General features: G+C 38.6%; 2 protein-coding genes and 1 long non-coding RNA gene across 3 annotated transcripts in view; 2 read left to right on the forward strand and 1 right to left on the reverse strand.

The window, feature by feature from the left end:
- The window catches only part of LOC150077668 (MFS-type transporter SLC18B1-like), a 74,559-nt gene extending 70,798 nt beyond the window's left edge, over positions 1 to 3,761 (forward strand). The window contains exons 11-12 of the mRNA XM_090385199.1: positions 2,771 to 2,869; positions 3,666 to 3,761. Coding sequence (XP_090241325.1) covers positions 2,771 to 2,869; positions 3,666 to 3,761 — 195 coding nt within the window. The remainder of the gene's footprint in view (positions 1 to 2,770; positions 2,870 to 3,665) is intronic.
- Positions 3,762 to 10,391: 6,630 nt separating this feature from the next.
- Positions 10,392 to 31,069, forward strand: LOC150077670 (uncharacterized). Its single transcript, XR_016547635.1, has 4 exons — positions 10,392 to 10,472; positions 11,458 to 11,532; positions 20,790 to 20,883; positions 30,959 to 31,069. It is a non-coding gene; the product is annotated as an uncharacterized LOC150077670 (long non-coding RNA).
- A 27,822-nt stretch (positions 31,070 to 58,891) lies between these two features.
- Positions 58,892 to 199,518, reverse strand: Nmd3 (60S ribosomal export protein NMD3). Its single transcript, XM_090385310.1, has 14 exons — positions 199,397 to 199,518; positions 161,978 to 162,112; positions 154,735 to 154,828; positions 148,285 to 148,494; positions 145,780 to 145,870; positions 137,960 to 138,038; positions 124,920 to 125,016; positions 120,532 to 120,649; positions 116,667 to 116,818; positions 105,020 to 105,135; positions 78,556 to 78,628; positions 72,773 to 72,882; positions 71,987 to 72,057; positions 58,892 to 59,073 (listed from the first exon to the last, which is right to left on the reverse strand). The coding sequence occupies exons 1-14, from the start codon at positions 199,441 to 199,443 to the stop codon at positions 58,964 to 58,966; spliced, it is 1,503 nt and encodes a 500-aa protein (XP_090241436.1). The 5' UTR covers positions 199,444 to 199,518; the 3' UTR covers positions 58,892 to 58,963.
- Positions 199,519 to 288,358: the final 88,840 nt, after the last annotated feature.

Here is a 288,358-nt window from a genome sequence, read left to right on the forward strand (position 1 = left end):
CTGATATTCCCTGTAAAAGACCTATAATTGGGAATCTCCTCTTTTCAGTCTCTCTAGCTTAAAATCTCTTTACCACATTCTGTCACATTCATTTGTTACCTGGAGTACGCCTTCGCTCCTGCTCACTAACTGGAAACTTAACCATGGTAAGATACAGCTTACCAGTGTTAATCTTAACATGTACTTCCAAGGTACTGCCTTTCGTACCAAAAAAATTGGTACGAGAGGCAGTACCTTGGAAGTACAGTATCATATACCGCTATGCGACCTTTCAAAACGAGGGGAAAACACACCTTATCCCAACAGAACATACTACAAATTCACGCCGCATTGAGAACCCAGCATGCACAGTACACGTCAATCTATACGGACGGATCTAAAACTGACACTCATGTTGGTGCAGCAGCAGCAGCAGCAGCATTATTTTCCAACATTACCATAGCCAAGAAACACCCTATTGAGTGTAGCAGCTATACTGCAGAGCTCTGTGCTATCCACATAGCCTTAAATTTTAAATTCTCAACACATATACTGCACAGTGTTATGCAGATTCCATCAGTGCTATACACGCTATCCAGCAGTTAGGTTAATTGGGCACTGTTCTCCTGAATTGGCTTCTATAATTCCTGCTCTCTCTCTCTCTCTCTCTCTCTCTCTCTCTCTCTCTCTCTCTCTCTCTCTCTCTCTCTCTCTCTTTTTCAAAGCAGTCCCAACACGTGCCGCAACCAATCAACATCCTTTTACTGTCCAACTTCAAAATTGTAATTGATAGAAATTCAAGTGTAATGTCAACAAGGGTCTTCTTTCCCCTTCTCAACCTTGAATCTATACACGGTACTAAGTACTATAGGTTCTAATACCTCTCGGGTATTAGAACCTATAGTTCTATAGTTCTTGAGACTTTCATTAAAAAAAAAATCTTACAAAGAATAGATAATCTGTTTTAATGGATTAAATTTTAACATATGTTCAGAACTGCAGACTCCAAACTTGAAAAAGAGAAGGAATGGTTGTGCCAATTTGCTTCTTGTAATGGTTCAAGGTTTGGAGCTGGGTTATGATTGCTGGTTCATGAATAGTGCCGCATACCCTTAGCCATAATTATGAGCAAACCCTTACCCTTAATTATGAGAGCTTCCTTGGACTTAGGGGAAGTACCCATGGACTGGAAATATGACTCCAATTCACAAAGGAGGATCAAAGGGCGACACAAGTAATTATAGACCTGTTAGTTTAACTTCTGTTCCCGGAAAATTAATGGAGGCACTGGTTAAAGAAGCACTCCAGGATCATCTAGACAAGACTTCGGTTATAGCTCAGACACAGCATGGTTTTGTTAAGGGGAAGTCTTGCCTGACTGATTTGATTGGATACTATGATATGATCACAAAAGAACTGGATGCAGGGAATAACTTTGATATTATATACATGGATCTTAGAAAGGCTTTTGATACTGTTGCACATGGAAGGCTGCTTCACAAATTGGAGCAGTGTGGCATTGGAGGGAAATTGCTGCTATGGATAAAGGGGTGGTTGAGGGGGAGAAGACAGAGAGTGGTAATCAATGGACACTGCTCATCGTGGACTAATGTTATTAGTGGAGTCCCTCAGGGTTCAGTATTGGGTCCATTATTGTTTTCTGTATTTATAAATGATATTGATGATGGTATATCAAGCTTAATGTCCAAGTTTGCAGACGATACGAAGGTTGGCAGGGTTGTCAAGGACACTACTGACGCTATGCTGCAACAGGATCTGGAAAGGTTGAGCAGATGGGCTGAGAGGTGGCAAATGTAAAGTACTACATATAGGAAACAGCAACCCCAGAGCAACGTATCAACTCTGTGGTACTACACTGACAGTGGTAGAGAATGAAAGGGACTTGGGGGTGGTTGTGCAAGCAGATATAAAGTTCTCTGAGCAGTGCAGACGGGCTGCAAGAGTAGCTCATGGTGTATTGTCAATGATATATAGGAATTTTTCTAGCAGGGATAAGGAGGTGATTATTCATTTGTATAAGGCAATGGTCTGGCCACACCTAGAGTACTGTATACAGGTCTGGAGGCCTCATTTCAAGAAGAATGTAGAGCTGCTGGAACGAGTACAGAGAAGGGCAACAAGATTAGTGAATGGAACAAAGGGGTACTCTTACGAAGAAAGGCTTACGTTTTGCAAATTACAGTGTCTGGAGACTAGGCACCAGCGAGGTGAACTGATAGAGGTGTATAAAGCCTTGAATGGTTTGAGCATGCTCAATGGTGATGGGATTCTTCCTCTTGCTCAGAATAATCACCTGAGAGGGCATAAATTCAAATTGAGGAACGACGGATGTAGGATAGACGTGAGGAAATTTGCCTTTACCCAGCGGGTGGTTGGTTGGTGGAACAGACTACCATCCCTTGTCGTGGAATTTGATAGCCTAAATAAGTTTGAGGCTCAGCTGGACAGGTATTTCGAACGAACAGAGGGCTGAAGTGGAAGTGGTTATTTTTTATTTATTTATTATTATTATTATTTTTTTTTTTTTTTTTTTTTTTGGCTGATGCTGCATAAGCTTGCTTTCTTGCATCAAATGCCTCTACTAATGCTAACGCTAATACTGTCATAATAGTGCCGTTTTTTTAAAATTAAAATCTCGGCATTTTCATTTTTGTTTATGTAGATAACATGATATAAAAAAGAACAGTAAATTTATGCGTAAAATATTAAAAATGTGTAAACATGTCATATTTTTCACTATCAATTTTCTAGCTTTTATTTTTATTTTTAGTTTAATCTCAGTCCTGCTATCTTAGGAACTATCTTTATAGTTATGGGTGGAAGCTACGCTGTAACAGCGATTTTTTGGGGACGTGTTTCAGACAAAATGGTAAGCAATTTTACATTTTAAGAATTTCTTTTTATACTATAATTAATAGTATTATACTAATACTAAGATCTTATCATACTAATAAGCATGTAAAGGTAGATGGCTCCTTATTATAGAGGGGCATTTGAAAAGTTCATGGCACGAGTATGAAGGGTTTATTTGAGGAGCCTGGTAAAATGTTACTGTCAAAAATAGTCTCCTTTGGAGTCAATACACATTTGCCATCGATGCTGCAATGCCTTGATTCCAGCTGGGAAGAAAGTTCTCTCTTGGACTTCCAGGAATGCGTCCACTGAAGCAATGACGTTGTTGTCGGTGGAAAAATGGACGTTGGAGTGGTATTTTTCAAATTAGGAAATAGGTAAAAGTCTGATGGTGCTAGATCTGGTGAGTATAGGTAGATGAATATATCCTATATCTGGCGAATATAGGTTGAATACGGTCCAAGATTTCAAATCCGGACTCATCACAACGACAGCCTTGTAAACAGCACGTTGGTGGAACAACATTCCTTTGTTGAGTTCCCCCCCCCCCGCCTTTGTCTTTGATATTTTTACGAAAACGCCTTACTAGGTCTGCGTAATATGCTCCTGTGGCTATCCTGTGGCTATCTGTGGCTATCTGCTGGCCTTTCTGAAATGTCATCCACTACAAAACTCCGTTAGCATCCCAAAAAACCGATGTTATCGCCTTGCCAGCAGAAGGAATCGGCATTGCTTTTTTTTGGAGGGGGAAAAGAACTGTGTTTCCATTCTATATACATGTACAAATTTGTATATATCTTTTCTTTTTTTAGGAAAATCCTAGAATTCTGTCTGCACTTGGCTGCGTATTTTGCTTTGGAGGTTTCCTTATTGTCGGACCAGTTTCATTCATACACCTCAAAAAGTGAGTAAATTTGGTTACTTCTATTTATAATTCCTAAATTCCTAAAATGCTTAAGATAAAAAGCAAAAGGTTGGATTGTATTTATTATCATCTTGAATTTTAAAATTATTTAAGTAAGTATTGGCTCTTAAAAAATTTCTTAAAACCAAACTAAGTACAAACAGGGGATGGACAAAATAATGGAAACACCTGTGATAAGAGTTACAGGTATGCACTAATATGGTGTTGCCCCCCCCCCCCTTTGCTCTTAAAATACCTTGTAATAGATATAATTACTTGAAATAGATGTAATTAAATCTTGAACTGTCTTAAGAGAAATACTGGACCATTTTTCATGGAGGAAAGTTTGAAGTTCCTTGAGTGATGAAGGTGGAGGTAACCTGCTTCTCAATCTCCTCTCGAAATATACCCACAGTGGCTCAATAACGTTTAAATCTAGTGATTGTGAAGGCCATTGGAGACTTAGCCTGTTTTTTGCTCATCAAACCAAGATAAGACACATAACTGCGTGTGTTGGAGCATTATCATCTTGAAACTTGGCATCGTTTGTGGGGAAAGAATGTTTACACCATTGGATAAATCTGGTAACTCAGAATATCAAGGTAATCAGTGGCAGTAATCGCCCGTTCCGGGTGATGACATGACTTAGAGAATACGAAGATATTGCTGCCCAAACCACTGTTCATCATTCTCCATCTTTCATTGGCACAAGACAGTCATGATGACACGCTTTCTTTGGCAATCGCCAAACGAAAACTCTCTCTGATATTGTAAAAAGTGTAAACGATGATTCGTCTGAAAATATAATATGTTTCCCATCCTCGGGGGTCCAGTTTTTGTACTCCTTACACCATTCCATCCTCTTTCTATCATTACTATCAGCGAAATGGCTTGGCAATAGCGGTTCTGCCATAAATTTCAGACATGAAATTCCTGCTGAAAGGTTTTCTAGAAACTGGATTGCTGTGAGTCACATTCAGTTCTGCGGTTGTTTTTGAGGTAATACTCATACTTTTACGCCCTCGTGGGTAGCACAGTTGGTAGAATCACCGTCCTCCCCACACCGGGTGGAAAAGACTGAATTCGAGTCCCGTCAATGACGTGAGGAATTTTATGGGTCTGGTCTCTTTCACAACGTGGCTGGGTTAGTCGGACTCAGGCGAAGGTAGCATGTTTTTTTTTCTCCCGGAAACTCAGGTTTTTCGTTCAGAAAACAGAAAATCCACCACAGAACCCGAAATTTACAGACAGTATAAACGGAACAATATAGCCTTGTTGCTGATGCTCCTTAAACCCTACAATAATAACAACATACTTTTATATTTTCGTGCTACAATCCTGTCGGGTTTTGTTTTTCCATAATTGTGAATGCAGACATCACTTTTGATAAAGTTGCACTGGATACATTAAAGAAATTAGCAATTTTAGTCACCGATGCCTCTGCTACGCGTGTGCCAACAGTTTATCCTCTTTGGAATTCAGACTGTAGATCATATTCTTCATTTATCTTTTTTATCGCCTCCAAATAAACATTAGCTTTTTATCGATTTTCCTTCACAGTACTACTTGCAACAAACTGAAGAAAAAAAAATTACCACTGCATCTTTATAAATACGTCATATCATCACAAAACTACACCAAGGACCTCCCAGATGGCGGCAGCTCTCAACATGAGACGTCTTCCTGGCATCATTCATGAGAGAAGACTCGTCTTTGCCATCAAAATGTGATGGTCGGCATTATTTCAGTGCCAGATTTCTGGGCTAACTGCGGATGGAGGATCCCGGTCCCAAGCCTTAAGGCTAATCCAATCCTACAGGCCATTACCAACCGGTTACAGCTAACTGATCGGTTCCTATCCGTGCAAATGCTGCAAGACATACAGTCCTTGGACGGCGATCTCTACAAATTCGCAGTCGACAAGGAATATAGGCAGAAAGTACTCGGTCGACTTCCTTCCCAGGACCACGTCAGAGGACATTAGAACCTGCTCCCGGAGACCTATTCATCACTGCCTTGAATCCATCATCCCAGTGTTCAAACCGTTCAGGAGTCATAATGCTTTTTTTTTTTTTTTTGTGTGTTTATTATGTTGTGTGATTTCTTTTATGTAAACCCCTGGCTTGTAGCCGTGAAGGGAGTTGTACACAGCAATGTGTTTTCTGTATATAATAAAAAGTTCTTCTTCTCCTTCTTCTTCTTCTACTCTCATATCAGGTGTTTCCATTATTTTTTTAATTTAATTCATGGATTGGAAACTCAAAATAGCTTTTATTTGATATTTATAAGCACAATATCAACCCCAATTTGTTAGTGAAGTTTCAGGATCCTTTCTGAATACCATAATCATACCTAAGGAGCGCTAAGTAAGAAGGCCTCGCTCTCCCTACACCACTGTTAAACTACCAAAAAGCTTTTTGCTAGTTTAGTAAGTGGCCTTCGAATACTCATTACCTCTGCTCCTGGGCATTGGAATGAATTTTACGGTTGTACATGGGAGGTCGCCATACAAGCTACAGTGTATTGGGGTTGCGGGCAAAATCAAATCTTGAGGTCGGTTGTGGGATGGCTGAAGGATAGGGGACAGATGGTTATTATAAATAGTCATTCTTTAAATTGGACGTTATATGCCAGCTCTTCAAGGTTCGGCAATTACTTTTTGTGATGTTAGTGATACATACAAAGGAATAAAGGCTATCAAAAATAGCTTACACTGCATACCACTTGCACTTCATATCTGATCTGCATCAAAATATCCAAATCTCTTTCTTCATTTGCATTTTTTAGCTCTGTCTTATTTAATGTATAAATTACCCTCAGGTTATTATTTCTCAAATGAAGAACCACACATTTGGCACCATTAAAGGCAACTGATGTTTCTCCGGCCATTCATAAAGTCTGTCTAAACTATCTTGAAGGAGTTCATCCTGACTTGTTTTATTAACCACTCTTCCAACATCGTCTACAAATTTCAACATCGAATCTTTTATTTCCTTGTCTATATCACCAAGATCAGAACCAAGAGTGGCCTTGGCACCGAACCTTGTGGGGCCCTGCTTATAACTCTGGCCCACTCTGAAGAATGACTATTCATGATAACCCCTGCCTCCTGTCTCTCAGCCATCTCTCAATTGATTTGATAACTTTTCCCATAATCCCAATATTCCATGCGCCCATGAAAGCAAGCAATATTAATAATTCATTGTACCTTTACATCCCCTTAATGGCGCTTTTGTGGTCAGTTGTAAGGTTTTAGGCGGAGCAGAACGATGCTACCCTCTTACTTTCCTGAGAAATGTCCGAGTTAGTCGATCTCCCTGAGACCGACTAACTCAGCCACGATGTGAAAAGGCCCATAAGAATTCCTCGCGTCATCGAAGGGATTGGAATTCTTTGGTCTTTTCTGTCCGATGTGGGGAGGACGGTGATTATACCAACTTGCTACCCACGACTTCGCGGAACGTGTTTTCAAGCGACGATGCTTGACGGCGCACCCGAACCGGAACCCTACCCGGACATGATCTGCCTGCGGGCTCTACCTATATCTTAGCGGAACTCCAAACAAAAAAACTCAAAAACTATTATATTAGGGCCACCTAATTTCTTATATATACCCATTTATGTATTATGTCTGTAAATTGCGTGTGCTCTATGGTCGATTTGCCTGTTTTGCTGGACGAAAAAACCCCAGTTTCTGGGGGGAACCTTTCTATCTACGCCTGAGACCGACTAACTCAGCCACGGAGTGAAAAAAGCCCATTAAAGTTCCTCGCGTTATCGACGGGATTCGAACCCGGACCTTTTCCACCCGGTGTGGGGAGGACGGTGATGATACCACTGTGCTACCCACGCAGATAGCAAACCTCCAAACAGAACGAACCTACAGATAATGACAACTGAAGTTGTAAGACACTGCAGATCATGACTGCTGACCCCATGATGGAGTGAGTTACATAAGCTGACTCAGCCAAGCTGAGTGGAAATCAGGCCTCGGCCTAGTAGGCTCCGTATCAGGAAGCCATTTGCTAACCCTTTGAGGGTAGGATTTCAATCCCTCCAAGGACCTTCCATGAGGTTGACCTGCTGACCCCTTTTTGAGGTGGAATCAACCCACTGTCCTTCTCAAATCTTTTTTCTGACTTTGACAACTTTCTCTTCCTCTCCAGGATGCTTCTTTCATCTCCTCTCTGACTCTACTCTTTCCCAACCCAAATCCCCATCCCAAAATTCTCCCACTATTCACCCTCTCCTTTCAACAACACTCGGCACCGACTGTCAACGCCAGAAAGAGCCACTGATAGTAGAAACAGGCTTGCCGCCATGTGGCTGGGGATGGGAGTGAGGGGAAATTCGACCAGGTGTTGGGCACTCCCTGGCTGCTAAACGCCTGCTTGCCAGCCTACAACGGAACAACACTTCCAAACATTACACTTTCACAAACCTACACTACACACACACACACACACACACGATCTGCTTGGGCTCAGCCCAGTACAGAAGGCTCAGTGGCGTATTGGAGGGAGGAATCCTGGAGACAGCCACACGAAAACTCAGACACATTTGACATTTGTGCTACCCACGAGGACCCTGTGGTCGGAAACAGCTCGTCGATATGACAGGCCAGCAACACCAGTGTCCGATGACAGAAACATTACTGTCAAACAACAATCCAATAGCGCATTGGTAATCAAAGAGACATTTCAGAAGGCGCAACTCGTAATACTTTGTCACAAATAGGGTATCGCAGTCGAAGACCAAACTGAGTTCCTTACCAGTCAAAAAAAAAAAAAAAAAAACCAAAGAAAAGGTAAGTTTAAAGTGGCTCAAGAATACCAACACGGCACAGTGAATGAAATATGTTTGCCTCGCCAAATCTTGGTTCCTGCTATTTCACGCCGCTAGGAGCACCAGAATACGGCGAAAACAACATGAATCCTTGGACCCGTCCTACCAGGATGGAGCCAAGAATTAATGATGATTGCGTGTAATGGTGCAGTATTTTTGTGGTACACATTGAGGCCTCTTGATACTTGTGGATCAAGATTTAGATGTCACAGGTTATTTGTAAATTTTTTCCGACTAGGCGCTTCACTTCATGGCTGCAGTGTATCCATCTGAAATGGATTCTTCCAACAGCATAATGCGCAATGTCACAAGGCCAGATTTGTAGAGAACTGGTTGTAGGAACATGAGGGTGCATTTAGCTTACTATGATGGCCTTCACAGTTAACGGATCTCGATCCAATTAAGCACCTTAAGGGGAAAGATACTAATATTCTTGAAAAAATCTAAAGATGGGTGACATGTGTTAAGAATGAATAGCAACGCTGCTTCCATATGAGGAAAGACTACAATGATTTGATTACAGAGATTGGAAACCGGGCATCTCTGAAATGGGGGACGGGTTGTAACTAAGGTAGGGAATACGGTAATCAGACGTCCCCTTTTGAGTGAGGAGACCTACTGTTCCTACAGAAATGTAACCATGTAATCCAGTTTTCCCCAATTCCATTTAGAAATTACATGAAAGATCATGCTACATGCGCATTTCGTAAGTGGTACTTTTTTTTCGATTTTATTAGATGTAGAGTATGATAAGAGAAATAGTTTGTATTGTTTTTGTTGATGCAGCCAAGGTCCTAGAGTTTAGGGAACTCAGATGCAAGAATTAATGATGGAGCAAAGGGCAAAATGGAGGATTGAGGGGGAACTGTCCTGCCTGGATTGAGGAGGAACTGTCCTTTGTTATGATTTAGGACCCTTTTCCTATTGCTCCCCTCCATACCGAAGGAACAACCCTTCTTGGGGCAGGTCTAATCTGATGAGTCCGCTCATTCATGTGACAGCCTTCAGACTAGTGATTAATACAATGATAGTGTGAATTCACTATCACTGGTTTTCAAAAATGGAATAGCCACGACCCACCATGATAACTGGAGTAATGGAAACATGTTATAGCTGCATCTAGATTCTAGAGCATCAATTACGTTATCGATTTACCTTTCATTATCGATTTACCTTTCATTTACAGAATACATTTCAAGTGATAACTTCAGCAGAACTGCATAACTGCGAACATAGTTAAGTAATTAGGTGAAAATACTGAAAATATTTTGGGTTGATGCATGGTTGTATCTATATAATACATAGATTCAACCATGCACATGCTTGGATCTATGTATTATAACAAACTTCACATGGTCTACATGACCATCCTGAAATTTTCCGTGCACAATATGCATACCGTCCACACTACAACAACAAACCATACTCATCATATAATGCTTCTTTGTACAAGAATGCTCGATTTTATATGTACAAGAAAATATAAAGACCTTTTAAACAGAATTAAATGTTCTTCAATACACCAAAAGGAACTTGATTGGAAATTAATAAATATAACAATTGAACAAATATGAAATCATCCATTCCCAAATATCTTCACTTAATAGGTGAAATTATTACTGAGCAAGCCATACTCTACTGTACAGAGTATCTTGGTTAGCATCAAATGCGCAAATTGTAACTGTCATGAGAAACATATCAGTACTTTGTCTATATGAAATGAAATGTTAAAAAGAAAAAAAATTGTAATTTTAATGAACTGTTCTCTCACTAGGACATTATGGCTTGTGATTGTTTCACAGGTACTGTTAGGAGTAGGAGTTGGCGCTCAGATGGTGACTGCTTTCCTGCATGGATTTAGAGATGCATTGTAAGTATGATTATTTGTATTACATATAGCAAAGCTGTTAACTCTCATATCAGAAAATTAGTGGAAAAAGTTTTTACTTTATGTAGGATTGCGCACCTGTCCATTATTCCTTAATGGGGAGATTTCTGTACGAAATTCCCAAACAGATGGACATGGCCCAACTGAGTGGCCGCATCTTCTCTTGGCAAAATCTCCAGATTTAACACCCAGGGATTATTTTTTGTGGGGACATTTAAAAGATATGGTCCATATCTGGAAACCTAAACTTCATTAAGATAGGAAAACAATAATTACAGAAGAATTAGCGGCAGCCGATGGATAATTGTTTAAAAGTTTGTCAAAAGTAAAAAAAAAAACCAGTTACATCTCGTTTCCAGTTGTAAGGCCACCAATTTGAATAGGCAGATGTAAAATAAAATAGTTAAAAAAATTGAGTATTTTATTAATATGTTTTCTAGCGGTGTACACAGTTGTACATCAAAGTTGTACATTTACTGTGTACAACTTTGATGTACACAGTAAATGCAGTACTTTATAAGGTACTGCAGTAAAATTAATGCAAAAATAATGCAGTGATTTCTAAAAACTTTTTAAAATTAATTTTTAGTTCAAATTGTTATCTTCTTAAACATTGTTTTTGTTTAATGCGTTTTTGTAATGTTTAATTAATTCAATCTCTTTGATACCAGGCAGCAAATGGTACATCTCTCTCTCTCTCTCCTTTTTTTAAAAGTGTATATTATTTTTTCAAATTTACCACTTACATGAGCTTTCTGGATAGTTGAACTTTTACTGTATATAAAAACCGTGCATTCCATTTGAATAAAAACTTAAAAATATTGTGATTAAAAAAAGTGAAAAGTGTGTGTTAAATATAAGCAAAAACTGTGTTAAAAATAGGCGTAAATATACATGAAACACAGGAAATATGAAAAATTAAGTTCAACTTCCTGCCCTAATACTCTGCTTTGCCCGTTTATTTTAGAAACAGAGGTTTTCCTGATGACGTTGCAACTTATGCAATGGTTTCTGGAATCACAGCTTCTGCAGCCTCATTAGGGTAAGTTAAACCTATTTATTGTACAGCTCTATAGCGATACAATTTGTTTATCTTGTATGGCATTGCAACAATGTCAAAATTACATCCTAAATACAGTTCGTGATTGCCAAAACACCTAACCAGGTTACTTAAACATGGTTTTCTCTTTACAAAACCAAGCTGTTTCTTTCAGAATATCATTTCTAGCTATATACCTGTGTTCTGCACTCTTAATGAACTGCACTCTTAAATACCATCTTCATGATGTTCTCCATCACTGAAGTCAGATTGACCAGCCTGTAGATACTCACTTTACTCTTAGAACTGCCTTTATGTATTAGCAATATGTTGGAACTTCCCCTTCCAAAGGATTTTCTCTCTCTCTCTCTCTCTCTCTCTCTCTCTCTCTCTCTCTCTCTCTCTCTCTCTCTCTCTCTCTCTCTCTCCCGAGTCTAATGATGCTCCCATAGGTCAGCAAAGATGGCCATTTCTTCAAGTGACCTTCAAAATGGTTCGTTGCATTTTCTCACTGCCTCCTTCAAAATATATGGATATATGTCCTTAACTCTAGGAGTCACAGGTTCAAACATTCTGCTAAACAAACAACCTCTGTAATTTCAATATTACTAATTTCATACTGCTCAAGCTTGACTTGAGTTTCTTGCTGCGAAGGGCTGGAAAAAACTCCCACCTCCAAGCTAATGCTTCCTTAGTGGATTAAACTTGTATTAAAAATTCTTGGTATCAATTCAATCCTTGGTAAAAATGGAGTCAGCAACACTGTTGTTGTCTGCATTTTTACTAGGTGACTTCCCCTACATGTTGATGTAAGAAGCAGTCATCAATCAATTCAGAACTTACTATGCATGCAACTTTCCCACAAATCACAATCTCTGGAAAATCTAAATACCATGATCATTTGTTTTCCTAGCCTTGAAATTCCACCTGTCATACCTGAGAAAATTTCTGCGTGGCTTTCATTTAATCCTAACTCATTACTTTATTTTGTTGCTCAGTGGTGAAAACATTTCCAACTTGACTGTGTTAAGAAGGTTCAATTCAAGTGGACTCTATGCAAGGAAGCCAGTGGTTTGTATCTCATTAACTCCAAACCACTGCAGAACCTGTCGAAACTGGTGTCACAAACACTACTTGAAGCCCTGAAAAATGGGATACAGTTGTTTCTGATGAGTCCCGTTTTAGCCTAGGTTGTAGATATTATTTCAGCTGGAGAAGAGGAATGCGGTACTATCATTCCAACATCAGAGAGGTGTTCTCGTATGGGGCAGAATAATGATCAATGGTAGCTGCATTTATGGTTTTGATAGGGGTACTGAAATTACACAGAATACTGAGAACAGATCCTCGAACCCTACGTACAATTTTTGGGGTGTGATTGGCCCAGATTTTCTTTTCGTGCATGACAATATCACTGTAGATAGAGCACTAGTTGTGGAGAAATATCTAGAAACTGAAGATATCCAATGACTGCCGTGGCCAGCACAATCATCGGACTTAAATCCAATCGAACATTTGTGGAATTGCATGCCAACTCCTTGGTCACTTGGTGAGCTAAGGTCTGCGCTGGTGGAAGAATGGGATTTGTTGTCACAGAATCTTAGACACCTGATTTTGAGTATGGTTCAATGCTGTCAGGCCTGTTTAGCCGTTGTACTGTACTGATGTCATGTGACCCTTTTGGTAATTTTTATACAACCTCTATAAATGTCCCTTATAGCTGTCCAAAGTTTCTTGCTGTCTTCTCATTTCATTATTCTATGGTACACCACCATACCTAATTTTGTCCTGCTTCATCGCAACCTGCATGACAGCGTGTTGTTAATTTTTTTGAGCGGTGTACACAAACTCTCAGACTTCACAAGGGTAACTAGGAACTTTTTATAACAGCCAATTCTTTGACTAAAGGCAATTGTGCAGCCTATAATTATCTTTTTTTTAAACTTGAATCTGTCTACCATTGTTTGCATCATCCTACAAAAGGAAAATATGCTCACACAATTGAGTTTGGCAGCCCAAAAAGACCTTATCAGCTCCCCACATACACTGTGCTGTCACTTTATTAGGTACACCCCTGCTGTGCATAAATGGATTGTCCCACAACGTTGCAAGTCACATGACCACAGTTGTGGATATAAATGCAGCAGAACAACCTTTTTAGTATCAATTAAGCGTACAAACCGTAGCAAGAATGGGGAAAAAGAGTGATCTAACGGACTTCGAACGTGGTATGGTAGTAGGTGCAAGACGTGCTGGACAAAGCATCTCTGAAACAGCAGTTCTCCTGAACTTTTCACGCACCACAGTTTCAAGGGTGTATCGAGAATGGTGCAACAAACAGAAAACATCCTCGCAATGGCACTCCTGTGGAAGAAAATCGCTTGTTGGTGAGAGAGGTCAGAGGAGGATGGCTAGAATTGTGAAAGCAAACAGACGGGCCACAATGTCGCACATCACATCAGAATTCAACCTTGGTGCGCAGAACAAAATATCGCAACGGACCACTAGTCGCATTTTGTCGCGAATGGGCTACAACAGCTGACGGCCACATCGCGTACCTTTGTCAATTAGAAACAAGAGAGAGCGCCTCCTGTGGGCACAGTAACACCAGCACTGGACTATCGAGGATTGGAAAAAAGTTGCTTGGTCTGACGAGTCGAAGTTTCTGGTGCATCACGTTGATGGAAGGCTCAGAATTTTGCGAAAACATCATGAATTCATGGACCCGTCATGTCTGACGAGCAAAGTGGGGGGGGGGGCAGTGTTATGGTGTGTGGAATGTTTGCTTGGCACACTTTGGGTCCACTGATACCCATAGATTCACGTCTGAATGCCACATTGTACTTAAACATCTTTGCCGACCAAGTGCATCCGTTCATGTTAACAGTTTATCCTCAGTCAGATGGTTACTTCCAGCAGGATAATGCACCGGTGCACAAAGCCCAAATTACTATGGAATGGTTCCAGAAACATGACAATGACTTTTCTTTGATGCAGTGGCTCGCTCAGTCTGCGGATCTCAATCCTATTAAACATCTTTGGGATGAGCTGGAGAGGGCTGTTCGCTGCAGGCCTACACCTCTGTCGAATCTCAAGGAGCTGCGTGACACACCCATGCCTGCATGGTACCCCATTCCTTCACAACATTTTCAGCATCTTGTTCAATCCTTGCCTATACGAATTCAGACTGTTTTGAAGTGGCAGCACAGTGTTTATCGAAGATTGAACAGCTGTTAATAATATAGAAACGAGTGCCCCTGAGTCTAATGACCATTCAAGCAAAAGCAACAAGTATTTATGAAAATATTAAGGATACGTACGGCAACCCCAACTCAAGTATGTGGAAAGCAACGGGTGGTTTAATAGGTTTAAGCATCGCGCTGGTTTCTACAACGTTAAAGTATGCGGTGAAGTTGTCAGTGCCGATTTTACAGCTGAAGAGAAATTTTGTGATGTTTTGGAAAAAAGTATTGACGAAGGCGGCTATTCAACGCAGAAAATTTTTAACCTTAACAAGACTGCTCTGATTTCGAAAAAATGCCGGATCGAACATACATTGCCGAAATGGAGAATACAATGTCAGATTTTAGGCGTCGAAAGATAGGGCCACGCTCTTGCTTGGGACTAATGCAGCAGAAGATTACAGATTAAAACCACTGCTCGTGTACCATTCTGGAAATCCTTGTTCATTTAAGGGCATCAATAGAGCCACCCTACCCGTGCATTTCCGATCGAACCAAAGAGCATGGATAACAATATCTCTTTTTAAGATTGGTTTAAATGCTGCTTGATTCCTGAGGTTGAAAAATATTGTAAAGACAACGACGTTCCTTTCAAGATTTTGCTTCTATTAGATAATGCTCATAGACATCCTACGCATCTAGATGATTTCAATTCGAACGTGACAGTTATATTTCTACCGCCAAACACGACTTCACTCATCCAACCTATGGATCAGGGTGTTATTTCGAATTTAAGAGCATACTGTTTACTCACAACATTTCCTCAGGCATTGTCTGCAGTAGACGATGAGAAAAATTACGTTGAGACTTTTGGAAATCTTATATTTACCACGCCATCTTAAATATTATTAAGGCCTTAATAATTAGAATTAGCATTAGCATTAATAGAGGCATTTGATGCAAGAAAGCAAGCTTATGTAGCATCAGCCAAAATAAATAAATAAAAAATAACCACTTCCACTTCACCCCTCTGTTCGTTCGAAATACCTGTCCAGCTGAGCCTTAAACTTATTTAGGCTATCAACTTCCACGACAAGGGATGGAAGTCTGTTCCACCAACCAACCACCCGCTGGCTAACGGCAAATTTCCTCACGTCTATCCTACATCTGGCTTTCCTCAATTTGAATTTATGCCCTCTCAGGTGATTATTCTGAGCAAGAGGAAGAATCCCATCAGCATTGAGCATGCTCAAACCATTCAAGGCTTTATACACCTCTATCAGATTCCCTCGCTGGTGCCTAGTCTCCAGACACTGTAATTTGCAAAAATTTAGCCTTTCTTCGTAAGAGCACCCCTTTGTTCCATTCACCAATCTTGTTGCCCTTCTCTGTACTCGTTCCAGCATCTCTACATCCTTCTAGAAATGAGACCTCCAGACCTGTATACAGTACTCTAGGTGTAGCCTGACCATTGCCTTATACAAGGGAATAATCACCTCCTTATCGCTGCTAGAAAAATTCCTATATATCATCGACAATACACCATGAGCTACTCCTGCTGCCCGTCTGCACTGCTCAGAAAACTTCATATCTGCCTGCACAACCACCCCCAGGTCCCTTTCATTCTCTACCACTGTCAGTGTAGTACCACAGAGTTGATACGTTGCTCTGGGGTTGCTGTTTCCATTATGTAGTACTTTACATTTGTCGGTGTTAAACTTCATTTGCCACCTCTCAGCCCATCTGCTCAACCTTTCCAGATCCTGTTGCAGTAGCATAGTGTCAGTAGTGTCCTTGACAACCCTGCCAACTTTCGTATCGTCTGCAAACTTGGACATTAAGCTTGATATACTATCATCAATAATGTTTATAAATACAGAAAACAATAATGGACCCAATGCTGAACCCTGAGGGACTCCACTAATAACATTAGTCCACGATGAGCAGTGTCCATTGATTACCACTCTCTGTCTTCTCCCCCTCAACCACCCCTTTATCCATAGCAGCAATTTGCCTCCAGTTCCACACTGCTCCAATTTGTGCAGCAGTCTCCCATGTGCAACAGTATCAAAAGCCTTTCTAAGATCAAAGTATATAATATCAAAGTTATTCCCTGCAACCAGTTCTTTAGTGCCTGCATCGTAGTATCCAATCAAATTGGTCAGGCAAGATTTCCATTTAACAAAACCATGCTGTGTCTGAGCTATAACTGAAGTCTTGTCTAGATGATCCTTCAGTGCTTCTTTAACCAGTGCCTCCATTAATTTTCCGGGAACAGAAGTTAAACTAACAGGTCTACAATTACTTGTGTCGCCTTTTGATCCTCCTTTGTGAATTGGGGTCACTGCACATCTCCAGTCCATGGGTACTTCCCCTGAGTCCAAGGAAGCTCTCATAATTATGGGTAAGGGTTTGCTTACTTCCTTTGCTGCCTCCTTTAATATAACTGGATAGTTCCCATCTACCCCAGGTTCCTTTCTTGTATTTATCTTCAACAATTTCTCCTCCACTTTACTCTCAGTTATTACAAGATTCTCTAGCTTACTGCCAGAGTTGAATACACCTCTGGCATTCCCCTCGCTGAATAACTCCTCATGTGTGAATGTCGATGCAAAATATTCATTCAGTTTGTTAGCTACCTGAGCAGGATCATCACAGTTGACCCATCGATATCAAGTGGACCAATCTGATTCATCCCCTTCCTTCTAGAGTTTACATAAGTAAGGAACTCTTTGCTGTTTTTCTTTGCATCCCTTGCCAACGATTTCTCGTAATCTGCTTTCGCCTGCCTAACCTCCTTTGAAACTTGGTTACAGATCAACTTTTATCTATCAGAGGCTTCTGTGTCACGTCTTAATTTGTATGTATCCCATGCATTTTTCTTCTCTGTCATATGTCTCATTAGTTCATCTGACATCCACTTAGGCCTAAACCTTGAACAATATTTCTTAGTTGGTATGTAAAGCCTAGTAGCTTCCAAGATAAGTTCTTTGAATGCTTCCCATTTTGAATTTGCTGTTGGTAACATCTTCAGTTGGTCCCACTGTATAGAATTTAAATACTGTCTCAGTCCATCGTAGTCACCTTTACGAAAGCAATAACCTTTCCCTTTACCCCTAATGGTAGTTATCTCTTTGAGTAAATCCCACTTCAGCACACTGTGATCACTGCCATCTAGTGGTTATTTTAGCTGCAGTTTCTTAATGCATGAAGAATCACTACTGATAATCAAATCAAGAGTATTACTCCCTCTAGTTGCCTCACAAACATGCTGATGTAGAAAACAATCATCCAATAAATCCACAAAAGCCTTGCTAGTGTGTGAGTGACCAGCCCCCAAATTCCAGTCAATATCTGGGAAATTAAAATCCCCCATTTATAAGACTCTCTGATTTACTTGCCCACTCTATTTCCCTGTACATTTTCTTATTATACTCATCAGAGTCATTAGGCTTATAATACACTCCTACTCTCAATTTTGATCTCCCAATGCTTATGTCACACCAAACTGACTCGACACAGCACTGTCCAGCAATGTCGACTGGCTTCACTTCCTTGGATTTTATTTATTTCTTAACTAATAGCATAACCCCTCCTCCCTTCCTATCCTGTCTATCCCTTCTGTAGATATTGTACTCCCCAAATTCCAGTTCTGCATTCCTTATATCTGAGAAACCAGCTCTCTGAAATCTCCACAATATCTGCCTTTGATATTTTGAGCAATACCTCAAATTCATCAAATTGATTTACTAAACACCTAGCATTGGTGTATACGCAAGTATACATGCACCTGTTCTTTTTCTTAGCTACCCTAACACAACCCATGTGTTTACTTGTACCCCAATGATTCCCAGCAGTCTCTGAAATATCCTGCATCTTATTTTCCAGGCTGTGGCTCATTCCAATAGAAGCAGTGCAAGAATCACTTTCACCTCTGCCAGTGGCTACTGTTAATCTATTCGTCTTTGTCTCCCCCCCAAGCTAGCAGTTTTCCGACCCACCTAACACTGCCTCGATAGCATCAGAAAATATTCTTGCACCCTTTCTATTTAAGTGTATCCCATCCCTGTAGAAGCAGTCTATCCTGTTAACAAGTACAGTCCAGCCTGAAAAAAATTCTACCCCTTGAGCCTTGCACAATCTTTCCTGGGCCGAATTGATCGACAGGGCTCTCATCATATACTCCCTCCTATCGTGTCTGGGCAGAATTGCAGACCCTTTCAAATTCAACCCTAATTCACGGCTTTTTTTCAACAGTGACCTGTACTTGTTAAGTAATTTTGCCGGTCTCCTACTCTTAGTATCATTAGTGCCAACGTGTACAACTATATCGCCTTTTGTGTCCTTAAAAGATGATATCCGCTCTACAACGTCATCAACCTTTGCCCCTGGCAGACATACCCTGGTCCTGTTCCACCTATCCTTTTTATAAAGCATATTTCCTGTTTCCCTGACAATAGAGTCACCAACAACTACTAGTTTCTTTGGGTCCAGCGCATTCTGCCTTGTTGGCTGCCGCTGTGTTGCATGATGACCAAGTGCAAGCTCTGGCATTGGTGTGGGCAGCTGAGAGCTTGATGGGCCCCCTCACGTTTAATCCTTCGAGGGCATCCACCCTGTTCTCCAAGCTCTCGTATAGGCCCATAACAACGCTGAGTTGTCACCTGATTTCCTTACACTCCTTGCATCGCGCACACACACAAAGACATCCCCCATTGCAGTATCATGTCCCGTACCCGACTGCTCCACAAACAGCAAGCAAGTAGTGCATTTTAATAGGCTGTGATTTAGAGGGCAACTGCTCCCTTCAGTTCTCCCCTGAGCCACAGCACTCCCATTAGCTTGAGGCTTTTGCTTTGCTGCTCTGGTCTGAGTCATTAATGTTTAAGATGGCGTGGTAAATATGCCCACGGTATGTAAAACGCTTCGAAGCTTTTGAAAAAGACGAATCATATGAAGAGGTTACAGATAAGATTGTAAAGGTTGCAGAGCTACTTGAGCTGGAGGTTGATTTCAAAGACGTGGAGGAGTTAATAGCGGAAGAGAAGGAATTATCTAACGAACAACTTATTGATTTGCAGGCGATAGTAAAAGAAGAAAATGCTGACAAAGCTCAAGATGAACCAAAATGAGGAGCCGAGAAGCTTCATCCTTAGAGAGATGGCAGTGGCATTTCCTGAAATTGCATCGGCAATGGCGAGGTTTCAGAAGATGAATCCTGACAGCGAACGATTCTTAAAAGTTAACAGAGGGGTGAATGATGTGCTTGCTTGCTACAAAGAAATCTACGATGACAAGAAAAAAGCCACCGTCCAGTCATCCATTAATGTGTTCTTTCCTAAGATTGAGCAGTCGACCCCTTCTAAATCTCCACAGCCCTCAACCTCCGCAGGCGCGTACTTATCAGCTGAAGAGGCGATTCTGACAAGAATGCTCGAGAAGTAAAACTTACTGATGTTATGCCAGTCTCCTCTCTTTTTTTGAATTTTATGATTCTGAATTTTTTTTAAATTGCACGCTTTTGTAATTTTTCCTGCGCATGTGATAAAAATTTGAATAAATACAATAAATAATTCTATTCACATAGTCGTCGAACAATTCTTTTTTGATCCAATCAATTCAGCAAGCACAGTTGCGAGTGCTGCACAAGCATGGAGGAAAATTCCGACTTACGTAGCTTTTCGCGGAACTCAACCCTTACGTAAGTCGGGGAGTTTCTGTATAACAATATGTATATAGGGGACACCCTTTCTTTCTCACAGCACTGCTGATATATTTTTAAACAATGTTTTAGGCATACTGATTTATTTCTTCTAAGAATGACAGTCAGGCAATCTTGAGGCTGGCCAAATGTTAGGATTCCAAAGAGAAACCACAAACATAGCTAGCCGCAAGATTATTTAGTAATTTGACTGCACTGGATGCAGGGTATTCATGTAACTTCACAAATATATAATAAATAAACTGAACTTCTCATACACATTGTGTTTTTAAGTTAATTGATTAACATACTGATTGTTTCTATAAAATACTTTGCTCCTATATTCATACATTGTTATAGTATTTCATTACTTTTAGGGCATTTTTAGGACCATCAGCAGGAGCAGCCCTTGTTGACCATATTGGTTATGACAGAACTACAGTAATCCTCTTAGGAATTCAACTATTTCTGGTAAGTTTAATAATCACCAGATAAAAGTAATAACTAACTTGAAACTCAGCTGCAAGTTGGTTATTCTATCAACTATTCATTAATTGCCTGGGTTTATAAAAAACAAGACATATTTTTAATAAACAATATGGAACAACTACTATAGTTTATATACAAATTCAGCTACGTTTTACCATTAAACTAAATACTCTTTTCCTACTGCTACAATCATCCTTTTGAATGAATGTAGCATTGGGGAAAGAGTATTTTGTAGCAAAACAGGTACAAGCAACATTAGAATTTTAGGCAACAAGAAGTGGAATTGGCAAAAGAACAACACAATACATTGAAAAGTACAATAAAAATGAAATGAAGTGAAAAGTTTCACAACCAATTGCCCCACCAAAGATCCAATGTCAAATGATTTTGTTAGTAATTTTCTCCACAATAGATAATGACTGGTGCGTATGTTTTAAATACCAGAGTACTTAAATACCAGAGAGGTTACTTAATTTATCTTTTTAAGTGGTATACAAAGGGTACTAGGAAAGTTTTGCAATACAGCTTTGTTTATTTAATTTTTTCAAAGTAATTTCCTCTACATTCAATACACCTCTCCATCCTCCGAAACCAATCTTTAAACCAGTTCTGCCAAGTTTCACTAGGGAGTAAAGCACACTCGTTGTCCCAAGCCCGTAGAAGGTCCTCATCACTGGAAAACCGCCTCCCTTTTAGCTTCATTTTCACTTGCGGGAACAGTGCAAAGTCGCAGGGAGCAAGGTCTGGCCTGTAGGGAGGGTGCTCGAGAAGTTTCAGTCCTGTCGTGGTCAAATATTCGGTGCAGGCTTTGGCGCTGTGAGCTGGAGCATTTTCGTGATGGAGGTACCAGGTGTCCATTCTTGACTTTGGCCGCAGGTTCTTCATAGATCCAATGACTTTAGGCAGGCATTGTTCAGTATACCACTTAGCTGTGACTGTCTTCTGCGTGTCCAAAACGACACGTTCCACAATTCCACTCGATTTGAAAAATACAGCTATCATTTTCTTCTTTACAGATCGGGATTTTCTGACAATTACGGGTGTGTCGTCATCATCAAAGACCCAAACTTTGTTTTGAGCCTTGGTCGGCAGATCGTAATAGTACAGCCAAGTCTCGTCACCTATCACGATGTTGTTCACATACCGAGATTATCCCTTATATCAAACGTTTATTAAATAAAATCAAACTTAAATAAAATCAAACTTTTTTAACATCTCCCGGCACCAAGTCACACGTCGTGTCATCTGCTCTTCAGTCAGTTGATGCGGCACCCAGAGAGAACAAAGTTTCTTCACGTGCAAATGATCTTGCAGAATCGAACGAATTGCTGGTGCATTTAGGCCCAAAGTATCCTCTATCTGTTGGTAGGTCACTCGCCTGTTTTCGTCAAGCATTTTCCTCACAGCAGTAACGTTTTCCACCGTAACTGACGTTCGTGGCCTTCCCGGCCTCTCAGAATCCTCCAGAGTGAAATTTCCCCTTTGGAATTCTCTATACCACCTGAATATCGTTGTACGATGTGGACAATCATCATCTGTTGCAAGAGTCATTTCTTCTAAGCACTGGTCTATGGTTAAACCACGCACGAAATTATACCGCAAAACTGTCCTTATCTCATTTCGTGACCACGATGCCATCGCAAGCACTTTACACTCTCACTACTAATGAATAACTGAGCCCATCGACTTGGCGCGGCGGCTACTATGCACGTATGAACATGTCTCAACATGCAGCAACAAGCAGCTTCCTGTGATTCATTGTTGCGTCATATTGCAAAACTTTCCTAGTACCCTTTGTATAGGCAAATAGAAACAGATGAAAATTTTTGTCAATATTTTTTGATAAATAACAACCTAAAAATATACTAAAAATATTCACTAATCCGTAAATGTATTTAGTGAACTGTTACATCAGAAACTCTAAATAATCCATTACTTATTATCAATGTGTCTTTAATTTTGTTCACATATTTGTCAATGTAATTGGAGTATGGTAAAATTTGTGACCTACGTAATGAGCTCCTAATGTTGCTTTGTCATGGCCAATCTGAGAACTAAATTTGCAGATTCTCTGGAAATTTGCCTGTTTTGGGAAGTTTGGCTGCATAACAGATATCACAAGGACGAATGTAACATTAGGGAAGGAAGTGCGCAAAGTTTTAGGCAAAACAGAAAATGCCATGATCAGATATTTGCACTATAAGGGAAATAAAAAGTTTATAAAAATGGCATATCTGTAATGAGGTTGAAGGGAGTATTGGAAAATGGTTTAAAGAGATTTAAAGATTGACTCAACAAAAATGAGTTTAAAAAAAAAAAAAAGGTAACAAGTGAAAGCAATGGAAAACAAAAAAAAGGTAACAAGTGAAAACAAATAAGGAAATAAAATATCATGGGTAACAAATATCCAATCAAAGATAAGTGAAGCAAACTTTAAAGGTAGCTAAAAATATTTGAAAGAAGAGTGAATGGTAATAGTTTCAGATGCAAACCAGGAGGAGAGTATACTGATGGTGTTGTATGAGCTCTAGAAGAATGAGGGCTCACTCTTGCTAGGGCTAAAAAGGTAAATAGCATAGAGAGAAAATAGTTAACAGAGGTCCAGTAGGATTGATATGTACTATCTTAGTGACCTGTATACTACTCAACGGATATAATATACGGTTCAATAATCACCCTCACCTATTTCCACATATCACAGAGTCATATTTTGTGTGTAGTATCATACATATCTCTGTACTAAAGGTGTAAAATTTCAGCCCTGTGTTTTAATTTGTTTTTCTCTTACAAAGTAGCATCATGGACAAAGTTGAAGCTAGAGCGAGCTGTAATCTGGTATCTGTTCTTAAAGGGGAAATCTAAAGAAATCCACAAGGAAATGACTGCTGTATATAAGGATGAAGCCCAATCCTATGGAATTGTGAAGCACTGGCATAGACAGTTTAGTTATGGTCGGACATCGGTAGAATCTGAGCCCATTTCAGGTCCCCATCCCATTCAGCCATTGCTAACAGCACAATCAGAAAAGTGGAGTCGTTAATCATAGAAGATCACTGGATATCTGTGCGTGAATTGCCCCAGGAGGTGAAGATTAGTGTGGGGTCTGTTGAAACAGTCCTTCATGACCAACTCCATTTATGGAAATTGAGTGCAAGATGGATTCCCTGATTATTGACTGGTTTCCAGAAGGCTGATCGACAACAGAAATCACAAGAGTTGTTAGCCCTATGCCAAAGAAATGAGGAAAACCTTTTCTCTCATCTAATCATTCAGGATGAGAGTTGGATACACCATTTCGACCCTGAAAGTAAAAAGCAGGCCATGGAATGGTGACATCATGGTTCCCCACCCTCCAAGAAGGCAAGGGTCTAAGCGTCAGCAGGAAAGGTCTTGCTGACAGTGTTTTGGGATGAGAAAGGTGTAATAATGACTGATTACCTGCCAAAAAGTAGAACAATTACAGGTGCCTATTATGCCAACTTACTCACAAAATTACAGGAGGAAATAAAAACATGTAGGCATGGCATGCTGTCCAAAGGTGTGAGAATGCTTCATTATAATGCCCCAGTTCACACTTTTGAAACTGCAACAATGGAAGCGGCTACTTGTGGATATGAAATACTGCCCTATCCAGCCTACTCATCCAATCTTGCACCATCGCACTTCTTCTTGTTTCCCTTCCTCAAATCATTTCTTCGGAAGACCCACTTCCCTAACGACAAGACACTCATTTCTGCAACAGAGTCATGGTTCAAAGACCAACCTCACCACTTCTACAAAAACGGTATCTGTAGCCTCATCCATTGATGGGAAAAATGTGTAACTCTGTACGGTGGCTATGTAGAGGACTAAAACCTGTGCCAAGAATCAACAGACTAGCACCTGTGCAGCTAGGTTAGTGCGATTCTTTATTGAACCACCCTCGTATTTGGATAATATGATGATGTCATATATTCTGAAATAACTACTGTTATTGAATTAGAGGAAAGCAGAAATCAGCCAAAAATAAAATAAAAGTTATATTTTTAACCTATGGAGCTGAGATCCATGTAAGAAATTAAAAATCTGGATAAGTGATTAAAAATTAACTCCACAGAAATGAGTTTTAAGAAAAACAAAAAATGAAAGCAATGTAAGAAATTTGAGTTATTTTGAATTAGTGGCAAAAGTATGCTAGGCCAAGAATGTACTGTTAATTTACTGTTTATAAATTGTGTGTTCTGAAGATGCATGTGTCTTCACATAGAACTGGTTAATTTATGAATATCATACTCGTTTTCTCTCCCCACACACATACACACTGACTTGCAAATTACAACAGTATAAGGACAATGCTACATGACCATTCAAAACTCTGGATGTAATGCACTACACGACATTGCCTGATGTTCCATATTTGAAACTAAATGAGTGAATGGTCAACATGCTTTCTTAACTAAGCAGTAGTGTGTTGCTGTACTGACTGGTTACAATATTTGATACCGAAAAATTTAAGTAATTCAAATTTTTTAACATGTGCTTTTCTGTATGCTATTTATTTTCATTTCATCCAGTTATTTTTTATGCAAAAAAATAAATAATAAAGTAAAATAAATAAATAAAATAAAAATTTATAGAACTGTAATGTACAGACACTATTTTTTTTTTTTAATTAACTATACAAAGTTATTAATGTTATTTCGCTTTATTGAAATTGAGGTTGGGATGGCTGTCTTACCTCTTCATGTGTTCCTGCAGCCAGCTGAGTTCAAAATGTTCAGTATAATTAATGCAACAGTTTTACTGCTCACATTAGCCAAGTCCCAAATTATTATTTATTCAGCTTGAGACATTAGACCTCACACTGAAACAGCAAAATGGGTTATTGAGGTTACTGAACTGAAATTGGATAGATAACTAATACCAGTATATGGGCAAAATAGGACATTTTTTTAGGACTAATACATCACACATCAATCATTTAACTCAGTCCCTCATGAGAGGTTATTGTATAAGCTAAAATGGATTGCAGGGTGGCAAAAGGCAAAGGGTTATGATTAATGGGTATTCTTCAGAATGGCACTTCATCAGAAGTGGGATCTCCCAAGGATCAGTTCTTGGATCACTACTGTTTCTGATTTTCATAAACAATGACAAAATTTGCAGATAATGTAAAGATTCGGAGAGTCATTAACGATCAATGCCAAACAGCACTCCTTAAGATGACTTGAACAGGCTTCAAGAATGGTCAGAAAAGTGACAGCTGTGTTCTAATGCAGAAAAAGTGGAAGGTGTTAAACTTGGGAAATAGCAATCCCAAAAACATTATATACGTATGAGGTCGAATTAAAAACAGTAGAGGAAGAAAGGGATCTGGGCATTATGATATGGGCTGATATGAAGTTTCTGAGCAGTGTAAATGCTCATGGTGTCCCATCAGTGACTTATTGAACAATAATCTTTAGAGATAGGGAGATAATAATCCCACTGTTACAAGGCAATTGTAAGACCACATTTGGAATACTGTGTCCAAGTGGAGACTTCTGAAAAGAGACATTGAGATTCTTGAAAGGGTCCAAATAAGGGCAATTTGCATGGCAAGATCAGAAAAATGGTGCCCATACAATGAAAGACTTCGACTATGTGGGCTACAGAGCTTAGCAACCAAGCACCTTAGAGGGAGACCAATTGAGGATTATAAAGTTCTGAGAGGAGTTAGCAAAATGAATGAAGGCAGAATTTTCACTATTATAAAAAATTCCAGAACTAAAGGCCATAAAATTCAAATTACAAGAGAAGATGTTTAGCCTAAGACTGTAGGAATTTTCTTTTAGCCAGCAAATTGTTGATTACTGGAACAAGTTGCTTCCGCAGGTAGTTGAGGCTGACAATTTGAAGAAATTTAAAGGTCAATTGGATAGTTAGCTATGTGAGGATGGAAGTGCATAATTTTGTATTTTCCTACTTCTTTTTTTTTTATTAGTGAAGTAAAAGCCCGTGGCTTTCTTGCGCTATATGGCTAATACTAATAAACTGGTCCTCCTCAAACACATTCAACTTTGGTGAACCAATAAACTGCCATTGCATTGACCACAAGTGTTATGTGTATCTGGTGAACTTGCACCAGATACACATAATAGATATTAGATAGATGGCAGTATAAAATCACTGTCATCCATTTTAGTATTAGTATTAGTATTAGTAAAGGCCGCATGGTGCAAGAAAGCCTATGGCTTATGCTGCACCAGCCAAAAAAAAAAAAAAAAAAAAAAACAAAATCCGAACAAAACAATGATAAAAACAAAAAAAAAAATAAATAAATAAATAACTAAATAATAATAATTAATAAATAAAAAAAAAAAATAATAATAAAATAAAAAATAAATAAAAAGGAAATTAAACCTATCATCCTATGCGCTTCCCTTACCCGAAAGTACTATCCAGATGACCTTTGAATTTCCCCAAACTGTCGGCCTCTACCACCCATGAAGGCAACTTATTCCAGTAATTTATAACTCGCTGGCTAAAATAGAACTTCCTGCAGTCCAATCTAAACATTTCCCCCCGTAACTTGAATTTATGTCCCCTAGTTCTAGCATCATTTATAATCTTGAAAATTTCGTCCTCATTCATTTTACTTATGCCTCTCAGAGCCTTAAACACCTCAATCAAATCTCCTCTAAGGTGTCTAGTTTCCAAACTCTGCAACCCACATATTCGAAGTCTTTCTTCATAAGGACGCCCTTTTGCCGATCTCACCAGGCGAGTTACCCTTCTTTGCACCCTTTCAAGAAGCTCGATGTCTTTCTTCAGGTGCGGTCTCCATACTTGAACACAGTATTCCAAGTGTGGTCTAACATAAGCCTTATATAATGGGATTATCACGTCCCTATCTCTACTTGCAAAAGTTCGATAGATCATCGATAGAACACCATGGGCCTTCCTTGGAACCTGTTTACAATGCTCAGAGAATTTCATGTCTGACCGTATCGTAACACCCAAGTCCCTTTCCTCCAGTACTGGATTTAGTTGAACTCCACCAAGTGAATAAGTTTTTTTGGGATTACTGTTTCCCAGGTGTAATACCTTACACTTTGTTGGATTAAAGCACAGCTGCCATTTTTCTGACCATTCCTGAAGTCTATCTAGGTCTCTCTGAAGAAGCTCAGCTTCACAGTGATCATTAACTACTCTTCCAATTTTAACATCATCTGCAAATTTAGACATCACGCCCTCTATCCCTTCATCAATGTCGTTTATGAAAATTAAAAACAACAGTGGTCCTAATACTGATCCTTGGGGAACCCCACTTCTTACCTCAACCCAATCTGAGGAATAGCCATTTATCACAACCCTCTGCCTCCTGCCCTGAAGCCATCCTTCTATCCATCTAAGGATTTTCCCAGTGATTCCAACCTGTTCCAGCTTATAAAGCAACCGCTCATGTGGGACTGAGTCAAAAGCTTTGCTGAAATCTAAATAAACAATGTCGAAATTATTCCCTAAATCCAGCTCGTGAGTGACCCTTTCGAAATAGCGAACCAGATTTGTTAAACATGATTTTCCCTTTACGAAACCATGCTGAGTATCCTTGGGAATGTCAATTCGATCCAAATGATCCTGAATTCCACCCTTGATCATTGCCTCCATGATTTTCCCTACTACTGAAGTCAGACTGACAGGTCGATAATTTCCAACTTCACTTTTAGAGCCACCCTTATGTATGGGAGATACATTTGCACTTTTCCAATCCAAGGGAATCTCCCCAGAGTCTAATGATGCTCGCATAATTAGCCTCAATGGTTCAATGCACTCGCTTGCCGCCTCTCTTAAGATTATAGGGTATATTCCATCAACTCCAGGAGCTTTACTGGTCTGTAGGCTCGAAAGTTTTTTCATTAAATAATCTTGCAAAATTTCAATATCATTAATTACATATTTTTTAACTTCGCTCCCACAATTTCCCTTTGCCACAAAAGGCTTTTCATTTGTAAATATCGATGCAAAATAACTGTTGAGTTCATCAGTTGGCAGCTGTTGTATTTATTACTATCCCCTTTCCCTTACGTAAAGGTCCGATCTGGTTTGTCCTGCTCTTCTTGGCATTTATATATGTGAAGAATTCTTTATCCCCCCTCTTTGCTCTGTTTGCTAGTGCTTTCTGATAAACTGCCTTTGCCTGTCGAACCTTTTCTGTGGCTCTATTACACATCACCTTGTAGCTGTTATAGGCTTCAGTACTTTTTATTGTTCTGTAACCTTTCCATGCCACCTTTTTCTGCTCAAGTAATGCGGCAACTTCACTAGTCATCCAACTTGGAACCCTCCTCGTGGAGTATTTTTTTAATGGTATATACGCATTCAAGGCATCTGTGATTAATGTTTTAAAAGCGTACCACAGTTCAATTGTATTCATTCTCTGCGCGATATCTACCCAGTTAATAGAGGCCATGTAGTACCTGAAGGCATCGTAATTTCCTTTTCTGAAATTAAAACCCATTCCTTTGCCTTTTACTTCTGCTACCTCTCTCGTCATCATCCACCATAGAACTCCGTGATCACTTCCTGCTACTGGTTCCTCTACTGTCAGCCCTGTTATGTCATCTGATTCATGTGTGATGATGAGGTCTAGGATATTCTTTTCTCTAGTACTTTCCCTGACATGTTGATACAAATAACAGTCATCTAGTTGATTTAAAAATTTTGTTCCCCATGTCGAGTTTCCTTCCCATTTACTCCAATCAATTAGAGGCAAATTGAAATCACCCATAATAAGGCATTGACGCTTACTTGCCCATTCCATTTGCATGTAGAGGCTTTTGTCATAATCTTCACAATCACCTGGTCTGTAGATTACTCCTACTCGCATTATACCTTTGTTTCCAACTATCTCACACCATACAGACTCTATACTAGCATGTGAAACGTCTGAATCCGGGAAAGCTATCGTCGCACTCAGGCTGCTTCTGATAAGAAGCATTACCCCACCACCCCTTCTATCTAACCTATCCTTCCTAAAGACAAGCCGTACTGGAACTCATCATCCCCAATTTCCGGGTGGCACCACGTCTCTGTAAGCCCTATTATGTCCGCGTTACTTGTTTTAACCAGCAGTTCGAATTCGCTCATTTTATTGACGACACTTCTAACGTTACTGTATAAACAATTAAGATTTACTGTTCTTGTATATTTAACAACCCTAACACAACCCTTGAAGTTTTTTAGGCTCTCTTCCCTGATATTAGCTACCCGCGCACGTGAAACGTCTTTGCCCCCAGAACATCTAGATAATACGTCCAGTTGGGGTAACAGATAAGAACTCTTAAGGTATGTGCAAGAGTTACATTGACCAATATTGTTAGATAAACGCGTGTCAGTATTACCCACATCTCCCCTAACTAGTAGTTTCCCTGAACCTTTAAGGTATCCTCAATAATACTGGCAAAAACTTTTGCACCACCTTTGTTTAAGTGTATCCCGTCTCTACAAAACAAATTCCTTCTACCTACGAGTGTGGGCCATGCTGATAGAAATTTACCCCCTAAAGCCTTGCAGATTCCTTCAAGTCTTGAGTTAATCCACAAGGCTCTTAACATATAATCCCTCCTATCGTGTCTGGGCAGAATTGCAGACACATAGACATTATGGCCTAGCTCGCGACATTTCCTCAGCATGGTAAGGAAATGTCGTTTGGAGTGGTCTGGGTTCAAATCATGCCATATACTTGAGGTGTTTCTAAAGGCTTCTTCAATTGAGATTGTAGTTTGCCAATTTTAGCTGGGCAGAAATTTTTCCTCAGAGTTGTTTCAAGTTTTTCAAACCCTTTCATATATATACTCTAAACAAAAAAAAACTTGCATATTTACTGAAAATTCTAAAGTCTGTAATACCCTAATGTAACCAGCTCCTACAGAGAAGCAAAGTTATCACCTAAATATTGTCTTTTTCTTTCTTTCTTAAATTTATATGTATTACATTTTTCATATCAATTAGTTATTAATTATATTAATCATTTTGTATATTTATTTGAATGGAGACCTGGACAACCATATTTAATCAAATGTTTTTCTCTAATTAGCTGGCTGCAATTATTGTTTATACAGTGGCTGAAAAATATTACCACAAAACAGAAGAAGAAGTACTGAACAAACCTGACTAAGTAAAGTAGTGTATACATACTCTCTCCTACAGACAAGCTTAGCACCATCCTAATTTTTTTTGTTCACTTCTTTTTGTTAAGTCAGTCTCAGGGCAATGGATGGACTAACCTGTTTCAGACAGAGAATGCCAAAGTTGTACAAAAATGATTTATTTTTTATAAAGAAACAATAAAGTGTACGATCTTGTATTGTAGATGTATACAGACTTTCTTATACGAATTGTAATTTTTAAATTAAAATATTTTGAGTGAAATTAGTGTACCTTGTTTGCAGACAAGTTTAATTTAATGTAATTCTGAACCTGCTAGTTTAAATTCTACAGTGCAAATATTGGAATGAGGTTTTAAAAAGTGCTTAGTGAGGGAAGCTGTGATCAGGTGGCAGTAATTTTTAATTATTTTTTAAAATTTAATTTCATAACCTAAGCACTCATTTATTGCACATGCTGATCTTGGAAATCACCCTTAGAACTAATAATGCTGCCATGTGAATATTTCTGAACAAAGTGAAATTTCGAAATAAACAGCACACATAATCTTCAACAGAAATCAAGAGGAAAACTGAATTAATCTGCCAACAGCAGTAATGCATTTCACCATTACAAAAAAATGAGAAGCTCCTGTGGTTTTGTCATTATCACATTCCGGTCATATCTACACTTTCTATACAAGTGATGAGCATGATTGCTGCACAACTACCACATGGATTGGGATCAAAAAATTTTTATACAAACACTAAACTGCTTACAAAATTTTTGCAAAGATTCAAAATCTAATGGTAAATACAATAATACTATTTAACAATTTAGTTTTGGAGGAGGGAATACTAATTACATGAGTTTAAATGGATACAACTTTGTTATGCATTAAATAGCAAATCAAAACATTAAAACTGGGTTAAACATACAGTAGAATGTCATGCAAGCTCATTTCACACAAAATCCTCATTTGTACCAATTACACATTCTTACCCTGCTTTTGCAGGTAAGAATAAATACTTGAATAGGGTAAGAATATGGCTTTTCTATTCAAAGAGAGAAAGCCATATTTTTATGGCTTTCACATTCAGTTGTTCTATTATTGTCCCATGGCCAGCATGTGATACGATATACCGTACTAGATAGCGTTAGTTGAACTTCGTTAGCAGTTAAATTGTACGTTTAAATAAATACATATAACGACTTAGATTACAAACGTAATATAATTAATTTTATTTAACATAATTAATTATACATATAACCACTTAGGTTACGTAACATAAATAATTAGTAAAAACAAATAATTAATACATAACTTGATACGAAAGTTATATAAAGGGATTTCGCAGATAACACTCGTTACTGAAACGTAAATATTCCGTAGATAACACTCGTTACTGAAACATAAATATAGCGTTATAACTGTGTTTGGATACAAGTTTAGGATTTAATTTTGTACAGAAATCGAAATTTTATTGAAAGTAACTCTAAATCATGACTCAAACCAGAGCAGCAAAGCAAAGGGCTCAAGCTAATGGGAATGCTGTGGCCCAGGGGAGAACTGAGGGGGGCAGTTGTCCTCTGAATCACAGCCTTGTAAGATGCACTATTTGCTTGATGTTTGCGGAGCAGTCAAGTATGGGACATGATACTGCCATGGGGGATGTCTTTGTGTGTGTGCGATGCAAGGAGTGTAAGGAGATAAGGCGACAACTCAGCGTTGTTATGGGCCTATATGAGAGCTTGAAGGATAGGGTGGATGCCCTCGAAGGATTACAAGTGAGGGGCCCATCAAGCTCTCAGCTGCCCACACCAATGCCAGAGCTTGCACTTGGTCATCGCGGAACACAGCGGCAACCCCCAAGGCAGAATGCGCTGGTCCCAAAGGAACTAGTAGTTGTTGGTGACTCTATTGTCAGGGAAACGGGAAACATGCTTTGTAAAAAGGATAGGTGGAATAGGACCAGGGTATGTCTGCCAGGGGCAAAAGTTGATGACGTTGTAGAGCGGATATCATCTTTTAAGGGCACAAAAGGTGATATAGTTGTACACGTTGGCACTAATGACATTAAGAGTAGGAGACCGGCGGAATTACTTGACAAGTACAGGTCACTGATGAAAAAAAGCCGTGAATTAGGGTTGAAATTGAAAGTGTCTGCAATTCTGCCCAGACACGATAGGAGGGAGTATATGATGAGAGCCCTGTCAATCAATTCGGCCCTGGAAAGATTGTGCAGGGCTCAAGGGGTAGAATTTTTTTCAGCCTGGTCTGTACTTGTTAACAGGAGAGACTGCTTCTACAGGGATGGGATACACTTAAATAGAAAGGGTGCAAGAATGTTTGCTGATGCTATCGAGGCAATGTTAGGTGGGTCGGAAAACTGCTAGATTGGGGGGATACAAGGACTAATAGATTAACAGTAGCCACTGGCAGAGGTGAAAGTGATTCTTGCACTGCTTCTATTGGAATGAGCCGCAGCCTGGAAAATAAGATGCAGGATATTTCAGAGACTGCTGGGAATCATTGGGGTACAAGTAAACACATGGGTTGTGTTAGGGTAGCTAAGAAAAAGAACAGGTGCATGTATACTTGTGTGTACACCAATGCTAGGAGTTTAGTAAATAAATTTGATGAATTTGAGGTATTGCTCAAAACATCAAAGGCAGATATTGTGGGGATTTCAGAGACGTGGTGTCACACAGATATAAGAAATGCAGAACTGGAATTTGGGGAGTACAATGTCTACAGAAAGGATAGACAGGATAGGAAGGGAGGAGGGGTTATGCTATTAGTTAAAAAACACATAAAATCCAAGGAAGTGAAGCCAGTCGACATCGCTGGACAGTGCAGTGTCGAGTCAGTTTGGTGTGACATAAGCATTGGGAGATCAAAATTGAGAGTAGGAGTGTGCTATAGGCCTAATGACTCTGATGAGTATAATAAGAAACTGTTCGGAGAAATAGAGTGGGCCAGTAAATCAGAGAGTCTTATAATGGGGGATTTTAATTTCCCAGATATTGACTGGAATTTGGGGGCTGGTCACTCACACAGTAGCAAGGCTTTTGTGGATTTATTGGATGATTGTTTTCTACATCAGCATGTTCGGGAGGCAACTAGAGGGAGTAATACTCTTGATTTGATTATCAGTAGTGATTCTTCATGCATTAAGAATCTGCAGATAAATGAACCACTTGGTGGCAGTGATCACAGTGTGCTGAAGTGGGAGTTACTCAAAGAGGTAACTACCATTAGGGGTAAAGGGAAGGGGTATTGCTTTCGTAAAGGCGACTACAATGGACTGAGACAGTATTTAAATTCTATACAGTGGGATCAACTGATGATATTGCCAACAGCAAATTCAAAATGGGAAGCATTCAAAGAACTTATCGTGGAAGCTACTAGGCTTTACATACCAACTAAGAAATATTGTTCAAGGTTTAGGCCTAAATGGTTGTCAGATGAACTAATGAGGCATATGGCAGAGAAGAAAAATGCATGGGATACATACAAATTAACACGTGACACGGACGCCTATGATAGATACAAGTTGATCTGTAACCAAGTTACAAAGGAGGTTAGGCAGGCGAAGGCAGATTACGAGAGATCCTTGGCAAGGGATGCGAAGAAAAACAGCAAAGAGTTCTTTACTTATGTAAACTCTAGAAGGAAGGGGATGAATCAGATTGGTCCACTTGAGATCGATGGGTCAACTGTTGATGACCCTGCTCGGGTAGCTAACAAACTAAATGAATATTTTGCATCGACATTCACACATGAGGAGTTATTCAGCGAGGGGAATGCCAGAGGTGTATTCAACTCTAGCAGTAAGCTAGAGAATCTTGTAATAACTGAGAGCAAAGTGGAGGAGAAATTGTTGAAGATAAACACAAGAAAGGCACCTGGGGTGGATGGGATCTATCCAGTTATATTAAAGGAGGCAGCAAAGGAGGTAAGCAAACCCTTAGCCATAATTATGAGAGCTTCCTTGGACTCAGGGGAGGTACCCATTGACTGGAGATGTGCAAATGTGACCCCAATTCACAAAGGGGGATCAAAGGCTGACACAAGTAATTATAGACCTGTGAGTTTAACTTCTGTTCCCGGAAAATTAATGGAGGCACTGGTGAAAGAAGCACTGCAGGATCATCTAGACAAGACTTCAGTTATAGCTAGGACACAGCATGGTTTTGTTAAGGGGAAGTCTTGCCTGACCAATTTGATTGGATACTATGATGCAGTCACAAAAGAACTGGATGCAGGGAATAACTTTGATATTATATACTTGGATCTTAGAAAGGCTTTTGATACTGTTGCACATGGAAGACTGCTGCACAAATTGGAGCAGTGTGGCATTGGAGGCAAGTTGCTGCTATGGATAAAGGGGTGGTTGAGGGGGAGAAGACAGAGAGTGGTAATCAATGGACACTGCTCATCGTGGACTAATGTTATTAGTGGAGTCCCTCAGGGTTCAGTATTGGGGCCTTTATTGTTTTCTGTATTTATAAATGATATTGATGATGGTATATCAGGCTTAATGTCCAAGTTTGCAGACGATACGAAGGTTGGCAGGGTTGTCAAGGACACTACTGACACTATGCTGCTGCAACAGGATTTGGAAAGGTTGAGCAGATGGGCTTCGAGGTGGCAAATGAAGTTTAACATTGACAAATGTAAAGTACTACATATGGGAAACAGCAACCCCAGAGCAACGTATCAACTCTGTGGTACTACACTGACAGTGGTAGAGAATGAAAGGGACCTGGGGGTGGTGGTGCAGGCAGATATGAAGTTCTCTGAGCAGTGCAGACGAGCTGCAAGAGTAGCTCATGGTGTATTGTCAATGATATATAGGAATTTTTCTAGCAGGGATAAGGAGGTGATTATTCCCTTGTATAAGGCAATGGTCAGGCCACACCTAGAGTACTGTATACAGGCCTGGAGGCCTCATTTCAGGAAGGATGTAGAGCTGCTGGAACGAGTACAGAGAAGGGCAACTAGATTGGTGAATGGGACAAAGGGGTTCTCTTACGAAGAAAGGCTTAAGTTTTGCAAATTACAGTGTCTGGAAACTAGGCACCAGCGGGGTGATCTGATAGAGGTGTACAAAGCCTTGAATGGTTTGAGCATGCTCAATGCTGATGGGATTCTTCCTCTAGCTCAGAAAAATCACCTGAGAGGGCATAAATTCAAATTGAGGAAAGACAGATGTAGGATAGATGTGCGGAAATTTGCCTTTAGCCAGCGGGTGGTTGGTGGGTGGAACAGACTTCCATCCCTTGTCGTGGAAGTTGATAGCCTAAATAAGTTTAAGGCTCAGCTGGACAGGTATTTCGAACGAACAGAGGGGTGAAGTGGAAGTGGTTATTTTTATTTATTTATGTTACTTTTTTTTTTTTTTTTTTGGCTGATGCTGCATAAGCTTGCTTTCTTGCATCAAATGCCTCTACTAATGCTAATGCTAATGTGTGACTTGTGCACATACAGGAAATTTCCCTTTTATTCTCTAAATAAACTAAAATGTATCTATTATAAAACTGCTTCCCAAATGATGTCAATTATAGCATAAATCATTCAAATAATTTCCAAATTATTTATTAATTTTTAGAAATTGGTGTGATCTTTTGTTTGACATGGCTGTCATAGCTAAGTAATGCCCCTGTCTGAGTCATGATTTGATATAGGGAAGTGCATCAAACTTTTTCAATGATCTTCCCATTAAACTGATAGTCATTAGGTTTTTTTTGGTAATTGTTAGTGCATCGGCTTCTGTGGCCCTTCTAATGCACCTCCCAAAGTTTTTGCAGTACTTTGATCCAAGCCCGAGGCGGGATTCGAACCCGCGCCCTTTGGGTTGCCAGGCAGACACTTTACCCACCCAGCTATCCAGGTCGGCGGTCAGTCATTAGGTGCCTTGTAGTCTCAATGTAGAGAATTTCACTTAACATCAATGATATTGTTCATGGTGCTGAACCCTCTCTCAGCTTCTACTAAACTAGCAGCAATTACATTCAAAATTTTTCTACCTTTTATAATATTGTCTTGAAAATTTTTAAAAATATATCTATTATTGAAAATATTTATTGGTACAGTCAGTCCTGGTATAACACGTGTTTATACTACACGAATTCGATCATACACGATTTATAAATAGGGGAACGATATCGTATATAAAACGAACCGAATTCGCTTATGCACGATTCGCCTGTGTTTACAAGAAATGCTAACTGAATCACCTGTTTATATTGCAAGAGGGTTTCTAGGAACACAACTATCGTGCTATACGAGGACTGACTGTATTTGATATTTAAGTAGCTGGCTTAATTTTTGTTCCCCTTCAATCCACAGAGCTCCACAAATATTATTTCGACAAGTTCCAGGATTCAGTTAAAAATTCGTTATATTTTTCACCTTTGTCATCAAAAAACAAATGCATCATTTTCAAATACTTTATTAGAAAATCTAATAGTTTTTCTCTCTTGGAATTGATACTTGATTATGTTTTGTTTCAAATGGTATATCGTATTTATTCATTTTTATAATATCTTCCACTTCTTTTTCATAGTTAGCATTAGCATTAGCATTAGTAGAGGCATATGATGCAAGCTTATTCAGCATCAGCCAAAAAAAAAAAAAAAAAAAAAACACATGACTCCCATTTCACCCCTCCGTTCGTTCGAAATACCTGTCCAGTTGAGCCTTAAATTTGTTTAGGCTATCAACTTCAACAACAAGTGATGGAAGTCGGTTCCACCAACCAACCACCCGCCGGTGCCTAGTCTCCAGACTCTGTAGTTTGCAAAACTTAAGCCTTTCTTCGTAAGAGCAACCCTTTGTTCCATTCACTAATCTTGTTGCCCTTCTCTGTACCCGTTCCAGCAGCTCTACATCCTTCTTGAAATGAGGCCTCCAGACCTGTATACAGTACTCAAGATGTGGCCTAACCATTGCCTTATACAAGGGAATAATCACCTCCTTATCCCTGCTAGAAAAATTCCTGTATATCATTGACAAGACACCATGAGCTACTCTTGCAGCTCGTCTGCACTGCTCAGAGAACTTCATATCTGCCTGCACAATTCCCCCCAGGTCCTTTTCATTCTCCACCACTGTCAGTGTAGTACCACAGAGTTGATACGTTGCTCTGTGGTTACTGTTTCCCATATGTAGTACTTTACATTTGTCAATGTTAAACTTCATTTGCAACCTCTCAGCCCATCTGTTCAACCTTTCCAGATCCTGTTGCAGTAGCATAGCGTCAGTAGTGTCCTTAACAACCCTGCCAACCTTTGTATCATCTGCAAACTTGGACATTAAACTTGATATCCCATCATCAATATCATTCATAAACACCGAACACAACAACGGACCCAACACTGAATCCTGAGGAACTCCACTAATAACATTAGTCCATGTTGAGCAGTGTACATTAATTACCACTCTCTGTCTTCTGCCACTCAACCATCCCTTTATCCATAGCAGCAATTTGCCTCCAATGCCACACTGCTCCAATTTGTGCAGCAGTCTTCCATGTGCAACAGTATCGAAAGCCTTTCTAAGATCCAAATATATAATATCAAAGTTATTCCCTGCATCCAGTTCTTTTGTGACTACATCATAGTATCCAATAAAATTGGTCAGGCAAGACCGGCCTTAACAAAACCATGCTGCTTCTGAGCTATAACTGAATTCTTGTCTAGATGATCCTGTAGTGCTTCCTTTTTTTTTTTTTTTTTTTTAATGAGAACCCAAAACACGAGAGGTATTATAACCTATAGTACTTAGTACCGTGCTTGGGTTGGAGGTTGAGAAGACGAAAGAAGATATTTGTTGATACTGGACTTGAACTTCTGTAGATTGTAATTTTCAGGAAATACGTATGAAGGAAGGTTGTTCCAGAAAACGGCAGTTGAATGAATAAATGAGGAAGGTGAAAAGTTTGTTCTGGGAGTTTGAAGTTGGACAGTAAATGGATGTTGGCTGGTGGCGGCACGTGTTCGGACTGTTTTGAAAGAGACAGCGGGAATTATAGAAGCCAATTCAGAAGAACAGTGCCCATGGAAGTATCTGTAGAAGAGGCATGCAGCAGAAACAGTGCGTCTATGAGAAAGCGAGTGGAGAGACTCTGTTAGAGATGAATCATTAATTAACCTAACTGCCCTCTTCTGAATGGAATCAAGAAGCCTGAGAGAGGTTTTGGGGGCACCACCCCAGATGTGGGAACAATATTCCATGGCAGGGCGGATTTTCGATTTATACAGAGTGAGCAGCTGTTTGGGAGAAAAGTAATGCCGAGAGCGAAAGAGAAAACCAAGTTTTTTAGACGCAGAGGAAGCAATATTTGTAATGTGCTTGTGCCAAGAGAGATTAGAAGTCAGGGTAATCCCCAAAAGAGATATATCATTTTGCCTAGAAATCGGAGTGTCACTAAAGATAAGCATAGGAGCAGAAGAATCCTTTTTGCGAGATATAAGACAAGATTGAGTTTTAGAAGGGTTGAAATCAACTAAGTTGTCTTTGCCCCACTGGAGAATTACCTGAAGATCGGCATTTAAGGAATTGGTAGCAGATTTTCGAGAACTTGAAGCTGATTGAGCTGGACAAGGTTTCTCAAAATGGAAAGTTGAATGCAATGTGCTATCATCGGAAAAACTATAGGTAGGATTTCCAGTCAATGGAAGAAGGTCATTGATATACAAGAGGAAAAGAGTGGGGGAAAGAACTGAACCTTGGGGGACACCGGCATTAGTGGAGAAGTTAGAAGACAGAGAGCCATCTACCATCACCCTCAGTGAGCGATCAGAGAGAAAACTGGATAACCAATTACTAAACACAGTTGGCAAACCATAAGATGGAAGCTTGTTTAGAAGACCTTTATGCCAAACACAATCAAAAGCCTTTGAGATGTCAAGAGCAACTACTTGTGTTTCACCGAACCTTTCCATTGAATTAGTGCATAAATGGGTAACATAAGCCAGAATATCACCAGTGGATCGACACTGACGGAATCCATACTGGCGATCGTTGATCAGACGGAAGGTTTCTAAAACCAGTGCCTTTAACCAGCTTCTTTAGCCAGTGCCTCCATTAATTTACCTGGAACAGAAGTTCAACTAACAGGTCTATAATTACTTGTGTCAGCCTTTGATCCTCCTTTGTGAATTGGGGTTACATTTGCGCATCTCCAGTCTATGGGTACCTCCCCTGAGTCCAAAGAAGCTCTCATAATTATGGCTAGGGGTTTGCTTACTTCCTTTACTGTCTCCTTTAATATAACTGTATAGATCCCATCCACCCCAGGTGCCTTTTTTATGTTTATCCTCAACAATCTCTCCTCCACTTTCCTCTCAGTTATTACAAAATCATCTAGCTCACTGCCAATGTTTACTTTACCTACATCGTTCTCCTTCCTGAATAACTCCTCATGCGTGAATGTAGATGCAAAATACTCGTTTAGATTGTTAGCCACCTGAGCAGGATCCTCAACTGTTGAACAATCAATATCCAGTGGACCAATCTGATTCATCCCTTTCCTTCTTGAGTTTAAATAGGTAAAGAACTCTTTTCTGTTTTTCTTTGCATCCTTTGCCAAGGATTTTTCGTAGTCTGCCTTTGCCTGCCTAATCTCCTTTGTGACTTGGTTACAGACCAACTTATATCTATCATAGGCTTCCATGTCACCCATTAATTTGTATGTATCCCATGCATTTTTCTTCTCTGCCACATGTCTCATTAGTTCATCTGACAACCATTTAGGCCTAAACCTTGAACAATATTTCTTAGTTGGTATGTAAAGCCTGGTAGCCTCCAAGATTAGTTCCTTGAATGCTTCCCATTTTGAGTTTGCTGTTGGTAACATCATCAGTTGGTCCCACTGTATAGAATTTAAATACTGTCTCAGACCATCATAGTCGCCTTTACGAAACAAAAAACCTTCCCTTTACCTCTGATGGTAGTTACCTTCTTGAGTAAATCCCACTTCAACACACTGTGATCACCGCCACCTAGTGGTTCATTTATCTGCAGATTCTTAATGCATGAAGAATCACTACTGATAATCAAATCAAGAGTATTACTCCCTCTAGTTGCCTCCCTAACATGCTGATGTAGAAAACAATCATCCAATAAATCCACAAAAGCCTTGCTAGTGTGCGAGTGACCAACCCACAAATTCCAGTCAATATCTGGGAAATTAAAATCTCCCATTATAAGACTCTCTGATTTACTGGCCCGCTCTATTTCCCTGTACAATATCTTATTATACTCATCAGAGTCATTAGGCCTATAGCACACTCCTACTCTCAATTTTGATTTCCCTATGCTTATGTCACACCAAACTGACTCGACACTGCCCTGTCCATCGATGTCGACTGGCTTCACTTCCTTGGATTTTATGTGTTTCTTAACTAATAGCATAACCCCTCCTCCCCTCCTGTCCTATCTATCCTTTCTATACACATTGTATTCCCCAAATTCCAGTTCCGCATTCCCTATATCTGTTTGACACCACGTCTCTGATATCCCAACGATATCTGCCTTTGATGTTTTGAGCAATACCTCAAATTCATCAAATTTATTTACCAAACTCCTAGCATTGGTGTACACGCAGGTATATATGCACCTGTTTCTATTCTTAGCTACCCTAACACAACCCATGTGTTTACTTGTACCGCAATGACTCCCAGCAGTCTCTGAAATATCCTGCATCTTGTTTTTCAGGCTTCTGCTCATTTCAATAGAAGCAGTGCAAGAATCACTTCCACCTCTGCCAGTGGCTACTGTTAATCTATTAGTCCTTGTATCCCCCCCAACTAGCAGTTTTCCGACCCACCTAACACTGCCTCGACAGCATCAGCAAAAATTCTTGCACCCTTTCTATTTAGGTGTATCCCATCCCTGTAGAAGCAATCTCTCCTGTTAACAAGTACAGTCCAGGCTGAAAAAAATTCTATCCCTCGAGCCTTGCACAATCCCTCCAGGGCCGAATTGATCGAAAATTCTCTCATCATATACTCCCTCCTATCGTCTGGGCAGAACTGCAGACACTTTCAAATTCAACCCTAATTCACGGCTTTTTTTCAACAGTGACCTGTACTTGCTAAGTAATTCCGCCGGTCTCCTACTCTTAATATCATTAGTGCCATAGTTTTCTATGTTCAGTCATTTTCATCATTTGTCGAATTGATCTGTCAGCAGTGGCGGATTTCCGCACAGACGCACGCCTGGGGCCTCAAGTCTCAAAAATAAAATAAAATAAATAAATAATAAATAAATACAAAAATAAAATTGTTTCATTTTAAATTTTTACACTCATCATTATTACCGTTACTGAATAAAACTATAATTTAATATGAGAAGTTAGTAAACTCTTATGCGAATATCCCTACATATCATATGAAATTTCTATGCGAACTAAGTGAATCTGAAGTAGAATACGCATTATCATTAATGCTTAGTTGTGCCATTTTTTCATTTAAACATTAGTTAAAATATGTATGAAAGAATTGCCCAACCAAAATGATTAAAACCGCAACACCAAATTTAGAGCGCGTGCTATACGAAAAACGTGCGCGTAGAATGCAAACTCTAGTGTACCGAAAATATTTAGAGGGGGGGGGCCTCAAAATTGAATTGCGCCTGGGGCCTCTCAAGTGCTAAATCCGCCACTGTCTGTCAGCTTTAATAAAAGAACCATTTCTTTCTTGTAAACCTAAAGAAAGCATTGACATCTGTTAGAATGTTGTTTATTGCTAAACCTCTAAAAAAATTTCACTTTCCAAATTAGCTATTTCCATTTCACAGTTTCAATTAAAGTGAATATACAAACTTCATAAGATTTCCAAACTGCTTTTGCAGCTCTAGCTTTACAGGCTGCCCATTGAGGTCAAAGTAGTCTTCCAATTTTCATTATTTAAATTTCCAGCTCTTCAGATATATTATTTAATTCTCTCTGATATAATTCAACAATTGTAAAGCAGTTATTAATCAGTCCAAACTAGAGTTTGAACAGGCTAAGAGTAGAAAACTTGCTTCCTGCCCTAATGGTAGCCGAGCATTCTGGTCTCTTGCCAAAGCTATTGGCCGCAACTTTTGCCCATCTCTGCTCCCACCTCTGTCCAAACCAGATGGTTCTGTTGTCACTTCAGCCAAGGATAAAGCTGACCTGCTAGCATCCCATTTTTCTTCCAGCTCATGTATTAACGATCTTGGTAAAACACCTCCCACCATTCCCAACACACTCCATTCAATGCCTCCTGTGGTCTTCCGTCAAAAGGATATCAGAAGGATTTTGATGAATCTTGATGCTAAAAAAGCTCCAGGTCCTGATGATATTTCTCCACTTGTTCTCAAAACCTGTGCTCCTGAACTTACTCCTATTCTTTGCCGCCTTTTTTCACTTTCTTATTTCAAAGGTGTTTTTCCTTCTGCTTGGAAATTTGCTCATATCCAGCCAGTTCCTAAAAAGGGTGACAAATCCCTCCCATCCAATTATCGTCCCATTGCAATTACTTCTACTCTTTCTAAAGTAATGGAGAAATCAATTAACTGCCAACTCTTAAACTACCTAGAAACCTTCCGTCTAATCAATGATCGCCAGTATGGATTCCGTCAGTGTCGATCCACTGGTGATATTCTGGCTTATGTTACCCATTTATGGACTAATTCAATGGAAAGGTTCGGTGAAACACAAGTAGTTGCTCTTGACATCTCAAAGGCTTTTGATCGTGTTTGGCATAAAGGTCTTCTAAACAAGCTTCCATCTTATGGTTTGCCAACTGTTTTTAGTAATTGGTTATCCAGTTTTCTCTCTGATCGCTCACTGAGGGTGATGGTAGATGGCTCTCTGTCTTTTAACTTCTCCACTAATGCCGGTGTCCCCCAAGGTTCAGTTCTTTCCCCCACTCTTTTCCTCTTGTATATCAATGACCTTCTTCCATTGACTGGAAATCCTATCCATAGTTTTGCCGATGATAGCACATTGCATTCAATTTTCCATTTTGTGAAACCTTGTCCTGCTCAATCAGCTTCATCTTTTCGGAAATCTGCTACCAATTCCTTAAATGCCGATCTTCAGGTAATTCTCCAGTGGGGAAAAGAAAACTTAGTTGATTTAAACCTTTCAACAATTGTAATTGTTGAAAGGTTTAAATTGTAAAAACTTTGTTTACTACCAAATTGTAAAAAATTGGGTAGTAAACAAAGTTTTTCAAGAAAAGATTTAAACTTGATAAACTTGAAAAGATAAAAACTTGATAAACTTTGTTTACTACCAAATTGTAAAAAATTTGGTAGTAAACAAAGTTTATCAAGAAAAGATTTAAATTGATTTACTTTATTTACATCTTTTATTTACATCATCCAGAGATAACTGAATATGGTGATTTAAACAGTGCCAAATTAAAACATCTGGAGTTATCTAAAATTTTGGCTGAAAATCCAAACTTTCTTCCTAGCATTACACACTGGCACCTTCTGTACAAAATCCAATAAAGTTTTCATGTAAACATTTCTCATTGAATCCATTTACCTTGAGCACCAACAATAAAGTTTGATAAATTAGTTCAGCTGCTGTTCCTTCCAGCTCCACAAGATCAACAAAAACTATTAAACTATCTTTCAAAATCTTGAATTTTGCATTTTAAGTAAATTATTAAAACACTTTTATGTGAATTAGTTCAAGCTTTGCCGATAATGATTGACATTTTACTTCCTTGCTTTATAAGTTTTCCAAATAATTGTTTTATCGTTTCAATAGATATATGTTTTGCAACAAGCGGGACTGTAAATCTAGATTGCAATGATATGCCCATATCAATATTATTTTTTGAAGTTCTATTAAATATTGCATATCTGAAAATGGTCAATTATTTTTAACTATACAATGGATAGTGTTAAAAATTCTGATGATACTTTCTAAATGTTTTCCTTGAGCTCTTTGACAAAATGTTTTTTTCGGAAGGTTTTATTATTTCAAATGCTTTATTATGTGAACCATGAACTTTAACAGAACATTATTGCGATTTGGATGAAATATGTAAGTGTTTAGCACTTCCAACGTTTAAAGATATAATTTTTGAGCACCATTTGTGCCCAATATTTACGTCAACAGCAATAATAAGCCAATCACATTTTTGTTGAAATAATCAAGTTGTTTTTCATTCCAGAAATACAAATTATTTTATACAAGAATTGGAACAAAATAAACTTTTTGTTCTGATTCTTGCACAGTATCAAAAGGTGTTCCAGGCTGTGGTTCATCATTAATATATTATTTCTTCTTTGTTCTCCAGCAGATTCGCATTTAATATTTAGAAAGAACATTAAAAAACTTTTCTAAACCTTGTTGTCTCTTCCTTCTGGATGTTTTTTTTCATATTTTATTATAGATTCTTAAATTTATAAATATGAAACTACTGCACAAAAATTAACTCACACTAGTCATACTACTTACACACCATTTAAAATGCACTAACAATGAAATCAAAGCAAAAACTAAATTATTTGGAAGCAATAGCAATTATGCAATTCGAGGTTAATGATAACCTGGTGACTCCCCTAAAGAATGCACAACAGTCACACTGCTATCAGTACACAAATACTGACACTGCAGCTTAGTTGCAAGTGTAATGTTATGAGTTAATATTAAAATTTATATTATTATTTAATTTTACTGCTTATTGTAGTTATTATAATACTATTTAACAACTGGTATGGAGATATTTAAATATTTTAACTGGAATGGCAGTACCGGTGCGTACCAGCTGAATATCAGTCCTGCTTTTATGTTAAAAAACATCAGTTGCAATTGCTGCACTCTGCTCAAAGAGTCTTTTGTTATAATCTATTTTTTTTTGCCATGTGTCGTTAAAATTAATTCAAATCTGTTTAACCTCGTCTATCAGTTATGGAAACAAAGTGTAGATGAAGAGAATTAAGACGGAAATTAAAATTGAAATTAGACAAGAGGTTAATAAGCCAGAACAAAATAAAACAGATATTACAAAAGAATACAACATTCCTTTACCTACTTTGTTTACGATACTGAAAAAATTCAAAACGCAACTTGAAGTGTGTGACACTGGAGTAAAGATTTAAAAAAAAAAAAAAAAAAAAAGGAACAAATTCGTGATGCAAAACATATGGAGCTTGAAACAGAAACGAAAGCAAGAAAAGGCTGATTATCTAGTTCAACAATGCTGTATAAGCCTTGTTGGGCTTTCTTTCGTGCATCATTTTCCACCACTAAAACCAATACTAACTAGCAACTTCAACTGCAGCAGTGGCTAGTTTCAAAGATTTAAAGAAGGAATAACTTAGTTTTGTGAATTGTTTGTGGCAAGTCTGAATTAGTTGATAAAGAACGGCAAGAGACTTATGTTCTATAACAGCGTTCCCCAAACTTTGTTCCGTGAAAACTCGTAATTAATAATTTAAAAAAATAAAATAAATTTTGCATGTTTGTAGCGTACACCACTTTTGCATCATCATAATTTTTAACTTTTTTTTTTTCTTTTTTTGGTCATTAATATACTGGCATTCCAATTTGGTATTTGATTCGACTAATAATCAAATAGACCACAGAACACTTTATTTTGGCAGGCTTTTGCATAGAGAAGTATGCCTAGACATTACCAAATTAGTACATTAGTACAAGTATCAGTACATTGCTACTTTTTGGTAATGACATTACCAAAAAGTAGCAATGTACTGATCTAATATGAGATTTAGCCAGGAGTACATGGGTTGAAGGAGAGGGAAAAATGAACCGATATGATAACTAAACTCACTTCCTTGTTTAAATTTGTTTTGATAATTATCAGTATTTTGAAATATTATTAAAATAAATGACCATAGATTTGTGGTTGAAAAAAAAAACTTTAAAAAGAGCAGCAAGTACTTCTAGTAGGGCAACTGTGCTCGATGAAAAAAAACCTCACTTCAAAGTGAGGTTGAACAATCGCAGCCTTTTGTTACCCCAAAAATCTGAAGTGAAAAAACAGGAACTAACTAATAAAAGACCAAAAAGAAAGTATAATGACAGCTTTTTGAATTTCGGCTTTACACGTGTTGGAAATAAAGATGCTCCTGATGCACAGTGCGTCGTATGTAATAAAATATCAGCAAACAGTTCTTTGGCTTTCGCTAACCTTGTGTTCCGCAAATATACTGTGAGATGAAAAGCGTTCCGTGACTAAAAACGTTTAGGAAACGCTGTTCTATACACTTGAAAAATCTGAGGCAAAGGATATTTTTAATCTTGATGAGAAGGGTATATTTTATAATTTGCTTCCAAACAAAACACTTGCCATTTGTGGATTCTTGTAATGGCGGAAAATTTAAGTAAACAAAGAATCATTATTCTGAAATGCATATGGCAGTATAAAACTATGCCTACTTGTAGTTGGTAAATTTTCCAAGCCAAAATATTTTAAAGGAGTTCCATGTGAGTCAATCAAAGTGCCTGGCATATGGTTAAAATTTTCTGTCTACGATACTGAGAGTAAACAGATGAATGGCTTCAGGGAAAAAAAAAAAAAAGATTATTAGCCATATGGTGCAAGGAAGCCTGAGACTTATGCTGCACCAGCCAAAAAAATTTCCAAGTTACCCTGAGAGAGAGAGAAAGAGATAGAAGGGAATCACCAAGAAAGAGAAGAACGATGATATCCAGCTCAGGACCCTGATTTTAATGATACTAGTTCATTGCACAGCACATTCTGCTCAGGCACTTAAGTTGATGAATATATGGCTTTGTTTTTACCACCACCAGTTTTATGCAACCACTGGATCAATGCATTATTTATAACCTGAAGAGAACGTATATAGCCCACCCTGATAAGGTATATGATGTGCAACATAGGAGGAGGAAACAACTGTAGCCTAAGTGAAATGTCTTGGACACTATCCAAAATACTGTTATTGCTTGAGACAGTACCACATCAAGTGTAATAATCAACTGTTTCAGAAAGAGTGGCTTTGGAGAAAATATCATCAAAAACATGGTCCAAAAAATTATTATGATAGCAATAATAGGAATGAGCGACTTTGGCAGAGAATATGCATTTTGCTGGAAAATTTGCAAAGATTGTTAAGATGGATGATGAAGTTGCTACAACAGCAATTCCAACGACAGAAAAGCCTGATTCAGTTCTCAAAGAATATGAATAGCCATTACTGTAAATATGTTAAGATTTTGGTCTTGGATTTTGATAATTCAATTTCTATTTTAGGATTACAAAACACTGCACAAGGAATACTAATATAAAAAGAAACTGCAGTTTAAGTGCTGACAATACAGAACTTTACAAAGTTTGAGCAGGCTCAATGCTGATGGGATTTTTCCTCTTGCTCAGATTACAAACCTGAGGGCACAAACTCAAATTGAAGAAAAACAGTTGTAAAACAGATATGTGACAATTTGCCTTTAGCCAGCAGGTAGTTGATTTCTGAAACAAACTTTTGGAGCAAATGAATGGGTGAAATGGTTTTTTTTTTTTTTTTTTTTTTTGGCTGATACTATATAAGATTGCTTTCTTGCATCACACACCTCGGCTAAAGTGCATATTAGAGGCTGAATAGCTGTAATAGGTAAACATAGGCAATGAGTCCTTGGTCCGTGAGGTTGTCACAGACATTCTCACAGATATGCCAGACAAGCTGTACTTGCTACCTGTGAGTCTAAAACGCTGATGGAACTGATATTCAGGTAACACTATAGTCAAGTGGACCCAATTTGGGCAAGTCCGGACGGTTTTGACAGCCAAATCCTCTGCTTTCACCTTCACGATGGTGGGACTGTTAGTAATCCTGGGTATAACCTCCATGCACAAGTACATGGTGGGTGACCATCCAGGTGTGAACCAATGTAAGCAGGGGTCGAGGTGTGGCACCCACACCACGTGGAGGAACGCCGCCCCTCTATGTTACCAGTCAGTACTAGGTGGTAGATGACTCTCATCAACCGGTGCAATACCACCACTTTGCTTATTGGAGGCTTCAAGTGGTGGAACCCATGTTTAGTCTCTAGAGCTAAGTTCCGGTCAACCCTTCCCCATCTCTCCCATTATGCAGTATGATTGATGACTTTTGAGGTTATGATGAACATCGTGGTGAGATCCAATATTATTTACATTTCGAGGGTACAGCTCTAAAACGGTGTTCGCAGGCCGGCCGCTAGTTAGTACACCGGACCGAACCTATTGGTAACTCTCTAGGAGGCTTCCGGATCAGCTAGTGTATAATCTTGCTAGCTCTACTCTGCCAGATAGTGACTGGAGGGAGTCCGAGTAGTGTGTATGCGGGGAGCATCGAGGCCACGTTATGTCAAGGATCTGGGTATATTCTTACCATGTGTACGCCATATCCAAAAATTTCTTTACTTCATACAGCATGTCCCACCCACTTTTTCTTACTAATGAATACACCATGAATTGTCAAACTAATAGAGCAAGCTTATCTGCGAAAAGATCTAAACTTCCCAAGCACTTCCTAATTCATTTCATAAATATAGGTGGTCTCAATTCTAACCTCAACGATGTTCACTTCCACTCGCAGTCTGTCAAATCCCATGTACTTTTTCTGACAGAATCTCAGTTATCGGTTGATTCAATTACTGCTCACCTCAGTTGCCCAAATTATTCGCTGTATGATTGCTTTCGCCTCAAAAGTGGTACTTGTGCATATGTCCATTCTGATATTCCCTGTAAGAGACTTGGTAATTTGGAATTTTAAGCCAAAGATGATCTCTTTGATCTTCTCTTGCTTAAATTCTCTCTACCTCATTGTGTCAAATTCATCTGTTGTCTCTACCGTTCTCCCAACTCCACTAATCACTTGGAGCTCTTTGCAACTTGACTTTCTCCAGTCCAACTTTCCCAACAGTGAGGTAATTTTCCTTGGTGATTTTAATGTTCACAACTCCAGCTAGCTTCCGTTTTCTAGTCACACCGACCCAGCTGGTCGAGATGCTGAGGCTTTTGCAATTACTAATGATACTACAGATTGTTCATTTACTTACAAGAATACCGGACAATCCTAATCATACAGCGAATACACTTGATATTTTTCTCACAAACAACCCTTCTAAGTACACGGTCGAAGTGAGAGGTCCTTTAGGCACTTCAGATCACAACTTGGTGATTGTCTCTTCTCCAATGGAACTTCTATCTCATGGCTACTCCAAACATCATGTTGTTTGGCATTACAAGAATGCAAAATGGGATGACCTGCAAGACTTCTTTTCTTCTTTTCCTTAGTCGGATTACTGTTTCAAAAGTTCTGATGTCAACGTTTGCTCAGATCGTGTGAGTGAAATTATTCTTGCAGGAATGGAATCCTTTATCCCACACTCCACTTTAAAATCTCGTCCTTTATGTAAACCTTGGTTTTCCAATAAATGTGCTAAGGCTGTCCAAGAGAAGAATGTTGCATATCGTAATTGGCTTGTTTCTAATTCTTCAGTTTCATTTTCTGCTTAGACCAAAGCTCGCAACAATTGTAAAGCAGTTATTAATCAGTCCAAACTAGAGTTTGAACAGGCTAAGAGTAGAAAACTTGCTTCTTGCCCTAATGGTAGCCGAGCATTCTGGTCTCTTGCCAAAGCTATTAGCCGCAACCTTTGCCCATCTCTGCCCAAACCAGATAGTTCCGTTGTCACTTCAGCCAAGGATAAAGCTGACCTGCTAGCATCCGATTTTTCTTTCAACTCCTGCATTAACGATCTTGGTAAAACACCTCCTATTCCCAACCCGCTCCATTCAATGCCTCCTGTGGTCTTCCGTCAAAAGGATTTTGAAAAATCTTGATGCTAAGAAAGATCCATGGCCCAACGGTATTTCTCCAGTTGTTATCAAAACCTGTGCCTGCCCTTGAACTTACTCCTATTCTTTGCCGCCTTTTTTCACTTTCTTATTCCAAACGTGTTTTTCCTTCTGCTTGGAAATTTGTTCATATCCAGCCAGTTTCTAAAAAGGTTGACAAATCCCTCCCATCCAATTTTCGTCCCATTGCCATTACTTCTACTCTTTCTAAAGTAATGGAGAAATCAATTAACCACCAAATTTTAAACTACCTAGAAACCTTCCGTCTGATCAACGATCGCCAGTATGGATTCGGTCAGTGTCGGTCCACTCGTGATATTCTGGCTTATGTTACCCATTTATGGAGTAATTCAATGGAAAGGTTCAGTGAAACACAAGTAGTCGCTCTTGACATCTCAAAGGCTTGTTTCGTGTTTCGCCTAAAGGTCTTCTAAACAAGCTTCCATCTTATGGTTTGCCAACTCTTTTTAGTAATTGGTTATCCAGTTTTCCCTCTGATCACTCACTGAGGGTGATGGTAGATGGCCCTCTGTCTTCTAACTTCTCCACTAATGCCGGCGTCCCCCAAGGTTCAGTTCTTTCCCCACATTCTTTTCCTCTTGTATATTAATGACCTTCTTCCATTGACTGGAAATCCGATCCATAGTTTTGCCGATGATAGCACATTGCATTCCACTTTCCATTTTGAGAAACCTTGTCCTGCTCAATCAGCTTGAACTTCTCGAAAATCTGCTACCAATTCCTTAAATGCCGATCTTCAGGCAATTCCCCAGTGGGGCAACGACAACTTAGTTGATTTCAACCCTTCTAAAACTCAGTCCTGTCTTATATCTCGCAAAAAGGATTCTTCTGCTCCTATGCTTATCTTTGATGACTCCGATTTCTAGGCAAAATGATATACCTCTTTTGGGGATTATCCTGACTTCTAATCTCTCTAGGCACAAGCACATTACAAATATTGCTTCTTCTGCATCTAACACACTTCGTTTTCTCTTTCGCTCTCGGCATTACTTTTTTTCCAAACAGCTGCTCATTCTGTATAAATCGCAAATCCGCCCTGCCATGGAATATTGTTCCCACAACTCGGCTGGTGCCCCCAAAGCCTCTCTAACTTCTTGATTCCATTCAGGACAGTTAGGTTAATTAATGACTCATCTCTAACAGTCTCTGCACTCACTGTCTCATAGACATACTGTTTCTGCTGCATGCCTCTTCTACAGATACTTCCACCAGCACTGTTCTTCTGAAGTAGCTTCTGTAATTCTTGCTATCTTTCAAAACAGTCCGAACACGTTCTGCCAGCAGCCAACATCCATTTACTGTCTAACCTCAAACTCACAGAACCAACTTTTCATCTTCCTTGTTTATTCATTCAACTGCCGTTTTTTGGAACAACCTTCCTTCATACGTATTTCCTGAAAATTAGTCTACAGAATTTGAAGTTCAATGTCAACAAATATCTTCTCTCATCTTCTCAACCTCCAATCCAAGCACGGTACTAAATACTATAGGTTCTAACACCTCTCGTCTTTGGGGTTTACACGAAAAAAAAAAAGGATTTCAATGAAGCCAAAAAGAGAATCATACATGCATATTTTTGCTGTACATATATATATATATGTACAGCAAAAATTGTTCAACAGAAAGAATATAAAAATATATATTCTTTCTATTGAACAATTTTGTTATTTGGTTTTTAGGAGCATTAGCAACTAAAACCATATTGCTCCGGGGATATGCGGAGATCATTCCCTGACCTTTCTGCATCCTCTGTATTTGGTGGTCACGGGCTCGAACCCCGGTCTAATCAAGACGCGTGTGATACGCACTGCTGCTCCTGCCCACCTGGCTATGGAGGCAGCCTATTGAACAATGATTTGTCATTGTCAGTTAGTTACTAATTTCCCTTAAAATTACAATTCCTTGAATACAATTTGGGAAATTATATGGGAACAGAATTTGTTAATTGAGAATAAGAACCTCTTTGGACACTCGCACAAAAAATACACATAATGTAATGATAATTATCTAATAATTAATAATAAGTTATGATTATTAATTAATAATCATAACTTATTTAAAATTCTTTTCAGTCTGATTTTTGACAATTTTGATATAATGCTGGGCATTCAAACCAAAATAAGATGCTCACGCACTTTTGGACAACTAACTCATGAAAGGGTTAATGAGGCAAAAGGCATCAGCCAGAAGTTAAATGGGGGGGGGGGGTGACTAGTTCTCAACCAAAAGAGTAGGAGAAAGTAAGCAATTACAATGTCATATTCGGAACATTAAGGACTAATTTCATATATTTAGCATTCAATGTTGCTATCTATATAGCTCTATTAATTGGGGTGAATCATCTATTTTATTCCTTTCCTATTTTTTCTTTGAGGGCTAATCCTCTCTATCATAGAGATTAGCCCTCAATAAGCATATGTCCACTGTTAGGTGTTCTTTTCATAGTTAAGCACAATTTATATATATAGTTCTTACCTTATTATATGCATTTTACTCAATTTAAAATGTGTATACGTTCTAATTTCATTATGTGATCAGCATTTCCTGTTCCAAAATTTATTATTTATTTTGTTAAATTCTTTTGTTTTACCCATGAGATTTTGTACATTTTAAAATACATTTTTTAGGATCTTGTTTGTATATTTTATTACAGCTTAATTAGCAGTTTGTTAATTTACCCTTTATTAAAATATAATATATTTGGATAATTATGATGTCATGTTTTCTGAAATAACTACTCTTATTGAATTAGAGGAATGGAGAAATCAGCCAAAAATAAAATAAGTTATATTTTTAACCTATGGAGCTGAGATCCATGTAAGAAATTACAAACCTGGGTAAGCGATTAAAAACGAATGCCGATCTTCTTACTTACCCAGGTTTTCCACAGAAATCAGTTTTAAGACAAATAACAAATTTGAGTTATTTTGAATTAGTGGCATTTACTAAGGCCAAAAATGTACTGTTAACTTAATGTTTATAAATTGTGTTCTGAAGATACACAGAACTGGTTAATTTACTAATGCCATGCTCTTTTTTCTCTCCCCACACACATTTTCTTGCAAATTACAATATAAGGGCAATGCTACATGACCATTCAAAACTCGGTGTGACATGCTGCATGTGACATTATGCCTGCTGATTCATTACTGAAACAAAATGAGTGGCCAACATGCTTTCACAACCAAGTAGTAGTGTGCTGTTGTACTGACTGGTTACAATATCTGATACAAAAAAATTAAGTAATTAAAATTTTTGGCATTTTCTTTTCTGTATACTATTTATTTTCATTTCATCCAGATATTAGTTATGCAAAAAACTAAATAAAGAAATAAATAAAAATTCATAGAACTATATGTACAGACTATTTTTTAAAATTACTTGGCTTTACCGAAAGTATGAAGTTGGGAGGATTGTCTTGCCTTTTTACATGTTCCTGCAGCAGCAGTGTTTAAAATGTTTAGTTAATGCAATAATTTTACTGCTCACAGTAGCCAGGTCCCAAATTATTATTTATTCAGGTTGAGACACGAGACCTCACTCTGAAACAGCAAAATGGGCTATTGAAGTGTATTGTTGAATTGAAATTGGATAGCTAACTAATACCAGTATATGGGTAAAACAGGACATTTTTTAGGACTAATACATCACACATCATTTAACTCAGTCCCTCATGAGAGGTTATTGTATAAGCTAAAACATGTGCTGGGATTACTGGAAAGACTAAAATGGATTGCAGGGTGGCAGAAGGTTGTGATTAATGGATATTTGTCAGAATGGCACATCATCAGAAGTCGGGTCGCCCAAGGATAAGTTCTTGGACCACTGTTGTTTCCGATTTTCATAAATAACGACAAAGGGATAAAGGGTATGTTGTCAAAATTTGCAGATGATATAAAGATTAGGAGAGTTATTAATGATCAGTGCCAAACAGTGCTCCTTCGGGATGACTTGAACAGGCTTCAAAAATAGTCAGGAAAATGGCAGCTATGTTTTGCTGCACAAAATGCAATGTCTTACACGTAGGAAATAGCAGTCCCAAAGGGCAACTGTACAAGGAAAGACTGATTACGTGGGCTACAGTTTGGCAACCAGGCACCTTAGAGAGGAGCAACTGATTGAGGTTTATAAGGCTCTGAGAGGGGCTAGTAAAATGAAGGCAGAATTTTCACTATTATAAAGAATTCCAGACCATAACTTCAAATTACAAGAGAAGAGGTTTAGACTAGATTGTAGGAATTTCTTTTAACCAGAGAGTTGTTACTGGAACAAGTTGCTTCCACCGGTAGTCGAGGCTGACAGTTTGAAGAAATTCAAAGGTAAACTGGATAGTCAGCTATGCAAGGAGGGAAATGAATAATTTGTATTTTTTTTTTTTGAGTTGGTGCAGCAGAAGTCCATGGCTTTCTTGTACCACATGGCTAATACTAATAAACTGACCCTCCTCCTCACAAACTGTGATGAACCTATAAATGGCCTTTGCTTCAACCACAAGTAGTATGTGTATCTAATGAACTTGCAATAAGCGGCAGTATAAAATCAGTCTTTATTTGGAGGTGCAGATCAGCCATTGAGCCCACACCTGTAGAGATATAATACAAATGCTGCAATATGACCTAAGTTGTTGATGTGCCTAAAAACCAAAACAACTTTGCAAAAAAGTTATCCTGATATTGCACTACTTTTAAACAACTAGCTAATGTCATTTATTTAAAAGGTGGAACACTGCTTTGATAGCCTCTTTCAGGACTTGTAGAGCCTTGTCATACAGCAGGTGGACCCTTTTAAATGACTAAAAAAATAAATAAATAATAATGAACAAAGTTTTGGTAGATTCCATCTGTTTTTATGATGAGCAATAACAGGGCAACTCATTGCAAAAGCTTCTTCTGCTGTGAGTGATGTATTAATCAGGTGGTTTATATCCTGCTAGCATAGTGAAAATTAATTATGCATGCAGGGGACAGAAAATGAAACAATGACATATGTTTTCCCAAATTTTCACTTGGAAATGCAAAGAACTCAAAGCTATGTATTGACATATGTCAGGGGGTGTTCAACCTTTTCTGATGCAGAGATACAGTTTTAAATTAAATTAACTCATAATCTACTCATATACAGATTTTTTTTATTTTCATAAATAATTAAAATATTCAAATACCAAATCAAATTATAAAATTTATTTACAAAATAAAAGTTACAGAAAATATAAAAACGTACACTTACATTTAGCAATATTAATGTCAAATTTGACACTGCATGGAAGTGGCAATTTGTTCAAAATTAGGCACAATACGAAGATACCAATATTCTCACAGACATTGTTCCATATGTTCAGTAGCTAATTTGTTTCAAGTTGTTTATTTGATAATATTCATATCTAAGAATGCAGATTTTGCTAAATATGTTGAACCAAAACAAGAAACCATTTTTGAGCTGTATTTGTTAAAACCAGACATTTTTCCTTGTGTATTACCAAATGTTTTCTTCTTTGAATTTCAAATGTAAGTCATTTTGAATTTTAATTATTTCCACATCAAGTTCTGCCTAATTTACATCAAATGAATGTGAAATTTGAGTTGAAATATGTTTTAATTTAAATGTTTATTGAAACATTTAAATTATTTTGAAATGGATTTTTTAAAAAAGAAAACATGTTAAATTTTATTAAAATATTTAAATCTCTGATTAATTTCACGTTCAACCTTTACAATTTCAGAAATAAATTTATGTAGTTTATAACTAGCGGGTATTTCAGGATTCTTCTCAAAAATTTTTGGCATACTTGGAAAATATCTGTATTCAAGATCTAAATTTGACTTAACATTCTTAAGTAGTTCTTGAAAGTTCTTATAGAACTTATCTCTACTAAATTATCTTTACCTTGCAATTCAAGTAAGTCACTGAGTTTTGTAGTCAAGTACACTAAGAAACATATATTAATTAACCACTGTTTTATATTTGTGGATAAAAATCACCTCAGGAAATTTTTTATTTTTTAATGTCACCAAATAGTTCGAGAAATCCCCTAAAAAAAAAATCACATCTACTGAGCCAACAAAAGTTAAGTGTATAGTAGTTCTGTGTCATCATCTTCATTTTGTAAATTAAATAGGTGTGTCTTAAGTGCATTCCCTCAAATAGAGCTGACTTTTAAACCATTTGAATGGACATGATTAATTGCACTGTATCAGTAACATTGATGGATTCATAAAATTGCAAAGAGAAAGCAACACATGCATTTATGTCTGTCATCAACTGATTAGTAATATCGATACTAAGATGATTTTACATGACTGTTACTCTAAAAAGTTAAATTTAATTGATGAAATAATTCATTCTTATTTTTAAAATCGGAAAAAAGAGCTTCTGTAGCCACCAAAAAATGATTCTTTCACTAATTCTCTGTTACTAAATGCTTTTTTTTTCTTAGCTAATGGGTGACTAGCTTTCAAAGAGGCGATGGTTACTGCAACTGATTTATTCATTGCTTTTACAAGCATTCTTTGTTGTACAAAATGATCACATTTCAAATCCTTAATTTTAGAATTATGTAGTACAGTATTTTTGGGAAATTCCAAATAATTTTTCCATGCATAGTTTTAAAATGCCTCTCCACATTTATTTTTTCAGCAAGTCATCATTTGCTATTGATGATTTACATATTAAACAACATTTTACATTAGAGTAGTTCTGTGTCATCATTTTAGATTTTTTTATAACACTCATAATTGGGGCTAAAATTAAAAATGAACAATATTTTATACTTTATAATGTAACTAGATTTTATTGCCGAAATTAACTTTTAATGCATGATCCAATAAAAAGCATGCCACGATCAACTGGTTGAACACCCCTGACATATGGTAATATAAAATGAACTTTTCAGGATACTTTTTGTTTGTTGAAATTCATATGAGAAAAAGAATATTTGGAATGCCTAAATACTGGATGGACCAACAATTTCTTTCAAAATTTTAGTTTTAAATAGATACACAATAAAGCAAATGAGTATGAGTAAATGTTTACACACTCCAGATAATAATAATAATAAAATTCCACTAGTGAAACTTGCCCATAGTTTGAGGCTTTAGCCCAAAAAATTGCCTTGTATATTATTGCACACCATCAGACATCTCCCATATTGTGGAGTTATACTTGATAAATGGGTTGTCACTATTGTAACAACAGGGGTACTTACTCACCAGCAGAAGAGAAGCCAATGAGCCTTGAAATGGTGTCATCTGGGTGGTGGTATCTGCTGAGAATAAGTAACATTAGTCTTCTCCATTGGTGAAGTGTTACTTATTTGAAATAGTGCAATATCATGGCAACTCATTGTGAAGGTTTTCACAACATGAGATATAATTAAAATGATGCCAGTTTATCTACTTCGGTAGTTTACCATGTACAAACATGATACAATGGCACTAACCTGTCTGTAGTAATAATAATAATAAAAAAAATGACAAACTATTGTCATCATTTGGCAATTATAGATGGAGGGTACATAGGAAAATTTTATTTTATTCTTACATTACAAAAAATATATAATGGAAAATTTATAAAAGTGGCATCAGTCAGCTGCCAGGTGATGGGCAAAAGGTTAGAAGAATAGCAAATTGTGCAGTTAAAGGAATTGTGTAAACTGGACATCGAAGTGCTGATAGGATTATATGTATGGTTCCTAAAGTGTTTTAGTTTAATACTTGTGTTATGTATTAATTGTTCCGAATGCTTACCTTTATGATAACAGAGTATGTAATAAATATAATAAAAGCTTATAAATGCCTCCTTAAGAATCAAATTAATAATAATAACATAAGTTTCTCTGATTAAAAGTTTAATCAGAAAAAGTTATGTTATGGGGTACATCAGATATGTCTGTTTGTAGGTTAAGAAAAGTTTAAATGTCAAACTGTAAAAAGTTTTGAATTTTATGCCAGTTCTTTATATACCTGTGGCAATCTTTATTCTTCAAATTAAACAATTTGTATCATGTAGTACATTTTAAGAACTTTATTTTTAATTATAATTACTCTGCCAATAATGGTATAATAATCCTTTTAGCAATTTTACAACATTACATGTATGCTGTAATAGTCAATCATTGTGCTTCTGCAGCATTAAGGTTTAAATCATCCAACATCTCTTGAAGTGTAACCTGTGGTACATCATCGTCCACGTCATCTGTATCTACTGCCAGCTTTGCACGGTCTAAGAAAATAAATGTGATAATTATAAATGGAGAAAAATCACAAAAAAAATTTACTTTACATCTCTTGCCATCAATCATCAGTCAAACACACATTAGCTTCCACACAAGCACGCAACCCTACCAACAGTAGTAGTAGTAATGGCATGTGATGCAAGAAAGCAAGTGTACGAGCTTATGCAGCATCAGTCAAAAAAATATAAATAAATAAATAAAAAAAATCACACCATTCTCTCCAAATTCCTGTCCAGTTTCTCCTTAAATTTATTTAACCTATCAACTTCTACGACAGATGGAAGTTTGTTCCAGGAATTAACCACTCGCTGGCTAAAGGCAAATTTCCACACATCAATTCTACATCTGTCTTTTCTTAATTTGAATTTATGCCCTCTTACGTTCGTAATCTGAACAAGTGGAAGGGATCCCATCAGAACTCAACGTGCTCAATCCATTCAAGGCCTTATACACCTCAATCAGATCACCGCGCAGGTGCTTATTGGATGATTGTTTTCTGCTGCAGAAAACAATCATCCAATAAATTCACAAAAGTCTTACTAGTGTGTGAGTGACCAACCCACAAGTTCCAGTCAATATCTGGGAAGTTAAAATCCCCCAATTATAAGACATTCTGATTTACTAGCCCACTCTTATTTCTCTTCATGGAATACCCCTCTGATTGCAGGAAATTGACTAATATTAGCATTAGCAGAGCCATATGATGCAAGAAAGCAAGCTTATACAGCATCAACCAAAAAAAAAAAAATTTTTTTCTATGAATTATGCAAATACTGGCCTACAATCAACCAATTAGCCAGGTGCTTTCCCTAGAAACAAATGTAATCAGGAGTTCACCAGAGACTCGAGCATCTCATGACCTGCCAAGTGATGCACCTCTAATTTGGATCCCAGAACAGAATTGTCAAGTCCATGCTATTCTTATTGAAGGAGATTTAGTTTTAATGGGAGAGTCTATTGTTGGGGAAATGGGTAACATTTTTTGTAATAAAGATAAGTGGACCAGAACAAAGGTGTGTTTACCAGGAGCAACAACTGATGATTTTACCAACAGAGGTCAGATTTTTTAGCGGGGGAAAGAGAGCATTATAATTCATGTTGGGCCTAACAATATTAAATGAACATGACCTCATGATTTGTTGGAAAAATATAGGCCCATGTTGAAAAAAATGCAAGTTAAGCCAGAATGTGCATTTGTTTGCAATTATACCTAGACATGACAGGAGGGATTATATGCTGAAAGCCTTGTGGATTAACTCAAGACTTGAGGAAGTTTACAAGGCTCTGGGGGGGGGGGGAGATTTTATCAGCATAGCCTGCCCTTGTACACAGGTTTGTTATTTGGTTTTTAGGAGCATTAGCAACTAAGGCCATATTGCTCAGGGATATGCGGTGGTCATTCCCTGACCTTTCCGCATCCTCCGTATTTGGTGGTGACGGGCTCGAACCCCGGTCTAATCAAGAAGCGTGTGCTACGCACTGCTGCTCCTTCCCACCTGGCTACGGAGGCGCCTACACAGAAGGAAATTATTTTGTAGAGACTATGTTCATCTGAACAAAGATGGTGCAAGGGTTTTTGCCAGTATCACTGAAGATACCTTAAGGGTTCAGGTTGGTTTGGTTGGTTTTTTTTTTAGGAGCATTAGCAACTAAGGCAATATTGCTCCGGGATATGCGGTGGTCATTCCTTGACCTCTCCGCATCCTCTGTATTTGGTGGTGACGGGCTCGAACCCCGGTCTAATCAAGAAGTGTGCGCTACGCACTGCTGCTCCTTCCCACCTGGCTACGGAGGCGCCAAGGGTTCAGAGAAACTATTAGTTAAGTGGGAGAAGAATAATACAGACACATTTATCTGATGATGTGGGCCAAGGTAATGCTTGAACATATCTTGAAATTCTTGTTGCCACAACAGCCAATGTTTCAAATGAGCAGAAAGATAAAAGGTAAGGGAATAAACCTAAAGAACTTCAAGGGATGTGTTAGGACAGTAAACGATAGAAAAAAAAATATCAGGAGTGTTGTCAATAGAATGAGTAAATTCAACCTCCTGGTTAGGACAACTAATGCTGATATAATGGGGCTACAGAAATATGATGTCACAAAGAAATTGGGGAATGATGAGTTCTGCAACGGTGGGATGTCATGCTTCTTATCCAAAGCAGACCATGAGTGAAAAGATCTTTTGCTGAGTCAGAAGTTACGTCTGCTAGCATAGAACCTGTGGTGTGATTAGTTGAAAGAAGGTATAATGAGAGTGGGAGTAATCTACAAAACAGAGGACTGTGAAGAAGAGTATAACGAAAGTCTCTACATACAGATGAAATGGGCAAGCAAGCAAGTGCAAATGTCATATTATGGGTGACATCAATCTGCCCCTAACTGAGTGGAATAAGTGGGAGGAAACTTGTCATGGAGAAAAAGATTTTTAAATAAATTAGACGGTTATTAGTACAGGCATGTTAGAGAAAATATTTTTTTTTATGAAAACCCCAAACACGAGAGGTATTAGAACCTATAGTACTTAGTACCGTGCTTGGATTGGAGGTTGAGAAGACGAAAGAAGATATTTGTTGACATTAGACTTGAACTGAATATTGTAATTTTCAGAAAATACGTATGAAGGAAGGTGGTTCCAGAAAACGGCAGTTGAATGAATAAACAAGGAAGATGAAAAGTTGGTTCTGTGAGTTTGAAGTTGGACAATAAATGGATGTTGGCTGGTGGTGGCATGTGTTCAGACTGTTTTGAAAGAGAGAGCGGGAATTATAGAAGCCAATTCAGGTGGTTCCAGAAAACGGCAGTTGAATGAATAAACAAGGAAGATGAAAAGTTGGTTCTGTGAGTTTGAAGTTGGACAATAAATGGATGTTGGCTGGTGGTGGCATGTGTTCAGACTGTTTTGAAAGAGAGAGCGGGAATTATAGAAGCCAATTCAAGACGGTGCCCATCGAGGTATCTGCAGAAAAGGCATGCAGCAGAAACAGTATGTCTATGAGACAGCGAGTGGAGAGACCCTGTTAGAGATGAGTCATTAATTAACCTAAATGCCCTCTTCTGAATGGAATCTAGAAGCCTTAGAGAGAGAGTTGGGGGGAGGCACCGTCACAGATATGGGAATATTTCATGGTAGGGCGGATTTGCAATTTGTACAGAGTGAACAGGTGTTTGGAAGAAAAGTAATGCCGAGAGGGAAAGAGAAAACCAATTTTTGAGATGCAGAGGAAGCAATATTTGTAATGTGCTTATGCCACGGGCTCGAACCCTGGTCTAATCAAGAAGTGTGTGCTACGCACTGCTGCTCCTGCCCACCTGGCTACTGAGGCGCCTACGAACAATGCTAAATACGGGTTCTCCCAAATGTTCACTTCTTCCTCCTCCTGACTGGAAATCCTATCCATAGTTCTGTTGATGATTTTTCTAGATAGTTCTGCACATTACATTTGACCTTCCAATTTGAGAAACCCTGCCCTATAAAAACAGCTTCAACTTCTTGAATATCCACTACCCTAAATGCTGATCTCCAGTGGGAAAAAGATAACTTAGTTGATTTCAATCCTTCTAAAACTCAGTCTTGTCTTTATATCTTTCTAAAAGGATTCTTCTGCTAAAGGATTCTCTTTCTTTGATAAGCTCTCCTCCATGTTGCTTCTGCACACTATCAGTGTTTAAAAATGTCCTGTCTCATCTCCACATAGACTTTGAGTCAGGTGCATCTTTGTTGAAAACACATCTAAACTGCATTTGAAAAGTGACGACAGATTTGCTTTCTGCAAACCACACCACTGCCTGCACTTTCACAGCATGTCTCAAAACATCAACAATGAAACTTGACTGTATTCCCCTCTACTGACTTCTACTACTTGCCATATGTACAATACATGATTTTTAACTAACTTTTAAATTCAGGGACATTCAAAATGGAAACCCTGTACTTTTTTTTTTCAGGTGCAGCAAAAGCCTGTGGCTACCTTGCTCTAATACTTTGGGTGATGGCAAATGGAGAGAGCTAACAACTGTTTGAGGAAATGATTGTTGGATATTGGTGTGGGAAAAATGTTTGTGTGTACTACTGCTCAGGAATTAAATATTCTCAAGTTATCAATTGTTATTATTCTGAAGAAATGGATGGTTACCTCATCATGCCCTAGAGAATATGACTGGAACAATGAGCAGTCACCACAGGAAACTATAGGACATTTACACATATAAACTACATTTTTACAAGAGCTACAACTGACAAGCTGATAATAAAAACAACTGATAATAGATGACAATAAAAATATGCATTGTTGACTAGCATGATGCATACAGTGTCTCCATATTTAACAAATTAACTGAACTTATAGAGTAGCTCAATGAAAATTAGTTCCATGAAATAGATCACACTATATGCTCTCACATGTTGATGAACATGTTTGGGAATGGAGGATGTCTGGAGAATACATTCCTCTCGAATGTCAGGATTGGAGGTGTTTTTAGGAGTACTGAATAGGTTCACTGATCACAGTGCATGGAACCAGTCCTAGGTGGTAGATGACTTTCATCAACCGGTGAAATACGACCACTTTGCTTATTGGAGGCTTGAAGTGGCGAAACCCATGTTTAGTCTCTAGAGCAAAGTTTCCGGCATCCCCCTCTCCCCATACTTCTCCTTTAACCCATGCACGGTACTAAGTACTATAGGTTTTGATACCTTTAGTGCTTGGGGTTTTCATAAAAAAAAAAAAAAAAAAATACACTTTCCAACATGTCACAAAGCAATGACTGTGAACACGTGACTTTAAGAGAATAATATTGTAACATTATACCTGCCAGCATGGATGCTAAAAATGGCCTTAGATGCTAATTAGCCAGAAGGCTGATTAGCAACTAAGGCCATGGCTTGAAGGCTGAGAAGACAGAAAATATTTATTAACATCAAGACTTGAATTTCTATAGGCTGTAATTTTAAAAAAAAATACATGTGAAGGAAGGTTGTTCCAGAGAAACAAACTCGAAGGGATAAATATGGAATAGAAAAGATTGGTTCTTGAGTTCACGTTGGACCTGATGAATGGATGCTGATTGGTTCTGGCAGATGCTCAAGGCTGTTTTGGAATAGAGTAGGGAAACTATAGACCTTAATTTTTTAGTCACCGTAGAAGTAGAGGAGAAAACATCTACAAAATGTATGATCATTAGACTATAAATAGATTTTAAACCCTACACAGCTGAAGTATCCAACTTTCAATAGAGAAAAGAGACTAGAGATGTGGGGAGATTAACTTGTCATCTTGTCTGCAGCTTCTGCTGAACTTTTTATGCCTTTACTGCTTCCATCAAATAAACACCTACCTGATTCACCCTCTTCTTTTTGTATTCATGTATGTATGAAAAGAATTGACTATCTCCATAATTAACTCTTAGTGATTGCTCATATTAAGTTTTCCCATGTCTTACTCCATCAATAGTTTTGTTACAAACATGTTTATAATACTCATAGAAATCAGTATTTCAAAATATTCTACAACTATCCTGGGCAGCAAAATATTCTACAACTATCCTGTAGCCAGGTGGGCAGGAGCTGCAGTGTGCAGCACACGCTTCTTGATTAGACCGGGGTTCGAGCCCGTGACCAAATACGGAGTATGCGGAAAGGTCAGGGAATGACCACTGCATATCCCCGGAGTAATATGGCTTTAGTTGCTAATGCTCCTAAAAACCAAATAACAAACAAACAACTATCCTGTGTTTTTTTTTTTTTTTTTTTGCTCAATTAAATCCCTAACTCTTTTCGTCATCTCATTCGGCATCTTTCTTTTGCAGAGCTTCTCCAGTGGAACAAATGTAGTTGTAAATTCCAAGATTCCCTTGGAATATTTCTCATAATGAACTCATATCCAACAGTGTATAGTTGTCTCTACATTTTAACAGAGCTGGAGAAATACATCAATTAACTATAGCCTATCCTTTCTCTGGTAGGGCAGTTCTACCATTTCCTTTGACCACAGAAAACACTTACGGGCATTACCCATTTTGACATTGTAGCCAATCCTCCTACTGATTCTTCACTGTGAAATTTTGAATGCAGCATGAATCCTTGACAAAAACTAAGTTGCGAGTATTAAAGGCCCTCTTACAAACAATTTTGAGAAGTATGGCAAAAAATAAATCTCTTTAGTTAACTTGAATGGACAAACAAGTATGACTGCATCATTATTTCGGTGGCTTCAACCTGCCTAATAGATTGGAAATTGAGCACTTGCAATATACCATGAGGAATCACACCTGGCTGCCCATTCAAGTTAACTAAAGAAAGTTTTGCCATATGCATCAGAATCTTCCCTATACCAAGTCATGCTGTACCACAGACTCAATGTCCATCTCATTTTGATCTAAATCTAGGTACATCTGATTGCTTTCAGGGTACCAGTAAGAAGCAAGAGTTCCTCCTCTCTGACATTCCTTCTCTCCAGAACATGCTGTACTCGCCATACACAAATACCCACAGAGAGGATGCAACTTTGGCCCATGTCACTAACCTGCATCTTTCGACAATGGAGGAAAAAAAAAAAAAAAAAAAAAAAACATTTGACTTCAAAAACCATTTTCTTCCAATCGATGGAAGAAAACTCAGATAATTTTGTGAAGCAACCTTCACCAGCAGATGACTAATTCAGTCATAGAAAAAGAAAGCCCAAAAATGTCTCTGTCCTCCCCAGTACAGATCAACTGAATCTTATTGTTTGGGCTTTGGTTCATATAGGTTGCAGGTCAGGCCAGCAGCAAAGGCATAAAGTAGGGCAGACCATGCTGTGAAAAATTTCACACCAGCAATATTATTCCAATTCTTCTTCTCTCCCCCTTAGCTGTTCTAACAATCTGTCTACGCTGTTCAGATGTCTTGCATTTTTCAGAATTAAACCTCATCTCCATTTCTCAGACCATCCAAATAAGTTATCTGTCTTCACTTATAACATTGGTCCAGGAAGAGCAGTGACCATTTATAATTATTCTGTCTCCTACCACTTAGCCATGGATTTATACATAGCAGTAACTTACCCTTAATGCCACACTGCTCCAGTTTATACAACAAATCATTCATGTGGGACTGTCAAAAGCTTTTGTGAAATTTAAGTAAATAATTTCAAAGCTATTCCTTCTATCCAGTTCTTTATTAAAAATCTCATAGTAGCCAATTTAGTCAGACATGATCTGCCTTAACAAAGCCATGCAGTGATTCCTTTATAATTTCATACCTGTTCAGATGATCTTGTATTGCATACTTAACAAAGAACTTCAGAATTCTCCCTGGAATGAAGTCACACTGATGAGTCTGTAGTTGTTCATTTCATCCTTTGAACCAATTTGTGAACAGAAAAGACATGAGTACATATCCAATCTGTAAACACATCACTGAATGCAAGGATGCTCTCAATATAGCAGCTAAAGGATTCTTCACATCTTTTGCAGAAGCTGACTGAATCTATCCAGTACAACTGCACAGATTCAGTCAGCTTCTGGTACCCTGTTCACTTAAATGCAATAATTTTGCTCTAGTCCCTTCTCAGTTATCATGAAATCACTCAACTCCCAATTGGTATTAGCTAGATTATACTAAACTTTAAAAACTTCTTCACGCGTGAATGTTAATGCAAAACATTTATTCAGCTATTAGCAACCAGTTCAGGATCATCAATACTGCTACCACAGATATCAAATGGACCAACACGGCCAATTCCTTTCCTTTTACTGTTAACACAAGCAAAGAAATCCTTGATAGCTAAGGACTTCTCATAACTTGCCATAGCTTGTCTAAATACCTGATTAACTTTATTGCAGACCAATTTACATTTAGGGTAGGGTTCAGAATCCACTGATAATTTATAATCATCCCATGTATCTTTCTTCTCTGCCACTAAGGTTATCAGTTCTTTTGTCATCCACTTTAGTCTATACCCTGAACAACATCTTTTTGTTGGTATAAAAACTATATTGCAGACCAATTTACATTTAGGGTAGGGTTCAGAATCCACTGATAATTTATAATCATCCCATGTATCTTTCTTCCCTGCCACTAAGGTTATCAGTTCTTTTGTCATCCACTTTAGTCTATACCCTGAACAACATCTTTTTGTTGGTATAAAAAGCTCAGTAGCTTACAGAATAACTTCTTAAACATTTCATAATTAGCATAAGTACAAAGGGTACTAGGAAAGTTTTGCAATACAGCTTTGTTTATTTAATTTTTCCAAAGTAATTTCCTCTACATTCAGTACACCTCTCCATCCTCCGAAACCAATCTTTAAACCAGTTCTGCCAAGTTTCACTAGGGAGTAAAGCACACTCGTTGTCCCAAGCCCGTAGAAGGTCCTCATCACTGGAAAACCGCCTCCCTTTTAGCTTCATTTTCACATGCGGGAACAGTGCAAAGTCGCAGGGAGCAAGGTCTGAACTGTAGGGAGGGTGCTCGAGAAGTTTCAGTCCTGTCGTGGTCAAATATTCGGTGCAGGCTTTGGCGCGGTGAGCTGGAGCATTATCGTGATGGAGGTACCAGGTGTCCATTCTTGACTTTGGCCGCAGATTCTTCATAGATCCAATGACTTTAGGCAGGCATTGTTCAGTATACCACTTAGCTGTGACTGTCTTCTGCGTGTCCAAAACGACACGTTCCACAATTCCACTCGATTTGAAAAATACAGCTATCATTTTTTTCTTTACAGATCGGGATTTTCTGACAATTACGGGTGTGTCGTCATCATCAAAGACCCAAACTTTGTTTTGAGTCTTGGTCGGCAGATCGTAATAGTACAGCCAAGTCTCGTCACCTGTCACGATGTTGTTCACATACCGAGATTGTCCCTTATCAAACTTTTTTAACATCTCCCGGCACCAAGTCACACGTCGTGTCATCTGCTCTTCAGTCAGTTGATGCGGCACCCAGAGAGAACAGTTTCTTCACGTGCAAATGATCTTGCAGAATCGAACGAATTGCTGGTGCATTTAGGCCCAAAGTATCCTCCATCTGTTGGTAGGTCACTCGCCTGTTTTCGTCAAGCATTTTCCTCACAGCAGTAACGTTTTCCTCCGTAACTGACGTTCGTGGCCTTCCCAGCCTCTCAGAATCCTCCAGAGCGAAATTTCCCCTTTGGAATTCTCTATACCACCTGAATATCGTTGTACGATGTGGACAATCATCATCTAGTGCAAGAGTCATTTCTTCTAAGCACTGGTCTATGGTTAAACCACGCATGAAATTATACCGCAAAACTGTCCTTATCTCATTTCGTGACCACAATGCCATCGCAAGCACTTTACACTCTCACTACTAATGAATAACTGAGCCCATCGACTTGGCGCGGCGGCTACTATGCACGTATGAACATGTCTCAACATGCAGCAACAAGCAGCTTCCTGTGATTCATTGTTGCGTCATATTGCAAAACTTTCCTAGTACCCTTTGTATTTGTTAAGATTACCACTTGTCCAAAAGAACTCATATGTCTAATACAACTGCAATTCCACTTGTAAAAACAAAAACCCTTCCCCTTTCCTTTGAAAGTAGTTATTTCTTTAAATAGGTGCCAATTCAATACACTGAAATTACTGCTTGCCAGTAATTCCTTCATTTGAACATTCTTAATATCTGACAGATCCTCACTGATAACCAGGTTGAGAATATTTCTTACCCTTGTGGCATCTCTAAAATGCTGGTGTAAGAAGCAGTCATCTAACAATTTCCAAAAATGCCAGACTACTAGGTGAATGATCAATACACAAATACTGATAAATTAAAGTGCTTCAGATTAAGATACAGTGGACTCCGGCTTCTACGAGATCAATCCGTTCCAGAGACATTACATGAACCCATTAATACATTGTTTTTTGGTAATTAATTACAAGACCTCGGAAGTTGAATTTTTCACTATATGACAAAGCTATTTATCTCTTTAAAAGGTGATTTTAATAATGGATGACAGATGACATTGTGGTCATTAGCCATGATCCCAACGAATTAGAGGAAAATCTTAATCAGTTATGCACAGCTAGTAAGGATTTTGGACTAAAGATGAATATGGCTAAAACAAAAGTAATGATGAACAAGTATGCCACAGAAAGGGAAATAATGATTGAAGGAGCAGTAATTGAAAAGGTGGAGTCATATACTTATCTGGTACAAGTCATTAGCTGTAATAATGATAAATGGCTGGAAGTCAAGAGAAGAATAAATTTTGGATGGATAGCATTCAGGAAATATAGTCACATACTGAAGAGCAATATCCCAGTTTGTCTGAAACGTAAAATAATGAATCAATGTATACTCCCCACCATGACTTATGGAAGTGAAACTTGGACACTCACCAAAAGAATGGAAGAGAAGCTGAGAACTACACAGCGAAGAATGGAACGAATCATATTGGGAATCAGACTGTTAGATAAGAAGAGAAACACATGGATTAGGCAATAAACTCAAGTAAAGGACATTCTGATCAAAACTAAAGAACTAAAATGGTCTTGGGCAGGACACATAGCTCGAAGACATGATGACAGATGGACTAAGAAAATAACAGAATGGTATCCAAGAGGAGCTAGAAGAAAACCTGGAAGACAAAGGCAGAGATGGATAGATGAAATTCATGAGTTTGTGGGTAGTAAATGGATGGCCAGTGCTCAAAACAGAAGGAACTGGAAAGTTGCTGGAGAGGCTTTCATCCTGCAGTGGATTGAAAATGGCTGATGATGATTTAATAATGGAAACTGTATGTATTGATTAAAAAAATTTATTAAAACTAATATACTGATTAGAGCACAACACAAAAAATCACTTCAACTAAAGGATGCAAAAACGAAACATGTTTTACAAAGGCTGCTATTAGCCGAGAGGAAGGACCAAATGGTCCAGTTGGAGACAAACATAAGCCAAGCCCATCACAAAGTGAAATAAGTAGAACCTCTCAACATGGTCACTGGTTATTAGAATCAGCTGCTTTATAGAATCAAACTTCAGAAAACCATTTCAAATTATTAAAATGCACTACACTTTCATCATTATCAAATTTTCGGTTATAAGAATCAATTTTGAATGCCTTTGTGATATTTCTGGAGGTCTTAACCATAAGCAATTTGAAGTTTTCGGTTTATTGGGTTTTTTTGTTAGTGCAATCTATTATAAACGGATAATAAACTTGATCTTATTGCATTTGCAATAGTACCAATAGCTGGAATTCTGTGGATTTTTACGTTATTATGGTGAAATGTGTTTCCCCTTCCATGGAATCTTCAATCATATAAAAAACATAAATAAATTTTCAGAATCTTCTCTTCATTCCTATTTTTTTTAATTTTTGTAAACTTGTTACTCCATGCTTCACTTGTGTGTATCATGTTAGTTGCAATTTTATGCGTGCCATGTTCTTCATTATTGATTACTTATCTTTTTTACTGTTTTAAATTTTACAACAACAACAACAAAAAAAAAAAAAAAAAAAAAAAAAAGAGTCAGCGAACAGAAATATCAATTAGTTAGCATATACATATTACAATAGTAATTAAGCTATATACATAAGCGTAAATTTATTTTGCTAACCTGTGGAAAATATCTTCTGATTTTCATGTTTCATCGAATTTTGTTAATTGGCAAGGTAATAAAACATAAAATTGTGCTTTATATCTTTACTTTTATAACCTGTGGATAATATTCCTCCTATTTTTCTTATAAGAATCGGTGCTTAATAGAATTAAAATTCAATTCACAAACATGATCACAATGACTGGTGCTTACCACATATCGTGTAGTGAACAGAGTCCATTGTAAAGTGATTTGATCATACAGTGAACCAACCATAAAGTGTGGGGGGGGGGTCCACTGTATTCTGATTTGTTGGCCCATTCTATATGTCCATAAAGATATTCATTATACTCATCACAGTCACCTGGTCAACACATACTCTTACTTTCGTCTTTGTATTCCTAATGCACACCATACTGATTTGACATCACTATTTACTGTAAAAGAATAAGAGAAGTTTACCTCAATATGATATGTAGAACACTTCCGTAATAGAATAGTAACAGAATTATAATTTCTGGAGAGTATCATATGGAAGTGTTCTATGTAACATATATATTGAGGTAAACTTCTCTTATTCTTTTACAAATATTGATATAAATGTAAAACGTATTGAGCATTATAGCTCTAGTTCATAATGCATTATAGCTCTAGTTCATAATATCAAAGTTATTTACTGTACAGATTTGTCTTGAATCTATATGCTTAGCAATTATTTTTTGTTTGTTTTGCTGAAATAATAATTAGAAATATGTTCATGTCCAAACTTTAGTTAGTCACTATAGCTACATATAAAAGAGTCCGCTAGAAACAAATGAGACATTCTGTTAATGTTTCACACCTGCACATGTAGAAGTCTCTGCTTTTAGTGAGATGGTGCAACAGACTAGGGAGTTCTAATTATTATGGCGTGTTGGGGTATTCAACACTGTTCTTTGTCCATATAATTGGTTTTTCAGTGACATTTTCATATTTGTAATGTGCCTTCCATCAATACTATAAAGTTGTAAGTAGTCAGTTTTAAAGCATGCTACACAGAATTAATAACAAACACCAAAACTTTTGAGGCAACATTGTTTTAAATAGCTAAAAGAAATTTTACCTTATTTAAGTTAATGAAGTAGCAGAATAAGTCCAAGTAGAGCATTTTTAATTTGTGAATTCCTGCTCCACCATCCCCAAACATGTCATTTAGTATTCACACCATAACTTCTCATATCCTAATTTCTTCTATGTCATAATCAACAAATTTTTCCATATGCAGAATGCACACATGGATTCTGCATATTTTGGATTAGAAAGCAGCCAAAAGAGTTTAAAAAAAAAAAAAAAAAAAAGTCAGTTACTCACCAACATATATATTGACGTTCTGCCTGTAAGTTGGATCCTCTTCCAAATCTTCCAGAAAGTCTGTATAATCTCTATTTGAATATAATCAGATAATTTGGTTTAAAAAAAAAAAAAAAAAAAAAACAATTTTAAAACTTTAATAACAGAATAATAATTTTTTTTTTTAAAATTCGCTAGTCCACCACATCTTCACATATTTCGTTACACAAACTTTTGCAAACTACATTGAAAGAATTAACTCAGGTTATTGCATTTATAAAAATGAAGATATTGACATTTAGTCATGTTTGTATCAAATCAGATCATTAAATTTTCAAATGCTGTTAATTATACAGTATTAAAAAAAAGAAAGAAATATACTATGAAACTAATGTGGTAAATTAGCACTACAAATTAGGATTATACTTGGGAACTGGCCCTCTGTTTTTGGTGGGTGTGAGCATGCACCTCTTACTGTACTTGACGAGGTGTGAGCAAAATCACGCCTCATCAAGTACAACCCGAAATGTAGCATTAATTTGTACATCAATTAATTCTGTAGTATATTAATGTCCTTTTTTTCCGCAATAGTCTTAAATTTGAAAGTCATATTTTGGAAAAGATTATATAGTTAACTCAAAATTCCTTTTGTGGTTTATATTACTAAGATCCAAGACACCATAATTTTTGGTTACAAATATGGGTTAAGTGTTTTTGATTAGTGAAATATAATTAGATTTGCTACAATACATAAATCAAATTAATATTTTATTTTGACTTATCTAGAAATTAATTCTGATAATTTACCTGTTGACACTACTTGTGTCTGTAGCCATATCTATATCCAATCTTTTTAATTTCCATTTCCTCCTTCTGTGACGAGAAACCTTCTCACCATATATTTTTTTTATCAAAATCTATAAGAAATGAATTAATAATTCCTTTAAAAAATTGCACAAAGAGGTGTTCATTAAAATTTGTGAAACTTCATTTTTAGTTGGTTATATTTATAAAAAAATTTATATTTTGAATTTACTGAATCAAAACATCTTTCAGCAGTACAAAATTCCTCTCAAAAATGTTAACCATATGTGTAAGTACTGTTAGTTCTAAACAGACATCGAAACAAAACAAGATATAACCATTCCATGAAAATGATAAATCCAACAAATATTATTCAATACGAATAGGGCTAAAAAAGAAATGAACCTTTTGCAATATTGTACTTTACTATAAAATAGTACAGTATCTATTATGGGTAAGAAATTTAGACAACCTAATGAAAACTAAAAAGAATACCAGAAACATTTACAGGACCTAGTTATTGTCAGTGACACAATTTACAAGGAAATGGGAAATATATTGTGCAAAAAAGGATAGGCAAAACAGGACCAGGGTATGTCTGTCAGAGGCAAAAGTTAATGATGCTGTAGAGCATACTTTAAGGGCAAAAAAGGTGATAGCGCTGTACACGGCACTAATGACATTAAGTGTAGGAGATCTGCGGATTTACTTAACAAGTACAGGCCAATGTTAAAAAAAGTTGCGAGTTAAGGTTAAACTTGAAACTGCCTGCAATCCTGCCCAGACATAATAGAAGGGAGTATAGGATGAGAGCCTTGTCAATCAATTCGGCTCTGGAGAGACTGTGCAAGGCTCACGGGGTAGAATTTTTCTCAGTGTAGTCTGTGCTTGTTAACAGGAGAGACTGCTTCTACAGGGATGGGATACACTTAAATAGAAAGGGTGTATGAATATTTGCTGATGTTATCAAAGCAATGTTGTTAGGTGGGTTAGAAAACTGCTAACTTGGATGGGATTCAACTACTGTGACTTACTTAGTACCTCTATATAAAAATAAAATTATTATAATAACCAGCATATAACATTTTTTTTTTAATAAGACATATACAGAGAGGAGGAGGCCTCCATAGCCGAGTGGTCAGGAGCGGGAGTGCAGTAGGACACGCTCTTTGAGTAGACTGGGGTTCAAGACCCTGACTGCTAAATACAGTTGATCTGCCAACCTGCACTGGATAGGCGTGGTAGATTATGGTCCATGTCCCTCAGCATGAATTGTTGAGGAGGCTTCCATCCTGCAGTGGGCTGATAATGGCTGCAGTTTTATACAGAGAGAGAGAGAGAGAATCGGATCTAACAAGCAGAAAATTGAGTAGGGGTGCCGCAAAATAAAATAAATTACTCAGGGGTGCCATTATTAAAAAAAGGTCAAAAACCACTGAGCTACTGCAACAAGATCTAGGAAAACTGAATCAATGGGCTGAGAAGTTGAAGTTTAATATTGATAAATGCAAGGTACTGCATATAAGTAGCAGTAAACTCAGAGTGACTTATGAACTGTGTGGTACTACACTTGGGGTAGTGGAGAATGAAAGAGCTGAGGATTCAGGTTTTTATATGGCAAAAACCATATTCTTACTTCAACTTCTCCCACCGAGTTTAATGTATCATGTTTGCCGATTTAGATGAAAGATTTAGCCATAAGCATACTGAAAAGATTAACGAAGCTGATCAATAAATAAAATATACTCGAATGAAAGCACAAGCATTCATTTAAACTTTGAGTATAACAAACCTGTTCTCAATAAACTCCTAATTAAAATTTCCAAAGGGAATTATTTTGCGAGATTTACAAATCCTCTCCACCCCCAATAACACATATGTTCATAGACATATACAAGGTGTACAAACCAAAGCCCTCCCAGAAAAATATTAGTCTTTATTCGTTAATGTATTCAAGCACCCCTCCTTGTAAAACATATTTATAGAACAAAATATCTCTACAAACAAAAAACCAAATGTAAAATATCAGAAGTATCAGTAACAACAACAACAAAAAAATTTCTTTATGAAAAGCTATTTCATAAAGCCAAATTTATGTTTCAGTTCAGTAGATATCAGTAATCCTAATATTTTCATAAACCCCTAAAGGTATAAAGGTGGCAGTGCAGGGAGATTTATGCCCTAGAAGATGTACTCTAACTTCTTGAATATCCATTAACAGTTCCTTAAATGCTGATCTCCAGGTAATTCTCCAGTGGGGCAAAAATAATTTAGTTGATTTCAATCCTTCTAAAACTGTCTTATATCTTGCAAAAAAATATTCTTCTTCTTCTCCTATGCTTATCTCTCATTACATTCATTTCTAGACAAGATCGCATATCTCTATTAGGGATTAGCCTGACTTCTAATCTCTCTTGGCATTAGCACATCATAAATACTGCTTCCTCTGTATCTAAAAAATTGGTTTTTTCTTTCATTCCAGGTGTTATTTTTCTTCTAAATAGCTGTTTGCTCTGTACAAATCGCAAATCAGCCATATCAAAGAATATTCTTCCCACATCTGGTGCAGTGCTCCAAAAATCTCTCTCAAGCTTCTAAATTCCATTAAAAGAGGGCAGTTGGGTTAATTAATAGCCCAACTCTAACAAAATCTCTCTCTCTCTCTGCTCCATGTCTCAAAGATGTTCTATTTCTGCCATATGACTTCTCTATAGATATTTCCATGGGCACTGTTCTTCTGAATTGGCTTCTATAATTCCCACTTTCTCTTCCAAACCAGTAGTAGTAGCAGCATGTGATGCAAGAAAGAATGTCAGCAAAAAAAAAAGAAAAAGAAAAAAAAGAAAATACAAGACAATCCCCTCTAAATGTTTGTCCAGTTCCTCAAATTTATTTAACCTATCAACTTCCACAACAGATGGAAGTTTGTTCCAGCAATTAACCACCCGCTGGCTAAAGACAAATTTCCACACATCTATTCTACATCTGTCCTTCCTCAATTTCAATTTATGGCCCCTTAGGTTAGTAATCCGAACAAATGGAAGAATCCCATCAGATTCAGCGTTCTCAACCATTCAAGGCTTTATACACCTCAATCAGATTGCCTCGCAGGTGTCTAGTCTCCAGCTGCTGCAATTTGCAGAACTTAAGCCTCTCCTGGTAAGAGGATCCCTTCATTCCCCTCACCAATCTTGTTGCCCTTCTCTGTACACGCTCAAGCAAATCTACATCTTTCCTAAAATGAAGTCTAGAATGCAGTACTCCTGCATGCAGTACTCAAGGCGTGGCCTGACCACTGCCTTATACAAAGGGACAATCACCTCCTTTTCCCTGCTAGCAAAATTCCTGTATATCATTGACAACACTTCACAACCTACACTGGCAGCCTGTCTGCATTGCTCAAAAAACTTCATATCTTACTGCACAATTACTTCCAGGTCTTTTTCATTTTCTACCACCTTAGTTGTAGTACCACACAGTTGTTACGTTTCTCTGGGGTTACTTCTACCCATATGCAGTATTTTGCATTTTTCAATGTTAAACTTCAGTTGCCACTTCTCAGCCCATCTGCCCAAATTTTCTAGATCCTGTTGCAGTAACACACTGTCATTAACAACCCTGCCAACCTTTGTATCATCTACAAACTTCGATACTAAGCCTGATATACCTTCATCAATATCATTGATAAATATCCAAAACAACAGTGGACCCAACACTGAACCCTGTGGGACTCCACTAATAACATTAGTCCACGAAGAGCAGCACCCATTGATCACCACCCTCTGTCTTCTCCCACTCAACCATCCTTTTATCCATTGTAGCAACTTACCCTTAATACCATTCTAAACATGTGCTGCAACCAGTCAGCATACGTTTACTGTCCATCTTCAATCAAACTCAGAGAAGTACTTTTCTTCCTCATTTATTCCTTTAATTTCTGTTTTTTTGGAACAACCTCACTTCAGAAGTATTTCCTGAAAATTACAATCTATACGAATTGAAGTATTATCTTCTTTCATCTTCTCAACCTTCAATCCATGCACAATACTAAGTACTATAGATTCTATAATGCCACTCATGCTTGGGGTTTTCATTTAAAAAAAAAAAAAAGTTACATTACCAGACGGCTGAAGGAACTTGATGGCTAGGACTATACCAAATACATCTTTAAAATAATAATAATAAAAATAAATAAATAATTAATTTCCTTCTAAGCTACCCCTAAAAAAATTTTCAGGTCTAAATTAGAGTGAACAGACTAACAAAATTGAGTGTTCCCCCCCCCCAATATATATATATATAATAATAAGGAAGTAACTTTAAATTTCATAGAGGCATCTGTGCAGGAATCAGACTGAGGTGCTTAAAGCCTTAAAAAAAGAGCTGAACAAAGTGAATGATGGGGACACATTTCTGCTTTCTTTGGATGGTGCAAAGAGAGGAAAGTCAAGGGGAGGGGGACTTGAACTGAAATTATGGAAAGCTGATTGCAGTTTAAATGCAAAAAAAAAAAAAAAAAACCGTCTTTAGCCAAAGAGTAATCAACTATTGGAAGAAGTTACCATACAGCCTTGTTGAGTCAGTGATTATGTAGATTTAAAAAGTGATTAGATAAAATATAAAACTAGGGAAACATTTTACTTTTTATTTATTAGGTTTTTTCAAAGTACAGTGGATTCTGGTTATTTGGGCCACTGGTTAATCGGGGCAGCCGCTTATTTGGGGCAAATCTTAAAAAACAGAAACCATCGAGAAAATAGCCAGGGTTTACTTCGCTTAACTGGGACAAAATGCCGTTTAATCGGGGCAGGAGACCACAGCACTGGAAGTTAACCTACGATTGTCTCCGATGGCACCACGTGGTTTGGTCGAAATTCTGGAGGTCACAACCATAAAACAATAAAAAAATTAGCAGTCACCTGTTTATTGGGCTTTTCTGTTAGTGAAATCTATCATAAATGGACAGTAAACTCGATCTTACTGAATTTGCGATAATACCGACAGCTGGAATTCTGTGGGTTATTATGGTGAAATGAGTTTACACTTTCATGAAATCTTCAATCATATAAAAAAATTAATTTTCAGATCTTCTCTTCATTCCTATTTTTAAAGCTTTGTAACTCGTTACTCCGTTCTCACTTGCACGTATCGTGTTATTTGCAATTTGTGTGTGCAGTGTTCTTTGTTATTGACTACTTATCTTTTTACAGTTTTAGATTTAAATCCCCGCCCACAAATGTCAGTGAACACATGTCAACTAGTTTGTATGTACATATTACAGTACGTATTAATTATTCCGATTATCGCATATATTCTTCCGAATTTCATGTATCATTTAATTTTTTAATTGGTTAAGTAATAAAGGGTAAATTTGTGCTTAATATATCTTTACTTTTATAGCCTGTGGATAATATTCCTCATATTTTCTCTAATTAGAATCGCTGTTTAATAGAATTAAAATTCAATTCACAAACGTGATCACAATGACTGGTGCTTACTACACATAGTATGGCGAATGGTAATTTACTATATCGTAATGTAATTTGATTATACAGTGAACTAATTGTAAAGGGGGGGGTACATTGTATTTTTAACTATTTAAGTGAAACTTTGGATAATTGGGGCAGCCACTTAATCGGGCCAAAATGCACTAGTCCCGATGTGTCCCAAATAACCAGATTGGACTTATGCTATAAAAACTTTGTTTATTTGCATCATTTTTCCATTTCAATGCTAAAGTATTTTGAGAGAGTGGGACTATGAAACAGAGGGAAAGGAAAACTCACCACATCTGGTATTCTCTCCTTATTCATTTGTTCCAAATCATGGTTATTTACGTTGGTATTTGCAACATCAAACCTATAAAACATATGCTTGATTAGTAAAAAAACTGACTGGTCACAAAAACATTAATACAAGGCTGTATTAATGTTTTTATGAATCTCTTTCAGAATTATTACTTAGAATTAATAAATGAATAATTCTGAACTAATAAATGAATAATTCTGAATAATTTTTAATGTAAATTTTATATCCTCATTTTACAGTTTTGCATTAATGCTATAATCATTATCTGAACAGTGTACAATGGACTCTTAACTGGCCTGAATGACTGAATTTCTGGAATCCCAAACCATCTTTGATGTAGTTCAGTCATTTGAAATTCACTTAGCTATCAACAATGTTGTAAAAGGATATGTAGTAGTAGTAGTAGTGGCATGTGATGCAAGAAAGCAAATGTATGAGCTTATGCAGCATCAGCCAAAAAAAAAAAAAAAAAAAATCACGCCATTCCCTCCAAATGCTTGTCCAGTTCCTCCTTAAATTTATTTAACCTATCACATTCCCTCCAAATGCTTGTCCAGTTCCTCCTTAAATTTATTTAACCTATCAACTTCCACAACGACAGATGGAAGTTTGTTCCAGCAATAAACCACCCGCTGGCTAAGGGCAAATTTCCGCACATCTATTCTACATCCGTCTTTTCTTAATTTGAATTTATGCCCCCTTAGGTTCGTAATCTGAACAAGTGGAAGGATCCCATCAGAATTCAGCGTGCTCAATCCATTCAAGGCCTTATATATCTCAATCAGATCACTGCGCAGGTGCCTAGTCTCCAGCCACTGCAATTTGCAGAACTGAAGCCTCTCTTGGTAAGAGGATCCTTTCATTCCCCTCACCAATCTTGTTTCCCTTCTCTGTACCCGCTCAAGTAAATCTACATCCTTCCTAAAATGAGGTCTCCAGACCTGTACGCAGTACTCAAGGCGTGGCCTGACCATTGCCTTATACAGAGGGATAATCACCTCCTTTTCCCTGCTAGCAAAACCCCATGACCTGCCCTGGCAGCCTGTCTGCATTGCTCAGAGAACTTCATATCTGACTGCACAATTACTCCCAGGTCTTTTTCATTTTCTACCACCTTAAGTGTAGTATCACACAGTTGCTACGTTTCTCTGGGGTTATTTCTACCCATATGCAGTACTTTGCATTTGTCAAGGTTAAACTTCAGTTGCCACTTCTTAGCCCATCTGCCCAAATTATCTAGATCCTGTTGCAGTAGCAGACTGCCATTACTGTCATTAACAACCCTGCCAACCTTTGTATCATCTGCAAACTTCGACATTAAGCCTGATATACCTTCATCAATATCATTGATAAATATACAAAACAACAGTGGACCTAACACCGAACCCTGTGGGACTCCACTAATAACATTAGTCCAAGAAGAGCAGCACCCATTGATTACCACCCTCTGTCTTCTCGCACATAACCATCCTTTTATCCATTGTAGCAACTTACCCTTAATACCATTATGCTCCAATTTGTACAATAGTCTTCCATGCACAACAGTGTCAAAAGCTTTCCTGAAATCCAAATATATGATATGTGGGGATGCTAGCTGTTTATGAAGCTTACTGATTTCACTAATTAATTTACAAATCTACAGAACAGGAGACAAATTATAGCAATGAAGATAGAACTGATTGAAATACCTGTAAAGAATATTTAATCCAATTAGACAGCAATAATAAAACTACTCGAAACAACTGACCAAACTTTATTAAAATAAATAAACAAAAATAACAAAAAATATACAAAGTAAAATAAAGCTTGCTTATTAAAGTAGGAAAGGTGAAATCATCTAAAAATCATAGTTATTTATTAAATCGAGATAGGGTATTCGGGTACTTAATCTAAAGGATATCAGTTTTAATTTGTGGAATGAGTTGATAAACTCATTCCACAAATTTATTCTGGGGATTTTGAAGTTAATCATTATAGTAGGGGGAAAAAAAAGTCCTCTACAAAGATCCCCAAGTTTGTAGAGGGCATGCTATAACATTTGTAAAGCATATGTTAATAGCATGAAAATCAATTCCATGCCTGAAGTATATAATGAGTGATCACTGAATTATGACTACCAATCTAATACTTCATAGGTCCTCCTTTTGCCCTCAGTACAGCAGCTATCCAACATGGCATTGATTCAACAAGATGTCTGAAGCATTCGGGAGGTATGGCCAACCAAGCTGTGTGTAATGCGGCAAGCAATGTCTAGATACACCAGTCACCTCCAAACAATGGAGGTGACTAGTTATTTTTGGTTTTTTTTTTAGGAGCATTAGCAACTAAGGCCATATTGCTCCGGGAATATGCGGTGGTCATTCCCTGACCTTTCCGCATCCTCCGTATTTGGTGGTGACGGGCTCGAACCCCGGTCTAATCAAGAAGCGTGTGCTACGCACTGCTGCTCCTTCCCACCTGGCTACGGAGGCGCCGGAGGTGACTAGTGTATCCAGATGCCTGATATGCCTATCCATAGTGTCCTACAAGTACTCTATGAGATTGATATTGGGGGAGTTCAGAGGCCAATCGATATGCTGGAAGTCAGAACTGTGTTCCTCAAACCATTCCTGCACAACAAGTGTCCGACGGCTCGGCGCATTGTCATCTTGGAAGATACTATTGCCATTATGGAAAAAGAGTAACATAGTGGGGTGTACACAGTCAGCAAGCAGTTGACGATAGTGGAGACCAGTGATATGTTATTCCACATGCACTAGGGTCCAAGTTCCTGCTGGTGAAACATGCCCCACACCATACAACTGCCTCCACTTTTGATACCATGCATGATGGATCAAGAGCCTCATGTTGTTGAGGCCAAATCTGTATACAACCATCCACGGTGTGGAGTAAATAACGTGACTCATCTGACCAGCACACCTTCTTCCAGTCTTCTAACGTCCAACTTGCATGCTCTTTGCACCAGGCGAGTCTTTTATGCCAATGAACCTTGGTCAGGAGAGGATGTCATAGGGGTTGTCTCCTGGTATAGCCCATACGTGCGACAGATGGTAATGGCAGATATTGTTCCGGATTGGCCCATGTTGTATTGGGTAGTTAATGCTCGAACAGTGCTGTACCTTTTCGCCTGTACGAGTCATCGGACCCGGCACTCACCTCTAACATCAACTTTTCGCTGACCTTTGCAGTTATGTAGGTTGACTAACTGCGCACTCTCATACCTCATGTGGTCAATGGGTCACATTCACTTTTCATAACTCAATGATCACTCAGTGTATATATTTTATTAACCAGCTTTGCTAGACTATATCAAATATAGTCGAACTGTTTGCACAGAGTGTAAATAAATTTGTCAAATGGAAAAGAAAGATTTACCGAATCTTTTTTTGAGGTTAAGGACGAGGAATCTGAGAGGTCATGTGTAAAATAAGGGCTTCATGATTTAACTGAAACTAGAGGGAACACTTAAACTAGTAAAGGTTTTTAAACTTTTCATGTGTATAATGTCATGCTTTAAACATAAAAAAGTTGGAGATTGGCGACTTTAGAACCGCAAAATCTACATATGGCATACTTATATATGTAGTGAATTGCAAATGGTTTTGCAAGACCGAACTGAGGAAGCTTTGCACATGACTCATTCTTAGTCAATATGAATTAACAAGAGGTTAAGTACACACAATTGACTTCAAAGAGCCAGGTAAAATTCAATGGCATTACAGATTTAAAGCTTAACCGAATGTCAAAAAATTTCATCCCTTATTACAAGCATACTTTTGTTTATGGTCCTGCATTTATTATTTGAGTAGATATCAGGGCATATAAATACCCACAGGGATTGATTAAGATGTATTGTAACCTTGATAGGAAGTAAAATTTTTTTTAACATACTAAATTTCCCATCACTCTGACTCGTGTGCGTACACAGTAGATTCTGGTTATTTGGGTCACCGGTTAATCAGGGCAGCCATTTATTTGGGCCAAATCTTAAAGAACAGAACCCAATCGAGAAAATAGCCAGGGTTTACTTTGCTTAATTGGGACAACATGCCGTTTAATTGGGGCAGGAGACCGCAGCACTTCAGATTACCCTAAGACTGTCTTTGACCAAACCACGTGGTTCGGTCGGATTTATGGAGGTCACAACCATAAAACAATAAAAACAATTAGCAGCCCCCTGTTTATTGGGCTTTTCTGTTAGTACAATCTATTATAAACGGATACCAAATTTGTTGAATTTGCGATAATACCGACAGCTGGAATTCTGTGGATTATGGCGAAATGTGTTTACACTTCCATGAAATCTTCAATCATATAAAAAAATAAATTTTCAGAAACTTCTCTTCATTCCTATTTTTTAAGCTTTGTAACTTCTTACTCCATTCTCACTTGTGCACATAGTGTTACTTGCAATTTGGGTGTTCCGTTTTCTTTGTTATTGTGTGCTTATCTTTTTTACTGTTTTAAATTTTAACCCTTCCCCCAAATGTCAGTGAACATAAATATCAACTACTGTAGTTAGTTTTGATTGATTGATTTGGTAGTTGTTGGCGCATCGGCTTCTGTGGCCATATTGCACCTCCCAAGGTTTTTGCAGTATTTTGATCCAAGCCCGAGGTGGGAATCGAACCCGCGACCTTTGGGTTGCCGGGCAGGTACTTTACCCACTCGGCTAGCCCGGTCGGTACTGTAGTTAGTATGTACATATTAATCAAGCTATGCACGTAAGCATAAATTTATTTTTATTTTACTAACCTTTGGAAAATATTCTTCCGATTTTCACGTATCATTTAATTTTTTAAATTTGTAAGGTAATAAAGTGTTAGATAGTATGAATCAGAGCTGTAATACTCAATATGTTCTACGTTGATAATGATATTAGTAAATTAATAAGAGGAGTTTACCTCAATATAGTACGTGGAACACTTCCGTATGATACCCTCCAGAAATTAAAACGGAAAAAACGAAAAAATCGACAACTTACCGGTACATTAAAGTAAAATATAAATAATTAAAGTAAATTATAAATAATTAAATTTAAATTTAATTATTTATAATTTATAATTAAATTTAATTAAATTTAATTATAAATAATTAAATTTAATTATTTATAATTTACTTTAATTATTTATATTTTACTTTAATGTACCGGTAAGTTGTCGATTTTTTCGTTTTTTCCGTTTTAATTTCTGGAGGGTATCATACGGAAGTGTTCCACGTACTATATTGAGGTAAACTCCTCTTATTAATTTACTGGTAATAAAGTGTAAATCTGTACTTAATAGATCTTTACTTTTATAGCCTGTGGACAATATTCCTTCTATTTTCACTAATTAGAATCTTTGTTTAATAGAATTAAAATTCAAATTTACAAATGTGATCACAATGACTGACACTTACTACATATCGTATAGTGAACAGTACTTTGTTAAGATGTGCCCATCGTAGTGTGATTTGATTGTACAGAGAATCAATCATAAAGCAGGATCCATTGTATGCCAATTTGTCCTCATATTTACTCAGGAGTAACTTGCAGTGCTTTTGGAGGAAATTTTTTGCTATAATTTTTCTTTTAAAGATTCTAGAACTCTGTTTTGCCCTTTATTCAATATGTTATAAGAAATGTGGGCAAACAGATGTTTTGAATATCATCATGTCTCTATGCACACAATAATTCAACTGTACAGGGAGACTTTGCTTCATGATAGGATCAGGTTCTGCAAAAATTAGTCATTGCAGAAAATGTCACTAAGTGAACAGCAATTTTCAATATACTCCAATGTTATCATGATAGATGCATTCCTTGAAAAAATAAAAATAAATAATAAAATAATGAATAAATAAGTACTGAATCTGCAGTATAACAGCTGTTAGAGTATAATGCATTAACAGTGAAAGAAATAGACTTACTTTTTTTGCATAAACTAGTAATATAACGGCCTAGTTTTTGGTCCTTGAGGTTGTCACAGACATTCTCTCAGATATGCCAGACAAGTTGTACTTGCTATCTGGGAGTCTAAAACGCTGATAGAACTGATATTCGGGTGACACTCAAGTCAAGTGGACCCAATTTCGGCGAAGTCCGGACGGTCTGTGACAGCCAAATCCTCTGCTTGCACCTTCACGATGGTGGGACTGTTAGTAATCCTGGGTATAACCTCCATGCACAAGTATATGGTGGGTGACCACCCAGGTGTGAACCAACGTAAGCAGGGGTCGAGGTGTGGCACCCACACCACATGGAGGAACGCCGCCCCTCTATGTTACCAGGCAGTACTAGGTGGTAGATGACTCTCATCAACCGGTGAAATACCACCACTTTGCTTATTGGAGGTTTGAAATGGTGAAACCCATGTTTAGTCTCTAGAGCTAAGTTCCGGTCAACCTTTCCCTATCTCTTCCATCATGCAGTATGATTGATGACTTTTGAGGTTATGATGAACGTCGTGGCGAGATCCAATATTCCTTACATTTCGAGGGTACAGCTCTAAAACGGTGTTCGCAGGCCGGCCGCTAGTTAGTACACCGGACTGAACCTATTGGTAACTCTCTAGGAAGCTTCCGGATCAGCTAGTGCATAATCTTGCTGCCTCTACTCTGCCAGATAGTGACTGGTGGGAGTCCGAGTAGTGTGTATGCGGTGAGCATTGTCGAGGCCACGTTATGTCAAGGATCTGGGTATATTCTTACAACATGTACGCCATATCCAAAAATTTCATTACTTCATACAGCATGTCCCACCCACTTTTTCTTACTATTGAATACACCATGAATTGTCAAACTAATAGAGCAAGCTTATCTGCAAAAAGATCTAAACCTCCCAAGGACTTCCTAATCCATTTCACAAATATACGTGGTCTCAATTCTAATCTCAACGATGTCCATTTCCACTTGCAGACTGCCAAACCCCATGTACTTTTTCTGACAGAATCTCAGTTATCGGTTGATTCATCTACTGCTCATCTCAGATGCCCAAATTATTCGCTGTATGATTCCTTTCGCCTCAAAGGTGGTACTTGTGCATATGTCTGTTCTGATATTCCCTGTCAGAGACTTGGCAATTTGGAATCTCCTCTCTTTGATCTTCTCTGGCTTAAAATCTCTCTACCTCATTGTGTAAAATTCATCTGTTGTCTCTACCGTTCTCCCAACTCCACTAATCACTTGGAGCTCTTTGACTTCCTCTCTTTGCAACTTGACTTTCTCCAGTCCAACTTTCCTAACAGTGAAGTAATTTTCCTTGGTGATTTTAATGTTCACAACACCAGCTGGCTTCCATTTTCTAGTCACACCGACCCAGCAGGTCGAGATGCTGAGGCTTTTGCAATTACCAATGACCTAGCACAGATTGTTCATTTACCTACAAGAATACCGGACAATCCTAATCATACAGCCAATACGCTAGATCTTTTTCTCACAAACAACCCTTCTAAGTACACGGTCGAAGTGAGAGGTCCTTTAGGCACTTCAGATCACAACTTGGTGATTGTCTCTTCTCCAATGGAACCTTTATCTCATGGCTATTCCCAACCTCGTGTTGTTTGGCATTACAAGAATGCAAAATGGGATGACCTGCGAGACTTCTTTTCATCTTTTCCTTGGTCGGATTACTGTTTCAAAACTTCTGATGTCAACATTTGCTCAGATCGTGTCAGTGAAATTATCCTTGCAGGAATGGAATCCTTTATCCCACACTCCACTTTAAAATCTCGTCCTTTATCTAAACCGTGGTTTCCAATAAATGTGCTAAGGCTGTCCAAGAGAAGAATGTTGCATATTGTAATTGGCTTGTTTCTAATTCTTCAGTTTCATTTTCTGCCTACACCAAAGCTCGCAACAGTTGTAAAGCAGTTATTAACCAGTCCAAACTAGAGTTTGAACAGGCTAAGAGTAGAAAACTTGCTTCTTGCCCTAATGGTAGCCGAGCATTCTGGTCTCTTGCCAAAGCTATTGGCCGCAACTTTTGCCCATCTTTGATCCCACCTCTGTCCAAACCAGATGGTTGTGTTGCCACTTCAGCCAAGGATAAAGCTGACCTGCTAGCTTCCCATTTTTCTTCCAGCTCATGTATTAATGATCTTGGTAAAACACCTCCCACCATTCCCAACACGCTCCATTCAATGCCTCCTGTGGTCTTCCGTCAAAAGGATATCAGAAGGATTTTGATGAATCTTGATGCTAAGAAAGCTCCAGGTCCTGATGGTATTTCTCCACTTGTTCTCAAAACCTGTGCTCCTGAACTTACTCCTATTCTTTGCCGCCTTTTTACACTTTCTTATTCCAAAGGTGTTTTTCCTTCTGCTTGGAAATTTGCTCATATCCAGCCAGTTCCTAAAAAGGGTGACAAATTCCTCCCATCCAATTATTGTCCCATTGCAATTACTTCTACTCTTTCTAAAGTAATGGAGAAATCAATTAACCGCCAACTCTTAAACTACCTAGAAACCTTCTGTCTGATCAACGATCACCAGTATGGATTCCGTCAGTGTCGATCCACTGGAGATATTCTGGCTTATGTTACCCATTTATGGACTAATTCAATGGAAAGGTTCAGTGAAACACAAGTAGTTGCTCTTGACATCTCAAAGGCTTTTGATTGTGTTTGGCATAAAGGTCTTCTAAACAAGCTTCCATCTTATGGTTTGCCAACTGTTTTTAGTAATTGGTTATCCAGTTTTCTCTCTGATCGCTCACTGAGGGTGATGGTAGATGGCTCTCTGTCTTCTAACTTCTCCACTAATGCCGGTGTCCCCCAAGGTTCAGTTCTTTCCCCCACTCTTTTCCTCTTGTATATCAATGACCTTCTTCCACTGACTGGAAATCCTATCCATAGTTTTGCCGATGATAGCACATTGCACTCAACTTTCCATTTTGAGAAACCTTGTCCTGCTCAATCAGCTTCAACTTCTTGAAAATCTGCTACCAATTCCTTAAATGCCGATCTTCAGGTAATTCTTCAGTGGGGCAAAGACAACTTAGTTGATTTCAACCCTTCTAAAACTCAGTCTTGTCTTATATCTCGCAAAAAGGATTCTTCTACTCCTATGCTTATCTTGAGTGACACTCCGATTTCTAGGCAAAATGATAGATCTCTTTTGGGGATTACCCTGACTTCTAATCTCTCTTGGCACAAGCACATTACAAATATTGCTTCCTCTGCATCTAAAAAACTTGGTTTTCTCTTTCGCTCTCGGCGTTACTTTTCTTCCAAACAGCTGCTCACTCTGTATAAATCGCAAATTCGCCCTGCCATGGAATATTGTTCCCATATCTGGGGTGATGCCCCCAAAACCTCTCTCCGGCTTCTTGATTCCATTCAGAAGAGGGCAGTTAGGTTAATTAATGATTCATCTCTAACAGAGTCTCTCCACTCGCTTTCTCATAGACGCACTGTTTCTGCTGAATGCCTCTTCTACAGATACTTCCATGGGCACTGTTCTTCTGAATTGGCTTCTATAATTCCTGCTCTCTCTTTCAAAACAGCCCGAACACGTGCTGCCACCAGCCAACATCCATTTACTGTCCAACTTCAAACCCACAGAACCAACTTTTCATCTTCCTCATTTATTCATTCAACTACCGTTTTCTGAACAACCTTCCTTCAAATGTATTTCCTGAAAATTACAATCTACAGAAGTTCAAGTCCAATGTCAACAAATATCTTCTTTCGTCTTCTTAACCTCAAACCCAAGCACGGTACTAAGTACTATAGGTTCTAATACCTCTCTTGTTTGGGGTTCACATAAAAAAAAAAAAAAAAAAATGTGTAATAAAAGAGGAGACTGAAATTTTATGGATCATTTGTTTAGTTAATACAGAACCATCCCCATTAATCCTATATACATGGAGAAAAGGAAAATTGTAAATGAAAAAATAAAATTAAAAAAAATAAAAAAAAATGAGAACTTATTTTTATTAATCTTAAGTGGTTACACTTAAGATTAATAAAAATTACACTAAACACTAAACAGAAGAAGGATGGAAGATGGGAGGGTAGTGTGGTTTCAGAAGGGGAGGGGACAAGTGATGTAATAGGTATAAATGTTGACAGAACAACATCTGGAAGAACAAAGATGTATGTACATATTTTACAGATTTAGAGAAGGCTTTTGATTAGGTAGATTGGGTTAAATTACTGATTTTATTGAAAGGATTGGAAGGACAAAAGAATAATCAGTAGGTTATATTAGGACAAAAAATAACACAGTAGACTCTTGATTTTCCAGGATAGATGGTAAAAAAAAAAAGTTCCCGGATAATCGATTTCCTGGTTTATCCAAAAATACAGTAAGTTCCTGGCGTAAGTACGAGATACGTTCCAGGACTTCTTACGTAAGTCGTGTTTCATGTAACTATCTCGGAAATGACTAATAAAAGATTGCTACTACATCCCCGATATGCCAAAATTACTAAAACCACATAACATCCTCAGAAGAATGAAGAAAAATAGTTATACATTTTTAATTAGTTCAATTAAAAACTTTATCTGGGGACGGCAGGGAAGTAACCAGAGTGACACATAAGAAAAGAAAACATAAAAGGAAGAAAAAAAAATGCATGTTATTGTACTTTAAAAACTGAATTGTATTTTGTAGCCTTGGTTGTTATAGTTAACTTCATTTGTGCCAATCGCTTCACCACTTCTCATATTCTGTCTTTCTACCTTATTATTGTGTACATGTTGCAACTGACAAATCTGAATTCCATGCAATACTTGTTAATGGCTGGCTATTTTCATACATCCTTATTATTTTAATTTTCTAATCCGAATCGATCACTTTCCCTTTCTTGATAGATTTATTAGTAGCGCTGTCACTTATTCTCTAAGTCGGCACCATGATAACAGTCAAAATTAAATATTCTGAAAAGAATTTCATAGGACTAAGGCGAAAATTGACTATTATCACTCCACGTGAGCTCACATTTTTACTAAAGCTCATTTCTGGAGGTCACTGCCATAAAACAATAAAAACAATTTGCACTTTCCAGGTTACTGGGCATTTCTGTTAGTGCAATCTATTATAAATCTATAGTAAACGCGATCATATTAGAAACATGCTGCCTGCAGCAGCATGTTCGAGAGGCAACCAGAGAGGGTAATACTCTTGATCTGGTTATCAGCAGTGATCATTCGTGTATTAAGAATTTGCAGATAAAGGAACGCCTAGGTAGCAGTGATCACAGTGTACTGATATGGGATTTACTTAAATATATATTTACCATCAGGGGCAAAGGAAAGGGTTTTTGCTTCCATAAAGTTAAGTACAGTGGTCTCAGACAGTTTTCATATTCTGTACAGTGGGATCAACTGATGATGTTAGCAAAAGTAAATTCTAAGTGGGAAGTATTCAAGGAATTAATCGTGGAAGCTACTAAAAGTTTCATACCTATTAAGAAATATTGTTCAAGGTTTAGGCCTAAATGGTTATTAAATGAACTAATGAGACTAGTGACAGAGAAGAAAAATGCATGGGATGCATATAAATTATCAAGCGACTCAGAAGCCTATGGCAGATGTAAGCTAGTCTGTAATCAGGTCACAAAAGAGGTTAGGCAGATTACGAGAAATCCTTGGCAAAAGATGCTAAGAAAAACAGTGAGGATTTCTTGACTTATATAAACTCTAAAAGGAAGGGGATGAATCTGATTGGTCCACTTGACATCGATGGTTCGATTGTTGATGATCCTGCTCAGATAGCAAACAAACTGAATGAGTATTTTGCATCTACATTCACACATAAGGAGTTATTAAGGTTTGAAAATGGCAGAAGGTTATCAAATTGTAGCAGGGTGCTTAATGATTTTGTAATAACTGAGAGCAGAGTGGAGGAGAAATTGTTGAAGTTAAACATAAGGCACCTGGGGTGGATGGAATCTATCCAGTTATATTAAAGGAGGCGGCAAAGCAACTAGGCACACCCTTAGCCACAATTATGAGAGCATCCTTGGACTCAGGGGAGGTCCCCACGGACTACAAATGTATCCCCAATTCACAAAGGGGGATCGAAGGGTGACACGAGTAATTACAGACCAGTTAGTTTAACTTCTGTTCTGGGTAAAATAATGGAGTCACTGGTTCAAGATGCATTGCAGGATCATCTAGACAAGACTGCAGCAATAATTCAGACACAGCATGGGTTTGTTAAGGGAAAGTCTTGTCTGACAAATTTGATAGGATATTATGATGTGGTTACAAAGGAACTGGATGCAAAAAATAATTTTGATATTATATATTTGGATTTCAGGAAAGCTTTTGACACTGTTACGCATGGAAGACTATTCTACAAATTGGAGCAGAATGGTATTAAGGGTAAGATGCTACAACGGATAAAAGGATGGTTGAGTGGGAGAAGACAGGGTGGTAATTAAAGGGTGCTGCTCTTCGTGGACTAATATTATTAGTGGAGTCCCACAGGGTTCGGTGTTGGATCCTCTGCTGTTTTGTATATTTATCAATGATATTGATGAAAGTATATCAGGCTTAGTGTCGAAGTTTGCAGATGATACAAAGGTTGGCAGGGTTGTTAATGACAGTAATGGCAGTGTGCTACTGCAACAGGATCTAGATAATTTGGTCAGATAGGCTAAGAAGTGGCAACTGGGTAGAAGTAACCCCCAGAGAAACATACAAACTGTGTGGTACTACACTTAAGGTGGTAGAAAATGAAAAAAACCTGGGAGTAATTGTGCAGTCAGATATGAAGTTTTCTGAGCAATGCAGACAGGCTGCCAGGGCAGGTCATGGGGTTTTGTCAGTGATATATAGGAATTTTGCTGGCAGGGAAAAGGAGGTGATTGTTCCTCTGTATAAGACAATGGTCAGGCCACGCCTTGAGTACTGCGTATAGGTCTGGAGGCCTTATTTTAGGAAGGATGTAGATTTCCTTGAGCGTGTACAGAGAAGGGCAACAAGATTGGTGAGGGGAATAAAGGGATCCTCTTACCAAGAGAGGCTTAAGTTCTGCAAATTGCAATGGCTGGAGACTAGGCACTTGCACGGTGATTTGATTGAGGTGTATAAGGTCTTGAATGGGTTGAGAACGCAAATTCTGATGGGATACTCCCACTTGTTCAGATTACGAACCTAAGGGGGCATAAATTCAATTTAAGAAAAGACAGATGTAGAATAGACGTGCGGAAATTTGCCTTTAGCCAGCAGGTTAATTGCTGGAACAAACTTCCATCTATCGTTGTGGAAGTTGATAGGTTAAATAAATTTAGGGAGGAACTGGACAGGCATTTGGAGGGAATGGTGTGATTTTTTTTTTTTTTTTTGGCTGATGCTGCATAAGCTCATACACTTGCTTTCTTGCATCACATGCCACTACTACTACTACTACTATTGCATTTGCGATAATACCAATAGCTGGAATTCTGTGGGTTTTTATATTATTATGGTGAATTGTGTGTCCCCTTCTCTTAAATCTTCAGTCATATAAAAAAAATACATATAAATAACGTAACAAGTCCAAAACTTATGTTACGGACTTATGTTACTTATGTTTAAAAAAAAATAAAAAAAAAATTCACACAGTCACTCCCCCTAAATGTTTGTCCAATTCCTCCATTAATGAGGGCTCCAGACTTGTATGCACTACTCAACGCGTGGCATGACCATTGCCTTATAGAGAGGGAAAATCACCTCCTTTTCCCTGCTAGCAAAATTCCTGTATATCATTGACGAATCCCCATGATCTGCTCTGGCAGCCTGTCTGCATTGCTCAGAAAATTTAATATCTGACTGTGCAATTACTCCCAGGTCTTTTTCATTTTCTACCACCCTAAATGTAGAAAATTCCCTGCTAATGGTTTTGAACCTATTCTGTCAGCCCTATTATGTCATCTTGTTCACAGGTGATGATCAGTCTAGAATATTCTTGTCCCTAGTATTTTCCTTAATATGCTGATACAAATAATAAAATACCATCATATAGTATCATAATAATAAATAACATCATATAGTTGTTCCAATCAATTAGTGGCAAACTGAAATCGCCCAGAAGACATTCACACTTGCTTTCTTGCCCATTCTATCTGTATGTTGAGACTCATCACAATCTTCACAACCTTTTGGTGTTTAGGTTATTCCCATTCTCACTGTATGTTTCCAACTAATTCTTACAATGTTGATTCTATACTAGCAAGCATAACTTCTGAATCTGTGAAAGCTTTTGTTGTGTGCAGGCTGCTTTTGATAAGAAGCACGACCCCACCATCCCTTCTATCTTCCCTAGCCTTTCTAAATGCATAGCACATAACTGAAATTTATTAAAAGGATAATGGAACTTGTCATTCCCTATTTTTGGGTAACACCATGTTTTCACTAGCCTAGAGTTGTCCTAACCAGAAGTTAGAATTTTCTCATTTTAATGATGATACTCCTCACATTACTGTAAACAGTTGAGATTAAGTGTTCTTGTATAGTTTATTATGCTATACAACCCCAAAGTTATTTAAGCTTGTTTCCCTAGTATTAGCTTACTGTTCTGTTTTGAAATGTCGCTATCTTCGAACATCTTGCTAATAGCAACAACAAAAACTTTTGTTGAAAATAGTTTGAAATGTGTGCATTACGTTGACTCATATCACCAGATAAATGTCTATCTATTTACCCTTAACTAGTAGTTTCTCTGCCCCCTTAAAGTATTATCAATGATATTGGTTAACATACTTGCACTTCCATTGTTCAAGTGTCTCTACAAAAAAGATCCCTTCTACCTACAAGCATTGGCCAGGCTGATAAAATTTCCATGGTGAAACTCATTTCTTCTATTTTTGCATGATACATGTAGAAAAATAGTTAAAGCATCATTTGATAAAAGATATATAGATGAAGGAGAATTGTATAAGGCAAAGGAGAAAGATTAATGGATGTTATTTGGGTTTTTTTTTTTTTTTTTTAAGGAGCATTAGCAACTAAGGCCATATTGCTCTGTGGATATGCGGTGGTCATTTCTTGACCCTTCCGCATCCTCTGTATTTGGTGGTCACGGGTTCGAACCCCGGTCTAATCAAGAAGTGTGTGCCCCCTTAAAGTATTATCAATGATATTGGTTAACATACTTGCACTTCCATTGTTCAAGTGTCTCTACAAAAAAGATCCCTTCTACCTACAAGCATTGGCCAGGCTGATAAAATTTCCATGGTGAAACTCATTTCTTCTATTTTTGCATGATACATGTAGAAAAATAGTTAAAGCATCATTTGATAAAAGATATATAGATGAAGGAGAATTGTATAAGGCAAAGGAGAAAGATTAATGGATGTTATTTGGGTTTTTTTTTTTTTTTTTTTAAGGAGCATTAGCAACTAAGGCCATATTGCTCTGTGGATATGCGGTAGTCATTTCTTGACCCTTCCGCATCCTCTGTATTTGGTGGTCACGGGTTCGAACCCCGGTCTAATCAAGAAGTGTGTGCTATGCACTGCTGCTCCTGGCCATGGAGGCACCATTACTGGGTGTGTTAGATTTGCAGATGATATGGCACTGGTGGCAGATTCTGAAAAAGGTTTGTAGTAGAAATTGGTTATAAGCCAAGCAAGGGTTGTGATAAGTTTGTGATGAGAATAAATGTTGAGAAGACAAAGGTTATGAGGTGGGAAGAGAAAGAAGCTGTTGTCATTGCTTAAGGGTTTTAAGACACAAGGTTAGATCTGTTTATCAAATCAGATTTGCTGAATGAAAATAAACAGTTCTTCTAGATCTGCAGTTACCTAAAATCTGTTTAAGGGTAAGTGCATCCTGACTATTGCATAAACTCTGGAAGCATAGCAATCTGGAATTTCGGATTGAAATGTGTTAAAAGAATGAACATTGAACTTGGCAATGAGCACTTCAGGGGGGGGGGGGGGTGTTAGTTAAGCAATGATAATGCATTAGGTGTGTGTGTGTGGGCAATTCATAGTCTAGCAAGGAGTACTACACCTCCAATTTTTCCTAATTGCTGGAGATAAGAAAATACAATTTATGCACTTCCCTCCTCATGTAGGTAACTATCCAGTTGACTACAGAAACAATGGCAGTCCAAGAACCCATACTTGAGGAATTCCACTTCTGATGGCATACCAATCTGAAGAATATCCACTGGATCGCAACCTTCTGCTCTGCAATTCATCTTAGAATTTTTTCAGTAATCTCAACATGCTCCAACTTAAACATTAGCTTCTCATGAGGGACTGAGTCAAACATTTTGTTAACTAAACTATGTTGAAATTTTTCCCTACATCCAGCTCATGAGTAACTATGTCAAAATAGTTTGTAGGTTAGTTAAACATGATTTTCCCTTAACAAAACCATGTTTTGAACATCATTTGAATGGATAAAAATGCCTTTGAGAGTGCAGAAAAATATTACAGGGGAGAGGAATTGGTTTAAGGAAAGATTGGTACGATGTCTGGTATGTATGTTTCTTTACAAAGCAGAATTCTAATATATATATTATCAGAATTCTGCTCAACAAAGAAGAGATTTGGACACTGAAATAGAAGACATTAGAGCTGTGAGTATAGGGAAGAATGAAAAAGATAAGATGGGTTGTTCAAGTGGAAAATAGGAAGAGATGTTCAATTGAAATAATCAGAAGGTGGTTGTTATTTGGTTTTTAGGAGCATTAGCTACTAAGGCCATATTGCTCCAGGGATATGCGGTGGTCATTCCCTCACCTTTCCGCATCCTCCATATTTGGTGGTCACAGGCTACATGCTTCTTGATTAGACCCCGGTCTAATCAAGAAGCATGTACTATGCACTGCTGCTCCTGCCCACCTGGCTACGGAGGCACCAATCAGAAGGTGGAAGAGAAACTGAACTGGACATGTGTCACAAGGTGAGGGATCGATGAAGGATGTGATGGAAGGAAAAGATGAGGGGAAGATGCCACAGGGAGACTGAAGAAAAATACGATGATGTGAAATAAGATGGTGGTATGGGGAGGTTAGTATTAGCCAAACAGTGCAAGGACGACAAAGGCTTATAATGCATGGGAAAGAAGAGAAAAAAAAATTAAAAATAAGAAACAAATGATACACTTCCCTCCTCGTGATACCTTCACGAGGAGGGAAGTCAACTCAATTGACTTTTCAATTTCTTCATTAACCGTCAGGCTCAACTACCTTTGTAAGCAATTTTCCAATAATCATCAACTCGCTGACTAAAAGAAAACTCCCAATGATCTAGTCAAAACCTCTTCCTTTATAATTTAAATTTATGAGCCCTAGTTCTGGAATTCTTTATAACAGTGAAAATACCACCTTCATTCATTTAACCAACCCCCCCCCCCAGAGCCTTATAAACCTGAATTAGGGACCCCCTCTGAAGTGCCAGGTTACCAAACATTAATCCACACAATTAGTTTTTCCATGTACAGTTGCCTATCTTTAAATCCCTTTCAAGAAGCTCAATGTCTTTTTTCAGATAAAGTCTCCATACTTGGGCACAGTATTCCAAATGAGGTCTAACAATTGCCTAATACAGTGGGATTATGACCACCCTAAATCTACAGGATAATTTTCGAACCATCTACAAGGCTTTCCTGGCTGCCTGTTTACACTGTTCAAAAAACTTCATATCTGCAGGTATCATAACTTCCACATCCCTTACATTTCTCTTTACTGTTTTTAATTCAACCCAACCAAGTGTATCATTTATTTTGGAGTTGCCATCCCCAAGTGTAAGAGCTGACATTTTGCTGCATTAAAATTAGCTGCCACTTTTTCTGACCATTCCTGAAGCATGTTCAAGCCCTCATGAAGGAACACAGCATATCACTGATCATTAACGACTCTACCAATCTCTACACCATCTGCAAATTTCGATATCATGCCTTCTATCCCTATGTTGATGCTGTTTAGGAAAAATTAAAAACAACAGTGGCACAAGAAACGATCCCTGGGAATCCCACTTCTGACGTTAGACCGGTGGTGTACAACCTACGGCCTGCAGGGTGTAGCAGGCCCGCGAATAATTTTTATACGGCCCATGCAGAAAGTGAACTAAAATAGCGTTTTAAATTTTGTTAATTATTCTGTTTCTTTTATGTTTTGTATCAAATATGCGCATGCCCGACCAGAAGTGTTTATAAACGAGGTGCTATCAAAATTTTCTGGGACTCCAATTATGGAGCGCCTTCTGCTTCTGTGTATCCCCAATTCACAAAGGGGGATTGAAGAGTGACACGAGTAATTAAGGACCAGTTAATTTAACTTCTGTTCCGGGTAAAATAATGGAGTCACTGGATAAAGATGCATTGCAGGATCATCTAGACTAGACTGCAGCAATAATTCAGACACAGCATGGGTTTGTTAAGGGAAAGTCTTGTCTGACAAATTTGATAGGATATTATGATGTGGTTACAGAGGAACTGGATGCAAAAAATAATTTCGATATCATATATTTGGATTTCAGGAAAGCTTTTGACACTGTTGCGCACGGAAGACTATTGTACAAATTGGAGCAGAATGGTATTAAGGGTAAGTTGCTACAATGGATAAAAGGATGGTTGAGTGGGAGAAGACAGAGGGAGTTAATTAATGGGTGCTGCTCTTCGTGGACTAATGTTATTGGTGGAGTCCCACAGGGTTTGGTGTTGGGTCCTCTGTTGTTTTGTATATTTATCAATGATATTGATGAAGGTATATCAGGCTTAGTGTCGAAGTTTGCAGATGATACAAAGGTTGGCAGGGTTGTTAATGACAGTAATGGCAGTGTGCTACTGCAACAGGATCTAGATAATTTGGGCAGATGGGCTAAGAAGTGGCAACTGAAGTTTAACCTTGACAAATGCAAAGTACTGCATATGGGTAGAAGTAACCCCAGAGAAGCGTACCAACTGTGTGGTACTACACTTAAGGTGGTAGAAAATGAAAAAGACCTGGAAGTAATTGTGCAGTCAGATATAAAGTTTTCTGAGCAATGCAGACAGGCTGCCAGGGCAGGTCATGGGGTGTTTTCAATGGTATACAGGAATTTTGTTAGCAGGGAAAAGGAGGTGATTGTTCCTCTGTATAAGGCAATGGTCAGGCCACGCTTTGAGTACTGTATGCAGGTCTGGAGGCCTCATTTTAGGAAGGATGTAGATTTCCTTGAGCGTGTACAGAGAAGGGCAACAAGATTGGTGAGGGGAATGAAGGGATCCTCTTACCAGGATCGGCTTAAGTTCTGCAAATTGCAGCAGCTGGAGACTAGGCACCTGCGAGGTGACCTGATTGAGGCATATAAGGCCTTGAATGGGTTGAGCAAGCTGAATTCTGATGGGATTCTTCCACTTGTTCAGATTACGAACCTAAGGGGGCATAAATTGAAATTGAGGAATGACAGATGTAGAATAGATGTGGGGGAAATTTGCTTTTAGCCAGCGGATAGTTAATTGCTGGAACAAACTTCCATCTGTCATTGTGGAAATTGATAGGTTAAATAAATTTAAGGAGGAACTGGACAGGCATTTGGAGGGAATGGTGTGATTTTTTTGGCTGATGCTGCATAAGCTCATAAACTTGCTTTCTTGCATCACATGCCACTACTACTGGTATGTGATGGCTGCACAGTAGACTTCATTGAAAATGTAACACTAATTTTTATTGAATCACTCAGTGTGGCCCACGAAACAAATCTAACTTTGAATATGGCCCCTGTACAGGAAAAGGTTGGACACCACTGTGTTAGACCATTCTGAAGAACATCCATTAATCACAACCCTCTGCCTTCTGGCCTGCAACCACCCAGCAATCCATCTTAGAATCTTTCAGTAATCCCAACGTGTTCCAACTTACACCATATAGAACAAAAACCATATTAAGTGTTCAGAATGCCATTTTTATATTAAATCTCTCTGGATTGCACTCTTAATCATTGCCTCTAAGATTTTCATTATCATTGAAGGCAAATTAACTGGTCTGTAGTTACTAACTTCACTCTTAGAACCATCATTATACAGGGTGTCTCAAAAATATTGGTACAAATGTTTAGGGGAGGTAGACTATGTATAAATACAGTGCAAATGCATCAGAAATACATAGCTATATCTGAATAAATCAGAATATTGGTAAAACAGCATCGTTTTAAATTATATCTCATATTGTGAATGCCTTCACAACGAGTTGCCATGATATTGCACTACTTCGAATAAGTAACGCTTCACCTATGGAGAAGGCTAATGTTACTTATTCTCAGATGGATACCACCACCCAGACGGCACCGTTTCTGGGCTATTTGGCCCTTCTTCGGTGGATGGGTAGGTACCCGAGTGATGCAATGATGGCAAAACAGTTATGAAGTAACTCCACAATATGAGAGATGCCTGATGGTGTATCATGTATTTAGACTCAAGCATTTAGGGCATAAGCCTCAAGCTATGAAGGAGTCTAGACTATGTATAAATATAGTGCAAATGCATCAGAATACATAGCTATATCTGAATAAATCAGAATATTGGTAAAACAGCATCGTTTTAAGTTATATCTCATATTGTGAATGCCTTCACAACGAGTTGCCATGATATTGCACTACTTCGAATAAGTAACTGTTTTGCCATCATTGCATCACTCGGGTACCTACCCACCCACCGAAGAAGGGCCAAATAGCCCAGAAACGGTGCCGTCTGGGTGGTGGTATCCATCTGAGAATAAGTAACATTAGCCTTCTCCATAGGTGAAGCGTTACTTATTCGAAGTAGTGCAATATCATGGCAACTCGTTGTGAAGGCATTCACAATATGAGATATAACTTAAAACGATGCTGTTTTACCAATATTCTGATTTATTCAGATATAGCTATGTATTTCTGATGCATTTGCACTATATTTATACATAGTCTAGACTCCTTCATAGCTTGAGGCTTATGCCCTAAACGCTTGAGTCTAAATACATGATACACCATCAGGCATCTCTCATATTGTGGAGTTACTTCATAACTGTTTTGCCATCATTGCATCACTCGGGTACCTACCCACCCACCGAAGAAGGGCCAAATAGCCCAGAAACGGTGCCGTCTGTGTGGTGGTATCCATCTGAGAATAAGTAACATTAGCCTTCTCCATAGGTGAAGCGTTACTTATTCGAAGTAGTGCAATATCATGGCAACTCGTTGTGAAGGCATTCACAATATGAGATATAACTTAAAACGATGCTGTTTTTACCAATATTCTGATTTATTCAGATATAGCTATGTATTTCTGATGCATTTGCACTATATTTATACATAGTCTAGACTCCTTCATAGCTTGAGGCTTATGCCCTAAACGCTTAGGGGAGGTAGGTAACATCTAAAGGAATGTGAATCGCATAGGAACCCATAACCGGAAACGTCACAGGAAAGTAGTAGCAGAGGCACAAGAAGCAGAAATGACACGAGACAGTAATTAGTGGCAAACATTTATTTGACATAATATTAACAACGGAGTACGAGATCGATGCATTTCATGATGTTACAACAGATGCTAGAAGGTTCCACCACGAGATGCAATGCATGCATGACACCGATGCAGCATGGATTGGCGGACACGGTTGAACACACCTGGAGTTTCTTTGACAGTAGCAGCAGTGCAGACAAGTTTCACCATGAGATCCATTTCCCTCTCCACAGACGATTCATACACAATAGATTTTTGGGCCCCCCACAGAAAGAAATCAAGGCTCGATAAATCAGGTGAGCATGGGGGCCAGGCAACAGTTCCACCACGGACAATCCATTGACACCCAAAATGCCTGTTCAAGTGGTCATGAACACACCTTCCATAATGGGCAGGCACCCCGTCATACAAAGGGTACTAGGAAAGTTTTGCAATATGACGCAACAATGAATCACAGGAAGCTGCTTGTTGCTGCATGTTGAGACATGTCCATACGTGTATAGTAGCCGCCGCGCCAAGTCGATGGGCTCAGTTATTCATCAGTAGTGAGAGTGTAAAGTGCTTGCGATGGCATCGTGGTCACGAAATGAGATAAGGACAGTTTTGCGGTATAATTTCGTGCGTGGTTTAACCACAGACCAGTGCTTAGAAGAAATGACTCTTGCACTAGATGATGATTGTCCACATCGTACAACGATATTCAGGTGGTATAGAGAATTCCAAAGGAGAAATTTCACTCTGGAGGATTCTGAGAGGCCGGGAAGGCCACGAACGTCAGTTACGGAGGAAAACGTTATTGCTGTGAGGAAAATGCTTGACGAAAACAGGCGAGTGACCTACCAACAGATAGAGGATACTTTGGGCCTAAATGCACCAGCAATTCGTTCGATTCTGCAAGATCATTTGCACGTGAAGAAACTTTGTTCTCTCTGGGTGCCGCATCAGCTGACTGAAGAGCAGATGACACGACGTGTGACTTGGTGCCGGGAGATGTTAAAAAGTTTGATAAGGGACAATCTCGGTATGTGAACAACATCGTGACAGGTGACGAGACTTGGCTGTAATATTACGATCTGCCGACCAAGGCTCAAAACAAAGTTTGGGTCTTTGATGATGACGACACACCCATAATTGTCAGAAAATCCCGATCTGTAAAGAAGAAAATGATAGCTGTATTTTTCAAATCGAGTGGAATTGTGGAACGTGTTGTTTTGGACACGCAGAAGACAGTCACAGCTAAGTGGTATACTGAACAATGCCTGCCTAAAGTCATTGGATCTATGAAGAACCTGCGGCCAAAATCAAGAATGGACACCTGGTACCTCCATCACGATAATGCTCCAGCTTACCGCGCCAAAGCCTGCACCGAATATTTGACCACGACAGGACTGAAACTTCTCGAGCACCCTCCCTACAGGCCAGACCTTGCTCCCTGCGACTTTGCACTGTTCCCGCATGTGAAAATGAAGCTAAAAGGGAGGCGGTTTTCCAGTGATGAGGACCTTCTACGGGCTTGGGACAACGAGTGTGCTTTACTCCCTAGTGAAACTTGGCAGAACTGGTTTAAAGATTGGTTTCGGAGGATGGAGAGGTGTATTGAATGTAGAGGAAATTACTTTGAAAAAATTAAATAAACAAAGCTGTATTGCAAAACTTTCCTAGTACCCTTTGTATTGAAACCAAATGTTGCATCTCACATTTGCTGGAACATTGTCAAGTAACCCTGGTAGAACTTCTTCAAGAAAGATCCGATATTTAGCGGAGTTCATGCGGGATGGTAACAGGTATGGGCCAACTAAGCAGTCACCGACCATACCTGCCCACACATTTATTGTGAAGCGATGTTGTGCCGCATGGGGGGGGGGCACAGATTGTGTGGGTTGTCATGAATTCACACATGAGCATTGTGCTGATTGAATAAGCCTCATCCGTGAACAAAACAGGCTAGAAAATTCGTCTGAACACTTTCTTGGAGAAATCACTGCGCAAACGCCACACCTGCAGGATGATCTTGAGAGAGGAGTAACTGAACCTTTTGGAGATGAAATGGGTGTAAGGAATCGTCGTTCAAGACATGCCATACACTGGAACGAGACACTCCTAAGGCAAAGGCAACGGCACGCGTGCTGGTAGTAGGATTATTCTGGATGGCATTCAACACACTTTCTTCCATTGCGGGAGTTCACTTCGAATGTGGTCTGCCCACACTACTCCTGTTAACCTCTAAATGACTCATAATTTCACAAATTTTGATGCACAAGTGAAACAAACGGTGGTTCGGTACATGTCTGTCTGGGAAGCGTTTTCCATAAATTCGTTGAGTGGCTCATCCATTGCCTTCTGCTAATCCATGAATGGTGCATGTCTGCCAGTTCACAGTTCATATATCGATGTGTGCTCTTCGTGCAGTGACTACGGCGCCGTCTACTGACTTACGGTGACGTTTCCGGTTATGGGTTCCTATGTGATTTGCATTCCTTTAGATGTTGCTGACCTCCCCTACACATTTGTACCAATAGTTTTGAGGCACTCGGTATACTGGTAATATGTTAGCACTTCTCCGGTCCAAAAGAATTTCCCCCGAGTTCAAGGATGCCCTTTTAATTAACCTCCATGGTTCAATACACTCCCTGGTGGACTCTCAAAACTAGTATATGCATTCAGCTCCGGGAGCCTTACTTGCTTTTAAGCTTGAAAGTTTTTCTAATAACATAGTCATCTGCGTGCAATTTCTAAATCACTAATTTCGTATGGCTGCCAGAAAACCCTCATGAAGGGTTTTCTGTTAGTAAAGACCAATGCAAAGTAACTATTCAGTTCTTCAGCTATGGATTATCTAAGATTCTCCCACACCCAGTACACAAGGGTCCCACATCCGATTCATTTTCTTCTTCTTTGTATTTGCATACATGAAAAATTCCTTGTCCCCATTATTTGCTCTCTTAGCCTGTGCTTCCTCATATGCAGCCTTGGCTTCCCTAATCAACTTCAGTACTTGTCGTCACTCTGTAACTGTTGTAGACTTCAGTACTTGTTGTCACTCTGTAACTATCCCATGCTATCTTTTTCTGCTCTATTAGACTGACCAGCTTCGCATCCATTCATTTCAGCATCCCCCTTGTGCAATATGTAATTAATGGTATGTATGCGTTCATGGTTTCTTTGATTTTTGCTTTAAAAGTATTCCATAATTCAAATGTATAAACCCTTACTCTGCAATCTGCCCAATTAATAGATTCCATATAGTGCCTTAAACTGCCATAGTTCCCCCCCCCTTTTGAAATTAAAAAAATTCACACATTTATCTTTAACTACTCCATGATCACTACCTGCCAATGATCCCTGTACTTTTAAGCCCTGTGATGTTATCTGGTTCTTGAGTAATGATGAGGTCATGAATATTCTATCCCCTAGTATTTTCCCTAATATGCTGGAACAAATAATATTCATCAAGTTTTTAAAACAAAATTTCCCCATGGTGAGTTCCCTCCCCACTTATTCCAATCAATCTGGGGCAAATTGAAGTCATCCATAAAGACATTCACACTTGCTTGTCCATTCCAACTGTGTGTAGAGAGTCTCATCACACTCTTCTCATAATATTCTCATTTGTAGATTACTGCTGCTCTTGTTATACCTTTGCTTCTAACTAACTCATTTTCTATGCTGGCAGATATTACTTCTGACTCAGCAAAAGCTCTTTTTACACTCAGGCTGCTTTTGATAAAAAAGCATGATCCCAGCAACCCTTGCCCTTCTATCTTCCCTAAATACATTATACACACCACAATGGAACTTGTCATCCCTATTTCTGGGTGGCACCACATTTCTGTTAGCCCTATTTTGTCAGCATTAGTTATCCTAACAAGGAGTCTGAATTCAATGATTTTACTGAACATTCCCGATATTACATAGACACAGTTCAAACTAAGTATTCTTCTATAGCTTACTACCCTGACACACCCCTCAAAGTTATTTAGGCATGTTTCCCTAGCTTTATCTTCCCACTCATTTTAAATTTTTCCACCCTCAGAACACCTTGCCAACATACAAGAATTCTTGAGGTGAGTGCAAGCATTACTTTGATCCATATTATCAGATAAATGTGGATCTATATTATCCTTCTCCTCCCCCCCACCCACAACTAGCAGGTGCCCTGAACTCTTAAGGTATCCTCAATGATAATGGCAAAATTCCTTGCATCACCTTTTTTCAAATGAATACGATTTCTACAAAACAGACAAAGGGGAGAGTTGAGGGCAGGGAGATAATGGAGGGGTAATTATTGAGGCTGTGTGCCTGAACTTGCCCTTGGCAGAACACTGTTGATAAGTGGTCACAAACCAAAGATCCTTTTGATGTGACTGAGGTCATTTAAAAAATTAGGTTACTGATGCTTGCATACTTTTCTTCTTCTATACGCTAGCTGGTAGCATTCATGTTTTTTAAAGCCAATTTTAACTCTGCTTTTCCTCTGAATATCTTAATTTTTCTCAGCAAAGATGGTTATTGCATCTTCTAACATATCCTTGGTTGCTATTTTTTGGGGATGAGGAATTAACAATTATTCAATCTTATCTTGCATTCTTTGGTTTTCAGGTTCAAGAATTTCTTCAGTAGCCCAATCAGTGATCCGAGTAAAACTCTTCAGGCGGTAGATGACTTTCATCAACCAGTGAAATACCACCACTTTGCTTATTGGAGGCTTGAAGTGGTGAAACCCATGTTTAGTCTATAGAGCAAAGTTTCCAGCATCCCCCCTCTCCTGATACTTCTCCTTCAACCCATGCACGGTACTAAGGTTTTGATACCGTTCGTGTTTGGGGTTTTCATAATAAAAAAAAAAAAAAAAAAACTGGCCACTTTAACCTCTTCAACATTATCCCAGCCAGCATCTTCTGTAATTAGAGGGAAAAATTAAGTGCCTGTGCAGGATGATGATTTTCACTTTTGTTATCTTTATGGTCTAAAATTAAAGGTTGTTGTTTACGTAAATAATGTGATTTTTCATGGATATTTTCTTTGTTCTAATTGTAGACAACTGGATTTAAGATAATAAGACAAAAGAATTTTATAAATAGTAAATACAATTAGATTACCCAAGCACAAGGTCTCCAGGTTTTAAAAGATGTCCTAGGTGACTCCTACAGTGAATCTGCTCTTCAGACTTTCCCAATTCACTGGACCTAACGACCCACACATCTGCTAGGACATGCTATAAATAAAACAAAATCCCTTTTAATCTTCAATGCACTTATTATCATCATATTATAGCGATTATAATTATTTTTGGAAAATAATACTATCATGCTATAACTTTTTCACTCGTGTTTATCTTGCAGGCAGAACGTACTATTTAAGCAGACATTCCTTCCATGGCTAGTAGTAGATTTATCAGGACCCCATGAAAATACTTCATAAACTAAACAGTAATGCGAACAGAGAGGGTTTTAATAATGATAAAGGGATCGGAAGTTGTGCTGCCAACCAAGACTAATGGTTTGTATCCAGATTACAAAAAAAAAAGCACCCAAAATTAAAGCAACACACTATTACTTAAATTGCTTTAATTAAAAGGCCAGTATATTTAACTAGATGAAAGCAATAAAATTTCCTCAGTAAAGCAGATGAAATATTCTGCACATCTATTCTACAACTGTCTTTCTTCAATTTGAATTTATGTCAGACGATTAAACTGGCAAGAGGAAGAATCCCATCACCTTGCAGGTGCCTAGCCTAGTCTCCAGACACTGTAATTTCCATAACTTAAGCCTTTCTTCGTAAGAACAACCCTTTATTTCACTCACTAATCTTGTAGCCCTTCTCTGTATTCGTTCCAGCAGCTCTACATTCTTCCTAAAATGAGGCGTCTAGACCTATATACAGTACTCAAGATGTGGCCTGACCATTGCCTTATACAAAGGGATAATCATCTTTTCCCTGCTAGCAAAATTCCTGTATATCATTGACAAAACTTCATCACCTACCCTGGTAGCCTGTTTGCATTGCTCAGAAAACTTCATATCTGACTGCACAATTACTCCCAGGTCTTTTTTCATTTTCTACCCACCCTAAGTGAAGTACCACACAGTTAGTACTTTCCTCTGGGGTTACTTCTACCCATATGCAGTACTTTGCATTTATGAAATGTTAAACTTCAGTTGTCACTTCTCAGCCAACTGCCCAAATTTTCTAGATCCTGTTGGCGTAGCACACTGCTATTATTGTCATACCAACCCTACCAACCTTCGTATCATCTCAAACTTCAACACTAAGCCTGATATACCTTCATCAATATCATTGATAAATTTACAAAACAACAACGAACCCAACACTAAACCCTGGGGAACTCCACTAATAACATTAGTCCACGAAGAGCAGTATCCATTGATTACCACTCTGTCTTTTCTCACTCAAACTTTGGGGTGGCTGAGGGGGAGAAGACAAAGAGTGGTAATCAATGGACACTGCTCGTCGTGGACTAATGTTATTAGTGGAGTCCCTCAGGGCTCAGTGTTGGGTCCATTATTGTTTTCTGTATTCATAAATGATATTGATGATGGTATATCAAACTTAATGTCGAAGTTTGCAGACGATACAAAGGTAGGCAGGGTTGTCAAGGACACTACTGACACTATGCTGCTGCAACAGGATCTGGAAAGGTTGAGCAGATGGGCTCAGAGGTGGCAAATGAAGTTTAACATTGACAAATGTAAAGTACTACACATGGGAAACAGCAACCCCAGAGCAACGTATCAACTCTGTGGTACTACACTGACAGTGGTTGAGAATGAAAGGGACCTGGGGGTGGCTGTGCAGGCAGATATGAAGTTCTCTGAGCAGTGCAGACGGGCAGCAAGAGTAGCTCATGGTGTATTGTCAATGATATATAGGAATTTTTCTAGCAGGGATAAGGAGGTGATTATTCCCTTGTATAAGGCAATGGTCAGGCCACACCTAGAGTACTGTATACAGGTCTGGAGGCCTCATTTCAAGAAGGATGTAGAGCTGCCGGAACGAGTACAGAGAAGGGCAACAAGATTAGTGAATGGAACAAAGGGGGTGCTCTTACGAAGAAAGGCTTAAGTTTTGCAAATTACAGTGTCTGGAGACTAGGCACCAGCGAGGTGATCTGACAGAGGTGTATAAAGCCTTGAATGGTTTGAGCATGCTCAATGCTGATGGGATTCTTCCTCTCGCTCAGAATAATTACCTGAAAGGGCATAAATTAAAATTGAGGAAAGACAGATGTAGGATAGACGTGCAGAAATTTGCCTTTAGCCAGCGGGTGGTTGGTTGGTGGAACAGACTTCCATCCCTTGTCGTGGAAGTTGATAGCCTAAATAAGTTTAAGACTCAGCTGGACAGGCATTTTGAACGAACAGAGGGTTGAAGTGGAAGTGGTTTATTTATTTATTTTTTTTTTTTTTTTTGGCTGATGCTGCATAAGCTTGCTTTCTTGCATCAAATGCCTCTACTAATGCTAATGCAAACACCCCTTTATCTGTAGCAGCAATCTGCCCCCCCCTGCAATGCCACACTGCTCCAATTTGTACAGCAGTCTTTCATGTGCAACAGTATCAAAAACCTTCCTAAGATCCAGTTCCTTCGTGACCATATTACAGTAACCACTCAAATTGGCCGGACAAGACTTCCCCTTAACAAACACATGCTGTCTGAATATACAACTGAAGTTTTGTCAAGATTATGCTGCAGTGCTTCTTTGACCAGAGTTTTCATTAATTTCCCCAGAACAGAAGTGCAACTAACAGCCATGTAATTAATTGTGTCACCCTTTGATCCTGCTTTGTGAATTAGGGTAACATTTGCATATCTCCAGTCCATGAATACCTCCCCTGAGTCCAAGGAAGCTCTCTTAATTATGGCTAAGGGTTTGCTTACTTCTTTTGCTGCCACCTTTAGTATAACTAGATAGATCCCATCCACCCCCAGGTGCCTTTCTTATATTTATCTTCAACAGTTTCTGCTCCACTTTGCTCTCAGTTATTACAAAATCATTTAGCTGACTACCAGAGTTTAATAGAATTCTGGCATTCCAACCCACTGAATAACTCCTCACGTGTAAATTTAGATGCAGAATATTCATTCAGTTTGTTTGCTACCTGGGCAGATTCATCAACAGTTGAACCACCGAGGTCAAGTGGACGAATCTGATTCATCCCCTTCCTGCTACAGTTTACATAAGTAAAGAATGCTTTGCTGTTTTTCTTTGCATTCTTTGCCTAAGATTTTACCACAGGCATCTTTGTCATCTGTTAATTTATTTGTCTTCCATGCATTTTTCTTCTCTGCCGCATGTCTCATTAATTCGTCTGACATCCATTTAGGCCTAAACCTTGAACAATATTTTTTAATTGGTATGAAAAGCCTAGTAACTTCCATGATTAATTCTTTGAATGCTTCTCATTTAGAATTAGTGTTGGTAACACCTGAATTGGTCTCACTGCATAGAATTTAAAAACAGGGTGATTAATGATTTTGTATTAACTGAGAACAAAGTGGAATTGAAATTGTTGAAGTTACACATAAGAAAGGCACCTGGGGTGGATAGTTATATTAAAGGAGGCTGCAAAGGAACTAAGCAAATTATGAAAAAGGACCTTAGCCATAATTATGAGAGCAGCCTTGGACTCAGAGGAAGTCATCACGGACTGGAGATGTGCAAATGTATCTCCAAATCAGAAAGGTTGATCAAAGGGTGACACAAGTAATTATAGACCAGGTTAACTTTGTTCCGGGTAAAATAATAGAGTCACTGGCTAAAGATGCAGTGCAGGATCACCTAGACAAGACTGCAGCAATAATTCAGACACAGAATGAGTTTAAGGGAAAGTCATGTCTGACAAATTTGACTGGATACTATGATGTGGTTACAAATGAACTGGATTAAAAAAATATAATTTTGATATCACATACTTGGATTTCAGGAAAGCTTTTGACACTACTGCGCATGGAAGACTGTTGTAAAATGGAGCAGAATGGTATTAAGAGCAAGTTGCTACAATGGATAAAAGGGTAGTTGAGTGGGAGAAGACAGAGGGTGGTAATCAATGGACACTGCTCTTGGTAGACTAATGTTATTAGTGGAGTCCCACAGTGTTTGGCCCACTGTTGTTTTGTATATGTATCAATGATATTGATTAAGGTATATTATATCAGGCTTAGTGTTGAAGTTTCAGATGATACAAAGTTTGGTAAGGTTGTTAATGACAGTAATGGCAGTGTGTTACAGCACAGGATCTAGAAAATTTGGGCAGATGGGCTGAGAGGTGGCAACTGAAGTTTAACATTGATAAATGCAAAGTACTGCGTGTGGGCAGAAGTAACCCTAGAGGAACATACCAACTGTGTGGTACTACACTTAGGATGGTAGAAAATGAAAAAGACCTGGGAATAATTGTGCAGTCAGATATGAAGTTTTCTGAGAAATGCAGCCAGGCTGCAAGAGCAGGTGATGGAGTTTTGTCAATGATGTACAAGAATTTTGCTAGCAGGGAAAAGGAGGTTATTATCAATTTGTATAAGGCAATGGTCGGGCCACGCCTCGAGTAGTGCATACAGGTTTGGAGGCCTCATTTTAGTAAGGATGTAGATTTGCTTGAGAGTATATTAGAGAAGGGATCCTCTTACCAAGAGAGGCGTAAGTTTTGCAAATTGCTGTAGCTGGAGACTAGTTACCTGCAAGGTGATCCGATTGAGGTGTATAAGGCCTTCAATGGGTTGAGCACGATGAATTCTGATGGGATTCTTCCACTTGCTCAGTTTACAAACCTAAGGGGAAATAAATTTGAATTGACAAAAGACAGTTGTAGAATAGATGTGCGGGAATTTGTCTTTAGCCAGCAGGTGGTTAAATGATGGAACAAACTTCCATCTGTCATTGTGGCAGTTGATAGCTTAAATAAATTCAAGGAGGAACTGGACAAACTTTTAGAAGGAATGGTTGTGTGATTTTTTTTTTGTCTGATGCTACCTGAACTCATATACTTGTCTTTATTACTATTACTGTTAACTGTCATCTCAGACCATTGTAGTCAGCTTTACGAAAGCAAAAACCCTTCCCTTTACCCTAGATCCCTGGTTTTCAACCTTCTTTTAATAACAGCACCCCTAAGTAATTTATTTTATTTTGCGGCACCCCTACTCAATTTTCCTCCTGTTAGATCCGATTCTCTCTCGCCATATATATATATATTTATGATAGTTATTACAATAATATAATCATAAAAATTACATTTCATAATACAAATTATATATATACAGTATATAATTTTATTCTTTATATAGAGGTACTCAGTAAACATCAATTATAGATCACCACAAAATTAAAAAGATACTGTACACCTTTTTATAATGAAATAAACATAAATTTTTAAAAAAATAATAAGTTTAGTAACTTAAACCCAAATTACGTGGCACCCCGGTTGAGAACCACTACCCTAGATGGTTGTATCTCTTTGACTAAATCCAACATCAGAACACTGTGGTCACTGCCACCTAGTGGTTCCTTTATCTGCAGATCCTTAATGCATGAAGAATCACTACTGATAATCAGATCAAGAGTATTACCCCCTCTAGTTGCCTCCCAAACATGCTGCTGTAGAAAACAATCATCTAATAAATCTATAAAAGCCTTGCTAGTGTGTGCGTGACCAACCCACAAATTCTAGTTAATATCTGGAAAATTAAAATCCTCCTTATAAGACATTTTGATTTACTGGCCCACCCTATTTCTCTGTAGTTTTTCATTATACTCATCAGAGTCATTACGCCTGTAACACACTCCCACTCTCATTTTCCCTTTCCCAGTGCTTATGTCACATCAAACTGACTCAACATTGCACTGTCCACCGGTGTCAACTGGATGCACTTCCTTAGGTTTTATGTGTTTCTTAAATAACAGCATAACCCCTCCTCCCTTCCTATCCTTTCTGTACACATTGTACTCCTCAAATTCCAATTCTGCATTGCTTATATCTGTGTGAAACCACATCTCTGATATCCCAACAATATCTGTCTTTGATGTTTTGACCAACACTTCAAATTTACTTACCAAACTCCTAGTATTGGTGTATGCACAACTATACATGCACCTGTTTTTATTCTTAGCTACCCTAACAGAGCCCATATATTTACTTATTCCGCAACGACTTTCAGCAATCACTGAAATCCCCTGCACCTTGTTTTTCAGGCTGCTGCTCATTCCAACAGAAGCAGTGCAAGCATCACTTTGACCTCTGCCAGTGGCTACTGTTAATCTATTAGTTAGCGTCCCCAAGCTAGCAGTTTTCCGACCCACTTAACACTGCCTTGATAACATCAGCAAAGATTCTTGCACCCTTTCTAAGTTTATCCCATCCCTGTAGAAGCAGTTTCTCCTATTAACAAGCACAGACCAGGCTGAAAAAAAATTCTACCCCATTAGCCTTGCACAATCTCTCCAGGGCCGAATTGATTGATAAAGCTCTCATCATATACTCCCTTCTACTGTTTCTGGGCAGAATTGCACACAGTTTCAATTTCAGCCCTGACTCACGGCTTTTTTTCCCAACTTTGTCCTGTATTTGTTAAGTAATTCCACCATTCTCCTACTCTTAATATATGATTAGTGCCAACGTGTACAACAATATCACCTTTTGTGCGCTTAAAAGATGATATCTGCTCTACAACATCATCAACCTTTGCCCCTGGCAGGCATACCCTCGTTCTGTTCCACCTATCCTTTTTGCATAAAGTCACTTTTGAACTCCAAGCAGAAACTTCTAGGTAGAAGAGACTTTACACATTCAATAAATAACTTACAAGTAAGTCATACCCAATCTGGTGCTGGATACCTAGGTGATTATTAAATCACAAAAAGACATGTATTTAGAGTTGGAGTGCATGCACAACTTGAGGTATAGTGTCAAACAACATTAACTACAAAATTGCATTTTTGTTTCGAGATAACTTTAGTTTAACATTACACAAATAACAATGAAAATCATGTCATAGAAATGTATTTCTCTAGTAGTTTACAAGTTAGCTTGGGCTATAAGCACATTTCTGGTAAACCAAGAAAATGTCAAATCACGTTTTTTGGTTAATTGCAAAAACATTTACTACAAAATGATTTTGTAGTTTACACTGTTTAACACTAAACCCTCTAACTATGCTATACCAAACATTTTCAATACACTAAGCAAAAATTTCATGGACTCAGTAACATGAAAATAAGAGGAAATTTTCATTAGACCACAATCCATGTTGTTAACAAAAGGAAACATCCTTAATGTAAGAGAAAAATCAGCATCGAATGCTTTCAAGGCACCCTGAAACTTGTTAGGAAATCAAAGATCAGCAAACTATGAGGAGCTTGCTGACCAACTCCTAGAAGTGTACAAAGAACTGGGTTGTACTTTGGGCTTAAAAATACTTTCTATATTTGTAACTTAGTTTCTCCCCCCCCCAAACTTGGATGACATCAGTAATGTACATGGGGAAAGTTTCACCAGTGAAAAATGGTATAAAGTAAGTGAAGTTCAAATATGCTTGCCAATTACTACTGGACAAATTTATGAGAAAAGCTGGAAGGCAACATAAGTAGAAATCAGAGTTAAAAATAGTTTAAGCTGATAAAACTTCAGCTTGTTCAATGATTTTATAAAAACCTAGTAAACGAAAAATGTTAATTTTTAATTTACTAGGTAGCAAACAAAATATAATAGCAAAATAAAATGTGAACAATATTTTGTTATGAAAAAAAAACACAAGTTTAATTTGTTGGCCAGTGTAATTAATTTCCACAAGGTTTTATTATTGGTAGGGATTAAAAAAAAAATAACTAAAATTTTCCTAAGTCAAGACTTCTTATAAGGATGAGCTACTATGCTCCTAGCTTATGAGTATTACACACTTACTTTCTTCCTCTAAATTCACTGAATTCACAAATTCTGACTTCTGCATCCTTTCATGTTTAGAGTAATTAGGGAAAAAGGAATTTTCTACTATCCATTTTATTCATCTGCATTTGTCCATTCTATGTTAGTCAGTGTTCTATAATTCCCTATCTTCTTTGCCTATTCTCTGCTACTCAGTATCCTAAAATTTCTAAACTAAACTCTAGCATTAGCAGCCATATAATACTGATTCCATAATGCTAATCTGCAGTACAAATTTAACTTTATTCACCACAATCCAGACTTTCTCAACTACTAAATTCATATATTAAACTGAATTAGAATTCCACTCACTCTCATCTAGCAGATACCACCTTGAACAAGGGCCAGCAATGTTTCCCACCATATGAGCTACTTTACAAAATGTGTAAGATCTTGATATCAACCTATCAGTTTTTAATGATTGTATCTATCTCTGTCTTATATATATAAAATATGCAGTTTTGTAGAATTATTATAATATTTTATTACAGAAAAGACATTAAGAAGGTATATAAAATTTTTAAAAGTAAACTTAAAAGTGGCATTACACTAGCATTTTTGCTTGCTTAACTTTATTTTAGTTGTTTATTTGCTTTCATTCTTATTAGAGTCCTCTTATTATTTTTTAACTTGTTTCATTCTGACTTGTTTTGCATTGTTCTGTTTTGTTATCATTGTATTTTCTGTATTTTTCAACGTATAAAGATCTCTAACTTTAGAGTCAAATGCTAATTTCACCAATCATAATTTTGTTTGGGTGTTGGTTACTAATGCTGATGCATGGACTAGTTTCCAGTGACACAAATTAATAATATTCAAGAAGCTTATAAGTTGTTTACAACCAATAAGGAATGTGACAAAGTATTCTTGTATGTAAAGGTGGTAACCAGGGTTTCCCCTATAGCCACCGACAAACGGCAAAGTGCCAAGGCCAACATTCAAAAAAGAGAGATCTAATGAAATGTTTGTATCTTTATGTGTATATTAATGTGTGTTTTGTTGTATGTTGTAAGCCGGCACCTGGCATTTAGCAGTCGGGGCAGGAGAACAAAGCCTCCTCTATCCCCCGACTCCCGTCCCAAGCCACGAGGAGGCAGCCAGGTTCTACTATCAAGAGACAAGTACCGCGGTTGTCACAAGGAGAACCTCAAAATAATTTAGAAAGGAAGAAGGGAAAAGGGGAGAGAGGATGAAGAAAAGGAACAGAAGAGAAGAGGAATACAGATATCCTCTAGAAATATAAGAAGAAAGGAATAGGACAGACAAAATCTATATTTAGGATAGTGCTATTTTAGAAGTATTCAAACTTTTCTGAAAAGCATATATCAAAATACCTAGAAATCTGCTGTTTAAAATTTTAGAAAAATATAGCATCAAAATAATTTTATAAGGGAAATAAAAAAGTTTGTATAAAAAAGGCAATCTGAAGTGAGGATTGAGGAAAATGTTAAAACAGGAGTAGTTAAGTTTGGTGTGAAGTAGGATACTTATTGCCACTTCTTTTTGTAATTTTATGGACCATTTAATAAAAGAAAGTAATTATGCTGTTAAACAGTGGGTCATAAGGTTTTCAAAGATCACCGAAAAAATTAGATAAAGGTAGTACCAATCATGCAGATTAATAAGATTACACTTTTTACATAAAAGCTATGTGGAGTACATACATATAAGTTTCAAGCCATTGGCAACAGTGAAGAAGAATAAACACAATCAATCATTGGGACATTATGGCACTCCTGTAAAGGTGCTTAAAATGCAAAAGGAAATATATGGTGTTCAAGATGCAAGCCATTTTATTTACCAGACCTGCTGAAATAATTTCTATGATGCAATGCATCGTAATTATTTGGGCAACACAGTACTGCACATGCTCATAATGTATCCTTTATTTAAGTAAATGATATATATATATATATATATTTTTTTTATGAAGACCATAAAAACACGAGGTATAAGAACCTATAGTATTTTAGGAACTGGCCGGATATGAGAAAATTTCCAAGCAGAAGGAAAAACACCTTTGGAATAAGAAAGTCCAAAAAGGCAGCAAAGAACAGGAGTAAGTTCAGGAGCAAAGGTTTTGAGAACAAGTGGAGAAATATCATCAGGACCTGGAACTTTCTTAGCATCAAGATTCATCAAAATCCATCTGACATTCTTTTGACAGAAGACCACAGGAGGTACTGAATGGAGCATGTTGGGAACGGTGGGAGATGTTTTAGCAAGATCATTAATACAAGAGTTAGAAGAAAAATGGGATGATAGCAGGCCAGCTTTATCCTTGGCTGAAGTGACAATAGAACCATCTGGTTTTGACAGTGGGAGCAGAGATGAGCAAAAGTTGCGGCCAATAACTTTGGCAAGAGACCAGAATGTTTGGCTATCATTAGGGCAAGAAGCATGTTTTCTACTCTTAGCCTGTTCAAAATTTAATCTGGACTGATTGATAACTGCTTTACAATCGTTGCAAGTTTTGGTGTAGGCAGAAAATGAAACTGAAGAATTGGAAACAAGCCAATTACGATATGCAACATTCTTCTCTTGAACAGCCTTAGCACATTTAATGTAAATTGATGAGATTTTAAGGTGGAATGTAGAAGAAAGGATTCCATTCCTACAAGAATAATTTCACTGACACGATCTGAGCAAACGTTGTCATCAGAAAGTTTTGTAACAGTAATCAGACTAAGGAAAAGAAATCTCTCAGGTCATCCCATTTTGCATACTTATAATGCAAACAACACAAGGTTGGGAATAGCTATGAAATAGAGGCTCCATTGCAGAAGAGAAGATTTGAGGTGCCTAAAGGACCACTCGCTTCGACTGTGTACTTAGAAGGGTTGTTTGTGAGAAAAATATCAACCGCATTGTCTGTGTGGTTAGGATTGTCTGGTATTCTGGTAGGTAAATGAACAATCCGCGCGAGGTCATTAGTAATTGCAAAAACCTCAGCTCTAAGTGATTAGTGGAGTTGGGAGAACAGTAGAGACAACAGATGAATTTTACAGAATAAGGTAGAGAGATTTTAAGCCAGAGAAGATCGAAAATTGATTCCACATTATTAAGTCTCCTACAGAGAATATCGGAATGGACTATAGTACCACTTTTGGGGCGAAAGGAATGATACAGCGAATAATTTGGGCAACTGGGTTAAGCAGTGGTTGAATCAATCAATAACTGAGATTCTGTCGGAAAAAGTACATGGGGTTTGGCTGACTGCAAGTGGAAATGGACATCGTTGAGATTAGAACTGAGACCACATATTTGTGAAATGTTAGATCTTTAAGCAGATAAGCTTGCTCTATTAGTTTGACAATTCATGGTGTATTCAATAGTAAGAAAAGTGGGGACATGCTGTATGAAGTAATTAAATTTTTGGATGTGGTGTACACATGGTAAGAATATACCCAGATCCTTGACATAATGTGGCCTCGACAATGTCCCCCGCATACACACTACTCGGACTCCCTCCAGTCACTATCTGGCAGAATAGAGATAGCAAGATTATACACTAGCTGATCTGGAAGCATCCTAGAGAGTTACCAATAGGTTCGGTCCAGGGTACTAAATAGTGGCCAGCCTGCAAACACCATTTTTGAACTGATATTATTGGCGAATGGTAAAAAAATAAATATGAAATTGCCCAACACGTATACAGTAGGTCTTCCCACTTCAACGTATAAGGAAGAGGGAAATGAGATATCTTAGACACATTTTCAAAGCAACTTTTTTAAAATTAATTCATAATAGAAAATTCACATTATCAAAAGTATCACTTGTGTATAACATGTGATAACTGACATACCTTCATTGAAATCTGTCCATGTCCAGCAACCCATCGCCGTTCTGAATCTTTTACATGATCAACATCCATGACAGTATATTCAGTTAACTGCTTTGGGGACCCAAGAGGATAAAATGGAGTTCTCCAATACTGCTGGCTATTTATTTCTGCAACTATAAGATTATAAAGTTAATACTATCAAGCACCAACCAGCAACAATGCTAAACAAATATGCTGTTCTTAGAGTAAGTTATAAAGTGTTAGCAACCAGAACTAAGTAAGTTTAAAAACAGTCCAACTTGTCTGCAATGTTTTTTTTTTTTTTTTTTTAAGGAGCATTAGCAACTAAGGCCATATTGCTCTGGGATATGCGGTGGTCATTCCCTGACCTTTCCGCATCCTCCGTATTTGGTGGTGACGGGCTCGAACCCCGGTCTAATCAAGAAGCGTGTGCTATGCACTGCTGCTGCTTCTTCCCACCTGGCTACAGAGGCGCCTGTGTCTGCAATGGTGACTGGTTGGTTCTGCCTTTCAAAACAGCCATGGATAATATTACTTACATGAACAATGAATATTTCAAACCCTTTAAACTGTGATGCCCCACCAACCAAGACACATTTGTTCATTTGGCATCTATAAACCACGTTTGTTAATCACAGAAAGACCAATTACCGATTGGTCATTCACCAATCACCAATTTTTACCATTATTTATAAAAATAATGGTAAAATTTATTAATAAAATAATTATTAATTATGATTACAAAATTTATCCTAGTCCTCTTTGATGGAATTTTCAATATTTTTCTACTCTGTCTAATATAATGTACATGTTCTAGTTTCTGTTTAACCTCAAACCACAGTGACAAACTGAGAACACAAAGAAAACCCAATGGCTCAATTCCGCATTGTTCAGATTCTTGAATAAATAAGACACTTTTTTGAGAGACCATTTAAAAAAATAACATTTTATATAAAGACACAAAAGAAAACCCAATGGCTTCTTTACAATTATTTACAGTTATTGTTTTCTTTACTTAGGAACTGCAAACATTTGTTTTACCAACAAGCAACATGCATCTCAAGTTCAAAAGGAATGCAGGCTCTAAAACTGCATCAGTTCTTACAGCAAAGAATAAAATTTCCAGCATAAAAAAAATGACCTGAATCAAATACACAGTCAATGCTTTGCTAAAAGTTTACATATCTCTTTCCTTGATTATGAAGCAACAGTTGCATGCTTGAGAATTTATTTAATTATCTGTTATTTATTTCACCTTGCACTGCTATAATATGGTTCATTTGAATAAACTGGCATCACTTCAAATCAACTGCATTCTTTATAGCAACAAAACAGTTTCACGTATTTTCAATTTTTCACAACATTACAAGTAGAACACTCCATTATGGAATCTGCCATTCTCCGGTGCGATGAGCACTTACGCATGCATAATACTGGGTTACCAGCACCAGAGTTTTGATTTTATGATCACACCCAGTCGTCTTCAGTTATTTTACCCAATATATTCATGACAAGTAGTTGTAGTGAATAGTAACAGCTTAAAAAGAATTATAATTAAAAAATTGGTATGAATTGTGGGACAATGGGGCACTGCCTGTAATAACAGAAAACCCAACCATAATGGAATGCAGATAAGTAGATTAGAGTATAAATGGGGGAATGCTGACTACATCAGATGTATTAACAATGGAAAAAATAAAAAGGTACCTGTAAAATAAAAGGTAAATTAAAATAAAATTAAATAAAAACACATATATTACTTAATGCTAAAGATCCAATGATTTTAACTTCGTCATCAAGGGTCCACAGCCTTGCGGACCATTGATGACCAATGGAAAAGTAGGCTGATGTATATTTCATATCCGACCTGACAGAACAAGGAAAGAAATGAAAACTAGATCAAATCTAAAGTAACAAATAAAAATAAAAGTAAAGATTAAAAATTAAGATAAGATTAAATTAAAAGAAATAAAATGGCAAGCAACCCAAGTAGAATTTAAAAACAAAAGTAAAATGCAGACAAGATGATATTGACAAAGGCAGACAACTTATGGCAGTGCCAAGCAGGAGCCAGTGAAATGGGCTGAGGGGAGCAAACGCCAGCCAAGCTGTATCGGGGAAACAAAGAAGTTAGCATATTTATTTAATTTTACCTTTTATTTTACAGGTACCCATTTTTCTATTGTTAATAGATCTGATGAGTTCAGCATTCCTTCATTTAGACTCCAATCTACTCATATATATATATAAGTTTGTATTAATATATTGAATAAAGTGTACATAAATTAAAGTGATCAGATCCTTACCATTACAATGTGGGCAACTATTGGGGGGATTTCAATCCCCTAGAAACAATATACACTTTTTTTATATATAAAAAATATTCACATACAAAATACAAATTAAATATCAAACTTCTTTGAACTAAACTTATAAATAAAAAAATATCAAACTTCTTTAAAAAAAAAGAAATAAAAAAAAAATATATATATATATATATATTTTTTAAAGTAATGACATTCAAAAATAAAATATTTAAATAAGAAAATAAATAAACATGAAGCAGTCATCAGAGGCAGTAAAATACAAATCCTCCACATGATACCCAATATATTACTGAAATTACATAGTGAAAAATTAATACAAATGCCCGTAGTATGGCTAACAGGAGAGACTGCTTCTACAGGGATGGGATACACTTAAATAGAAAGGGTGCAAGAATATTTGCTGATGATATCGAGGCAGTGTTAGGTCGGAAAACTGCTAGCTTGGGGGGGGATACAAGGACTAATAGATTAACAGTAGCCACTGGCAGAGGTGAAAGTGATTCTTGCACTGCTTCTATTGGAATGAGCAGCAGCCTGGAAAACAAGATGCAGGGTATTTCAGAGACTGCTGGGAGTCATTGCAGTACAAGTAAACACATGGGTCGTGTTAGGATAGCTAAGAATAGGAACATGTATACTTGCATGTACACCAATGCTAGGAGTTTGGTAAATAAATTTGATGAATTTGAGGTATTGCTCAGATTATCAAAGGCAGATATTGTTGGGATATCAGAGACGTGGTGTCACACAGATATAAGGAATGTAGAACTGGAATTTGGGGAGTACAATATGTACAGGAAGGATAGACAGGATAGGTAAGGAGGAGGGGTTATGCTATTAGTTAAGAAACACACAAAATCCTAGGAAGTGAAGCCAGTCGATATCGCTGGACAGTGCAGTGTCGAGTCAATTTGGTGTGACATAAGCATTGGGAGACCAAAATTGAGAGTAGGAGTGTGTTATAGGCCTAATGACTCTGATGAGTATAATAAGAAACTGTACAGGGAAATAGTAAAACACAGTCTTATAATGGGGGATTTTAATTTCCCAGATACTGACTGGAATTTGTGAGTTGGTCACTCACACACTAGTTTTTGTGAATTTATTGGATGATTGTTTTCTACATCAGCATGTTCGGGTGGCAACTAGAGGGAGTAACTCTTGATCTGATTATCAGTAGTGATCCTTCATGCATTAAGAATCTGCAGATAAAGGAATCACTAGGTGACAGTGATCACAGTGTGCTGAAGTGGGATTTACTCAGAGGTAACTACCATCAGGGGTAAAGGGAAGAGTTTTTGCTTTCATAAAGGCAACTTAGAAGAAAACTAACATAAAATCCTTCAGCATCTTTGTCCCTCTATAATAATTAAATCAAAATAAATCAAACTTGAACACTTAAAATGCACACACAAACTATAGAAATAAAAAAATAACTGAAATTAAACAAACTAAAAAAAAAAAAAATATTACTTTTCTAATGTCATGCTTCAGTGAAATTTCTCTCACTCAAGGAATGCAACAAAAATACTACTTACGTTGAAGTGTGTTAGGATCAATTAAATGAATACTGTTAGCAACCCGAATACAGACACAGATCTGGCCAATGTTTCCTAAGGAATGAGCTACAGCTATTGGTAAACAAACCACGTCATGCTGGAATACAGAGAAAGTGAGGAATGAATTTTTATAAAACTTTAAAAAGTCACTATTAAATTTAAATTTTGTAGACTGTATGTAACTTGTATAAAAAGGTTATGCTAATCTGATAACAGGATAACAAAATTAACTATACAGTTAGTCCCCGACTTATGTAAGCCTGAGTTACGTAAATTCGGACTTACATAAATTTTTTTGGCAAAATCATAAAGATATTTTCTGTATAATTTTGAAGAGTCAAGTCAAATGAAGGAAAAATAAGTAAAAGTTTATATTTCTGTTCCCATACAAACTATGTTTGATAATAACCTGCGGCGTAACTAGAACCTAGGTAAATAACTGAAGTTAACATTTCATTTTCTGGTTTAAGAATTCTGAAGAAATATTTGACATCATGTGTTTGAGATAGATGAACTATGTTGAAGCACTTCAGAGAAAGCCCCACAACGTTCAAGCCATGTGGGCTGTGTCCCATCGGCTATTTCTTTGGAGAATTACACTCTAGCCCACATCCTTTCCTTCCTTCCTTCCTTTCTTTCTGGATTGTAGAGTCAGTTCAATTTTGTTTGAGAGAGAAGTTTTGTTTGCATTGTATGTAATATTTGTTAAACATCGGATTATTGTGGTGAAGCTGAAAGTCAAGTTGTCCAACCATTTTCAACGACTTCATGTCAAACTATCACTGGGTAGTGCTTGCTTCGTTCGCATGTCGTAAGCCGTGACATCTCTTGTAACTTAACCCTGTGAAGTATTTTACAGAAAATTTCACGGAGCAATATGGCCTTAGTTACTAATGCTCCTAAAAAAAAACCAAATAACAATAATAACAATAACAGAAAATTTCATTTTGGCCTTTATCATGGTGCCTAAGAGAATAGGTGAAAGCAGTACTACTTCACTGCTGTCACCAGATAAAGTTTTTAATTGTTATGATTATAACTATTTTTATTCATTCTTCTGAGATATTACATGGTTTTTGGAATTTTGGCTTATCAGGGATATAGTAGCAATATTTTATTAGTCATCCTCAAGTTACATAATTCGACTTACACAAGTCGGCCTGGAACGTATCTCTTACGTAAGTCGGAGGCAAACTGTATCAGCAAAACAAGACGGCATCTCAATGTTATTTTTTTTTAGAATTGGCAAAAAAAAAAAAAAAAAAAAAATCAGTCTGGTCAATTTTGTAAACTAGAGTAAAATACTGCTGCAAACTGCTCAGGAATGCATAATCATTTAAAAATGTAGAAAACTTAACAAGGATGTGTGAAACTGAATTCTTTTGCTTCGTCTTTTAGAAATATTTTTTCTACAGTGAACCTCCCATTAGTCACATTTACAATATAGTGTCATTCATAATTTTCACATGGTCTCCCAAGGCTTGTCACATATTTTCAGATATGGCAGTCTCGGGCCTGCTACCTAGAAGTTTAAACTGCTCGTGGAACTGATATTCAGGTATCACTTGTGAGTCAAGGATCAAATTTTGGCAAATTCCAGTCATTATGGCACAATCAAACCCTGTGCTTGCACTTCCATGATGGTTGAATTGTTAGTAACCCTGGGGGTACACTCCATGGCAAGATTAAGAAAAATTCACTTTGTCTTCTGGATGTGACTGCCCAGATGTGAACCAACATAAACAGGGTCAAGGTGTGGCATCCACACCACACATAGGAATGTCCTCTCCTTGTGTCACCAGGCAATAGTAGGCAGAGGATGACTCTCATTATCTAGTGTAATACAGCTAGGCCTCGCATAACGCGAGTTCGATTAATGCGATATTCAGTTAACGATATTTGAAAAATGATACCACTTTTCACTTTACACGATGCAAATTTCCAGTTAACGCAATCTTTTTTTTTTATGTGATAGTTGAAAAAGATTTGAATCGCGCATTAAGCTTACCACGAGTAGCACAGTCAATAAACAAACGTTTGCCTGCTGCCCGCCTCAGTGTGTTCCATCAACCATCGGAAGAAGACGTGTTTGTCTCCTGCTAATAAAGTCAATGCAAACTTGCGTTTAAAAATTCAAATTTTTAAATGAGCCAGATGAAAATGTTACCACGAAGGAGATAATGGTAAAAGAATTAGATGAAATCTTTCGTATTGCATAGAACCTCAAACAAAAGGTTTGATGTTCTATGCGATATTTATTTCGCCAGGGCCCAGAGAAGATTGTTGTCGGCTAGTGGAGATTGATTGATGAAAAGAGAAAGTCAACACTGTTCAAATATTTTCGCAACAGTAATTTCTTCATTGTGTATTTTATGTCAGAGGTTCCCAAAGTTTCTCGGTTCACGGCGCCTTTAATGTCGTAATTTTTTCAAGGCGCACCCAGACCAAAAGAAATACTTAACAGTTTCGTTTAGTAGTTAGGTCCAAACAACTTAATAAGAAATGCTGAAACTGTGAACTACCTCGAGCTAGTAGTTCGAGCGGTGTCCGACAGATGTCAAGTATCGCTGCGTTTCCCTCGAAAATTTAAAATATTCTGTGGAGCACAGTTTAAGAACCGTTGTTTTATGCAATAAACATTTAATTCCATAATTATTTTCATTATCTTTTACATTAGTAAAATAATAAGAGGAGTTTACCTCAATATAGTGCATAGAACACTTCCGTATGATACCCTCCAGAAATTAAAACGGAAAAAACGAAAAAAATCGACAACTTACCGGTACATTAGAATAAAATATAAATAATTAAATAATCAATTTAACACAATTCAAATCAATTTTTGTGTTTCTTGACTAATTTTTCTTCTTTGGATTTCTTTTTACCTATAGGTTTCTTGGGCTTTATCACCTCCAGAAAGTTGTAATATTCCTCATCGTTTTCTTGGTCCTCAGCCGCCTGCAGAAGCTTAAACTTGTTCTTCTTAAGTTCCAGTACATACTGCTTTTTCTCCTCTTCTGTTATCTCAAAGACCTTCGTATTATTTACTTGAGTCAGTTTTTTCCTTTCTTTTCTTACATCTATATCAAGTGTGCATCTTATCATTCTGTGATCACTTCCAACATTTACCTTGTTGAGGACGGTAACATCATTCACGATATATCTTCTGTTAGTGAGAATGAAGTCAATTTCATTAGTTATCCATTTGGGCTCTTCCATGTCACTTTCTGTTCACCATTTTCTTTAAAAATGTGGTCATTACTGACAATCCTCGAGATTCTGAAAATTCCACGCCTTTCACCAATCTCAAAATTTCCTATAGTTCCCCTTTCTGTGCTGTTTTGTCTCCTTCCAACCTTAGCACTGAAGTCCACCATAATGATAGTGTAGTAGGTTTTCTGCTCATCTAGAAGACTCAATTTCAGTGTACATTTCTTCAACCTCTTCATCATCATGGCTCGATGTTGGTGCATAAATCATTATAACCTTTAGCTTGTACCTTTTAGAAATCCCGAGTAGTAGTCTTGACACCCTTGGCGATATACTTTTGAATTCCAAAATGATGTTTTTTATATCTTTATGGACCAGAAAGCCAACTCCACCATCACTCATTTCACTGTTTCCATTGATCTACAGCAGATTTCCACCTGATAAACTTATAAGTGATTCATTTCTTCTTTTTTTTTCAGCCAAACCGATGATATTCCAATTCACATTTTCTAATTTCTTTTCCAGCTCTATATCCTGTCTTCGCCGATGAGCGATCTTACGTTGTAACAGGCCAAGTTCAGTTTCCGTGCATGGCAGCCTGGTCATACCCAGAGATTCTTAGCACCTTCTGCTTCCACTCTGATCCTCTCGCTGCCATAAGAAGGGGAGTGAAAGCCGCTGGGGACTGAGGGCCATTTGTTTCGTTGTGCTGTCATGTGCTGGAGGGTTTGGTCTTTTCCTCTTCAAGCTGACCAGGCATCTTGAAGAGAACCACTCTACACGTTTGTTGTCACCTAAGTGACATAACAGGGCTTACCATCGAGAAGGTGTGCACGAGTGGATTTTAGGGGGGCAGGTCAACCAGACCTCTCCTAAATCTTCTGAGATAGAAAGATATTGGATCCATCAGTGTTTTAGACTGAGTGTCTGATAATACACAGAGTCCCTATTCAATACATTCAATAACATTAAACCTTTTCTATTTAAGTTATATCAAACTAGTTCTATCAGGATAAAGGTAATAAGTATGCCTTAAGCTTAATTAAAATAAGTTAATAGTTCTTTTCACTGGTTCTTTCAAAACAACACACTTATATTTGTATACATTAATTTCTTTATATACACAAAACTACTTAAAAAAAAAAATTTATATTTACCTTACATACTGGTGCAATTTCTACAGAAAAAGTATATTTGTAGTTGTACACATTACTGTGAACATCATGTGAGATCAGCTGCTGTGACGTCAAACATCTGAAAAAATTGTAAAAGTAAACTCTTCAAAAAATATATATCAAAATGCTATCCAGCATTGTTAATTGCTGGATGGCATGCATACATAAAACAGGCCTAAAAAATACTGAACTTGTTAGGTACATTCACAAATGCTATCATGACTGTCCGTTAGCTCTCACATAAAAACTGGACCCACAGTGAACAGGTTTTTGTTATGGTTAAAGAGGCCTGTGTGCTCTGGATTCATTATTATTATTGTGGATTATTATTATTGTGCGTGACACAGAGCGAAATGGAGACAGAATAAATAATGACAAGTTTAATACTAATTGGAAAACACACATATATTAAATACATACAAAAGCTTTTGGTTAGCTGATGAAGGTTAACAAACTAACCGAAAGCTTTTGTATGTATTTAATTTGTGTGTGTTTTCTAATTAATATTAAACGTGTCATTATTTATTCTGTCTCCATTTCTCTCTGTGTCACGCAATAATCCACAATAATAAGGTTTGTTATATTTTACACTGTCAAGTTAGCCTAAATTTAATTAAAATTGGGCCAACAGAATGGCAATTTTCATATTTCATAAAATTTTGAATTCTCTATGTAAATGAGAGAATGTTTCTGATGTTTGAGCATTACTCAATAATGAAAAGTCAGAATGACACCAAATTTTCAGTTTATGTTCTGTTAGTCTGTGGGAAAGTTTCAGGATCAATTCTGACCAATGCTCCACAGTTCCTTATATTCTCAAAGCAGTGGTTTCCAAGTTTTTGACTGCATTTTATTATTTTGTGCTACTATATAAGAATTCCTCACTGTCTGTCGCAATGTGTTTATCACATGCACACCACAGTCTGTAATAGCTCCATCAGGTCATACTATGATTAAAATGAGTTTGCTTTGTAAACTTATTGAGGATTTCTCAAAATTTCTTAGATTTCATTGCAACTTTAATGTTACTTTCAATTATTTAATAATTTCAAGAATAAAAAAAAAAAAAAGCTAAAAATACCTTCATATGTTTTAATATACTTATTATTATTAATGAAATCAAGATATATTTTCTAATGAAGTTTACATATGTACATAAAGAAAGAATTTGGTGAAAGTACTGATGAAGCTTTTGATGCTGGTTATGGATGATTTGATCACTTTGAATGCAATTTTCTATTACAAAGAGAAAGAAAAGCAAATAAAACAACCAAAAATCAGTCTGTTATTTAAGAGACTAAAGTACAGGAATACCTCGCATAGTGCGGTTTCGAACAGCGCGGTTTACAAATCGAAAAAAAAATTAACTGCGTTATGCACTAATACATTTGATATGTATGTATTATAATGCCAGCATGTAGGCCAATACATTATGGATTTAAGGCCATGCTGACTGTTGTCGCAACTCCTATTATATACGGACTCTGCTAGCATTCATACATTAGTAAACACTCTAGATTTCGAGCGGTGAGATCGTTGACTGTGCGTAAACTGTACAAATATTTTTCGCTGTGTATTTTTATTAAAGATTTTTTAAAAACGTTACACCTTTATATGCAAATATGAGTGGAAAGAAGAAATGTAATGGTGCTGAGTGTTTCTTCTAAACGTAAATGGTTGACACTAGATGATAAACTAGAAATTATAAAACAATATGAAAAATGGTGCATCGTATGCTAAGATAGCATGGGACAAGAATATGAACGAATCATCGGTACGAACACTTCTAAAGAATAAAGATAAAATAAAAGAACATGAAATGGCAACAGCATCTTATATGTCAAAAATGATTGTTAAAAATCATAGCTCTGAAATGGATAATATGGAACGTCTGTTAATGTTATGGATCGAAGACTGTAACCAGAAAAGAATTCCGTTAAGTCAGATGACGATTCAAGTTAAAGCAAGCAGTCTCGATTCACTACTAACAAAAGAAAATGGCAAGGAAGAGGAAAGTTTTTGTGCAAGCCATGGTTAGTTTTACAGGTTTAAAAAACATATGGGACTCCACAATGTTCAACTTAATGGTGAGAGTGCCAGCTGACAATGAAGCAGCTGCAAGATTTCATGATGATCTAAAAAGCTGATTGAAGATAATGGTTACAAGGATGAACAAATTTTCAACGTGGACGAAACGGGATTATTTTGGAAGAAGATGTCATCACGCACTTATTTGGCAGAAAAAGAATCAACCCAACCAGGATATAAAGCCAGCAAAGATTGATGAACCCTTTTACTAGGTGGAAACGCATCTGGTGACTTTAAATTAAAGCCTATGCTGGTATATAAATCAGAAAATCCAAACGCTCTAAAAACTTTTTCAAAAAATACTCTTCCTGTTATATGGCAGTCAAATAGGAAAGCCTGGGTAACGAAACAGCTATTTGAAGATTGGTTTGTAAATTATTTTTGTCCTGCAGTTAAACTGCTATTGTAAAGACAATAATATGGACGTTAAAATTCTGCTACTATTAGACAATGTGCCAGGTCATCCTACTAATCGCATGGACCAGAACAGATATGCCTATGTTAGTTTTCTGCCACCGAATACAACTTCTTTGTTACAACCAATGAATCCGGGTGTCATTGCCACATTTAAGGCTTTTATTTGAGACGTACCTTTGGACAAGCCATTAATGTAACAATGGGAGAAAATGTCACATCTTTATGTGAATTTTGGAAATGTTACAATATCCAAAATGCCATTGAAAACATGTGAATCATGGCTTGAAGTAACTGCGAACAACATGAGAGCTGTTTGGGATTTCAGGAACTGCTGGGGGTCATGAAACAAGTAAATACATGGGCTGTGTTAGAGTGAGTAAGAACAGATGCATGTATACTTGCATGTACATCAATTCTAGGAGCATAGTAAAAAAAATTTATGAAACTGAAATGCTGGTTATGGCATCCAAGGTGGATACTGTCGGTATATCACAGACTTGGCATCACTCAGGCATAAGGGATGCAGAATTGGAATTTGGAGAGTACAATGTGTACAGAAAGGACAGACAGGATAGGAAGGGAGGAGGATGTTGTTATTTGGTTTTTAGGAGTATTAGCAACTAAGGCCATATTGCTCCGGAAATATGCGGTGGTCATTCCCTGACCTTTCCGCATCCTCTGTATTTGGTGGTGACGGGCTCAAACCCCGGTCTAATCAAGAAGTGTGTGCTACGCACTGCTGCTCCTTCCCACCTGGCTACGGAGGCACCGAAGGGAGGAGGAGTTATGCTAATAGTTAAGAAACACAAAATCTAAGGAAGCACATCCAGATGCCATAGATAGATAGTGCAATGTTGAGTCAATTTGGTGTGACATAAGCACTGGGAAAGCAAAAATGAGAGGAGTTGATTATAGGCCTAATGACTCTGATGAGTACAATGAACAATTATACAGAGAAAGAGAGTGGGCCAGTAAATCAGAGTATCTTATAATGGAGGATTTTAACTTTCCAGATACAGACTGGAACTTGTGGTTTGGTCACTCGCACACTAGCAAGGCTTTTGTGGATTTATTGGATGATTGATTTCTACATCAGCATGTTCGGGAGGCAACAAGAGGGAGTAATACTCTTGATCTGATTATCAGTAGTGATTCTTCATGCATTAAGAATCTGCAGATAAAGGACCACTAGGTGGCAGTGATCACAGTGTACTGATGTGGGATTTACTTAAAGATGTAACTACCATCAGGTGTAAAGGGAAGGGTTTTTGCTTTCATAAAGGCAACTACAGTGGTCCCAGAGATTTTTTTGGTTCTATAAACAGTGGGACCAACTGATGATGTTACCAACAGCAAATTCTAAATAGGAAGTATTCAAGGAAGAAATTTTGGAAGCTACAAGGCTTTTTGTTCAAACTAAGAAATACTGCTCTAGGTTCAGGCCCAAATGGATGTCAGATGAACTAATAAGACTCGTTGCAGAGAAGAAAAATGCATTGGATGCACATAAATTGTCAGGTGACACAGAGCCTATGGTAGATACAAGCCAGTCTGTAATCAAGTCACAAAGGAGGTTAGGCAAGCGAAGGCAGATTATGAAAAATCTTTGGCAAAGGATGCAAAGAAAAACAGCAAAGACTTCTTTACTTATCTAAACTCTAAAAGGAAGGGGATGAATCACATTGGTCCAATTGATATCAATGGTTTGACTGTCGATGATCATTCCCAGATAGCTGTCGAACTAAATGAGTATTTTGCATCTACATTCACACATGAGCAGTTATTCAAGGAGGAGAGGGCCAGGTATTTATCAAACTCTAACAGGGAGTTAAATGATTTTGTTATAACTGAGAGCAAAGTGGAGGAGAAATTGTTGAAGTTAAACATAAGAAAGGCACCTGGGATGGATGGGATCTATCCAGTTATATTAAAGGAAGCAATCAAACCCTTAGCCATAATTATGAGAGTATCCTTGGACTTGGGGGAAGTCCCCACAAACTGGAGAGGTGCAAGTGTATCTCCAATTCACAAAGGGAGATCAATGGGGTAAAACAAATAATCATAGACCTGTTAGTTTAACTTCTGTTCTAGGGAAAATAATGGAGTCACCGGTTAAAGAGGTGATACATGATCACCTAGACAAGACTGGAGTAATAGTACAGAAACAGCATGGGTTTGTCAAGGGGAAGTCTGTCTGACCAACTTGATTGGATACTATGATGTGGTCACAAAGGAGCTGGATGCAAAAAATTATTTTGATATCATATACTTAGATTTCAGGAAAGCTTTTGATACTGTTACACATGTAAGACTACTGTACAAATTGGAGCAGTATGGCATTAAGGGCAAGTTGCTTCAACGGATAAAAGGATGGGTGAGTGGGAGAAGAGAGAGAGAGAGAGAGTGGTGGTTAACGGGTACTGCTCTACATGTACGAATGTTATTAGTGGTGTCCCTCAGGGTTTGGTGTTGGGCTCATTGTTGTTTTGTATATTTATCAACGATATTGATGAAGGTATATCAAGCTTAATGTTAAAGTTTGCAGATGATACAAAGGTTGGCATAGTTATTAATAACAGTAAAGATAGTATACTGCTGCAACAGGATCTGGAATAGTTGGGTAGCTGGTCTGAGAAGTGACAACTGAAGTTTAACATTAACAAATGCAAAGTACTGCATATGGGTAGCAGTGACCCCAGAGTAACATACCAACTGTGTGGTACTATACTCATGGTAGTAGAGAATGAAAAGGGTCTGGGGGTAATTGTGCAGTCAGATATGAAGTTTTCTGAGCAGTGCAGACAAGCGGCAAGAGTAGCTCATGGTGTCATCTCAATGATATACAGGAATTTTGCTAACAGGGATAAGGAGTTGATTGTTCCCCTTGTATAAGGCAATGGTCAGCCCACACCTTGAGTACTGTATGCAGGTCTGGAAGCCTCATTTTAGGAAGGTTGTAGAGTTGCTAGAATGAGTACAGAGAAGAGCAACAAGACTGGTGAAGGGAACAAAGGGGTGCTCTTATGAAGAAAGGCTTAATGCTGAGGGGATTCTTCCTCTTGCTCAAATTACAAACCTGAGGGGGCATAGATTCAAACTGAGGAAAGACAGTTGTAGAGTAGATGTGCGGACATTTGCCTTTAGCCATCAGGTAGTTGATTCTTGGAACAAACTTCCTCTGTTGTTGATAGTTTAAATAAATTCAAGGCAGAACTAGACAAACATTTGGAATGAATGGATGAGTGAATGGGAAGGGTTTTCTTTTTTTTTTAATCACTAACAATTATACCGATTTTTCTTCCACCTGTAGTGATTTTTCTTTTAGTATACAGGTAACTCCTGCCAGTTTTTTCCTGCCACCGTTTATACCAGGGTTCGGCAAACTACTGTTCGCAAAACAAACCCGACCCACCATTCCATTTTTGTACTGCCTGTTTACCCCAAGTGTTGAGGCCATACGTTGGGCAATCATTGCTTTGTGCTGCTGCTGCTCACTACTCCTTCACGCAGTGGTAATTTATAATGCCTTGAGTGCCACATGTTTCATTGTACTGTGAACGTATCATGAGTTTAAATCAGCGAATATTGTTGTATATATATATATATATATATATATATATATATACATGTTTGCAGTACGATGAAACACATGGCACTCAAAACACTATTAAATTACCACTGCATGAAGGAGTGCAAAAAGAAAAGAAATAAGTTTGTGCTGCTCCTTCACCGTGCGAAGGAGCAGCACAATGGATAAAAGGATGGTTAAGTGGGAGAAGACAGAGGGTGGTAATCAATGGGTGCTGCTCTTCTTGGACTAATGTTATTAGTGGAGTCCCACAGGGTTCGGTGTTAGGTCCACTGTTGTTTTGTATATTTATCAATGATATTGATGAAGGTATATCAGGCTTAATGTCGAAGTTTGCAGATGATACAAAGTTTGGCAGGGTTGTTAATGACAGTAATGGCAGTGTGCTACTGCAACAGGATCTAGATAATTTGGACAGATGGGCTAAGAAGTTGCAACTGAAGTCTAACCTTGACAAATGCAAAGTACTGCATATGGGTAGAAGCAACCCCAGAGAAACGTACCAACTGTGTGGTACTACACTTAAGGTGGTAGAAAATGAAAAACACCTGGGAGTAATTGTGCAGTCAGATATGAAGTTTTCTGAGCAATGCAGACAGGCTGCCAGGGCAGGTCATGGGGTTTTGTCAATGATATATAGGAATTTTGCTAGCAGGGAAAAGGAGGTGATTATCCCCCTGAATACTGCATACAGGTCTGGAGGCCTCATTTTAGGAAGGATGTAGATTTACTTGAGCGTGTACAGAGAAGGGCAACAAGATTGGTGAGGGGAATGAAGGGATCCTCTTACCAAGAGAGGCTTAAGTTCTGCAAATTGCAGTGGCTGGAGACTAGGCACCTGCGCGGTGATCTGATTGAGGTGTATAAGGCCTTGAATGGGTTGAGCACACTGAATTCTGATGGGATCCTTCCACTTGTTCAGATTACGAACCTAAGGGGCATAAATTCAAATTAAGAAAAGACAGATGTAGAATAGATGTGCAGAAATTTGCCTTTAGCCAGCGGGTGGTTAATTGCTGGAACAAACTTCCATCTGTCATTGTGGAAGTTGATAGGCTGAATAAATGTAAGGAGGAACTGGACAGGCATTTGGAGGGAATGGTGTGATTTTTTTTTTTTTTTTTTTTGACTGATGCTGCATAAGCTCATACACTTGCTTTCTTGCATCACATGCCACTACTACTACTACTAGAAACCGACAATTGTGCCCAAACACTAGGATAAATGGGCCATACAGAAATGGACTGGTAGGCCGGGTTTGTTACGTAAACAGCAGTTTGCTGACCCCTGATCTTTACATTGCTGCACAATTTCGCAGCACATTATCTCATTTCTGCGAGTTCAAAATTCATTGCTGATTTGAAGATGAACTTTAAAAACATAAGTACTTAAACTTCGGTTCAATCGACTTCCGATGATATTGAATCCACATGTAAATAATTTATTAAAGGTTTAATTTGCACCCTTATTAAACATGTCAATAAGACCGATGAAGGAAAGTTACAACATTGAGGATACACCAGCACATAAAGAGGCGTGCTGTTACCAATTTGGATACAAAGTTAAAAATCATACAAAAACAAGTCCAGATTTAAGATTGTTGACGTTGCACATGAATTTAAATTAAGCAAGTCAACAATCTTTAAAGATAAGGATAAAACTAAAGAAGTGAATGAAAATGTTACTCCCTTCTTGGCAAAGAAAATCACCCTTTCTCAGAGCGAAACCATTTGAGAGTTGGAAAAATTATTCATTGTGTGGATTGAAGATTTAAATAAAAAATCTCTATACCAATCAAAATGCAAATAATAATGAATAGGCCCTCAGTCAGTATGACAACCTTAAAAACAAACTCGGGGATAATTCAACAATTCCAACATTTACAGCCAGAAAGGGATGGTTCAACTGATTCAGAAAGCGAGCAAATTTTTTGCACAATTTAAGAATAACGGGGGAATCGGCAAGTGCCAACATAGAAAGTGTTGATGAATTTGTCAATGAATTTCAAGAATCAATTGGAAAAAAATACCCACCATATTTAATTATCAATTTTGATAAAACTGGTCTTTTTTGGAAGAGGATGCCATCGTAAACATTTATTTCACAAGAAGAAAAAGTTGCATCCGGTTTTAAATCTGCTAAAGATCGTGTTACAATTCTTTTAGGAAGCAATGTGACGGGAGATTTTAAAATGAAACCACTTGTTATCTATCATTCCAAAAATCCATGTTGCATGTGCATCTATAAGAACAATAAAAATTCTCTTCCCATTATTTGGAAGAGCAACTGCAAAGCTTGGGTGGTGCAGGCAATTTTTGAAGACTAATTCAAAAATTATTTTTGTCCATCAGTTAAGAATTATTGCTCTAAAATTAGTGTTGAATCTCGAGCTTTACTGTTATTAGATAACACTCCTGGTCATCCTCTTAATTTGAAATCAAATAGTGATTTTCCTACTTAAATTGAATTCCTACCTCCCAAACAACATCAATTTTGCTGCCTATGGATCGAGGAGTAATAGATATGTTCAAGGCATACTATTTAAGGCAAACATTTCAACAGTTAATTGCAGACACTGGTGGTCAAGACAAGGACAGTGAGAGAGTGGTGGAAAAAATTTAGCATTGTACTGGCAATTCGTAATACAGCAGACCCTCATTAAAACATGGTTTGCTTTATGCTGATCCGCTATAACGCTGTTCTTATATTATAACCCGTATCTGAGTATAACGCTGTCACAAATCACTATAACGCTCTTTTACAGATTGCATTTTTGGCATATTTAATGAAATCGTTTCATTTGATAGAGTCGATAGCTTGAAAATGAATATCAAAACAGCATTAAAACGTTTCCCATGCAGACTTGAGAAATTTTGCCACGTTCAGTGAAATTTTCTTGCACACTAATTTAACTGTAGTACAGTGACTTGTTACTTACATAGTTCCGAGATCAACATTTTAAAAAAAGATCAAGTATATTGCTTGTAATATTTGCATTATATGCATTTATCTGAAGTCTAGTTATCACTCAGTACAGAATTAGACATTGTGCACAACGGACAGTTTAATTTAACATTGTATCGTAATTAATGCAACCAACGCAGTTACATTTTTGAAGAGTTAATAATGGCGGATAAGAATGAAAAAACAATGTCTGGACGCAGTACGAAGACGATAAATGTAAGAAAAAGACTGAATTTGAAAATTAAATTACACGTTTTGAAGCGAATTGATTCTGATCAACGCAAGCAGATGTGTACCATAATTTAGGACTGGCAGGTTCAACTGTAAGAACAATTATAAAAAATAAAGAATTAATTTTAGCAGTAGGAAAGACAGCTGTTCCACTGCAAGCAACTTGGGCTGGGCCGGATACTAGGATTGAAATGAAGAGACTAACTAATTTTATTGAAGATAATATCCAATGCAGAATTCAGTTAAGTTAAATATTATATTAAAAAAAAAAAAAAAAAAAGAGAGAGAGAGAGAGAGAGAGAGAGAGTGAAAGATTAGCCATGATGAGCTGAAGAAAACTCACCTAAAAAAAAAAAAAATGTGGAACCATTTAAAACTAGTAAGGGCTGGTCCAGGGGCTCACATCTGGTGAGTATGGGCTTGGCACACCCAGGGTCCTGAGCTGGATATCATCATTTTCTTGGCAATTCCCTTCTATTTCTGACTTTTGTTCTCTCTCTCAGGGTAATTCACAATTTTTTTTTTTTTTTCTGGCTGGTGCAGCATAAACCTCAGGCTTCCTTGCGCCATATAGCTAATAATAATAGATTTAAAATCCAGTGAGAAGCTGCAAGTGCAGATCAAGGAGCCGAAACCTTCAAAAAAGAACTTGTTAAAATTATTGAAGATGGGTATTATGTGTTATACTTCTCAACAAGTTTTTAACATAGATGAAGCAGGACTTCTTTTGGAAAAGAATGCCTAAAAGAAGCTTAATATTGAAAGAAGAAAAAAACATGCCAGGTTTCAAAGCGGCGAAGGATAGGTTGACTTTATTGTTGGATGGTAACGCTGCGGAGGATTTAAAATTAATACCCCTTTTAGTTTTCCAGGAAGAGGGCCAAAGTACAACCCAAAATCGACACATTTTTCATGATTAAATTCATCAATTAAAATCAATTTAGATCAATTAAATTCATGATTTTAATTGGAATTTTAAGTTTAATTTTGATACGTAAGTAGTTATAGCATAATTATATACGTATATAATGCAGAATATTTTATATGTACACATATTTGAATATTAAATATTTTGACTGACATTTGTGCATCTTTTCACTACTTTATTACTGATTAGGAAATATCCTATGGTACCGACCGCAACTCACAAATACATGTTACCTTATAGGAATGCGGTGCTCGCTTAGCTTGGATTCACTTAGCGCTCTGTTTTTCCGGAACGAATTATCAGTGTTAAGCGGGGGTCACCTGTATAGATGTCATGGAAAGAAGTTTCAATATCTTGCTTTTATAAAAGGAGTATGAAAAAAAATATTCCCAGAAAACGAGGAGAGCTCACCCTCAGATACAAGTCCCGGAATTGTCGAAGAGATCAGTAACGTGGCAACTGAAGCAGGAATCGATGGTATAACAATGGATGATCTGAATGAATTACTAAACGCACACAGTCAACCTTTGACAAATGAAGAGCAGCAAGACCTAGAACTCAATGCGACATTCATAGAAAAAGAATAACTGTCAATTCAAATTCTAGAAAAAGTTCTATCACTGCATGATCAATGCATGAATTTGTTAGAGGAGCACGACAGTGATTTTGCAAGAGTAGGTAGCTAGACAAGGTTGCGATCAGATGGACTATTATAGGCAAATTTTACGAACAAAACATAGCAAGAGAGGCAGACCACGTTGGATTCGTAATTTATAAAAAAAATAAAATAAATCTGCTACAACATAAATGAGTTCTATGTGATTTTTGTTTTAAGTCATATTGAAAACTGCAATATGTATGTAATTAAAGTTTGTATTTATGTGTACTTGGAATAAGTTTCATATCATTTCACTATATTTTGAATAAAAATGATTTGTTTCATGATATTTTGTACACTGCATTAATATGAAAAAAGAAAAAAAAAAAAAAATCATTCAATAAAAACAGTCTAAAGATGTGGGGGGGAAAAATGGTATCCCCCGTTTAATGGAGAAATTCCCTTTATGCAAATTTCTTGGAATGCATCCCCTGCGTAAAACATGAGTTGCCTGTATAATGTGTTAACACAGAACAACAACAAAAAAAAAGTGACTATATTTTCTTTACAACACAAGTAATATTTCCACTAAAATAGCAGTGACTAACGTACCTAACCCTACCTTCTGCATATACATTGTCTATTGTAATCCCACTAATTTATCCTTTTTCACACAGATTAACTCTTTTTTTAAAAATTCTCAATAACTGTTCCAAAGGGCAAACAATTCTTTTTGATCATGCCTTTTTAAGTTATGAGGGGAATCATGGTGTGATTCAATTTCAAGAGTGTAGTTTTAAAACAGTTTTCCTAACTTGCCTACTGCTCGAATCCAAAGGACCGATGGCGTATAATCATTCTGCCTCTATGCTTCAGAGGACAAATTATATAAAATTGCATACACTCTTGTTTTGTGTGCTCCACATCCAATATTTTCCTTTATTGGATGTGTGCTCCACATCCAATAAAGTTAGGATGGTGTGGTACTACTGGGTGTAGTACCACACCATCCTAACTGGGTGTGGTACTACACCCAGGGTAGTGGAGAACGAAAAAAGACTTGGAGGTAATTGTGCAGACAGGCTGTCAGAGCAGGTCACTGGGCCTTGTCAAGGATACACAGGAATTTTGCTAGCAGGAATAAGGAGATGATTATCCTTTGTATAAGGCAATGGTCAGGCCACACCTTAAGTAGCGCATACAGGTCTGGAGGCCTCATTTTAGGAAGGACGTAGTTTCTAGAATGAGTACAGAGAAAGGCAACGAGACTGATGAGGGGGCCAACTCTTACCAAGAAAAAAGCTTTAATTCTGCAAATATTGCAGCATTTGGAGACTAAACACCTGCAAGGTGATCTGAATGAGGTGTTTAATACTTTTAATGTATTGAACAGCTAAGTGCTGATGTGATTCTTTCTCTTGCTCAGACCACACACAAGGGAGCATAAATTCAAATTGAGGAAGAACGGCTGCAGACTGGATGTGCAGAACAAGATTGATGAGAGGAACAAAGAGCTCTTACCAAGAAAGGCTTAAGTTCTGCAAATTGCAGCATCTGGAGACTAGCAATCTGCAAAGTGATCTGATTGAGGTGTATAAGGCCTTGAATGGTTTGAGTAGACTCAATGCAGATGGAATTCTTCTTCTTACTCAGATTATGAACCTGAGGGGGCATAAATTCAAATTGAAGAAAGACAATTGTAGAATAGATGTGCAGAAATTTGCTTTTTGCTAGCACATATTGATTGCTGAAACACACTTCCATCTGCTTTATGGAAGTTGATAGCTTAAATAAATTCAAGGAAGAATTGTACAAACTTTTGGAGCAAATGGATGGATGAAATGGAAAGATTTTTTTTTTTTTTGACTGATGCTGTATAAGCTTGCTTTCTTGCATCATATGCTTCTACTAATGCCAATGCTAATAAAAATAAGAGATAAGAGAACATACCAGAATATTTCAAAACAATTTGTACATTTAATGGATGTTTTACTGAAATTATCTTGGAAAATGTAAATTTACATATTCCTCAGCAAAATATTCACCTTGAACTTGTAGAGTCAGAGAAAGAAACAAAAAAAAAAAAAAAAAAAAAACAATAAAATAAATAAATAATAATAATAAATAAACAATATAAAACAAACATTTATACAACATAATCAAGTATCTGTGCCCTCATAATTTTTTTAAAAAAAGAGTTTCCTTACCTGCACGGAACAATATTTTGGAAAAATTCTGTTAGTCTTTTACCATCTTCTTTCCTCATAAAATAGAAATCCAGTCCATCTAGAAAACAAAGATAACAATTATTTGGCCTGAAAAGTTTTTAACAAGGGAAAATAGATCTATGAGCAAAGCTAACTGAGATTAAAAAAATAAAAATAAATAAATAAACACACATATGTACATTGTAAATAACCTGAAAAAAAAAATAAAGAAAAGGAAGTACAGAAAGAGAAGCAGAATGGGTGGCAGCGAAGCATTTCCAACCATATGTTACCATAGTAGAATTAAATTAAAAGACTAAAAATAGGTTAGAAAAAGGAATATGTATAGTATTAGTAACGGCCGCATGGTGCAAGAAAGCCTATGGCTTATGCTGCACCAGCCAAAAAAAAAAAAAAAAAAATCCAAACAAAAAAAAAATAAATAAATACAATAAAAAATAAATAAAAAGGAAATTAAACCTATCATCCTATGCGCTTCCCTTACCCGAAAGTACTATCCAGATGACCTTTGAATTTCCCCAAAGTGTCGGCCTCTACCACCCATGAAGGCAACTTATTCCAGTAATTTATAACTCGCTGGCTAAAATAAAACTTCCTGCAGTCCAATCTAAACATTTCCCCCCGTAACTTGAATTCATGTCCCCTAGTTCTAGCATCATTTATAATCTTGAAAATTTTGTCCTCATTCATTTTACTGATGCCTCTCAGAGCCTTAAACACCTCAATCAAATCTCCTCTAAGGTGTCTAGTTTCCAAACTCTGAAACCCACATATTCAGTCTTTCTTCATAAGGACGCCCTTTTGCCGATCTCACCAGGCGAGTTATCCTTCTTCGCACCCTTTCAAGAAGCTCGATGTCTTTCTTTAGGTGCGGTCTCCATACTTGAATGCAGTATTCCAAGTGTGGTCTAACATAAGCCTTATATAATGGGATTATCACGTCCCCATCTCTACTTGCAAAAGTTCGATAGATCATCGATAGGACACCATGGGCCTTCCTCGCAACCTGTTTACACTGCTCAGAGAATTTCATGTCTGACGTAACACCCAAGTTCCTTTCCTCTAGTATTAGTAGAGGCATATGATGCAAGAAAGCAAGCTTATGCAGCATCATCCAAAAAAAAAAAAAAAAAAAAACACTTTCACTTCACCCCTCCGTTCGTTCGAAATACCTGTCCAGCTGAGCCTTAAATTTATTTAGGCTATCAACTTCCACAGCAAGGGATGGAAGTCTGTTCCACCAACCAACTACCCGCTGGCTAAATTTCTGCACATCTATCCTACATGTGTCTTTCCTCAATCTGAATTTATGCCCTCTCAGGTGATTATTCTGAGCAAGAGGAAGAATCCCATCGGCACTGAGCATGCTCAAACCATTCAAGGCTTTATACACCTCTATCAGATCACCTCGCCAGTACCTAGTCTCCAGACATTGTAATTTGCAGAACTTAAGCCTTTCTTCATAAGAGAAACCCTTTGTTCCTTTCACTAATCTTGTTGCCCTTCTCTGTACTCATTCCAGCAGCTCTACATCCTTCTTGAAATGAGGCCTCCAAACCTGTATACAGTACTCAAGGTGTGGCCTGACCATTGCCTTATAGAAGGGAATAATCACCTCCTTATCCCTGCTAGAAAAATTCCTGTATATCATTGACAAGACACCATGAGCTACTCTTGCAGCTCGTCTGCACTGCTCAGAGAACTTCATATCTACCTGCACAATTACCCCAGGTCCTTTTCATTCTCTACCACTGTCAGTGTAGTACCACAGAGTTGATATGTTGCCCTGGGGTTGCTGTTTCCCATATGTAGTACTTTACATTTGTCAATGTTAAACTTCATTTGCTACCTCTCAGCCCATCTGCTCAACCTTTCCAGATCCTGTTGCAGCAGCATAGCATCAGTAGTGTCCTTAACAACCCTGCCAAACTTTGTATCATCTGCAAACTTGGACATTAAGCTTGATATACCATCATCAATATTATTTATAAATACAGAAAACAATAATGGACCCAACACTGAACCCTGAGGGACTCCGCTAATAACATTAGTCAACGATGAGCAGTGTCCATTGATTACCACTCTCTGTCTTCTCCCCCTCAATCACCCCTTTATCCATAGAAGCAATTTGCCTCCAATGCCACACTGCTCCAATTTCTGCAGCAGTCTTCCATGTGCAACAGTATCAAAAGCCTTTCTAAGATCCAAGTATATAATATCAAAGTTATCCCTTGCATCCATTTCTTTTGTGACTGCATCATAGTATCCAATCAAATTGGTCAGGCAAGACTTTCCCTTAACAAAACCATGCTGTGTCCGAGCTATAACTGAAGTCTTGTGTAAATGATCCTGCAGTGCTCCTTTAACCAGTGCCTCCATTAATTTTCCTGGAACAGAAGTTAAACTCACAGGTCTATAATTACTTGTGTCAGCCTTTGATTCTCCTTTGTGAATTGTGGTCACATTTGTACATCTCCAGTCCATGAGTAACTCCCCTGTGTCCAAAGAAGCTCTCATAATTATGGCTAAGGGTTTGCTTACTTCCTTTGTTGCCTTCTTTAATATAACTGGATAGATCCCATCCACCACAGGTGCTTTTCTTGTGTTTATCTTCAACAATTTCTCCTCCACTTTTCTCTCAGTTATTACAAGATTATCTAGCTTACTGCCAGAGTTGAATACACCTCTGGCTTTCCCTCGCTGAATAAACCCTCATGTGTGAATGTCGATGCAAAATATTCATATAGTTTGTTAGCTTCCTGAGCAGGATCATCAACAGTTGAACCATCGATATCAATTTTGGTGTTTGTTATTTGGTTTTTAGGAGCATTAGCAACTAAGGCCATATTGCTCCGGGAATATGCAGTGGTCATTCCCTGACCTTTCTGCATCCTCCGTATTTGATGGTGACAGGCTCGAACCCCGGTCTAATCAAGAAGCATGTGCTACGCACTGCTGCTCCTTCCCACCTGGCTACAGAGGCACCATCGATATCAAGTGGACCAATCTGATTCATCCCCTTCCTTCTAGAGTTTACATAAGTAAAGAACTCGTTGCTGTTTTTCTTTGCATCCTTTGCCAAAGATTTCTCGTAATCTGCCTAACCTCCTTTGTAACTTGGTTACAGATCAACTTATATCTGTCATAGGCTTCTGTGTCACATGTTAATTTATATGTATCCCATGCATTTCTCTTCTTTGCCATATGTCTCATTAGTTCATCTGACATCCATTTAGGCCTAAACCTTGAACAATATTTCTTAGTTGGTATGTAAAGACTAGTAGCTTCCAAGATAAGTTCTTTGAATGCTTCTCATTTTGAATTTGCTGTTGGTAACATCAACCGTTGGTCCCACTGTATAGAATTTAAATACTGTCTCAGACCATCGTAGTCGCCTTTACGAAAGCAAAAGCACTTCCCTTTACCCCTGATGGTAGTTACCTCTTTGAGTAAATCCCACTTCAGCACACTGTGATCACTGCCACCTAGTGGTTCCTTTATCTATATTTTGACAGGGTCACTCAAGAGCTGGACTTAGGGACTTAGTACTGGGGTTAGTTGAACTCCACCAAGTGAATAAGTTTTTTTGGGATTACTGTTTCTCAGGTGTAATACCTTACACTTTGTTGGATTAAAGCACAGCTGCCATTTTTCTGACCATTCCTGAAGTCTATCTAGGTCTCTCTGAAGAAGCTCAGCTTGACAGTGATCATTAACTACTCTACCAATTTTAACCAAATATATAATATAAATTATATATATTATATATAATTTACTGTACCAATTATATAATATAAGAGAGCTGCCAACTTTTTAATTTCAAAATGCCGAAGATTTGTAAGCAGGAAGAAAAAGGTTTATGAGCCAAAACATGCAAAAAACAGGTTTTTTAAAGACCACATTGCACTAGAAATTTCAATTATGATTTTAATATGCTTTTAGTAAATTAAACAAATGAGCTTTGATTAGGTCAACCAATGCTAATACAGTAGGTCTAACAGAAAAATTATCTTATGGTGCACAACATGTTCAGAAGAGATTAGGAATGGTGGAAGGATAATGTCCACAGAAATTTCTATGAAAAAAAAAAGTGTGCTTCAATTTAAAGAAGTGGACAATATAAAATTCTTCAATTCTTGTCTATTTCTTCAAAGCAATAATTACAACAGGTACCACTCAGATGTTTTGTGGTACTTTCTGCACTACTGCATCATTGACTATGAGGAGTGGTCAATAAGTATTTACCCTCACATAGTCATTTGAGTTGGCTATTTGAAAATTGGCTGGCAATTTCATCCTTCTCTATGTAGCTACACATTTTTGCCATCTGTGGATAAATTCTTTCATGCTCTTACATAGAACTCCTCACTTTGAACAGAAAATCAACCTTCTATTTCATTAATTACCCTCTCATCAGTCTGAAATCTGCAACTCCTTAATGGTTTCTTCATTTGAGGGAATAGGAAGAAGTCTGATGATGAGAGGTCAGGAAAATGAGGTGAATGCTGCAAATTTTCATGGCCACAACTCATTGCAAAGTCCACCGTAAGAACTGCTTTGTGAGCAGGAGCAGTCGGCTAGGAATCAGATACCTTTGGATGGCTTCCACATCTCTTCAACTTGATAATCTTTCTTTACTTTCCTAGGAGGTTTCTGCAGTACTCCAAGTGATGATGCTGCATTTTGGGAGGTAATCTGAAAGTATGACACCTTTAGAGTCCCAGACATGGTCTCAGTGCAATTGAACCTTTTCTTTTTGTGATGTTGGTGAAGATGAATGTCTTTATTATTTGCTTATTTGTTTTGTTTCTAAGTCATACTGATCTACCCAGAATTCATTCATCGCCACAATCTGTTAAAAAAAATTATCAACATTTTCTCTACAAAGCTCCAACAACTGGAGCTTTTGAAGGGGTGTCAACAATCTTGGAACCCATCAGGCTGCCACATTAGATATGCAGGAACTTGTACTTTGTGATGAAAACCCTATTGCTAATGTTCACTTCATTTGCTATAAAATTTATAGTTGTACATCTCTCTCTTCAATGACTAGCTATTCCACTTTAATACAATGGAAGGAGGGTCTGTGGCTGAGATGGGTCTTCCTTCTCTTGGGTCATAGTGCACACACTGCTTCATCCACAATTTGAATTGTGCTTTTATCTCCTTATAGATTTGTTTTGTTCCTTTTCCCTTGCAAATAAAGAAATTTATAATGGATCAGACCCCAACCTTCTCCAGACTACCATTTCTCACTATATTCATGGCTCAAGTTCAACAGTTGATGGATCTTGAAAAACAAATAACTATATATTAACACATTAACTTATAAGACAGTGTGTGCGTGTGTGTGTGTGCGCAACATCAAAACCCCAAATCCGATTTCCAGGTGAAGTAAATATTAATTATTGACTGCCTCTTATACAAAGATTATTAGATATTGCATTAATTATATAATACTTTTATTTTTACCATTTCAATTAATGCTAAAAATATATGGATTTAAAGGAAAGAACAAAAATATATATTTTTTGGTTTGAATAGTATCTGTAATTATTCCTAGCAAGAAACAAAAGCAGGTTTTGGCCCTATGCATGGAAAAGAGCTTCAGCCATTTTTAATTCAATTCTATTTACCCACACATTATGCTGCTACAGGAATGACAACTATATAGTATTGGATATGGGTTCATTATGGGTAGTATTCCAGGGATATATCCTGGAAGTCACAAGCACATTTGTTTCGTTGGAGCAGTTCCATAAAAGAAAAATGCCAAATGGATGATACAAAAAGTCACTGGTATAATTTATCAAAAAAATAAATAAATAAAAAAGCATGGGACAGGTACAGACTATTAACAAAGTCACTTATGGAGTAAGACAGATAAAAGCTGAGTATGAGAAGTCATTAGCAATGAAAGCTAAGAATAGAGACAAGGAGCTCTATTCATACATGAATACAAAAAACAAGAGAGTAAACTGCATGGGCCCTTTATTTGATTGAAGCAGAAGAACCATAGAAAGCCCAGCAGAAGTGGCAGACAATCTGAATAAGTACTAAAATACAACCTACTAAGCAAGCATATTTATAAAAGAAAATTTTTTCATATCACACGTTTTTTATTTATTTTTTTCTCTAGTTTTACTATATTGCCATCACTGGGTATAAGTTAAATGGTTTAAATGACAAATGCAATACTTTTCAGTTTCTTATAATGATGTCATACTTCCAAATGAAACATGTTTACAGGTAATCCAAATTAGTGAAAGGGGGAGTTGGTTGTTTTCTCCCAAACAGGTACCAGAAAATATTTTAGTACAATACAGCTGGGATTCTGGATCAGACCATTTAACTCTCAACTTCACATAATTTCTGAATATCAACTGACTGTATTATCTGCAAATAACAAAACCTAATTGGCTGACATTGGGTTTAATTTACCACTTGTCAGCCAACAGAAACTAGTACATCATAAGAACTGGTGCACTATGGTCAAAGTAGTCTATATATAAAGTATACGATGCAGTGAGATATGAAGTTCTCTGGGCATTGTAGACTGGTTGCAAGGAGGGCGCATGGTGTCCTATTGATGATTTATCGAACAGTTGCTAGTAGAGATAAGGACGTCATAATCCCATTATATAAGGCTATTGTTAGACCACACTTTTTTTTTTTTTTTTTGGTAGTTGTTGGCACATAGGCTTTTGTGGCCATAATGCATCCCCCAAGGTTTTTTTTGCAGTATATTGATCCAAGCCCAAGGCAGGAATCGAACCTGTGACCTTTGGGTTGCCAGGCAGGCACTTTACCCACCCGACTAGCCCGGTCAGCAGACCACACTTGGAATACTGTGTTCAAGTATGGAGACCGCACCTAAAGAAAGACACTGTTCTTCTTGGAAGGGTCCAAAGATGGGTAACTCGCCTGGTGAGATTGGCAAAAGGGCATCTATATGAGGAAAGACTTTGAATATGTTGGTTGCAGAGCTTGGAAATTAGGGTTAGAGACTTAATTGAGGTGTTTAAGGCTCTGAGAGGCATAAGCAAAATGAATAAGGTCGAAATTTTTACGGTTATAAATGATTCTAGAAATAGAGACCATAATTTCAAGTTACGTGGGGGGGGGATTGTTTAGACTGAATTGCAGGAAGTTCTATTTTAGTTAGCGAGTTATAAATTACTGGAATAAGTTACCTACACGGGTGGTAGAGGCTGACATTCTGCAGAAATTCAAAGATCAACTGGATAATTACTTAAGGGAGGAGGAAAATGCATAAGTTGTCCATTTCCTTTTCTCTTATTAATTTTTATTATTATTTTTTAATTTTCTTCTTATTATTAATTTTTTTATTCTTATTTTTTTTGGCTGGTGCAACATAAGTCATAGGCTTCCTTGCATCATGTGGCCATTACTAATACTAATACTATACTGTATAAAGCTTGCTTATACAGTATACTTTATAGCTTCTTTTTATAAAAAGCAAACAACAATCCTCCAAGACCATTACATTCCAAAGAATGGAACTATAAAGAGGAAAGGCTACACTTCTGAAAATTGCAGCCAAAAGAAATTCAATGAATGTCATGCTATTACAGGCTTTTCAGCCCACAGAACATGCTAATTGGCCTCTGAACACACACAACTATATATTTATAAAATCTAGTATATATTTAATCTAGTATACCACGTTTTATGCTGCTCCTAATCCCAAACCCATCTACAATATTAGTACTACATTTAACAATCTTTCATTCACTAATAAGAGTACTGTTTTGTGAGTAGGTGGACATAATACCTACCATGGCAGGCTTTTATTCTTATAGTGTTGGAGTGAACTTCAGTCTTTAAAATTAACTGTTCCAAATAATAAAATGTCTTCCTATGTTCTGCCTAAATGACAACAAAAAAATAAATAAATACACATATATAAAACAATAGATAATTAGTGACATAACTATATAAAAAATCTGAACCATTAAAAATGTTTTGTGACAGAATTCAAGCATATCATAAGCAAACTCCCAGGATGGAGTTTTGATTATGTGACAAGGGTCTTCAATATCCAAACAAGGTCAAACCTGGATTACAGTGAATGCAAGGAAAGAAAAAGAAAAAAATAATAATTAATTTTAATATTTGGTACAGAATCAAAAGTCAAACGTACATGCCAAAGTACAGGAGGCTCATAAGTGAGTAGACTCTGAAGCACAGAACAATAGTGATTATGTGAACAGGTCACAAATAATTTGAATTCCACAATTACACTATCATTCTTGAAAAATAGTCATCTCACTAGTACTTAACACAAGCTAAAAACTTTTTATCAAGTGAATATCAAGGATATCTACTGCACAACTCAACAAGTTCTCAACAACTCAACAATTCTTGGATGGTGTCAGAAAAAAATTAAGGAATGCTACAAGTATGAAAAAATTCAAAATATTTGTTGAGGAAGCGGTCTGTATTTCTGACAAATTTCAACTCTTCAAAAAGCAATAACAAATCTCAAGATGTTTTACTGCACCAATTGCTTGACAAGCTAATCACTTATGTCCATATATATGTCACAGTTATGCATACAAATTTTCAGGTAATCTCTCCCCATTCTTTTTTAGGTGGGACAATTTCAATGGTGAGCAGTATATTAAAATTTTATTTCTAATCATAATACAAAGGAACAAGTTCCATACATTTATATTAAATGGATCCATTATTCTGAATAATAAGATTTAGTAATTTGATAATTAATGCTCTCTTTGTGTATTATAATTCTGTCTTGCTATTTGGAAGTGATGTGTTCCCTCCTAATACAATGAGAAGACTTGGGCTTACCCTTGTTTTAGAAATGACATTTTTATCAATGAATCAATATAAAATTATTAATTTTGCTTTTAATTAAATAACATCAACAAAAGGGATGAATCCAATATTCACTAAAAACTTAGAATATCATTACAAAACAGTTTGTTGTAACTGTTTCAATTCTTAATGGAATCTCTTGGCTGCTCACTAAAATACCATTAGCATATAGTGAGCAGCCAAGCAGGAAGTGGAAGAAAAACTTTCAATTAAATATAAAGAAAGTTATTTTGAAAACGAAATGCACAAGGCATAATCCTTAAGGGTTTTGATAATTAACTATATAGTATCAGTGTAAATACACCATAGTTAACCCATAAACTTGAACTACGTATGTAGCGTAGAGAGCATCATTTTAATTGTATCTCATATTGTTGTTGCCTTTACAACGAGATAGCTGCTATTGCATTACTTCAAATAACGCTTCTCTAGTAGAGAAGACTACTGTTATTTATTTTCAGCGGTACCACCCAGACGATCGTTTCAAAGCTATTGGGCTTCATCAGTGGGCGGGCAGGTACCCGGGTAATACAACAATTTATTTTCAGCGGTACCATTAATTATCAAAACCCATAAGGATTATGCCTTGTGCATTTCATTTTCAAAATACATTACTACCACACCCTTTTGGCATCTCTCATATTGTGGATATAACTTCGCAACTGTGATGGCTTGTTGTATTATCCCGCTCACTGATGATGAAGCCCAGTAGCTTCAAAACGATCGTCTGGGTGGTAATGGCACCGATGAAAATAAATAACAGTAGTCTTCTCTACTAGAGAAGCGTTATTTATTTGAAGTAATGCAATAGCAGCTATATCGTTGTGAAGGCAACCACAATATGAGATATAATTAAAACGATGCCCTCTACGCTACATACGTAGTTCAAGTTTATGGGTTAACTATGGTGTATTTACACTGATACTATATAATGAAAGTTATGTATAATCCCTAGTACAGGGCAGCATTAGACCAAATCAGTAAAGAAGTAAGGCTTTTTATTTCAATGCTGGAGTTGAAATAATTCAGTAATTAAAGTTATCATCGCATTATAATTCAATCTTGCTGCCCGGAGTCATTTCTTCCTGGGAAAGTGACATACTTTCGCTTACACTCATTTTAGAAACAAATCATTATCCATGAGTTGACCTAAAATTACTAATTTTAGGTCAACTTGTAGTAACAAAGCACAAGCATGTCAATTTCTCAAGAAGAAACAGTATCCCAAAACAGCCAAACAGAATTATAATGCAGAGACAGCTCTAATTATCCAATTATCTCAAATCCTGCACTGAAATAAAAATATCCTAGTCCTTTAATCTTTAAAGGTTTAATACAATTTATTTGAAAACATTAAAGGATTGCAATTCCAAATAATTGGTCATGGAAAAATTTCCTACATGTAAACACCATTAGCATATAAAATAATTTGAAAGGATTTTTACCTTCTGCCTCACTTGAACAACTGCTCTCCAAAAATCCTTAGCTCTAAATCTGTGACAAAGTTCACACATTTGGTGGTGGACAATGAATTCCACCACAAACACTTGTTGTAAAATGGCACTTCCAATAACTTCTTTTTGAACTGTCAGCTTCAACTTAATACGTCTAGAATGAGGCTCTGTCCATACAAACTGGGCATTCACAAGATTGACCTGTAAAAAAATAACCTTTATATTTAAACATGTTCTAGAATAAATATGCACAGATCAAAACCACAATGCTTAGTTTTACTATTAGCCATATGATGCAAGGAAGCCATAAGTTCCTGCTGCACCAGCCTAAAAAAGGATGCATATGCATTTCACATAGATACTAGACCAACAGAATTTGCTCAAGCTGTCAGCGTTTTGTATAGGACTGTACCAAATGTGTTGCTAAAATCCATATAAACAATGTTGAAATTATTTTCTACATACAATTCATGAGTGAATGTCAAAATAGCTAACTAGATTAGTTAAATGTGACCCTTAACAAAGCCATGTTGTATATCTTTCAGAATTCCATTTCTATCTAAATGTTCCTGTATTGCACTCTTGATCATTGCCTCCATGACTTTTCCTATCAATGAAGTCAGGCCGAGCAACCTATAGTTACACCTGATCCACCCTCAGAACTATCTTTACGTATTGGCTATACACTGGCACTTCCCCAAACCAAAGAAATCTCTACTAAATGGTTCAGTGTACTATCTTGCCAACTCCCTCACAAATTTATTAGGTATATGCTATCAACTACAGAAGCCTTTACTTGCATTTACACAAGAAAGTTTTTATATTTGCTAATTTTATACTACTCACCCTCACTGACATGGCCTCTTCTCACTATGAAGAGTTTTTCAACTGTAAAAATCCATGTGAAGTACAAATGCTGTTCAATTCAACAAGAAGTTCCCACAGCCATTGTGGTAGGGTTTTAATAGGAGCATCGGCGACTAAAGCCATATTGCTCCAAGTATATTGTCTGTAAATTGAGTGTGTTCTGAGGTCGAGTTTCTGTTTACTGGACGAAAAACCAGAGTTTTCGGTTCCAACAGCCATTATGCAAGGGCTGATGTAATACATTCTTTTCTTCTTTGTATTCATGAACATGAAAAATTCCTTGTTCCTGTTCTTTGTGCTCTTAGCCAATGATTTCTCAAACTCACCCTTTACTAGTCTAACTGTTTCTATGGTACTATTACATATCAACTTGTGGTCATTATAAGGCTTCAGTACTTTGATTGCTCTAACTTTCTTGCACTATCTTTTTCTGCTCTATTAAACGCTGGCTCCATATTCATCTATCTCACCATCCTCCTCACGCTATATTTTCTTAATAGCATATACACGCAATCATGGATTATGTGACTATTGCTTTAAAAACATTCCTCAGTTCTAATGTATTTGTCCTCTCCACACTAGCTATCCAGTTGATAGGAAGCCAAATAGCACCTTAAACAGCCAGTCTCCTCTCCTAATATTAAAATATGCCTTTATTATCAACAACAGCAACCGTTCTTCCAATTATTCAATTTAGAAATGTGTGATCTTTCTTACTATGATGTCATCTGGTTCATGGGTGATAATCACGTCTAGATTATACTCATGTGATATAAATGTTGCCGACCGGGGCTACAACCGGGCAGGATTTGCGGGTTCGAATCCCGCCTCGGGCTTGGATCAAAGTACTGCAAAAATCTTGGGAGGTGCACTATGGCCACAGCAGCCGATGCACCAAAAACTACAAAAAAAAAAAAAGATATAAATGTAGCACATGATACAAATAATAATCATCTCTTTATTTATAAATTGTGCCTCATGATGAGTTTCCTTCCCACTTGTTCCACTCAATAAGGGGAAAATTAAATTGTCCATAATAAAACATTCACACTTGCCCACTCATTCCATCAATATTCAAAACCATGAAACTCATCATCCCATATTTTTCTTGGTAACACAATGTTTCTATTAGCTATTATTTTAGCATTAGTTGCCCTAATCAGAATTCCAATTCTCATTTTAGAAGTGTTGTCAATAACATTATTATGGATACAGTTAAGACTAAATGTTCTTGTATAATTTACAACTCTGATACACCCTTGAATTCATTTAAGCTTGTTTCCCCTAACATTAGGAAGGGAATGCCAGAGGTGAATTAAACTCTGGCAGTGAGCTAGATGATTTTGTAATAACCGAGAGGAAATTGGAGGATAAATTGTTGAAGATAAACATAAAAAAGGCACCCAGGGTGGATGGGATCTATCCAGTTATATTAAAGGAGACAGCAAAGGGTAGGCGCCTCCGTAGCCAGGTGGGAAGGAGCAGCAGTGTGTAGCATACGCTTCTTGATTAGACCGGGGTTCGAGCCCGACACCACCAAATACGGAGGATGTGGAAAGGTCAGGGAATGACCACCGCATATCCGGGAGCAGTATGGCCTTAGTTGCTAATGCTCCTAAACAAACAAACAAACAACAACAAACAAACAGCAGCAAAGGAAGTAAGCAAACCCTTAGCCATAATTATATTCTTTGAACTCAGGGGAGGTACCCATGGACTGGAGATGTGCAAATGTGACCCCAATTCACAAAGGAGGATCAAAGGGCAACAAAAGTAATTATAGACCTATTAGTTTAACTTCTGTTCCAGTGAAATTAATGGAGGCACTGGTTAAAGAAGCACTGCAGGATCATCTAGACTTCAGTTATAGCTCGGATATAGCATGGTTTTGTTAAGGGGAAGTCTTGTCTGACCAATTTGATTGAATATTATGATGTGGTCACAAAGGAACTGGATGCAGGGAATAACTTTGATATCATACATTTGGATCTTAGAAAGGCTTTTGATACTGTTGCACATGGAAGACTGCTGCACAAATCGGAGAATGTGGCATTGGAGGCAAATTGTTGCTATGGATAAAGGAATGGTTGAGTGGGAGAAGACAGAGAGTGGTAATCAATGGACACTGCTCTTCGTGGACTAATGCTATTAGTGGAGTCCCTCAGGGTTCAATGTTGGGACCATTGTTGTTTTCTGTATTTATAAATGATAGTGATGATGGTATATCTGGCTTAGTGTGCAAGTTTTCAGACGATACAAAGGTTGGCAGGGTTGTTAAGGACACTAATCACAGTACGCTGCTGCAACAGGATCTAGAAAAGTTGAGCAGATGGGCTGAGAGGTGGCAAATGAAGTTTAACATTGACAAATGTAAAGTACTACATATGGGAAACAGCAACCCCCAGAGCAACGTATCAACTTCCTTGTACTACACTGACAGCAGTAGAGAATGAAAAGGACCTGGAGGTAATTGTGCAGGCAGATATGAAGTTTTCTGAACAGTGCAGATGGTCTGCAAGAGTAGCTCGTGGTGTCTTGTCAATGATATAAAGGAATTTTTCTAGCAGGGATAAGGAGGTGATTATCCCCTTGTATAAGGCAATGGCCAGGCCACACCTTGAGTACTGTATTCAGGTCTGGAGGCTTCATTTTAAGAAGGATGTAGAGCTGTTGGAACGAGTACAGAGAAGGGCAACAAGATTAGTGAATGGAACGAAGGGTTGCTCTTACGAAGAAAGGCTTACGTTTTGCAGATTACAGTGTCTGGAGACCAGGCATCTGCAAAGTGATCTGATTGAGGTGTATAAAGTCTTGAATGGTTTAAGCATGCTCAATGCTAATGGAATTCTTCCTCTTGCTCAGAATAATCACCTGAGAGGATATAAATTCAAATTGAGGAAAGACAATTGTTGGATAGATTTGTGAAAGTTTGCCGTTTGCCTCTAGCCGGCGGGTAGTTGATTGGTGGAACAGACTTCCATCTTTTGTTGTGGAAGTTGATAGCCTAAATAAATTTAAGGCTGAGCTGGACAAACGGAAGGGTGAAATGGGAGCGGTTTTTTTTTTTTTTTTGGCTGATGCTGCATAAGCTCGCTTTCTTGCATCGTATGCCTCTACTATTGCTAATGCTAATTAGGTTCCTGCTTGCTCAAATCACCAATACTCTAAGCACACCTTGCCAATACTGGCTGTTGCAGCCAAAAACAGTAACTCCTGGGATGCATGCAAGCATTACTTTGACCCATATCATCAGACAAATGTGAATATATATTATTCCTATGATAGATACACATATAAGGTAATACAGATAATTACTTCTGTGCATGTAGACGAATATTTATATATAAATATAATCATTTTATATATATATATATATTTTTTTTTATGAAAACCCCAAACACGAAAGGTATCAAAACCTATAGTACTTAGTACCGTGCATGGGTTGAAGGAGAAGTATGGGGGGAGGGGTATGCCGGAAACTTTGCTCTAGACACTAAACATGGGTTTCACCACTTCAAGCCTCCAATAAGCAAAGTGGTGGTATTTCACTGGTTGATGAAAGTCATCTACCACCTACATATGTAACTAATAATACTGGTAGTGGTAATAGAATTAATTCAATAATGTACTGTTTCTTATACGTTAAGTAGCTGACTGAGGTGCAATAATAAATTCTAGCACATGTAAGCAGTGATGCCTATATCATTATGATTAAAGCTTCCTAATTGTGCTTATCCGAGCACAATTAGTAAAAGAATTTAAAAAGTGAATTTATACTTACCTTGTATCATAGGCTGTTCATTTACAGAAGAGTGGACAAGCAATCTCAACAATATGAAGCAGTTTGTTGTAAACTATTATTCACTCACAAGTCAGCCATTTTGTTTGTGAGCACCTACAGACTCAAACAGGAAAGGGCATTATATGACATACTGGAGCTATGAGACATGAAGGCATTCAATGAAAAATGCAGCTGTTTAGGAAAAGCGAGTTTTTAAAATGGGAAGGATATGTGGTTTTATTTGTTGTGCTTACTTCATCACTAGTTATCATTTGGAGATAAAACTGGTCTTAGTGTCAAGTGGTAAAGAATACTGTATTTAAGTGAACTGGCTATATTTTGTTACAGAAAGTGATCCATTACCATGTTCACATCATGCTATTGCTGAACAAGATAATTAGCCTCACAGAGACAGTTTTTCTATCGATAATGGGCAATTGACTAGTTTTATGATAAGGAGTGAGATTTAGATTTTGGATAATATGCCTTTTATCCAAATCTTGAAAGTTGTCACTAAGATAACCTGTAACAGCAGTGATTTTGCTTAAATTTGCTGTGATGTTGCTTATACAGGTTGTAGGAATTGATACAATCAGCAGGGGCTGTTAGATCCACACTATGGTCGAGACCTGGCCCCTTCAGCCTTTCATACATCTGGGCCTAAAGTGGCATTGTTTCTAGCAAGTACTTCAACATAGATATTCATGTTCAACATAAAGTGCATTGTTGACTGTTAGGGTTACCCTGAGTTTTTCCAGAAGGGTACGAATAAATTTGTCTCATTCTATGATGGGACAAATACCTTAATAAGAAAAGTGACCATTTTGAAAAAATATGTGGGGGGGGAGGGGAAGAGAAGAGACAGAGAGAAAGGAATTTAGCCACAAATGCCCTACCTCTTCAAGGACAACAAAGCACTTAGCAGGCAAAGGGGAATGTAGTTGCTTCTATTAATGCCTTTATCTATGGGCTGCATTAGAGTAACTAAGAGTAAGAATTGGTGCATTTATACTTACATGTACACCAATGCTAGTAGTAAATAAATTTGATGAATTTGAAGTGCTGATCAAGGCATCAAAGACAGATATTGTTGGGATATCAGAGGCATGGTGTCACACAGATATAAGCAGTGCATAAATGGAATTTAGGCAGTACAATGTGTACAGAAAGGATAGACAAGGTAGGAAGGGAGGAGGGGTTATGCTGTTAGTTAAGAAACACAAAAATCTAAGGAAGTGCAGACAGTTGACATAAGCGGCAAATTCAATGTTGAGTCTGTTTGGTGTGACAAACACTGGGAAAATGCGAGTTTCACAGGTGGCGCTTGGTGTGTAGTGGCTGCACACGTGGTCTCATTATTTAATAACCACATATTATATCGTATGGTATAGATATGTACCTTGATTTTCATGTAATTCCATTACAGTATCATTGTCTTCTCTCAAATACCTGTGTTGCATTATTTTTGGACCACCCCTATACACAAACACAGTGACTTTCTGGTATGTACAATATTGAAATAGGAATAGTTCTTTGCTATAAGTCTACCAGTGATGGAAGTGTGTTGACCAGGCATCACAATATGACCATTCATATTTTCTTATGCATTACCTATTAAAAAGCTACTCCACACCAATCCCACATTTTACAGATGGCATTTTATCAAAAATGTAACCATACTTCCTTTAATGACGAAATATAGATTCAACAACTGATTTAGATTTTCTAAAATACAGAATGACCAAAATTCCTAGAATATTATAAAACAATATATATTCAAAGTATTCACTTACCTTACTAAGCCCATGTAGTCTCTTTAGACAGAAAGCCATCATTTCCTTTGATTCCAATTCACAAGGGACCCAATAGGAAGGAGGCTGAAGGTATCTATTAATTATCAAAATATTGTGAAACATTTATTTGTACTAGGAAGACAATCACAAAAATGGAACAAAAGGAAATCATACAAAGTTATGACAACTGAGTAATTAGGTTTTATTAACTCATTTAAGTTTTATTTAATCATTTTTATTCCATAAAAGGTAATTTGGTTTTAAAAGCACATATCTTTCTAGAGAGGAGAACTAATATGACAAAGGAACAGCCTGTTCTTTTGTCATATTAGTTAAGTCATGGATCAGAAAGAGACAGAAAAAGCAAATTGTGCTGTTTGAAGATAATAGAGCAGATAATCTGTGGCAGCCAAATCCTCTGCTTGCACCTTCACGATGGTGGGACTGTTAGTAATCCTGGGTATAACCTTCATGCACAAGTACATGGTGGGTGACCACCCAGGTGTGAACCAACGTAAGCAGGGGTTGAGGTGTGGCGCCCACACCACATGGAGGAACGCCGCCCCTCTATGTTACCAGGCAATACTAGGTGGTAGATGACTCTCATCAACCGGTGAAATACCACCACTTTGCTTATTGGAGGCTTGAAGTGGTGGAACCCATGTTTAGTCTCTAGAGCTAAGTTCCGGCCAACAATTCCCTATCTCTTCCATCATGCAGTATGATTGATGATTTTTGAGGTTATGATGAATGTCGTGGCGAGATCCAATATTCCTTACATTTCGAGGGTACAGCTCTAAAACGGTGTTCGCAGGCCGGCCGCTAGATAGTACACCGGACCAAACCTATTGGTAACTCTCTAGGAGGCTTCCGGATCAGCTAGTGTATAATCTTGCTACCTCCACTCTGCCAGATAGTGACTGGAGGGAGTCCGAGTAGTGTGTATGCGGGGAGCATTGTTGAGGCCACGTTATGTCAAGGATCTGGGTATATTCTTACCACATGTACGCCATATCCAAAAATTTCATTACTTCATACAACATGTCCCACCCACTTTTTCTTACTATTGAATACACCATGAATTGTCAAAATAATAGAGCAAGCTTATCTGCGAAAAGATCTAAACCTCCCAAGGACTTCCTAATTCATTTCACAAATATACGTGGTCTCAATTCCAATCTCAACGATGTCCATTTCCACTTGCAGTCTTCCAAACCCCATGTACTTTTTCTGACTGAATCTCAGTTATCAGTTGATTCAACTACTGCTCATCTCAGATGTCCAAATTATTTGCTGTACGATTCCTTTCCCTCAAAGGTGGTACTTGTGCATATGTCTGTTCTGATATTCCCTGTCAGACACTTGGCAATTTGGAATCTCCTATCTTTTATCTTTGATCTTCTCTGGCTTAAAATCTCTCTACCTCATTGTGTAAAATTCATCTGTTGTCTCTACCGTTCTCCCAACTCCACTAATCACTTGGAGCTCTTTGACTTCCTCTCTTTGCAACTTGACTTTCTCCAGTCCAACTTTCCTAACAGTGAGGTAATTTTCCTTGGTGATTTTAACGTTCACAACTCCAGCTGGCTTCCGTTTTCTAGTCACACTGACCCAGCAGGTCGAGATGCTGAGGCTTTTGCAATTACTAATGACCTAGCACAGATTATTCATTTACCTACAAGAATACCAGACAATCCTAATCATACAGCCAATACGCTTGATCTTTTTCTCACAAACAACCCTTCTAAGTACAAGGTTGAAGTGAGAGGTCCTTTAGGCACTTCAGATCACAACTTGGTGATTGTCTCTTTTCCAATGGAACCTTTATCTCATGGCTATTCCCAACCTCGTATTGTTCGGCATTACAAGTAGGCAAAATGGGATGACCTGCAAGACTTCTTTTCTTCTTTTTCTTGGTCTGATTACTGTTTCAAAACTTCTGATATCAACGTTTGCTCAGATAGTGTCAGTGAAATTATTCTTGCAGGAATGGAATCCTTTATCCCACACTCCACTTTAAAATCTCGTCCTTTATCTAAACCTTGGTTTTCCAATAAATGTGCTAAGGCTGTCCAAGAGAAGAACGTTGCATATCGTAATTGGCTTGTTTCTAATTCTTCAGTTTCATTTTCTGCCTACACCAAAGCTCGCAACAATTGTAAAGCAGTTATTAATCAGTCCAAACTAGAGTTTGAACAGGCTAAGAGTAGAAAACTTGCTTCTTGCCCTTATGGTAGCCGAGCATTCTGGTCTCTTGCCAAAGCTATTGGCCAAAACCTTTGCCCATCTCTGCTCCCACCTCTGTCCAAACCAGATGGTTCTGTTGTCACTTCAGCCAAGGATAAAGCTGACCTGCTAGCATCCCATTTTTCTTCCAGCTCATGTATTAATGACCTTGGTAAAACACCTCCCACCATTCCTAACACGCTCCATTCAATGCCTCCTGTGGTCTTCCGTCAAAAGGATATCAGAAGGATTTTGATGAATCTTAATGCTACGAAAGCTCCAGGTCCTGATGGCATTTCTCTACTTGTTCTCAAAACTTGTACCCCTGAACTTACTCCTATTCTTTGCCGCCTTTTTTCACTTTCTTATTCCAAAGGTGTTTTTCCTTCTGCTTGGAAATTTGCTCATATCCAGCCAGTTCCTAAAAAGGGTGACAAATCCCTCCCATCCAATTATCGTCCCATTGCAATTACTTCTACTCTTTCTAAAGTAATGGAGAAATCAATTAACCGCCAACTTTTAAACTACCTAGAAACCTTCCACCTGATCAACGATTGCCAGTATGGATTCCATCAGTGTCGATCCACTGGTGATATTCTGGCTTATGTTACCCATTTATGGACTAATTCAATGGAAAGGTTCGGTGAAACACAAGTAGTTGCTCTTGACATCTCAAAGGCTTTCGATCGTGTTTGGCATAAAGGTCTTCTAAACAAGCTTCCATCTTATGGTTTGCCAACTGTTTTTAGTAATTGGTTATCCAGTTTTCTCTCTGATCGCTCACTGAGAATGATGGTAGATGGCTCTCTGTCTTCTAACTTCTCCACTAATGCCGGTGTCCCCCAAGGTTCAGTTCTTTCCCCCACTCTTTTCCTCTTGTATATCAATGACCTTCTTCCATTGACTGGAAATCCTATCCATAGTTTTGCCGATGATAGCACATTGCATTCAACTTTCCATTTTGAGAAACCTTGTCCAGCTCAATCAGCTTCAAGTTCTCGAAAATCTGCTGCCAATTCCTTAAATGCCGATCTTCAGGTAATTCTCCAGTGGGGCAAAGACAACTTAGTTGATTTCAACCCTTCTAAAACTCAATCTTGTCTTATATCTCGCAAAAAGGATTCTTCTGCTCCTATGCATATCGTTAGTGACACTCCGATTTCTAGGCAAAATGATATATCTCTTTTGGGGATTACCCTGACTTCTAATCTCTCTTGGCACAAGCACATTACAAATATTGCTTCCTCTGCATCTAAAAAACTTGGTTTTCTCTTTCGCTCTCGCTGTTACTTTTCTTCCAAACAGCTGCTCACTCTGTATAAATCGCAAATCCGCCCTGCCATGGAATATTGTTCCCACATCTGGGGTGGTGCCCCCAAAACCTCTCTCAGGCTTCTTGATTCCATTCAGAAGAGGGCAGTTAGGTTAATTAATGGTTCATCTCTAACAGAGTCTCTCCACTTGCTTTCTCATAGACGCACTGTTTCTGCTGCATGCCTCTTCTACAGATACTTCCATGGGCACTGTTCTTCTGAATTGGCTTCTATAATTCCCGCTCTCTCTTTCAAAACAGTCCGAACACGTGCTGCCACCAGCCAACATCCATTTACTGTCCAACTTTTCATCTTCTTCATTTAACTGCCGTTTTCTGGAACAACCTTCCTTCATACGTATTTCCTGAAAATTACAATCTACAGAAGTTGAAGTCCAATATCAACAAATATCTTCTTTCGTCTTCTCAACCTCCAACCCAAGCACAGTACTAAGCTATAGGTTCTAATACCTCTCGTGTTTGGGGTTCTCATAAAAAAAAAAAAAAAAAAAAAAGATAGAAATGGATCTGACATTGGATTTTCTAAATTTTGTGAACTTCAACCCAAGTGGCATGTCACAGTTGGTGCACCAGGAACACATTCTGTATGTGTATGCACAATCCATCAAAATGTCAAGCTAATGCTAGCAGCAAGTCCTGTTGAATAAGATTACAAGGTTCTCATTGGTAAAACAATCTGTGATTTGGAGTCAAAAGATTGTATGCTTCATCGGTATGAAAAATGTTCAGGAATAGATGAATTAAAAAGTTTCTAGAGAATAGTTTTGAAAATAATGGACCAGAAGATATTACCGAATTCAAGCAATGGATACACGCTGACTGAGATACACTGGACACAAAGCAATTAACAACAGAAGATTTTATTGAAGAGTTCAGTACAAAGATATTTAACCCTTCTTGTCATCGCTACATTGCTAAACATCAAAGCTACCATTTGAAGTCAACAAAGGAAAGCCTAATGATAGGAGAATTGGTCACCTTGATGGATTTTTCAGAAAATGATTCATTTGTTGTGCAAGATGCTGTTCAAGGGTTCCAATGGGAGAATAGCCAGGATATATTGCATCCATTTGTCATTTATTACAAGGATGTTAAACTTCAGAATATAAGTTTCAGCATAATCAGTGACTGCCTTCGACATGACACAATTGCAGTGCATGTTTTTCTAACCAACTTAATTGAATATTTGAAGAGTTTCATACACATACACAGAAATCAGGCATATTTAATACTTCAGTGATGGTTCTGCAGCTCAATACAAGAATTTCAATAAGTTTATTAACTTGTGTCATCATCAGAAGGATTTTGATATCAGTGCTGAATGGAATTTCTTTGGCACTAGCCATGGCAAGTCACCACATGATGGAATTGGTGGAACAATAAAACGTTTGGCAGCACGTGCAAGTCTCCAACACCCAATTGAAAACCAAATCCTGACACCAAGAAACATGTTTGAATTTTGTGACAAGCATGTGACTGGAATAAAATTCTGTTTTGTTTCTCAAGAGGAAATTGAGCAAGTAAGACCATTTCAAGAGAAAAGATTCAGACGGTCATACTAATGCTGGAACAAGAGAAAATCATCACTTCATTCCTATGATGCAAGACAGATTTGTATTTGCAGAGTATCAAATGACACACAATTTGTGAGCTCATGTAGATTAGACTAGCTCTAATCTACATATAGTGAAACCAATATTCAATATGTGCCAATTGTTAATTTACAACCTGGCCAATACATTGCCTGTATTTATGATAATAATTGTGGATTGGAAATATTTGTGAAATTTCATTTGAAGAATATGACTTATTGGTAAATTTCATGCATCCTCATGGATGCAGCTTGCTCATTTCACTGGCCTGCTGGATTCCTGAACAACAAATTATTGCCAAGCTTCCAGTTCCAAAAACAGCAACAAGGAACGATAATATAACTTGCCTTTAATATCATTGTTTAGATTGTAAATTTAATAATTATTGTGAATATAATTCATTCTACTGTATGAATGAAATGTAAATATTGTAACATATTATATTTACCCATTTTTTTATTGTAAATGTTTTATATATATATATATATATATATATTTTTTTTTTTTTTTTTTAATTTATAAATAATCTTTGGTAGTAATAAATTTTGTGAATGAAATTAGCACACATGGACTTTGGTCCTGGTGGCACCTTTTAAGGAAGTGCTTAACACGTCCATATCCAATATAGCTTGCCTGAAGTACTAATATCAACCATCAATAAAAAATTACAGTCCATTATGAAGCAGTGACTCAATATCTTCACACTCACATATTTCAAATTGTATTGTGTTTTAAATAAATTTTGTTGCAGTTATAACTTCTTTCAAGCTTAGAAACCAATAGAACATCATCTTTATGCTTGGAATCCTGAATATAGACCACTTTTCAGGCTTGGGAACTTGCACTAAAGAAACCCATACAATTTCTTTTCTTGCCATTTGCACCCCATTGTAAAAAATACAGATCTTTTTGTGCATGGGTTCACTCTTGTAAATGCAATAGTTCTGTCCTTATTGAGATGTGAAACTTCACCATCAAATAAGTATGCAAATATTATGTGGAAAATGTTTAAGGCAATTTTTTAGGCCTTAACTAGCATGACACAAAACCAAAAAATCATGATTCTTGTTGCTTAAAACCTGCTCTTTCCAATGGTGGAAAAAACAAGAAAATTGAAGGTGTCCCACATTAAAATATTTTCCCCCTAAAGATAGGTCAAATTTTGAGTCAATCTTTGAAGGAAAATATCTCAGCCAGAAAACAAGTATAAGAGCTGATATTTAGTTAGGCTGAATTCATGCAGTTGGTAAGTGGAATGTCCAAAGTTATGACTTTCAAAAGTCTTGCTTAAATTTGTTGCGACAAATATTTGGTGCCAGTTTTAGACTGCACTGTAAAAAATGTGAAGGTTTTTGAGCCTGGACAACAAACGTTTTGCATTCTCTGCCAAAAGTTAACTAGGTATACCAAGTTTCAGAGCACTACCTCTCATGTTGTGCAACTTAAAACTGAAAATTTGTGATCTGCTTTGCGTAACATAAGTGACCTCCACAAAAAAGGTGCTGGTGCTTCAAGCATACTATATTTTGAACTGAATTTTTGCACAGCTTCTTTGGAAACCTGTTTAAACATCTACACTAAGTTTCAACAAAATTGAAGATGGTCGAGCAGGGACCATCTTCAAAATTAGGCCACTTGACATGGAATCACCTAATCCCAATTTTTGTCTGTTTCTGAGGCTTATGATCAAATTTTGCTTAAAATCTCACATGCAATAGTTATCTGTCAGATTTCTGTAATTGGCAGCCAGTTTCATTTCTGTCCACTCTCACTAACATGACAATAATATGATGGTCCCAACTCCAACTAGTGGTGTTTCTCAAGGTTGTGCTCCCTCATGCACACTTTCTTTCCTGTATATTAATCCTTCTATCAGCAAATCTGCTGAATTTGAGGGCCAGGTAGTATTCAAATTGCAGTGAACTCCTGTGGAGTAAGTTTTTCATGAAAATGTGTAGATAAGTATAAAAAAATGTGCTAATAATGTGAACATAATTACTAATACATTAAGTTCATTAAAAAAATAATATATATATATATATATATATATATATATATATATATATATATGCACATTGCATAGGCTAAATACCTGTTACATCCTCGGCAAAAGTGAATCATTACTTGTTTGGGAATTCCTTCAGTAATGTCAACTTGTGTTCTAATACAACCCACACACATATTGGCAGGATTAGGTTCTATGGTAGTTCCACACTGACAACATAAGCTGAAAATTAAAAAAAATAATAATAATAAATAAATAAATATATAAAGAGATCAAAACAAAATTTTTGGTGTCAATTAACTTTACTTATACAAACATATACAGTTCTTAAATAATTCCAATGCGTGGTTGAAGAGGGGAACAGGATTAACATTCTATTAAATATTACATATGAGGGGTGACAGTAAAGTTCCTGAACTGGTTAAATGAAAAAACACAAAGTAAAGGAGCTCAAAAAGGTTTTATTTGATTAAAAATAATCACCACCTGATTGAATGCACTTATTACACCATTCTCTGAAATAAGTCAGCGAGGTGTTCAAAGATAATTTCCAGTTCGGCAGTTAGTTTTTCCTTTATGTCCTCAACATTCTGAAATCTCTTTCCCCTGAGAGCAGCTTTCACCTTACAAAAGAGGAAGAAGTCAGACTCTAGATTGGGAGAGTAGGATGAATGGTTGAACTATACAGTGCAGTGTGTTTTGTAAGAAATGTCATAACAAGCACAAAATGGGGGGGGGGGGGCATTGTCACACAACAAAAACCAGCTATCAAAATTTCAGCATCCGGAATTTTTTTTTTAATTGAAAACCCCAAATGAGAGAAGTATTAGAACCTATAGTACTACTTAGTACCGTGCATGGCTGAAGGTCGAGAAGACAAAAGAAGATCTTGTTGACATTAGACTTGAATTTTTGTAGATTGCAATTTTCAGAAAATACAAACGGCAGAAGGTTGTTCCAGAAAATACAAGCTGAATGAATAAATAAGGCAGAAGAAAGGTTCGTTCTGCAATTTTCAAGCGGGACACTAAAAGGATGTTAACTGGTTACAGCATGTGCTTGGACTGCTTTGGAAGAGAGAGAGAGAGAGAGAGAGAGAGAAGGGGGGGGTAGGAATTATAAGAGCCAATTCAGAAAAACAGTACCCATGGAAGCATTCATAGAAAGGGCATGCAGCAGAAACAGAACGTCTATGACACAGAGACTCTGTTAGAGATGAGTTCCATTCAAAAGAGGGCCTAACTGCCCTCTTTTGAATGGAATTTGGAAGCCTGAAAGAGGTTTTGAGGGCATTGCTCCAGATGTGGGAACAAAATTCGATGATAGGACAGATTTGTGATTTGTACAGAGTGAACAGCTGACTGGAAGAAAAGTAATGCCAAGAGTGAAAGAGGAAACCCAGTTTTTTAGATGCAGAGGAAGCAGTATTTGTAATGTGCTTATGCCAAGAGAGATTAGAAAACAGGGTAATCCCCAGGGTAATATGATTAGGCAGGGAAAAACAGGGGCTGCAGGCAGAGGCAAAAGTGATTCTTGCACTGCTATTAGAATGAGGAGCAGCATGGAAAGCAAGGCAATGGAGATTTCCAGGACTGCTGGGAGTCATAGTGGTACAAATAAATATATGGGCTGTGTTGGGTTGGCTAAGAGTGGAAACAGGTGCATGTAGACGAATGCTAGGAGTATAATTAATAACGTTGATGAGCTTGAAGTGCTACTCATGGCAGAGAAGAAAAATGTATGGGATGCATATAAATTATCAGGTGACACAGAAGTTTATGGCAGATATAAGCTTGTCAATAATCAAGTCACAAAGGAGGGTGAGGTTACGAGAAATCTTTGGCAAAGGATGCAAAAAAAAACAGCAAAGAGTTCTTTACTTATGTAAACTCTAGAAGGGAAGGGATGAATCAGATTGGACCACTTAACATAGATGAGTTGACTATTGATGATCATGCTCAGGTAGCTGATAAACTGAATGAGTATTTTGCATCTACATTCACACATCAGGAGTTATTAAATGAGGGGAATGCCAGAAGTTTATTAAACTCTAACAGGGAGCTAAGTGATTTTGTAATAACCAAGAGCAAACTGGAGGAGAAATTGTTGAAGTTAAACATAAGGAAGGCAACTGGGGTGGATGGGATCTATTAATGGAGGCAGCAAAGGAAGTAAGCAAACCCTTAACCATAATTATGAGAGCTTCCTTGGACTCAGGTGAGGTCCCCATGGACTGCAGGTGTGCAAATGTATCACCAATTCACAAAGGGGGTTCAAAAGGTGACAAGTAACTATAGCCCTGTTAGTTTAACTTGTCTTCCGGGGTAAATAATGGGGTCACAGGTTAAAGAAGCATTGCAGGATCATCTAGATGAGACTGCAGTAATAGTTAAGACACAGCATTGGTTTGTTAAAGGGAGGCCTTGTCTGACCAATTTGATTGGATACTATGATGTGGTCACAAAGGAACTGAATGTCAAAAATAATTTAAAATCATAAAACTTGGATTTCAGGAAAGCTTTTGATACTGTTGCACATGGAAGACTGCTGTACAAACTTGAGAAGTTTGGCATTAAGGGTAAGTTGCTACAATGGATAATGGGATGGTTGAGTGGGAGACGACTGAGAGTGGCAGCCACTTAATCAGGCCAAAATGCGCTAGTCCCAATGTGTGCCAAATAACCGGAATCAACTGTATTTTAATAATCCTAAAATTTTGAAAATGATTGGAAATGTTCCAAAGTTATAGAATTGTTTCTATAGGTGAGGCACTGGAATCAGAATTGAACCTAAAACCTTCCCATGAAGAGGAATTGAATGCCAAAAGTAATTTTGATATCATATACTTGGATTTTAGAAAAGCTTTTGATACTGTTGCACATGGAAGACTGCTGTACAAATTGGAGACGTATGGCATTAAGGGTAAGCTGCTACAATGGATAAAGGGATGGTTAAGTGGGAGAGGACAGAGAGTGGTAATCAATGGGCACTACTTTTCATGGTCAAATGTTATTAGTGGAGTTCCCCAGGATACGGTGTTGGGCCCATTGTTGTTTTGTATATTTATCAATGATATTGATGAAGATATATCAGGTTTAATGTCCAAGTTTGCTGATGATTACAAAGGTTGGCAGGGTTGTTACTGACAGTAAAGACAGTATGCTACTTCAACTGGATCTAGATAAGTTGGGCAAATGGGCTGAGAAGTGGCAACTGAAGTTTAACATTGACAAATGCAAAGTACTGCATATGGGTAGCAATAACCCAAGAGAGATGTACCAACTGTGTGGTACAACACTCAGGGTAGTGAAAAGTAAAAAAAATCTGGGGGTAATTGTGCAGTCAAATATGAAGTTCACTGAGCAGTGCAGATGGGCTGCCAGGGCAGGTCATGGAGTCTTGTCAATGATATATAGGAATTTTGCTAGAAGGGACAGGGGGATGATTATCCCATTGTACAAGCAGTGGTCAGGCCACCTAGAGTACTATGTACAGGTCTGGAGGCCTCATTTTAGGAAGGATGTAGTTTCTAGAACAAGTACAAAGAAGGGCAACAAAGGGGTGCTCTTACCAAGAAAGGCTTAAGTTCCGCAAATTGCAGTGCCTGGAGAGTAGGCACCTGCGATGTGATCTGATTGAGGTGTATAAGGCCTTGAATGGGTTGAGCAAGCAGAATGCTGATGGGATTCTTCCTCTTGCTCAGATTAAGAACCTGAGGGGGGGGGGCATAGATTCAAACTGAGGTAAGACAGTTGTAGAATAGATGTATGGAAATTTGCCTTTAGCCAGCAGGTGGTTGATTAGTGGAACAGACTTCCATGTTTTGTTGTGAAGTTGATAGTCTAAATAAATTTAAGGCTGAGCTGGACAGGCATTTGGAACGAATGGAGTGATGAAATAGGAGTGGGTTTTTTTTGGCTGATGCTGCATAAGCTTGCTTTCTTGCACCGTATGCCTCTACTAATGCTAATGATGTCGTGCAATCAGAGTGCCATTGAAGATAAGCATAGGAGAAAAATCATTTTTGGGAGATATGACAGGCAGGGTCAGCTTGAAGTAGGTGCAACCTCACCCAACCCTGCACTCTGAAATGTCCCGAGTACAAGGCCTTTCCCATGCTTGGGATCGTTCCTTAAAAAAATACTAGGATGCACATCCACCCAATAAGCCTTTGGCTAATTCTACACATTTTTCAGACTTTTTTTTTTATTATTATTAATATATATTTTAAATTTTCTTTCCATATATGTGCATGTATTAAGAATACTAAATAAATATCAATATTTTTATTTAAATTGATTGAGGATCCATCATGACAAGCCGAGAGCGAGATCAAAACAGAAAAAAATATTTAAGTGGTAATGAAAAACTAAAAAGAAAATTGCATAAAGAGCAGACTACAAGACAACAATAAGAGACTTATTTTAAATATATAAAAACTGATATCGATCCTACCATCACCTCTTCAAATTCAAATAAAACAGAGTTACCAGAAAAGGAAGATGAAGTTTTCTGTGAATTCAATAAAAGCAACAAAAAAAATTGTGGAAACGAATGAAGAGCAGGTGGATTAGGAAAATTTATTAATTTATCCACCAATTGAGAAGGCATCTGCTGCAGATGGAAAATGAATCGCTTCAGTCTTGAAGCAAATCAACACTGATTTCAATGTTGAGGATGCAGCTACATGGCTGAAATAATTAAATGATGAGATGAGAACATTAACAATTGAGTGTGTGGTCCGGTACAAGTGAAAATTGATCACTCTACTACTGACCAGAAGAAAAGATCCTTTTGAATACGATATTATGTCAGGAAAATGGCAAATGGTGTTAAAGATGGCTGATATATTCAAAAAGTTCCAATAATGTCTGTTTTCCTTGAAAATTATTTTCAACCTTTTATGTGATAGAAGATTTTCTGACTGGGCACATTTAAGCCAAAAGTAGAAAATGCACAAATGTGCTAAGTGTTTAGAAAGCATGTACACTTGGTTGCAAATGGTGAGAAATTTAAAATCAGGAAATATAGTTGATGCAACACACAAATTTCTCCAAACAGAAACAGAGCAATGGTGCATTGTTTCAGAGTAATAGCTGCAATACTATACAGTATTTAGCTGAACATAGCATTTTGAGGGGAACACGCACTCTAGACTCCAAACTTTACCACAGAACTTGCCAACAACCGAAAAGCAGAGAAGAGATGACTCACCTCTCGCTTGCAGCAGGCCTGGCAAACAAGATGGACAAATTCCACCAAAACAGAAATAAAGAAATGTGTTTATGTAGACAAGGTGTAACTAACTTAAATCTCCAACATGGTTTTCCCCTGGCCTTCATACAACATTCCTTCCTGTCAGAAGGAATGTTGTATGCAGGCCAGGGAAAACCATGTTGGAGTTTGGCTCCATCAAAGCCAAACTCACACACATCCTTAGGAATCACTGAGAATCCGTACTGCCTTTGTCACATCTGATACCTGACTGTCCGCTCTATGAAGATCTACAAAGTCAAATGATTACAAGAATGACCTTCCAAAGGACCAGGAACACCATCACCTGGAGAGCAACAAAGAATATAAAGTCGTGGAAACCCATATGGGCTTGTTCTGCCACTAGCCTGCTTGCCAATTGGTGGTCAGGACTAGGCAAACTAGCCTGGTTCACTCTGCTTCCTCTACATCCACAATACTTCTTACTTTCCTTCCCTTTCTAGACATTGGAGAACAGACCATCACCAAATTGTAATCTGATGTGCCTAGAGGACCACTCACCTTGATCGGGTACTAAGAAGGGTTGTTTGTAAGAAAAAAGATAAGTGTGTTGGCTGCATGGTTAGGATTGTCTGGTATTCTGGTAAGTATACAATCTGTGTGAGGTCATTCGTAATTGCAAAACACTCAGCATCTTGACCAGCTGGGTCCGTGTGACTAGAACACAGAAGCCAGTTGGAGTTGTGATCATTAAACCCACCAAGAAAAATTACATCACTGTTAGAAAAGTTGGACTGGAGAAAATCAGTTTTCCAAGTGATTAGTGCAGTTGGGAGAATGACAGAGGCAACAGATGTGGTAGAGAGATTTTAAGCAAGATCGGAAAGAAGAGATTCCAGATTACCGTCTCTGACAGGAAATATCTGAACAGACATGCACAAGTACCACCTTTACAAGTACAACCGAGATGAAAAGTGATTGAATCAACCAATAGTTGAGTTTCTGTCAGAAAAAGTAAATGGGTTTTGGCAGAATGTAAATGGATATGGACATCAAGATTAAAACTGAGACTACGTATATTTGTGTAAGGACGAGAAACCATTTGAGAGGTTTAGATCTTTTTGCATATAAATTTGTTCTATTAGTCTGACAATTCATGGTGGATTCAATAGTAAGAAAAGGTGGAGAGGACATGCTGTATGAAGTAATAAAATTTTTGGATATGGCGTACACATGGTAAGAATATACCCAAATCCTTGACATAACATGGCCTCGACAATGCCTCCAGAATACACAGCATACAGACTCTTTCCAGATAGTGACTCTGACTCCTTCCAGTCACTATCTGGAGGGAGTCTGAGTAGTGTGTTTAGTACGAGTTAGTCCGAGATTATACACTAGCTGATCAGGAAGCCTCCTAGAAAGTTACCAACAGTTTCAGTCCAGTGGACTATCTAGTGACCAGCCTGCTAAAACTGATTTAGAGCTACTCTTGAAATGAAAGGAAGATTGGATCTTGCCATGATGCCCATCATAACCTCAATAGACATCAATCATACTGCATGATGGAAGAGATGAGGGGGGTCATCTACCACCCAGTATTGCCTCGTAACAACAGAGGGAGAGCATTCCTCCATGTGGTGTCGGCTTCACACCTTGATCCCTCCTTACGTTGGTTTGAACCTAGGTAGTCATTAGGTGCTGTATTTCAGGACTTGCACATGGGGGTCCTACCCAGGGTTACTAATAGTCCCACCTCTGTGAAGTTCATGCAAAGGATTTGGCTATCACAGAATGACTGGAGTTTGCTGAAATTAGGTCCACTTGACTTGAGTGTGACCCAAATATCAGTTCTATCAGTGATTTAGGCTCCCAGATAGCAAGCACAACTTGGCATATCTGAAAGAATGTCTATGACACCCTAAAACTTATTAATCATATCAGCATTATCATTAGTAGAGGCATATGATGCAAGAAAGCAAGCTTATATAGCATAGACCCAAAAAAAAAAAAAAAAACCCTTGCCATTTCATCCATCAATTAACCCCAAAATTTTGTCCAGTTCTTCCTTGAATTTATTTATGTTATCAACTTCCACATTGACAGATGGAATGTTGGTTTCAGCAATCAAGCACCCACCAACTAAAAGCAAATTTCTACCCATCTATTCTACAACGGGGCTTAGAGGGGAACAGGTATCCTGTGTGGTATCAGACACTCAGCCTAAAACACTGATGGATCCAATATCTCTCTATTACAGAAGATTTAGGAGAAGTCCGGTTGGCCTGCCTCCCTAAAATCCACTCATGCACACCTTCTCGATGGTAAGCCCTGTTATGTCACTTAGGTGGCAACGAACGTGTAGAGTGGTTCTCTTCAAGACGCCTGGTCGGCGTGAAGAGGAAAAGACCAAACCCTCCAGCAATGAGAGCACAACAATACAAATGGCCCTCAGTCCCCAGCAGCTTTCACTCTCCCTCTTACGGCAGCGAGAGGATCAGAGTGGAAGCAGAGGGTGCTAAGAATCTCTGGGTACGACCAGGCTGCCATGCACGGAAATTGAACTTGGCCTGTTATAACGTACGATCACTCATCGGTGAAGACAGGATATTAGAGCTGGAAAAGGAATTAGAAAATGTGAATTGGAATATCATCGGTTTGGCTGAAACAAGAAGAAGAAATGAATCACTTATAAGTTTATCAAGTGGAAATCTGCTGTACACCAATGGAAACAGTGAAAGGAGTGAAGGTGGAGTTGGGTTTCTGGTCCATAAAGATTTTAAAAACAACATTTTGGAATTCAAAAGTACATCACCAAGGGTGTCAAGACTAATACTCAAGATTTCTAAGAGGTACAAGCTAAAGATTATAATGATTTATGCACCAACATCGAGCCATGATGATGAAGAGGTTAAAGAAATGTACACTGAAATTGAGAGTCTTCTAGATGAGCAGAAAACCCACTACACTATTATTATGGGGGACTTCAATGCTAAGGTTGGAAAAAGGCAAAACAGCGCAGAAAGAGGAACTATAGGAAATTTTGGAATTGGTGAAAGAAATAAAAGAGGTGAAAGACTTGTGGAATTTGCAGAATCTCAAGGAATGTCAGTAATGAACACTTTTTTCAAGAAAAGGGTGAACAGAAAGTGGACATGGAAGAGTCCAAATGGATTAACAACTAATGAAATCGACTTCATCCTCACTAACAGAAGATATATTGTGAATGATGTTACCGTCCTGAATAAGGTAAATGTTGGAAGTGATCACAGAATGGTAAGATGTACACTTGATATAGATGTAGGAAAGGAAAGGAAAAAACTGACTCGAGTAAATAATACAAAGGTCTTTGAAATAACAGAGGAGGAGAAAAAGCAGTATGTACTGGAACTTAAGAACAAGTTTGAGCTTCTGCAGACTGCTCAGGACCAAAATATCGACGAGGAATATTACAACTTTCTGAAAGTGATAAAGCCCAAGAAACCTATAGGGAAACAGAAATCCAAAGAAGAAAAAATTAGTCAAGAAACACTTGTCATGATGAACCAAAGACGACAAATGAAGAGCAAGAAAAACACTGACAGGGAGAAAATTGAGTATACTGAGTTATGCAAAGCCATTAGAAAGAGACTCAGAGAGGACATAAGAAGATTTAACACAAGAAAAGTAGAACAAGCATTAAGGGAAAACAAAGGATTTAAATCAGCAGCCATGAGCAGTAATATAGAAAGACAAATGATACTGAAGCTGAAGAATAGCGATGGTGTACTTATAAACAGCAGAGAAGGCATAATTCAAATAGCAGAAGACTACTATAGAGAATTATACAAGGAGCGAGGGAATGATACCAGCAGTGGGGAAGATGGATTGCAAAGTAGCAACACATACTACATACCCGATATTCTTCCTGATGAGGTAGAACATGCATTGAAGAAAATGAAGAATCGGAAAGCCTAGGGGGAAGATGAAGTTACTGTAGAGTTGTTAAAATTGGGAGGTAGAGACATAACACAAAAACTGGCAAGGCTCTTCACAAAGTGCATTAGAAAAGGTGTGATGCCTAAGCAGTGGAATAATCGCGGAATAATCGTATATCGCGCTTGCGCGAGTTGATGTATGTCGTGTTCGGTTATGCTCTTCATAGATAGCAAGTTTTAGTTACTTATCCTTGACCGTATAGCATGATTCAAGTACCAACAGATTCCTTTTCTTCCGCCCAACACGGATGAGCCATCATCTCCATCATCAAACAAACAGGTACTTCATGTTTTATACTTTATTATGTTATTGCTTCCATTATATTAGCTCTAACCCGTATACAGCCAGCAAACACTAGTGCCCTAAAGGCGTATGACGACATCGTGGTCAACCTTGAGAAGTCACAAAGCCCTGCGCTGCTGAACCCCCAGGGTACGTTAAACTCTCCTATTCTTTCAGCTTTAAAACCTCCCCTCTCAGCAGAAATACAGTGGCTGTATCAACACTAATCCTCAGAAGTGAACATAAAGGCACTGTATATCCCGTCTTATTCCGACCCCCACAGGCAAACCATCGTCAAGAGAACGCCTAAAATACAAGCGGTTTTAATTCCTCGCAGAAAACTAATTAGTCCGACAAATTTCAACCTAAAGGCAAAGTATGGCAGAATCAGAAATTTTGACAAGCCCTCCCACGTGCTTCCGTTGTAAAGTAGATCGTCAGGAAGCAGTAATCCAATGTACGTCATGTCGGCAAGTTTACTGCGCGGCCTGTACCAAATGCGATATAAAGCGGTTCAACAAGCAGCGACGTCAAAAGTATATTTGCCCATTCTGCAAAGAAAGTAAAGAACAAATGACAAAGGCAACGGAATATGTGGATATCCAGAATGACACGGAGGTCGAAAATAACCAAACAAACGTCCAAACATCAAACTTTAGTCAGACTCACGCTGCAAGTCAAACTGACTCAGTAGCGGTTAACCCGGAGTGTGAAATGGACTCAGAGGTTTGCAGTCAACAACCAATCATCGCGACATATGAAAATCCTGTGGAATGCAGGAAAGAAAGCCAAGGGGAAAGTACCCTCCTTAATGATGAGCAAAACAGGTTCCTGAAAAACATTGATGGCATCTGTACAGAACACATGAAATTGTTCCACATGCAAACTGCAGAATTTATGGAAAACATAATGTGGAAACTCACATCAATCTCTGACAGTCTGCAGAATTTATCTGAAGAGAACCGGCAGCTTCGTGTACAGAACAATGACATGAAACAAGAAATAGGTCTCCTAAACAATCAAGTGCGTCAACTAGCAACCTTATTTATGCCCAATGAAAATAGTATATCCAACAACGTGGCTCAGGGAACCTCGGAAAACAAGCCACAAGAAGTAGAATTGATACATGATTCCAACGCTAAAAGGAATTATACTCCCCAATTTATGTATACTGCAATGCCTCACATGCCTGTCACCCTTAGCCCATTGGCAGCCGTAACACAAGGAAATAAGGATCAGCTTAATAGCAGAGATGCAGGGCTGAATGACTGTAACTCACCCAAACCTGCATCTAACAATACTGGGGGTAGCCACTCAAAGAACTCTCAGGTGACCCTCTCCACAATACCGACCCAAAATACTACTAAATCTAAAAGGTTAAAGGAGAAAATCCATACTGGAAAGGGTGCAACGAGACCCACATTTGCAGAAGTAATCACCGGCAAAAAAGATGCTGAGAATAACCAAAAGATCCCACCAGCAGGGCTCATAGGCAGCCTCTCTTCCCTGGCATCTCTCACCAATCAACATGTTCACTCAAAAGAAACCCGGATGACATATTCAACATATCAGAATATGGAACATGGAAGACAACACAGTAATAGAGATGCCACAGAACAAGTTTCCTCGAATGGTACTCGTGCTAATTCGTACAATATCACAGCAGTTCAGACTCGTGGTCGAATCTTTATATCTCGACTGGAACCAACTACTAAACCAGACAGCATTAAGGCCATGTTTACAGAAGTACATGGGATGAATATTGATGTAAGACAGAGAAGAACCAGGTATCCAACCTACGCCTCGTTCATCCTTACCTGCCACCCAGAGAAGATGAGCTTCGTACTGGATCCAAGGCTTTGGCCCCCTGGAACCCTCATCAAACCCTTCCTAGATCAGAAGCCAAGAACCGCAATAAACCACGGACATCAACACCAAACGCAATAGCAATTAAAGCTACCAAGCTCCCAAGCCAACAAAACGCATGAGAAATCAAATAACCTCACTGAGAACAAACTTACCATAGGAAACAAACTGTCCACATATCATTCAATCCAACTCTCAGCAGATTATAATGATAATCCCCAGAGCTTCAGACCTGTAAAGAATATCCCTGTACACATCGCAATGCACAGTAGACCAGTGCGAACCTTAAAAAGAGTCCTGCCACCTGTACGAACTCCAGTTACTAGGGCTACCACCATTCGAATTGCCTATCAAAATGCAAGGAGTATTTGTAACAAGCTAGACACTGTCGAACAGCTTCTCCTCTCTGAAACCTTTGATATTCTCTGCATTGCCGAAACGTGGCTTGGGAACGGGCGGGACTCCCTTGCCTGTGCTCCTCAGGCTGGGTACCAGATGCTCAGTTCCTCCAGAGAGGATCGTAGAGGGGGGGGGAGTTGCAATATTCTATAATACCACCATCTTCTCATTGGCACATTCTGTAGTAACCCAATCCCTTGCATTTGAAGCTGCTATGGTATCCCTCAAGCTCAATGCCAACCTGATAGACATAGCAACAGTATACATTCCACCAGGCCCAAACAGTGACATCATTGAAGACGTGATCCATTGGCTGGTAAATCACCTCCATGCCTCTACTAAGTACATTATTTGTGGAGATTTCAATCTTCCACCTACTCTCACACATCTTAGAAGGAAACTCATTAGCAGTATGGATTCATTGGGTATCGGCCTACTTAATTGCCACCCCACGAGAGGATCTAATCTCTTGGATCTGATGTTCTCTTCAACACCATGCGACCTCGAAGACAGTCCTCAAAACCTATTTCAATCCGATCACGAACCCATTGCCATACTCCTGCACGTAGCCGCACCTAACTTTGATATCCAAGGCCCAAAAAAGAAAAAAGACATCACAGCACCCAAATTCATTGATCCATCGCGATGTCTCGAAGCTGCATCCTCGATACCTTGGGAGGCTCTCAATAATTGTGATCTCGAGCTAGCTGTGGACCTCATGACCAGATGGATTCGAACCATTGCAAGTTATGGTGCTACAAAGACTGTCTGCATCACTCCCCGTTCGAGAGCTTGGTGGACACCAGCACTGAACAACAGCTTTCAACAAAAACAATATCTGCATCAGAGATGGAAAGAATCAGGCGCTATACAAGATCGTATTGCCTTCTCCAGAGCCCGGGCAGTTTTCAACCGTCAGAAAATATTTGCAATTAAAAAGCATTTAAATTCAACCCTACGAAAAGGCAAATCATTTTATGACTCTCAGCATACAGGAATCCCTAAAGCACTGGACCTTGAACTGTGGATGGACCACATTGCACGGTTCTCAAACACTGTGGCCCCGAAGCACTTAGGCAACTTACCCATCAACGACGTCCCTACTGATATGCTCGCCACCGTTCGCATCACCAGGAAGCAGCTTATAACTGCTATAAATGGATTGCCACCCACTGCAACTGCAGGCCCCGATCTTGTGCCACAATTCATGATTAAATGTCTTAGCTCGTTTATAATCGATCCTCTACTATCAATTTTTAACCGTATCTTAACGCAGCAATACTTTCCCCCTCTCTGGAACAGATATACTGTGAGGCCACACCCTAAATGCCAATCTGCAACCCTCATTAAACAGTTCAGGCCAATCTCTCATTCTTGAAGCTAATGGAGAAGACATTACTTTCCACCATCACCAATCAAATCATGCCTCACAAACCACCACAGATTCACTATGGCATTCCAGGTAGATCCACAGTCACCAATTTAACATCGATAACCAACACCATTCTCAGTGCACTAGAAGCTAAAGCAGAGCTTTCTGTCACCTACATCGACCTGGAAGCTGCCTTCGACTCCATCAGTATCCCCTCACTTGTTCATCTCCTAGAAAACTACTTCTACATAAAAGGTGACATGTTGTGGTTTATCACAGCCCTGCTCTCTGACAGAACCATTCTTCTTAAAGCGGATCAACGCATAATCTGGAGAAAGATCACTGCGGGAGTTCCCCAAGGCGGAGTTCTCTCCGGAGCATTATTCACCGCAGTTATTATTCCGTTTGTGCAACAGAGAGAAGACATACTCTGCTATGCTGATGATATTAAAATATATACTCAGATTAACCCCGGCGAACATCTCTCAAACATCAATAAAAAGATCTGTGAAAAATTACACGACTTAGGATCCTATCTCCATCAATTTGGCCTCCTCATTAACCCTGCCAAATCAGCCCAAATTGTCTTTTCTCTGAAGCGCCAACCCACTGAAACCCAAACTTCTCTAGACGGCATTCCCTTCCCAGTGGTCAAGATGCATACAGACTTGGGAGTCGTCTTCGACTATAAACTGAGCTTCAACCCCCACATTGACAAGCTCGTAGCAAAATTCTGTCAAATGCGCTGGACCACAAAACAACAACTGCTCCACGTCAGGGATCTGGATGTGACTTGTCGGTACGTATACACATCAGTATACTCCGTCGTACTGTATGCCTCGGAAATTTGGGGGTCCGCGGCCCCTACCAACATCAAGCGCGTGTACTCCGCCGAATACTGGCTCCTTCGTTGGATCACGCAAAAACATCGTCGTCCACCCCAGCAAAGGACAACTGCGATGGCGACTTCACTTCATTTTGCCCGACTTCCAGATCTCATATTTGAAAAACGCCTTGTTCTCACTGTCAAGATGACAACCGGAATGGTCTCGGAGCCAAGCATCTGGGAACTGTGTGGCTGGAGGATCCTTCTACCCGGACTGAGGTCAGCTCCCACGTTCACAGCTCACTATAACAGACTAGTGCTCAGTGACCGCTTTCTCCCCAGGGAGATGCTCCCCACAATCCTTTTAATTGACGGCGACCTCTGTAGGTTTGTGAAGGATCGGAGGTACAGAAAACAAATCCTTAAGAGCCTGACCTTGACCAGGCAAAGTGCACATTGATAAGGGCAGCATAATAATGCCCAATATATTGTAAATAACATTCAAAGCACAATGTCTTTATGAATGTGTTGTAAATAAAGTGAAGAATATCTTTATGAATATAAATATTAATATAACATAATATAAATATGAATATCCTTATTATTCATTGTAAATACTATCAAAAGCATATATCTTGTAAATACTCTGCCACTGATTCTATTTTATTGTTGGCTCTGGGGGATAAGCCCGAACTTCGATGTGGGCCCCGTCTCCCCAAGGCTATTGTCCACCAGCCAATGTAAAACCCCTGGCATTGCTGCTGTGAAGGGTCTATTGTATATACCACGTTTGTATACAATAAAGATTATATATATATATATATATATATATATAATGCAATCATAGTTTTGCTGCATAAGAAAGGAGATAAATCAGAAATTGGAAATTATAGACCAATTAGCTTGTTATCCCATATCTACAAGTTGTTCACAAGGGTCATTACTAACAGATTAGAAAGAATACTTGATGAGAATCAACCGAAAGAGCAAGCTGGCTTTAGGACAGGATTCTCAACTATGGATCACCTTCACGTAATATCACAGCTAATGGAGAAAGAAAATGAATATAAAACACCATTATGCCTGGCATTTGTGGATTATGAAAAGGCATTTGACTCCATACAGCATAAGGCAATGTTTCGGGCACTGGAAAGACAAGGCATAGATACTCCATATATTATGATTTTGAAGAAAATATATGAGAGTGCTACATCCTTTATTAGACTAGACAAAGACGGTAGCAAATTTAAAATCGAGAAAGGAGTTCGACAATGAGACACAATATCTCCGAAGCTGTTTACTGCTGCCCTTGAGGAAGCTTTCAGAAGATTAGACTGGTCGCAGAAAGGAGTCAGTGTGAACGGAGAGTACCTAAACCATTTACGATTTGCAGATGACATTGTGGTCATAAGCCACGATCCCAAAGAATTAGAGGAAAATCTTAATCAGTTATGCACAGTTAGTACGGATTTTGGACTAAAGATGAATATGGCTAAACAAAAGTAATGATGAACAAGTATGTCACAGAAAGGGAAATAATGATTGAAGGAGCAGTAATTGAAAAGGTGGAGTCATATACTTATCTGGGACAAGTTATTAGCTGTAATAATGATAAATGGCAGGAAGTCAAGAGAAGAATAAATTTTGGATGGATAGCATTCAGGAAATATAGTCACATACTGAAGAGCAATATCCCAGTTTGTCTGAAACGTAAAATAATGAATCAATGTATACTCCCCACCATGACTTATGGAAGTGAAACGTGGGCACTCACCAAAAGAATGGAAGAGAAGCTAAGAACTACACAGCGAAGAATGGAACGAATTATATTGGGAATCAGACTGTTAGATAAGAAGAGAAACACATGGATTAGGCAGCAAACTCAAGTAAAGGACATTCTTATCAAAACTAAAGAACTAAAATGGTCTTGGGCAGGACACATAGCTCGAAGACATGATGACAGATGGACTAAGAAAATAACAGAATGGTACCCAAGAGGAGCTAGAAGAAAACCTGGAAGACAAAAGCGGAGATGGATAGATGAAATTCATGAGTTTTTGAGTAGTAAATGGATGGCCAGTGCTCAAAACAGAAGGAACTGGAAAGTTGCTGGAGAGGCCTTCATCCTGCAGTGGATTGAAAATGGCTGATGATGATGATGATTCTACAACTGTCTCTCCTGAATTTCAATTTATACCCATCCCTCCCGTTGCATAATCTGAGCAGGAGGAAGAATCTCATCAGCATTGAGCTTGCTCAAACCATTCAAGGCCTTATACACCTCAATCAGATCACCTCGCTGGTACCTAGTCTCTAGACCCTGCAATTTGCAGAACTTTAGCCTTTCTTGGTAAGAGCAACGCTCTGTTCCCCTTGCCAATCTCATTTTCCTTCTCTGTACTTGTTGCAGCAACTCTACATCCTTCCTAAAATGAGGCTTCAAGACTTGTATGCATTACTCAAGATTTGGCCTGAACACTGCCTTATACACAGAGATAATCGCCTCCTTATTCCTGTATATAATTGACAAGACCCAAAAAGAGCTGCTTTGGCAGCCTGTCTGCACTTCTCAGAAAACTTCATATTTGACTGCACAATTACCCCTAGGTCATTTCCACATTGTTCGTAAGTTAATCTAACATTACTGCTACCCATATGTAGTACTTTGCATTTTTTTATGATAACCCCAGACACAAAAGGTATTAGAACCTATAGTACGTAGTCCCATGCTTGGGTTGGAGATTGAGAAGATGAAAGAAGATATTTGTTGAAAGAAGATATTAGATTTGAACTTCTGTAGACTAATTTTCAGGAAATATATATGAAGGAAGATTGTTCCAAAAAACAACAGTTGAATGAATAAACAAGGAAGATGAAAAGTTGGTTCTGTGAGTTTGAAGTTAGACAGTAAATGTATGTTGGCTGGTGGTGGCAAGTGTTCAGACTGCTTTGAAAGAGAGAGTGGGAATTATAGAAACCAATTCAGAACAGTGCCCACGGAAGTATCTGAACAAAAGGCATACAGCAGAAACAGAACGTCTATGAGACAGAGTGGAGAGACATTTTTAGAGATCAGTCATTAATTAATCTAACTGCCCTCTCCTGAATAGAATCTAGAAACCTGAGAGAGGTTTTGGGGGCACTGCCCCAGATGTGGGCACAATATTCCATTGCAGGGAAGATTTGCGATTTGTACAGTGTGAACAGCTGTTTGGAAGAAAAGTAACGCCGAGAGCTAAAGAGAAAACCAAGTTTTTAGAAGCAGAGGAAGCAATATTTGTAATGTGCTTGTGGCAAGAGAGATCAGAAGTCAAGGTAATCCCCAAAAGAGAAATATCATCTTGTCTAGAAATCAGAGTGTCACTAAAGATAAGCATAAGAGTAGAAGAATCCTTTTTGTGAGATATAAGACAAGACTGTGTTTTAGAAGCGTTGAAATCAACTAAGTTGTCTTTGCCCCACTGGAGAATTACCTGAAGATCGGCATTTAAGGAATTGGTAGCAGATATTCGAGAAGTTGAAGCTGATTGAGCAGGGCAAGTTTTCTCGAACTGGAAAGTGGAATTCAATGTGCTATCATCAGCAAAACTATGTTTAGGATTTCCAGTCAATGGAAGAAGTTCATTAATAGACAAGAGGAAAAGAGTGGAGGAAAGAACTGAACCTTGGGGGACACCGCATTAGTGGAGAAGTTACAAGACAGAGAGCCATCCACAATGACCCTCAGCAAGCGATCAGAGAGAAAAACTCGTTAATCAATTACAAAAAAACAGTTAGCAAACCATAAGATGGAAGCGTGTCTAGAAGACCTTTATGCCATACATGACCGAAAGCCTTTGAGATGTCAAGAGCAACTGATTGTGTTTCACTGAACGTTTCCAATGAATTTGTCCATAAATGGGTAACATAAGCCAGAATATCGACACTGACAGCATCCACACTGGCAATCGTTAATCAGACAGAAGGTTCTAGGTAATTTAAGAGTTGGCAGTTAATTGATTTTTCTATTACTTTAGAAAGACTAGAAGTAATAGGAAATGGCTGGATATGAGCAAATTTCCAAGCAGAAGGAAAAACAGCTGTGGAATAAGAAAGTGAAAAAAGGTGGCAAAGAATAGGAGTAAATTCAGGAGCATAGGTTTTGAGAACAAGTGGAGAAATACCATCAGGACCTGGAGCTTTCTTTACATTAACATTGGGCAAAATCATTCTGACATCCTTTTAACGGAAGACCACAGAAGGCACTGAATGGAGCACTTTGGGAATGGTGGGAGGTATTTTACCAAGATCATTAATACATGAGCTGGATGAAAAATGGGATGCTAGCAGTTCAGCTTTATTCTTGGCTGAAGTGACAACAGAACCATTTTGTTTTGACAGAGGTGGGAGAAGAGATGGGCAAAAGTTGCAGCCAATCGTTTTGTCAAGAAACCAGAATGTTCGGCTATCATTACGGCAAGAAGTAAGTTTTCTACTCTTAGCCTGTTCAAAATCTAATTTGGACTGATTAATAACGGCTTTACAATTATTGCAAACTTTGTTGTAAGCAGAAAATGAAACTAAAGAATTGGAAACAAACCAATTACGATATGGAACATTCTTCTCTTCAACAACCGTAGCACATTTATTGGAAAACCAAGGTTTAAAAAAAAAACCTTGGTTTTCCAATAAATTCCACTCCTACAAGAATAATTTCACTGACAGGATCTGAACAAACATTGACATCGGAAGTTTTGAAACAGTAATCCAACCAAGGAAAAGAAATCTCACAGGTCATCCCATTTTGCATTGTTTCATTGCCAAACAACATGAGGTTGGGAACAGCAATGAGATAAAGGCTCCATTGGAGAATAGACAATCACCAAGTTGTTATCTCATATGCCTAAAAGACCACTCACTTCGACCGTGTACTTAGCAGTGTTTTTTGTGAGAAAAAGATCAAGGGTGTTGGCTGTTAGTTAGGATTTTCCGGTATTCTGGTAGATATAAATGTGTGGGGTCATTAGCAATTGCAAAAGCCTCAGCATCTCGAACACCTGGTCAGTGCGACTAGAAAATGGAAGCCAGCTGGAGTTGTGAACATTAAAATCACCAAGGAAAATTACCTCACCGTTAGGAAAGTTAAACTGGAGAAAGTCAAGTTGCAAAGATAGGAAGTCAAAGAGCTCTAAGTGATTAGTGGAGCTGGGAGAACGGTAGAGACAACAGATGAATATGACAGAATGAGGTAGAGAGATTTTAAGCCAGCGAAGATCGAAAAGAGGAGATTCCAAATTACAAAGTCTCTGACAGGGAATATCGCAACGGACATATGCACAAGTACCACCTTTGAGGCAAAAGGAATCATACAGCTAATAATTTGGACAACTGAGATGAGCAGTAGTTGAATCAACTGATAACTGAGATTCAATCAGAAAAAGCACATGGGGTTTGGAAGACTACAAGTAGAAATGGACATAGTTGAGATTAGAACTGAGACCACATATATTTGGGAAATGAAATAGGAAGTGTTTGGGAGGTTTAGATCTTTTCACAGATAAGCTTACTCTATTGGTTCGACAATTCATGGTGTATTCAATAGTAAGACAAAGTGGGGGGGGGGACATGCTGGACGAAGTAATGAAATTTTTGGATATGGCGTACCCATGGTAAGAATATACTCAAATTCTTGACATAATGTGGCCTAGACAATGCACCCCTGCATACAAACTACTCTGACTCCTTCCAGTCACTATCTGGCAGAGTAGAGGTTGCAAGATTATATACTAAGTGATCTGGAAGCCTCCTAGAGAGTTACCAATAGGTTAGGTCCGGTGTACTAACTAGCGGCCGGCTTGCAAACACCGTTTAGAGCTGTACCCTTGAAATGTAAGGAAGATAGGATCTCGCCATGATGTCCATCATAACCTCAAAAGTCATCAGTCATAACTACATGATATAAGCAATGGGGAAGGGTTGACCGGAACTTAGCTCTGGAGACTAAACATGGGTTCCACCACTTGAAGCCTCCAATAAGCAAAGTGGGGTATTTCACCGGTTGATGAGAGTCATCTACCACCTAGTTTCCTGGTAACACAGAGGGGCGGCATTCCTCCATGTGGTGTGGGTGCCACACCTTGACCCCTGCTTACGTTGGTTCACACCTGGGTAGTCACCCACAGGGCACTTGCACATGGATGTTATACCCAGGATTATTAACAGTCCCGCCATCGTGAAGTTGCAAGCAGAGGATCTAGCTGTCACAGACTGTCCAGACTTCACTGAAATTTGGTCCACTTGACTTGACTGTCACCTGAATATTAGTTCCATCAGTGCTTTAGACTCCCAGGTAGCAAGTACAGCTTGTCTGGGATATCTGAAAGAGTCTGTGGCATCCTGTGCAGTAGCTGTTGTTGTTATTTGGTTTTTAGGAGCATTAGCAACTAAGGCCATATTGCTCCAGGAATATGCGGTGGTCACTGACCTTTCCGCATCCTCCATATTTGGTGGTGATGGGCTCGAATGGAACTCCAGTCTAATCAAGAAGCGTGTGTTATGCACTGCTGCTCCTTCCCACCTGGTTACGGAGACACCTATGTGTGTGCAGTAGCATACTGTCATTAACAACCCTGCTAACCTTCGTATCATCTAGAAACTTGGACATTAAGACTGATATACCTCCATCTATATCATTAATGAATATAGAAAACAGCAATTGGCCCAACCTCAAACCCGGGGGACACCACTAAGAAGATTAGTTGATTATGAGCAATGTCTATTGATTACTGCACTCTGTCTTCTCCCACTCAAACCATCCCTTTATCCATAGCAGCAACTTTCCCTTAATGCTATACTGCTCACTTTGTACAGTAGTCTTCCATGTGCAACAGAATGAAAAGTACATGATATATATATATATATATATATATCTGATAATTAAAATAAATATGATATTTAAAATAAAAAACATCAGCCAGTAGTATGGCAAAAATGCAGAGCGAAATAAAATAATATAAAATAAACAAACAGGGAAGAGAAAGTAGAGATAATAAGACAAAAAGGTAGTCGATAATGCCCTGCATAATTTAGTCATTAAACCCAATTAATAAAAACGATGTAAATTTAAAATAATGCCAATTATATATAATTTAGCATTATATATAAATAAGCAGCGCCTGTGCCGCCATCTATTCTTTTCCTTTCTATTATATAAGCTGGTTAAGCTTGCATTATATCAGTGGTGTGGCTCTGATCAAGAGTGCTGTCTGTTCTATAGATTATTTCTCGCTGCATAAGGACCACCGCCATGCAAATCCTCTGCATTGGTTGATCTATCGGAGAATGGAAGGGTGGTTTGGTTCTTCGATATTTCTGCCTTTGCGATGATTTCTATGACGACTGAAATGCAGCGATTCCATGACCATTATTGGCCTCGTGGTCCTCTGTCGATATGGGGCATAATGGTCAGTCTATCATTTTGATATTTTAGTTTTTGTAGTTTCTTTAACCCCTTTTTGGTGATATTTCACGTCTTTTGGAACTGGTACCTTCGAGGGGGTACTGCTAAATTATATATAATTGGCATTATTTTAAATTGACATCGTTTTTATTAATTGGGTTTAATGACTAAATTATGCAGGGCATTATCGACTACCTTTTTGTCTTATTATCTCTACTTTCTCTTCCCTGTTTGTTTATTTTATATTATTTTGTTTCGCTCTGCATTTTTGCCGTACTACTGGCTGATGTTTTTTATTTTAAATATCATATTTATTTTAATTATCAGATATAATTAGGCTTCATGTGGAGGATGTGCATTTGCTGCCTCTAATGATAGCTTCATATTTATATTTATTTATTTTTATTACTTTTGTCTAACCTTTACATCACATATCTATATATATATATATATATATATATATATATAATATTTGTTAGTTGTTGGCGCATCAGCTTCTGTAGCCATAATGCACCTCCCAAAGTTTTTGTATTTTACTGTGATCCAAGCCTGAGGCGGGATTCGAACCCGCGACCTTTGCCTGGGGGGTTGTCTACAGAATAACGACAAACAAACTCCCCAGAGGAGAAGTCATCCCCACAACAAATACGTCGCTAGGCACTTATACCAAGACCTAGCAGGATAATATCAACAACATCTTGGACAGCATGTTTCCTGGACATATTACTCCCACTACACCAGAATAGCAACAACTATGTCAAGACAATGATACCTATACTACCACCAATAAGGAAGAACCGCTGACCATCACCGAACTTCACACTGCTGCAGCAAAACTGCGCAACAAGAAATCACCGGGTATCAACCTACTGGAGTCCTGAAATCATCAAGAAGGCCATCGAGACAATTCCAGAGGTAATACTCACCCTCTTAATCACTGCCTTAATGAGGGATGCTTTCCACAAGCTTGGAGGACTGCAAAACTGTGCTTAATCCGGAAAAGTCCAAACAAGCAACAGGCCCTTCTGGAGTCATACCGACTGATAGCCCTTCTCTCTGTGCTAATTAAACTCTTTGAACACTTCCTCAAAGATAGAATCGAAACTTGCTAGATGGCTGCAGGCCTACAATCACAGAATCAATTCGGCTTTAGAAGGGGCTGCTCCACTCTGAATGCCCTGGGGAAAACATTACCAGAGCTGCTGAAACAACAAATCATAAATATCTACTTGTAATCGCAATAGGTTTTGCCAGGGCATTTGACACCCTGTGGTGGCCAAGCATCCTCGGCAGACTCCGGAAGGCCAACATCCCGGCCAACCTATACCAATGCGTCAAAACATATTTTGGCAACAGAATAGTTGTTGTAGAAACTCCAAATCGTTCTATTTCCAGACAGATCTTCAGAGGCTGCCCACAGGGCTCAGTCTTGGGTCCGCTCTTCTGGAACATGGTTCTCGACGGTTTCCTAAACCTAGACCTAGGTCGTGTGGCAACTCAGGCATATGCGAACGACCTGACCGTAGTACTGCGAGAGGACAGCAGAGCCAGGCTAGAAACTTCTGCTACTCGTGCCGTGCCAAAGACACCTTACAGAAGTGGACCGATGAAAACAATCTCAGCATATCCTCAACCAAGACCAACTCAATACTGTTAAAAGGTACCCTGGACATCAGGAGACCACCCCAAATCTGCTTCCAAGGCACTACAATTAAGCTCACAAAGGAACTAAAACACCTTGAGGTTGTCCTAGATAATAACCTCTCATTCACCCCTCATCTGACCTACATACAGAAAAATATCAGAAGATACTCTGCTCTGTTCATGAGGGTCTCCCACAACGATTGGGGCCTGCGGAGGAGAGCCCTCAAGCTATTCTATAAAACCGTATTTCTGCCTGCCATAACGTATGCTGCTGGCGTGTGGTACCAGAAGGCCGGGGGAGGCCGAAGGAGCTGGCAAAACCACTGGCAGACATCAAACAAAGGTGAGATCACTAAAAAATTTATTCCTGATATACAACTGGTGTATCCAAACTATCCACATTGGCTTTCTCCTGACTGGACTTCTCGCCACCTACCTGTTGACCGGCCATGACGCCATAAGAGAAAAACTCCATGGATTCGGACTGAGTGACACCCCTCTATGCCACTGTGGTCTACGCGAGACATGGGGGCACTTGATGTATGACTGCTCACTGTATGAGGATCTCCGCTGGCGATTTATAACCACTACCCAAATAATGCTACGAGACCAGAAATATCTGATACTAACCGAAAAAGATACTTATAGTGCCTTCACTCAATATGCGCGAGAACTCTTCACAAGAAAGTGGACTCTCCCGCATCTACCACCACACAACAGCAACAACCATGAAATGAATAACCTATGACAGTAAACAATACAAATCAACAACGAACTGCCTCAGAAAAAAAAAAAAAAAAAAAAACATGATACGAGGATCACACGAATCGGACCTAACCCACGAAAAGTGCACAACGGATATGTGGACCTCCTCCGGACGGGACACAGCCTCATGAGTGACTTTCTACTCAGCTGAATTCCAACCAGCCCAATGAGACTGCAGAGCTTTCTGCATATACAAAGGGTACTAGGAAAGTTTTGCAATACAGCTTTGTTTATTTAATTTTTTCAAAGTAATTTCCTCTACATTCAATACACCTCTCCATCCTCCGAAACCAATCTTTAAACCAGTTCTGCCAAGTTTCACTAGGGAGTAAAGCACACTCGTTGTCCCAAGCCCGTAGAGGGTCCTCATCACTGGAAAACTGCCTCCCTTTTAGCTTCATTTTCACATGCGGGAACAGTGCAAAGTCGCAGGGAGCAAGGTCTGGCCTGTAGGGAGGGTGCTCGAGAAGTTTCAGTCCTGTCATGGTCAAATATTCGGTGCAGGCTTTGGCGCGGTGAGCTGGAGCATTTTCTTGATGGAGGTACCAGGTGTCCATTCTTGACTTTGGCCGCAGGTTCTTCATAGATCCAATGACTTTAGGCAGGCATTGTTCAGTATACCACTTAGCTGTGACTGTCTTCTGCGTGTCCAAAACGACACGTTCCACAATTCCACTCGATTTGAAAAAACAGCTATCATTTTCTTCTTTACAGATCGGGATTTTCTGACAATTACGGGTGTGTCGTCATCATCAAAGACCCAAACTTTGTTTTGAGCCTTGGTCGGCAGATCGTAATAGTACAGCCAAGTCTCGTCACCTGTCACGATGTTGTTCACATACCGAGATTGTCCCTTATCAAACTTTTTTAACATCTCCCGGCACCAAGTCACACATCGTGTCATCTGCTCTTCAGTCAGTTAATGCGGCACCCAGAGAGAACAAAGTTTCTTCACGTGCAAATGATCTTGCAGAATCAAACGAATTGCTGGTGCATTTAGGCCCAAAGTATCCTCTATCTGTTGGTAGGTCACTCGCCTGTTTTCGTCAAGCATTTTCCTCACAGCAGTAACGTTTTCCTCCGTAACTGACGTTCGTGGCCTTCCCGGCCTCTCAGAATCCTCCAGAGTGAAATTTCCCCTTTGGAATTCTCTATACCACCTGAATATCGTTGTACGATGTGGACAATTATCATCTAGTGCAAGAGTCATTTCTTCTAAGCACTGGTCTATGGTTAAACCACGCACGAAATTATACCGCAAAACTGTCCTTATCTCATTTCGTGACCACGATGCCATCGCAAGCACTTTACACTCTCACTACTAATGAATAACTGAGCCCATCGACTTGGCGCGGTGGCTACTATGCACGTATGAACATGTCTCAACATGCAGCTTCCTGTGATTCATTGTTGCGTCATATTGCAAAACTTTCCTAGTACCCTTTGTACCAGCCATAATGGCAATCGGTGCCCATCTTTCTTTCCCCCTCCCTCAGTGGTAGGGGAGGAGGCAGGAGGGACAGCATCCTGCCTCCTCCCCTACTCGCCAACCAAGATTTCCTCCTGGTGGGGCATGGGCATGCCCCACTGACTTATAATGGGGTCGTCTTCTCTATTGACCCCCATTTCTTCTGTCTTTCTCCCCCCAGTCTTCAGTCTCCTCTCCCTCTCTATCTGCTCACCAGCGTATACTCCACAGGTCAAAATTTAATAGTTCCAAATTAAGTTCGCTCACATTTCGGTCTTTCAATCTAGCGATCAACCCATGTAAACGTAATTTTTTTTTTTTTTTTTTTAGGTCCTAGCCACTGAAATCTCAGGAAACTAGGTGGCAGGACCTGCCAGAGTAAACTACAACTACTGGTCTGCCTCCACGGGGCGAAGTGTGGGCAACGTCGGGCCTCAGCAGGGGTCTGGCGGCTAAATGGATATTTTAGCCACCAGAATAAGTTATTGAAATATCCAATGTATATAGGATATTTCAATAACTATTTACATGAAAACATGAAAAACAAAATGGTTTATACAGTAAAATTTACATTTGGTTGTTAAAAGTCTTGACACCATTGAAACTTGTCCTATTATGGATAAAAACAAAGAAAAACTTGTTCCAATTGGCATCTTAGTTAACTGTGGTATGAATTCCAGAGCAGTGAGACAAATTCAATGGCAGGCAGTACAAAAGGCTTAAAAAAAATAACCAAGAAACACTGATTCCTATACACGCGTGTGTGCTTCTTGATACTCAGCTTGTTTCTTTGCTGATAAAGTAACAGGCAGCTTTGCAATTATATTGCTGATAAAACTTGAAGAGGTTTAAAAATGAAACACTGAGATCTCTGAAACCATGGAAATATGAGCTGTCAATCACAAACCTGAAGGTGAAGTGGTTTTTCTTTTTAGAATCGGCGAACGAACAAATTACGCAAATAATAATATTATCTGGGACCACAATAAGCGGCATACACTACTATCAGTGTTTCCCAACCTGTGGTCTGTGCAACTTAAGTGGTCTCTGGGACTTTACAATAAAATGGCGCTTTTTTTGTGGTTGGCAAGAATCCCATGAACAGTAACATGACATATGTGTATGTCAATAACAACCTAACGTACTGGAAAAGATTTTAAGGGCCAAAGCCTCAACTCGCGGAAAATTCGCTTAACAATAAAATGATGGCATTTTCCCCATTTTAGTAATTCACTTATGTACAAATTATGATGCTAATGTACTAACCTGTTATATCATCCTAATGTACATACTACGTATGTTATGTTTACATATGTTCATTTTATTCGTTACATTTGGAGAGCACTGACTGGAAGCATTCTACGCAAAAGATTGAGGTAATCTCTTACTCTTTTAAATATATTGTAATAAGTAGAAGTTATTTAGCCTTGCAGCTCTGTGTTTTTACTAATGTTAAGTATGAGTACAGCTTATACAGCACCAATCAAAAAACAAAAAAAAAAAAATTTGTCCATTCCTCCTCAAATTTATTCATACCACCCACTTCTACAACACTAGGTTTATTCAACAATTAACAATATTCAACAATACCACCTGAATTTGGTTGTTTACTTTACCCTTTTAAAGTCTCATTCACTTCAATTGGGTCAACACAAGGATTTTCCAGCAATTTAGAGAAAGCTCAGTCTTTCCTGGTAAGAATATCCATTTGTGCCCCAGCTAGTCTTGTTGCTTGTATCTGCCCTCTTTCCAAACAGATTTAAATAATATCATATTTATAAGAATTTCTTTAAATTTACATCATATATAGTAAATAAAATGAAGCTTATACTGCTGAGTAAACAAGGCACTATGTTACTTAGTAGTAGTAGTAGCAGTGGCATTTGATGCAAGAAAGCAAGTGTATGAGCTTATGCAGCATCAGCAAAAAAAAAAAAAAAAAATCACACCATTCCCTCCAAATGCCTGTCCAGTTCTTCCTTAAATTTATTCAACCTATCAACTTCCACAACGACAGATAGAAGTTTGTTCCAGCAATTAACCACCTGCTGGCTAAAGGCAAATTTCCACACATCTAATCTACATCTGTCTTTTATTAATTTAAATTTATGGCCCCTTAGGTTCGTAATCTGAACAAGTGGAAGGATCCCATCAGAATTCAGCGTGCTCAACCCATTCAAGGCCTTATAGACCTCAATCAGATCACCACGCAGGTACCTAGTCTCCAGCCACTGCAATTCGCAGAACTTAAGCCTCTCTTGGTAAGAGGATCCCTTCATTCCCCTCAACAAACTTGTTGCCCTTCTCTGTACAGGCTCAAGTAAATCTACATCCTTCCTAAAATGAGGCCTCCAGACCTGTATGCAGTATTCAAGGCGTGGCCTGACCATTGCCTTATACAGAGGGATAATCATATCCTTTTCCCTGCTAGCAAAATTCCTATATATCATTGACAAAACCCCATGACCTGCCCTGGCAGCCTGTCTGCATTGCTCAGAAAACTTCATATCTGACTGCACAATTACTCCCAGGTCTTTTTCATTTTCTACCATCTTAAGTGTAGTAACACACAGTAGAAAACGAAAAAGACCTGGGAGTAATTGTGCAGTCAGATATTGCAGTAGCACACAGCCATTACTGTCATTAACAACCCTGCCAACCTTTGTATCATCTGCAAACTTCGACATTAAGCCTGATATACCTTCATCAATATCATTGATAAATATACAAAACAGTGGACCTAACACCGAACCTTGTGGGACTCCACTAATAACATTAGTCCAAGAAGAGCAGCACCCATTGATTACCACCCTCTGTCTTCTCCCACTTAACCATCCTTTTATCCATTGTAGCAACTTACCCTTAATACCATTCTGCTCCAATTTGTACAATAGTCTTATGCGCAACAGTGTCAAAAGCTTTCCTGAAATCCAAATATATGATATCAAAATTATTTTTTGCATCCAGTTCCTTTGTAACCACATCATAATATCCTATCAAATTTGTCAGACAAGACTTTCCCTTAACAAACCCATGCTGTGTCTGAATTATTGCTGCAGTCTTGTCTAGATGATCCTGCAATGCATCTTTAACCAGCGACTCCATTATTTTACCCGGAACAGAAGTTAAACTAACTGGTCTGTAATTACTCGTGTCACCCTTCGATCCCCCCTTTGTGAATTGGGGATACATTTGCACATCTCCAATCCGCAGGAACCTCTCCTGAGTCCAAGGATGCTCTCATAATTATGGCTAAGGGTTTGCTTCGTTGCTTTGCCGCGTCCTTTAATATAACTGGGTAGATCCCATCCACCCCAGGTGCTTTTCTTATGTTTAACTTCAACAATTTCTTCTCCACTTTGCTTTCAGTTATTACAAAATCATTAAGTATCCTGCTACAATTTGATAACCTTCTGCCATTTTCAAACTTAATAATTCCTCATGTGTGAATGTAGAGGCAAAATACTCATTCAGTTTGTTTGCTATCTGAGCAGGATCATCAACAGTCGAACCATCGATGTCAAGTGGACCAATCAGATTCATCCTCTTCCTTTTAGAGTTTATATAAGTAAAGAAATCCTTGCTGTTTTTCTTAGCATCTTTTGCCAAGGATTTCTCGTAATCTGCCTTCGCCTGAATAACCTCCTTTGTCACCTGATTACAGACTAGCTTATATCTGCCATAGGCTTCTGAGTCGCTTGATAATTTATATGCATCCCATGCATTTTTCTTCTCTATTACGAGTCTCATTAGTTCATTAGATAACCATTTAGGCCTAAACCTTGAACAATATTTCTTAATAGGTATGAAACTTTTAGTAGCTTCCACTATTAATTCCTTGAATGCTCTCCACTAAGAATTTTTACTGTTGGTAACATCGTCAGTTTATCCCACTGTACAGAATTTAAAAACTGTCGGACACCAGTGTACTCACCTTTATGGAAGCAAAAACCCTTTCCTTTACCCCTGATGGTAATTAAATCTTTAAGTAAATCCCACATCAGTACACTGTGATCACTGTCACCTAGTGGTTCCTTTATCTGCAAATTCTTAATACACAAATGATCACTGCTGATAATCAGATCAAGAGTATTACTTTCTCTGGTTGCCTCTCGAACATGCTGCTGCAGAAAACAATCATCCAATAAATCCACAAAAGTCTGACTAGTGTGTGAGTGACCAACCCACAAGTTCCAGTCAATATCTGGGAAGTTAAAATCCCCTATTATAAGACATTCCGATTTACTAGCCCACTCTATTTCTCTGTACAATTGTTCATTGTACTCATTCGAGTCATTAGGCCTATAACACACTCCTACTCTTATTTTTGCTTTCGCAGTGCTTATGTCACACGAAACTGACTCAACAGTGCACTGTTCATCTATAAACTGGATGCACTTCTTTTGATTTTATGTTTTTCTTAATTAACAGCATAACACCTCCTCCCTTTCTATCCTGTCTATCCTTTCTGTACACATTGTACTCCCCAAATTCCAGTTCAGCATTCCTTATATATGTGTGACACCACGTCTCTGCTATCCCAACAATATCCGCCTTTGATATCTTGACCAACACTTCAAATTCATCAAATTTATTTACTATACTTCTAGCATTGGTATACATGCTCCTACTCCTATTCTTAGTTACCCTAACACATCCCATATACCCACCTATTTTAGGATGACTGCCATCCGTCCCTGAAACCCCCAACACCCCATGCTCAAGGTTGCTACTTATTCTAATAGAAGTTGTGCAAGAATCACCTTCACCTCTGCCTACGGCTACTGTTAAACTATTAATCCTTGTATCCCTCCAAGCTAGCAGTTTTCTGACCCACCTAACACTGCCTCTATAGCATCAGCAAATATTCTTGCACCCTTTCTATTTAGGTGTATCCTATCCCTATAGAAGCAGTCTCTCCTATTAACAAGTACAGTCCAGGCTGAAAAAAATTCTACCCCCTTGAGCCTTGCACAAACTTTTCAGGGCCAAATTGATCGACAAGGCTCTCATCATATACTCCCTTCTATTGTGTCTCGGCAGAATTGCAAACACTTTCAAATTCAACCCTAATTCTCGGCTTTTGTTCAACAGTGACCTGTACTTGTTAAGTAATTCTGCCGGTCTCCTACTCCTAATATCGGTCGAGATTCAGTATCGGGTACAGCCAATGAGAACGAAGTGAAAGAAGGCAGCCGGCTCCACCCAGTGGGCGGAGTCAATGACGTCAGACGATCACAACTGACACGCAGTGCGTGTCACCTTGTGCCGCGCCGTGTTAGTTGTGTGTGTAGCTTGTGCCGCGCCGTGTTAATAGTGTTTTGATGTCACGTGGTTGCGGTACAATAATCGGTCTTAATTTCATTCGTAAATTAAAGGTAAAGTTATAAAATCCGGGGGTGTGGGGGCAGGAGCCCCCACATAGAAGGGGGTCTTAATTTTTTTTTCTGAAAAATAAAGTAATTTTGAAATGTCGACGGAGGAAAGTGACGTGGCCACTTTCCTCCTCTTCTGAGCCTTCTCATTGGCTGATTAGTAATTCCTAATTACATTCTTAATTACATTCGTAATTTAAAAAAATCACTTATCTGAATTTCAATGTGCAATAAAAAATAAAAGTAGCATGAGAGCGACTCGAAAATCCGCTCAAACGGGGGTCTGGGGGCAGAGCCCCCAGAAAAAAAAATTAAATTAAATTTTAAATGTCGACTGATGAAAGTGACATGGCCACTTTCCTCCTCTTCTGAGCCTTCTCATTACTAATCACTGATTAGTAATTCCTAAGTGCTTCTGCCGTATTCCTTTGTTTTAGGTATGTATTCTAATTTTTTTGTTCTGTGTTTAACCTATTTTTATTGGGCAATTTTCAGTTTCGTGGTGTTTCTTCGTGGTTAATTGATGTTAGTGAAATAGTCTTTTTTGCAATTCCCGGTCGAATTTTACGTTGTGCTGTATTACCTGCAGTCGAGAAAAGGGTTAGTTTTTTAATTTTAGTTTAAAGGGTTAGTTTTTTAAAGGTAGTAAAGGCGAAGTACAAAATAAATAAAATTCTAATTTTTTTGTTCTGTGTTTAACCTATTTTTATTGCGCAATTTTCAGTTTCGTGGTGCTTCTTCGTGGTTAATTGATGTTAGTGAAATAGTCTTTTTTGCAATTCCCGGTCGAATTTTACGTTGTGCTGTATTACCTGCAGTCGAGAAAAGGGTTAGTTTTTTAATTTTAGTTTAAAGGGTTAGTTTTTTAAAGGTAGTAAAGGCGAAGTACAAAATAAATAAAATTCTAATTTTTTTGTTCTGTGTTTAACCTATTTTTATTGCGCAATTTTCAGTTTCGTGGTGTTTCTTCGTGGTTAATTGATGTTTGTGAAATAGTCTTTTTTGCAATTCCCAGTCGAATTTTACGTTGTGCTGTATTACCTGCAGTCGAGAAAAGGGGTTAGTTTTTTAATTTTAGTTTAAAGGGTTAGTTTTTTAAAGGTAGTAAAGGCGAAGTACAAAATAAATAAAATTCTAATTTTTTTGTTCTGTGTTTAACCTATTTTTATTGCGGAATTTTCAGTTTCGTGGTGTTTCTTCGTGGTTAATTGATGTTAGTGAAATAGTCTTTTTTGCAATTCCCCGGTCGAATTTTACGTTGTGCTGTATTACCTGCAGTCGAGAAAAGGGTTAGTTTTTTAATTTTAGTTTAAAGGGTTAGTTTTTTAAAGGTAGTAAAGGCGAAGTACAAAATAAATAAAATTCTAATTTTTTTGTTCTGTGTTTAACCTATTTTTATTGCGCAATTTTCAGTTTCGTGGTGTTTCTTCGTGGTTAATTGATGTTTGTGAAATAGTCTTTTTTGCAATTCCCAGTCGAATTTTACGTTGTGCTGTATTACCTGCAGTCGAGAAAAGGGTTAGTTTTTTAATTTTAGTTTAAAGGGTTAGTTTTTAAAGGTAGTAAAGGCGAAGTACAAAATAAATAAAATTCTAATTTTTTTGTTCTGTGTTTAACCTATTTTTATTGCGGAATTTTCAGTTTCGTGGTGTTTCTTCGTGGTTAATTGATGTTAGTGAAATAGTCTTTTTTGCAATTCCCGGTCGAATTTTACGTTGTGCTGTATTACCTGCAGTCGAGAAAAGGGTTAGTTTTTTAATTTTAGTTTAAAGGGTTAGTTTTTTAAAGGTAGTAAAGGCGAAGTACAAAATAAATAAAATTCTAATTTTTTTGTTCTGTGTTTAACCTATTTTTATTGCGGAATTTTCAGTTTCGTGGTGTTTCTTCGTGGTTAATTGATGTTAGTGAAATAGTCTTTTTTGCAATTCCCGGTCGAATTTTACGTTGTGCTGTATTACCTGCAGTCGAGAAAAGGGTTAGTTTTTTAATTTTAGTTTAAAGGGTTAGTTTTTTAAAGGTAGTAAAGGCGAAGTACAAAATAAATAAAATTCTAATTTTTTTGTTCTGTGTTTAACCTATTTTTATTGCGCAATTTTCAGTTTCGTGGTGTTTCTTCGTGGTTAATTGATGTTTGTGAAATAGTCTTTTTTGCAATTCCCAGTCGAATTTTACGTTGTGCTGTATTACCTGCAGTCGAGAAAAGGGTTAGTTTTTTAATTTTAGTTTAAAGGGTTAGTTTTTTAAAGGTAGTAAAGGCGAAGTACAAAATAAATAAAATTCTAATTTTTTTGTTCTGTGTTTAACCTATTTTTATTGCGGAATTTTCAGTTTCGTGGTGTTTCTTCGTGGTTAATTGATGTTAGTGAAATAGTCTTTTTTGCAATTCCCGGTCGAATTTTACGTTGTGCTGTATTACCTGCAGTCGAGAAAAGGGTTAGTTTTTTAATTTTAGTTTAAAGGGTTAGTTTTTTAAAGGTAGTAAAGGCGAAGTACAAAATAAATAAAATTCTAATTTTTTTGTTCTGTGTTTAACCTATTTTTATTGCGCAATTTTCAGTTTCGTGGTGTTTCTTCGTGGTTAATTGATGTTAGTGAAATAGTCTTTTTTGCAATTCCCGGTCGAATTTTACGTTGTGCTGTATTACCTGCAGTCGAGAAAAGGGTTAGTTTTTTAATTTTAGTTTAAAGGGTTAGTTTTTTAAAGGTAGTAAAGGCGAAGTACAAAATAAATAAAATTCTAATTTTTTTGTTCTGTGTTTAACCTATTTTTATTGCGCAATTTTCAGTTTCGTGGTGCTTCTTCGTGGTTAATTGATGTTAGTGAAATAGTCTTTTTTGCAATTCCCGGTCGAATTTTACGTTGTGCTGTATTACCTGCAGTCGAGAAAAGGGTTAGTTTTTTAATTTTAGTTTAAAAGGTTAGTTTTTTAAAGGTAGTAAAGGCGAAGTACAAAATAAATAAAATTCTAATTTTTTTGTTCTGTGTTTAACCTATTTTTATTGCGCAATTTTCAGTTTCGTGGTGTTTCTTCGTGGTTAATTGATGTTTGTGAAATAGTCTTTTTTGCAATTCCCAGTCGAATTTTACGTTGTGCTGTATTACCTGCAGTCGAGAAAAGGGTTAGTTTTTTAATTTTAGTTTAAAGGGTTAGTTTTTTAAAGGTAGTAAAGGCGAAGTACAAAATAAATAAAATTCTAATTTTTTTGTTCTGTGTTTAACCTATTTTTATTGCGGAATTTTCAGTTTCGTGGTGTTTCTTCGTGGTTAATTGATGTTAGTGAAATAGTCTTTTTTGCAATTCCCGGTCGAATTTTACGTTGTGCTGTATTACCTGCAGTCGAGAAAAGGGTTAGTTTTTTAATTTTAGTTTAAAGGGTTAGTTTTTTAAAGGTAGTAAAGGCGAAGTACAAAATAAATAAAATTCTAATTTTTTTGTTCTGTGTTTAACCTATTTTTATTGCGCAATTTTCAGTTTCGTGGTGTTTCTTCGTGGTTAATTGATGTTGTGAAATAGTCTTTTTTGCAATTCCCGGTCGAATTTTACGTTGTGCTGCATTACCTGCAGTCGAGAAAAGGGTTAGTTTTTTAATTTTAGTTTAAAGGGTTAGTTTTTTAAAGGTAGTAAAGGCGAAGTACAAAATAAATAAAATTCTAATTTTTTTGTTCTGTGTTTAACCTATTTTTATTGCGCAATTTTCAGTTTCGTGGTGTTTCTTCGTGGTTAATTGATGTTTGTGAAATAGTCTTTTTTGCAATTCCCGGTCGAATTTTACGTTGTGCTGCATTACCTGCAGTCGAGAAAAGGGTTAGTTTTTTAATTTTAGTTTAAAGGGTTAGTTTTTTAAAGGTAGTAAAGGCGAACTACAAAATAAATAAAATTCTAATTTTTTTGTTCTGTGTTTAACCTATTCTTTTTGCGCAATTTTCAGTTTCGTGGTGTTTCTTCGTGGTTAATTGATGTTTGTGAAATAGTCTTTTTTGCAATTCCCAGTCGAATTTTACGTTGTGCTGTATTACCTGCAGTCGAGAAAAGGGTTAGTTTTTAAATTTTAGTTTAAAGGGTTAGTTTTTAAAGGTAGTAAAGGCGAAGTACAAAATAAATAAAATTCTAATTTTTTTGTTCTGTGTTTAACCTATTTTTATTGCGGAATTTTCAGTTTCGTGGTGTTTCTTCGTGGTTAATTGATGTTAGTGAAATAGTCTTTTTTGCAATTCCCGGTCGAATTTTACGTTGTGCTGTATTACCTGCAGTCGAGAAAAGGGTTAGTTTTTTAATTTTAGTTTAAAGGGTTAGTTTTTTAAAGGTAGTAAAGGCGAAGTACAAAATAAATAAAATTCTAATTTTTTTGTTCTGTGTTTAACCTATTTTTATTGCGCAATTTTCAGTTTCGTGGTGTTTCTTCGTGGTTAATTGATGTTGTGAAATAGTCTTTTTTGCAATTCCCGGTCGAATTTTACGTTGTGCTGCATTACCTGCAGTCGAGAAAAGGGATAGTTTTTTAATTTTAGTTTAAAGGGTTAGTTTTTTAAAGGTAGTAAAGGCGAAGTACAAAATAAATAAAATTCTAATTTTTTTGTTCTGTGTTTAACCTATTTTTATTGCGCAATTTTCAATTTCGTGGTGTTTCTTCGTGGTTAATTGATGTTTGCGAAATAGTCTTTTTTGCAATTCCCGGTCGAATTTTACGTTGTGCTGTATTACCTGCGGTCGAGAAAAGGGTTAGTTTTTTAAATTGTTCAGTTTATTTGCCTTTCATTTTAGCGAAATTTCGGTTTAAATTACCTTTTCCCCTTTCCTTTTTCATCTTCTTTTTAGCTCAATCAGACTTATTCAAATGTCACATGACATTTCGCGAAACCGTAGAAACGTGTATTTTGGTATTTGTATTTTTCTGATTATCGGGTTTATTCTTTGTTTTCAGCCGCCACATTCATTGCTGTGCTATGTGCCATCTGCGTGTCACTTCACATCCGCCGGGCGAGGAGAGGAGGGGGAACGCAGTGAGTGGGTGGAGTCACAACCCGTCAATTACTGCTTTCCCCCTTCCTCTCCTCACCGCCATTTTTGGTGGCCGTACTCCATATTGAATCTTTACCCTAATATCATTAGTGCCAACGTGTACAACTATATCACCTTTTGTGCCCTTAAAAGATGATATCCGCTCTACAACGTCATCAACCTTTGCCCCTGGCAGAGATACCCTGGTCCTGTTCCACCTATCCTTTTTACAAAGAATGTTTCCCATTTTCCTGACAATAGAGTCTCCAACAACTACTAGTTCCTGAGGGACCAGCGCATTCTGCCTTGGGGGTTGCTGCTGTGTTGCGCAATGACCAAGTGCAAGCTCTGGCGTTGATGTGGGCAGCTGAGAGCCTGATGGGCCCTCAATTTAGATCTTTTGAGGGCATCCACCCTGTCCTTCAAACTCTCATATAGGCCCATAACAACTCTGAGTTGTCGCCTGATTTCCTTACATCGCGCACACACAAAGACATCCCCCATGGCAATGTCATGTTCCGTTCCAGAGAGTTCAGCAAACATTTCACAAGTTGCACATTTTTTTAGGCTGTGATGCGTTGGAGAATCGCCCCCCCTCAGTTCTCCCCCGAGTCACAGCACTCCTGCCACTTTGAGCCCATTGCTTTGCTGCTCTAGTTTGGGGCATGATACTTTAAATTAATAAAATCAATAAATTAAATTAATTAAATGTCAATACTACACTATCTAATAGAAACAGTGAAGCGTAATACTCTATAAATTATACGTTGGAGCTACCTAACTACCTCAATTAAAAATTTGAATTCCCTACCACTATATACAAAAACAATGGCTGCAATCAAATGGGTTATTAAGTATTACGTATATCTACAAAAACTTTATCTAAATTAAAATAAAAATAACCAGCGTAACTACGTATTAAGTACAATATAAAATAACAATTATGTAAATAAAAAGGCAAACACATCGTTTTTTTCGGAGCCTGCAACTGACAGCTGTAATGTTTAAAGAGAGTCAGTGCCCTCTCCAAGTCCTCATTAAGTCTGAATAAGTTGCTCATTTTTTTTTTTTTCCCTTCATACAGCTAACCCAAATTTGCTGACAGATCAAAAGTAAATAAATCCTTCCTATGCAATACCTCATAATTATTATTATTATACTCAGGACCTAACTTGGAGAACGGTAAGCAAAACAGCTGCAGTGGCACCTGCACTCCAGTTGACAAACGAAAATTTAGATACACAACTTGCCAGAAAGAAACCTGACTATAAAATGCACACAAAATAGGAGCTGGAACAGCTTACAACACACTCAGTGATATGTTTAGTAAATGAAATACACTGTCATCATGTATTGTCTCTAATACAATGCTCTCAGAATTCTTCTTTTACTCTCACTGTAGCAAGAAAAGTTTTTCAAAAATTTCTTTCTTGCTACACCTTATATAAAGATTTGCATGCGGTTAATGCTGATTTAAGATCAGGTTAACTTTTTTTATACTGTTCAATTTAAGTTTTAGGCTATTACTTAATTTTTTGGAATTAATAATTCATTCTTTCATGGCTAATCCTATTTTTGTCTTTTTTTTTTTGTCAATTGGCAAAAAAAAAATGAACAAACCATCTTCAATTGAATGTGACAATTAGTGAGGGGAAGGGGATGGTCCACTAGACAGTCCCCGGGGTAGAGCCGCAGTCTGTGTGCTGCATAGCTATTTTGTATAGGACTCCACGAACTGTAAAACCGTGCCTGTTTACTTCACTAATGGGTCACGTGTAAGGTTGAACAATGCAAAAGAATACGTGTAGTAGAATCATGAAAAGTAACCCCATAAAGCAATGTATTCATAAATTATGTGTAAGTTAGAACTCATACGTACATTTTTCCCGTGGTAGAACCACAACCTACATCCATTACTTCTTCCATCGTGAACGTTAACTTAAAAGTAGTCACACAAACGAAACGTAGCGCACAGCAACCATAACCCTGGATCACACGTGACAAAATAGCTATGTTTATCATCACCACCAAAAGAGGGCAGCATAGAAAGACTCATCATATTACAAAACCAAATGTTTTTCAAATTATTAAACATTTCTTAAAATTCCCATTATGAATTTTAATAAATGCAGGCTATTCAAATATTAATGTCTTTACTGGTACAGTTCTATTTTAGAATAATTGCCAGGAAACTCAGATTGTGAGGAGTCAGTATACTGGATCTGTAAATTACTTATATTCTCTGCTTGAATCTACCCTAATTTGAACAGAAAAATGGTAACCGAAAATTACGATTACCATTTTTCTGTTCAAATTAGGGGAAGACATGGCCCCTTTTTAATTATGACTTTAAAAGTGCAATTTCCTTCAAGTACAAAATAAATGCACCCATTGTTACACCGTGATTATTATCTTTGTCAACCGCATCACATTGCTGTAACAAGCTTCCATCCATTGGTGTGGAAGTGGACAGTTTGAATACATTTAAGGAAGAATTAGACTATTGGAGAGAATGGATAAGTGAAATTGTATTTTTTTTATTATTTTATTTGATTATTATTTTTTTATTATTATTATTTTTATTATTTTATTTTATTATTTTTTTTTATTATTATTATTTTATTTTTTATTTTTTTTGGCTGACGTATAAGCTTGCTTTCTTGCATCATTTGCCTCTGTTAATATTAATACTAATCCAACGTTAAAAGAATATTCTCTGCCGAATTCTGGCTTCTAAAATGGGCCAACAGCAAAACTCCACCTTCCCCCAGCTCACAGATCAACGCAGTTAGCAGAAGCCCTTCAACTACGCAGGCTCCGATCCTACATCGGAGAAAGAAGGCTGCTGTTCACCATCAAGATGGCCACCGGTAAAATTACAGAGCCGAACTTCTGGGATCACTGCTCTTGGCGCATTCCTCTCCCTTATCTCCGGCCTTCAGCACAGTTGCTAGTAAACCGTAACCGGCTAGTACTAACCGACGGATTCCTGCCAAAGCAAATGCTGCCCTCACTGCAAGCCATCGACGGGGACCTCCAATAAGTGGTCAATAATAAAAAATACAGGAAGGGAATCCTCTCCAAACTGAAAATGTAAAACTGTGCTTTGTTGCCTTCCAATAATCTGATGTAACTTATATGTTTTTCTCACGTATATCTCTTTTGTAGATATGCTTTGTAAACCCCTGGCACCACCATGCCGTGACGGGACTAATTGTATGTATATCATGTTGCAATTAAAGATTCTATTCTATTCTATTTATACAGTATTAATCACGTTCCGAAACTTCTACCACTCCCATGGTCATAGTCTGCGCATGTTGCACAGAGTTCTGTTTGCACAGTGGCATTATCACTGTCCTTCCTACACCGGGTGGAAAAAGGCCTGGGTTCGGTTCAGGTTAAAAATGCCAGGAAATTTTTTCATGTGTTTTTTTCACTCCATGGCTGTGTTAGTGGGTGTCGTGTGTAGGTAGCAAGGTTCCCCCTCCCCACCCACCCGGAAATTCGTGGGTGTCGTCCAGCAAAACAGGCATTCGACCAGAGAACACGCGCAATTCTGGATTTTTAGGTACCAGGTTATTACCAAGTTGACCAAAATTTTTGCATCTCTGGCGAACGCTAAGTTTTCATTTATATTTAATCGTTTTATTGACTTAACTGTTATACTAAATTTTTTCTCTAAGTAGCTTTATAGTTCTAACCAAGCTCCGTGGTTTAATGTTGAATTTAGATAGCGATTTTGAAAGTTAATACTTAGTGTCCGTAGATTTTATGTTCGTAACTTGCTGTTATTGTTGTACGATACGGAATAGCGTAAAACTAGATAGCGAAAAACATAGCACAGTATTAGAAATCTGTTAGATTAGTATAAGTAAAATTTCTTAATCTTCTTAAAGTTCATTGTTAATTAAATTACACTTAACGGAACCACGAACCGGACTAGAGCAGCAAAGCAGGGATCACAAAATAGCCAGAGTGCTGTGGCTCGCGGGAGAACCGAATGTCCAACGCATCACAGTCTAAAACAATGCGCGAAATGTGAAAGGTTTGCAGATCTGTCTATATCAGGATATGTTCAAGCCCGTGACTACTGAATACGATGCTGTTTCTTGTATTCTGTCTATCTTGTGAACTCCTCTGACCGTTTGGTCGTCCCAGAGTATAAACAGATAATTTATTTATTTATTTATGAACTAGCCAAGGAGTCTTTGTTTGTGCTAGGTGCAGAGATTGTGAAGAAATTGGGCACCAACTCAGCGTTCTGATGAGCGTCTATGAAAGTTTGAGGTGTAGGGTAAGTGTCCTTGAAGAAATTAATATGAGGGACCCATCAAGCTCTCAACTGCCCGACTCAACGCCAGAGCTCACTTCGCAAAACACCGGCAATCTCCAAGGCAGAATGCGTTGGTCACACACGAACTAGTTAGTGTCGGTGACTCTATTTTCAGGGAGACAGGGAATATATTATGCAAATCGAATAGGTGGAACGGGTCCATATATGTCTGCCATGGGTAAATGATGATGACGTTTTAGGGCAGATATCATCTTTTAAGGGCACAAAAGGTGATATTGTTGTACACGTTGCCACTAATGAGCTTAAGAGTAAGTGATTTGCAAATTTACTTAACAAGTACAGTTCAACGCTGAAAAAAAGTCACGAGTTAGGGTTAAATTTGAAAGTGTCTCCAATTCTGCCCAGACACGATAGGAGGGAGTATATGATACGAGCCTTGTCAATCAATTCGGCACTGGAGAAATTGTGCAAGACTCACAGGGTAGAAATTTTTTTCAGTGTGATCTGTGCTTGTCTGCTTGCTAACAGGACAGATGCTTCTATAGGGATTGGATGCACTTAAATAGAAACGGTACAAGAATATTTGCTGATGCTATCGGGCAGTGTTAAGTGGGTCGGAGAACTAATAGATTGGGGGGATTCAAAGACGTAAAGATTAAAAGTAGCTGCAGTAATAGGCGAAAGTGATTCTTCCACTCCTTCTACTGTATTGAGCAGCAGCCTAGAGTGCAAGTTGCTGGGGTGTTCAAGAGCTGCTGGGAGTCATCATGGAACAAGTAAATACATGGGCTGTGTTAGAGTAATTAAGAGTATGAACAATTGCATGTATACTTGCATGCACACTAATGCTAGAAGTATAGTAAATAAACTTGATGAATTGAAGTGCTGAACAAGACATCAAAAGGGCAGATAATTTTGGGATATCAGACACATGGATACAGCGTGACATCAAATTTGAAGTGCTTAACAAGACAACAAAAAGGCAGATATTGTTGGGATATCAGACACATGGATACAGTGTGCTGCCACTTTATTAGGTACACCTATCTGTAGCGTGTTGATCTTCCTTTAGCCTTCAAAACAGCCTGAATTCGTATAGGCATGGATTGAACAAGATGCTGAAAACGTTGTGCAGGCATGAGTGTGTCACGCAGCTCCTTGAGATTCGACAGAGGTATCGGCCTGCAGCGAACAGCCCTTTCCAGCTCATCTTAAAGATGTTCAATAGGATTGAGATCCACGTACTGAGCGGGCCACTGCAGCAAAGAAAAGTCATTGTCACGTTCCTGGAACCATTCTATAGTGATTCGGGCTTTGTGCACTGGCGCATTATCCTGCTGGAAGTACCCATCTGACTGAAGATAAACTGTCAACATAAATGGATGCACTTGGTCAGCAACGATGTTTAGGTACGATTGATACCCACAGATTCAGTCGTGAATCTATGGGTATCAATGGGCCCAAAGTGTGCCAAGAAAACATTTCGAATACACCATAACACTGCTCTCCACACCTTGCACAGTAGTCGTAACACATGACGGGTCCATGGATTCATGTTGTTTTTAGCAAAATTCTGAGCCTTCCATCAACATGATGCACAGGAACTTCGACGCGTTACACCAAGCAACTGTTTTCCAATCCTCAATAGTCCAGTGCCGGTGTTCTGTGCCCACAGGAGGCGTGCGCTCTGGTTCTTCATTGATAACAAAGGTACGCAATGTCGCCGTCGGCTGTTGTAGCCCATTCACGACAAAGTCAGGGGAGGTACCCACAGACTGGAGATGTGCAAATGTCACCCCAATTCACAAAGGAGGATCAAAGGCTGACACAAGTAATTATAGACCTGTGAGTTTAACTTCTGTTCCAGGAAAATTAATGGAGGCACTAGTTAAAGAAGCATTGCAGGATCATTTAGACAAGACTTCAGCTATAGCTCGGACACAGCATGGTTTTGTTAAGGGGAAGACTTGCCTGACCAATTTGATTGGATAATATGATGCAGTCACAAAGGAACTGGATGCAGGGAATAACTCTGATATTATATACTTGGATCTTAGAAAGGCTTTTGATACTGTTGCACATGGAAGACTGCTACACAAATTGGAGCAGTGTGGCATTGGAGGCAAATTGCTGCTGTGGATAAAGGGGTGGCTGAGGGGGGAGAAGACAGAGAGTGGTAATCAATGGACACTGCTCGTCGTGGACTAATGTTATTAGTGGAGTCCCTCAGGGCTCAGTGTTGGGTTCATTATTGTTTTCTGTATTCATAAATGATATTGATGAGGGTATATCAAGCTTAATGTCGAAGTTTGCAGACGATACAAAGGTAGGCAGGGTTGTCGAGGACACTACTGACACTATGCTGCTGCAACAGGATCTGGAAAGGTTGAGCAGATGGGCTGAGAGGTGGCAAATGAAGTTTAACATTGACAAATGTAAAGTACTACACATGGGAAACAGCAACCCCAGAGCAACGTATCAACTCTGTGGTACTACACTGACAGTGGTAGAGAATGAAAGGGACCTGTGGGTTGTTGTGCAGGCAAATATGAAGTTCTCTGAGAAGTGTAGACGGGCTGCAAGAGTAGCTCATGGTGTATTGTCAATGATATATAGGAATTTTTCTAGCAGGGATATGGAGGTGATTATTCCCTTGTAAAAGGCAATGGTCAGGCCACACCTAGAGTACTGTATACAGGCCTGGAGGCCTCATTTCAAGAAGGATGTAGAGCTGCTGGAACGAGTACAGAGAAGGGCAACAAGATTAGTGAATGGAACAAAGGGGTGCTCTTATGAAGAAAGGCTTAAGTTTTGCAAATTACAGTGTCTGGAGACTAAGCACCAGCGAGGTGATCTGATAGTGGTGTATAAAGCCTTGAATGGTTTGAGCATGCTCAATGCTGATGGGATTCTTCCTCTCGCTCAGAATAATCACCTGAGAGGGCATAAATTCAAATTGAGGAAAGGCAGATGTAGGATAAACGTGCGGAAATTTGCCTTTAGCCAGTGGGTGGTTGGTTGGGGGAACAGACTTCCATCCCTTGTCGTGGAAGTTGATAGCCTAAATAAGTTTAAGGCTCAGCTGGACAGATATTTTGATCGAACAGAAGGGTGAAGTGGAAGTGTTTTTTTTTTTTTTTTTTTGGCTGATGCTGCATAAGCTTGCTTTCTTGCATCAAATGCCTCTACTAATGCTAATGCTAATGCTGAAGTGCGACCAGTGGTCCGTTGCGATCTTTTGTTCTGCGCAACAAGGTTGTATTCTGACGTGATGTGCGACATTGTGGCCTGTTTGTTTGTTTGCTTGCACAATTCTAGCCATCCTCCTCTGACCTCTCTCATCAACAAGCGGTTTTCTTCCAAAGGAGTGCAGTTGAGAGGATATTTTCTGTTCATTGCATCATTCTCGATACACCCTTGAAACTGTGGTGCGTGAAAAGTTCAGGAGAACTGCCGTTTCACAGATTCTTTTCCAGCTCGTCTTGCACCTACTATCATGCCACGTTCGAAGTCCGTTAGATCACTCCTTTTCCCCATTCTTGCTATGGTTGGTATGCTTAACTGATACAGAAAGGTTGTTACTGCATTTATATCCACAACTATGGTCATGTAACTTGTAACCTTGTGGGACAGACCATTTGTGTGCACAGCAAGGGTGTACATAATAAACTGGCAGCACAGTGTATAAACAGTGTGTACTGTAAGAGTAGCTCATGGTGTATTGTCAATGATATATAGGAATTTTTCTAGCAGGGATAAGGAGGTGATTATTCCCTTGTATAAGGCAATGGTCAATTGGAAATTGGGTGTACAATGTGTGCAGAAAGGACAGACAGGATAGGAACGGAGGAGGGGTTATGCTGTTAGTTAAGAAACACATAAAACCTAAGGAAGTGCATCCAGTTGACACGGGTGCACAGTGCAATGTTCAGTCTGTTTGGTATGACATAAACACTGGGTAATATAACTGAGCCATGCAGGTTGAATTTCTTCTCATCCGAGAAAACAACTGACTTCCACTGCTCGTGGGGATCCATTTGACATACTCCTTACACCAAGTGAATCGGGCCTTTTTCATTTTTTTTTTTTTTTTTTGGGAGGGGCTTCTTCTTAGGATGACGGTCCTAAGAAGGGTCCTAAGAAATGGGCTACAAGTCCATTTTTGAAGAGGCGCCTTCTGACTGTTATTGCACTTGCTACCACTCCTGTATGTTCTTCCCGTTCTCTTTTCAGCTCAGACGTAGAAGCCTTACAGTTTTAAAAGCATAAGCGCTTCAAAACGCAGTCCTGTTTTGGCGTAGAGACTCGTTGGCGGCGTCCGGTTCCTATTTTCCTGTCAACAGAACCAGTATTTTTGAGTTTTGAAAGAAATCTACTCACTGTCGACTGATTACAAGACACTCTATAAGCATTTCTCCTCTTTAAATGAAAGAAGATTAAATCCGAAAAACTTGATGATAGACTTGATGCAAGCACAACCTCAACAACCTGAACTGCAAATACAGGACTTGTCCCAGGAATGACCTACAACCCTAGAAGTTGACATCTCTTTAGAAGAAGTAGAACTCAAATAGAAGACCTACCATGGACTTGACCTCATTGCAGCTCTGCTGCCAACGCCACAGGCTATACCTGTGCTCTCTTGCACGGTACTTTCTTTCCACTTCCCTGGGGAGGGAAGGAGATGGTTTCACTGTCTCTTCCCCTCCTCGCCCTCCTTTTCTTCCTGGTGGGACATGGGCTTGCCCTACTGACCACAGGGGTCACCTCCTCTATCGACCCCTTACTTCCTATTTCCTCCCCCTAGTCTTCAGTCTCTTCCCTACTCTGTTCACTTTCACAGCATAACTCCACATAGTCTAAATTTAAAACTTTGACCTGGGGTCGCCTTCCCTATTGGCTCCATATTTCTGACTCCCCCCTGTTTTCAGTCTTCCCCCTACTCTGCCTAAACACTAGCGAATGCCCCATACGATGTCAAAATTTAAAAAAAAAAAAAAAAATTGTCAAAATTCCAAATGCATACGAAAACCCCTTTCGGCCTACCTTTCAGTGACTACTTCCCAATACTGTTAAATTATTTTATTTATTTATTTTTATTTTTTTATTTTATTTTATTTATTTATTATTATTATTTTTTATTTTATTTATTATTATTTTTATTTTTTTTATTATTATTATATTTTTTAATTTGTTTTATAGGTCCTTGCCACTGAAATCTCAGGAAATTAGGTGGCAGGACCTGCCAGAGTGAAAACTTAAAATTACTGGGTACCTGGTCTGCCTCCACGAAGCATAGTGTGGACAAAGTTGGGCCCCAGGAGGGGTCTAGCGGCTAAATGGCCAGAAGAACAACGAAACACAACACTACACTTACAAAATCCATACACTTTTAAATCTCTGGCCTTCCCAGTGAACTGGTACACCTACAATGAAAGGAACGCGGAGATGGGGGAAACCCCTGGTGCCGTTAGACACGAACACACTACACTCTATAAGCAATATGACGGAAAGAACATCCTTCCTCACGTAAAGCAACAATAGCACTCTTTCTTCGTGGCGTCAACTGCACGTAACTCGTCATCCTGACACAAGCAAGGAATGACTGCAACTCCTGCAGAGCGTGCTTATAAAGCTGAAAGGAGCAGCTGATGCAATATTACGTCATCACCTATGTGTGTCACTCTTATCTGATGCAATATGTAAGAAATATTGTCATATACTTACGTTATTCGGATGACAATTACAATTTTAAGGGGTGATGCACTTTCTTTGAACACCAATGTATGGTTCTATACCTGTCACTTGTGAGCCAGTTTTGACTTGGTAAAAGGCTGCACTTTTAGGTATTCTCAGGAGCCAAGGAAAGGCTCAACTTTTTGCTTCTAGATTATTAAAAATTATTTTGTGAATTCTTATGCAACAGGTAAACATAATATAGGGTCAATACATACGAGCAGGTTTTGCTGTATATTGTTTTATTTTCTAATTTAGTATTTTCTCTTTTTTAGCCTTATATTTATTTAAATTTTAATTTTAATTAAATTAAAATTAATTAAATTAAATTTAATTTAATTTAATTAGTATTTTTTTATTTTCTTTTAATTACGTTATATTTTGTAATACAGTAATTTTGCCTAAATGTATAAATAAAAGTACTGTACTGTATATTCAAGCATGGAGCTCATATCTGGTGAGTATGGGCTTGGCACACCCAGGGTCCTGAACTGCATATCATCATTCTTCTCTTCTTTGGTGATTCCCTTCTACCGCTCTCTCTCTCTCTCTCTGTATTCAAATTTTTTTGGCTAGTTCAGCATAAGCCTAAGGCTTCCTTGCACCATATGGCTAATAATAATAATACCATAAATCTATTTGTATTATTTGCTTTGAAAATTCATACTTAAGTGTATAAACTGCCATATAAGTCGATACCCTTTTTTAAGTTATCTTCTTCTCGCGTTGTGGTATTTTACAGTAAAATCGGATTAAAAACCACTCTATGCCCTTTAATTCAATAATTTCTGTACTTTCTTTCAAAAGTTTGCATTGCGACATTTTATTACACTGCACAGTAAACCGCTGTTTACTGTGCAGTAAACAGCGGTTTTCTGTTTACCGCAAAATATAAAAGCGTTAATTATATTTACTACAGGAAGTGTAGTATAATTATGCGTATTATACCCCAATCCCTGTTCTATAAGCGTCACCAAACCTAAAGCGTAGATAACGATATTAAAATTTAAGAATACAGGAACTCCCCGACTTACGTAATACTCGACTTACGGAAATTCGACTTTATGTAAGTTTTTGTGCAAAACTTAGAAATTCGTGGAAACATATTTTGCATCCCGTAGGAATAAATGGATGTATCGTGAAAATATTGTAATGTAAACCCAATAATACATTGCTTTTTTTTTTTGGTAATTCTTTCCAAGACATCGGAAGATGAAATTTTCGCTATATAACTAAGCTATTTATCTCTCTTAAAGGTCGGTCGTATTTATAATGGAAATAGCAGTATACTTTCATCGTCATCATATATTACCAATAATCGGAATTCTTTAGGAATAATACCAATAATCGGAATTCTTTAGGTTTTTACGTTAGGGTATTATGGCGAAATGAGAATTCGTTATAAGAATCAATAACGCAAAATATAAAAGCGTTAATTATGTTTACGCTTTTATATTTTGTGTTTACGTTAGGTTTTTACGTTTTTACGTTAGGGTATTATGGTGAAATGAGAATTAGTTATATGAAATCTTCAATATGAAATCCCCTTCAATGAAATCTTCAATCATTTAAAAAACCAATTTTCAGGAACTTCTCTTCCTTCCTATTTACTATATAATATTGGTGTAGATACATACGTATTCAAATTTATGGGTAAACTATGGTGTATCTACATCGATTTTATGTAGTTAATTACCTAAACCCATAAGAAATTATACCTTGTGCATTTTGTCTTTTAATTCCTATTTACGTATTACAATGATGAAGGGAAAGCGACCAACGGAAAGTGCAAGTGCTGGCAGTGCCAGGAAACGAAACAAAATTCGTTTAGAAATGAAGATGAAAATGATTAAGAAGTACGAAGCAGGGCGCCTCCGTAGCCAGGTGGGAAGGAGCAGCAGTGCGTAGCACACGCTTCTTGATTAGACCGGGGTTCGAGCCCGTGACAACCAAATATGGAGGATGCGAAAAAGTCAGGGAATGACTACCTCATATCCCCGGAGCAATATGGCCTTGGTTGCTAATGCTCCTAAAAACCAAATAACAACAACAACAAGAAGCAGGACAAAGTTTGTCATCTATTGCAAGGGAATTAGGTCTCGCTGCTTCAACAGTAAATACTATTTCAAAGGACAGTGCACGTATAAAAGAACGTGCTAAAGGATCAACGCACTTAAGATCAAAAGCATTCAGGTGCTATATCGAAGACGGAAGAGCAGTTAATAATCCGTATGGAAAATCAGATTTAGTGGCAAGTGCCTCTGAATCTAATGACCATTCAAGTAAAAGTAACAAGTATTTATAATTTCACTTAAATTGATTGATTTCCACACCGTTGAAGCATGCGGTGGAGTCGCTACTGATGATTTTGCAGCTGCAGAGAAATTTTGTGACGTGTGTAAAAAATTATTGATTTTTTCTTTTTTTTTATGAAAACCCCAAACACGACAGGTATTAGACCCTATAGTACTTAGTATCGTGCTTGGGAAGGAGGTTGAGAAGATGAAAGAAGATATTTGTTGACATTAGACTTGAACTTCTGTAGACTATAATTTTCAGGAAATACGTATGAAGAAAGATCGTTCCAGAAAACGGCAGTTGAATGAATAAACGAGGAAGATGAAAAGTTGGTTCTGTCAGTTTGAAGTTGGACAGTAAATGGATGTTGGCTAGTGGCGGCACGTATTCTGACGGTTTTGAACGAGAGAGCGGACATTATAGAAACCAATTCAGAAAAACCGAGCCAATGGAAGTATCTGTAGAAAATGTATGCAGCAGAAACAGAACATCTATGAGACAGTGACTGGAGAGATTCTGTTAGAGATGAGTCATCAATTAACCTAACTGCCCTATTCTGAATGGAATCTAGAAGCATGAGACAGGTTTTTGGGACACCGCCCCAGTTGTGGGAACAATATTCCATGGTAGGGCGAATTTGCGATTTGTACAGAGTGAACAGCTGTTTGGAAGAAAAGTAACGCCGAGAACGAAAGACAAAACCAAGTTTTTCAGATGCAGAGGAAGCAATATTTGAAATGTGCTTGTGCCAAGAGAGATTAGAATTCAGAGTAATCCCCAAAAGAGATATATCATTTTGCCTAGAAATCGGAGTGTCAACAAAGATAAGCATAGGAGCAGCAGAATCCCTTTTGCGAGATATAAGACAAAACTGCGTTTTAGAAGGATTGAAATCAACTAAGTTGTCTTTGCCCCACTGGAGAACTATCTGGAGATCGCCATTTAAGGAATTGATAGCGGATATTCCAGAAGTTGAAGCTGATTAAGCAGGGGAAGGTTTCTCAAAATGGAAAGGAAATGCAGTGTTCAATCATTAGCAAAACATTGGATAGGATTTCCAGTCAATGCAAGAAGGTCATCAATAAAAAAGAGAAAAAGAGTGGGGGAAATAACTGAACCTTGGGGGACACTGGCATTAGTGGAGAAGTTAGAAGACAGAGAGCCATCTACCATCACCCTCAGTGAGCAATCAGAGAGAAAACTGGATAACCAATTACTAAAAACAGTTGGCAAACCATAAGATGGAAGCTTGTTTAGAAGACCTTTATGCCAAACACGATAGAAAGCTTTTGAGATGTCAAGAGCACTGTTTGTGTTTCACCGAACTTTTCAATTGAATTTGTCCATAAATGAGTAACATAAGCCAGAATTTCACCAGTGGATCGACGTTGATCAGACGGAAGGTTTCTAGGTTTAAGAGTTGGAGATTAACTGATTTCTCCATTACTTTAGAAAGAGTAGAAGCAATTGAAATAGGACGATAACTGGATGGGAGGGATTTGTAACCCTTTTTAGGAACTGGCTGGATTTGAGAAAATTTCCATGTATAAGGAAAAACACTTTTGGAATAAGAAAGTGAAAAATGCCGCAAAGAATAGGAATAAGTTCACGAGCATAGATTTTGAGAACAAGTGGAGAAATACCATCAGCATCTGGAGATTTTTTTGCATCAATATTCGTCAAAATCCATCTGACATCCCTTGACGGAAGACCATAGGAGCCATTGAATGGAGCGTGTTGGGAATGGTGGGAGGTATTTTACCAAGTTCATTAATACATGAGTTGGAAGAAAATGGGATGCTAGCAGGTCAGCTTTATCCTTACCTGAAGTGACAACAAAACCATCTGGTTTTGACGGAGGTGGGAGCAAAGATTCCAAACGTTGCGGTCAATAGCTTTGGGTAGAGACCAGAATGCTCGGCTACCATTAGGGCAAGAAGCAAGTTTTCTACTCTTCGTCTGTTCAAAATCTAGTTTGGACTGATTAATAAATGCTTTTCAAATGTTGCGGGCTTTGGTGTAGCAGAAAATGAAAGGGAAGAATTGGAAACAAGCCAATTACGATACGCAACGTTGTTCTCTTGAACATCCTAAGCACATTAATTGGAAAACCAAGATTTGGATAAAGGACGAGATTTTAAAGTGGAGTGTGAAATAAAGGATTCCATTCCTACAAGAATAATTTCACTGACACGGTCTGAGCAAACATTGACATCAGAAGTTCTCAAACAGTATTACGACCAAGGAAAAGAAGAAAAGAAATCTCGCAGGTCATCCCATTTTGCATTCTTGTAATGCCAAACAATACGAGGTTGGGAATAGCCATGAGATAAAGGTTCCATTGGAGAAGAGACAATCACCATGTTATGATCTGAGGTGCGTAAAGGACCACTCACTTCGACAGTGTACTTAGAAGGATTGTTTGTGAGAAAAAGATCAAGCGTGTTGGCTGTATGGTTAGGATTGTTCGGTATTCTTATAGGTAAATGAACAAGTCTGTGCAAACGGTAATTGCAAAAGCCTCAGCATCTCGACCAGCTTGGTCTGTGTGACTAGAAAATGGAAGCCAGCTGATGTCGTGAACATTAAAATCATCAAGGAAAATTATCTCACTGTTAGGAAAGTTGGACTGGAGAAATTCAAGTTTCAAAGAGTCCCAAGTGATTAGTTAGTGGAGTTGGGAGAACGGTAGAGACAACAACAAATGAATCTGACAGAATGAGGTAGAGAGATTTTAAGCCAGAGAAGATCGAAAAGGGGAGATTCTAAATTACCAAGTCTCTGACAAGAAATATCGGAACGGACATATGCCCAAGTAGCACCTTTGAGGCGAAAGGAATTATGCAGAGAATAATTTGGGCAGCTTAGATGAGCAATAGTTGAATCAACCGATAACTGACATTCTGTCAGAAAAAGTATACATTGGATTTCGCAGACTGTAAATGGAAATGGACATCATTGAGATTAGAGCTGTGACCATGTATATTTGTGAAATGAACTAGGAAATATTTGGGAGGGTTAGATCTTTTCATAGATAGGTTTGCTCTATTAGTAGGGGGACATGCTGTAGGAAGTAATAAATTTTTTGGATGTGGCGTACACATGCTAAGATATACCCAGATCCTTGACATAACCTGGCCTCAACAATGCTCCCCCCTGCATAATCACTACTTGGGCTCACTCCAGTCACTATCTGGCATAGTACAGGCAGAAAGATTATAACATTAGCTGATACCGAAGCTTCCTTAAGCGTTACCAATAGGTTCGGTCCGGTGTACTAACTACGGCCGGCCTGCGAACACAGTTTTAGAACTGTACCCTCGAAATGTAATGAAGTTTTGAACCCGCGATGGTGTTCATCATAACGTCAAAAGACATCAATTATACTGCAAAATGGAAGAGACTGGGGAGAATTGACCAGAACTTAGCTCTGGAGACTAAACATGGGTTCCACCACTTCAAACTTCCAATGAGCAAAGTAATGGTATTGCACCGGTTGATGAGGGTCATCTACCACCTAGTATTGCCTGGTAGCAAAGAGGGGCGGCATTCCTCCGTCTGGTGTGAGCGTCACACCTTGCCCCTGCTTATGTTATTTGGGCAGATAGGCTAAGAAGTGGCAACTGAAGTTTAACCTTGATAAATGCAAAGTACTGCATATGGGTAGAAGTAACCCCAGAGAAACGCACCAACTGTGTGGTACTACACTTAAGGTGGTAGAAAATGAAAAAGACCTGGGAGTAATTGTGCAGTCAAATATGAAGTTTTCTGAGCAATGCAGACAGGTTGCCAGGGCAGGTCATGGGGTTTTGTCAATGATATTTCGGAATTTTGCTAGCAGGGAAAAGGAGGTGATTATCCCTCTGTATAATTAAGGGATAATCTGTGATTATCCCTTGAGTACTGCGTAGAGGTCTGGAGGCCTCATTTTAGGAAGGATGCAGATTTACTTGAGCGTGTACAGAGAAGGGCAACAAGATTGCTGAGGGGAGTGAAGGGATCCTCTTACCAAGAGAGGCTTAAGTTCTGCAAATTGCAGTGGCTGGAGACTAGGCACTTGCGCGGTGATCTGATTGAGGTGTATAAAACCTTCAATGGGTTGAGCACGCTGAATTCTGATGGGATCCTTCCACTTGTTCAGATTACGAACCTAAGGGGGCATAAATTCAAATTAAGAAAAGGCATGTAGAATAGATGTGCGGAAATTTGCCTTTAGCCAGCGGGTGGTTAATTGCTGGAACAAACTTCCATCTGTCGTTGTGGAAGTTGATAGGTTGAATAAATTTAAGTCGGAACTGGACAGGCATTTGGAGGGAATGGTGTGATTTTTTTTTTGGCTGATGCTGCATAAGCTCATACACTTGCTTTCTTGCATCAAATGCCACTAATACTACTACTACGTTGTTCACACCTGGGTGGTCACCCACAGTGTTCTTCCGCATGGGGGTTATATCGAGGATTACTAACAGTCCCACCATCGTCAAGGTGCAAGCAAAGGATTTTGCTTCCACAGACCGTCCAGACTTCGCCGAAATTGGGTCCACTTGACTTGAGTGTCACCCGGATATCAGTTCCATCAGCGTTTTAGACTCCCGGGTAGCAAGCACAGCTTGTCTGGCATATCTAAGAGAATGTCTGCGAAAGCCTTAAGGATCACATAAAATAGTAATAATAAAATAGTTGTTACGTAATAGTAATAATTTCTATTATATTGTTATAATAGTATTGCTAAATCGTGAGAAAGATACATAAAAACATGAGGAAGCAATATAGAAAAATTGAATATTATTGAATAAATTGGATAAATTGAAAATTATTTTCGAAAGTCCATGCGAAACTATATTTTGTGACACACTAGTTTCAAAATCGGTTGACTCAGAACACTTGATGGCTGCCTACATGGCCGTGGACCGTGGGTTGTACACCGCTGTAATGGAGCATCAACAAAGAAAAAAAAAAAAAAAAAATTCATTTGCACATTTCTTCTAACATTTTGACAAAAACTTCATCATCATCATCATGAACTTGGTCCGCCTTAAGTCTTTTAAGACACGTTCCATTGTAGCTCTTGGAGGTGGTCTTGATCTCGCCATCATTGTCTTGGTCGACTCACGTCTGTCTTGCCTGTAGGTTTGAAGTAAAAGGCTAATTTTGGAATCCGGTCTGGGTTCATTCTTTCTATGTGGCTGATCCATTTTTTTATACCGTTTTATGTCATTTACTGTGTTAATTACTTTTAATTTCTCACGAATATCTAAATTTCTTTAGTGGTCTAGTCTTGTAAAGCCTAATAATGGTCTTAAAAATCTCATTTGTGCTGCTTCTAGTTTGTGTGCATCTTTCTTATTTATGACCCAAGTCTCACAGCTGTAGAAGAGGGCTGATTTTGAAGTGATGTTGAGCAGTCGTAATTTTGTTTCAGTTGTCATTTGTTTTCCGAAGTGGCGTTTGATCGTTCCGTTCATTTTATTATATTTTTGTAGTTTAGTGTGGATATCTTTCCCTTCATTTGATATTAAATTTCCCAAATAGGTGAAATCAGATATTTGTTCTATTATTTTATCATCAATAACAATTTTGATCTTTGTATGTTTTTTCCACATAATCCCATTGATTTTGTTTTTGAGGTAAAGATTTTCATCTCGTACTTTTTACCTATTTTATTCAGTTCATCTGTAGTTCGTCTTCGGAATTTGCAATTATAACTTGATCATCAGCATATAGTTTAGATTTATTCCTGTTGTTCAACTATATTCCGTTTTTAATTGTTTGTTTCCATTCTTTAATAATTTTATTGATGGAGATATTAAATAAATTCGGTGATAGTCCACATCCTTGTTTGACTCCTTTATTGGTGTTAATTGGGTCTCATAGTTGGCCATTGCAATATTTTATGCAGACTTTTGAGTTTTTATATAGGCTTTTCATCGCTTTCTGGAGTTGAGTTGGGATATTTTCTTCACGTAGAATCTGCCAAAGTTTTTCCCGGTTTACATTATCATATGCTTTTTCATAATCAATGAACAGCAGAAATGTTGGTAGGTTGAATTCTCTTCTTTTCTCCAAAATATTTTGTAATCAGAAAATGGCATCTATTGTGCTTCTCCCTTTTCTGAATCCACATTCTTCTTATGGCCAAAACTTCTTTAAATTTATTCAGACTACAGACTTCAAGAACACGAGGCGGAAGTTTATTCCAAGATTACTCCAAGTTTATTCCACTTGTACTTCTCATTGAGCAGTATAGTATTGAAAAGAATGACTGAAGTTGGTGTTCCTCCAAGGAGGTAATCTCATGGCATTCCTTTCATTTTCAACTTTCATGCGCAACAGCTGGACTGAATTATCTAATTGTCGATTATACCTGTTGTACTGTAGGTATGAAAACACTTGTTGAATTTATATCAAACTAAAATTTGTTTCATTTTCTATATCCAGATATTAAAAAATCAGATGGCTGGTTAGATTTCTGATTATATTTCTCCATTTAACGGATTCTTTTGACTTAGCAATCTCACAAACCAGTTCGGAACAATAACCCAAGAGACCAGATAATGGTGGTAATAGGGTTTTAGGAGCATCAGCAACAAAGGCCATATTGCTCCGTGTATACCGTCTGTAAAGTGCGTATGTTTTATGTTCTGAATGTTCTAAGGTCGATTTTCTGTTTGTTTGACGATAAACCTTAGTTTCCGGAAGAAAAAAACCATACTTCCCTCGCTTCAGACTGACTAAGTCGGCCACGTTGAAAAAGGCCAATAAAATTCCTCCCGTCATCGACGGGACTCGAACTCAGGTCTTTTCCACCTGGTGTGGGTAGGACGGCGATTCTATCAACTGTGCTACCCCACGAGGAAAGAGACCTGATAAATTGTTAAATTGAGAAACTGCATTGTAATTTTTTCCTTTAATTTCGTTTAGTTTTCATGTCATACTGTATGCTATTTTTGTGAAATAGTAATTTTTTTTTTCTTTCCATATCGTTTTGAAAATTTCCATAATTTTTTTTTCTTTCCATATCGTTTGAAAAAGGTTCGAATCTCGTTAAGACGGAATGAATTTTTAACGTCTTTCTTCACAGATCAACGATTTAGCCAGTCTCCAGTTGTTGTGTGGTGTTTTCTCCCTTCCTCCAAGTAAAAACTCCAGTTTTTCTGCAGCAAAACAAGCAAACATGATCACAGAATATACACAATTTACAGAAAGGGTAATCTGTGGTGTATAAGCTTGGCTTAGGTAACTTTAAAAATGAAAGTGTTTTAAAAAATTATTAACTCTGCCATAGTGTCACAAACTCTCATAAAACTTCTTCCCAACTCGACAGGATTCGAATCCAGGGTTTCCCCAAAGTGTGAAACTATAGTGACAAATGTGCTACTTTAAGAAAAGATAATTAATGAAGAAGTAGTTCACTTAACCAACCGAAAGGCAACGCTTTCCACCAGAAATGATTTAAAAACAAATTTAACATGGAGGATAGCACAAAAAAAAAAAAAAAAATTCTGCCCTAGAGCTATGTAATGCCACTTTTTGCTTTACACCCCATTTACTCAAAAATCAGCAATATTTTGTGTAGCCTGGTTGTATGCGTCCCAAGAACAAGTATTTTGTTCTTGGGACGCATGCAACCACAAATATTTTGCAAATGTTTCTTATAAAGAATATTTTTAAAAGCACCTGTTTATTTTTATAGTTTTTTTGCATGTGGCCTTGCGGCCTGCCATCTTAATCAATGGAGGGAATTCTAGCTTTAGGGATTTCAAAATCATTTCCCACGCGCATAACAAAATTAATCAGGATTATTAACGCACTTTCTAAACTAAAGCTATGAGGTGACAGTACATCATATAAATTGTGTGTGTTCTCTGGTCGAATTTCTCGTTTGCTGGACGAAAAACTCAAGTTTCTGGATGATAAAACCATAAAACCCTGAGAACCACTAATTCAGCCACGTTGCGAAAAAATTCCTGGCGTCATTGACAGAATTTGAATCCGTATCTTTTCCAGCAGATGTGGAGAGGATGGTGTGTATATGCACCGTGATAACCACAGAGATAACAAGACAGTTGTGTATCCTTGAGAATTCCATTTACATCTACATGTCCCTGTATTGCATTTTTTTATCGTTGCCTCCATGATTTCCTCTACCAGAATTAAGTCAGACTGACCAGTCTCTAGCAACCCATTTCATTCTTAGGATCGCCTTTATGTACTGAAGATACATTGGCACTTTTCTAATCCAGAAGAATCTCTTTCTCTCGAAACCAAAGATGCTCGCATTAGTGGTTCTATACATTCTATCGCCCTCAAAATAACTAGGTAGTTATATGTTAGCAACTCCAGTTAGCAACTCCAGGAGCCTTAAATACCATTAGGCTGGAAAATTTTTCCGATAAACAATCATCTGTAATTTCATTAGCGCTAATTTAATACGTCTCAGCCGCTCGCACTGCCTCTCCTCACTAAGAAGGGTTTTTCGTCTTAGCTCGAATTACCTGTAAAATTCATCAACAATATCACCATTAATCAAATCAGATTCTTGTTAATTACGCAAGAGCCCAATCTGATTTGTTTTCTTCTTCTTTGTAAAACTTCTTGTCTACGTGATTTTACCTCATAGATTTCTCACACTCAACCATCGCATACTTCATATTTCCTGTGGTACTATTACATGTCAAGTTGCAGCTGCTATAGGACTCGGTTCTTTTCGTCTCTCTGTAGCCCACCCCACTCTCAACTTCCACGCCATCTTTTTTCTGCTCTGTCTGAATGGCCAGCATTATATTTACTCATCTATGCATCCTCCTCGTGTTATATTTCCTTAATGGTATACTAGGGAGCTTCACCCCCTGCTCGCTGCGCTCGTTTTTTTTGATGAAATAAAATAAAATATTTACAGAAGCTTTGGACACTGTGTATGTGTGTGTATCTTTTCATCTAGTGTTATCTGTCCAGTTGATATTTTCTGCATCTAGTTTATGAATTTCCTCTCTCGCAGTATAGTATCCATTTTTATTCGTTTGGAAGAGTTTGGATTCGACTCCATCTGGAGTAATTTCTAACTTCCTTTTCAGTCGAGCCTGTAGTTAGCCGATCTCTGGTGGAGGATGTAGGATACCCCCGTGATCCTTCCGGGTTTTTCAGCTCCACAATATGCAATCTGTCCGCGAACAACACACACACACACACGCACACACGCACGCACGCACACACACTGTTAAATGGATGCGCAACTTCACCGCTCAGAGTAGATTTCAGAATATATTTATTTGTTATTGAAAATATACAAATAAAATTCAAATAGCTTCGATTAAACATAAAATAAAATATTACCGTAAAATGGAATAAAATCAAAAGAACACAGAAGCTTTCGGCATCGGCATGTTGTCTTTATCAACCTTAACGATTGCAAAAAAAAAAAATAAAATGTGGAAGTGTCATCTTTATTAAATTTTTTTTTAAAAAAGTAGAAGTTTTTCATCTTTAGATGAAACAAAGATGAAAACAAAAGCAAGGGGAAGGGAAGGGAAGGAAAGGAAAGGAAAGGAAAGGAAAGGAAAGGAAAAAGAAATAGTAATTCCCGGCATTACCGAGGTTAGCTTAACTTGAAGTCACTCAATTACTCGAGAGTAGGGGAGGAAGGTGATTGGAGGATTGTTGTTGGGCTTTAGGCGCATTAGCGACTATAATGTGTATGTAAATTGCTTGTTCTGTGGTTGATTTGATGTTTGCTGAAAGAAAAATTCGAGTTTCCGAAGGAAAAATCCACGTTATCCTCGTCTGAGACAGACTAACTCAGCCATATTGCGCAACAGGTCCATAAAAATTTCTCGCGTCATTGACAGGATTTCTAGCTCAGGTCTTTTCCACCCTGTGTGGGAAGAAGGTGATTATAGTTTGTTATTTGTTAGTTGTTTGGTTTTTAGGAGCATTAGCAACTAAGGCCATATTGCTCCGGGAATATGCGGTGGTCATTCCCTGACCTTTCCGCATCCTCCGTATTTGGTGGTCACGGACTCGAACCCCCGGTCTAATCAAGAAGCGTGCGCTACGCACTGCTGCTCCTTCCCACCTGGCTACCTAGGCGCATTATACCAACTGTGCTACCAACGAGGACGCAGGGAGGAATGGGGAAGAGAACACCGAGGGCGACGGCCATCCAACTTACGCAGCATTAAAGATTCAAAGATGGTATATATTCGCATACTATTATTTCTGTTAAAGTGCAGTAGTGCTGCGTACGTCGGATTTTGAAATCTCGCGCACCATCAGTAAAAAAACTAAGTTATTTAAAAAAAATTTTTTTAGGGTTTCAGGTGCATCAGTACTATATATATAATATGTCTGTAAATTGCGTACCTTTTGTGGTCGATTTACTGTTTGCTGGACAAATTATCCGAATTCCGGGAGAAAAAACTATGTTACCCTCGCATGAGACCAACTTACTCAGCCACGTTTCAAAAAAGACCCTTAAAAATTCCTCGCGTCATTGACTGCCAAAAGTGCACCATTATCGCTGATTGTTTTAAATCCACTTTCTCGATGAATGAAACGTGGTCTTTCTTTCAACATTCTCAATGGAAATAACACAGTTATTCATGAGCCGGATAATTATTATAATTATCCGGCTCATGAGTCACTGTGTGAAAAAGCTGAACACGTTAGTTAAATTCCTGATAATCCTTTAACAACACCATATTGTGTTCTGTTGCCTTTTTAGTATTACAGTTTTGTATCTCATAGACAAGGTCGACTCTGTATTAATACCATTAGTACCACTCTCTAAATTTTTACTCATGGGGTAAAGTAAATTTAAATTTACTCAATGAAAACCTTGTTTCATTTGGCTGAACCTCGCAGTAAGTGATGCATCGAGCAAGCGAGTCCATTGTAGAGAGAGAGAGAGAGATAAAATGTTAAAGACAGCTGTTTCAACGTGCTGGCAAGTTCACAAAGTGGCAACCTTAACGGAACGTAACCGTTAATTTTGACACTTTCATTGATCGTAGTATTCCAAAGATTCAAAGCTACTTTTTCGCTAAGGTGTTGCTTGACTTCAATTTCCCTATATAATAGCATTCAGAAGTTTCTCTCTTTTTTCCTTTACACATGCCAAGATATGAGCGTAAGTGAGCGCGCGCAGTAGTGTACCCTTTGGACATGTCAGATAAGAGTTAACTTGAATCTAGGCAGCGTACTAATGTCAGGTGAGATACTTTCGTGGTGATCGACAAGGAACTATAAAGTAAGTCTGAATTTTAATTTTTGGAAAAACCAGGTTAGAATTAGTTGTATTTTATTTAATTTTCTGCTTATTCGTCATCCAATAGATTTTTGTATATAAAGTCACTTGCATCAGCAGCGATCAAAGCAGTTTAAATCACTTTTCATAGTAGGCCATAACTGGTAATTAATTTCAATTAAATATTCCTTACTAATAATTATTTTCAATAAAATGATTACTGCAGATGGCGGTATAATCTGCCTACAGTAAAACACAAAAAGCAGTTAATTATAAAGTGCTTTATATAGAAAATAGTTCATTATAATTATATACGTTATACGCACTGTATATTTAGAGAAAAGATTAAAATATTTTATCAAAAACAAGAAAAGATCTCATTTAGTCTTCACCAAAGCGAGATTCTTCCCCCTCCTCCTTTTTCATTTCTTCTTTCCCTTCATGCTAATTATTATCTTAGGCATGTACTATTGTACATGCCTAAGCTAATGATTAGCTTGAAGTGCCAAACTTAGCTTCCGCTCACAGCAAGCTTTTTGATTTATGGAAAAAGCAGCAATCATTCAGATTGGTAATCGCATCTCCCCATAATTACTTTGCTCCAGGGACCCAATAAACCCTATAGCCTGCTCTGAATTTGTAATAAAAACACCTTGTCAGAGTGCAAAAGAGAGAGAGAGAGAGAGAGAGAGAGAGAGATCGAGAGCAAGAAGAGACAAACATAAAAACGTTACAATGCGTTGTTACTTTTCTTGGGGGAAGGTGGGAAGGAACTAAAATTTTTTACTATGAAATCTAACATTTGTTATGTAGAATAAGCTGGATTGCTAACCTCTAAAAATAATTTTTATGGATACACGGAACAAAATTTACGAACCAAGAAATATTTTTAGGGACATATAAGAATGAATAGATTCTTGGGCTTGTCGGTACTTGATGTACAGATTTAAAAGAAACCACTAGCAGCATTCAGACGATGACGTGTCCCATTGTATAACAAGGAGAGATATATCCGCAGTGAAGAATTCTACCGGTTGCTGATGAAATCAGTCTGTCTCCTTGGCCATCACCAACCGAGTGATACTGACATCCTTCTAGGTCGTTTCTTAGCTGTACCAAGATATGATAACTGCACGAGAAGAGGTCATACTGCATGGAGGAGTTGTGAACTATTCCTATTTTTACCGGACCATAGTAAGCTCAGCAGAAATATCAGAAGAGATGGACAGATACTTCTCAACGATGTTTACAGTCGAAAGCAAGATCGAATCTTTGATAATATTGCCGTAATATCACTTATATTAGGAAATCTGACTAGATTGCAGTAAAAGAAGTGATAATATAAATGATTTCAGAAAAACTTTTTTTAAAAAAAAAGCTGCTGAGATTCAAGGAGAGCAAGACTCCAGGGGAGGATGGTATATATTCAGTTATAATGAAAATTGCTGTTTGTGACTGTACCAAGCCTTTGGGAACGTTAATGAGAGCGTTATTAGACTTCCGAAACGAAAGATCCCCGAGCTTCACTATAGGCTAGTGAGTTCAGTTTCTGTGCTAAGGAAGATTGCGGAGTCTGTGGTTAACGATGTAATTTAAGACCATCTCGATAAGAATGGTAACTTGAATAAATCGTTGCATGGTTTATTAAGGGGAATTTATACATTGCCAATCTGGTAAAGATATAGTCATGGAAATAGCAATTTTGTCATTATACAGGGTTTCTCAAAAATATTGGTACAAACGTTTAGGGGAGGTACGTAACATCTAAAGGAATGTGAATCGCATAGGAACCCATAACCGGAAACGTCACCGTAAGTCGGTAGACGGCGCTGTTCATCAGTTCGCGAGAGGGAAAATTTCTGGTTTATTCATTCATGCAGTAGTCGCCGAACGAAGAGCATGCATCGATATACGAACTGTGAGCTGGCAGACATGCACCTAGTGTATGGATTAGCAGAGGGCAATGGACGAGCCGCTCAACGAATTTATGGAGAACGCTTCCCAGACAGACATGTACCGGACCACCGTTTGTTTGCGCATGTGCATCAAAATTTGTGCGATTATGGGTCATTTAGAGGTAACAGGAGTAGTGCGGGCAGACCACTTTCGACGCAAACTCCCGCCATGGAAGAAAGTGGATTGAATGCCGTCCAGAATAATCCTACTACCAGCACACGTGCCGTTGCCTCTGAGTTAGGAGTGTCTCGTTGCAGTGTACAGCGTGTCTGGCACGACGATTCCTTACACCCCCTTTCATCTCCAAAAGGGTTCAGTTACTGCTTCCCCAAGATCATCCTGCACGTGTGGCATTTGCGCAGTAGTTTCTCCAAGAAAGTGTTCAAGACTTGAATTTTCCAGCCTATGTTTTGTTCACAGATGAGGCTTATTTCACTCGGGAAGGCTTATTCAATCAGCACAATGCTCATGTGTGGGCTCACGACAACCCACACGGTGTGCGCCCCCATGCGGCACAACATCGCTTCGCAATAAATGTGTGGGCAGGTATGGTCGGTGACTGCTTAGCCGGCCCATACCTGTTACCATCCCGCATGAACTCCGCTAAATATCGGATCTTTCTTGAACAAGTTCTACCAGGGTTACTTGACGATGTTCCAGCAAATGTGAGACGCAACATTTAATTTCAACATGAAGGGGCGCCTGCCCATTATGGAAGGTGTGTTCGTGACCATTTGAACAGGCGTTTTGGGCATCGATGGATTGGCCGTGGTGGACCTTTGCCTGGCCCCCACACTCACCTGATTTATCCAGCCTTGATTTCTTTCTGTGGGGACCCTCAAATCTATCGTGTATGATTCGCCTGTGGAGACGGAAATGGATCTCGTGGCGAGACTCGTCTGCGCTGCTGCTACTGTCAAAGAAACTCCAGGTGTGTTCGACCGTGTCTGCCAATCCATGCTGCGTCGGTGTCACGCATGCATCGCGTCTCATGGTGGACCCTTGGAGCATCTGTTGTAACATCATGAAATGTACCCATCTCGTACTCTATTGTTAATATTATGCAAAATAAATGTTTGCCACTAATTACTGTCTTGTGTCATTTCTGCTTCTTGTGCCTCTGCTACTACTTTCCCGTGACGTTTCCGGTTATGGGTTCCTATGCGATTCACATTCCTTTAGATGTTATCTACCTCCCCTAAACGTTTGTACCAATATTTTTGAGACACCCTGTATATTTAAACTTCAGTAAAGCTTCTGATACTGTCCCTCACGGAAGACTGCTATATAAACTGGAAGAAGTTGGAGTTACTGGTAAGATTCTACACTGGATTGCAGGCTGGCTAAACGGTAGGACACGGAGGATTAGTGGCATACAGTAGTATTTAGGGTAAGGAGCTACCGGTGGTCTTCCACAACTGCGACATCCGTACTCTTCTGAAGTATACAGAACTCTGTAAATGCCAGAAGTCTGTGTGGCATTTTTTATTTTTTATTATTTTTTAGGGTTGCCCGTAATTAAATACATTAACCCGTATTTGTGTCTGTAAAAATTGCGTATGTTCTATGGTCGATTTGCCTGTTTTGCTGGACGAAAAAACCCCAGTTACTGGGGAGAAAAACCTTGCTATATACGCCTGAGACCAACTAACTCAGCCATGGAGTGAAAAAAGCCCATTAAAGTTCCTCGCGTCATTGAAGGGATTCGAACCCGGGCCTTTTCCACCCGGTGTGGGGAGGACGGTGACGATACCACTGTGCTACCGCGCAGACAGTCTGTGTGGCATGTTGTATGTGTATAGTATTGTGTTGGGTTCTGTTGTTTCTCTGGTACTTGGCCGCAGGGCCCCTAGTTGAACCTTACGGTGCCCGCCATCACCACTACGAGGTAAGACACTCTGCCTATTATTCTCTGACTGGACTCCGCCAGAGTCGCCTGAGCTTCCTAGACGAAGTCCAAGTTAAAAACAAAATTGTGAGCAAGGGTGATAATTAACGAATGAGAATCAAAGAAGGGTGGAAAATGGAAGGACGAGGAAAGAAGACGTCCTCCAGATGAGAAAGGCAGGGAAGAAATGAAGGGTTGGACACTACTGGGCTGGGAAGTCCACTCGAGCCCAGGGACAGTAAACGGTTGCAAGGCCAGAGTAATTCCATAGGAAGGAGTCAGCAAGTCGTGGTAGGTCATTGGAGAGTTTAGTTGTCCTGATTGTCATCTGTCTGTTATGGTTTGTTTGACGGTTGGCTTGCCTAATTTCAAAGACTGATTTCGCAAACTCAGTAAAGGCAAGGTAGCAATGCTCATCCTGCAGTAAGAGGTGCTCATTATGCTGTGGGTTTTCCTGTGTTTCGATGATTAAACTGAGTCGGGGTATTCGTATTTAGGACAAGTGTACATAATGTTGGAGATGAGTAGGTGGTGTCGGACGGTACGGTCACGCATGTACGTTGCTCTCAATAATCATGAATATTAATGTAGTTATGTCTAAGTGTATACGGTGATTTTGGTGTTGTTATGCTCGTCAAGTGATTCTGAAAAGGAAGACATCAACTTTAAGGCGATCAAGACTCCCAGGTATTTATTATTTGCAGTTTTTTTTTCTTTCTCATACTGCAGAATCTCATAAACGGACACTAACAAGCTGTATTATCGCTGCCAGCTACAAATCAAGGTCAGTTGCCCTAGTGATACACGTCAATCACTAACCCCCAGAGATTCACGTCCCACCCAAACGGATTAACTGCATTCCTAAGATCAGTGTCAACTCGCGGAACCAAATACCGTCGTTTTAGCCTGTTAAAACCTTCAAACACGAGCAGTTGTTTTTTCTCCTACAGACATTCAAACATGACAGAATTGAATGAAGTCTTTACCATAGCCGAATGCAAATTATGCAAATTAAACACGGAGCTATGCATTATCTGTGTTACATGCTGTTCTACCTTTTGTGGGTCATGCCTCAAAATCGACCTAAAAAAGATGAATAAGCAACGGAGACGAAATTTTTCTTGTGTTTCATGTAAGGAAATACCTAACAACGAGGGATTAAGGGCACTTTCCCAACATGATGTGATACCCTGCACATCGACTGAAACTATATCATCTGCACAGGAAAAAAACACTATCCTACCATACCTTAGCAGAAGCACCACACCTGAAACTACCAATGAACAGGTACAAATCGCCGAGGGCGACAATCAATACCCCACAGATGACGATGCTGTCTCTACTTCCCTGTTGCACTACAGGACAATTGAATGCCACCCTGAAGAAGTTATGCATGACGTAGCTACCTCGGCCACTAAATATTGCCAAACGGCAACAACTTCGATACAAGGGGAAAACTACCCCCGGATAAGTAATGATTATGTGATTCTCATAAACAGTCAGCTGAATACTCTCATTAATGAGATTAAGCAAATTAAAGCACAAAACTCAAGCCTACTTGAAGAAGTACAACTACTAAAGGCAGAAGTAATTAGAAATAAGTTCACCGTTGTGAACCAGCCTTCTGTCACAGAACAAAACCATCGAAATGTCAAAGGAGCTACATCAAATGAATACACGATACCAGCTTATCGTGATAGTCATCAAAGTATGAAGAAACCCACTAAACCTCAAACCAGTAGTACTAAAGAAAAACAATCTTTAACTAATAGGAAACACAGCGACCTACCTACCCCCATCGAATTGAGTCAATTACCTGTATTAGAGCACCCTTGTGAACTTAGGTGTGATATCGATTATATATCTGAAGCAACCGTTTCTCACAATGAAGCGTCTCAAAATGCTCCATGCCTACACTCAAGCTTGAGTGGTGTCACCAATAAAAAACCCACTTATGCACATATTGTCTCCCAGCAGTCACCCGTCGAACGATCGCGACCTAATTCCCCTTCGGAAGTGTCATTAACGATCAATAATCCAACTTCTCACCAAGATAGGTCTGTAAATAGATTGGTAGCTCAGGGGACCGGTCCCACTCAAGAAACATCACCAGCATACCCCAACAAAACCACACCAGTCAACCAATCCAACGTATTGGAGAAAATGTACAATATAACATCCGTCCAAACAAAATCGAAAATCTTCATTTCGAGACTTGGACCGTCCACAACCGATGCAAATATATCTAAATTCTTTGAGGAACAAATAGGGATCAAGGTGGCTGTGAGACCTGTGAAAACAAGATATCCCTCCTATTCTTCATTCACAATCACTTGTGAAAAACAGGATGAACTAAAAGTGCTAGATACCAGCACCTGGCCGCCAGGAACTCTAGTAAAAATGTACAAAGAACGGACATCTTCCGCATCCTACCGCACAAGATCGACAATAATACAGGGATAGCAACCAATGTCAGCCTCATGCCAAACTGTCTCAATAACTCCCCTTAAATGCTTCTACCAAAATGTACGCAGTATCAGCAATAAACTACACCCCCTACAAACCATCATGTTACTAGCTGAATATCAGTTCATCTGCTTGACAGAAACCTGGTTATCTCACGGAAGGCAACTGGATGTCATAGGTCAGCCTCTTGATTACCTCAGCCTCCATAATTCCAGGGATAGCAGACGCGGTGGAGGTGTTGCGTTACTGTACTCATCCAGTTTCAAGCAGTCCAGATTTCAGGTGACCAAATCAGATAAATTCGAAGCCCTATGTGCCACATTAAGAAAGGATACCATACAACTACAAATTTGTCTTGTATATCTACCCCCTGATCACACAGAAGATTCACGAAATGAACTGATAGCATGGATAGCAGCCAACTTAGTCCCCGACATCCCCACCTTCATTATAGGCGATTTCAACATGCCTACGCCTAGACATGATGAGGCCACTGAGGATCTCATATCAGCCATCGGCACGTTTGGCTTATTTCACCAAACCACACCTCCTACCAGGGGAAACCAGATGCTGGATCTATTATTCCACAATCTTCCACACCTAGGTCTGACCACTGAACACCACAGCTTCCCCTCCGATCACTCTCCCATCACGTTTGAGTTTAACGTCACTGTAAACTCAAACACTGATGAAACTCTCAGGAACCAGAAGATTACCAAAACAGTATTCTCCATCAAATATATAAACCCAGAGATCATCCTTGCGCGTCTCATAGAAATAAACTGGAAGGATCTACAACAGGAATCAATAGACACTGCTACATCTAACCTGGCTAACCAGCTGCTTGAAATTGCCTCCCAAGGAGCTTCCAAACAATTAAAACTCTCTGATAGATCCAATACATGGTTCAATGCCGAAGTCCAAATAGCATTCAAGAGGAAACAAAAAGCATTCAGAATATGAAAAAGTACCATAACTCAGCTGACTACCAGATGTACAAGAAAGAGCGGGCAACCTTCCTCAAATGTAAACGAAATGCAATCCGGCAGCTAGCACTCAACAGAATAAACCGCTCGAAACGTATTACATCCAAATGCAACAAAGATTTCCATATCGATGAGAAGGTATTTCAGGAATGGGTATCTTCAACTTTCAACGAGTTACCATTAGACCCAAAAACCCCAAACCTAAGTGATTTCATCATGCACTCCAGACAGCCCCTTTCAAATATAACGCTAACAAAACAACAACTTATAAATACCATCAATAGACTTCCTAATAAATCTACAATTGGTCCTGACGGCTTCCCTCTCTTCATGGTTAAAGTGTGTAGTGCCTTCATTGTGGAGCCCCTTCTTGTAATCTTTAACCGCATATTGAAGTCCGGATCAATCCCGACAATGTGGAATCACTACAGGGTACAACCCATACCCAAAAGAAAACCTAAGGACTTGAGACCGATCTCAGTGGGTTGCTCTCTATTAAAAGTGTTTGAGAAAGCTATCTTATCAGCACTGATCGCCCAATGCTTCTCTCATAGACCGAAACATCTGCACACCGTGATCCCCAAAAGATCTACATATACAAACCTACTGCATACCCTATTTAAAATTCAAACTGCTCTCAACAGTAAATCCCAGCTAGACGTCATCTTCCTGGATATTTCATCTGCTTATGACAAGCTCTCAATTCCCGCTCTCATCAACATTCTGGAAAAGTACTTTGGCATTACTGGAAGCCTGCTAAAAACCATCAACCGCATCCTTACACCAAGACAACTCATCATCAGCTATAAATCCTTCCAACAGGAGTGCATAATAACGAGAGGAGTACCACAGGGAGGTGTTCTATCCTGTATACTGTTCGCCGCTGCCCTTGAACCCTTCCTCGCAAGGTATACTGATTTCTCATCGTATGCAGACGACCTCAAATTATACATAACGTCTAAAGAAGCTGAACAAACTCTCCTGACTAATCAGCGAGTCTCCATCCTGATCGACAGCCTTGTAGCATATCTACTGCAAATAGGTCTGGAAATAAATGCATCAAAGTCAGCTCAACTTACCTTTACAAAAAAGAGAATAAAAAATGACATCACAGCCTATCACAACGGAGTGCAGATAAGGAAAGTGAAGTCTCACACCGACCTCGGCTTGACTTGGGACGAGGGCCTCACTTTTCAGACCCACTTCTCGACCATGAAAACTAAGACTTTCTCGGCGATGTGGGCAATTCGACAAGAACTGACGGGGTTACTGAACGTAGATGTAGTCGGAGGATACGTTCAGCGATGCCTACAACCTATCGCACTGTATGCATCACCAATCTGGTCTTCTGCCCCGACGTCGTACATAAATAGATTCCTCGCAGTCGAGTACTGGGTAATGCGATGGATGAACAGGGTCACGGGCAATGCTTTCTCCATCTCCAGGGCTGTTTTATATACCAACTTAAATATTACTCCCTGGAGAGTTCACATTGCATCCAGGAATATTCTTCTTCTTTCTCAGATGCTTACCGGTGTGATTGACGCCCCCAGTCTTCGAGGACTTATCTCTACTCCCCGTGCTGGACGCAGTAATGACAATCCCTACTTACCGTTGCATTCTACACTATCCAACCTGTGCTGTCTGAAGAACTTCTTCCCAAACAACGCAGTGAACCTTTTCAACTCATTGACAATAGACCCAGTGAAATACTCCGAAAGCAAGCAGTACAGAGTGAAGAGCATCTCAGAAGCGCACTGCTTACTTCAACTATAATCTTGACAATGAGTGAACTTGTAAACAATATTGTAAATATACGCACTTGTGTAAATATTGTAAATAATTGTATTCGTGCATTTTTGTACACTCTTCTTATATTGTAAATACTGTAAATAATTGTATTTTTTGATTTTTGTACACCCTTCTCATATTGTATATAATTGCAATTCTTGCATTTTGTACACCCTTCTAGCCGGTCGGCTGTGTATAAGGGGTGAAAGCAAACACTTGCTATTTTTTAATAAACGGATTTTAATAATAATAATAATAATAATAATAATAATGTGATACCAACTTTCTTCATCTCCATATGTACATAGAGGGTCAGTTTCAATCTCCAGCGTTGTCAGTTTGAGCATGAAAGGCCCATTTCCCAGAGGATTGCTATTATATTAGGGTCACCTGGAAAGTAACTTTCAACTATCCATCTACTGTATATTGTTGTCTGTAAATTGCGTGTGCTCTGGTTGATTTTCCTGCTTTGCTGGACGAAAAAACCCCAGTTTTTTCGGGGGAGAAACCTTGCTATCTACGGCTGAGAGCGATTAACTCAGCCAAGAAATGAAAAAACTCATAAAAGTTCCTTGCGTCATAAATGGGATTCGAAACCCCGGCCTTTTCTACCCGGTGTATTTTTATTATTATATTACGGTTACCCGTAATTTATTGCATGAACCTGTATTTGTGTCTGTAAATTGCGTATGTTCTCTGGTGGATTTGCCTGTTTTGCTGGAAGAAAAACTCGAATTTCAGGGGAAGGACCTTGCTATCTACGCCTGAGACAGACTAACTCAGTCACTGAGTGAAAAAAGCCCATTAAAGTTCCTCGCGTCATTGACGGTATTCGAACCAGAGCCTTTTCCACCGTCACCGTCCTCCCCACACCGTCCTCCACCCGGTATGGGGAGGACGGTGACGGTACCATTGTGCTACAATGCAGTGAATGTGTTGTATTAGTGACATAGTGGCATTGTATTTTGAGTCAGGCGCCACCGGTGGTTTCCCACATCTGCGCCGTATGCACTCTGTGATGGAATGCAGAACAACTGCAAAGGCCAGAAAAAAGTGTAATGTCTGGTTTATGAAGTACTGTGTTTTGTTCTGTTGTTATTGTTGTGTCTTTGGCTGCTTGGCCACAGGGCCCCTAGTGGGATCCTACGTTGCCCGCCACCACCACTGGGAGGTATTAGTATTAGTATTTAGTATTAGTAACGGCCGCATGGTGCAAGAAAGCCTATGGCTTATGCTGCACCAGCCAAAAAAAAAAAAAAAAAATCCGAACAAAACAATGATAAAAACAAAAAATAAATGAATAAATAAAATAAATAACTAAATAATAATAATTAATAAATAAAAAAAAAATAAAATAAAATATAAATAAAAAGGAAATTAAACCTATCATCCTATGCGCTTCCCTTACCCGAAAGTACTATCCAGATGACCTTTGAATTTCCCCAAACTGTCGGCCTCTACCACCCATGAAGGCAACTTATTCCAGTAATTTATAACTCGCTGGCTAAAATAGAACTTCCTGCAGTCCAATCTAAACATTTCCCCCCATAACTTGAATTTATGTCCCCTAGTTCTAGCATCATTTATAATCTTGAAAATTTCGTCCTCATTCATTTTACTGATGCCTCTCAGAGCCTTAAACACCTCAATCAAATCTCCTCTAAGGTGTCGAGTTTCCAAACTCTGCAACCCACATATTCGAAGTCTTTCTTCATAAGGACGCCCTTTTGCCGATCTCACCAGGCGAGTTACCCTTCTTTGCACCCTTTCAAGAAGCTCGATGTCTTTCTTTAGGTGCGGTCTCCATACTTGAACACAGTATTCCAAGTGTGGTCTAACATAAGCCTTATATAATGGGATTATCATATCTCTATCTCTACTTGCAAAAGTAAGATAGATCGTCGATAGGACACCATGGGCCTTCCTTGCAACCTGTTTACAATGCTCAGAGAACTTCATGTCTGACCGTATCGTAACACCCAAGTCCCTTTCCTCCAGTACTGGCTTTAGTTGAACTCCACCAAGTGAATAAGTTATTTTGGGATTACTGTTTCCCAGGTGTAATACCTTACACTTTGTTGGATTAAAGCACAGCTGCCATTTTTCTGACCATTCTTGAAGTCTATCTAGGTCTCTGTGAAGAAGCTCAGCTTGACAATGATCATTAACTACTCTACCAATTTTAACATCAGGTGAGCCAGGCTGCCCGTTATACTCTGGCTGGTCTCTGCCAGGGTCGCCTGAGCTTCCAGACAGACCAAGTAAAAAAAAAAACAAAAAACTTTTTGTTGAAGAGAGCACACTAGGAATTAGAGTAAGAGTAGAGTGAGTCAGAATGTAGGGTAAGGAAAAGAGATGGACCAAGATGAAGGGCCAACCCGGTGATTTAAGGCGAAGTGGGGAGAGGGTATAGGGAATTAAAGTCACAGGGGCAGGTGCCCCCGTGTGAGCGCGATTGGCCTTGCGCTCTGAAGGGATATCCCGCACTCAGCAGAGTGCCAGCAGCACAGTTCCCGCACCCACAAGAGGGAGTCAGCATAATCCTACCCCAGAGTGGGTTTTGCATGTAGCTTGGTTGCTACAATTTCCTGCACACTAGGAATTAGAGTAAGTTGTGGGTAATGCATTTATAAAACCCCTGTTGAGGTTTTCAATGGTGGTGGAATGTTCCGGTCAGGCCTGTCACGGGTGTAATAAACCCGTCTTGTGTTAATAACTGCCTGTGCAAATCGTGTGAAGGCTGCATAAGAGGTTCATCGTTTATGAGGATGTGTTCCTGTTGGTAGCGGTTGGATTGTATCTCGGTGAAGAGTTGTAGGCGGTAATCATCATATGAGGGGCACTTGTACATGACGTGGACCCAGGACTCCTCATCTCCACAGTGGCAGTAAGGATTGTTTTCGATACCGAGCGCTGTTAACTTTTGCTGGAATGGGCTGTGCCCAGTACGCAGAAAGGTTGCCTGCAGTCCAGATGAATACCAGGGAGGAGGCTTGGGATAGGTAAGGGCGATTGTGGGGAAGAACGTCTTAGTTACTTCTCCTTTATTTGTTGCATTCCAGGACTCCTGCCATACACGCTGCTGGTGGCGTGTATGGCTGGCGACACGCTTTTTTTTTTGCTTATGGTCATTTGTCAGGTCCAGATTCAGATCTAGTAGTTGGGTGGGAATACCTTTCTTGTGGCGCTGGTAGAAGCCTCTTTTCAGTACTTCCAGGTAGAGGGGCATGAATCCTGCGATGACTTGGAGCTCAGAGGTGCTGACTGTGTGGCACACCCTGGTAACAGACAGAAGCATAAATCGCTGAATTGAATCGAGTTTACGCTTGTTCCGCTCAAGTGTTACTCTATGGAGGCCCCATAGCAGACAATCGGTACGAATACTGTTTTGTAGATTAGAGAGAGGGCCTTGTGCCTCAGATCCCAGTCACCCGGCTTATTCTTCTGATCATGGCTGCGTATTTTCTTATTTTAATGGCAAGGTACTTCAGGTGAGGATGAAAGGTGAGGTTTGCATCTATGGGGAGGCCTAGGTATTTAACTTCAATATATAATCTGATTGGTATGTTGTTTATCTTTATGACTGGAGGTGTGCGGATTTGAAGTTTCTCTTTCAACAGGATGGACTTCGTTTTTTCACCCGAGATAGATAGTTGGTGCAGTGAAGCACAATTCTATAGCCGTCCGAGAGCTCGATTTGCTTTCACTTCCAGTCCATCTCTTGTGTCAGAGTGTATTACAAGAGCAAGGTCATCAGCGAAGGCCAGGGGTAAGACCCCACCGAGATCTATCCCCACGAACTCGTCCAGGACAGCTGACCACAGGAATGGTCCCAGAACAGAGCCCTGGGGGCAACCCCGGGTAACACATCTGAAGACTCTTTGATATTTGGTTACAATTTGGTCAGATATATTGTTGAGGTAGGATTTTATACTCTCATAGAGATTGTAGGAAACTCTAGCCAGCCGCAGCCTCCTAATAATGCTGGTCCACCACAACTGGTTGAAGGCGCCGGCGAAATCCACCATAATGGCTAGGGTATACTTGTGCTGCGTTTCATTAGCTTGGGAGATAAACTTATAGACGACGTCCTCAGAGCTGAGACCCGTCTGGAAGACAAACTGCAGTGCTGAGGAAAGTTGTTTTCCATTGTAACAGTCAGTAAAACGGAAGAGGAGGAGTCGTTCTTGAAGTTTAGCGAGAACAGAGAGGAGCAGTGCTATTGGCCTGTAGGAGGTAGGAAGGTGAGTCGGCTTTTCAGGGTTTTTATGTATTAATTTGAGCGTAGCTTCTCTCCAGGTAGCAGGGAAGGAGCTGTCAGTCAAGCATCTATTGAAGAGACTGAGTAGAGTGGTAGGATAAAGTTCTGCAAATTTCTTAATCACGTCAACTTCAAGGAGGTCAGAGCCAGTGGTCTTCCCTTCTTTTGTCTTTGCTAGGGCTAGGTTCATTACTGGTAAAGGCTTCATTGCTGGCTACTATTTGAGTTTGCTCTGGACTTAACTGTGTGTTTTCCGGTGGGAAGAGGGCATCAAGAATATTATTTAGAGTCAGTCCAAGAGGTCGTGAAGGTTCCATCAGGTTTCTGCAGTTAGTCTTCAGGATGGACCAGCGTAACAGCTCGGTCTTGGCTTCTCCTTTCTAATTTTCATAAATGATATTGACGCGGTATCCAACGGAAGATGTCAAAGTTTGTTGATGATCTGTAGGTTGGAAGGGTAGTCAGCAAATCGAACCAGGCCATGTTGCTTCAAAAATATTTGGATCTGTTACATATATGGTCTGAAAAAGAGTAACTGAAGGATTAATGTTTTTAAATGTAAGATATCTGGGGAACAGAAAATCCTGGGGTCACTTATAGACTAAGCAGAGAGAGAGAGAGCAGCTAAAATTGATTCAAGACGAAAAATATTTAGGTATTTATTTAATCCGATATGAAATTTTCTATGCAGGCACGTGGTTTCCTGTCCATGGTTTTTTGGACCTTTAAAAGGACGTCATTACCTCTGTATACAAGACGATGATTAGACTGCACTTGGAACATTGTATTCGGTATGGAGATCGCACTTAAAGAAAGAATTGTGGAGAGGATTCAAAGAAGACGGACTAGATTAGTGATGAGCGCAATCGACGCACATACGAAGAACATCTTAGAAAGGTTCAAAGCTCTAAAGGAAGATTTATTTGTGGTGTATAAGGCTTTGAAGGAGGCGAGTAATATGAATGAAGAAAACCTGTTGTCACTCGTAAGTGAGACAAGACAAGTGGGATAGACTTAACTAGGTATAGCGAGAGTGGACCCGGCCAGAGATGTCGACGTAGGCGTCGAATGGAGGTTACAGACTTAGAATAACTGAGTCTATAATTTATTTTTAAATTACGACAATCTTTATTATTATAAGAAAGTATAAAAGCCGCTCGCTTTTATATAAAAATTATCATTTTATGCATAATAATTTAATAATAATATAATTTTTATATTATAAAAATAATCATAATTCAATTAAAAACCGTATTTCTGGCCTAGTCCATTACACTTGTGGCGATCATAATTCAGTGATCACTGAGTGTATTATTATGTCTGTAAATTGCGTGTGTTGTGTGGTCCAGTTGTTATTTGTCAGACGAAAAATATGAGTTTCCAGGAGAAAAAATCATGTTACCCTCACATGAGACCGACTAACTCAGCCACCTTGTGAAAAAGGCGCATAAAAATTCTTCGCGTCATTGATGGGATTCAAACTCAGAATTTTTTTTCCTGTACTGGAGAGGACGGTGATTATACCAACTCTACGTAGTCAAGTTGGTATAATCTCCTAGAGTACTGAAACACTATTGCCCGTTTCGAGAAATTACAAGGCTATTTCATGGCGAGCTGGCCTTTCTCCTTCAGCACACAAAATCTGCATTATGTCTCACTGCGCAACTTGGATGAATCCATGTTCCTATCCACCGCACAAAACAGCACTACACACACTTCTGGCCATTCTACAGTCCTGTATCGTCACAGTGCGCCAAAGAGGAGTTAAATTAATGTTCTGGAGCGCCCTACATAAGATAGTGTATGATGTTAACGTGTTCATGCACGATGTATTTTCCGGACGAAAAATCTGAGTTTCCAGCAAAAAAAACAATGTTATCTTCACGTGAGATGGACTAACTCAGCCACCATGTGAAAAAGGCACATAAAAATCCTTCTAGCGATTTTTTTATACATGTGCCTTCTTAGTTCTTTTTGAACACAGAGGTATCGAGAGCTAACGCGGGACCCATTTTAGTTTGTATATGTGTTTGTGTGTGTATGTCCACATGCAAAATGTGAAAGTTAGAAAAACAACAAGTCAATTCTAACATAATAAATCAATAAGATAAAAGCCTATTATTATTATAAGCTTGTAGAATTTTTGATGGTTATTAAAAACGAATTTAATTTCTAAAAAAATGTAATATTAAGGTTTCGATCGAACAACTTGAAGAATTGGAGGGTCCAACTACTGTAAACATCCCTCTCGTAGGGCTTGGTTGCACATTGAAATATACCAAAAGTCTATGTTTTTGAACCACCCTACCCTTATAATTTCACCAACATTGATACAGCTTAAAGGACACAAGTCTGTAAAATTTAACACTAAGAAAGAGATATGCTTGGTCGTACAAAAGTGAACATCAGTTCATGTAGTAGTAGTAGTGGCATGTGGTGCAAGAAAGCAAGCGTATGAGCTTATGCAAGCATCAGCCAAACAAAAAAAAAAAAAAAAAAAACAATCCCCTCTAAATATTTCTCCAGTTCCTCCTTAAATTTATTTAACCTATCAACTTCCACAACGACAGATGGAAGTTTGTTCCAGCAATTAACCATCCGCTGGCTAAAGGCTAATTTCCACACATCTATTCTACGTCTGTCCTTCCTCAATTTCAATTTATGCCCCTTAGGTTCGTTATCTGAACAAGTGGAAGAATCCCATCAGAATTCACCGTGCTCAACCCATTCAAGGGCTTATACACCTCAATCAGATCACCTCGCAGGTTCCTAGTCTCCAGCTGCTGCAATTTGAAGAACTTAAGCCTCTCCTGGTAAGAGGATCCCTTCATTCCCCTCACCAATCTTGTTGCCCTTCTCTGTACACGCTCAAGTAAATCTACATCCTTCCTAAAATGAGGCCTCCAGACCTGTACGCAGTACTCAAGGCGTGGCCTGACCATTGCCTTATACAGAGGGATAATCACCTCCTTTTCCCTGCTAGCAAAATTCCTATATATCATTGACAAAACCCCATGACCTGCCCTGGCAGCCTGCCTGCATTGCTCAGAAAACTTTATATCTGACTGCACAATTACTCCCAGGTCTTTTTCATTTTCTACCACCTTAAGTGTAGTACCACACAGTTGGTACGTTTCTCTGGGGTTACTTCTACCCATATGCAGTACTTTGCATTTGTCAAGGTTAAACTTCAGTTGCCACTTCTTAGCCCATCTGCCCAAATTATCTAGATCCTGTTGCAGTAGCACACTGCCATTACTGTCATTAACAACCCTGCCAACCTTTGTATCATCTGAAAACTTCGATTCTAAGCCTGATATACTTTCATCAATATCATTAATAAATATACAAAACAACAGTGGACCCAACACCGAACCCTGTGGGACTCCACTAATAACATTAGTCCACGAAGAGCAGCACAGTAGATACGTGATGCTGTACATGAACAAACGTCTGGATGCAGTGAGAATGCTAATATTTTTAAAAAAATGAATCGAAATGAGAATAAAACGAATAAGACGAATTTTATTCATTTCATACATATCCATTATTCGCTTAATTATTATACATGTATGTATACATAGTTGTATGCAATAAAGAGTTCTTCTTCAATTCGTGATTCTTTAATCCATGACCACCGTCTCAGGAACTTTCTTAGTGCTCCGTAGCATCGTGGTCAAACGCAAGGGTATATTTGTATACCAGTTTGAATTGACCTTGGTTCGAGCTCACGGAATATAAACAGAAAAACTATATATAATTATTTATAGACACAAATATGTTTACGGATTTTACTGGCATTTACAACTTTAGCTCATTTTTATAGATTGTCCGTAAATTTAAGGACGGTTAACAACCCTGGCTCAGAAGCCATTCCAAGTTTACTTACCAATACAAACAAATTTATAATAGCCTTGTCTTTCTTCTATTGAGATTCAAAACATAGCCCCGATCGTTTATTATTATTATTAATAGTAGTAATAGTAGTAGCAGTGATACTAGTGGTATATGATGCAAAAAAAGAAATGTTATAAAGAATGAGCCAAAAAAAACCCCGCCTCTCGCATCACTTGCCCATCCCCTCCAATAATTTATCTAGTTCTTCCTTGAATCTATTCCAACCATCCACTTCCAAAACAACAACAAGAACAGATGGAAGTTTGTTCCAACAATTAACAACGTACTGGGCGCAAGCAAACCTTCGCACATATTTCCTGCAATCATCCTTCCTCAATTTGAATTTATGTCCCCTCATATGCGTCATCTGAGCAAGAGGAACAATTCAATCAGCATTGAGCTTGCGCAATACATTCAAAGCCTTTAACACCTCAATCAGCTTACATCGCAGATGCCTAGTCTGTCAAGAAAGGATTCCGTCTTCAATTGCGGACTGAATCCTTTCTTGTTACGACCGTCCTTTCCTTTCCCTCATCAATATCGTGGCACTTCCGTGAACCGGTTCCAGCAGATCCACATCTTCCCTAAACGAGGCCTCCAGATCTGTTTGCAATACTCAAGACGCGCGTGCGTGTGTGTGTGGTATGGGTGTTTAATGGCGCCCAAGCTGCTGTGGCTATAGTGCGCCTACTCAAGACGCGGCCTTGCCATTGTCTTGTGCAATGGGATAACCATCTTCTTATCACTGCTGGCAAGGTTCCATTATATCATTGACAAAACTCCATGACTGCTCTGGCAACCTGTCTACATTGCTCAAAAACCAAACTATTATATTAGGGTCACCCGGTAATTTTTTACATATACTCGTATTTGTTTATGTAAATTGAGTGTATTGTCTGGTCAGTTTTCCTATTTTTCTGGGCGAAAAACCTCATTTTTGGGGTGGGGGGGAACCTTGCTATCTACGCCTGTGACAAACTAACTTAGCCACGGAGTGAAAAAAGACCATTAAAGTTCCTCGCGTCATCGATCGGATTCGAATCCCGGCCTTTTCCACCCGGTGTGGGGAGGACGATGACGATACCCGCGCAGACTGTCCACATTGCTCAGAGAACTTCATATCTGAATGCACAATTATCTCCAGGTTTTTTAATTTTTCACCACCCTGAGTATAGTACCACACATTGGCATGCCAATCTGGAGTTACTTCTACCCACATTCAGCACCTTGCACTTGTCGATACTAAACTTCAACTGTCATATCTCAACCCATCTGCCTAATTTTTTTAGAGATCTTGTTGCAGTAGCATACTCTGATTACTGTCATTAACCACCCTGAAAATTTACACGCTATCATCTGAAAATTTAGCCGCTAAGCCTTAATTACCTTCATTAATATTTTTAATAAATATAGAAAACAACAATGGATGGACCCAACACCGAACCCTGGGGGGATTCATTAATAACATTGGTCCATTAAGAGTAGGGTCAATCAATTAATAATCACTCTCTGTCTTCACCCACCCAACTGTCTCTTTATCCACAGCAGCAACTTTCCCTTAATGCCACACTGTTCCAATATTTACATCAGTCTTTTACGTGAAACAGTATCAAAAGCTTTTGTGAAATCCATGCCTCGTGGATAGCACAGTGGTAGGATCGCCATCCTTCCCCACACAGTGAAAAACACTTGAGTTGGAATCCCGTCGATGACGGGAGGAGTTTTTATGGGTCTTTTTTCGCAACATGGCTGAGTTAGTCGGTTTCAGGCGAGTATACCAAGGTTTTTTTCTCCCGGGAGCTCGGATTTTTCGTCCAGCAAACAGAAAATCGACATCAGAACACACGCAATTTAGAGACAATAGACAACACACAGAACAACATTGTCTTAGTCGTCGATGCTCCTAAAACCCAATAACAACAATAACAACCCAGAAATCCATGTATACAATATCAAATTTATTTTTTGGATCCAGTTCCTTTGTTACTGCATTACAGTATCCAATCAAATTAGTTAGACAAGATTGCCCCTTAACAAATCCATGGTGTGACTGCAGTATAACTGCATTTCTGTATAGATGATCCCGCGTTGCATTTTTAACCAAAGACGACATTACTTTTCCTTGAATAGAAGTTAAGTTAACACGTCTGTAATTACTCGTGTCACATTTTGACCCCACTTCAATATCTTCAACATCTACCTGAAATAGTTGTGCTCAGTCGTACACTGACACGTTGGATAATTCCGTGGTGTCTGCTGGCTGTTCTACAGAAATAAACGTATTCGATTTTTACTTAGGCAATCAAGGCTATGCAGTGTCACTAAACCGTCTGTAAATCGTGTTTATTGTATGGTCACTTTACCAGTTCCCTCGTGGGGAGCGCAGTCGGTAGAATCGCTATCCTCTCCCACACCTGGTAGAAAACAAGTGAGTTCGACTCCCGTCGATGACGTGAGGAAGTTTTTAGAGGCCTTTTTCATAACGTGGCTAAGTTAGTCGGTCTAGGCGTGGGTAGCATAGTTTTTTCTCCCGGAAATTTGGGTTTTTCGTCCATCAAACAGAAAATCCACAGAACACATATGCATACAAAAATTTTAGACGGAGCAATATAGCCTTAGTTGCTGATGTTCCTAAAAACCTACAACAACCAGTTTGCTGAGTGAAAAAACCGGATTTCCTTGGAATAAAACCGTGTATCCCATTGTTCCAGATAAAGTAACTCACCCTTGGTGTGAAAAATGTACATAAAACTTTCATTCATCGAAACGGGATTCTAACGAAATCCTTTTCGGAATGATGTGGAAGAACGAAGATAATAACCAGTGTGCTACTCACTATATCAGTTCTACAAAAGAAGCTACCCCGGATCAAGAAATAGGCAGAAAAATATGCAGTTCATTAACTGTGGTGGTACTTGTTGTTGGTTGTGGTTTCGCGGCCCGATTCCTGCAGCCTCCTATGGAATTATTGTTGTTGTAGGGTTTTAGGAGCAGCAGTGACTAAGGCTCCGTGTATACAATCTGTAAATTGCGTGCGTTCTGAGATCGATTTTCTGTTTGCTGGACGAAAAACCAGAGTTTTCAGAAGAAGAAGTCATGCTATCGTCGCCTGAGACCGACTAATTCGGCCATGTTCTGAAAAGACCCATAAAAGTTCCGGGACCGGAACTCTGGTCTTTTTCAGTCGGTGTAGGGAGGACAGCGATCCTACTAACTGTGCTACTCACAAAAGCCCAATGGGATTACATCCCAGATCTTTCCTAATGTGGTGTCACTCATAAATTAGTTCCTCAGTTTAAAAAAATGGCTTTCTTATATTGACGAGTATAATAAAATAAAATTTAAAAAAAAAGGTCCATAATTAACTATTTAACCTGGTCTCACTAAAGGTTAAGGTCATTTAAGTTAAGGTTAATTTCTAAAAGTTTCCATGTGTGCCAAAATTTTGGATTCCCTAAGAAATCCAAAATTTTGGCACACACGGGAGCTTTTAGAAATGATACAGCATTTCTTTCTATCACCTTTTCATCGACTCTGCCCCTCCCCATGCCTGAGAATACCGTTGTGTTAGACAATGATTCAGCAATTATTTTTTTAGTCTTCATCAAAATTAGTTTAAAAATGATGAAAATATTTTACCAATAACTGTTTTAAACTTCAAAATAACTAATTTTTTGTTTATGCTCTGCCGCAACTACGTAAGGTTAGAGAAGTTCACAAGATAGGGAGATACAAGAACAGCATCGTATTTAGTAGTAATGCAGGCTTGAACTACGGTTACTTAAAGGTGTACTTCTGTATCCTCAAGTGCCAGATTTTACGAAATTTTTCCGAAAATAAACCGAATTTCAACTAGCGAATAATAAAATCAAGTCCTCTCTAACATCAAGTTTCAAATTAGAATTACTGACATGCCAAGTGATATTAATGATCATGTCGCAAAGATCATATTCGAAAATATTAGGCGTTATTTATTCGTACTTTAATCTAACTCTTCAGTTAGATGAAAGTACGAGTGAATGCTGATGAGGCCCAAGTGTTGGATTACATCTGTGTTCCTGATTTAGATAACGTCGCAGAATATACATAAATTAAGTAATTTTATATATTTATTCATCTGGTAACTCATATTGCATTAAATCGAACATTAAAGTGACGACATGGAACGTATATTATGAACATTACTTTGGAGCACGTGGAAGTTTATTCTATGGAGAATTTTGGGTGACCTAACATGTTCCCGGAAAGTCTAAAATCACTTTCGCTTTACGTTCTATGTCTACCATTGTTCTTCTGATGAACAGAAGTTTCAGACTAAAATAGTTTAAAAGCGATTCAAAGTAGATCGAACGTTCTTTTTCCAGCTTCAATTCAGTTTGAAGAGAGTTGTTTCGCAGGAATTACCTGCGCGAGGTGACCAACTGGCAACCTCCACAAAACCTACGAGGAAAAGATCAGGAAGTACACAGACCTTAGACCAGAAGTCAGAGAGAGATGTGGCATATTGAACAAGTAATGACTGTCCCGTTCATCGTGTCAACCATCGACATGGTGCCAAAGAGCTTCTATAAGAACCTAGCAGCAATGCTATCAGTTTTTTTTCGATATAGCTTCAAAATAATGTTATCGTTGCAGAACCGTCCACCTCCTTAAGGGAGAAATAATAACACAATAATAATAATAACTATTAACGTGCTCCTTCGGGACCATAGCGTGGCAAGAACGGGTTGCCAGGGTAATACATCAGAAACTAGCGAAGACATACCAGTTTCTCAAAGAAAGTATAATGTATTACAAGTACGAACCTTGGGCCATACCCACACAAGTTGCATCGGGACTGCTCCATAAGAACGGACAAGACGATCTCGCACAACAGACTAGATGTAAGCCTCACTGACAAGAAGAAAATGGCCAACTACCTGATAGACATAGAGGTGACCATCTGGTTGCCCTTCTTGCACCCGTTCCAGCAGTTCTACATACCTTTAAAGCGAGGCCTCCAGACCTTTATACAATACTCAAGATGCAGCCTGACCATCGCTTTATACTACTGATAATACCTTCTTATCCCTGCTAGCAAAGTTTCTGTATATCATTGGCAAAATCCTATGAGCTGTCCTGACGGCACGTCTGCACTGTTCAGAGAATTTCATATCTGACTGCACAATTAACCCAGGTCTATTTCATTCTCCATTGTCCTAAGTGTAGTAGCACGCAGTTGATAAGTTACTCCTGTAGCCATTATTTTTTCAGGAATAGAAGTTAAGCTAACAGACCTGTAATTAGTAATCTCGCCTTTTGATCCCCTTTATGAACCGGGGGATACATTTGGACATCCCAAGTCCATAGGGATCTTCCCTGAATCCAAAGATGCTCTCATAATTATGGCTAAGCGTTTGCTTACCTCCTTTGCTGCTTACATTAATATAATTGGAAAGATTCCATCCACCCAGAGGTGTATTGATAAAAAAGATAATACCGGAACGCTCGTTCTCCAGAAGACTATATGATAACGCCACACCGATTATACAGTAATGAATCAGACTTCAGACTCCAGTTCATAGAACAACCAGTTCTAGCGTTCAGCTCATGGCGAATCAAAATGCAGCGTTCGCACGCATCACAGTATATCTCATTCGTTGGATCTCTTTATCTAACACATTGTACTTTAGTAAGAAACGTTCAAGTTTCATTGCAAAATTTATATTTTTGTTTTTAAATAAATTTTTAAAGAAATCTATTAATTTTAAAGGTTACTATTAATATATATTTTTAGTAGCAACGGGTAAAATAGATATTTCTCCCTCCCCTTTGATTATGCCATTGTTTCATAATATTAGGTGTATAAATTTAATGATTTTCTATTATGACATTTAGAGAAAAATACCGGAACGTCGTTCCAGTGCGTTCCAGCCCGAATACACCACTGCATCCACACCAGGTGCCTTTTTTTATGCCTGTTTTCAACAATTACTTCTTCACTTTCCTTTCAGTCATCACAGTAATTTCCTCCTAGTTAGAGTTTGATAAACTTCTGGCAATCCTTTCCCTAAAGAATTCCTCATGGGAATCGTGTTGTCTCGAAACTTTACTAGACATGTTGGACAGACAACTTATGTGATCGAGACTCGCTAATATCTTAGCGGGTTTCGATCACATAAGTTGTCTGTCCAACATGTAAAGAATTCCTCATGTGTAAATGTAGATGCAAATTACCTATTCAAATTGTCAGCAACTTGAGTAGGGTCATCAACAGTTAATTCCTAGACATCAAGTGGCCCAATGTGATTCAACCCCTTCCTTCTACTGTTAATATAAGCATAGAAGTCTTTGCTGTCTTTTTTTGTATTCTTTGCTAGAGCCTTCTCGTAATCTGCCTTAACTTGTCTAAACTCCTTTGTGACTTGATTACAGACTAATTTATATCCACCGTAGGCAGTTAACCCCAGGGGCTCACATCTGGTGAGTATGGGCTTGGCATACCCAGGGTCCTGAGCTGGATATCATCTTTCTTCTCTTTCTTGGTGGTTGCCTTTTACCGCTCTCTCTCTCTCTCTCTCTCTCTCTCTCTCTCAGGGTAACTCAGAAATTTTTTTTTGGCTGGTGCAGCATAAGCCTCAGGCTTCCTTGCACCATATGGCTAATAATAATATCTTTTCTGGACAGATAAGTTGTCTTGGGTTTTTAGCCAGTTTTCTGTCGTAATTGTAATATCACGATGAATATTTAATGATGCCAAACCATTCAACCGATCCTCGCAATTATAATATAAAGCGCGCGTGCGCGTGAATACCCTCATTCAACTCGCCCCTTACACATAGTATGAGTAAAAAATTATAAATATCTTTTTCATAAGTACGTTCATTTTAATTGTGACAATTAATATTTCTGTTAAGAATAATGCCACTATTACCGATTAAAACGAATGCGTAGGTCTAATGGGAGGTTCTGTCCCCCTAACCCCTACCTGCATATGCCACCAACTGTATAAAGAACGTTTTTGTAACATTTATTTGTTTTGTATTAGACTAATTTTCATATCAATAAAATAAGCAAAACTGAGCACACTAAGCCTGCAGTACCATCGAGTCGTGTTAAAGAGGTTAATTTTATGAAAAACGTACGCAGAAATGGAGTGCACGTACAGGTAGAGACGCTCACAATAAACTAACAGCATTATGCTGCAAAATGTGACTGAAATAAATATTTAATATATTATTTAATGAAAAATGGTTGTTCATTCACTAATATTCATTAAATATATTTTGTCAACTTGTCTGCTGTTTTTAAAACACTATTTAAAATATGTGCACTAGTACTTTTTTTTTTATAACGTTTGTAGTGGTATTCTGGCTCAAAACGATTGGGAAATGTTGGAGTGCAAGTTGTGTTACTTATTTGTAGCTTGCAAAGGTAACAGTACCGTTTGATAGTTGTGTAATCTGTTAGAAACGATACAGAAATGGAGGCAGCTGAAAGGTTGGTAATTATCTTCTGGCAATTATTTTTAAGTTCCATAAAATATAAACATTATCGATTAAGCTAGTTTTTAGCGATAGCGGTTGATAGTTCGAATTGACTGATGATTGCGGGTTATTTCTGTATACCTCACTCCGCTGATTGAGCGTTGAGTCACGAGGAATTCGGTCCTAAATCACGAGACGAGTCTATCTTCGCCGCAGCTTCATTCATTTCAGATAAGCAGACGATTCTGTTGGAGACAACCGATAAAATAATTCTAAACATCAGCTACTTCGTTAATTGACGAAACTTGGAAAAAAATATAAAAAAGCGTCTGCTTTGATTTATCGATAAAGTTATCACTTCTCGAATATCAAATTTCGAAAAATACGAGTAACGATTACAAGTGATAATTTTTTATGAAATTAAGATACTACCGAGTTCTGTTTTTTTTTGTGAAGCGTGACGTAAAATATCTGGAGATACCTTTCTGCTTCGTTTTCCACGTTTACGTTTGTCGAGTGACACGTGTCGTCAGGGCCAGCTTAAAGCACGATCGAGCGGTGCCCCCGAACAGAGCGCCAAAATTTAGGAGACGCAAAATTCCCCCAAAATTCACTGATTTGCTGTAATTTGCTGCAAAAAATCTCGCACAGGGCGCTGACAGACCTGGGGCCGCGTGTCGTTCCAGCATGTACTGTATGCTGCGAATCGCAAAATAATAAAGAAGATTTATAGCATGCGTGCTGAAACGTAACGAAAACCATTTACAAAGCGGTTGGTTGCTAGAAAATAGTAACCAGCTCTTCGGTTTTAATCCGTGTCTTCGGACTACCTTTTAAGAATGTACATAGAACTTAAGGAACTATTTAATAGTTCCTTAAGTTTTATATACATTCTAGACATGTATAACTAAAGAGGAGACTAAACATGGGTTCCACCACTTCAAGTCTCCAATAAGGAAAGTGGTGTTATTGCACAGGCTGATGAGAGTCATCAGCCTGATAACACAGAAGAGCTGCATTCCTCTGTGTGGGTGCCACACCTCGACCGCCGCTTATGTTGGTTCACATCTGGGTGGTCACCCACAGTGTGCTTGCGCATGGGGGTTATACCCAGGATTACTAACGTTACTTATTTTTACTATTGTTGTATTATTTTACTATCATTCTGGAAAAAATTTTTTTTTTTTTTTTTTTTTTTTAAGAAAGCCATAAATCGTTTTGGCCCAGTGTTGAGTATGATGTGCCATTCTGCTGTGCTGTCGCGATAGGTCACGTGGCTGTATTTCTGTGTTTTCACTGTTCGCGAGCTGCCACCTGTCAGTTTACAAAGCAACATGCAGTTCTGAATGCTTCTGATTTATTAGTACATCTGCGCTTATTTTATCGATTTTGCAGTATCTTTATATTTTAATTTGAAATGTGGAGTTTCAGGAGAGCAATAAAGGTGATTGAGCAGACAACAGAGTACTGCATAACAAACGGAATCATCAGAGTGTCTAGGCATTTCAGGACGAAGTGCAAAATGAAAATCCCAGGTTTAGCCCAAAATAACAAGAATATTTATCATATTTTACCTCAACCCTTACAAAAGTGCCATATTGGCACAGCAGATAATATCAGGCATAATGTCGAGGAGTAGATATAAGATGACTGTGAGGAGGAGGAGAAGGAGATCCGAGAGTACTCCTCCCTAAAGAGAGCTCGTAATGTAATGTGCAGAATTTTGACCTGGAAAGAGAACAGTCAAAGGTACGAAATAATTAGTAGTTTTTGTGAATTCCCTTTTCAGGGACAAATAATTTCCGGGGACTATTCCCAGGAACCATGGCATATCTGGCAACCGTATCCTAGAGTGCAGGGAGAGCAGTCGCACCAAGGCCTCAGAGCTGATAGAAAGGGAGATTATTATTATGGCGCACGATAGCCATAGTTGCTGATGCGCCTAATAAGTCCCTAAACCACCACCAACAACGAGTATTATTATTATTATTGCTCTTATATGATTTCTCCCTGATTGGGAGAAATAATATAAGAGCAATAAGGACTTTCTGGAGTTCGTTGTAGATGTTCACCGGGAGACCTAGTCCTGCTAGGACGTTATGTAGAGTTTTTGGCACCGTACCCATGGTTGACATGATGATCGAGATGGTGGTAACTTGCTGCATATGCCACATCTCTTTGAACTCCTGTCTTAGGTTCATGTACTTCCTGATTTTTTCCCCATGGGTTTTTTACTGGTTGCCAGAGTTGGGTACCGCTATGTCAATCAGATAGGTAGCCTTTTAATTCTTATCAACAAGAGTCTGTTGTGCGTGATTGTCTTATCCATTATTTATTATTATTATTATTATTATTATTATTATATTAGAGTTACCCGTTATTTAATACATTAACCGTATTTGTGTCTGTAAATTGCGTGTGTCCTCTGGTCGATTTGCCTGTTTTTCTGGACGAAAAAAAACCCAGTTTCTGGGGGAAAAAAAAACAAAAAAACCTTGCTATCTACGCCTGAGACAAACTCAGCCACGGAGTGAAAAAGCCCACTAAAGTTCCTCATGTCATCCACGGGTTCGAACCCGGTTCTTTTCCACTCGGTGAGGGGAGGGCGGTGACGATACCACTGTGGTACTCATGCAGACTGATAGAAAGGGAGAGTAAAATTGAAAAAAGAAAAAAATGTGAAGGTTACATTAAAAAAAAAATAAATAAATACGACCTCTCCAAGGTCTCAATGATACGCCACTGATTTTGCTCACGAATAAATAAAAATTACACTATTGATTAAATTGAAAAAAATTAAATTAAATTAAATTAAATTAAATTAATAATGAAATGCTGGCATAATTGTCACCAGATCACTAAAACTTTATTTTTCTGCTTTATGAAAAATTTAATGTCATTTCCATTATTCTAGGTGCAGATAACTGTAAAGTGGTTAGAAGCATGTTAGAAGGTAATCATGCTAGAGAAAGCGGAGAACTATTAAAGAATCCAGTGGACAACTATGGTTCAAAACTACACTACGATTTCTGCGAGCCAGTGACTACCAATATGCCAGATATACTAAACTGCTCAGTGAACTTTGAAATTGAAAGCCAGAAAGAAAAATGTGAGGATTTAAGTATAACTGATGTTCAGGAAATAGAAGGAAAGCGAAAACTTACTTCCCATCAGATATTTACATTAGTTAGCTTGGGCTACGGATATTTCTGGGTGTCCTGCTGTTACTCCATCATGGCTCCTTTCTTCCCCAGTGAGGTAAGTTTGACATATCATAAATTTAATCACTGTTCTGCAAAGTGTTTCTTATTGTAAATCTAAATTTGGATTTAAGGATAGCTTTTGAAACTGTTGAAATAAAAGGCTGCCGTACAAATTGGAGCAGTGTAGCATTAAGCACTTGTGGACAAGTCCTTAATGCTACATTGCTCCAATGGTTAGGTTAAGGCCACAAGTTCTGGCATTAACTTAACCTGAATAAAGGGATGATTCTTATTGTACAGACAGATGTCTTATTCTATCAATTTTATCCGGTGTAATTTTTTTTTTTTTTTTTTTTTTTTTATGTAAACGCCAAACACGAGAAGTATTAGAAGCTATAGTACTTAGTACCGTGCTTGGGTTGGAGGTTGAGAAAACGAAAGAAGATATATGTTGACATTGGACTTGAACTTCTATAGACTGTAATTTTCAGGAAATACGTACGAAGGAAGATTGTTCCAGAAAACGGCAGTTGAATGAATAAACGAGGAAGATGAAAAGTTGGTTCTGTGAGTCTGAAGTTGGACAGTAAATGGATGTTGGCAGGTGGCTGCACGGGTTCGGACTGTTTTCAAAGAGAGAGCGGGAATTATAGAAGCCAATTCAGAAGAACAGTGCCCATGGAAGTATCTGCAGAAGAGGCGTGCAGCAGAAACAGTACGTCTATGAGACAGGGAGTGGAGAGACTCTGTTAGAGATGAATCATTAATTAACCTAACTGCCCTCTTCTGAATGGAATCAAGAAGCCTGAGAGAGAGAGGTTTTGGGGGCACCACAAAGAGGAACAATAGGAGGGAACAATATTCCATGGTAGGGCGGATTTGCGATTTATACAGAGTGAGCAACTGTTTGGAAGAAAAGTAACCAAGAGCGAAAGTGAAAACCAAGTTTTTTAGATGCAGAGGAAGCAATATTTGTAATGTGCTTGTGCCAAGAGAGATTAGAAGTCAGGGTAATCCCCAAAAGAGATGTATCATTTTTGCCTAGAAATCGGAGTGTCACTAAAGGAGGGAACAATATTCCATAGGAGCAGAAGAATCCTTTTTGAGAGATATAAGACAAGAGAGTTTTCGAAGGGTTGAAATCAACTAAGTTGTCTTTGCCCCAATGGAGAATAACCTGAAGATCGGCATTTAAGGAATTGGTATTTTCTAGAAGTTGAAGCTGATTGGGCAGGGCAAGGTTTCTCAAAATGGAAAATGGAATGCAATATGCTCTCATCGGCAAAACTATGGATGGGATTTCCAGTCAATGGAAGAAGGTCATTAATCTAGAAGAGGTAAAGAGTGGGGGAAAGAACTGAACTTTGAGCGACACCGGCATTAGGAGAGAAGTTAGAAGACAGAGAGCCATCTACCATCACCCTCAGTGAGCGAACAGAGAGAAAACTGGATAACCAATTACAAAAAAAACAGTTGGCAAACCATAAGATGGAAGCTTGTTTAGAAGACCTTTATGCCAAACACGATCGAAAGCCTTTGAGATGTCAAGAGCAACCACTTGTGTTTCACCGAACCTTTCCATTCAATTAATCCATAAATGGGTAACATAAGCCAGAATATCACCACTGAATCGACACTGACGGAATCCATACTGGCGATCGTTGATCAGACGGAAGGTTTCTAGTTAGTTTAAGAGTTGGGTGTTAATTGATTTCTCCATTACTTTAGAAAGAGTAGAAGTAATTGCAATGGGAAGATAATTGGATTGGAGGGATTTCTCACCCTTTTTGGGAACTGGATAGATATGAGCAAATTTCCAATCAGAAGGAAAAACACCTTTGGAATAAGAAAATGAAAACAGGCGACATAGCACAGGAGTAAGTTCAGGAGCACAGGTTTTTAGAACAAGTGGAGAAATACCATCGGTACCTGGAGCTTTCTTAGCATCAAGATTCGTCAAAATCCTCCTGGCATCATTTTGACGGAAGACCACAGGAGGCATTGAATGAAGCGTGTTGGGAATGTTGGGAGGTGTTTTACCAAGATCATTAATACATGAGTTGGAAGAAAAATGGGATGCTAGCAGGTCAGCTTTATCTTTGGCTGAGTGACAACAGAACCATCTGGTTTCGACGGAGGTGGGTGCAGAGATGGGCAAAAGTTGTGGCCAGTAGTTTTGGCAAGAGAGCAGAATGCTCGGCTACGATTAGAGCAAGAAGCAAGTTTTCTACCCTTAGCCTGTTATTGATCAGTTGAAACTCTAGTTTCAACTGATCAATAACTGCTTTACAATTATTACGAGCTTTGGCAGAAAATGAAACTGAAGAATTAGAAACAAGCCAATTACGATATGGAACGTTCTTCTCTTGAACAGCCTTAGCACATTTATTAGAAAACCAAGGTTTAGATAACGACGAGATTTTAAAGTGGAGTGTGGGATAAAGGATTCCATTCTGCAAGAATAATTTTACTGACACGTTCTGAGCAAACGTTGACATCTGAAGTTTTGAAAGAGTAATCCGACCAAGGGAAAGAAGAAAAGAAATCTTGCAGGTCACCCCATTTTGCATTCTTGTAATGCCAAACAACACGTGGTTGGAAATAGCCATGAGATAAAGGCTCCATTGGAGAAGAGACAATCACCAAGTTGCGATTTGAAGTGCCTAAAGTATCAATCACTTCGATCATGTACTTAGAAGGGTTGTTTGTGAGAAAAAGATCAAGTGAGTTGGCTGTATGATTAGGATCGTCTGGTATTCTTGTAGGCAAATGAACAATCTGTGCAAGGCGGTAGTAGTAGTAGTGGCATGTGATTCAAGAAAGCAAGTGTATGAGCTTATGCAGCAGCAGCCAAAAAAAAAAAAAAAAAAAATCACACCATTCCTTCCAAATGCCTGTCCAGTTTCTCCTTAAATTTATTCAACCTATCAACCTTCACGACAGATGGAAGTTTTTTCCAGCAATTAACCACCCGCTGGCTAAAGGCAAATTTCTGCACATTTATTCTACATCTGTCCTTTCTTAATTTGAATTTATGCCCCCTTAGGTTGGTAATCTGAACAAGTGGAAGGATCACATCAGAATTCAGTGTGCTCAACCCATTCAAGACCTTATACACCTCAATCAGGTCACCGCGCAGGTGCCTAGTCTCCAGCCACTGCAATTTGCAGAACTTAAGCCTCTCTTGGTAAAAGAGGATCCCTTCATTCCCCTCACCAATCCTGTTGCCCTTCTCTGTACACGCTCAAGCAAATCTACATCCTTCCTAAAATGAGGCCTCCAGAGCTGTACGCAGTACTCAAGGCGTGGCCTGACCATTGCCTTATACAGAGGGACAATCACCTCTTCTTCCCTGCTAGCAAAATTCCTATATATCATTGACAAAACCCCATGACCTGCCCTGGCAGCCTGTCTGCATTGCTCAGAAAACGTCGTATCTGACTTCACAAATACCCCCAGGTCTTTTTCATTTTCTTCCTCCTTAAGTGTAGTACCACACAGTTGGTACGTTTCTCTGGGGTTACTTCTACCCATATGCAGTACTTTGCATTTTTCAAGGTTAAACTTCAGTTACCACTTCTCAGCTCATCTGCCCAAATTATCTAGATCCTGTTGCAGTAGCACACTGCCATTACTGTCAATAACAATCCTGCCAACCTTTGTATCATCTGCAAACTTCGACACTAAGCCTGATATACCTTCATCAATATCATTGATAAATATACAAAACAACAGTGGACCCAAATCCGAACCCTGTGGGACTCCACTAATAGCATTAATCCACGAAGAGCAGCACCCATTAATTACCACCCTCTGTCTTCTCCCACTCAACCATCCTTTTATCCATCGTAGCAACTTACTCTTAATACCATTCTGCTCCAATTTGTACAATTAGTAATAGCAAAAGCCTCAGCATCTCGACCAGCTGGGTCGGTGTGATTAGAAAACGGAAGCCAGCTGGAGTTGTGAACATTAAAATTACCTCACTGCTAGGAAAGTTGGACTGGAGAGAGTCAAGTTGCAAAGAGTGGCAGTCAAAGAGGCTCACATCTGGTGAGTATGGACTTGGGAAATCTTGGGAGCTGGATATTATCATTCTTCTCTTTCTTGTTTTCTAGGTGATTCCCTTTTACCCCTCTCTCTCTCTCTCTCTCTCTCTCTCTCTCTCTCTCTCTCTCTCTCTCTCTCTCTCAGGGTAAAACAGCAATTTTTTTTTATTTTTCTTGGCTGGTCCAGTATAAGCTTCAGGCTTCCTTCCACCATATGGCTAATTATAATAATAATAAGCTCCAAGTGATTAGTAGAGTTGGGAGAACGGTAGAGACAACAGATGAATTTGACACAATGAGGTAGAGAGATTTTAAGCCAGAGAAGATCAAAGAGAGGAGATTATAAATTGCCAAGTCTCTGACAGGGAATATCAGAACGGACATATGCACAAGTTTTGAGGCGAAAGGAATCATACAGCGAATAATTTGGGCACCTGAGATGAGCAGTAGTTGAATCAACCGATAACTGAGATTCTGTCAGAAAACGTGCATGGGGTTTGGCAGACTGCTAGTGGAAATGGACATCGTTGAGATTTGAATTGAGACCACGTATATTTGTGAAATGAATTAGGAAGTGTTTGGGAGGATTAGATCTTTTCGCAGATAAGCTTGCTCTATTAGTTTGACAATTCATGGTTTATTCAATGGTACGAAAAAGTGTGTGGGATATGAAGTAATGAAATTTTTGGATATGGCGTACACATGGTAAGAATATACCAAGATCCTTGACAAAACGTGCCTCGACAATGCCTCCCCCCCTGCATAAACACTATTCGGACTCCCTCCAGTCACTGTCTGGCAGAGTAGAGTAGCAAGATTATACACTAGCTGATCCGGAAGCCTCCTAGAGAGTTACCAATAGGTTCGGTCCGGTGTACCAACTAGCGGCCGGCCTGCGAACACCGTTTTAGAGATCTACCCTCGAAATGTAAGGAATATTGGATCTCGCCACGATTTTCATCATAACGTCAAAAGTTATCAATCATACTGCATGATGGAAGAGTTGGGGGAAGGGTTGATCGGAACTTAGCTCTAGAGACTAAACATGGGTTCTCCCACTTCAAGCTTCCAATAATTGAAGCCTCCAACAATTCCAAAGTAATTGTACTATTAATTCTACTGATTTTATTTCACTTTTAATATTATTGTATTCATACAATACAACTCTAATTTATTTTATTTTATTTAATAAAAGTTTATAACGGATGGTTATAAACATTTATTAAATTCCAAATGCCTAGGATCGTGCAGCCATCGCGAACATGAACATTCTCAACCCCAGAGGCCTATTTGAAGATTAAGAGAGACTTAAGTTCTGCAAATTGCAGCTTCTGCGGACTAGGCACTTGCGAGGTGATCTAATTGAGGTGTATAGGGCCTTGAATGGATAGAGGAAGCTCAATACTAATGGGATTCTTCCTCTTACTCAGTTTGCTCACTTGAAGGGGCATAAATTCAAATTGAGGAAAGAAAATTGCAGAATAGATGTGCAGAAATTCGACTTTAGCATTAGCAGAGGCATACGATGCAAGAAAGAAAGCATATGTAGCATCAACCAAAAAAAAAAAAAAAAAAACCCTCCCATTTCACCCCTACATTCGTTCCAAATGCCTGTCCAGCTGAGCCTTAAATTTATTTAGGCTATCGACGTCCACCAATCAACTACCCGCTGGCTTAAAGACAAATTTCCGCACATCTATTCTACAGCTGTCTTTCTTCAGTTTGAATTTATGCCCCCTCAAGTTCTTAGTCTGAGCAAGCAGAAGTGTCCCATCAGAATTGAGCCTGCTCAAACCAATCAAGGCCTTATACTCCTCAATTGCAGCATCTGGAGAGTAGGCAGGTGCCTACTCTCCAGATGCTGCAACTTGCAGAACTTAAGCCTTTCTCCATAAGTACACCTCTTCGTTCCTCTCACCAATATTGTTGCTCTTTTCTGTACTTGTTCTAGCAACTCTACATCCTTCCTAAAATGAAGCCTCCAGACCTGTACACAGTACTCAAGGTGTGGCCGGACCACTGTCTTATACAAAGGGATAATCACCTTGTCTCTGCTAGCAAAATTCCTATATATCATTGAAAAAACTCTATGACCTGCTCTGGCAGCACATCTGCACTGGTCAGAGAACTTCATATCTGACTACACAATTAGCATTAGCATTAGCATTAGTAGAGGCATTTGATGCAAGAAAGCAAGCTTATGCAGCATCAGCCAAAAAAAAAAAAAAAAAAAAAGTAACATAAATAAATAAAAATAACCACTTCCACTTCACCCCTCTGTTCGTTCGAAATACCTGTCCAGCTGAGCCTTAAACTTATTTAGGCTATCAACTTCCACGACAAGGGATGGAAGTCTGTTCCACCCACCAACCACCCGCTGGCTAAAGGCAAATTTCCGCACATCTATCCTACATCTGTCTTTCCTCAATTTGAATTTATGCCCTCTCAGGTGATTTTTCTGAGCTAGAGGAAGAATCCCATCAGCATTGAGCATGCTCAAACCATTCAAGGCTTTGTACACCTCTATCAGATCACCCCGCTGGTGCCTAGTTTCCAGACACTGTAATTTGCAAAACTTAAGCCTTTCTTCGTAAGAGAACCCCTTTGTCCCATTCACCAATCTAGTTGCCCTTCTCTGTACTCGTTCCAGCAGCTCTACATCCTTCCTGAAATGAGGCCTCCAGGCCTGTATACAGTACTCTAGGTGTGGCCTGACCATTGCCTTATACAAGGGAATAATCACCTCCTTATCCCTGCTAGAAAAATTCCTATATATCATTGACAATACACCATGAGCTACTCTTGCAGCTCGTCTGCACTGCTCAGAGAACTTCATATCTGCCTGCACCACCACCCCCAGGTCCCTTTCATTCTCTACCACTGTCAGTGTAGTACCACAGAGTTGATACGTTGCTCTGGGGTTGCTGTTTCCCATATGTAGTACTTTACATTTGTCAATGTTAAACTTCATTTGCCACCTCGAAGCCCATCTGCTTTACACCAATTACACCTAGGACATTTTCATTTTCCTACTCCCTGAGTGTAGTACCACAGAGTTGGTACGTTTCTCTTGGGTTACTGCTACCCATATGCAGTAGTTTGCATTTTTCAAGGTTAAACTTCAGTTGCCACTTCTCAGCCATTTTCTCAACTTATCTAGATCCAGATGAAGTAGCATACTGTCCTTACTGTCGTTAAGATCCCTGCCAACCTTTGTATCATCTGCAAACTTGGACATTAAACTGGATATACCTTCATCAATATCATTGATAAATATACAAAACAATAACGAGCACAACACCGAACCCTGGGAACTCCATTAATAACATTTGTCCACGAAGAGCAGTGCCCATTGATCACCACTCTCTGTCGTCTTCCACTCAACCATCCCTTTAGCCAGCGGGCGGTTGATAGTCGGAAGAAATTTCCATCTGTTGTAGTGGAGGTTAGCAACTTAAATAAGTTGAAGGTTGTTTTCTTGCATCATATGCCGCTACTAACGGTAATGGAATTTAATTCCAGGTAATCTGCATTTACTTGACAGGTCAGCACCGCTGCCTAATACACTGATCATATCCATTTGTCTATACGGGGTGTTTGAAATGTGATGGTTAATAATTCATATGTGAACTGTAAAGCCTGCGATATGTTAAAAAAGCCTAGTAAACATGGGTACGTTTCGTTTTCGAGATATTGCGCATTTCTAGTTGGGATGCATCACTGACAAGATGAACTGTACAGAGTTGAGATCCACCACTGACTTGTTTATTTAGGTTACGTTATGCTCACTCTCTGCCTTTCCCCTCTCTCTCTCTCAATGCTCCGAGACGTAGCAGGCATATTAGTACTTGTCAAAAGATAGTCAACATGGAAAGAGGTTAGAGCAACGAAGAATATGTGGACATGCACTTCATGTATGGTAAAGCCAACGGCACTCGAGGCTGCACGTTGGTACCAAGAAGCATTTCCCCGCCGAAAGCAGCCCAACAGGCGCACATTCATCAGGGTACATCAACGTCTTAGAGAACATGGGCGCTTCGCCTTCAAAACACCCTGTATATACAGGGTATCCCAAAAATACACGGCATAACTTCAGGAATGAGTTCCTCATATGTAGACAATAAAAATATTTTGTATCAACATACTTCCGGAAATGCTTGGTTCCCGAATTATTAACCGGAATGTATTATCCCCCGCAGTACCTTATGATCATTTCCTTCATCACAAGGTACTGACAGAATCTGGTGGGTTTCCATTCTGACAATGTACTGAAATTAGGAGCGAGCGGATATGCACTTTATGTACTGTTTGGCGGACGGCAATGCTCTGGAGGCGAGTCGTTTGTACCACGAAAGGTTCCCAGAATGAAGATGTCCAGACAGGAAAACGTTTGAAGGTATCCATTGCCGCAGTTGTGAACATGGGACCTTTACACCGCGTGCTGCCGACAGAGGACGACCATGATCTACGACTCCTGAAGTAGAGGGGTGGACCAACTGCCTATCCTCCACGCTCAACCGATTTAAACCCACTAGATTTCTTCTTGTGGAGCCATTTAAAGTCATTGGTGTATTCGACTCCGGGAGCTGATATGGAAACTCTCTGCAATCGAATTGTGGCAGGTTGTGAGACAATACAAAACATGCCAGGAATTTGGCATCGTCTGCGTGAGTCCACGAGAAATCGATTTGAGGCCTGTATTCAGGCAGAAGGACCTTCAAAACTCGGAAACCAAGCATTTCCGGAACTATGTTGATATAAAATATTTTTATTGTCTGTTGAATTTTTATCTTCAGGAACTCATTCCTGAAGTTATGCCGTTTATTTTTGAGACATCTGTATATACAGGGTGTTTCAAAAATGATGGTCAATAATTTAAAGGTGAAAAGTACAAAAAAACCAAACTCTTATATTTAGGCCACACGAATAATTAAATTCCTCTGTGCTGCACTGTGTATTATGTCTGTAAATTCCGTGTGTTCTATGGTCGATTTGTCTGTTTTGATGGATGAAAACCCCAGTTTCTGGGGGGGGAACCTTGCTCTCTATGCCTGAGACAGACTAATTCAGCCATGGAGTGAAAAAAACCCACTAAAGTTCCTCGTGTCATCGACGGGATTCGAACCCGGGCCTTTTCCACCCAGTGCGGGGAGGACGGCGATGATGCCACTGTGCTACTGGTGAAAAATACAAACTAAAATAAGCAGAAAAGTCCCAGTGAATATTGGGCCACAAATGAACCATTTTCGAGATAATGCACATTTTCTGTTAAGATCCGCCACTGACTATTGGAGCACTCTGGGAGGGTTGTCTCTATTGCTGAGACCTTGTACACGCTGGATATGATAGGGGTACAGTAATTGGCGATGTAAAATTCGCCACACACTGCTATGATTCAGTACACGCTCTTGCAGAGCAAACCTCCTTGTCGAAATTCTTGGATTTTGTTCTATTCTTTCTAGTTGAACTAACGTTTAAATGCCACCGTACATAAGACATAACACAACACACATATTCTTTCTAACAAACACATACACACACACAAACATAGCATTACACACATTTCTGGCCTTTCTGCAGAGTTTTTGTAACATCACAGTGTACCACGGCAGAGTTGAACTAGCATTTGCGAGCCGCCTTACATAAGATACTACACTATACTATAAATATTCTTTCTAACGGTCTGCATGGGTGGCACAGTGGTATTGTCACCGTCCTCCCCACACTGGGTGGAAGGTGCCTCCGTAGCCAGGTGGGAAGGAGCAGCAGTGCGTAGCACATGCTTCTTGATTAGACCAGGGTTCGAGCCCATCACTACCAAATACGGAGGATGTGGAAAGGTCAGGGAACGACCACCGCATATTCCCGGAGCAATATGACCTTAGTTGCTAATGCTCCTAAAAACCAAATAACAACAACAACCAGGTGGAAAAGGAGCGGGTTCGAATCCCGTTGATGACTCGAGGAACTTTAATGGGCTTTTTTCACTCTGTGGTTGAGTTAGTTAGTCTCAGGCATAGATAGCAAGGTTTTTTCCTCCAGAAACTGGGGTTTTTCGTCCAGCAAACAGACAAATCGACCATAGAACACTCGCAATTAACAGGCATAAGACAATGCACAGCAGATGAATTTAATTATTCGGGTGGCCTAAATATAATAGTTTTTTAGTAGTAGTTTATTCTTTCTAACGGTCTGCATGGGTAGCACAGTGGTTTCATCACCATCCTCCCCACAGCGGGTGGAAAATGCCGGATTCAAATCCCGTCGATGATGCAAGGAACTTTAATGGGCTTTTTTCACTCCGTGGCTGAGTTAGTCAGTCTCAGACGTAGATAGCAAGGTTTCCCCCCCCCAAGAATCTGGGGTTTTTCATTCAGCAAAACAGACAAATCGATCATAGAACACATGCAATTAACAGACATATGATACACACAACACGGCAGATGAATTTAATTATTCGGGTGGCCTAAAAAGAATAGTTTGGTTTTATTCTTTCTAACGCCCTTTCCTCAACATCAGGTGTTATGCTTCTGGGCCTACCTGCTCGTACTCCATGTGTGAAGCACCCATGTTATCTAAGGCGTTGATGTACCCTGATGAATGTGCACCCGTTGGGCTGCCTTCGGCAGAGAAATGCTTCTTGGTACAAACGTGCAGCTTTGAGTGCACTGACGTTGGCATTACCATACGTGAAGTGTATGGTTGTATCGTTGCTGTAACCTCTTTTCATGTTGACTATCCATTGACAACTACTAGTCTGCCTGTTACGTCTCAGAATATTGAGAAAGGGGAGAGAATGAGCATATGTAACCTAAACAAACAAACAAGTCAGTGGTGGATGCCAACTAGAAATGTGCAATATCTCGAAAATGATTCACTTAAGGACCCATTGTAGTCTGTACAGTTCACCTTTAAATTATTGACCATCACTTTTGAAACACTCTGTATATAATCATAATGTTTATACTGTATATATCTATTATACAGGCTCAAAGTGATGTCTCAAAGGCTCAAAAGTCAGTGCACATTTTGGTGAAATCCAGTGAATTTGAGATGAATGACTTAATAGCATGATTACAAGTTTATTTTTATACAATAACCAATTTTGAAATAGAAAAAAAATTATTACATATGAAGAATGTAATTATTGCTTTCCACATGTGTTGCATCAGTGTCCCTGCAAATTTAAAATCGAAAAAGGTTCCACTCAAAGAGTGGAACCTTTTTTCCACTCTTCGAAGCTCTCTACTTGAACTCACTCCAAACTGCACTGCCTTTCTGCTTTGTTCTCAGCTCTTAACTCCATTCTAAGTTCTCTGCTTTGGTCTAAACTCTAAAAACTGTGAAAATGAAACTCATATTTGTTTGGAGTGAGAGTTCCTGATATCTGAACTTGGAAATCTAATTTCTGCAAAAGGAACTGCCCGACACAATCTACTCTGCAGTTATTAGATTCGGGTTACCTCTTAAAGTCTGTTTTCAGTTGTCATAACTTCTTCTTATTCGATGAAGATAATCAAGTACCTCTTTGTTATCTGCACTTTCCATCTCCCAAGCTGGTCAGAAACTGATCAAATAACAGCATCTCACTGTGCTGTGACCCAGCTAAATAAAGGTGGAATTGCAACATAATTACTGACCTTACTTAATGTGATGCCAGAGAGGCGTGTTGCCAAGTGGGGGGGGGGAAAGAATGCCGATAAGGCAGTGTTGTGTTTCGTACTCCCTATAGTACAGTAGAGGGTAAAAGTATAGGGTAGCTTGGCCTTTTAAGGCGAATGGTGGAAATTCCGCTATTTCCACACTGTGAATTTCATTGTATGGAAGCATTTTTGAAGCTCCCTTTTGAACTTTGGATTCCTTTCATTCAAGAATCTACCTTCAAAAAATAAGATTCTAATTGCTTGGCTAACTTCATACCTTCCCGTATGCTTTTTAGTGTAAAATTTGGAAGCTTAGAATTTTCATCTGCATTATCATCCTTTGAATTGAATTGGAAAGTTACCAGTTGGTCTGACAGACATCTGGACATATAGTGAATATTTGGTTCTTTCTTTCATATTGTTAACATTTCTTGTGATGTAGGGGCAATCCCTGCAAGTATGCAGGTTGCAGCCTCTTGCATCGTATGTCTCTACTAATGATAATGCCTAAGTATGTAAAAAGTCATTAACTGGGATCAGTTTGAGGTATGGTTTAGTGGTGGGGGGGTCTATATTTGTAGCATGGCAGGATCTTGTACAGACAGGACTGGCATATTCTGCAGTTGAGAAACAAGGCTAAAGCTGTTGCTCTTCGCATGTGTTAGTTGGTTCCCCATTTAGTTGATGTGATCTTCTGAAGGATGTTGTTTTGGGCTTCAACTTTTAGTCTGGTTATTTTCTCTGTGTCTTTTAAAGTAAGTGTGTGATCCAGCATTATTCCTTAGGTAGATTGGGTGCTTATTAAAATCAGGCTGGATGCCATTCCAAGAGATGTTCAGTGGTGTGTTAGCATCCTTGTTTTTAAGGTGGAACAAGCGAAGTTTTGTTTTATTTGGATATGTTCATAAGGCATTTTTGTGATAGTACTCACCAGTGTTGATTAAAGCTTGAGTCAAGGTGTCTTCAATGGTCTGAAAGTCTTTAGCCTGGGCAACAAGAGCTAAATCATCTGCATACAAAAAAAGTTCTGGGTTCTTCAAAAAATGGGTGGGTTGTTTACGTAAATGTTAAACAGTAAAGGAGTTAGAACACTGCCTTGGGATAGGCCATTTTTCAGGAGGTGCCTCCCTGTTTCTTTTCCCAGCCAGATCAACAAAGAAGCATCACTTCTCCACAAGGCAGTGGATTAAACATAACAGGTGAAAGTCTTTGGTGAAACTGTAATCCTTGTGTAGAAGTAGGCAGTGGCAAATCATGTCGTAGGCAGTGCAGAGGTCTACAAAGGAAGCCTTGACGATATCTCTTGCATACACACTTCTCTGATTCCCTCCAGTCACTATCTGGTAGTATAGAGATAAAGAGATTATACGCTAGGTAATCTGGATGCCTCATAGAGAGTTACCAATAGGTATGGTCTGGTGGACTATCTAGCAGCCAGCCAGCCTGCAGACATTATTTTAGATCTGTATCCTCGAAATGTATGGAAGATTGGATCTCATGATGCTCACACAACTTCAAATGATATCAGTCATACTGCATGATGGAAGAGATGGGGATTGACAGAGCTTTGCTGTGGAGACTAAAAATGGGATTCACACTTCGAGGTGAAAAAAATTCACAAATTCTAGGTGGTAAATGACTTTGTAAATGTTAAAAGAATTTTAAACATTTAAACATTTTTGAAGACCCTCATATCCTGTGTTATATTTTAAATTTAATCTAAAACACAGCATGTGTTTTAGCTTACTGGAGAATAAGCTTAAGAGAATATTAATTTAGCTTAAGAAAATATTAAGATTAAAATTATAATGGGAAGACAAAAAACCTGTACCTTTGAGAGAGAGAGAAAAAAAAAAAAAACTGCATCCCTAGAAGTATGCTAATACTGGTTATATACTACTAATCTATACTATAAAACAAAATTTTTAAATATATATATATATATATATATATTTTTTTTTTTTTTTTTTTTTTTTTAATACAGGCCAGCAAAAAGCATGTTCATCCAACCATTTATGGTCTGGTCTTTGGAATCTACCAATTACTTATCTTTTTGACAGCACCTATATTTGGAAAAATGGTGAGTTATACAGTTTGCATTTTATTATTTAATTATGATATTACATTTTAATAATTAAATATAATTAAAGGAATTATATTCCAATTGCAAATAGAAGCCATTACTGTAGTCATAACCATTTTAATTAAATATACATATAAATTTATGAGAAAAGAAATTTAATAGAAATTATGATTTGTGTTACTGCTGAATATCTGATTTGAAAACACAAGCATGATGACAAAATAAATATTGTTAAAAATAAAATGACACGTTTTCTTCTGATTTTCAGAAAATTTCATTTTTTTCCCTATGCATGAGTCGTTCACATGTAAATTGATTTCTTTCCATAGAATATATTAATATCGGTTGGATAGAAAATTAGAAAACTTTGATTTGGAAATCAGATCACTGGTTAGCAACAGTGCAAGTAAGGGATCAATGATACCTTTTAATATCAGATACCTGCTCATAACAGTCATTGATATCTGAGGCGCCTCCGTAGTCAGGTGGGAAGGAGCAGCAGTGCGTAGCACACGCTTCTCGATTAGACAGGGGTTCGAGCCAGTCACCACTAAATACGGAGGATGCGGAAAGGTCAGGGAATGACCACCGCATATCCTGGAGCAATATGGCCTTAGTTGCTAATGCTCCTAAAAACCAAATAACATCATGTTGTTATCTGATAACTATAAACCATTTATTTTGTTGGAGAAAACTGTACAACAGGAGAGATTGCTTCTACAGGGATGGGATACACTTGAATAGAAAGGGTGCAGGAATATTTGCTGATGCTATTGAGGCAATGTTAGCTTGGTCAGAAAACTGCTAGCTTGGGAGCATTCACATACTAATAGGTTAACAGTAGCTACAGGCAGAGATGAAAGTGATTTTTGCACTGCTTCTACTGGAATGAGCAGCAGCCGGGAAAGCAAGTTGCTGGGTATTTCAGGAACTGCTGGAAGTCATGAAACAAGTAAATACATGGGCTGTTTTTAGCATTAGCAGTAGCATTAGTAGTGGCATTTGATGCAAGAAAGCAAGATTATGCAGCATCAGCCAAAAAAAAAAAAATAATAATAATAAATAAATAAATAAAAAATAACCACTTCCACTTCACCCCTCTGTTTTTTCGAAATACCTGTGCAGCTGAGCCTTAAACTTATTTAGGCTATCAACTTCCACGACAAGGGATGGAAGTCTATTCCACCAACCAACCACCCGCTGGGGAAAAACAAATTTCCTCACTTCTATCCTACATCTGTCTTTTCTCAATTTGAATTTATGCCCTCTCAGGTGATTATTCTGAGCAAGAGGAAGAATTCCATCAGCACTGAGCATGCTCAAACCATACACCTCAATCAGATCACCTTGCTGGTGCCTAGTCTCCAGACACAGTAATTTGCAAAACTTAAGCCTTTCTTCGTAAGAGCACCCCTTTGTTCCATTCACCAATCTTCTTGCCCTTCTCTGTACTCGTTCCAGCATCTCTACATCCCTCTTGAAATGAGGCCTCAAGACCTGTATACAGTACTCTAGGTGTGGCCTGACCATTGCCTTATACAAGGGAATAATCACCTCCTTATCCCTGCTAGAAAAATTCCTATATATCATTGACAATACACCATCACTACTCTTGCAGCCCATCTGCACTGCTCAGAGAACTTCATATCTGCCTGCACAACTACCCCCAGGTCCCTTTCATTCTCTACCACTGTCAGTGTAGTACCACAGAGTTGATACATTGCTCTGGGGTTGCTGTTTCCCATGTGTAGTACTTTACATTTGTCAATGTTAAACTTCATTTGCCACCTCTCAGCCCATCTGCTCAACCTTTCCAGATCCTGTTGCAGTAGCATAGTGTCAGCAGTGTCCTTGACAACTCTGCCAACCTTACCGTATCGTCTGCAATTTTGAACATTAAGCTTGATATACCATCATCAATATCATTTATAAATACAGAAAACAATAATGGACCCAATACTGAAACCTGAGGGACTCCACTAATAACATTAGTCCACGATGAGCAGTGTCCATCGATTACCACTCTCTGTCTTCTCCCCCTCAACTACCCCTTTATCCATAGCAGCAATATGCCTCCAATGCCACACTGCTCTAATTTGTGCAGCAGTCTTCCATGTGCAACAGTATCAAAAGCCTTTCTAAGATCCAAGTATATAATATCAAAGTTATTCCCTGCATCCAGTTCTTTTGTGACTGCATCATAGTATCCAATCAAATTGGTCAGGCAAGACTTTCCCTTAACAAAACCATGCTGTGTCTGAGCTATAACTGAAGTCTTGTCTAGTGGAAAACTGCTAGCTTGGGGGGAGACAAAGACAAATAGATTAGCAGTAGCCACTGGCAGAGGTGAAAGAGATTCTTGCACTGCTTCTATTGGAATGAGCAGAAGCCTGAAAAACAATATGCAGGATATTTCAGAGACTGCTGGAAGTCATTGGGTACAAGTAAACACATGGGTTGTGTTAGGGTAGCTAAGAATAGAAACAGGTGCATGTATACTTGCGTGTACACCAATGCTAGGAGTTTAGTAAATAAATTTGATGAATTTGAGGTTTTGCTCAAAACATCAAAGGCAGATATTGTTGGGATATCAGAGACATGGTGTCACACAGAAATAATGAATGCAGAACTGGAATTTGGGGAGTACAACGTCTACAGAAAGGATAGACAGGATAGGAAGGGAGGAGGGGTTATGCTATTAGTTAAAAATCCAGTCAACATCGATGGACAGGGCAGTGTCGAGTCAGTTTGGTGTGACATAAGCATGGGTAAATCAAAATTGAGAGTAGGAGTGTGCTATAGGCCTAATGACTCTGATGAGTATAATAAGATACTGTACAGGGAAATAGAATGGGCCAGTAAATCAGAGAGTCTTATAATGGGGGATTTTAATTTCCCAGATATTGACTGGAATTTGTGGGTTGGTCACTCACACAGTAGCAAGGATTTTGTGGATTTATTGGATGATTGTTTTCTGCACCAGCATGTTCGGGAGGCAACTAGGGGGAGTAATACTCTTGATCTGATTATCAGTTGTGATCCTTGAAACATTAAGAATCTGCAGATAAAGGAACCACCAGGTGGCAATGACGACTGTGTGCTGAAGTGGGATTTACTCAAAGAGTTAACTACCATTAGGGGTAAAGGGAAGGGTTATTGCTTTCGTAAAGGCGACTATGATGGGCTGAGACAGTATTTAAATTCTATACAGTGGGACCAACTGATGATGTTACCAACAGCAAATTCAAAATGGGAAGCATTCAAGGAACTAATATTGGAAGCTACCAGGCTTTACATACCAACCAAGAAATATTGTTCAAGGTTCAGGCCTAAATGGTTGTCAGATGAACTAATGAGACATATGGCAGAGAAGAAAAATGCATGGGATACATACAAATTAATGGGTGACCTGGAAGCCTATGATAGATATAAGTTGGTCTGTAACCAAGTCCCAAAGGAGATTAGGGAGGCAAAGGCAGATTATGAGAAATCCTTGGCAAAGGATGCAAAGAAAAACAGAAAAGAGTTCTTTACCTATTTAAACTCAAGAAGGAAAGGGATGAATCAGATTGGTCCACTGGATGTTGATGGTTCAACAGTTGAGGATCCTGGTCAGGTGGCTAACAATCTAAACGAGTATTTTGCATCTACATTCACACATGAGGAGTTATTCAGGAAGGGGAATGTCGTAAGTGAAGTAAACATTGGCAGTGAGCTAGATGATCTTCTAATAACTGAGAGGAAAGTGGAGGAGAAATTGTTGAGGATAAACATAAAAAAGGCACCCGGGGTGGATGGGATTTATCCAGTTATATTAAAGGAGGCAGCAAAGGAAGTAAGCAAACCCCTAGCCATAATTATGAGAGCTTCTTTGGACTCAGGGGAGGTACCCATAGACTGGAGATGTGCAAATGTAACCCCAATTCACAAAGGAGGATCAAAGGCTGACACAAGTAATTATAGACCTGTTAGTTTAACTTCGGTTCCAGGAAAAATAATGGAGGCACTGGTTAAAGAAGCACTGCAGGATCATCTGGACAAGAATTCAGTTATAGCTCAGACACAGCATGGTTTTGTTAAGGGCAGGTCTTGTCTGACCAATTTGATTGGATACTATGATGTAGTCACAAAAGAACTGGATGCAGGGAATAACTTTGATATTATATATTTGGATCTTAGAAAGGCTTTTGATACTGTTGCGCATGGAAGACTGCTGCACGAATTGGAGCAGTGTGGCATTGGAGGCAAATTGCTGCTATGGATAAAGGGATGGTTGAGTGGCAGAAGACAGAGAGTGGTAATCAATGGACACTGCTCAACGTGGACTAATGTTATTAGTGGAGTTCCTCAGGAGTGTTGGGTCCATTGTTGTTTTCCGTATTTATAAATGATATAGATGATGGTATATCAAGCTTAATGTCCAAGTTTGCAGACGATACAAAGTTGGCAGGGTTGTTAAGGACACTACTGATGCTATGCTGCTGCAACAGGATCTGGAAAGGTTGAGCAGATGGGCTGAGAGGTGGCAAATGAAGTTTAACATTGACAAATGTAAAGTACTACACATGGGAAACAGCAACCCCAGATCAACATATCAACTCTGTGGTACTACGCTGACAGTGGTAGAGAATGAAAAGGAACTGGGGGTAATTGTGCAGGCAGATATGAAGTTCCCTGAGCAGTGCAGACGAGCTGGAAGAGTAGCTCATGGTGTCTTGTCAATGATATACAGGAATGTTTCTAGCAGGGATAGGGATGTGATTATTCCCTTGTATAAGGCATTGGTCCGGCCACACCTTGAGTACTGTATACAGGTCTGGAGACCTCATTTCAAGAAGGATGTAGAGCTGCTGGAACGAGTACAGAGAAGGGCAACAAGATTAGTGAATGGAACAAAGGGTTGCTCTTACGAAGAAAGGCTTAAGTTTTGCAAATTACAGAGTCTGGAGACTAGGCATCGGGGAGGTGATCTGATAGAGGTGTATAAGGCTTTGAATGGCTTGAGCATGCTCAATGCCGATGGGATTCTTCCTCTTGCTCAGAATAATCACCTGAGAGGGCATAAATTCAAATTGAGGAAGGACGGATGTCGGATAGATGTGCGGAAATTTGCCTTTAGCCAGCGGGCAGTTGGTTTGTGGAATAGACTTCCATCACTTGTTGTTGAAGTTGATAGCCTAAACAAATTTAAGGCTCAGCTGTACAGGTATTTCGAACGAACAGAGGGGTGAAATGGGAGTAGTGGTTGTGCTTTTTTTTTGTTTTTTTTGGCAGATGCTGAATAAGCTTGCTTTCTTGCATCATATGCCTCTACTAATGCTAATGATCCTGCAGTGATTCTTTAACAGTGCCTCCATTAATTTTCCAGGAACAGAAGTTAAACTAACAGGTCTATAATTACTTGTGTCGCCCTTTGATCCTCCTTTGTGAATTGGGGTCACATTTGCACATCTGCAGTCCATGGGTACTTCCCCTGAGTCCAAGGAAGCTCTCATAATTATGGCTAAGGGTTTGCTTACTTCCTTTGCTGCCTCCTTTAATATAACTGGATAGATCCCATCCACCCCAGGTGCCTTTCTTGTATTTATCTTCAACAATTTCTCCTCCACTTTACTCTCAGTTATTACAAGATTCTCTAGCTTACTGCCAGAGTTGAATACACCTCTGGCATTCCCCTCGCTGAATAACTCCTCATGTGTGAATGTAGATGCAAAATATTCATTCAGTTTGTTAGCTACCTGAGCAGGATCATCAACAGTTGACCCATCGATATCAAGTGGACCAATCTGATTCATCCCCTTCCTTTTAGAGTTTACATAAGTAAAGAACTCTTTGCTGTTTTTCTTTGCATCCCTTGCCAACGATTTCTCGTAATCTGCCTTCGCCTGCCTAACCTCCTTTGTAACTTGGTTACAGATCAACTTGTATCTGTCATAGGCTTCTGTGTCACGTGTTAATTTGTATGTATCCCATGCATTTTTATTCTCCACCATATGTCTCATTAGTTCATCTGACATCCACTTAGGCCTAAAGCTTGAACAAAATTTGTCAGTTGGTATGTAAAGCCTAGTAGCTTCCAAAATAAGCTCTTTGAATGCTTCCCATTTTGAATTTGCTGTTGGTAACATCATCAGTCGGTCCCACTGTATAGAATTTAAATAATGTCTCAGTCCATCATAGTCGCCTTTACGAAAGCAATAACCCTTCCCTTTACCCCTAATGGTAGTTACCTCTTTGAGTAAATCTCACTTCAGCACACTGTGATCACTGCCACCTAGTGGTTCATTTACCTGCAGTTAAATGCATGAAGAATCACTACTGATAATCAAATCAAGAGTATTACTCCCTCTAGTTGCCTCCCGAACGTGCTGATGTGGAAAACAATCATCCAATAAATCCACAAAAGCCTTGCTAGTGTGTGAGTGACCAGCCCCCAAATTCCCGTCAATATCTGGGAAATTAAAATCCCCCATTATAAGACTCTCTGATTTACTGGCCCACTCTATTTCCCCGTACAGTTTCTTATTATACTCATCAGAGTCATTAGGCCTATAGCACACTCCTACTCTCAATTTTGATCTCCCAATGCTTATGTCACACCAAACTGACTCGACACTGCACTGTCCAGCAATGTCGACTGGCTTCACTTCCTTGGATTTTATGTATTTCTTAACTAATAGCATAACCCCTCCTCCCTTCCTATCCTGTCTATCCTTTCTGTAGACATTGTACTCCCCAAATTGCAGTTCTGCATTCCTTATATCTGTGTGACACCATGTCTCTGATATCCCAACAATATCTGCCTTTGTTGTTTTGAGCAATACCTCAAATTCACGCAACTGGTGTACACGCAACTATACATGCACCTGTTCTTTTTCTTTGCTACCCTAACACAACCTATGTGTTTATTTGTACCCCAATGATTCCCAGCAGTCTCTGAAATATCCTGCATCTTATTTTCCAGGCTGCGGCTCATTCCAATAGAAGCAGTGCAAGAATCACTTTAACCTCTGCCAGTGGCTACTGTTAATCTCTTAGTGCTTGTATCCCCCCAATCTAGCAGTTTTCCGACCCACCTAACACTGCCTCGATAGCATCAGCAAACATTCTTGCACCCTTTCTATTTAAGTGTATCCCATCCCTGTAGAAGCAGTCCCTTCTGTTAACATGTACAGACCAAGCTAAAAAAATTCTACCCCTTGAGCCTTGCACAATCCTTCAAAGGCCAAATTGATCGACAAGGCTCTCATCATATACTCCCTCCTATCGTGTCTGGGCAGAATTGCAGACACTTTCAAATTCAACCCTAATTCACGGCTTTTTTTCAACAGTGACCTGTACTTGTTAAGTAATTCCGCCGGTCTTCTACTCTTTTAAAGTAAAAGAGTTTTAAAGTAAAACTCTAGTTTTAAAGTAACTAAGAATAAGAACAGGTGCATGTACACCAATGCTAGGAGTTTTGTAAATAAATTTGATCAATTTGAAGTGCTGGTCAAGATATCAAAAGCAGATATTGTCGGGATATCAGAAACATGGTGTCACACAGATATAAGGAATGCAGAATTGAATTTGGAGAGTACAATGTGTATAGAAAGGACAGACAGGATAGGAAAGGAATAGGGGTTATGCTGTTAGTTAAGAAACACATGAAATCCAAGGAAATACAGCCAGTTGATTTGGGTGGACAGTGATACGTTGAGTCAGTTTGGTGTAACATAAGCCCTGGGAAAACAAAAATGAAGTTAGGAGTTTGTTATAGGCCTAATGACTCTGATGAGTAGTGGTGTATTCAGACCAGAATGCACTGAAACTTAAACAATGAAACTTGAACGTTTCTTATTAAAGTACAATGTGTTATATAAAGAGATCCAACGAATGAGATATACTGTGATGCGTGCGAATGCTGCATTTTGATTCGCCATGAGCTGAATGCTAGAACTGGTTGTTCTATGAACCATAAGTCTGAAGTCTGATTCAGTTACTGTACAGTTGATGTGGCGTTATCATATAATCTTATGAAGAACGAGTGTTCTCGTACTATTTTTTTAGCAATACACCTCTGCTGATGAGTACAGTGAACACTTATATAGAGAAATAGGGTGAACCAGTAAATGAGAATGCCTTATAATGATGAATTTTAACTTCCGAGATATTGACTGGAACTTGTGGGTTGGTCACTCGCACACTTGTAAGGCTTTTGTGGATTTATTGGATGGTTATTTTCAACAGCAGCAGCATGTTAGAGAGGCAACCAGAGGGAGTAACACTCTTGTTCTAATTATCAGCAGTGATTATTCATGCATTAAGAATTTACAGATAAAGGAACCACTAGGTGGCAGTGATCACAGTGTACTGATGTGGGATTTACTTAAAGATGTAACTACCATCAGAGGTAAGGGAATGGGTTTGGCTTTCGTAAATGTGACTACATTGGTCTCAGAGATTTTTTTAAATTCTATACAGTGGGACCAACTGATGATGTTACCAACAACAAATTCTAAAGCGGAAGCATTCAAGGAAATAATCTTGGAAACTACTACATTTTTTGTTCCAAATAAGAAATACTGTTCTAGGTTTAGCCCAAAATGGATGTCAGATGAACTAATGAGACTCGTGGCAGACAAGAAAAATACATTGGATGCATATAAATTATCAGGCGTCACAGAAGCCTATGTTAGATATAAATTAGTCTGTAATCAAGTCACAAAGGAGGTTAGGCAAGCAAAGGCAGATTATGAGAAATCATTGTCAAAGGATGCAAAGAAAAAAAAAAACTTCTTTACTTATATAAACTCTAAAAGGAAGGGGATGAATCAGATTGGTCCACTTCATATAAATGGTTTGAATCAGATTGGTTCACTTGATATCAATGGCTATCTGAGATGATCATTCTCAGATAGCTGCCAAACTAAATTAGTATTTTGCATCTACATTCACACATGGGTTATTCAAGAAGGAGAGGGCAAGATGTTTATCAAACTCCATCAATCTCTTTCTAGGTGGTAGATGACTCTCATCAACCGGGGAAATACCACCACTTTGCTTATTGGAGGCTTGAAGTGGTGGAAACCATGTTTAGTCCCTAGAGCTAAGTTCCGATCAACCCTTCCCAATCTCTTCCATCATGCAGTATGATTGATGAATTTTGAGGTTATGATGAACGTCGTGACGAGATCCAATATTCCTAACATTTCGAGGGTACAGCTCTAAAACGGTGTTCGCAGGCCGGCCTCTAGTTAGTACACCGGACCGAACCTATTGGTAACTCTCTAGGAGGCTTCCGGATCAGCTAGTGTATAATCTTGCTACCTCTACTCTGCCAGATAGTGACTGGAGGGAGTCCGAGTAGTGTGTATGCGGGGAGCATTGTCGAGGCCACATTATGTCAAGGATCTGGATATATTCTTACCACGTGTATGCCCTATCCAAAAATTTCATTACTTCATACGGCATGTCCCACCCACTTTTTCTTACTATTGAATACACCATGAATTGTCAAACTAATAGAGCAAGCTTATCTGTGAAAAGATTTAAACCTCCCAAGGACTTCCTAATTCATTTCACAAATATACTTGGCCTCAATTCTAATCTCAACGATGTCCATTTCCACTTGCAGTCTGCCAAACTCCATGCACTTTTTCTGACAGAATCTCAGTTATCGGTTGATTCAACTACTGCTCATCTCAGATGCCCAAATTATTCGCTGTATGATTCCTTTCTCCTCAAAGGTGGTACTTGTGCATATGTCTGTTCTGATATTCACTGTCAGAGACTTGGCAATTTAGAATCTCCTCTCTTTGATCTTCTCTGGCTTAAAATCTCTCTACTTCATTGTGTCAAATTCATCTGTTGTCTTTACTGTTCTCCCAACTCCATTAATCACATGGAGCTCTTTGACTTCCTCTCTTTGCAATTTGACTTTTTCCAGTCCAACTTTCCTAACAGTGAGGTAATTTTCCTTGGTGATTTTAATATTCACAACTCCAGCTGGCTTCCGTTTTCTAGTCACACCGACCCAGCAGGTCGAGATGCTGAGGCTTTGGCAATTACTAATAACCTAGCACAAATTGTTCATTTACCTACAAGAATACCAGACAATCCTAATCATACAGCCAATACGCTTGATCTTCTTCTCACAAACAACCCTTCTAAGTACACGGTCGAAGTGAGAGGTCCTTTAGGCACTTCTTGGTGATTGTCTCTTCTCCAATGGAACCTTTATCTCATGGCTATTCCCAACCTCGTGTTGTTTGGCCTTACAAGAATGCAAAATGGGATGACCTGCGAGACTTCTTTTCTTCTTTTCCTTGGTCGGATTACTGTTTCAAAACTTCTGAAGTCAACGTTTGCTCAGATCGTGTCAGTGAAATTATTCTTGCAGGATTGGAATCCTTTATCCCACACTCCACTTTAAAATCTCGTCCTTTATCTAAACCTTGGTTTTTCCAATAAATGTGCTAAGGCTGTTCAAGAGAAGAATGTTGCATATCGTAATTGGCTTGTTTCTATTTCTTCTGTTTCATTTTCTGCCTACACCAAAGCTTGCAACAATTGTAAAGCAGTTATTAATCAGTCCAAACTAGAGTTTGAACAGGCTAAGAGTAGAAAACTTGCTTCTTGCCCTAATGGTAGCCGAGCATTCTGGTCTCTTGCCAAAGCTATTGGCCACAACTTTTGCCCATCTCTGCTCCAACCTCTGTCCAAACCAGATGGTTCTGTTGTCACTTCAGCCAAGGATAAAGCTGACCTGCTAGCATCCCATTTTTCTTCCAGCTCATGTATTAATGATCTTGGTAAAACACCTCCCACCATTCCCAACACGCTCCATTCAATGCCTCCTGTGGTCTTCCGTCAAAAGAATATAAGAAGGATTTTGATGAATCTTGATGCTAAGAAAGCTCCATGTCCTGATGGTATTTCTGCACTTGTTCTCAAAACCTGTGCTCCTGAACTTACTCCTATTCTTTGCCACCTTTTTTCACTTTCTTATTCCAAAGGTGTTTTTCCTTCTGCTTGGAAATCCAGCCAGTTCCTAAAAAGGGTGACAAATCCCTCCCATTTAATTATCGTCCCATTGCAATTACTTCTACTCTTTCTAAAATAATGGAGAAATCAATTAACCGCCAACTCTTAAACTACCTAGAAACCTTCCATCTCATCAACGATCGCCAGTATGGATTCCGTCAGTGTCGATCCACTGATGATATTCTGGCTTATGTTAACCATTTATGGACTAATTCAATGGAAAGGTTCGGTGAAACACAAGCATTAGCATTAGTAGAGGCATATGATGCAAGAAAGCAAGCTAATTCAGCATCAGCCAAAAAAAAAAAAAAAAAAAAAAAAAACAACCACTACTCCCATTTCACCCCTCCGTTCGTTCGAAATACCTGTCCAGCTGAGCCTTAAATTTGTTTAGGCTATCAACTTCAACAACAAGCGATGGGAGTCTATTCCACAAACCAACTGCCTGCTGGCTAAAGGCAAATTTCCGCACATCTATCCGACATCCGTCCTTCCTCAATTTGAATTTATGCCCTCTCAGGTGATTATTCTGAGCAAGAGGAAGAATCCCATCGGCATTGAGCATGCTCAAGCCATTCAAAGCCTTATACACCTCTATCAGATCACCTCGCCGATGCCTAGTCTCCAGGCTCTGTAATTTGCAAAACTTAAGCCTTTCTTCGTAAGAGCAACCCTTTGTTCCATTCACTAATCTTGTTGCCCTTCTCTGTACTCGTTCCAGCAGATGTCAAGAGCAAGTAGTTGCTCTTGACATCTCAAAGGCTTTTGATCGTGTTTGGCATAAAGGTCTTCTAAACAATCTTCCATCTTATGGTTTGCCAACTGTTTTTAGTAATTGGTTATCCAGTTTTCTCTTTGAGGGTGATGATAGATGGCTCTCTGTCTTCTAACTTCTCCACTAATGCCGGTGTCCCCCAAGGTTCAGTTCTTTCCCCCACTCTTTTCCTCTTGTATATTAATGACCTTCTTCCATTGACTGGAAATCCTATCCATAGGTTTGCCGATGATAGCACATTGCATTCAACTTTTCATTTTGAGAAACCTTGTCCTGTTCAATCAGCTTCAACTTCTCGAAAATCTTCTACCAATTCCTTAAATGCCAATCTTCAGGTAATTCTCCAGTGCTGCAAAGACAACTTAGTTGATTTCAACCCTTCTAAAACTCAGTCTTGTCTTATATCTCGCAAAAAGGATTCTTCTGCTCCTATGCTTATCTTTAGTGACACTCCGATTTCTAGGCAAAATGATATATCTCTTTTGGGGATTACCCTGACTTTTAATCTCTCTTGGCACAAGCACATTACAAATATTGCTTCCTCTGCATCTAAAAAACTTGGTTTTCTCTTTCGCTCTAGGCGTTACTTTTCTTCCAAACAGCTGCTGACTGTGTATAAATCGCAAATCCGCCCTGCCATGGAATATTGTTCCCACATCTGGGGTGGTGCCCCCAAAACCTCTCTCAGGCTTCTTGATTCCATTCAGAAGAATGCAGTTAGGTTAATTAATGATTCATCTCTAACAGAGTCTCTCCACTCGCTTTCTCATAGACCTACTGTTTCTGCTGCATGCCTCTTCTACAGATACTTCCATGGGCACTGTTCTTCTGAATTGGCTTCTATAATTCCTGCTCTCTCTTTCAAAACAGTCCGAACATGTGCCGCCACCAGTCAACATCCATTTACTGTCCAACTTCAAACTCACAGAACCAACTTTTCATCTTCCTCATTTATTCATTCAACTGCCGTTTTCTGGAACAACCTTCCTTCATACTTATTTCCTGAAAATTAGTCTATAGAAGTTCAAGTCTAATGTTAACAAATATCGTCTTTCATCTTCTCAACCTCCAACCCAAGCACGGTACTAAGTACTATAAGTTCTATACCTCTCGTGTTTGGGGTTCACATAAAAAAAAACAAAAAAAAAAAAAAAAACAGGGAGTTAAATAATCATTAAATGATTTTGTAATAACTGAGAGCAAAGTGGAGGATTGGTTTGGTTTGGTTTGGATTTTATTGGCGCATTAGCAACTAAGGCTATAATGCACCAAGGCCATCAAAGTGGAGGAGAAAGGTACATAAGAGAGGCACCTGGGATGGATGGGATCTATAAAGTTATATTGAAGAAGGTGGAAAAGGAAGTAAGCAATTATGAGAGCATCCTTGGACTCAGGGGAAGTTCCCACGGACTGGAGATATGCAAATGTATCTCCAAATCACAAAGGGGGATCAAAGGGTGACACGAGTAATTACAGACCTGTTAGCTTGACTTCTGTTCCAAGGAAAATAATGGAATCACTGATTAAAGAAGAATTGCTGGATCATCTAGACAATACAGCAGTAATAATTCAGACACAGCATGGGTTTATTAAGGGGAAGTCCTGTCTGACTAAGTTGATTGGATACTATGACATGGCCACAAAGGAACTGGATGCAAAAAATAATTTTGATATCATATACTTGGATTTCAGAAAAGCTTTTTTTACTGTTGCACATGGAAGACTATTGTACAAATTGGAGCAGTATGGCATTAAGGGAAAGTTGCTACAATGGATAAAAGGATGGTTGAGTGGGAGAAGACAGAGAGTGGTAATCAATGGATACTGCCATTTGTGGACTAATGCTTTTAGTGGTGTCTCTGAGGGGTCAGTGTTGAATCCATTATTGTTTTGTATATTTATCAATGATATTGATGAAGGTATATCAAGCTTAATATCAAATTTTACAGATAACAGAATGACAGTACAGTATATCAAAGTTTGCAGATAATAGTAATGACAGTATGCTGCTGCCTGCACCAGGATCTGGAACAGTTATTATTATTATTATTATTATTATTATTAGCCATATGGTACAAGGAGTTGGGCAGATGGACCGAGAAATGACAACTGAAAAAAGTACTGAATATGGTAGCAGTAACTTCAGAGAAATGTACCAATTGGTTAGTGTTACACTCAGGGTAGTAGAGAATGAAAGAGACCAGGGGGTAATTGTGCAGTCAGATACGAAGTTTTCTGCATTATGGCATTAAGGGCAAGTTGCTACAATGGATAAAAGAATCGATGAGTGGGATAAGACAGTGTGGTAATCAAGGGATAGTGCTCTTCATGGACTAATGTTATTAGGGGAATCTCCCAGAGTTCGGTGTTGGGCCCATTCTTGTTTTTTATATTTATCAATGATACTCATGAAGGTATATCAGGCTGAATGTCCAAGTTTGTAGATGATACAAAAGTTGGCAGGGTTGTTAATAACAGTTATGACAGTATTTTACTGCAACAGAATCTAGAAAAGTTGGGCAGATGGGCTGAGAAGTGGCAACTGAAGTTTAACATTGATAAATGCAAAGTACTGCATATGGGTAGAAGTAACCCCTCAGAAATGTACCAATTGTGTGGTATTACACTCAGTGTAGTGAAGAATGAAAGACCTGGGAGTAATTGTGCAGTCAGATATGAAGGTTTCTGAGCAGTGTAGACAGGCTGCCAAAGTAGATCATGGGGGTTTGTCAATGATATACATTTATAGAGTTGTCATATTCATTGATTGTCTTGAGCAGGGTCATCTCCTATTATTTTTTATATTATTTGTAATGGATTCTCATCCCCATTTAAACTGCTCAGCCAAAAGAATCAGCATTAAGAATCTGCAGATAAATGAACCACTAGGTGGCAGTGATCACAGTGTGCTGAAGTGGGATTTACTCAAAGAGGTAACTACCATTAGGGGTAAAGGGAAGGGTTATTGCTTTCGTAAAGGCGACTACGATGGACTGAGACAGTATTTAAATTCTATTCAGTGGGACCAACTGATGATGTTACCAACAGCAAATGCAAAATGGGAAGCATTCAAAGAACTTATCTTGGAAGCTACTAGGCTTTACATACCAACTAAGAAATATTGTTCAAGGTTTAGGCCTAAATGGATGTCAGATGAACTAATGAGGCATACGGCAGAGAAGAAACATGCATGCATGGGATACATACAAATTAACACATGACACAGAAGCCTATGATAGATACAAGTTGATCTGTAACCAAGTTACAAAGGAGGTTAGGCAGGCGAAGGCAGATTACGAGAAATCTTTGGCAAGGGATGCAAAGAAAAACAGCAAAGAGTTCTTTACTTATGTAAACTCTAGAAGGAAGGGGATGAATCAGATTGGTCCACTTGATATCGATGGGTCAACTGTTGATGATCCTGCTCAGGTAGCTAACAAACTAAATGAATATTTTGCATCGACATTCACACATGAGGAGTTATTTAGCGAGGGGAATGCCAGAGGTGTATTCAACTCTAGCAGTAAGCTAGAGAAACTTGTAATAACTGAGAGTAAAGTGGAGGAGAAATTGTTGAAGATGAACACAAGAAAGGCACCAGGGGTGGATGGGATCTATCCAGTTATATTAAAGGAGGCAGCAGAGGAAGTAAGCAAACCCTTAGCCACAAAAGCCGAGGGGTGGATGGGATCTATCCAGTTATATTAAAGGAGGCAGCAGAGGAAGTAAGCAAACCCTTAGCCACAAAAGCCGAGAATTAGGGTTGAATTTGAAAGTGTCTGCAATTCTGCCCAGACACGATAGGAGGGAGTATATGATGAGAGCCTTGTCGATCAATTCGGCCCTGGAAAGATTGTGCAAGGCTCAAGGGGTAGAATTTTTTTCAGCCTGGACTGTACTTGTTAACAGGAGAGATTGCTTCTACAGGGATGGGATACATTTAAATAGAAAGGGTGCAAGAATATTTGCTAATGCTATCGAGGCAGTGTTAGGTGGGTCGGAAAACTGCTAGCTTGGGGGGAGACAAAACCAATAGATTGACAGTAGCCACTAGCAGAGGTGAAAGAGATTCTTGCACTGCTTCTATTAGAATGAGCAGAAGCCTGAAAAACAAGATGCATGGTATTTCAGAGACTGCTGGGAGCCATTGCGGTACAAGTAAACACATGGGTTGTGTTAGGGTAGCTAAGAATAGAAACAGGTGCAGGTATACTTGCATGTACACCAATGCTAGGAGTTTAGTAAATAAATTTGATGAATTTGAGGTATTGCTCAAAACATCGAAGGCAGATATTGTTGGGATATCAGAGACATGGTGTCACACAGAAATAAGGGATGCAGAACTGCAATTTGGGGAGTACAACGTCTACAGAAAGGATAGACAGGATAGGAAGGGGGGAGGGGTTATGCTATTAGTTAAGAAACACATAAAAACCAAGGAAGTGAAGCCAGTCGACATCGCTGGACAGTGCAGTGTTGAGTCAGTTTGGTGTGACATAAGCATTGGGAGATCAAAATTGAGAGTAGGAGTGTGCTATAGGCCTAATGACTCTGATGAGTATAATAAGGAACTGTAAGCTACAGAATCTTGAAATAACTGGGAGTAAAGTGGAGGAGAAACTGTTGAAGATAAACACAAGAAAGGCACCCGGGGTGGATGGGATCTATCCAGTTATATTAAAGGAGGCAGCAAAGGAAGTAAGCAAACCCTTAGCCATAATTATGAGAGCTTCCTTGGACTCAGGGGAGGTACCCATAGACTGGAAATATGCAAATGTGACCCCAATTCACAAAGGAGGATCAAAGGCTGACACAAGTAATTATAGACCTGTGAGCTTAACTTCTGTTCCAGGAAAATTAATGGAGGCACTGGTTAAAGAAGCACTGCAGGATCGTTTAGACAAGACTTCAGTTATAGCTCAGACACAGCATGGTTTTGTTAAGGGGAAGTCTTGCCTGACCAACTTGATTGGATACTATGATGCAGTCACAAAAGAACTGGATGCAGGGAATAACTTTGATATTATATACTTGGATCTTAGAAAGGCTTTTGATACTGTTGCACATGGAAGACTGCTACACAAATTGGAGCAGTGTGACATTGGAGGCATATTGCTGCTATGGATAAAGGGGTGGTTGAGGGGGAGAAGACAGAGAGTGGTAATCAATGGACACTGCTCATCGTGGACTAATGTTATTAGTGGAGTCCCTCAGGGCTCAGTGTTGGGTCCATTATTGTTTTCTGTATTTATAAATGATATTGATGATGGTATATCAAGCTTAATGTCCAAGTTTGCAGACGATACAAAGGTTGGCAGGGTTGTCAAGGACACTACTGACACTATGCTGCTGCAACAGGATCTGGAAAGGTTGAGCAGATGGGCTGAGAGGTGGCAAATGAAGTTTAACATTGACAAATGTAAAGTACTATACATGGGAAACAGCAACCCCAGAGCAACGTATCAACTCTGTGGTACTACACTGACAGTGGTAGAGAATGAAAGGGGCTTGGGGGTAGTTGTGCAGGCAGATATGAAGTTCTCTGAGCAGTGCAGACGGGCTGCAAGAGTAGCTCATGGAGTATTGTCAATGATATACAGGAATTTTTCCAGCAGGGATAAGGAGGTGATTATTCCATTGTATAAGGCAATGGTCAGGCCACACCTAGAGTACTGTATACAGGTCTGGAGGCCTCATTTCAAGAAGGATGTAGAGCTGCTGGAACGAGTACAGAGAAGGGCAACAAGATTAGTGAATGGAACAAAGGGGTGCTCTTACGAAGAAAGGCTTAAGTTTTGCAAATTACAGTGTCTGGAGACTAGGCACCAGCGAGGTGATCTGATAGAGGTGTATAAAGCCTTGAATGGTTTAAGCATGCTCAATGCTGATGGGATTCTTCCTCTAGCTCAGAAAAATCACCTAAGAGGGCATAAATTCAAATTGAGGAAAGACAGACGTAGGATAGACGTGCGGAAATTTGCCTTTAGCCAGCGGGTGGTTGGTTGGTGGAACAGACTTCCATCCCTTGTGGTGGAGGTTGATAGCCTAAATAAGTTTAAGGCTCAGCTGGACAGGTATTTTGAACGAACAGAGGGGTGAAGTGGAAGTGGGTTTTTTTTTTTTTTTTTTTTTTTGGCTGATGCTGCATAAGCTTGCTTTCTTGCATCATATGCCTCTACTAATGCTAAAAAAAAAATTTTATCTGGTATTCAGAAGGAACAGTTTTTGTGCAATTAATGATTAACTTTTTTTGTCCAAAAAATTGATCATAGATGCTCCTTCCTTTATCAAAAATTTGTTGATGGCCTGCTTTGGTTTCTTGACATCCATGTTTTCCTTTGGTTTGGCTACTTTTATATCTTTTTCTGTTCTTTTGTACTTCAGTGTATTGAGCTGCACCTGCACCAATAAGATACAGACATTTATGATAAAACTGTAGTTAGTATTAGTAGTGACAAATGATGCAAGGAAGCAAGCTTATGTAGCATCAGCCAAAAAAAATAAGTTGTCTGTCTTCACATAGCTATCTTACAACCATCCTTTTTCAATTTAAATTTACATCCTTTTGTGTGTGTTTTCTGTGAAAGAGTAAGAGTACCCTCAGCATTTACTTTACACAGTCCATTTAAAGCCTTAAACACTTCAATCAGGTCTTCTTGCAGTGCCCAGCAAAGAATTCTTTGCTACTTTTCTTTACATTCTTAGTCAAAGATTTCTCACAAACTGCCTTAGCAGATTGTGAGAAGCTCACCTTAGCTTGCCTAATTCTCTTAGGACTTGATTGCAGACTAGTTTGAAGTTTTGTAGTTTTTTTACTATAGGTTTTCTGTTACCCTGATAATTTATAATTATCCCATCCATTTTTCTTCACTGCTATTAGTTCACCTGATGTCCATTTAAGTCTAAACCTCAAACAATAGCAATTTTTTGTATATCCAGCATATTTACAATCAGGTCAACTTTCTGAATGTCCTTCACAGCATACGGGGAGGGAGGGGGGACTCTTCATTCCTTATATTAGTAATTTAAATAAAAAACTGAAAAGTAACTAGGAAACAATAACATGTGTAAAACAACTAAATCAATACTACCTGTATCAATACCTTTATCAACAATTTAGAACACTGCAAAATATTTAGGGTGCTATAAAATATTAAAATATGCAGTATAAACATTGAAGGAGGTTAAAGTACAAACCTACAGTCAGAGAAACATGTGAGGTATATATATCTAATTTTAACCATGGAAGATGTGTGGTTAACTTGTCTGCCATTTTCTAAGTTCTAGAATATTTGGGCAGTTATTAGATTTATTGAATGTCAGTTAATACCAGATATATTAAACAAGGTAATAACTTTGATCTCAGCAAAAATGGAAGTTACATAATTTGTTGGACTTATGAGACAACTGTGTTTGAAGTCATTCACAAGGGAATTATTAATAAAAAATCTTCAAAGGGATTTAGTACGTTTTTATACCAGATATCTGGTTATGTAAAGGATTTGCCTTAAGTAAAACTTGATTTCTTTCCAGATTCACTTAACAACCCCACGATTTCTATTATATTCTGGAATGTTCGTAAGTGGATCATGCTCTGTTCTTTTTGGGTAGGTAAAGTATGCTTTCAAAATTTTCTCTGGCACGTGCTTATTTATGGGATACCACCGAATGTAAAAAAATATTAGTATTAGGATGAGGTATGATGGACTTTTTCCTGCATCACAGAATTCTCATTCATTAATTTCACAATTTCACAAGATATTCATTCATTAATTTCAAGGATTTCATTCATTTCTTTTCTGTTTTATTCCTGTAAGTTATTTGTCATATTACAATATGAGAATCACATGTAGTAAAAAAGTTATTGTGATGTGTATAATTTGTGAACTTATGATGTGTATAAGCATGTTCTGGGACAGTTTTTACCCCCCTACTTCTTTTTTACAAGCTTATACATCTTTGCACTGGACTATAAGCACATGAGGTTAATTGTTTAAAGAGAAAACCTAGACAAATATTATTTTTTTGCTATAGCAATGCAAGTTAAAGAGATTTATAGGAAATATATGATGAAGTGAAATGTCACTTTTATATTAATATTTATTCTCAATGACAGGTATATAAAAGTAGTAGCCCACCAGCAGGGCAAGGGTGCCAGTGAGCCTTTATGCAGTGTTGATTTTGGGAACCACACAATTTTGACGAGATATTATATTAATATTTTAATATAAAATATATTAAGTTTTATAAAGTAATTAATTTTATATAAAAATTAATTAACATAGTTAAATTATTGTCAGGTAGATGGGGAATATATTATGCAAAAAAGATATGTGGAAAAGGACCAGGGTATTTCTGCCAGGGGCAAATGTTGATGATGTTGTAGGGCAGATATCTTTTTTTTTGGAGCACATAAGGTTATATTGTTGTACATGTTGGCACTAATGACCTTAATAGTAAGAGATCTGGAGATTTACTTAACAAGTACGGGTCAATGCTGGAAAAAACTTGCGAGTTAGGGTTAAATTTGAAAGTGTCTGCAATTCTGCCCAAACACGATAGGAGAGAGTATATGGTGAGAGCCTTCTCAAACAATTTGGGTCTGGAATGGTCTGTGTGGTCTGTGACTGCACACAGACCACAAAGACAACAGGAGAGACTGCTTTTACATGGATGGGATACACTTAAATAGAAAGGTGCAAGAATATTTGCTTATGTTACCGAGTCAGTGTTAGGTGGGTTGGAAAACTGCTAGATGGGGGAGGGGGATTCACAGACTAAAAGATTATCGGTAGCCACAGGCAGAGGCAAAAGTGATTCTTGCACTGCTTCTATTGTAATGAGCAGCAGCCTAGAGAGCAAGTTGCTGGGAACTTCAAGAGCTGCTGGCAGTCATCATGAAACAAGTAAATACATGGGCTGTGTTAGTGTAACTAAGAGTAAGAACAAGTTGTTGTTGTTGTTATTTGGTTTTTAGGAGCATTAGCAACTAAGGCCATATTGCTCTGGGGTTATGCGGTGCTCATTCCCTGACCTTTCCACATCCTCCATATTAGGTGGGCATGGGCTCGAACCCCGGTCTAATCAAGAAGTGTATGCTACGCACTGCTGCTCCTGCCCACCTGGCTACGGAGGTGCCTAAAATTGATGAATTTGAAGTACTGATCAAGACATTAAAGGCAGATATTGTTGGGATATGAAACGTGTGATGTCACACAGATATAAGCAGTGCAGAATTGGAATTCGGGGAGTACAATGTGTATAGAAAGGATAGACAGGACAGAAAGGGAGGAGGAGTTATGCTATTAGTTAAGAAACACATAAAATCTAAAGAAGTGCATCCACTTGACACGGGTGGACAGTGCAATGTTGCGTCTGTTTGGTGTGACATAAACAGTGGGAAAGAGAAAATAAGAGTAGAAGTATATTATAGGTCTAATGACTCTGATGAGTATAATGAACAGTTGTGCAGAGAAATAGAATGGGCCAGTAAATCAGAATGTCTTGTAATGGGGGATTTATTGTTCAAGGTTTAGGCCTAAATGGTTGTCAAATGAACTAATGAGACTCGTAACAGAGAAGAAAAATGCATGGGATGCATATAAATTATCAAGCGACTCAGAAGCCTATGGCAGATATAAGTTAATCTGTAATCAGGTCACAAAGGAGGTTCGGCAGGCGAAGGCAGATTACGAGAAATCCTTGGCAAAAGATGCTAAGAAAAACAGCAAGGATTTCTTTACTTATATAAACTCTAAAAGGAAGGGGATGAATCTGATTGGTCCACTTGACATCGATGGTTCGACTGTTGATGATCCTGCTCAGATAGCAAACAAACTGAATGAGTATTTTGCATCTACATTCACACGTGAGGAATTATTAAGGTTTGAAAATGGCAGAAGGTTATCAAATTGTAGCAGGGTGCTTAATGATCTTGTAATAACTGAGAGCAAAGTGGAAGAGAAATTGTTGAAGTTAAACGTAAGAAAAGCACCTGGGGTGGATGGGATCTATCCAGTTATATTAAAGGAGGCGGCAAGGCAACTAAGCAAACCCTTAGCCATAATTATGAGAGCATCCTTGGACTCAGGGGAGGTTCCCATGGACTGGAGATGTGCAAATGTATCCCCAATTCACAAAGGGGGATCGAAGGGTGACACGAATAATTACAGACCAGTTAGTTTAACTTCTGTTCCGGGTAAAATAATGGAGTCGCTGGTTAAAGATGCATTGCAGGATCATCTAGACAAGACTGCAGCAATAATTCAGACACAGCATGGGTTTGTTAAGGGAAAGTCTTGTCTGACAAATTTGATAGGATATTATGATGTGGTTACAAAGGAACTGGATGCAAAAAACAATTTTGATATCAAATATTTGGATTTCAGGAAAGCTTTTGACACTGTTGCGCATGGAAGACTATTGTACAAATTGGAGCAGAATGGTATTAAGGGTAAGTTGCTACAATGGATAAAAGGATGGTTAAGTGCGAGAAGACAGAGGGTGGTAATCAATGGGTGCTGCTCTTCTTGGACTAATGTTATTAGTGGAGTCCCACAGGGTTCGGTGTTAGGTCCACTGTTGTTTTGTATATTTATCAATGATATTGATGAAGGTATATCAGGCTTAATGTCGAAGTTTGCTGATGATACAAAGGTTGGCAGGGTTACTGCAACAGGATCTAGATAATTTGGGCAGATGGGCTAAGAAGTGGCAACTGAAGTTTAACCTTGACAAATGCAAAGTACTGCATATGGGTAGAAATAACCCCAGAGAAATGTACCAACTGTGTGGTACTACACTTAAGGTGGTAGAAAATGAAAAAGACCTGGGAGTAATTGTGCAGTCAGATATGAAGTTCTCTGAGCAATGCAGACAGGCTGCCAGGGCAGGTCATGGGGTTTTGTCAATGATATATAGGAATTTTGCTAGCAGGGAAAAGGAGGTGATTATCCCTCTGTATAAGGCAATGGTCAGGCCACGCCTTGAGTACTGCGTACAGGTCTGGAGACCTCATTTTAGGAAGGATGTAGATTTACTTGAGCGGGTACAGAGAAGGGCAACAAGATTGGTGAGGGGAATGAAGGGATCCTCTTACCAAGAGAGGCTTAAGTTCTGCAAATTGCAGTGGCTGGAGACTAGGCACCTGCGCGGTGATCTGATTGAGGTATATAAGGCCTTGAATGGATTGAGCACGCTGAATTCTGATGGGATCCTTCCACTTGTTCAGATTACGAACCTAAGGGGGCATAAATTCAAATTAAGAAAAGACAGATGTAGAATAGATGTGCGGAAATTTGTCTTTAGCCAGCGGGTGGTTAATTGCTGGAACAAACTTCCATCTGTCGTTGTGGAAGTTGATAGCTTGAATAAATTTAAGGAGGAACTGGACAAGCATTTGGAGGGAATGGTGTGATTTTTTTTTTTTTTTTGGCTGATGCTGCATAAGCTCATACATTTGCTTTCTTGCATCACATGCCACTACTACTACTACTACTACTACTATTTTAACTTTCCAGATATTGACTGGAACTTGTGGGTTGGTCTCGCGCATACTAGCAAGACTTTTGTAGATTTATTGGAGGATTCTTTTCTACAGCAATATGTATGAGGGGCAACCAGAAGGAGTAATACCCTTGATCTGATTATCAGCAGTGATTATTCATGGATTGAGAATTTGCAGATAAAGAAATCACTAGGTGACAGTGATCACAGTGTACTGATGTGGGATTTACTAAAGATGTAACTACAATCAAGAGTAAAGGGAATGGTTTTTGTTTTCGTAAAGGTGACTACACTGGTCTCAGACAGTTTTTAAATTCTATACCGTGGGATCAACTGATCATGTTACCAATGGTGAATTCTAAATGGGAAGCCTTCAGGGACTTAATCTTGGAGGCTACTAGGCTTTTCATACCAACTAAGAAATAATGTACACGGTTCAGGCCTAAACAGATATGGCAGATATAAGCTAGTCGGTAATAAGTCACAAAGGAGGTTAGGCAGACAATGCCAGATTACGAGAGATTTTTGATAAAGGACCCAAAGAAAAACAGCAAAGAGTTCTTTACTTATGTAAACTTCAGAAGGAATGGGATGAATCAGATTGGTCCATTTAATATTAATCGCGGGGCATGAGGAGTTATTCAAGGAGGGGAATGCCCGAAGTTTATCAAACTCTAACTGGGAGCTAAGTGATTTTGTAATAACTGAGAGCAAAGTGGAGAACAAATTGTTGAAGTTAAACATAAAAAAGGCACCTGGGGCAGATGGTATCTATCCAGTTATAATGAAGGAGGCAGTAAGGGAAGTAAACAACCCCTTAGCCATAATTATGAGAGCATCCTTACAGTCAGGGGAGGTCCCCATGGACTGGAGATGTGCAAATGGATCTGCAATTCACAAAGGGGGTTCAAAGGGTGAAACAAATAATTATAGACCTGGGAAGAATGAGATTGGTCCAATGGATATTGATGGTTCAGCTGTTGACAATCCTGCTCAGGTAGCTAAAAAGCTAAATGAGTATTTTGCATCTACATTCACACATGAGGAGTTATTCAAAACATTATTCAAAAAGTTATTCAAATGCCAGAGGTAAATTAAATTTTGTCAGTGAGCTAGATGATTTTGTAATAACTCAGAGCAAAGTGGAGGAGAAATTTTTGAACATAAACATAAGAAAGACACTTGGAGTGGATGGGATCTATCCAGTCTTATTAAAGGAGGCAGTAAAGGAAGTAAGCAAAACCTTAGCCATAATTATGAGAGCTTCCTTGGATTCAGGGCAGGTACCCATGCACTGGAGATATGCAAATGAGACCCCAATTCACAAAGGCGGATCAAAGGACAACACAAGTAATTACAGACCTGGTAGTTCAACTTCTGTTCCAGGAAATTAATGGAGGCACTGGTTAAAGAAGCACTGCAGGATCATCTAGACAAGACTTCAGTTATAGCTCGAACACAGCATGCTTTTGTTAAGGGGAAATCTTGTCTGGCAAATTTGATTGGATACTATGATATGGTCACAAAGGAACTGGATGCAGGGAATAACTTTCATATCATATATTTGGATCTTAGAAAGGCTTTTGATAGTATTGCACATGGAAGACTGCTGCACAAATTGGAGTAGTGTGGCATTGGAGGCAAATTGCTGCTGTAGATAAAGGGATGGTTGAGTGGAAGAAGACAGAGAGTAGTAATCAATGGGCACTCTTCATCATGGACTAATGTTATTAGTAGAGCCCCTCAAAATTCAGTGTTGGATCCACTGTTGTTTTCTGTATTTATTAATGATATTGAAGATGGTATATCAAGCTTAATGTCCAAGTTTGCAGACGATATAAAGGTTGGCAGGGTTGTTAATGATACTAATGACAGTATCCTGCTGCAATAGGTTCTAGAAAAGTTAAGCATATGTGCTGAGATGTGCCAACTGAAGTTTAACATTGACAAATGTAAAATACTGCATTAGCATTAGCATTAGTAGAGGCATATGATGCAAGAAAGCAAGCTTATGCAGTATCAGCCAAAAAAAAAAAAAAAAAAAAACCCACTTCCACTTCACCCCTCCGTTCATTTGAAATACCTGTCCAGCTGAGCCTTAAATTTATTTAGGCTATCAACTTCCACGACAAGGGATGGAAGTCTGTTCCACCAACCAACTACCCGCTGGCTAAAGGAAAATTTTTGCACATCTATCCTACATCTGTCTTTACTCAATTTGAATTTATGCCCTCTCAGGTGATTATTCTGAGCAAGAGGAAGAATCCCACCAGC

The sequence above is a fragment of the Mastigoproctus giganteus genome, chromosome 11 (assembly GCF_048544385.1).
Source record: "Mastigoproctus giganteus isolate SK-2022 chromosome 11, ASM4854438v1, whole genome shotgun sequence".
In the NCBI taxonomy this organism is placed as follows: domain Eukaryota; kingdom Metazoa; phylum Arthropoda; class Arachnida; order Uropygi; family Thelyphonidae; genus Mastigoproctus; species Mastigoproctus giganteus.

Bases quoted from the DNA above. Each gene is read 5' to 3' on its own strand.
- Nmd3 (XM_090385310.1), bottom strand. From the start codon at position 199,443: ATGGAAGAAGTAATGGATGTAGGTTGTGGTTCTACCACGGGAAAAAT. The intron at 116,819-120,531 runs GTAAGTAGTATT...ATAATCTTATAG, and splicing joins TGATCCTAACACACTTCAAC to TTGCAGAAATAAATAGCCAG. The intron at 72,058-72,772 runs GTAAATTATCAG...ATATTCAAATAG, and splicing joins GACACAAGTAGTGTCAACAG to AGATTATACAGACTTTCTGG.